Raw genomic sequence first — 258116 nt, forward strand, 5'->3', positions numbered from 1 at the left:
TAAAATAATCACATTCATTTATAACCACTGGCATTATTTCATCAGACCACCAACTGTCTTAATAATCTAAACTCCGAAAATTTCACATTCATTTCGAATTTCTGGTGTTATTTCATCAGCTTTACCAAGTATTCAAATTTGAACCTCTGTTGTCGTTCCATCAGATCTACCAACTGTCAAATTTGAACTATCTTGCCAACAATTTCATATTGATTTCGAATCTACGATGTTATTTCATCAGCCACACAAACTGTCACAATTTGAAATATTATTCAAAAATAAATTGGATTCATTTCGGACCCCTGGCGTTATTTCATAAGCATCACCAACAGTCACAATTTGGAATAATCTAAAAAAAAAAAAAATCACATCCATCTCGTACTTCCAACAATTTCATATTAACCTCCAACAACAGGTATTATTTAATCAGCAATTACAATTCTTTATATTAGTGTTATTTCGTTCTATTTCAAACTATCCTCCCAAAAATTTCTCATTCGCTTCGAACCTGAGGGTCTTATTTTATGAGCCCACCAACTGTCACAATAATCCAATCTCCCAAAAATTTCATATTCATCTCGAACTTCTGGTATTATTTCATCCACTTTACCAATCGTTCAAATTTGAACCCTTGGTGTTATTTCACCAGACCTATCGATCGTTCAGTTTCAAACGATCCACCCTAAAATTTCCCATTCACTTCGAACCACTGGCATTATTCCATCAGCCCACCAACTATCTTAATAATCTAACCTCCTAAAATTTCACATTTATTTTGAACTTCTGGCGTTATTTCATCAGTTAACAATCGTTAAAATTTGAACCTCTATTGTTATTCAATCATATCTACCAACAGTTAGTTTGAACTATCTTCCAACAATTTTATTTTCACCTCGAACCTAAGGTGTATTTTATCAGCAACTTTCAATCGCGTTTCTTCATCACAGTATAAAATCAATTGACACAATTGCAATTTTAAACGGGGTAGCTTATATTTGCTGCCAGGGGGATCTCGTAGATGGGCCCCGAAGGACAGAGCGATTTTGCACAAGTGGTCGTGGCAATTCTCGCCAATCAGGGCTGGTTAAGACATTGAAGTTATGAGTAATGAAAGAGAAAATTTATTGCCTGCGTAGGCGTCGGGTGGTTAATTGTTTGTAGAGGTGATTTTTTATTTATTTATTTATTTTTTTATTTCAGGTACAGCCAAGGTGACGGTTGAAGAGCTCAAAGACGGCCTCTCCTACTGCACACACCTCGTCTACGGTTTCGCCGCCCTCGACGACGACGACTACCATCTCAAGCCTGTCGACAAGAAGCTCGACCTCGACAAGGGCAAAGGTCAATACAGGCTCTTGACCACGCTCAAGAAGAACTACCCTGGGATGCAAATCCTCCTATCAGTGGGCGGCAACCAGGACACCGAGGATGTCAAGAAATACCTCGAAGTGGTACGTTTTGAAAAAAAAGAAAAAATCTATGTTTTTAATTTTTTTTAATCATTGACAGCTCGAAAAAGAACAATACAGGAACAATTTTGTCTCGACGGCAACCGCCTTGGTACGTGAGTTCAACTTCGACGGTCTGGACCTCGCCTGGCAGTTCCCACCCAAGCACGAGAAATACGAAACGACATCGCTCAGTAATTTATTTATTTATTTTTAATTACAAAAACCATAAAAAATATTAATTTATTGTTTTAATTATAGGCTCGATCTGGCATAAGATAAAGAAGACGGTCGGCTACGGGGTCGACACCAAGGAGGCAGAGCACAAGATCCAGTTCACCTCCCTGGTCAAGGAGCTTAAAGCATCCCTAGCCGGGAAACTCCTCACCCTCGGAGTCCTCCCTCACGTCGAACAACAAGGTAAGCCAGGCTGAAACTATTTCAAGGACGTTTAGACCCGAAATTAACATCCCGTGGCTAATAGGACGGTGGAAAATTTCCATTGTCTTTTGACGACTTGACATTTACAAAAAAATTTTAGCTAGAAAATCTTTTTGAATATTTTAATATATTCTAAAAAAATCGTGACCAAAAATCTTCATGTGTATGAAAGAAAACGTTTGGTTGAATAGTACAAAGGCGCTAGTAGGTAGTCTGGTTGGTTGTATCATTCGCCACTAGGTCGCAGCGGTTGTCTAAAATCTATCAATTTTCCACCTTTTTCTCATAACACCCTGTATATTTTCCTGATGTTTTTCCAACTGGATCGATTAAATTGAGTTAATCCTGTGAGAAAACGCAACGAAAAATTTACCCTTATTCGGGAAAATCGTCGGAAAATATGGTCGGAATTCTACGCTTCCCGCTTGGCCGGATAACGGCCTGTTTGAGAGCCTAGTCCAACCTCAGTCCTTCTTTGATCGTGTTGTAAGAAAGGAGAGAAGTTTAGCACTCCCCTTGACAAGGATGGAATGAACACATAAGGCAAGCCGTTGAAAAATGGCAAACCAGTTTTTTTTTTCGTGATTTTAATTTGGACAATAATTTATCCACAAAAGTTTTATCGACCAAAAAAAATCTTCCTTTTCAATGGACAAAAAACCATATTCTTAAGTTCAGTCTTAAATTGCTTTCGGGCAGGTCATATGAACCTCTTTGAAAGGTGAACAATTGAAAGATACGTTTAATGATTCGTTCACTGAATAGTTCCTTTAATGGTTCACTGATGATCGGTTCACCGCTCGACTCAACAGTATTCGAACATCAGTTCGTATACTTTGAACATTGATGATTGACTCGTTCACTAATCAATTCGTCGAATGGTTGACTTAAAGAATCATTGTTCGCATTCCAATATTGATGAACTTATCAGTCAATCGTTGACAATATGCTTCAATGAACGGATCATTGTTTGGATCTTGAAACTTTCCAGTGACGTTTATTAAACGTCCAGTGAACCCATCACATAATCGTTCACTGAACCTATTAATGAATCGTTCACTCAATAGTTCACTGAACGGATCATTCTATGGCTTATTGAAGTAATTATTTCTCCTTTCTAGTGAACAATTTATCAAACGTCCACGAACCCATCACATAATATTTCACTGTACCTATCAATGAATCGTTCATCCAATATTTCACTCATGGCTATGGCTCTACCGATCACATAATCGTTCACTTAACAGTTCATCTTATGATGATCTATGGTTATCTATATATATTTATGGCTCCCCGCTCAGCTCAACAGTTGGTCGAAATTTGCTGAACCTATGAATGAATCGTTCATCTTACGGTTCACTGTATGAATCATCGAACGGTTTACCGTTCTATCCAACATTTTATCTAAGGATCATAGTCGTTCACTGAACCTATCAATGAATTGTTTGTCAATTGGTTCACCGAACTGATCGTTATACGATTGATCGAAGTAATCACCTTTCCAATGAACAGTTTATCTACGTCCCTGCACCGATCACATAATCGTTCACTTAACCGTTCACCTTATGGTTTAAAAATCATTGAACGGTTCACTGTTCCGCCCAACATTTTATCGGAGTTCAATGAATCGTTCATCTTATGGTTCACTGTAAGAATCATCGAACGGTTGACCACTTTACTCAACAGTTAATCGAACGTTCACTAAACCGATTACGTAATCGTTCACTTAACCGTTCATCTTATGGTTCACCCTATGAATCATTGAGCGCTTCCCCGCTCAGCTCAACAGTTGATCAAATGTTCACTGAACCTATGAGTGAATCGTATATACGGTTCACTGTATGGATCATCGAATGGTTCGCCGTTCCACCCAACATTTTATCGAATGTTCAATGAACCTACAGATGAATCGTTGATCTTATGGTTCACTGTTCGTTACAATCGTTCACGTAACCGTTCATCTTATGATGATCTATGATTATCTTTATATGTATGGCTCCCCGCTCAGCTCAGCAGTTGGTCGAATGTTCGCTGAACCCATGAATGAATCGTTCATCTTAGGGTTCACTGTATCATCATCGAGCGGTTTTGACCACTTTACTCAACAGTTTATCGAACATTCACCGAACCCATCACATAATCGTTTATTGAACCTATCAATGAATCGTTCATCTTAAGGTTCACTGCATGAACCATCGGACGATTCACCGTTCCAGCAAACATTTTATCGAAGGATTAATGAACCCATCACATAATGACTGGTTCATCCATTGATTCACTCGCTACATTATTGTCCTCTGCTTCATTTTCGACGATCTCCCCTCGGGCATTGCCTTTCAATCGATTTAGACGAACGTAAGAGCCGGACTTTTATATGTTTTAGTTTACTACGACGTCAAAACTTTGATGCCGTACGTCGACATGATCAACCTGTGGACGGTCGACTACAGGACGCCGGAGCGTTCCCCCCAGAAGGCCGACTACGCCACGCCTCTTCATTACATGTACCCGAGGCTGGAATTCCAGAACGTGGAACACACCGTCAACAAATGGCTTCAGAGTGGTGCAGACCGTAAGTGGGTCGAATATTGTGAGGTTATGAAAGGTTGTAATTTTTTTTTAAATCAACAGCTAACAAGTTGAACCTGGGCATCAGCACCTGGGCTAGGACCTGGAAGCTGAATGAAGATTCAGGACTGTCTGGAGTTCCTCCTCTGGTCGCAGACGGACCTGGAGACAAGGGACCTTACACCAAGACTGAAGGTAAAGAGATGAATTGTATTCGTATTGCAGGACTTTAGTATTTATATCTTCTATATATATGTAGTATATCAAATTTTTTGACCAGGCCTACTCGCATATTACGAAGTGTGCGTCAAGTTAGTTTCGCCGACCAACCCCAATGCGCCCGCCACCCTCCTGAGGCGGGTCGAAGACACTACGAACAAGATGGGCTCGTATGGAGTCAGGCTGCCGAACAAGAAAGCAGGCGAGGATGAAGGGCTTTGGGTGACTTTCGAGGAGCCGACCACGGCCGGGCAAAAGGCTCTGTACGCGAAGATGCGAGGCCTGGGTGGTGTAGCCGTCCTCGACGTCGGGCTCGACGACCCGAGGGGCGTCTGCGACGGAAGCAAGTTCCCGTTGACAAGGGCGGCGAAGCTCAACCTGTAAATTTGGTTTGTAATTAAAATTTCGCGTTTCGCCTTATAAATACTGACAAAAAAGCGAGACTAGGCGGACCCTACATCATTCTACAGACACCTTCTAACCCACTGATATATTGGATAAATAGGGGGTAACTGGGATGACCAAATGCTATAGCTTACCTCTAGTGCTTCTCGCACTCCTCTCGTGTTTCTCATAGTCGGGTAGTTCTGAGACAAAGCGAGACTAGGTGGACCCCTAAATCATCCTACAGACAGTTCTAACCCACTGATATTTTGGATAAATAGGGGGTAACTGGGATGACCAGATTCTATAGCTTACCGCTAGTGCTTCTCGCACTCCAACTCGTGTTTCTCATAGTCGGGCAATTCTGGGTACAAAGCAAGCCTAGGCGTACCCGAACAGTTCCAACCCACTGACTCATTTTTAGGATGAAGGGGGAGATGGGAATAATTGTATAGTTGAGTGAACTAGAAACCAAGGGGTGTTCTTTCGACTGGTACTTCTTATTTCCATGGAAATTAGGAACAAAGCGAGATAAGGCGAACCCCAGATCAACCTACACAAACTTGTAAACATGACTACATATTACAAGGATAAACGGAAACCATGGCTGGGCATAGATGGCCATAGGCTGAGAGGTGGATGCCTGGTACTTCTCATACTCTCTCATACCAGTGGCTTTAGTTGACGTCTGGTTTTTCTCATACTTGAGCAGTACGGGGAAAAAGCGAGACTAGACGGCTACATCCATCAATATATAGAAAACTTCTAACTGACTCTAACCATTATTCATCATTGGTTGAACTGGCAAGTTCAAGAGCCGTTCTTTCAACTTGTGCTTCTCAAACTCGGGCTAGTTGAGAACAAATCGAAACTAAGCGGACCCCACCATCTACAACTTGACACCTTTTAACCGGCTATGATCATATTCTTGGGTGAAGTAGAAACCAAGGGGTGTTCTTTTGACAGGTGTTTCTTAAACTCCGACATGTTACAATATTAGACGGACCCACATCATCATCATCATCAACTACTAACTTCTAACCATGTCATTATGTTTCCGTTTTGTCGGTCTAACATTTTTCCTTTTATAGCGACGCATCCTTGGGGTACACACAGCAGACCCAGGTGCTTCCAGTTCCCGGACAAACGCTCTACCAACCCTCGGCCAATTCGACTCAGACAGCCCGGAACTTCAGCCAACCCCCTAATTATTTTCATTTGTAAATAAGCAAAATTAACTAGTTTAAATAAATAATTTTTTTCAAGGTTTTTGTTAAATTCCTCATGGTTTTTTGAAAAAAGTTTATTAGAAAATACTTTTTAATTTAGATTTATACAATAATACTGCAAGGTGGGACGTGATTGTGGGCTTCAGACGGCTGTGTTTTCAGTGTTTTCAGTTTTTTGCGTTTTCCTGTATAACATGGACTTCTCGTAGTTCTTTTCGATCTGTTCGAGGGAGATGCCTTCGGTCTCTGGCATCAGGAAATATATAAAGAGGAAGCCGATGAAAGAGCACGATCCGAAGAAGTAGAAGACCCCCTGGGGACCCATAAGGTCTTTGAGGCTTTGGAATGACTTGGTTGCTGCGAACATGACAATGTAGGAGGACGCGCCTGCTAAGCCGCTCGCCGTGCCTCTTCCCCTAGATTAAAAACCAAAAATTAAAAAACGCGTTGGTTTGTTTTGTTTATGCTATACCTTAGAGGGAAGACCTCGCTGACCAGTGTCCAGACCAACCCAGTGGCGCCGTAACTTGTGCAGAACTGCAGAGCTGTGTATAGTGCGACTGGGACCCAACCACCAGGAGGGACGGCCGCGAGTGCGAACGCAAGCAAAGCAGAAGAAGCCATGCCGAAGAAAGCGATCGGCCTCTTTTTAAACCATGCTATCGTCACCATGCAGAAAACGCTACCTGCGAAGCCTGTCGCACCAAAAATCACCTGTTGGAAGAATTATTTAAAACAAAAAGAAATCAACAAGGGGAGTTCAGGACATACCGTCCCGCGGAACGCTTCGATCGGAAACTGTAACTCCTTGATGATGAGTATCATGTAAGGCCGGGTCGATGTGACCCCGGTAAAGTTGGAGAAGAAGAAAAGCCCTATGATGAGGAAGAGCGGCTTGAAGACGGCCGGCCTCGCGACGTCTTTGATGTTTGACAGCCAAGACCCGTGCTGGAACTTCGGATTGGGTTCTTCGCCGACTTGGGGTGGTTCGTCGCAGGCCGGGTTGTCGTAGGCCAGGGTGGCCGAGGAAGCGTAGCGTTTTAAATCGGCGAGCTCGGGCCTGACAGCACCCGGTTCGACCCAACCGCGGAGCCATTGAAGAGCCTTCTCGGCATCCTCTTCGCGACCCCTTGCCAGCAGCCAGAGGGGCGTCTCGGGCACCTGGGTCAAGGCGAGGATGGTGAAGATCGGGAGACCGGTCGCGATCAGTGCAGCGGTCCTCCAGTCGACCACTGTCCCCAGGCCGTACATGAGAGTGATGCCGAATGTGGCGAAGAGGCTCGCGTAAGCAGTCAAAGTGCCTCTCAACTTAGGCTCGCAGATCTCACCGACGTACGTTATGATAGGAGCCTCCATGAAGCCTACACCTGTAAAGTATAGCCATTAACATGAATCGTTCACTCAACGGCTCAATGGACGGTTCATTGGTCATCGTATAAAGAGTCATAGAATGGTTCAGTGGATACCTGATAGAATAGTTCACTCAACAAGTCAATGGACCGTTCACCCATCAAATTGTATAGTCATGGAATGGTTCATTAAATCTTTCACTCAACCGGTGAATGGACAGTTCATTGGTTAAATTGTATAAAAAGTCGTACAATGGTTCATTAAATCTTTCACTCACCGGGTCAATGGACAGTTCATTGGTCAGATCGTATAAAGAATCTTGGAATGGTTCAGTGGACATTTGATTGAATCGGTCACTCAACAAGTCAATGGACGGTTAATTGGTTAGATCGCATAAAAAGTTATAGAATGGTTCAGTGGACACTTCATTGAATCGTTCACTGAACAGCTGAACGGATGCTTCAGTGATCAAAGAGTCATGGAATGGTTTCATTAAATCTTTCATTCAACGGGTCAATGGAGGTTCGTTCATTGTCAGAATTTATAAAATTCACGGAATGGTTCATTTAACACTTGATTGAATCGTTCACTGAACAGCTCAATGGACTGCTCACAAAATATGTTTACTGATCAGATAGTATACAATTCGCGGAATAGTTCAGTGAACGGTTGATTGAACAGCTCAATGGACGGTTCATTGAGCCCGTTAAAGATTCGTTCAATGACCAGATCATGTATCGTTCAGTGAATAGTTCATTGAAAGTTTAAACTACTAGATCATGGAATCGTTCACTAAAACCAACTAAGATACGTTCAGTTACTAGATCACCAAATAGTCTGCTAGACAGTTTCCATCGAACAGTTCATTGAACCTCACAAAGAATCGTTCACGAACCCATTAAAAATGCATTCAATGGCCATCATAGATTGTTTAGTGAATAGTTCATTAAATTGTTCACTTAACACGTCAATAATTCGTTCACCCAACGTATTAAAAATTCGTACACTAGAAACGTATCATACAGATCACTGAATCGTTCACTGAACACATTAAAGATTGGTTCAATGACCTGATCATGGATTGTTTAGTGAATAGTTCATTGTATCGTTCACTTAACATGTCAATAATTAATTCACTGAACCTATTAAAGATTAGTACAATAGAAAGTTAATCGTACAGGTCACGGAACAGTTCTTAGCGAAATTTACTGAAACATTCAGTGAATGGTTCCTTCTTCGACTGAACTGTTCATGAAACAACTTACAGGATTGTTTACCAGAAATAGAAGTGTAACTCACCCAAACCCATGATGATGGCAGTGAGGAACATCTGCAATTTCGATTTCGCCGTGTAGTACAAGAGCCATCCGACGAGATGAGGCACGTTGACGGCCATCAGGCTGTACTTCCGTCCGAGGTAGTCGAGAACGGACCCCGAGAGGACGCTGCCTATAGGCTGGCATATGTATATCACGCTGCCTAGAGATGAGAAAGTACAGGGTCAGGTAGTTGTCCCGAGATGGCCGCTTGCCTAAACTCCGATACCTACCGAACCACGACGCGTCGGTTACCGTGAAACGTATGCCTTCCGGGTCCGAGCCGTCGGTGAGGACGGGAATGGCGATGGTCGGAAACGCGATCGTCATGCCCAGGTCGAGGAGGAGGAGGTTCTTGATCGTGCTCGCGATCACCTGGGGCAAAGCCCGTCTCCATTTAGATACGGGTTTCACGTCCTCGCTCCCTTTTTCATCAGATCTGCAAACATACAAAAACAAAAAGCATTAACTACATGCCATTAGTCACAGGCATCATTAGTCGTCTCATCATGACATTCCGGTTCAGATTTGTTTTTTTCTTAACATAAAAGAAAGTAATTAACTCCATTGTTTGTCTGTAGTTCACCGAACGGATCATCTCGTCGAAAAGGTCGTTGTACAATTCGTTAAACGGTCCTCCGGACATGTACTCGATTGGATCGTTAAGCGGTTCCCGAATCAATCACTGAACACCACAAAACAGATCCTACAGCAGTTACGTGTTTATTGAACGGATCCTTCCACGGTTCATTGAGTTGGTCCTTATGTTCATTGAACAGTTCGTCATTGAGTGGTTCAATCAACAGATCCTAGAATTCTTCATTGTATGGTTGATTGAATGACGAGGTGGTTCGCTGAAGAGAACCTTCAAAGATTCAGTAAACCGTTCATCATTGAGTGGTTCAGTGGACAGTTCTTAATTGAATAGTTCATTGAAGAGTTTATTGAATCGTTCTTTAAGCAAATAATTCCACGGTTCAGCAAACGGTTCATCGTTAAGTAGTTCAGGGAATAGTTCATTGGATGGTTACTTGGTTTTACAGTACATCTGTACCTTCAATCGTTCTTTGAATCATTGAATGGCTCACTGAATAACGAATCCTTCGAGGGTTCACTGAACAGTTCTCTAACCAGAACTCTAATGATTCACTGAATAGATTCTTCAACTGTTGAGTGAAAAGTTCATGGAAGTTTCCTTGGACAGTCAGTATGCAAATCCTTCAATGGTTCTTTGAACAGATCATCATTGAATGGTTCAGTGAATAGCAGATCCTTCCATGGTTAGGTGAACAGTTCTCTAATCAGACCTCCAATGAATTATTGGACAGTTTATGAGGTGGTTCATTGAACAGATCCTTCAATAGTTAATTGAACTGTTCATCAAGCTGATCATTAAATGGTTCATTGACTTGAGTGAACAGTTAATTGGACGGTTCTTCGTACAGTCCATCTGATACAAATCCTTCAATGGTTCTTTGAACAGATCATCATTGAATAGTTCACTGAACAGTTCATGAGTGAGTGGTTCAGAGAATAGTTCATTGATCAGAGCATTAAATGGTTCATTGAATTGTTTAGTGTAGGGTGTAATGAAGGGTTCGATGAACAGATTCTTCAAAAGTTGATTGAACAGTACGTTAGTGAGTGAATCAGTGGACAGTTTGTTAAATGTTAAACGGTACAGTTCATCATTGAGTGGTTCTTGATCAGATCCTTCAATAGTTAATTGAACTGTTCATTAAGCAGATCATTAAATGGTTCATTGAGTTGTTGAGTGAACAGTTAATTGGATGGTTCCTCGTACAGTCCATCTGATACAAATCCTCCAATGGTACTTTGAACAGATCTTTGAATGGTTCGTTCACTGAACAGATATTTCAATGGTTAATTGAACAATTCATCATTGAGTTGGTTCAGTGAACAGTTCATTGATGAGATCATGAAATTGTTCATTGAGTTGTTGAGTGCAGGGTGTAATCAATGGTTCAATGACCAGATCCTTCAGTGGTTCTTTGAATAGATACTTCAACAGTTCATTGTTCGGTGAATAGTTCGTTGAATCATTCTCTTATCAGATCTAATAAAGTTTGTCGCGACAGATTCTTGAACCATTGATTGATTCTTCTAACAGATCAACGAATCGTTCACTTAGCAGATCCTCCATTGGTTCAGCTGCATAAAAACCCGTATAGAAATTCGTTTACCGTCTGGTGATTATTGGCCGAAGAAGTAAACAACAGTCGGAACAAAGTCGTTACGAGTGGGACGAGGAAAATGCGTCCGCTTTAATCTTCTCAGCGATCATTTCTGAGATGGGGCCGTTTGGCTACGCTTTTTCACGCCGACACGTTGTCAAATCGGTTTTTAATCGGTGCCACAGCTCGTTCAAAAGGCAAGGGGAAAAACACGAAATGAAGCAAGGACGACATATAATTCGCCGCTTTTTAAGTCGATTTAATAATTATTTTTCCACTGAGTTTGGGAAATCGTATTGTGCTGTCCTTAGAAGTTAATCATCTTTACTTTGTTCCTGCATCAAACTCGCCCTTGGTTGATTTCTATTTTATTTTTTTCGAACAAAACTGGTTCCTGACACGTAAACAGCGTGATATTCTTGATTGGGCCTGCCAACAGCGTCTTAAGAACCCGATTTACAGTCATTTACGAAGGAGATCGAAAAGGGTCTGCGCGGTTTTGCCCTTTTTACAAAGGAAAACAACTGGGACGCGGATGAGATAGGGGCAGAAGGACGCGAGGGTCTCGCATCCGGATCTGACTCCTTTCAATTGGCCACGCATTCACCGTGAAACGAATTCTTGAATAGTTCTTCAAAAAATGTTCAGTGGTTCGAATGCAAATCCTTCAACTGAATAGAACATGAACACTGAAGAACACTTAAAGAAAAATTGAATAGAAGATCCTTTCATGGTTCAATGAACAGTTCATTGTATAGTTGTCAAAACAGACCTCCAATGATTCTCTGAACAGTTCATTGGGTAGTTGAACAAGTGGCTGGATGGTTCACTGAGTAAATCCTTCGACGGTTCAGTGAACAGTTAATCATTGAGTGGTTTAAGGAAAAGTTTATTGAATGGCTCATTGAATAATTAATCCAACGTTTCTTTGAACAGTTTTTAATTGAGCAGTTCATTGAGCTGTTGGGTGAACAGTTCATTGGATGGCTCCTTGAACAGGTGGCTGGATTGGCTGAACTCCTCCATTAATCCACTAGACTGTACATCCAACTTTCCTTGAACAGTTCATTCTTGAATGGATCAGTGTACAGTTCTTTGCGTTATTCATTCAGCAGACCCTTTAGTTTTCGTTGCATTGTTCTTTAAACAGACCGCCAATGCCTCACTGAACAGTTCATTGGATGGCTCCTTGAACAGGTGGCTGGATTGGCTGAACTCCATTAATCCACTAGACTGTACATCCAACTTTCCTTGAACAGTTCATTCTTGAATGGATCAGTGTATAGTTCTTTGCGTTATTCATTCAGCAGACCCTTTAGTGTTCGTTGCATTGTTCTTTAAACAGACCGCCAATGCCTCACTGAACAGTTCATACATTGGTTCCTTGAATAGTTCTTAATTAAGTGGTTCAGTGAGGAGTTCATTGCATGGTTTTGTGAGTAGTTCTCTCAATTGTTCTATAAATAGCCTCCAATTATTCACTGAACAATTTATTGAATGGCTCACTGAACAGTTCATCCATTGGTTCCTTGAATAGTTCTTAATTATGTGGTTCAGTGGCCAGTTCATTGCATGGTTCAGTGAGTAGTTCTCTCAATTGTTCTATAAATAGTCTCCAATTATTCACTGAACAATTTACTGAATGGCTCAATGAACAGTTCATCCATTGGTTCCTTGAATAGTTCTTAATTAAGTGGTTCAGTGGACAGTTCATTGCATGGTTCAGTGAGTAGTTCTCTCAATTGTTCTCTAAATAGCCTCCAATTATTCACTGAACAATTTATTGAATGGCTCACCGAACAGTACATCCAACGGTTCCTTGAATAGTTCTTAATTGAGGAGTTTAGTGAACAGTTTATCGAATGGTTCACTGAACAGATCCTTGGATATTGTTTATCATGAGGTGGTCCAGTGAACAATTCATTTAATTTTTTTTTGAAAAATTCCTCCAATGATTCACTGAGCAGATCTTCCAACAGTTCACTGGAAAGTTCATCTTTAAGTGTCTCAGTGAACATCCTCCTTCTTCCTATCCAGCCGGCTATTACTTAACCCTTTGAGTCGATTAAGCATTGTTCCAAGCTTTAGGGGGGGACTTTCTCACAGATCCGCGATAAGATTTCTGCGAGATTAAAAATTAGGAATTAAACGAAATATGACGGGGCTTTATTCCACCTTAGACCCACTGATAAGCCGATATCAACCATAGCGATTAGTCACGGATTAAGAAACAATAAAAAAAACCAGCGTACTAGTTTATCCGAGAAGAAAACAAAATTGAGCCGCCGATGTTTATTTCATCCATGGCAATTTAACAAATATGCGCGGAAACGCTGACGGAATACAAATGTAAATGCTTCCCTTCCAGCACACTACGTGGAAGATCATAAAGAAAGCAAATTACAGTCGAGTCTGTCAAGTTGAAAAGAGCGAATTGCCTATAACGACAGGAAGGGAGATAATGTACGTTCGCCCCTGAGAATGTAGCAGATGGATGTGGATGATAGTACACGTGGAAGCATTTCCTCGTTCAAAGTTTTTCATTATCGAATTGTTCTAGGAACGGTTCAGTGAACTATTCGAAGATCTTCCCAATGAACTCCTCACTGAACCACTTAATTAAGAACTATTCAAGGAACCGATGGATGAACTGTTCAGTGAGCCATTCAATAAATTGTTCAGTGAATAATTGGAAGCTGTTTAGAGAACAATTGAGAGAACTACTCATTGAACCATGCAATGGACTGTTCACTGAACCACTTAATTCAGAACTATTCAAGGAACCGATGGATGAACTGTTCAGTGAGCCATTCAATAAATTGTTCAGTGAATAATTAGAGGCTGTTTAGAGAACAATTGAGAGAACTACTCACTGAACCGTGCAATGAACTCCTCACTGAACCACTTAATTAAGAACTATTCAAGGAACCAATGGATGAACTGTTCAGTGAGCCATTCAATAAATGGTTCAGTGAATAATTGGAGGCTGTTTAGAGAACAATTGATATAACTACTCACTGAACCGTGCAATGAACTGTTCACTGAACCACTTAAGAACTATTTCAGAAACCGATGGATGAACTTTCAGTGAGGCATTTGAGGTCTATTTAAAGAACATTAAAGGATCTGCTGAATGAACAAAGCAATGAACTATACACTGAACCACTCAAGGAAGAAGTGTTCAAGGAAACGTTGGATGTACAGTCTAGTGAACTAATGGAAGGCTATTTAGGTGGGCCAACGAGTCGAAGCAGCCATCATTTTTAGTCAGCCATTCAATAACTCCATGATGAACTGATCAATGAACCGTTGAGGGTCTGTTCAAAGAACAATTGAAGGATTTGCATCAGATGGACTGTACGAGGAACCATCCAATGAACTGTTCACTCAACAGATCAACGAACCCTTCAATGAAGTGCTCAATTGAAAACTGTTCAAGGAAACGATGGGTGAACTGCTCATTGATTCATTCAATAAACTTTTCATTAAACCACACAGTGAATCATTGGAGGTTTGTTCAGAGAACTGTCCAATGAACCATCAAAGGACCTGCCAAATGGACCGTACAATGAACTGTTCATTGAACCACTCAACTATGGACACCTACCAATGCTGAACTGATCAGTTAACCGATAAAGTATTGAATGAACCGTTAAAGAATCTGCTCAAGGTGCCACCCAATGAATGTTCAAATCATTGGAGGTCTGTTTACCCATTTAATGAACTATTTACTGAACCGATTCAGTAAATCAATGATGAACTGTTAACTGAACCGTCGAAAGCCAACGCAATTGTGCTCCTTTGTCATCCTGTGCGTCTAATAAACTCAGACTTTCTTATTCCAACGCTAAAAAAACCAATATCGGCGGTTTTAAAGAGGGGAAAAGTGCAGTCTTTCCGTAAATACAGCTGGAGGATCGGTCCTTGAACCTTACGGCCTTAAGTCAAAAGTAAAAGTCGCATTCCGTTCACCGGTGCTCACTTATATGCACTTAGATACTTTTTCAAGGTTGTTTTTTGTTTTCGCGAAATCTGCTTTTTTATTGCAATTATTCCAAGCCGTCCCGATTATCCCCAGGAAAAGGGTAATCGAGGAAATGAGAACAGATTAAAGGATCCGGCCGGAGCAAGACTTTATTCAAGGGGTGAAAGGAATACGATTCCATTTGAAAAATAAATACATGAACCATTTTTTTTTTCACCTGGACGTTCACTTGAACGTGTTTCTGGTGCAGTCAACAGTTCATTAAATGGATCACGGAAAACATGTTACGAGAGATCGTCCAATATCCTGAACAGTTCAATGAATGGTCCACTACTCGGATCTTCCAGTGGTTGACTGAACGGGTCCCAAAATTCCGTAAACCGGGCCATTAGTTGCATGGTTTACTGAACCTATACAGTATGTCAGTGGAGGTCTTCTACTTAAATATCGGGATTTTAAAACCTTCTAGGACGCTAGGAGCTAAGATGATCTGATTTATATAAATATTAGGATGTTAGGATATCAGTGGAGCTCTTTTTCTTATATACCAAGAAGTTAGAAAGTCAGAATGTTAGGAGACTAGGAGCTAAGAAGAGGTAGCTGTTCGTGATTTTTAAATATTAGAGTATCAGGATGTAAGAGGAGCTCCTCTATTTAAATATCAGGATTTATTGATTTACCAGGAAGCTAGGGCCTAAGATGAGCTGATTTATATAAATATTAGGATGTTAGGATATCAGTGGAGCTCCTTTTCTTATATACAAGGATGTTAGAAGGTCAGAATTTTTAGGAGACTAGGAGCTAAGAAGAGGTAGCTGTTCGTGATTTTTAAATATTAGAGTATCAGGATGTAAGAGGAGCTCCTCTATTTAAACATCAGGTTTTATTGTTTTACCAGGAAGCTAGGGCCTAAGAAGAGCTGATTTATATAAATATTAGGATGTTAGGATATCAGTGGAGCTCCTTTTCTTGAATACCAGGATTTTAAGATCTACCAGGACGCTAGGAGCTAAGATGAGCTGATTTATATAAATATTAGGATATTATTTCAGTGGAGCTCCTTTTCTTGTATACCGGAATGTTAAAGTTTAAGAACATCAGGAGACTAGGAGAGAAGAAGAGGCATTTATTCGTGATTTTTTATTTTTTACAGACGCTTGCAACAATTGGTTCTGTCTGAAATATGAGGAAACAAAGATGACAGAGGAGCTTACAACAGTGATTCAACGATCTACTTATATTAAGAGACTATTGAACTCCTCGGCTTGGATATCAGGATGTTAGAATCTAAAGCTCGTTTCCTCGTATAACAGGGTGTTAGGTTCCAAGAGGTTCCACATCGATTCTGGTGCCTAATATCCGAAAGTCAAGTGTAACTCCTAGTTTTCTGATGCCTCCTCTGACTTCGTGTTGGCCTAATATTTAAAAATGACGAATAGAATGAGATAAGAAGATAACGGACCTCCTTATAGGACCTAATCTCCTAATATTCTGGCATCCTGGTATACAAGGAAAAGATACTCCTAACATTTGGATATTTATATAAATCAGCTCCTCATATATCATAAAATCCTAGTAGATCTTAAAATAGTGATATTAAAGTAGAGCTCCTCTGAAATCCTAACATCCTAATATTTATATAAATCAGCTCATCTTAGGTCCCAGCTTCCTGGTAAATCAATAAATCCTGATATTTAAATAGAAGAGCTCCTCTTACATTAGATCCTAAATTAGTTCCTCTCAGCTCCTAGTGACCTGGTAGATCCGGAAAGTTTTTATAATTAAGTAGCTCCTCCGACATTCTGGTTCCCTAATTTTTTTTAAATCTCGAACAAGTTTTTAGCTCCTCGTCTCCTGATGTTCTTAAATCCTAACATACCGGCATACAAGAAAAGGATCATCACTGAAATCCAAACATCCTGATATTTAAATAAATTCCCTCTTAGGTCCAAGTGACCTGCTAGATTCTAAAATCCTGATAATTAAGTAGAGAAGCTCCTCTGATATCCTAGTATTCTATTATTTAAATAAATTCTCTCCTCTTAGCTCCTACTTCCTGGTAAATCGTTAAATCATGATATTTGAATAGACGAGCTTCTCTATATCGTGGTATCCCAATATGTAAAAGAATTAGCTCCTCTTAGTTCCTAGTGTCCTGGTAAATCGTTAAATCCTGATATTTAAGTGGAAGAGCTCCTCTGACAAGCTGATACCTTAATATTTAAAAATCACGAACAACCTCCTCTTAGCTCCTAGACTCCTAATATTCTGGCATTCTAACATCCTGATATATAAGGAAAGGAGCTCCACTGATATCCTAACATCCTAATATTTATATAAATCATGCCATCTTAGCTCCTAGCGCTCTGGGAGTTCTTAAAATCCTGATCATTAAGTAGAGCAGCTCCTCTCACATCCTGATAACCTAATATTTAAAAATCACAACTGTCTCCTCTTAGTTTAACCATTCACCGGTTCAATGTACAATCCCATGAACTGTTCACCGAATCACTCAATGATGACACTCCTCTGATGCCCTGGTATATTATACGTAAAATGACTTTTAAACCCTTTTTATTTAATTATTTAAGACGGAAAACCAAACGCTTCCTTGGATTTTTATAAAAAATCATAAACTAGAACAGGTCCTCCTTCAAAGGCCGTGGGGGCGACGATGCAACGCATAAAGGACCCAAGTTAAAATGGGGTGAAAGTCGAAAGATTTTGATAGTCGGGACGATTAGAAAGCCTCCTGGGGTTTTCCCTATTGGCAAAATCGTCAAATTTTGGATTTGAGATTTTTTTTTGTGGATTTTTGTGTAATAGAAAAATTCCAACTCACGCGTTCATTTGTCGATCCTGTTCCGGTTTTTTTATCCTTTTGAATAGAGAAAAATTTTTCTCGTATTTTAGACGGGACGACGAGCCCCAACTCGTTGTCGTGTCCGGTTCATCTACTCGCGTCAACGTCGACTGGTTTCAGACCCAGATCCGCGACTCGTCAATCCTTTTGGAGGGGGACTCGCGGATTTCGCTGCATCGCGGCCGAGGCCGTGCTTGGCGGGAGGGGGGTAGAGAATCCGCTTTCGAAAAATATCAACTCCCCCGGACGGTGATGGAAAATGAAAGTTTTCCCGGAGATACGCGAAGGCTCAGTTGGGGCCGTTTCGCAACCCGAGAAGACCAGTCATTAAGGACGAATGACGTTTCTTTCGTTCTAATGGAACAGTTAGAGGAAAAGAAGTAAAAACGGCGAAGAGGTCCTAAAGTTTTTAGTTTTCGGTAGAGGCACCACAGATCTTATAAAACCAACCTCCTACATGATTTATCCATAATTGGCAAGAGCTTCCGACAGCGAGTTATGTCCGAAAAATCAGAAACCCATTATGACAGAGGAGCTCCACTTGTAAGAGATATCAGGAGACCAGGATGTCAGAGGAGCTTTACTTATTACAGGACCTTGCAACAGAGTGCATTGTTGAAATATCAGGAGACCAGGTGGTCAGAAGAGCTTTACGTTTTACAGGAGCTTCCGACAGTGAACTATGTCTGAAATTTCAGGAGCCCAGTATGATAGAGGAGCTCCACTTGTAAGAGGTTTAGTTATGTACGTTTGGTCTCAAATAACAGGAGCCCAGGATACAAACGAGTCCCTCAATTCAAAGGAGCTGGCATCCCGGAGTTTAAACTTAAATATCAGGAGACCAGGGTACTAGAGATGCTCGCGATCTTCCAGAAGCTCGCAACAGTGAATTATGTTTGAAGTATCAGAAGACTAGGATGACAGAGGAGCTCCAGACTCGAAAGTAACTTGGGTAAGTGCGCTTGATCTCAAATAACAGGAGCCCAGGATACAAACGAGTCCCTCAATTCAAAGGAGCTTGCATCCCGGAGTTTCCACTTAAATATCAGGAGACCAGGGTACTAGAGATGCTCGCGATCTTCCAGAAGCTCGCAACAGTGAATTATGTTTGAAGTATCAGAAGACTAGGATGACAGAGGAGCTCCAGACTCGAAAGTAACTTGGGTAAGTGCGTTTGATCTCAAATAACAAAAGCCCAAGTAAGTGACAGTTCATATTATGGAAACGTTCATTAAGCGAATTTCGCCTGAAATAACAGGAGACCAAGATAGCTAGGTACTGTAGGAGAGATAAAGCTTTTTACAGGAGTTTGGAACAGTGGTTTTTGTGGTAGAAATCAGGAGAACAGGATATCAGAGGAGCTTTACTTTTACAAGACCTTGCAACAGAGTGCATTGTTGAAATATCAGGAGATCAGGTGGTCAGAAGAGCTTTACGTTTTACAGAAGCTTCCGACAGTGAATTAGGTCTGAAATATCAGGAGTCAACTACGACAGAGGAGCTCCAGACTTGAAAGAGACTTGGTTAAGTGCATTTTGCCTCAAATAACAAGAGCCCAGGATGACAAAAGAGCCTCTCAATTCACAGGACCTTTCAATTAAATATCGGCAGACTACGAGCTACGAAGGGAAGCCCCCTTGCTTTTAAAACGTTATCTGAGCCATACGATTTACAACTGCAGTTTATTTTTGCAGAATGTCTATCCACCCTTCTTACCTGCCACCTTTTCAGTACTTAATTGCATCATCTTTGCACATTCAACTGCACGTGAATTTTCAGGTTTGCCAGTTCGGGCAAAACCCGGCCGGATGTTGATGGGTGGATTCGTTTACTTCCCATCCGCGGGTAATCAGGATGTCAAGATCGAAGAACGAGGACTTCATCGTTCTTCCGAAGGACAGGCGTTATACAACGGACCGGTTCTCCCGAGAAACAAACAATTTTAAAACCACTGAAGATGTCGAAAAGGGAAAACCAGCCTAGACAAGCGATAAATAATAAAACTTAATTTAATAAATGACATCCTTTCACGTCAGTTCGTTAAAGATGACTGTAAAAACGATTTTTTTGGAGACCTCCCACGCTAAGATCGCGCTTTCGATTAGGAAAACAGGAGACGTAAAATGCAAAAGAAGGACAGGATAGTTATAAACATCCTTTGACATCCATGGCCACACTTAATGAGTGTCATGGGAAACATTACAAAAAGAAAAGATTCCCAATGTTGCAGGCTCAAAATCAGTAGAGGAGTCTTCTGTCATCCTGGTATTTCAAGCAAAATTCGCTTCCCCAAAGGTCCATAAAATCTGAAGCTCCTCTTACATCCGGGTCTACTGATATTTCAGGTAAAATTCCCTTCCTGAAAGCCAGATAAAATCTGAAGCCCCTCTGGCATACTGGTCTCCTGATATTACAAACAAAATTCGCCTATTTAAAGCATCCATAAAATCTGAAGCTCCTCTGACATTCGGGTCTTCTGATATTTAAGAGGGACCTCCTGGGTGCAAGCTCCTATTAATAAGCTGTACTTTTACGGGGGCTGGAGCAGTGTGAAGTGTGCAAATATCAAGACACCAGGATGTCAGAGGAGCGTGGAACAGTGAGTTTTCTCGCACATATCAGGATACCACGATGGCAAAGGATTTTACGATTTTATGAAAGCTGTCTTTTTTTAAGAACATTTTGCCTGAACAATTTGCAACAAAACCCACTGTTCCAAGCTCCTATGACATCCTGGTCTCCTGTTACTCCCGTCAAAATTCATATCTTGATATTTGCAACAAAAACCCACTGTTCCAACCTCCTATGGCATCCTGGTCTCCTGTTACTTCAGGCAAAATTCGTTTCTTGATATTTGCAACAAAACGCACTGTTCCACGCTCCAANCATCCTGGTCTCCTGTTACTCCCGTCACAATTCGTTTCTTGATATTTGCAACAAAACCCACTGTTCCAAGCTCTTGTATATTTACTTTTTCATCGCTGACTCCTGTTCTGCGATCCCAGAAAATCTCATTTAAGGAACAAAATAAGTCTGTATGCCACATATATAATACACTCATTAAAAGACTTTTATTTATACAAAAATGAAAATAAAATAACACATTCATTTGAAAATAAATACAATTATAAACACGTCACATTTTTTTTAAACTTTTGGTGATACTGTGATTTCTTATTATTGCACATGTTTCATAAGGATAGATAGATAGATAGATGTAATAATTCAGGGTATGGTATACTGCGCCCTTTAAGAGCTATTGTATCCCCTGTGCTCTGCTTAAAGCACATCTTGATTAATAGGCCCGGTTTCAGTGGTTGTAGTTCTTTTATGGTCACATTGTACATCCCAAAACACTTCCTCCTGCGGGCTAGTGTAGCTCCGCAGTTTGTTAGTAAGTGTGTTGGTGTCTCTTCTGCTTCTTTGCAGAATCTACATGTGCCATCTTGGATTATTCCAATTTTCTTTAAATGTCCATTTAATCTACAGTGTCCTGTCAGGAATCCTGTTAGGATTCGCAGTCTGTTCCTGCTTCCTTTGACACATTCTGTGATTTCTTTCTTGCCAAAGTTGGTTAGAAAATTCTTGGATTGTCTGTGTCCAATAAGTGAGTTCCAAAGTTCGCTCATTCTCTTTTTATCCTTCTGTCTGAGGTATTCGTTGATAGTGTGTGTTCCTATTCCACAGAAGGGTTCAGGTCCTATTAGAGGTGTGGCAGCCCCTTTTCTTGCCAGGGTGTCCGCTTCCTCATTACCTTCTACTCCCATGTGTCCTGGGACCCAGCAGAGGCTGACTTTATTCTGCGAGCCTAATGTATTTAATTTGGTTTTGCAGTTCAGCACCATCCTTGAACTAATGGTATTTGAGCTTAGTGCTTTGATGGCTGCTTGGCTATCTGACATGATAGCTATATTCTTGTTTTTGTATCCTTTATTTAGGTTGAATTGGATACATCTTTCAATTGCATGAATTTCTGCTTGGAAGATACTGGTGTGCTTTCCCATGGGTTCTGAGTATTTGGTTCCGGGTCCGAACACTCCTGCCCCCGTACCTTCCTGTGTTTTAGATCCATCTGTGTACCAAAGGATGGTGCCATTTTTGAGGGAGTTATTTCCCTCTTTTTCCCATTCTTTTTTGGTGCCCAGATGTATTCGGAATTTATGGTTAAATTCAAACCTCCTGTTCATGTCGTCTCTTGGAGCCATGAGTGAAGGATGGTTTTTCCACAGTTTGTTTCTGTCTCTCCATTTCAGTTTTATTCCTGTTGGAGGTTTCTCTCTAGTGATGTTAATTATAGTTTTCTGTGCTGTCCTTTCTATCATGTGGTATAGGGGGATTAGTCCCAATATCTTTTCCATGCTAATTGTAGGACATGTTCTCATTGCTCCCGTTATGCAGATGCATGCAAGTCTCTGTATTTTTGAGAGTTCTTTCCTTTTGGTTGTTTGTTCCGCTTTATCAGCCCATGCTATAGCTCCATATGTAAGTAAAGGTCTTACTATCATGGTGTACATCCATAACAGGGTTTCTGGTCTACATCCCCAGTTTCTTCCTGCCATTCTTCTGCACACCATCAGAGCTCGTGTCGCCTTTGTAATGATAGAGCTGATATGTTTCTTAAACGTTAGTGTTTTATCTAGTGTGATGCCCAGATATTTGACTTCATTTTTGATTTCTATCACAGTGTTGTTTAGTTTGATTACTTTCATGTGATCTAGCTTTCTTTTCCGTGTAAAAGTGACTATAGTTGTTTTGTTTGGGTTGATTCCCAAGCCTGCACTTTTACACCATTCTTCTGTGATTTTCAGTCCCTCTTGGATTATATCACAGAGGATTTCCTCGAATTTTCCCCTGGCTGTCAGGACTATGTCATCTGCATATCCCTGACATTTTATTCCTGAACGGTTCAGGGTTTCGAGCAGTTCATCAACTATTAGGCTCCATAAGAGAGGTGATAATATCCCTCCTTGAGGACATCCTTTTGTTGTTCTAACTTCTATAGTGTTTATTCCTATATTTGTTTCAGCTATTCTAGTTCTTAGAAGTTCTCCAATCCATCTAGATGTGGTTTGGTCTACGTGTTTTTTCCTCAGGGAGGCTTCCATTGATGCATGAGATGCGTTGTCGAAAGCTCCCTCAATGTCGAGGAACGCGCAGATTGCTATTTCTTTTGTTTCCAGTGTTTCTTTTAGATCACTGGTTAGTTCGTACAGTGCAGTTTCATAAGGATATTACTGGAAAGTATTTATTCAGTTCATTTTTTTATTTTTTTTTTTCAGCGTGAATTTTTTTGGATTCAGATGGTTGATGTATCCCTGCTTCCTTTGAGGTGGCGCAAGGCTGACTAGTTTTAGGTTTGGTGTTGGGCCGTGACTCACCTCCTCCTCAGCTTCTTCCTGTGATCGTAGAGGAGTGGAGAGACGAGGAAGACCAATAGGGCGAGTAGGAGGGTCACGCCCATCCAGGACGCGGAGACCGCCATCCCCCCGTGCCGACCAGCCGAGATGCCCCTGTAGGCCAGGGCGGCCGTCCCGTTCGGTACCGGGCACGGGAGGTGTACGATGATGTCCTGCCTTTGGACCTGGGTCTTCCTGCAGACCATGTGGGACGTGAGCTCCTTGAGGAGGACGGGGTCGTGATCCTGGGCGAGGAGGGCGGAGTAGGCGGCCGAGACGGGCGTGTACCGACCTGGGTCGACGACGGCACCGCGGAGGTCGAGGGTGAATCCGGAAAACCCGGACATAGCTGAGTGGATCATGGTGTAAACGACCGCGGACCAGACCCGGCTCGGGCACACATAGCCGACAAGTGTACACAGGTACTGAAGGCTCAGTAGGCACAGAACGCTCTCACCTGCAACAAACATCTTTTTAAGAAAAAGTCAATCATCAACAAGTATGAGTCCAGAAGAAATGCTTCTGCTTATAAGAGGTCAGGATGGTACTACATAGACGTCTATCAGGACGAAAGGAAGAGCTTCTGCTTATAGGAGTTTGGATGGTACTGCTCAGGAGGTCATGTATATCAGTTCAGAGTTTTTTTTATAGCGATCTTACACAAATAATTGACCAAGTTGTCCATGAATCCCTGGTCGTAGAGCCCGGACATGCAGTAGGACGGTATGAGGTACGCCAACCACACCAAAGAGCAAGGAATGCAGCTGTAAATGAACTGTAAAAGAAGATTATGAGGCGAACTGTTCTTTGGGTGTATATGTATAGAAAGAAACATACTGTCAGAATTATGTAGAGCAGTCTCGAATACAGACCCTGGTGGATGTCGCTCTCGACGGCCTGACGCTCCTTATCGTGGGTCCTGGACAGTCCCAGGATGAGTACGAGCGGCCAGGACATGACGCAAAGAACGGTGAAGTGGTATCCCAGTCTGTTGATGAAGAATTTTAGATTTTTTTTTTCCTTTTTTTAGGGGTGGGTTTTGGGTACCTTTCTTCTCGTCGTAGTTGGGGATCGGATGTGGGTATATCCCAGAATATGCCGCCGACTATGACGGACACTAGTGCTGCTATGATGACGCGTACGATCCATCTTGTAAAACTTACCGGTTGTGAGAAGAACGCGTCCTTTCTGAAATTGTTTTAATTTAATTTTTTGTCTTGGAGGAGGGTGGTTTTTTGTATGGTCTTACAGAAGTAGGGTGAAAGCTTGAGCAAATATGCCGGGCCTTTTGAAAGGCGCGGGTAGGGTGTAGGGCGCTGGGTCTGAGAGTGGTGTCTGTCTTCTTCTGTACAATCCGGCCAGCTGGTCGACCCTCTGGCTCGATTCCAGCATCGCTTCTGCCGAGAGATCGTCTAGGGTGACCAGGTCGAGGTAGTAGTCCGCCGGGTTCTTGTACGCCGGTGCCGGACACTGAACGGGCGTGAAGTAGTGCCCGAGAGACCTAGACGGTCCGTCGTACATCGTGTCGCACCCCGAGAGTATAAGCAACCGGGTGACCATCGTGAGTATCTCGTACGTCGGAGGCTGGAGGCACATGACGACCACGCGACCCGCCACCCCTCCGGTCGCCCCCGCTGCCCAGTACCGGAGGAACTCGACCAGGAAGAACGTGTCGAATATGTCCATAGGGTTGGTCACGTCGTCGACGAGGAGTATCTGAGGGTCCGAGAGGAGCTGGAGAGCCACTAGAAGCCTCGAATACTCGGAATGGGTGAGCTTCGAGACCATCGTGTCCAGGACTGGACAGAGGCCTAACTCGTCGGTCACTATCGCCACCTGGTCCGCCATGGAAAGCTTACCCCTCGCGCCTTGAGGCCTTCTAAGACTCGCGTAGTACCTGAGACACCCTGACACCGTGAAATCACCGTGGAGGACCGTATCCTTATCCACGAGAGCCGTGATACCCCTCAGATCCTTAGGTGACACTATCTGCCCGTTCACGCTCACCTGGCCCGAGTAAGAATGCCTTCCGGCCAAGCACTCCAGCATACACGTACCCACATCACAACTAGTCGCCATCACAGACAAAATCTCCCCGGCTTTCACTTCCGTCGACAAATTATTAATCATTGGCTCGCCTTTCCTGTTACGCACGTTTAAATTCCTAACCTAAAAAAAATTAGTTTAAAAAAACAAAAAGAAACACTTATTGTAAACACTTACTTGTAAGTGAGGGTAAAGTCCGGTGTACTGCTGAGGGTGTAGCATGGAGAATGAGAACGGCTCAGGTGATGGCACACCGCTCTGTACAGCTGACATACGTCTCATCCTCCTGTTTTAAATAAATAACAGTGAAATTGGTTTTTAAAATTTGCTTGGGTTTATTGCTCACCCTGACATTTGGCCCTGATGGCGGCCGGGCTGCGGTTGCCTCATGAGAGCGTGGTGGAGGTAGTCGGTATGCCTCAGATCATGTAACGACCTTCTATGTTGTGCGGCCGACTGCCTCAGTAATGTCTCAGCGCTGAGCAGGTCTGCGTGCGACAAGCTCTTTCCACCGCCTAACGTTTGCACCTAAAAAAAATACACTAAAATTGTTCTTTTTCTTAAAAAACAAAAAATACTTACGGGATGGTAGTGTAAGTTGGCGAAGTCCGCCTCGCTTCTGGATCTGTTCCTCCTGCCTCTCAGGTCTTCCTCAGATGAGTTGTAACCGCTCGAGGTGCCTCCGGGTCCTTGGTTGGGCGGGAAGACCCTAGGCAGGCCGAATTTCAAGTAGGTGTACATGTTGGCCCCCAGGGGTGACTTGGGCCCATAGCGAGGGTGGCTGAGGATCGACTGGACGGTCGACTCCCGTAGTTGGAAATTGCCGTAAGGCAGTGGCGACTTCTCGCTCGAGCCGAGTGCCGAGTCTGTGAAATCCGAGTTGAGGTTCTGCCTGTAGATCGACCAGGCGTGGAGGTCCTCGGAGGTCGAGGGTACCATCCCGCGGGATGGAGGAGGGAGACGCTCCTCACCAGCGATCGAATAACGACGCTGCTGCATTTCCCACATCTCGGGCATACCTGCGAGAATAACACATATTATACAGCCGGAAATTAACAAGCGATTCCGTATAATCGATATATTCATAAAGATCGATATGATCTTCTCTATTGTCGCCTAAACTTGGATTAAGTAATAATCGATTCAGTAGGTTCGATATTACTTTCTTCACTGTTGCCTTATGTCAGCAGTAATAATAGATTCGTTACAATCGATATTTTCATAAAGATCGATATGAACTTCTCTACTGTCGTCTAAACTTAGATTGCGTAATAATCGATTCGGTACAATCGATATTACCTTTTTTAATGTTGCCAAATCTTGAAGCAATAATCGATTCGTTTCAATCAATATTTTCATAAAGATCGATATCACCACCTCTACTGACGCCTAAACTTAGATTAGGTAATAATCGATTCGGTAGGTTCGATATTTTTCATAACAATCCATATTACCTTCTCCACAATGTCAAGTCTTCATGTAATAAAACGATTCAATGCAATCGATATTTTTCCTAAAAATCGATATTACCTTCTCACTATTGTCGAGTCTTATAGTAATAATCGATTCGGTCTTATAGTAACCATCTACATTTTTCTTTATAATCTATATTTTTTCTTACAATCGATATTACCTTCTCCATTGTTGCTTAGTATTAGAGAAATCAATAATCGATTCGGTACGATCGATAATTTTCTTCTTTATTCTACACTGTTATCCTACTTTAGATTATATCTCTTAAAGTAGATAATAATCAACACGTGTTGTAAAATTCAAAGATTTGGATAACCTTCCTCACTGTTATCCTGGTTCGGTTTAAGTTGGTTAAAAAAAATAGAATCGATTAGGCATAATCGATATTTTTCAGGAAAAATTTCAATACTTGGTTATGCATGCCTCAAGGCATGTCTTTTTTCTGTTTCCTTACCCTACACTAGGTCTTTTCTATTGTAGGGTAAGGAAACAGAAGAAAAAAAAAAGACGTCTTTTTTCTGTTTCCTTACCCTACAAGAAACACGTTCGGAATGCAACCTTCTAAGCGCTTTCCGATGTACAGGAAGTGTTAAAAAAAAGGGTTCAACGTGCTCTCATAACCTGAAGTCGGCAATCATCCTCCATGGCCTAATTAACATAAATGTTTAAAATATATTTTTTTAACTCTTTTTCTTTACCTCTCGTCCTTTTCGACTCTATTCCTCTTCCCGCCTTCTAAGGCTAATTTCGGGAGTTCCACTTCATCTGGAAAAACAAAAGCGTTTTAGATATTTTTTTTTTCTACTCGAGATGTGACTCAACAGTTCGCGGTGCGTGAGCGACCGGACAGGTAGGAGTGAAAGGAGTGGGCGATGCCCTACCCCTTCCCAGGGAGTCGACCAGGAAATGAGTAATGAGCAGTTTTCTGTGATAAATCATAAATAATGTTAATGCAACTTTCGGGAGTATGAACGGCACGGCACGATGAACCGATTTTCGGTATGTTTCGGAAAAAGTATCCCTTGGGAATCAGGTCCTCCGGGCCGGATATCCGATCATTTTATTTTTTTAAAGATAATTAGTTTGATATAATATTCGTTAAAAAACCGTTTGCCTAACCTCAGGCCTTGGAACAAGAATAAATCAATAATCCGGCCCGGAGGACCAAATTTACCATCCAATACAATCTAAAATTCATTGTTTTCCTAACGATTACTTGTTTATAACCCGCCGTAACAAAGCGAACTTTTTTTATTATTTGCCTTGAAAGACGGTTAAATCAATAAATCCGGCCCGGAGGACCAATAAAGTTTTACCGTTACAAACGCAAATATCAAAAAAAGATCCAAGATAAAGGTTTTATGAAAAAATTTATTTTCACGCTTATTTAACTTTTCTGAGGGCATCCTTTCGCCTATGAAAAATTTTCAAATCGATTATCCGGCCCGGAGGTACGAATTTACCATCATCAACCTAAAACTCGTTTTCCTAACGATTGCTTGTTTATAAGTACAAAGAGAACTTGTTTTTTATTATTGGCTTTGAAAAACAGTTAAATCAATAAATCCCGACCGGAGGACCAAATAAACTTACCGCCCAAGATAGTACTTAAAAACGGTACAAGATAAAGATTTTTATTTAAGAAAAAATTATTTTCACGGTTGTTTGACTTTTCTACGGGCAACCTTTCTCCTAGGAAAGGCTGTCTAATCGATTATCCGGCCCGGAGGACCAAGTTTATTAAAAGGGGAAAATCCTATCAATTATTGAAAGAGGAGTAAAAATAAAATCTTTGACTTAGAAAATATTAAAGAAAAAATGTTGAAAAAAAACTTGGTCAAAATATCCATGAACCATTGTTGGATTTTTGGTCCTCCGGGCTGGATTTATAGATTTAGCCGTATTCCACGGCGTGTAGCATACAGGGAATAAATACATTTTCCGCAGAGATACACGAAGTATCAAACCTTAAACATTCTCATTTAGCCAGGTAATAAATTTGGTCCTCCGGCCGAATTATTTATTTAACCTTGTTCCCAAGGAAATAAAAATCAATTACAATAGAAACGTAAGAAAATCAATTATTTTTGATTCAGTGGTAGGTTCTACGCAGCTCATTGTGATAATTGAGTTGTCCCTTTCCTCGCAGCATTTGATAGAAACTGAATCAATAATCTAGCCCGGAGGACCAAATTTATTTTGCGGCTTGTGAGAATTTTCCATGAAACACGCTATAATATAAAATAATCGTACGATAGTAATTCAGGAAGCATTTTACCCTGGTGTTTGTATCATGGAATACAGTTTATTCGATAATCCGGCTCGGAGGACCAAATATCAAGGCAAACTTGATGCTAAACTGAAAAAAAATTTATTTATTTGGTCGCGGAAGTAAAAGGTTATCGGTCTTATTATAAACGATGACTTAAAATATTGCACTTGAAGGCTTTTTATGGATGTAATAAATCTATTTGGATATCCTGCCTGGAAGACCAAATTTCGATGGAAAACCCGTGCTAAATTTGAGAAAAGAAAATATTTGCACTCAAGTAGAACATCTGTCTGTCCGATTATATAAAAAGATTGTAAATAATCTATTTGACGAGAAATTATCTTTGTATCCGGCCGGAGGACCAAATCTCAAGGCGAAACAGGTGCTAAAATGGAAATTAAATTTCTTCATTTCATTGACAAACGAATAATAAGAAAATTGTCGGCTTGAATGAAGAAAAAATATCAATAGACAAAACGTAGTAAAAGTACTCACTTAACCCAACGCCTTAGGCATTTTTGGTCCTCCGGGTCGGATTATCAATTTAGCGGTTTTCAAAAAAAAAAGTTACACGGAGTAAACGCATTTGGCGTGTACCTCCACTATTGAACCACTTAATTTAGCTAGAAAATAAATAAAAAAACAATCACTCGAAACCTCACCCCATCAGAATTTGGTCCTCCGGGCCGGATTATTGATTTATTTATGTTCCAAAGGGGGAAGTTTGACTCTAAAAAGTTTCAATTCAGACCGTGAAGACATTACGTTTTTCGTACTATATTCTAGCTTGGATTTTCCCATAGAAAATTTAGACATCCGGGCCGGATTATCGTTGTGTCAATAATTCATGTCGAAACTTCAAAGAAAATATATTATAGAAAAAACCGGAATAATGCATAACTTGCTAGAAAAAGTGGAATTTAATGATTTATCTGGTATAAATTCGGGCCTCCGGGCCGGATTATCGATTAATATCTGGTCCAAAGGGGAAAAATAAATAGTTAAAAATAGTTTATTACAGATAAACTACAGGAATGGGAACATTTTTTTTTAAATTAAGGTCAGTGAATTGATCAATTTTTATGCAACACATTTGATGATATATTATGTCGCAAATTAAAAAAAATGTATCATACAAAAATCCAAACGTGGTTCAAGTAGAAAAAAATCGATTTTAACAGAAATCCATGAAACACCAAATATAAAATTGTCTAAAAATCATAGACTTAATAATCACTTTTCATATAATAAATTTAGTCCTCCGGGCCGGATAATCCCTGTGACAATATTCGGCGAAGCTTCAGAGAAAATGTTTCATAGAAACAAAAAAAAAGAATTAATGTATTAACATAACTATTATTATTATTAAAGCCAGAGAATTAACCACTTTTCATGTAACTCATTTGGTCCTCCTTGAGAAAATGTACTATAACAGAAGTCCATGAAACAATGAATATGAAATAGTCTAAAAATAATTGGATTATTCAGCTTTCATACAATAAATTTTTCTCCTCTGGGATGGATGTTCGATTTAACTATGTTTCAAGTAGAAAAAATATATTTTAAACGAAATCCGTAAAACACGGAATCGTATAATAAATTTGGTCCTCCGGGCAGGATTTTTGATTTAATTGTGTTTCAAGTAGGAAAAATTTAACAGAAATTCACGAAACACCGAATATGAAATTGCCTAAAAATCATCGAATTATACAGTTTTCTCACAATAAATTTGCCGGATTTTTTTTATTTAACTGTTTTATTTAACAGAAATCCCTGAAACACTAAGTACGAAATTGTTTAAAAATCATTGATTTATGCACTTTTTGTATAATAAATTTGGTCCTCCGGGTCGGATTTTTTATTTAACTGTTTAAAACAATACTTAAAATTTTTTAAACAGAAATCTACGAAACACCAAATATGAAATTGTCTAAAACTCATAGACTTAATCACTTTTCATCTAATAAATTTTAGTCCTCCGGGCCGGATTTTCGATTTAACTGTGTTTCAAGTAGGAAAAATAGATTTTAACAAAAATCCATGAAACATCGAATACGAAATAGTCTAAAAATGATTGATTTATACACTTTTCAGATAATAAATGTTGGTCCTCCGGGCCGGATTTTTTATTTAGTTGTGTTTCAAGTAGGAAAGATAGATCATAACCGAAATCCCCGAAACACTGACTATGAAATTGTCTAAAAATCATTGAATTACACACTTTTCGTATAATAAATTTGGTCCTCCGGGCCGGATTTAGTGTAAACTCGATTGGATTTTAAAACTTGTCTTACTTTCGTCGTATTTAATTGAAATAACGTTTGTTTGAATCGGAATTGAATTCCGTCGGCCGTTGAGAACCGAGCCAAGAACGGTGCCTCCTCTCCCACGGCCGGACGGGGGGAAAAATGCGTTCGTTTTCAACGGGAGTAACGGCTCATTCGACGCCGGGCCAACGGCTTGGAATCCACTCTAGGACGGAGCGAAACGTTCACAGATCCATCCGGAGTTATGACAAATCGGTGTTGAACTTTTGCCGGCGGGACGACCCCAAGGACAGGTGGGCCGGAAACGTGCCCGGGTTCAAAACCGCAGCGCACGTCCGAAAGGCAGCGAAGCATCACGGACCATCTAAAAACGGCGTCGTAAATGGGAATCGCTGTGACACCGAGGCGTTATCGTTTGTACCGTGGACCGGCTTTGTTCCACAAACGTTGTTTGACTTTTTAAAAAGCGTACGCAATCGAGAAATCAAGTGCGGCCCGGATTGCTCCAGAAAAAAGGTTGCGAAAGCGCGGTCGCATTCCCGGCTCGGGGAGGAGGGAAAAATAAAAGGCCACGACGGGCAGGAGGGCCAAAGGCCGTTATTTCGAAACGGCACGAGAGGAAATATAGAAAATCAAATGGCTCGAGACTGTAGCGAGGAGGGGGTCCGCTTTGTCTCGCTTATTGTACTGCGTTCTAGCTGAAAATTGGCTGTGGTTGGTCCCCAAGACACCCGGGACAAGCATAAAAATATTCATCCCTTTAATAATCCGGCCCGGAGGGCTAATTTGTATTATGAAAAATGAATAATTCACTGACTTCAATAACATTTTCTGTTGGCATTCTGTTATAATAGATTTTTCCCCTTCGATCACGGTAAATCGAAAATCCGGCCGGAGATCCAAAATTTGTTACACGAAAAAGGAATAATTCAATGATTTTTAGAATATTTCACATTTGGATTGTCATGATTTCTCTAAATAAATTTCCTCTCCCCCTTGGAAGACAGTTAACTCAAAAATCCGGCCCGGAGGACAAAATTAATAATCTTTAATAAAATAAATTCTTAGAACTTGCGCCATAGTCACATCGATAATCCAGCCCAGTGGACCAAGTTAATAATTAAATTCAATTATCTTTAGCAAAGTTTACATTCAATAATCTTTCTTCTTTTATAATTTTTTTCTTTGAACATGTGCCATAAAATTGTAAATTGCCACACCGATAATCTATCCCAGGGGACCAAAATTTACTATATGAAAAATGAAATAATACTATGATTTTCAGACGATTTTATATTTGGTGTTTCATGAATTTCTGTTAAAATCTAGTCCCTCCCCCTTGAAACAGTTAAATCAACGATCCAGCCCGGAGGACCAAATTTGTTATATGAAAAGTTCACTGACTTTAATAACATTTTCTGTTGGCATTCCAAAGTTTTCTGTTACGTATAGATTTTTTGCCTTTTCAAACACGGTTAAATGGAAAATCCGGCACGGAGGTCCAAAATTTATTGTATGAAAAATGAATGAATAATTCAACGATTTTTAGAATAATTCATATTTGAATTGTCACGAATTCTCTTAAAATATATTTCCCCCTCCCTCTTAAAAGACAGTTAAATCAATATCCGGCCCGGAGGTCCAAATTAATAATTTGGAAAATCATTAAATTATATTTACATGTTTTACATGCAATGTTTCTGGATTTTTATGATAAATTTTTTATTTGAAAATCCGGTCCCGATGTCCAAAATTTATTATATGAAAAATGAAATAATTCTATGATTTTTAGACAATTTCACATTTGGTTTGTCTTGGTTTCTGTTAAAATATATTTTTCCCACCTTGGAACAGTCAAATCTAAATCCGGTCCGGAGGACCAAATTAATAATCTAGTAAGTCATTAAATTCAATTATTTTTAGCAAATTTTAAATTTAATATATTTTCTTTTTTTATAATTTTTTTATTTGAGCTTGCGCCATAAAATATTGTCACATCGATAATCCATCCCGTGGGACCAAAATTTATGATATGAAAAATGAAATAATTCTATGATTTTCAGACAATTTCATTTTCGGTGTTTCGTGGATTTATGGTAAAATCTATTTCTCTCCCCCCTTGAAACAATTAAGGAATAATTAACAATTATATTAAACATTTTCTATTGGCATTCCTTTTTTTTCTATTACAATAAACTTTCCATCCATGAAACACAATTAAATCAATAATCCAGGCCCGAGGAATAAAATTAATAATTTTGCATGATTGTTAGATATTACTATTATTATTGTTATTATTAGATATTAAATCCAATGGTTTTCAGCAAGTTTAGCATTCAACATTCTGGGTATTTGTATGATACATTTTTCTTTGAATTTTCGCCATAAAATATCATCACTGATAATCCTGCCCGGAGGACCAAATATCAGGGGGAACTCGAATATGAACTGATAAAAGGTTTAGTAATTCTTTCTTCCCAGAAGTAGAAAATCGTCGATCTGATTGTATGAGAAATTTTCTTAATATCCGGTCCAGAGGACCAAAACTCAATAGAAGACTCGTTCTAAAATGAATATGTATTTTATTGACAGTCGAGCAAAAAAATAAAACCAACTTCAATAAAAGAAAAATTTTAAAAATATATATATTCAGTACAAATAAGGAAACCCTTGTCATTGTTGGTCCTCCGGGCTGGATTTTTTATTGAACCGTGTTCGTGTTCTATGGTTAAACAGGTCTGACTCATTTTTGTCCCGGAAACCTGACTGAAACCTCTAAAGTCCTAGTTTTTTAATCAACCGGTATATGAAGCTTAAACTCGGCCTTAATCAAAATGGGAATAATTAAAATCGACAATATGTGAAAGAAAAAATTAATTTTAGACCAAAGTGGACATTTGTAAAGGAAGATCGGTCAATTTTGAGGAATAGCCTAGGCCGTGAGTCATCCTGGAATCCTAGGGCCTTCTAAATCGTCAAGTACCGTTACACGCCGGTTGGGAAATTGTGAAAAATTCTTTCCTCAATGTTCAAGAGGAAAATGGGTAAAGTTTTTCTTTCTCCCTAGGAATTCGTTTTGGAAAACTTCACCCCGGGTTTGTATCTCTTTTCCAATTTTTTCTTCTCCTTGTCCGCTGAGGGGAAAATATGACGAAAACCCCCCCGTGTGAGAAATCATGAAGAAATCCCGTGGGAAAACATCCGGCCGTTATACAAGCTAGTTATTCAACCCGGGGTTGGGGACTTAGGAGCAAAGCGGTAAAAAATTCTCCACTTACCTTCCTCTGGAAAGCCCTCAAGCGCGGGCACAAAGCACAGGGGTAAAGAGAACGAAGTCCTTCCGCGGATGAAGCCCTCGTCGATCCGCGCACTAGACGACTCCGACACTAGAACGGCCGTCGCTGAACCGTGAAACGGCAAAAGAAGCGTGACACGCCTGCCCCACTCACTTCCTCCACTTTCCGACTCTTCCACCACCACGATCCAGAAGAGGAAGGATGACGAGGGGCCAACCTGCTGGCTACCATCAAAAACGAACGTTCCCTCTCCATTCGACCACCTCGCATAGAAAACAGATCAAAAAACCAATTGGATACCACGGAAGGTAGCTGAGATCCAACCCTGGAGTGCCACAAGGCATCAGGGTCTTATACCTTTAACAACAAGTTTTTACTTAATCAACAGGTCCTTAAGCCCATGTTCAAGCACAATACTGTAATTTTCGAATCGGAGTATCAGGATACCTTAGAATAGAAGGGTTAAAATATCAGGAAGACAGACTTTCCACAAATTACCAGGATCAGTGAGCTTCTAAAGTATCAGGAAGCTTTAGAAAGGAGCTTGAATCAGCTTGGATAAATGTATAATGTGTGTATAAATGTATAAAAAAAGTAAAATATCCTATCAACCTTGAATTACTAGAGCTCCTAAAATATCGAGAAGTATTAAAACGAAGAGCTAGGAGGTATCAAGAGGACAGATTCTCCCCAAAGTATCAGGATGGTAAAAAGAGGAAAAGGGCCTTTTACAACATCACGTGAGCTCCTGGAGTAACAGGATGCCTTGGGAACAAGGAGCTCAATATATAAGGAGAAATCTTCCCAGTTATACATTATGACAAGAATAAATAGAGGAAAAGGAGAGCTGGAGTATCAGGATGCCTAGCAATAAGAGTGTTAAATGTATCAGAAGACATTCTCAAGTATCAGGATGACAAGGATAAAAAGAGCTTCAATGTATCAGTAGGACATATTTTCCCAGGTATCAGGACGAGAAGGACAAATCTGGTCAATGTTAAATTCCATGATTTCCTGGAGTAGCAGGATGACTTGGAAGGAGTTCGATATATCAGGATAACAGGTTTTTCCGGATATCAGGATGACAAATCTGGTCAATGTTAAACTTCTTGAGCTCCTGGAGAATCAGGATGCCTTGGAACAAGGAGCTTCGATGTATCAGGAGGGCAGATTTTCCCAGGTATCAGGATAAGAAGGACAAATCTGGTCAATGTTAAATTTCATGATCTCCTGGAGTAGCAGGATGACTTGGAAGAAGGTGCTTCGATGTATCAGGAGGACAGATTTTCCCAGGTATCACGATGAGAAATCTGGTCAATATTAAACTTCCCGAGCTCCTGGAGTATCAGGATGCCTTGGAAGGAGCTTTGATATATCAGGAAGACAGATTTTTCCGGATATCAGGATGAAAAATCTGGCCAAGGTTAAATTTCGTGAGCTCCTGTCGTATATGAATGCCTTCGTACGAGGAGCTTCGATGTGACAGGACAGATTCCCCAGGTATCAGGAGAAAAGTTATAAAAAGAGAAATAAATCCGATGAATAAGCTCCTAAAATATCAAGACGTTTTGGAAAAAGGGGCTTGAGGATTGGAGGAAGGGGCAAAGTGTTTATAACATTTTCCCTGCCCTCATCAACATTGGTCCGTCTATTCTCGCCGTGTCTTCCTTTCCGTTTCGACCCGTTCAGATTCCCGGGGGAACGCGATGTGGGGGGAAAACAAAGAAGTCGCGATACCCACGCAGTCGAGAACGATTATAAAAATAAACAAATTATCATAAACGGGCTTTAATATTCATTTCGACAGATGGCCGAGCTATGGGAAAAGTTTTCGAAACAAGTTAAACGGTAGCTTTTAATTGGAAAGTTGAAAATTAAAAGAAAAAATGAAAACAGAAGGCACCGTATCGGATTTATTTTAATCAATTTTCCCCATGTACGTATATTTTATCTATCAATAAAAATCAAGGCGACACGTCATCCTCAAGGTGATGTCATTCCGCCTTGACTTTTCTCCTTGACAGTTACAGTTGAAGAACCGGATCCAGCGTAAAACATATGACAAAGTGGGTTTAAAGGGCGAGTTGAATAGGCGGAATTCCAAGTACGCCAAGGCTGCCCTCGGGGAAAAAGAGAACGCGGCCGGGGTCCGCCTGGCCTCGCTGTCCGACGAGCGATCACAATCGGATCAAACCTGAGAAGAAAAGTAGTCACTGATTCTTAGCCTGTTTCCAAGGCAACCAGATACTCCAGGAGCTCACAGAATTTAACATTGGCCAGATTTGTCATCCTGATATCTGGAAAAATTTGTCCTCCTGATACGACGAAGCTCCTTGTTCCAAGGCATCCAGATACTCCAGGAGCTTACGAAATTTAGCAGTGACCAAATATGTACTTATCCTGATAACTGGAAAATTTGACCTTCTGATTTATCAAAGCTCCTGGTTCTAAGGCCTCCTGATACCCCAGGGGCTCTGGTGATTCGTTATGATAAGGCCATTTCCCATTTTTATTCTTGTCATCCTGATACTTTGGGGGAATGTTTGCGATCCTGATATATTAGTGCCGAGGCATCCTGATATTTTAGGAGCTTATGAAATTTAAGTACACATCGTGATACTTTGTCGTCCAGATGCCTGGGAAAATTTGTCCTCCTGATTTATCAGAGCTCCTAATTTCAAGGCCTCCTAATACCCCAGGAGCTCTCGTGATTCATTATGATAGGCCCTTTTCCTCTTTATGTCATCCTGATACTTTGGGGAGAGTGTCGTCCTGACACTTTTAAACATATTCCAAGACAATCCTAATAGTCCAGGAACTCATGAAATCTAACATTGACCATACCTTTTCCTATCTTTATTCTTGTCATCCTGATATTTTGGGGGAATGTTTGTGATCCTGACATATTAGTGCCGAGGCATCCTGATATTTTAGGAGCTTATGAAATTTAAGTGCACATCGTGATACTTTTTTATCCGGATGCTGATACTTGATACTAATACTTTGGAATGCCTGTCCTTCTGATATACTGTCATACTACAGGAGGTTCGACATAGAATGGAACTTTACCCCCTTTTTTTCAGTTGACTGGCAAAACGTTTTCATGTCTTTTTGTCCCGTCATCCTGTTATTTTAGGAGCTCATGGAATTCAACATTGACAGGTTTACTTTAAGAGCTTATGAAACTTGATAGCCTCGTTTTCTCCTTTTACTATTTTCCTCCTGGTACATGGGTAAGTTTATCCTTGTCATCCTGATATCTTGGGAACGGCTATCCTACTGACATTATTAATCTGTTCCAAGGCATCCTGATAATCCAGTCGCTCACGTGATACAATATCGATAGGCCCTTTTTATAACCATGATACTCTGAGGAGAGTCTGTCCTGATACCTCCAAGCTCTTTGTTTCAAGACTTCCAATTATTTTGGGAACTCTCGTAATTCAAGGTTGATAGGATATTTTCCTCTTTTTATACATGTTATCCTGATACCTGGAAAAATTTGACTGATACATCAAAACTCCTTTTTCCAAAGCATCCTGATACCCCAGGAGCTATCGTGATCCAATGTGATAGGACCTTTTCCACATTTTATTCTTGTCATCTTGATACCTGGGAAAATCTGTCCTCTGGAAAAATCGAAGCTCCTGGTTCCAAGGCTTCCTGTACTTTAGAAGCTCGAGTCTGACAATTTTTTTTTTTAAATCCATGTCTTCCTGAAAGCTAAAAATGTCTATCTCCTAATACAAGAGAGCTTATAACAAGGCATCCTGATACTCCAGTAGTTCACAAAATTTAACATTGGCCAGATTTGTCCTCATCATGATACCTAGAAAAATCTGTCCTCCTGATACATGAAACTCCTTGTTCCAAGGTATCCTGTTACTCCAGGAGCTCACGTGATACAATATTGTGATAGGCCCTTTTCCCCTTTTTGTCATCCTGATACTTAGGGGAGAATCTGTCCTGGCACTTTTAAACCTATTCAAGGGTAATCCTAATATTGTAGGAGCTCATGAAATTTAACATGGACCATACGTTTCCCTATCTTTATTCTTGTCATCCTGATACATGGGAATGTCCTCCTGACTCCAAGCTCTTTGTTTCAAGACAATCCGATATTTTAGGAGCTCTCATAATTCAATGTTGATACAACATATTCTTTTTTATACATGTTATCCTGATACTTTGTGGAATGTTTGTCATCCTGATATATCGAAGCCGCTTGTGCCAAAGCGTCCTGATATTTTAAGAGCTTGTGAAATCAAAGTGTACATTGTGATACTTGGCATGATAGTTTAATTTTTTTATATTTATGTAATTCTGAAAGCTGTGATGTTTAACCTCATTATATGTACAAGCTTCTTATACCAAGTCATCCTGATACCTGGGAAAATCTGTCCTCCTGATCTTTTTTCCTGAATGAATCTCCTTGTTCCAAGGCTTCCTGATAATCTAGAAGTTCAAGAATCAATATCAAAATTATCATTTCATCTCATTTTTTGAAATCCATATCATCCTGAAAACTGTAAAAGTCTAACCTCCTGATACATAAGAGCTTATATTCAACTCAACCAGATATTTGTGATGGTCCATTCTTTTAATACATTCAAGCTCTTTACGCCAAGGTTTGCTGATATTCCAGAAGCTCTCAGAATTGACAGGACTTTGTCCCCTCTTTATGGTAAACTTGTTAACGTCATATCTAATATTTTAGTCTAGGTTAGACAAAAATTCATTTAATGCAGGCTTAAATGTATTATTTATATCTTACAAATACTTGAAAGTTTAAAACTAAAAAAGAAAAAATATTTATATATTATTAGAAAGAAAGAAAAAAAACACGTGAAGCTTTACAATTTGACTTCTATTATGTGCTATTTACACCGATGACGAAGTACGAACTGGCGGTGGAGGACGGTTCAGAGACGTCGTCGAGGAGAAAAAACAAACATCAGCATCGCCATCCCTGTGTCCCCGTGCTGTGAACTAAAGGGAAATGATCAAGGGCTTCCCTCTCCCGTCGTCTCTGTTTCCTGGGACAAATTATCAATTTAGAAAGCCCTTTGGATTTTTTTTTTTTTTTTTTTTTTATCTTACTGGTCAGGACGTGAGGTAAAGCGGATGTCATTTGGACGGGCTTTCAATTTCTGTCGTGCTCAGGTCGATCATACGTGGATATTTGATCTTGCGCTTTGTCAGCTCCTCCTGGGCCCAGAGGATCAGCTTGACGACCGAGTAGAGCTTCGGCTCAGTCGAAGTGTGATGTTCCGTCTTCAAGATCGCTGTGTTAACTTCACTCGCGACCTATAATTTTTTTTAAAAAATCAATCTTTTTTTCTCTTCTTTTTTTAGAAAATAGGTTCACCCGTATGCATACCTTATGCCTCTGCTTCGTGTTGAGCAAGTGTGAGAACGGGGATAGAGTTGGCTCTTCGAAGGCGAGTAGTGCCAGAACGCGTTCAAGCTGGTTCAATATGCCTGGCTCCGACTCACCAGACTCGGAGAACTGTGTCTGGGCAAAGTGCAACGCCTCCTCGACCTTCCCGTCCCTTATCAGTTCAATCAGGTGCAATTGCTAGAGAAATTATCTTTTAAACTTAAAAATAATAATATTATTAAAAATAAGCTTTTTACCTGCAATCTGAAATAAAGATATCTATCGTTGTCCAAAAGTTCTGGGTACATTTCATTGACAAGGAGAATGGCCTCCTGCGTCCTACCTTCCTGTATGGCCTCGCGTATGCGTATCCTGTTGTCCATCGTGTTGAGGTCGAGGGGAGGTACGACGCCTGACTCCTCTTGGAACTTCTCAGCGGCACCTTTGAAACCCTCTAAGCGTTTTGTTAGCTTAACGCTCTCCAACTTTAAAAAAATAATGCTCACCCGTGACGAGGTAGTTCATGATGAGCTTGTTCATGTCGCTCCTCTGAAGCTGCGTCGACTCGAGCTTGCTCATCCACTCCTCTTTCGTGAACTCGGGCGATTTGTCCGAGTTGTAGCTCATACTCATGTTTGTCGTGTTCGCCTCGACCCCTGGGAGGTAGCGAACGCGAAATAGCGCTCCGGGGAGGTAGAACGGGGAGTTCGCCTCCCAAATTTGACGGGAAATCTTGGATGGCTCTTCTTAACCTCGGTGGGGGAAGCAAACCGGATCGCCCAATTTGTGTCAGAAGCCTGGAAACAAAAAGAAAAGACAAATTTGTAACCGTGTTTGGATTCGTATACAAGCTTAAACTGACAAGCTTCTAACAATATGTTTAATCCTACATTATTTCAAAGCAGAGTTTGACGGGTATGCTGAACCGCACAGGTCTGACCTGACATATTTGTAACCTTACAAACTTCTTACTATGTTTTTAAACTGAGGTTATTTTAAAGCTGTGTTTGTTAGATTTCTTGATCATCAGATGCACAATCCGACAAATTTGCAACATTTTCATCATCCATTACCTCGGTGCTATTTTTGACAGGTCCCTTGATGAACAAAGGCCTAACCCGACAAATTTGTAACAATGTTATCTTATATACCTACAGCTGAGATTGTTCGATAATTTGAACGTTAAACATGGTTCAATCGTTTTAAGTACACATTACTGCGAACCAGAGTTTGTCTGACACCCTCATCATCGAAAGTACAATCCGATATGTAACACTGATACTTTCACGAAACAGAGGCCTGAAAAATTTGTAACAATGTTTTTACCTTATATTACAAAGCTGAGTTTGTTGGATAATTTGAATGTTAAACTTGTATCAATGTTTTAAATGTACATTACTTTGAAACCGTGTTTGTCGGATACCCTGATCATCAAAGCACAATCCAATAAACATGTAACATAGTTCCTTACATGGGACAAAGGCCTAACCAGACAAATTTGTAAATTGTTTTTTCTCTCCTGTCTTACAATAATTCAAAGCATTATCGGATCACTCTGATCCGAAGACAATGGTAAACTTATATCTTGTATTTCTTCGGAGATGAGTCTTCTGGATGATCTGATCATCAGAGTACCTGTTTTCATTTATGATAGAACCCTTGACGAACAGAAGCCTAACCTGAATATTTTGTAACAATATTTTTACCTTATATTACTCTAAAGCTGCATTTGTTGGATAATTGGAGCTTTAAACTTGGATCAATGTTTTAAATGTACATTACTTTGAAACCGAATTTGTCGGATCCTGATCACTGAAAGCCCAATCCAACAAATATGAAATATTGATCCTTTCATAAAACAGACCTAACCTGACAAACTGGCAACAATGTTTTTTCTCTTCTGTCTTAGAACAATTTCAGACTTTATCAGACTACTCTAATCCGAAGACAACGATAAACTTTTATCTTGTACTACTTCGGAGATGAGCCTGTTGGTTAATCTGATCATAAGAGGACTTTTCATTTATAACAACCCGTCAAGAATCTTTGATGAACAGAGACTGAATCTAAAAAATTTGTGAAAATGTTTTTTTTATATCTTACAATACTTGGAACTTTTACGGATTACTCCGATCTGAGGGCTCGACATGACAGACTTATACCAACGGTTTCATCTTACTTTACTTCAGATATGTATGTCCCCTGGATAATCTAGGAGTCAAATTGTACAAATCTGTAAGAATGTTAAATTTGACATATACCAGTTCAGTCCTAACCTTACAAACTTGTAACAATGATTTTACTCCGTTACTTTGAAGCTGTGCGCATTGGAATCAAGTAAGACCATAGTTACAAGCCTGTCGGATATAAACAGACCATCAGAGGACTCATCCTTGACAAAGTTGTAATGTTCACCTTTACATAGTTTTACATTTACTCGGTGTTAAGTCCATGTCATGATCATGAAAGGCCTGACCGAAAACCCTCGCCATTATCGTAACTGGCACAATTTTTTCAATGATGATGTAAATTTATATTACAAATATCGTCCGACCAGAGCATTTTTCTACAAACTGAACGTTTTTTTATCAACTGAAATGTTAAATATTAACAAAAAAAAAACAATAATTGTAAATGGTTTATACATCGTGAAAACTATAAAGGGTGAAAATGGTGGAAACCGCGTAGAAGAGTTTAATTTTCGGTTCTTAAAACAAGACGATTTTTTTTTTTTTTTTCAATTTTCAAAATACCTTCGGCTCTCGTTTTCTCCTTTTGTCCCCGTTGGTAGAAGGCTTTCTTTTTCCCTTTTTCCTTCCTTAACGTCTGTGTCCCTTGACAGAGGTTTCGAAGATCTAATGGAAAAAGGTAAACTGCGTCTGTCCTAGCGAATGATGAGATGAGACGTGCCCGAAGGGACCGTGGGGCATCGAAGAACTGGGCGAACAGCTGACGCACGGCGTCAGACGGGTCCGAATCCACGGTGATATCACACAATGTAAACCGTGACGTCACGGAAGGGGAACACTACAAAATTTATTTGTACAAAGAAATGTGGAAAAAAAATTAGTTTCTGCAATTGTACAACAAACGTTCCAGGACGATTTAAGTTTTTTAACAATTGTTTATTACTCAGGTAAGACCTGGGTGAAACAGAAAAGATGGAAACACTTAAAAATCAAGCTGCAGCCAGTAGAGACAACTGACTAGACGAGGCCTGATAACAGAAAATTTGTCTGGTGGTAACAATTTTTCTTCTCAGAAAACTTTTTCATCTAGCTGAGAAATGACACTAAGTTTGTTATTTTAAATGAGAATCCCATATTTTATTGGGCAATTCAGTTCAAAAGCTTTTTTTATGCCGCTTTTACTGAAAGCATGCTAAATTATCTTGCTAATGCTAATCATTTTTTTAAATAAACAGGGAGGGCCATCTTGTTACAAAAAGTATGCCTCCTTCACATGTCATTTCCAAGCTAGATGAAGAAGTTAAGTTAAATCTGTTATTACCAGGCGATTCCTAGGCAAAAATGAATTGGGGTTTGGATAAGACCATTTTTTGCTAAGGTTAATTGTTTCCGAATTAAATGGGTGTACTATAGAAGTATATACACCCTGTATATACTTAACAAAAAATAAATAAATAAGGCCAGAAATAATGAAGGGGTAGAACAAAAAAAGAAAAGTCCAATATATTTTTTTATCCTTTTATTTAAGACTAAATTTTGAATTTATACGTACAAATGAGATAGAAAAATTACAAAAACGCATTGGCCCGGGGGGGTTGTGGGGTGGGGTGGGGGCACGAAAAACTGAACAACTAGGCACAACCTAAAAAACCCCTCGGACCTTCGGCTGAAAAGCGATACAAAAATAGACAAAAATAAAAATAAAAAATAATTTAAAAAAATGGCGACATGACGAAAAGCTCTCCTTATTTACAATTTCCCTGTAAAAACTAATTTATTATCATTATCATTAAATTAATTATATAATAACCACATAAATAAATATTTTTGTTTTTGCGTTGAAAATATTCGTTATGGCTTTTCAGATATTATTGGCACGCACTCCGAACTTAACGGAACAAAAAAGTCACAATACATAGTTTAAAAAATACACATACACATAGAAACATAAAGAACTAAAGCTAAAAGTTTAAATAAAAAACTTACGTTAGTTAAGTTTTTTTATAACCTATAAAATCACAACCTTTTAAAATGGAATGTAACGTTTAAAAAAAAATTTTCATGGCCTTTTCTATATCTTTTGTTTCAAAGTTGGTAACAGAAACTTAGGGATCTGAAACTGACAAAATACATTTAAAAATATATATAAAAAATATCAAAAACATCCATACAAAACCAAACTATGTCATTTTTACAAATAGCCGAGACCTTAAAGATGATATTTACAGTCACAAGATTTAAATAAAAAATTATATATGTGTTTTAAAAGCATATTGCACTTTCAGTCTGGGAGCCTGTGAAAAACCCGATTAGCGTGAACAAGACACATGATCAGACGTGCGTTTCACTCGTAGCCTTCCTGGAAAAAAAATTTAAAAAAATTAAATTTAAATGAAAAGAAAATACAAAATCCAGGCACCGTTTCTACTGAGACCGACCTCATACTCCCTGTTAGACATGAAACAGAACAAAACAAAATGTTAATTTTTTTAATACAAGAAGAGAAAGTAAAAAAAGGATTAAGAATTTTATGGGGTTATTTTATGTTTTCCTATTTTTTTATTCTTTTTTGTTCCCTTACTCGTTCTCCGATATGTCTGGGTAGAGGTACTCATGGTGCATGGCGAGCGGGCTCGGTGAGCTAGGCAGAGCAGCACTGTAACCAGGCAGGCAAGGCTGCAGGTTGGCGTTGTACGCCCTCGGCGGGAGCGAATGGTCTTCTTCAGCTGTATAAGGGAAGAGGTACTTGTCGCCTAGGCTCGCTTTGTCCTCTTGGTCGGAATAGACATTCCCGATTTTGACGTCATTACCATTCTGCATGTGGTAGTTGTTCACCGGCCCTCCAAGATCGTTGTCAGATATAGTAGACGACGTCCAACGATGCGGCAGCCCTTCGTCTAAAATACTCCGTTTGTTTAATTTAAAAAAAAAAATTATAAATAGACAGTGTCATACCATTTCTGGCCGTCGCATAGACTGCTTTGAAGAGATCTGAGTCTATGTTGAGCTGCGGCGGGTATGAGACGACGTTAGGCGGCGGCCACCTTTTGGACCCTTGGCCGTTTGACGGACGCCCACTTTGACCAGTCAGCGTCGAAGCACGCCTGCTAGACGCCTCCTCATCGCTTGAATGCGAAGATGCGAGTTCGAGGCTGTGTTCCGAACCCTAAAATATCATTTCATTTTACCTAACATCTCATAGAAGAAATATCGCACACCGTTAGGCAGAAATTAGGCCATGACAAAGCTTATACAACAAAATCTAGTTAAAAGAGGACGTGAAACAGTACAAACATAAAATAATCAAAGTGCAATTGAGTACCTTCACAATATCATCACCGGTTTCACCGAATCATACAAAATTTAACTGATTTTTCATGAACTCACCTCAGCCTGTCTCACCAAAGTTGTCTTTATGAGGATTATTATGGAGGATAGGAATAATGGTTGGCATTGTCCGGTGAAATATGACGGGGTACAAGAACTCGTCACCGTGAAAAAGGTTGGGTGATATTGATAATGGTGGTAGGGTGGGAAAAAATAAAATGCCAAAGCTTTACACATTCCTAGGTTATGTTTAGTAATTTTTATGAAATATGTTGAAAACATAAAAACAGCAAAATCTGTTCAATCAAAATTTCACCCACACCAACGGGCTCAGCTAAACTATGACTGAAATATGTAGATCAGTGAGATTTTGAAAGTACCCAATCACAAAAGTTAATCATACTGTTATCCTACATAACCTGACATCAATGAGACCTTATTAATTTGACGGAGGACGATGTGTGTAATGTATTTAAAAATGAATAATAACTGACCTCAGATTCAGACTCGGAAGTGTGGGTGACCCGTCTTTCATGAGAAGGCTCGTAGTTGCTCGTACTCGTGGAGGTGTTGCGCAACTGCGCATCACTTCTGTACGGGCTACTTGAGGTTTTCGTTGTCGACCTTGAAGTGGTCGAGGAATTGGATATGCCCAAGTGGCGGCGCGCCGTCTCTGAAGTACCAGCTCCAGCCGGCCGGTATGCCATTGCAGAGCGAGGTGGAGGCGACGGCTCTGGGGCGTCAGCCGAAGGTGGTACCTTCCCATTAGTGAGACGGAGGACAAGACGACGCAACGTCGGGCTCGTGGCGGCCTGCGAGACCAAAAGAGCGGCACTGTGCAACGGCAACAATACCGCCATGCAAAGTGTCGCCATCGGGGAATGCTCCGACGATGTGACCAAAACAGCCAGCCAGGCTGCCACAAGCAATGGCAGACAGCCGACATTCACCCAAAGCATCGTGCGCAAATTTCCATACGCAACAATATTCTGGTTTACCGTGAAAGCCGCCTTAAGGGACATGAATAGTATAACAAGCTTTACAAATATTATCACCGCTCCTGGCCCTATCATGCTCCATATCACCGACTCGTGTATCGAAATCCAACAGCTGAAAATTTAAAAATTCATTTTATTTACATAAAAGATCGACGAGGGTATTGTAAGAACAATTATAAATCTTACAAATAATAGTTTCCATACTGATCAGGCCGTACCGCAACTGCAAGAGCAACTATGATACCGGGAAGAGCATAACCAAGAGTGTAGTAGTGCATCATCGGGCCACGGTTAACGTCACGGAGTTGTGTTAGCATACGATACAGGTGGATTGAATAGATCAGCGACCACATGAGCGAGCAGAGCCATACGTAGTGCAAACCTATGGCAACCAACTTGCACCAAACCTAAACAAAAGTAATCAAAATAAGCTAAATTTTTAACTAGTGACAAATATTGGCAGAATTAAGAAATTAAAATAAAGATTTAGAAACTAAAGATCTTTTGCTGATATTATAGAAAATTTACCATGAATATGTAGATGTATCAGATATGTAAGATAACCAGTTGGAGGTTATATTTCCCGATATAAAATTGATGGTATTTATCATTACTTGTAAATTCTATTCCTACTTTCATTACACTTGAAGCCAAAAATCTTTAATGTTGTAAGTAGATGTTCATATTACCTTGTAAATTATCTTTGGCAGACATTATGCTAAATTTAGGCTAAACCTTGAGGTTAGCTGTGAGGGATAACCTTAGAGAGGTCATATTTCCAATATAGAATAATGGACGGGTCTTTCTCGTTAGTGATAAATTCAATTTGTAATTTCATTACATTTGAACCCGTACGTTTTCAATATTGTAAGCAGATGCTAATAGTACCATGTAAATTTGTGCCATTATTATGTGAAATATATGACTACTGGCAGGTGCATTGACTGTAGGATAACCACGTGGAGGTTATACTGATATATATAAACCTACATCACACCAGACCGCATCTCACAATTTCCGAACAATCATTAACCTTAAAATAAATTAACAATGCGTAATAGTTACTAATCTGTACTTACAAGGTGGGACGTGAGCGAGGCTTTGCTCGCACCCAAGTAGAGAAGAGCAGCGACGAGTAAACAGCTAGCGAAGTTCCCTTGGATCGACGAATGGTTCGCCTTGCCGACGCGAGACGTCAACTCGATTATGAGTACGCACGTCGCCAGACACCAGATCGAAACACAAAGCCCGATCCATGTGTAAACCTCCTCAGCCTCCGTAGGCTCTCGAACGTACTGTAAATTAAAAACAATTACATGTTGACTAAGACAATAAAAAAAGGGGGAAGATGGGCTTACGTGTTCGGCAACAAGATCGACAAAAAGAGCATGTGTTGAAAGTGTATTGCAAGTACAGTTGACAATTACGATGCTGTGCTTCCACCAGTCGCCTTCGGGCAGTTCCGTCACGCATCCTGCCCTCGTCCATTCTCCAAAGCTAGAAATCATAAATTAAAATTATGCTGGATGAAATTATTTTTGGAATTAATTACCCTCTGATATGAGTCCATCTGACACACTGCGGGTTGCTACGGGGAGATTTGACCGCTTGGTTGAGCCAGAGTTGAATCCTGATGGGGCTTTTCAACCCTGAAGATAGTACAGAACCTTCGCCGTTTGCTGCGACAACTGTAACGACGGACGAGCCGAGCTGTAAAGCTACACCCCAGCGAGTCGTCACCGTCAGGTCGAACCTGTTGGGAAAGAAAGTCGCCCCGTTTCTGTACACGGCATAGGCAAGGGTGGCCGAGGTTTGGGCAGAGCCGCGCATTCGTATCGACACCTCGCCGGGGTTAACGTTCCCAATGCCGAGAAGTTCAAGCGGTATCAAAATGCGAGAGTATTCATCGAACTTGACACCAGATTTCAAGTAGTTGTTGTACTTGGGAAACATGACAGTGGGGGAGGATGCGTTGCCGCCGGATCTAGAGACAAGGCTCGCTGCCTGGAAAGGCGGCTGAAGTATGTTGGTGGTATCTGGCAATATGACCGTCTCTTTGAAACCAGCCATCTGTGTATTGACGGACTGCGATGAAATGACCTCATACCCGTAGAGACTGTCTAAGCTCACTGTGTCCAATCCCAAAACTGACATCACACATTAAAATAATTTTTTTTAAATAAATTTTACAAAAACTTTTATGTTGAATTTTTTACCCATGTTTTCGGAGATCGTCTCAAAAGGCTGCGTGTATGTGTCTTTCATGTTGGATGTAAGAGTGGTCATGTAGAGGGTGAAGAGTGTATGAAGGTGATTCGGTGGTTGGTTCGTTATCTGCTCCACTTCGGGCCAGTAGCGGGCAGTACGGTCAGACAGAAGCTCACCCACCGTCCAGACGAGACGCTGGATGTATCCGGCATCCTGGACATGGCTGAGAGCCAACCCTGACAAAAATACTTGTAGAGATACAAATCAAGTAACCGTAAGTAAGTAATCAAAACATGGGAAAATACCTGTCAGACCGGATTCATACTGGAGCAGTCTCATCGTCAATTCGACACCGATGAGGACATCAGCCCCATAAAGTCTTCCACGGCCTGTTTTTGTAGAATTGAGAGCATTGGCAAGAGATTTCGAAGTCTCCGTAGAGACATAAGTGTTGAGCGAAACATCTCCAGTCTCCAACTGGTTCAACTACAAAAAAAAAAAAGGTTAAGAATATATGATTGAATAAAGTAAAAAGTTTTTACCAGTCGTCGGAGTTGATAAAAGTCGTTCGACGTGCAATTGAACATGTCTGGATCCCTCCAGCCAGGGAGAGCGCGATCGCAGAGCCTCGTCGCCTTCCCGACTGATCCTTGTGGGCACAAAACCGTCGCAGTAGCACCGTAGTCCGTCTTCTCCCACCATATACCCGAGTATTGGCTTCTGGGACAACCGCCATATACAACTGTTTAAAAAAAAAAATTAAATATCACAATTATATTATTCATCAAACAATTTACCTTCGCATCCAAAATGCGTGACCTGGGCGTAAGCGTTCGGACATTGGTCGCAATGCTGACCGACTACACTCTCCTTGCAATCACACTGCCCAGTCACTTGGTCGCATGACGATGACTTACTTCCTAGAGCGTAGCACAGGCAAGGCATGCAGCCTATTTCTTCAGATACATAGTAATAGTTATCCTAAAATATATATATGACACATTAACCAATATTGAACCGACATGACTGCAGAACAAAGAACACCAGGGCAGGCATATAGGAACCTACAAAGAAGACAGTTCCTCACTATAGATGGCACATCTTGAAATGTCAAACATCTGAATATAGAAGATCCAAGTGAGTTGATGTCAGTTCAACGTGTGTTCATCAACTCACAGATGAACAGACATCATCAATAAGTATAACTTGTAAAAAAACTGCCCACTCCACGGTTCATATCTTCTCTATTGATAGGTTGAAAAATTCCAAGTTCTCCGTGGTTGAAAACCTTTATTCAATTTAGTAAATTACATGGACGTTTCGGGCTCCTGGCCCATCATCAGAAACTTTTTTTTATTATTATTACACTAGACCAACTTAGTACAAGTTATACACAGTGATTGTCCTGTAGTAAATACTTCGCATCAGACATTTGATTATAATAAGTCTATCACGAGCCTTTTTTCAGCAATGGAGGAAATCGTTTAAGTTTAAACAAATATATAATAAGGAATAACATTAAATAAATACATATATAAATGAATAACAACCATATGCATAATGTCCACTATCTGCTATATTCAAGCAATGTCCAGTACATCCTGAAGGGTGCGCGGCTTTATCCTCGATGCGATCTTGTTCCCCAGTTGGAAATGTACTGCTCCTTTTACTATTACGGTAATCCGGAGTGAAACTTTCTGAATCTCTCTTGGATTGTTTCGCCGATGGAAGGTATGTTGAATTCCCAGTGCAACTGGGAATTACGCACAAACCACGCTGCATCTACTGCAAACCTCAGAATTTTGTTCTGTAGTACCTGGATTCTTTTGATTTTGGATGGTGAGGCAGTCCCCCCATAATCCGAACCCACAAAGGACCAAAGGTCTTATGATGGATTTATAAATCAGGAGAGATATTTCAGGCTTAAGCCTGGATTTTCTATTCATTAATGGGTACAACATACTGAGACGGGCGTATCCTTCTTGCAGTTTGCCATTAATGTATATATTATAATTTAGTCTCCTGTCCATTTTTATTCTGACGTACTTGACAGCACTGTTGGGAGGGTTCCAGGGAATGGTAGTCCCTTCGGTATTCAATTCGTTTGGGTTGTGGGGTCTTCTCAGAGTAAATATTTTTGCTTCGCATTTGCTGGGGTTGATTGTGAGCTTCCAGGTTTTACAGTAGGAGCTGATTTCATGGAGCGCTGACTGGACAACATTTCACGCCTTTTGGATGTCTGTGCCAGTGGCATATATCACTGTATCGACAGCATAGGCAGCAATGTTTACTTCTTCTGGAGATGGGAAGTTGCTCATGAAAATAATGAATACTATAGGCGACAGCACTGACCCTTGTGGAGTTCCCGAGTTGATACTATTTTCGGTTGAATAGCAATTGCCAACTCTCACTTTAAATTTTTGGTCTTTGTGAAAGGAGCTTAGGACCTCATACAAGTATTTCGGGATTCCCATAGGTTTTGACTTATACCTTAATCCAACGTGCTATCGAAGGCCTGTTTTAAGTCCAAGTTAGCAGCAACTGTATGGCATTTGCCCTCACATCCTTGCACCACATTTTCATAGATTCTGCATATTTGATGGCACGTTGAATGATGTGAGCAGAAACCAAATTGATATACGGGGATAATATCTGCTGAGAAGACAAGGAGGCGTCTCTTTATGCATTTCTCATACAGCTTACCCATGATAGGGAGGAGGCTTATTGGCCTATAACTTTCGGCCTATAATAAAAAAGTATTTATACCTGGACTATGCCAATGTTACATATATATTATTTTTCTACCCCCTTTATTTGTTGAGGGGAATGTCGTCGAAATATATATTTAAACGAAATGTATGTTTTAAAACCATGTTGACGACATTCCCCTCAACAAATAAAGGGGGTGGAAAAATTACTTTTATTTTAAAAAATTGGAAATTACTGACGGGTGGGCCTTCAGATTAGGAATTATACCATGAGATTTCTCTATGTTTAGTTGCTGATGATGGGCCAGGAGCCCAAAATGTCCATGTAATTTAATAAATTGAATAAAGGTTCAACCACGGAGAACTTGGAATTTTTCAACCTATCAATATTTTAATTAAATAAATTTGCTTGATAATGTACTTAGACACTGAAATGTCACAAGAATTAAAGTTTTACTGTTTCACAAAATGACCTGTTTTAAATGGTTTTAAAAAAAAATTATATAATAAAAATGTCATTTTATATGGGGAATACGCCTTACCTTGCAGTAACATGTCCCGTCGGTCTGGTTGCAATGAGGGGAATAACCTTTTGAAATGTCGCAGTTGCACGGGCCACAGTTGGGCTGGCCCCACCAAGTCGAAGGGCAAGAGAGCATTCTTTCATTTTCGCAGTAATCCCCTGTGAAATGCGTGCCATTGCACGAACAGCTGTATCCGACCGGCGAGTCCCTGTCGTTGAAGCAACGACCGCCATTTTCACACGGGTTCAACGAGCATATGTTCTCGCATTCTTCGCCGACATAACCTTGAAATTAAAACGTTTTAACTGGATATGGATCGTATTCGGGATGAAAGAATACCTGTGTTGCATGTGCAGGATGCGGAGAGATCGGAGAGACGGCAGTGACGGTTCGGCGGACACGTGTCGGGGCATTTGGCCTCATCGTCGCACCCTTCACCGACACCCGTGGCCGTAGTCGGGTTCTGTACGAGCTGGAGGCCCTGCCACGAGCCGAGCCTTATGTCTTTGATGCAGCCGATGAACGACTGGTAGCCAGGCTCCATGGCAACGTTCAGCTTCCCGATTAACTGTTTCTGAGGGTTCGTTCTTACAGCACTCGTCGAGCTCCATGTATTGTCCAGCATGAGAACTGCCGTACCACCTGGAGCAACAGATGCAGTCACATGGTGCCACTTGCCGTCTGCAACCCTCCAAGACGTCAACTTGACATGATCCGAGTCTATCGAATATCTCAAATACCCGTTTACAACCTAAACCAGTAATTTTTTATACTTTAAATTAAATCCTTAAAAAAATTGCTAAAAGAAAAAAGATAAAGATTTACAAATGCGTGAATATATGAAACTTACGGTGAAAGATGCTGATGAGTTTTGCCCGACAGATATGCCGAGGATGAAGCTGTCCAGCTGTTGAGTTCTGATGTAAAAGTGGGTCTCCCAAGGAAGCTGGATCGGCCGAAGGATAGGGCTGAAAACGAGCTGGCCGTCGCCGTTGAAACTCCATGCCGGCGGTACGCTCTGCGAGCAATCCAGTCCTGACCATCCATCGGCGCACTGGCATATAAACGTGCCCCATGAGTCTCGACACGTCCCGCCATTCTTACAAGGCGACGACGAACAAAAATTGTCCCTCTCGACGCAGCCAACTTTCGTACCATTGTTCCCGACGAACCTTTGCAAAAATTTACAATAATAATAATAATAATAAAAACAAGCTGAAAATATTTTTTTTAAAATTTTGAATACTTGTTGAGATCGACGAGCTTTTTGTCGATGTGTACGTCGGCTATACAGCCGGCGAACGACTTCTGCTCGAGGTACGGGTGTATGACGCCAGGCGGTAGGCCTCCGAGATGCAAAGGCCCGGTGAGATCGAGGAAACGGTGGCAGCTTTCTGTCACAATGGCACAACGACTCTCGAGCTGATGCGTCTCCCTCGCGGCGCACGTCATATTGAGCCTGTCCCTGAACTTGATAGCGACGGCTGTATCGCAGTCGTCCAGAGATATAGTCGCAGTCTTATTATAATAAAATACCGTCACTGTGTGCCAGTTGCCGTCATTGAGCGGTTCATTTGAAGTCGCGATCACCGTCGTCAATTTAGAACCAAGCGAAAACGAAAACTGCATCGAGTTCCCGAACTGAAGTTCCAAAGCAATGAAATCATGTCTTAGATTATACCTTCCGTTATAAAGGAGAAGTCCATGACTCTCAACTGTGCTGAACCTAAATAAAATTGTAAAAAGAAAAAAAATATATATATATAAATTTTTTTAAACAATATAAATAAAGTATTGTTAAAAATAAATTATACTTTAAAGAAATAAGCATCCTGTTGCGTTGTCTTATAGGCTGGAAAGTGAGGTAAGAGCCTGGATAAAATGAACGCGCCCTCGCTTCGCAAGACCTGCCGTAGTTCCTGAAGCTGCCGCCGGCTTGAGCGCAAGACTCACACGTGTAACCACCAGATTCGAGCGGCGAGCAGGTCGAACCGTCCGGGCAGCCGTCTTTACAACTCTCTGTCAAGTCGGTTTCACACGTTTCACCTGTAAAAAAAAAAATTGTTTATAAAAAAAAATGCAACCTTGCATGTGTTGTCCTTAATTTTCAATAAATAACAATTATTTCCAAATTGAATTTAAAAAATTTAAATCTGTAGCATTGTTTATGCCCCTGTTCACATCTCTGAATTTGAGACCTCCCATTTCCCATTCCCCCCCACAAAAAAAAAAAAAAAAAAACCAAGGGGCGCGTTTTTTGTTTTTGCAGTATGGGGACATTGTCTTCTCCTCAGGGACAAAGTCCAACATAATTTTTTTTTAACAATAGAAAGTGTTCTTTATTTTTATTTATTTATTTTATTTATTTATATATATATATTTTTTTAAGATACTCCGAGAAGTGTAATTTTCATTTTGTTTGCGAGGCCTTCACATAATTGTTCTTTTGTAAACTGAACAGTAATTAATAAGAAATTTGTTTACTTTAAATTCATATTGCTTCATTTTTATTTATTTTGTAATTCCGACTCACGACGAATGTTGACACTTGCAGCTGTAAAACATACCTACGTGTCACATAAGTGGGAAAAAATTCTTTTTCACAGGGGTGGTGATATGTAGGGGAATTTACAAATGAAATTATGGGTCTTAGAGGGTGTTCAGGTTTATGTGTTGAGTAAAGTAACATATCTATGATTGCAAAAAAAACAAGCAAAATTCTACAGTTTGAACACAAACACAATTTCGACTTCAACAATCCAAAAATATTACACATAGAACAAAACAAACATAAACTTTTTGGAAACGGTTTACTTCAACAGAAATATACACAGCATCAATTACAGAACATACACATATAAACTCAGTCGCAGCTATGCCAATATCATTAATCAAATTCAATATCGATAAAATACATATATCATCACATCACACAAAACATAATATAACATTTATACATTCATCACATTCCACACATCAAAATTTTTACATAGTCTAATTTTTCAACAATTTAGCTTTCCTTTTCCTGAAAGGACAATCTAGCCGAACCATTACCAACGTTTTTTTTCCCATCATCGGCTCTTTTCACCTCAAAGAAGCCAACTCCTTAAACAAAAATGTTTTTCTATTCTGACTTCCTTCCCCACCCCTTCAAAATCCAACGTATATAAACAAAACAGTTTGACAAATCTCAACAAAATCTCACTGGCACTCTCAACACGATACGCAAGAATGGCACAATTACGCAGAAAACAAACATTTTGAGTGAGTAGAAATACTTTGAATATAAAAAATATTTTTATTTTTTTGCATTATATAAATTCACTTTTTTCCACATACATGTTTTTGTTAAATTTAAACAATGTTTGTAAATCCCAGGCCCTGAAGATGATCTCAATAAAGAGATGTTGGCACGATAAAGAAAATGTTTTTCTGCAACCTACATCACACCAGACAGCATCTCACGATTTCCGAATAATCATAGACTAACGGTCACTAATCAACACCCACACAAGTTTCAGCTTATTTTATTTTGTTTTTTGAATTGATTCAAGTTATATTATTGTTGCCAACCAGACTGGCTATCTCATAGGGTCCTTGGAAGGGGGGAGAAAAAAACAAAGTGTGGCATCTGAACTTTATATTCATTGCTACCAGCACCACAACTCGGGTTGGTTGTCACGAAACCCGTGGCAATACCTGCTGGGCTGTTTATTGATTCTCATTTTGTTAAATTTCACCTAGACTTCCAAAGGAATTACAGGAAGATTTTGATTTGCATTAACAGAATTAGACGATGTGTAAACATCAGTTGTTTTTTTTTTTTTTGCCGTACCTGAAAATCCAGGTTTGCAGAGGCACGTGAAGCCACCTTCAGCCTGGAAGCATTCACCACCGTTCTTGCATGGGTTCGAGTAGCAAAGATTGACTTCTGTGTCGCACAAATAATGTTCCTTTTTTCCTAAAAACCAAAATATCATTACAATTTGCACCGTCAGTTAAAAATATGTCATAAATTACCGATAAACCCTTTTGGGCAACGGCAGGCGAACGTCGTGACCGGATAAATAGGCCTGAAAAGCATCGTCTCGCTTGCGACAAAGCCGGACGCATTTCCGAACTTGAGTATTGTGATGCACTCCTCAAAATTCAAGCATGGCTCTCTTACGCACAGGTTGTCATCGAATTGCAAGACCTGGATGAACAGGAGAAATTATACGGCATTTTATTCGATCGGAGGGTGACAGCTTACCTGAAGAGTTGAAAGCTTGTTGAGTAGGGCCCGATTGAGGTGTACGCGCTCTTGGAGCAACTGAGCCGGGAGCATGTACCCTTCGGGCTGTCGGACTGAAAAGCTGACGTTGAGTATCCTTGTATCGCCGACATCCGGGTCATCCTGCGCGCTGAATACATACACATTATGCTTAGGGCACGGTATGATTGCAGCGATCGCCTCGATGAAGTAGCTATACAACGGCGATAGAAATGCATCGACGGTCATCTCGGCAAGGCGGACCGTCACCGAGTTCATGAGCATGTCGTCAGTTATAAGACGCACCGTCAGTTCCATCCAGGCTTTCACTTCATTAACGCCATCTTTTTAATAAACAAAAATTTATAAAAACAATTTTTTGTTTAATTTTTAATTTTTTTTTACCAGAGACAGAAACTTCCATTGTAGCGACTTTCGGTACGTTGGTGTTGAGCTGAGGGGAGAGAGTCAACTCTCCCGTACTTTCGTTGAGCGATACCAGATGGGCGTTATTACCCGAGATCAATCTATACCTTAGCTGTGCATAAAATTGACAATTTAAATAAATTAAATTTTAAAATTAAATAATACATCCGTACCTTGTCTGTGACATCCGCATCTGTAGCAGGGATCTTGCCAATAGGCCCTGATGGAAAACACTCCCGGAAATTGTTAAAAATCACCTAATTAATAGACAATAAAATATAAATTACAAAATTAAATGAAAAATGGACTTTTTTTTTTATTAAAAATACCTGAAAGTCTGGCAGAATAGGCGCGTTGTCGTTGACATCAGTTACAACGACGGTCAATCTGGCGTCGGAACGCAGAGGAGCCGAAGTGGCCCTGATGACAATCTGGTATTCCTTTTTGTCACTTTCATAGTCCAGTTCCGTGAGTGTGATCAATTCAGCGCGGTCTGAACCAGCCCTTCTCTGCAGCGAAAAGCTCGACGCGTCATCACCGCCGATAATCGAATACTGTACGATCGCATTAATCCCTACATCAGGGTCGGAAGCATAGATTTCACCGACGGTCGATCCAACAGGCGAATTCTCCGGTATGTATAGTGTGAGCCTGTCGGAGGAGAAGGTCGGCGGGGAATCATTGACATCTTCAATGTTGATAGTTATAACAACGGACGACGATAAAGGTGGTGTAGCTCGGTCTGAAGCGATAACAACGAGTTTGTAAGAAGCGACGCTTTCCCTGTCTAAAGCTCTGTTTACGCGTACGACGCCTGTAATCGGCTCCATGATAAATGTGTCAGTTTCTTCAAGGCTATAGCGAACACGCCCGTTCAACCCGACATCCGAATCTGTAGCCGACACTTGTATCACACTCGTACCTATCGGGACGTCCTCCGATATAGACACTGTGTAACCTTCTTGTAAAAATTTCGGAGCGTTGTCGTTGACATCCGTCACCGTTATTTCTACATCCGTCGTGTCTGACAACTGAGGTGTTCCTGTAAATCAAAATTTTAACAACTGATTTTTTTTTTTTTTTTTTAATTAAAAACAAAAAAAATTACCATTGTCTCGGGCTGTGACGCTAAGAAGGTAACCGGAAGTGGTCTCACGGTCAAGTGTATCTGTAGTTATAACAGCACCAGTGTCAGCGTTGATGGTAAAATGATCCGTTTCAGATGTAAGGCTGTATGTTATCTGCGCATTTACACCCGTGTCGCCGTCCGTGGCCGACACGACGAGTACCGTCGTGCCAACTTTGGCATCTTCTGGTATTGTTGATGAGTACGGCGCATTGTCAAAGAGCGGTGCGAATGTATTCGCATCTGTTATATTCAGATAGACGTTAGCAGAGTCGTACCTGCCGCCTGAATCCGTCGCCCTGACCTGTAAAAAAAATTTAAATATTTATGAAAAAAAAAATGTTTTATAGTTTAAATTATTATTTAAGAAAAAATGGTTACAATGAGGACAAAACGTTTTTCCTGCTTGTAGTCCAAAGGTTGTGCCACTGTTATGAGACCTCGCCCATTCTGGGTCGTAATTGCAAACCTCCCCCTCGTATTTCCACTTGAAATCTCGTAATGAAGCCTGGAAGATAATAAAAACCTTAATTTAAAAAAAAAAAGTCAGTGTCTTTGTTAACTCACCTCGGGTTTTCATCAGGGTCGGTCGCATGTACAGCGACAACTGACGTGCCAGGAGCGATGTCCTCCTGAAGATTTGCTGAGTACTCCTTCGGGCTGAAGACTGGGTCGTTGTCGTTCGTGTCCTGTATGTCGACGGATACAGTCGCCGTGCCTGTCTTGCTAGGCGTTCCGTGGTCAACGGCGAGCACTTCGAAATGGAGCTTCGGCTCGGCCTCTCGGTCGAGGTGTTTGTTCGTGTAGAGCCAACCGCTCACCGGATCGACTGAGACGGGCAGATTACCTGGATTGAAGTGAGACGAGATCCTGTACTCGATCTCCGAATTTTCCCCCTCGTCACCATCATATGCTTGCACCTAACAACAGAAAATAATATTACAAACCAAATTGTATATTTTGTCTTGTTTAATACAGAAATTTTAAAAAAAATCATAATATTGAAAATAAATTAATATAAACACCAATGATTGGATAATAATTCAAAATGTAATCTCCTGAAAGAAGACAACCATGATGTTTCCAAGCTTCTCCTCATAACTTTTTATTTTAATATTCTTTAAGGTAATTATTAAAATATTATTTATATATATAATTAAATAAATTTGAATGATTATGAGAAATAGATGATGAAATGTCGTATGAATTGAAGTTTCACTGTTTAACAATAAATAAAAACTTACCCTAACGATTGAAAAACCGACGGGGACATTTTCCGATACGGATTCTTGAAAAAGAGACGTGTAAAACCTCGGTGCGTTGTCGTTGTAATCTTTAACGTTGACAAGAACTTGTGTCGTGTTGGATTTCCCTGGCGAACCACCATCTGATGGTGGGTAAAAAAAAATCATCCAATGTTCAGATTTTAAAAGATTCAAATCAAATACCTTGCGCCCTGATGACTAGTCTGTAGCTCCGTACTGCCTCGTAGTCGAGAGGTTTAACGAGAGTGAGTTCACCGTTTTGTGAATCGATGGCGAATTGACCTTGCGTGTTGCCTCCGATGATGGCATAACGCAATGCGCCATTCGGTCCTGCATCGGCGTCTGTAGCTCTATAAATCAAAAATAATAAAAGTCTGTAATAGAAAATTGTTTGATGTTAATTACTTGATATGGGCGACAACTGGGTTGGAAAAGCTTGTCTTTTCCTCTTCCGGAAGTTCGACGGTGATCGTCCTTTCGCCAAACTGTGGGTAGTTATCATTTTCATCTTTGACCCTGACGACGAGGCTCACGGTGGAGGTGAGACGCGACGCGAGAGGCTGCGCCGAATCGCTGGCTTGAGCGACGATCGTATACACTTCAGTCGTCTCTCTATCGAGGGGCTGGCGCGTCGTGACTAAACCGGTTTGCGGATCGATTGAAAATACGCCTTCGCCCGTGTCAAGACCTCCCGATTCGACATCGACCAAAGCATATTCGATCTGCGAGTTTATACCGATGTCTAGGTCGGTCGCTCGCAGCTGGGCGACGACTGTTCCAATCGGGGAACTCTCGCTCAGGCTCGCTTCCGTGTTGCTCACCCCTCCGCCTAGATTTGCCCCTTCAAACTGTGGCGCGTGGTCGTTGACATCGCCCACGTTGACCTGGAGTGTTGTGGTTGCCGAACGGCTTTGTACAGCACCACCGTCCTCGAACATGGCCGTTATCCGGAAATAATGTACATCCATCATCTCACTATAAAATAAAATTATTATTTAAAACAAAAACAAAAAGTGAAATTATTTGGTCTTACCGGTCGAGCCTTGCAGTCGTTGTGACGATACCATCATTAGAGCCTATGGTGAATAATGCAGACGACCTGGCATCGAGCAAAGAGACCATGCTGTACCTAGTACCAGGGTGTGATATAGCTATGGTGCATACTTCGACCCCGGGAGCCTGCTCTTCCAAGACCGTCGCAACATACAAAGGCTTATCGAAAGTCGACTCACCTAGTCGTAGCGTCCTTCTCACTCTACCCGTGTCGAACATCAACTCCGCCGGTTTGAACCAAATCGAAACCTTTTTTTTATAAAAAGGTTAAAAAAAAATTTTATACAAAATATTATTTTAATAAAAAATTAGTTAAATGTTGTTTTACCTTTAACTCGCTATGGCCGGGCGAGATGATCGGCACCTTGCCTGAACATGTGTATGCGATTGGGACTGTGACTGTCGTCGTTCCGGACTGGTCAACACAGATGTCAGAACGTCCGACGACCAAGTCGCCGTTGCGACCTTCGACAGCAAACCGAGGGTCATCCGGGCTGCTGAAGTCGACGCTGCATGAACTGCGGACGGTTGATGGTATCAATGAATGGAGGTGGCCGAGCTGTTGTGAAGCCTTCAGACACACCTCCTTCGTCACTCCATTTGTATCCCTACAATTTTTTTTTAATATGAAAAAAACTAATTAACGAAAAATCAATAAAGCAAAACTACTCACCTGTAGATGGGAAAAGCGAAAGAAGCTATGGTCTCGCATGGCCAATTTTTCGCCTCGGCAATCCTTTCTTCAGCCTTGTTCACCACCATGCCATCTATATTGAAACAATAATAATTATTGATAAAGAAAAATGGTTGTTTTTGTTATTATCGGGTTGAAATGGAAAGGCAGGAAAGCGTACAAAACGGAATGGCATGGGGGAAAACAGTGTGACTAGGCGGACCGTTTCTAGAATACAGCTATAACTTCCATTCTTCTTCTACAAAAATCTGTAAATAATCTTGTTGGGTGGTGTTCATGCAACAACATGGAACTGAATGTAATTAAGTGTAGGAATTAGTCTTGGACGTGATGTCTTCTACAATTATGCCCAATTATGCCATACAGGGTATCCAATTGGACAGGAAGGCTTTGGAATCACCTACTCTAGCAACTTGACATTTAACTTGCATTGCACCTCAATAATTAATAAGGCAAATCAAATGTCATATTTCTTACATTGAACTTCAAACAATTTCAAGGATGAAAAAAAAACAATGATTGTACAACTATAGTCCCATTTTAGAATACTGTTTAGTTGTTTGGTTACCGCATCAGAAAATATTATTTCAATAGAAAATAAACAGCGACGATTTATTCGCACTCTCTGGTTTAAATTTACTAGAACATACTTGGATACACCGTACGAACTTATTATGGAACAGCTAGATGTAAGACGAGAAAATAATGACCTGATATTTTTTTACAAAGCCTCAAATATGACCGAATGTCCACAAATAATCAATCTGCTAAATTTCCATGTTCAACAATGTAGCTCCAGAGAGGAAATATTATTTTCAAAAACTGATTATAATACAAATGAATTAAAATTTAGTCCGAATCCACGACTCATGGAACCGAGTAACAAAACATATATTGTGCCATTTTTAACTTTCCTTAAGTCAATTTATTTATTGTTCATTTTTTTTTTTTTTTTTTTTTTTTTTTTTTTTTTTTTTTTTTTTTTTTATTGATCAGAGCAATTGTGTTTGCTTTGTTTATATATTTTATTGTTAGTTGTTTTCATTAATTTTTTATCATTCCTTCTCAATTGCTTTTTATTTATTTATGTTTTTGCTGTTTTTATTAAAATTTTTATCATTCTTTCTCAATTCCTTTTTATTTGTTTATATATTTACGTTGTTTTCATTAAATTTTTATCATCCCTTCTCACTTGCTTTTAATTTGGGTATATATTTTTGCTGTTTTTTATAAAAATTTTATCATTCCTTCTCAATTCCTTTGTATTTGTTTATATATTTTGTTGTTAGGTGTTTTCATTAAATTTCTATCATCCCTTCTCACTTGCTTTAATTTGTTTATATATTTTTGTTGTTGTAATTAAATTTTTATAATCCCATCTCACTTGCTTTTAAATTGTTTATATATTTTTGTTGTCTTCATTAAATTTTTATCACTCCTTCTCACTTGCTATTAATTTGGGTATATATTTTTGCTGTTTTTATAAAAAAAATTTCATTCCTTCTCAATTCCTTTATATTTGTTTATATTTTTGTTGTTAGGTGTTTTCATTAAATTTCTATCATCCCATCTCACATGCTTTTAACTTGTTTATATATTTTTGTTGTCTTCATTAAATTGTTACCACTCCTTCTCACTTGCTATTAATTTGGGTATATATTTTTGGTTTTTATAAAAAAAATTTCATTCCTTCTCAATTCCTTTATATTTGTTTATATTTTTGTTGTTAGGTGTTTTCATTAAATTTCTATCATCCCTTCTCACTTGCTTTTAATTTGTTTATATATTTTTGTTGTCTTCATTAAATGTTTACCACTCCTTCTCACTTGCTTTTAATTTGGGTATATATTTTTGCTGTTTTTATAAAAAAAAAATTCATTCCTTCTCAATTCCTTTGTATTTGTTTATATATTTATATTGTTTTCGTTTAGTTTTTATGATCCATTCTCTCTTCTCTTTTTCTTTCTTTTTTTATACATTTCTGTGGTTTAATTAAATTTCTATGATTCCTTCTCACTTCTTTTATATTTTTATACACATGGGTATTATGACAAAATACTTATAATGTTTTATTTACTTTTATCTGTTTATATATTTCTGTTGTTTTCGTTTAGTTTTTATGATCCATTCTCTCTTCTCTTTTTCTTTCTTTTTTTATACATTTCTGTGGTTTAATTAAATTTCTATGATTCCTTCTCACTTCTTTTATATTTTTATACACATGGGTATTATGACAAAATACTTATAATGTTTTATTTGTGTTTGTTATGTTGAATATGTCCATATTTTTAATTGTTGTTAATTGTATATTATTATTTATGTTTCAATTATTAATTATTATTTACGTATACTTTAAACTTTTATAAAACTTGTAACTGGGTATATTTACCCGAATAAATACGATATAGATATTTGTTAATTCATTTAATAGTTTTAAGAACAATTTATCGTTATCTATATTCTCTCGTTTTGACGAAAGCCGGTAATAAAGATATTATTATATGCATGTCCATTCTATGCATCGAAACATTATCAAATTAAATACACTTCTCCCCATAGACCATATTAAAATAGCTTTCAAAAACCACAAAACAGTACACAAACTTTTTTTTCCAAAGTCAAAGACCCAACATGTACTTTATACAATCAATTGCGTGGAATGTCCAAGCTACATACATTGCAGTAATATTGCAATATCTGAAAAAAATGTAAGAAAAAAAAACACATCTAATACAGTGAAACACTAAAAACTGATCCCAAAGCTTTGCCACAATTTTTGAAAATCGCAACAACTTTTAATTTTTTTAATTGGTGATCGTGAAATGCGGTCTGGTGTGACAGATTTTAGAAAAACATTTTCTTTATCGTGCCAACGTTTCGATCTTTATTGAGATCATCTTCAGGGCCAGGGATTTACAAACATTGTTTAAATTATACAAATATATGTACACAATTTAAACAATGTTTATAAATCCCAGGTCTTGAAGATGATCTCAATAAAGATCGAAACGTTGGCACGATAAAGAAAATGTTTTTCTAAAACCTACGTCACACAAGACCGCATCTCACCTTCCCCAAATAATCATTAACTAACGGTCACTAAACACCACACATTTAATTTTTTTACCAAACACGGAAAAAAAAATTTACTAACGATAATTTATAGAAATGGTTTGCACAGACACTACAGAGCATTAATTAGAGAACAAATACACGCAAAATCTGCCCTAGCAATGCCAACATCATAAATTTAAAAAACCATTAAACTATATTTTTTTATATCCCTTTCCTTCATTATCGTCCATAATAATTAAATTTCTTTCCAATAATACAATAGTAGAATAAACCCCAATCCCTGTTCTCGATTTACTTTGAGCCAAATAAAACTATGATCAAAGAAAATTTCCCAGATTTTCCATGTTCCCCACCGATCAAAATCATACACAAACATTTGGACTATAACTATCACTAGATATTAAATATTAATTTGATATTATATTTATACTAGATATTAATTAGATATTAGATTATATTTATACAAGATATTAAATATTAATAACTATGATTATTATAATAACTACTAATAAGTACACTAAAAACTAGAAAAAATAATTTTAATGTATAAAGTAAATTTAGTAAAATTAGCAATTAAAGATTAAAAATTAAAGTCACTTACAGATAAATTAATGTTATTTGGATATCTAGATAGATTTGAACATGCGAGAAAAATAAAGTAAAGTGAATGAGAAAACATAAAAAAAAAAAAAGACTCCAACATAAGTTTGAATTGTTCACCAAAAACAACAAATTATCTAATCATAGTTATTGTAGACCAAATAAAATATTTTATTCGAAATTTATATTATTTAAATTTGTTTTCTATAATTTTTTTCCCCAATCAAAATGTGTTTTGTAATTCGCCCAGGCTCTGAAGATGACCCAAATAAAGGTCGTAACGTGCAAAAAAAATATGAAAAAGTTTTTTTTTCCAAAATACTTCATTCCTGAAACATCACACAAGAATGGCACCACACTTTATGTGAGTATGAAATTTTTGTTCAAAATTTATATTATCTACATCTGTTTTCGGTAATTATTTTTTTCCCCAATCAACATGTTTTGCAATTCGCCCAAGCACTGAAGATGACCCGAATAATGGTCGAAACGTGTCAATATATGCAAGAAAATAAAATGAAAATCTTTTTTTCTAAAATAATTCAATCTAGAAACAAGATACAAGAAACACAAGAGTTTAGTGGGTGAAAGATAGATAGAGTGTGTGTATGAGTGTCAGAGAGACAGAGATTGAGTGTGAGTGTGTGTGTGTGTGTGTGTGTGTGTGTGTGTGTGTGAGAGAGAGAGAGAGAGAGAGAGAGAGAGAGAGAGCGAGAGAGAGAGAGAGAGAGTGAGCGAGAGTGAATGAGTTTAGTAGGTGAAAGAAATATAGTGATAGATAGATAGATAGATAGATAGAGATCGAGAGAGTGAGAGAGAGAGAGAGAATGAATTAGTGAGTGAGAGTGAATAAGTGGAAGAGAGAGGAGAGAGTGAGTGAGAGTGATGAGTTTAGTGGGTGAAAGAAAGATAGAAATACTAATAGAGATAGAGAGAGAGAGTGAATGAGTGTCAGAGACAGAGACTGAGTGAATGCGAGAGAGAGAGAGAAGAGAGAGAGAGAGAGGAGAGAGAGAGGAGAGAGAGAGAGAGAGAGAGAGAGAGAGAGAGAGAGAGAGAGAGAGGAGAGAAGAGAGAGNAGAGAGAGAGAGGAGAGAGAGAGAGAGAGGAGAGAGAGAGAGGAGAGAGAGAGAGAAGAGAGAGAGGAGAGTGAATGAGTGCAAGAAAGAGAGAGAGAGAGTGAGTGAGTGAGAGTGAATGAGTGCAAGAGAGTGAATAAGAGAGGGGAGTGAATGAGAGAAAGAGAGAGAGAGAGAGCGAGTTAGTGACAAAGGACTGTTACATGAACGACCGCAGAACTTTCTCATTTCTTAAAAAATCTTCCAGACGCCAAAGAATAGACAAACGCTTGTTTCGACTTGAAAAAACAAATGGTCGGTCTAATTGTCAAACTGGACAAGTGATAAATTGATCAAACCTAGTGACTAAATGTTTAAGACCATAGAATCTGGATAAACGTTTTATTTCAATAGAAAAAAAAAAGTTCAAAACGGGGCAAATCTTTTAATTTGGACTGTAACTACTGTTGGTAACTGACGTCTAAATGACCTAATTTTCTTGTAAAGTCAACCTTTAAGTCTTGGATCAAAGTAGAAATGGCCAAATTTGGAAAGTGAGTGACAGCCGTACCCATGTGGGGTACTATGAGAGTCTTATCATGGAGGAACGACCTATTTGTGAAAAATGTCATTGGATTGTTGCTGTTTTTTTAAATATAAAATTCAAGTACCTTGAAATGAGATGAGCCGGGCGCATCCTCTGATGAGCACTCTCAAAGGCACAGAAACGTAATCCAAACTGGTGTTTGAGTAAGAGTCAAGGTATATAGTAAACAGGTCCGGATACCTCAATCCACCGCACTCCACTTTCCTCCTCAGTACCACTTTTCCCGTGTGCTTCTCCACGTGGAGCAGCCTTCTGACGAACACGGCACTCTTCTCCGCGTTGATCGCATAGGACCGGCCGCCCGGGAGGCCGCCGTCGAAAACCAGGCCCGGCTCGTCTTCCGCGCTCAGGGCGATCAGATAGGCGCCGCAGCCGACGACCAGACCGAGAAAGACCGGCGGTAAGATCATTTCTCACTTCTGACGACGGTTTACGCCGCCTTGAAAACATATAACTGTCGTTTTGATTTGTTTGTCTTTTTTCTGTTTTGTTTTTGTCCTTATCGTTTTGAAAGGACGCGACGGCGGTTGCGGCCACGAAGCGATCCGTCGGCCATTTTGCTCTCGACTGGCGAGTGGCGAGTAGCGAACGGACGCCGACGACGGCCGAGAATCGATCCCCGCATTCCGCGACCCCCTCCACTAAACAAAATTCTCCACAACCGCGACCACATTTCCTCATCCAATTTTCTTTTTGTTATCCGTTTATTTCTCTCATTTTGATATGAATTTTAATTGCTTTCAATATAGAGTAGGTACGAAGAATTGTACCTTTCGGGGCGTCTTGTTTCAGTGAACTAGGTTTTGAAGAACTGTAGTTCACTAAAAGAAAGGACACCTGTCAATGCAGCTCTTTCACGGGAATAGTTCGTTCACAAATCTCTAGAAGACATTCGAAATTGGCTAAGGTGTTCCTTTTGATGAATAGGTCTTTTAATGGAATAGTTCGTTTGAACTAGTTCTTTCGTGGACTAGTTCGTTCACGAACTACACATCTCTAAAAAAATCGAAATTGGCCGTCGTTCCTTTTGATGAAGTTCTTTTAATAGAATAGTTCTTTAATGGAATAGTTCGTGCATGAACTACTTACCTCTAAAGAAATTCGAAATACGCTGTCCTTCCTTTTGATGAATAGTTCTTTTAATGGAATAGTTCGTTTGAACTATTCTTTCGTGGACTAGTTCGTTCATGAACTACACATCTCTAAAAGAAATTCGGAATGAGCTAAGTAGTTCCTTTGATGAATAGTTCTTTTAATTGAATAGTTCGTTGAACTAGTTCTTTCGTGGACTAGTTCGACCATGAACAACACATCTCTAAAAGAAATTCGAAATACTCTAAGTCGTTCCTTTTGCGGAATAGTTCTTTTAATGGAATAGTTCATTTGTACTAGTTCTTTCGTGAACTAGTTCGTTCATGAACTACATATCTATAAAAGAAATTCGAAATGGGCTAATTAGTTTCTTTTGCTGAATAGTTCTTTCCAATTCCTACTTTACACCGATACCCATTTCTACATGATCGATTTTTTAGATGATCGGTAATTCTGTTTCGATAGTTTTAACGATGTTCATTTGATTGTAACGATACAAACCATGATGTATGTGCAATTCAGGAATGAACTAATTCAAATGAACTACTTCACAAAAGAGCTACATAGATCGGTCTTTCATTTTAGTGAACTATAGTTCCTTTTCCGTTTCTTCAAAAAGCATGAATGAAGTACCACGTTCATTGAACGTGTGCAATTCAGGAATGATTATATTGACCTGTCGTCCTTTACATATTTTGATGTTAGAATGTAAATAAACATTTGAGATGCCTTCGTTCATCTTCAATTTGCGAATCATTTCTTTTAGTCTTACTCTGGCGTTCTTCTATCCCAAACGGGACACTTAAACGTTTCGTGACATCCCTGGAAATCGTGGCCGACGAAGTTTCACGTGGATCTTAGAGAAATGGCGTAAACCTTTCACTCCGTGGGGCCTTTCAGGGTATCGGCCCAGGAGTCCGGGCTGACCTTTTTCTCTTAATCCCACTTCTTTCGCACGAACCCCGTTCCCACTTCCAACAACGAGAAACGGATTTTTGGAAAGGCCGTGTCTAAATTTTGTCGGTTCACAAGGGAAAAGAGGACGACTTTTCTTTTGATTTGGGTCTTTCTTTAGGCCTCTGTATAGTGTGAAAGATCGTTTATCATCCGAGGTCGAAAGATAGAAAAAAAATGTACGTGACGGTCGAGGAACGGTCCTTGTCAAGGGGGCGAACCGCTACTTTTCCGATGTGGAAACCAGTTCTGCGGCTTCCTCTCACTTTCGTTCGGGTCCAGCCTGGAGGTCTCCAGATTATAAAAGCCAATATCTCAAGGTACTGGAATGATCCGGATCTCACGGCCTAACATTTTTTTAAAGCATTTTCTAGTGTTCTGGCTTTTCTGTCGGCCAAGGGCTTCTCGAGGGGCACTTGTCGAATTTCCCGGATCGATGAGGCATGAGTCAGCCGAGGGAGGGTGTGTCCCACCCTAGCCCGGGAGGGGTCGAAAAGAGATCGATAAAACCGCAGGGGTTGGAATAGGACGAGAAAACGGAGCCCCGGGTCTTATTTTCCTTGACCTTTTCTCTCAAGGACTCGAAAACCAGGATGACACGGCATCCCTCGGTTTTCAACTTTTTCCCGCGACCAGAGAGAAAAAAACTCAAAAAAGAGGATTTTCCTTTTTTTTTAAATAATAAGATGATAAAATATCCACTCGGGCTTTTCGCACGGCCGTATGAGACAAAAGGTGGCCCTATTCTATGCCACGCAAGAGCACTCAGCGTGGGACTTCCTGCTCGGCCGCGTTCCCCTTTCGTTTAACCCGTTTTCATCCGACTTCCCATAAAATTCGACGGCCCCCCACCAATTTTCGATTCTACAAACATCGATGGTTACATATCGATTAATACACAGAGAAACATTTTTTGTATCGATAGTATAAGATCGATTAGCAAAATATTATCAATATTTGGAAAATATCCATAAATATATAATATATATAATGGTAGTACATATCGATAACTTTTAAAGAGCGATAGTAAAAGATATTATCAATATTCGATTATCGATAATAAAAATAATCGATATTTAGAAATAGTATCCATAGGAATTAAGGATTTGTACCGATACATAATAACATGTAATATCGTTCATTTTTCAAGATAAAATCTACTTATTACAACTATCGAATATATCGATAGTAAAAATGCTATCAATACTGAGTTATCTATAACTAAAATCATCGATATATCGAATAAATATCGATAGGTATTACGGGTTTGTACCTGTACAAAGTAACTTGTATCGATTTATAATAGCGATGTCGTACTTATCGATAATTTTTAAAGAAATAATAGTGTTAAATATGTTAAATCTTAATATTACAAGTACATCGATAGTAAAAGATATCGATATTCGATTATCGATAAATAAAGATCATCGATATTTAGAAATTAGTATTAATAGGTAATTTGTATCTATAAATTATATTGATAATTTTTAAGATAAAATAGAAAGATTTAAGGTAAAATGGAAGAAATATATCGATAGTAAAAAACATTATCTATACTAGATTATCGATAAATAAAAATCATCGATATGTATACGGGTTTGTATCGATACATATTAGGGATGTGGTAATATCGATAAAAGATTTTATGAACTTTTTATGCCTATATTAGGAAAATATCGATTGTAAAATACGCCACCTATCCTAAATTATCGATAATTGAAAAATCATCGATATTTAGAAATAAGTATCGATAGGAATTATGGATTTTAATAATACATGTGATAATATCGATGTTTTTAAAAAAGATTTATCATCGATTTGGATCATCGATAACTAAAAATTCATCGATATTTAGAAATTAGTATCGATAGCATTTACGGATTTGTATAGATCCATAGTAGCGGTGGTACATATCGATAATTTTTAAACATATAATCGATTTTTTATATCGTCCTTAAGTATCGATAGTAAATGACTATCAATTTTTCAACGTTAACAATACTGCGTTACATATAATACATAAAATAATTGATAATTATGTGTATGGGTAGGAGTTGCGGATTTGTACAGACTTTTGTACTAGCGATGATTCAACTAAAGAATCTATTTTTTCGTTGATCGATTTTGATATATTTTTAAATATAGTTCATGAACGAATTAGTTCAAAAGAACTATATCGACCGATATTTCTCTTTAATGAATGGCAGCTCATTTTCGGTTTCCTCAGAAGGTGTATGTTTGCAATTCTAAAAATTATAGATATGTAGTAAGAATCCCGAAAGAAAAAAAACTAAAATGACCAGTCATTCTTTCTAGTTATTTTTCGATTTATTAAAAAATCATGAACTACCTGGTTCAATATAAGGTACTCGTTATATTAAGCGAATATCGATAGTAAAATCTACCGACTCCACAACGTTTTCTAAATTAAATTCACTAGTTTTCGTGGTCCCCTCGACAAATTAATATCTTTCAATTAATTAAGGTTTTTATTTGATATAAAAAATGCCTTTGAAAAATGGCAAAAAGGAGGGAAAATTCAAAAGGTGCGGTTGAGGTGGAAAGTTAGTGACCGAGTGGATCGAAGTCACGATAGCTCAAGTGGTAGAGTAGCGGCGTATCTAGCCGAAGTTCGTGGGTTCGAATCCCGCTCGCGACACTGACTTTTTTATCACGACTAAAAACCTTAATTAATTGAAAGTTATCTACATAGGATTATCTATAGTATATAAAACAGTCGATAAATATAAATACGTAAAGATAAAGATTTTTAGAGATAGATAGTAGTGCTGTGGCCGCATATCAGCAATGGATTTTTATAATAGCATATACACTAAATATTGATAGTAAAAGACAATTGTTTAATCCACATTATCCATACTAGATTATCATATTTTAGGACTTACAAGTACTTTAAAAGATGTCAACGAAGCTCCTTGGGCTTATCAAGTAACTTTCATCACTTCCTTTAACATCGAGGGGTTGAAATCTTTCTTGATTACATTGTGTATGGTATTTGTTTTTTTGTTTTTTTCGCTCGCAGATTGATCCAGGTGAAATAAAAATGGACCCATATAAGCCGTACAATTAATAAGTAGTTGTTTTTTAGTAATGAAACGTTGAATTTAGGGATTTTAATAAAATCAAACAAGACTGCTTGTGACATCATATATCAGTGACATCATGTTAAGGTGATAACCGTTATCAAAGTGGAGGTTCGTTTTCGGCTATCCGTATCGCTGCGTCCCGTCCTGTTTAGAGTTAAAATACTTATTTTAGGACTTACGATTTTAAAAGATGTCAACGAAGCTCCTTGGGCTTGTCAAGTCCTTTTCCTCTTTGAAAATAATCCCGGGCGTACTTCAACACCACAGGTTTGATTGTTTGTATTTTTTTTTTATATGGATTTTATTGTTTATATGGTAAACAGTATGGCCCTGAGACGTGAATCGACCCAGGCTCAGACGGGCCTGATGGAGTTTTTTGACATTAAGGAGAACTGGTCAAAAAAGGCGGTCCACGTTGGCCGACCATGGTCGAAAGATGAGCTCCGCAGCAAAAGCAACCAGGACCTCCACAAACTTTGGTATGTTGATGGGTTTTGGATTTGAACTTTTTTTTGCTATTTAGTTTTCTTTTATTAAAGGTTTGTCTTGCTCAAGGAGCGAAACATGCTTCTTACAATGGAAGAAGAGTATAAGAGGAATGTCGAGTTGATACCAAGCCCGGATCGTATCGATAAGGTCTGATTTATTTTATTTTATTTTTTAATTTTGTTGATTTTTGTTTTTTTAAGGTGAAAGAGAGTATGGTGAATTTGGAGGATGTCGTGAGGGAGCGTAACCGGGCTTATTACATGCTCGAAACAGGTGAGACTGGAGAAAGGCCTGGCAAGGTCATGTCGAACCCGCTCGGAATGCATTTCTTTTTCAAAGCTGGCGAGCATGTGATACCAGAGGAAATGAACGCCCACTGGTACAAGACGAGACGGCTCTACACCAACCGGAAAGAGTGTATGAGATTCCTTTTGTTAATGGGAGAAAAGAAATACCTGGAGAAGAGGCGCGCCAGGAAGTGAGCCGTGATGTAATATTGTATATTCTGTCAGTATTCCTCACGGATTTTCTCGTTTTTCTAGCCGTGAGAGGAAGCATGTGATGCAAATACTGAAAAGGTACCCGGACGCGGACCTGGAGGCAATTAAGTTCGAGTACCCAAGCGTGGACATCGAGAAGGTCAAGTGTTGGAGGAAGGTAAAGGGCCACCATGTGCCTGATTGAACCCTCGTCTATCTGAAAGCGTAGCTATTTCTTGTATATTTATATTTAAAAAATAAACAAATAAAAAATTACCTTAAAGTGTAAATTATTACCGTTGGATCCTTTCTACACTAATTGATTTTTTTCCGCTCATTTTAAATATACCAACAAGAAGAAAAAGAAATCAAGATGCATTCAGCATATTTTGTTCAGGCATGCATTACCTGCAAATGTACAATTATTGTTGAATATGTTCAGTTGTGTCTATATACAACGATAAACTCAATGTGTCAATACAGATATATACATACAAACTGATGATTTCAATACATTGGATAAATAACTGGAAATAAATCTAGATTTACAAATTATTGATACAGATTACATATAAATAACTTCAATGTATCGATACCAATATACATGAACATACGGAAATTTCTGTGCATAGATATGTCAGCAGATATTTTGGTAATAATGTTGTATCGTTACTAATACACACTATATTGATAATTCCCATACATTGGTTGAATACCTGCAAATATATCTACAGTTACCATAATCGATATTGATAGACACATACAAATAACTTCAATATATTAATACAAATATACACAAACATATCAACCAACATTTGATGTATCGATTCGACAGCAGTTATATCGATACCAGCAGCCCATACATTTTTATGTATTGATAAGATAACCAGAGAAATATAGAGTTCCGATGTATACACATCCATATATCATTAATTTTGATACCAATATATATGTACATATCAATGATTTCAATGTATCGAATGAACAACTGCAAATATATTGATAGTTCTGATGTAGATTGATATGAGTAAATATCTGTATACCAATACAATATCATAAATAGTTATGTATCGATACAATTAAATATCTATGTACCGATAGAATATCATAAATAGGTATGTATCAATACAATTAAATATCTATGAACCGAAACAATACTGTAAATTTGTTATGTAATGATTCAAATAAATATCTGTTTACCGATACAATACAGTAAATGCCATATGTATTGATACAAATAAATATCTATATACCGATGCAATATCATAAATAGCTATGTATCAATACAATTAAATATCTATGTACCAATACAATACTGTAAATTTGTTATGTATTGATACAAATAAATATCTATTTACCAATACAATACTGTAAATATGTTATGCATTGATACAATTAAATATCTATGTACTGATACAATACTGTAAATATGTTATGTATTGACACAATGTACCAAACCATGAGCACTGCCCACTGAGAAGACACCTCAAGATCAAATATGTACCGATACAATATCATAAATAGTTATGTACCGATACAATACTGTAAATGTGTTATGTATTGATATGATTAAATATGTATGTACCAATACAAAATCGTAAATAGTTATATATCGATCCAATTAAACATCTATATATCGATACAATATCATAGTTATGTAACAATACAATTAAATATCTATGAACCGAAACAATACTGTAAATTTGTTATGTATTGATACCAGTAAATATCTATGTACCGATATAACATTGTAAATAGTTATGTATCGATACAATTAAATATTTATTTACCAATACAATACTGTAAATATGTTATGCATTGATACAATTAAATATCTATGTATTGGTACAATACTGTAAATGCTATGTATTGATACAAATACATATCTATGTACCAAACCATGAGCCACTGCCCACTGAGAAGACACCTCACAAGAACAAACATGACGGAATACCGAAGCTAATTATATTCATACCATCGTGTTACAAGACCTCATTTTTCCATCCTGATATCTCCTAGAATTGAGCTCCTATGAAAGATCTATTTCAGCCCTCCAAACCTGGTATATCCTCTAATTGGCCAATAGATAGAAAAAGTGAATTCCTACAGAACAAATATGATGGAATAACAAAGCTATTTCTTTATGCCATCCTGTTACAAGATCATATTTTCCTTTTTTTCCATCCTGACTCCTCCTGGAAATGAGCTCCTATGTAGAAGAATTTCTGCCCACCAATGATATCTCTTATCACACAAGTGCGCTCTTGTATCACGACGAAAAAAGGAGTTTGCAATAAGGCAAGAACTTTTTCATATGAGTTCACTTTTTCTATTTATTTACCTATGACAAGAATTCACAGGATTGAAAGGCGCTGAGGAACAATTGAGGGAGTGTTTTCTTTCTTATATTATAGGGATAAATTTGGATAAAATGAAAAGGCAGATGGCCTGGCCAAGAAGGTTCTAATGCTGTTTGTTGGGCCGAGCGAAAGAGAGTATTAATAACTGGGCAATTCGTTAGGGAGTGGAATTTATCCCCTGGACACAGGCAATCGAAAGAGTTCGTTAAGGTGATCAAACCACCAGAATCCAAATGGCTATTCTCTATCTCAAGGAAGGGAATTAGGAGGCTGATAAGTATTCTACCAGACCCCTTTTGCTGTTTTTGTGAAATAAAAGAAGAAACGGCACTACCTCACAGAGAGTGATAGGTATGCTAGGCCCAGATTTGAAATCTTTGAAGGAGCAAACATCACCAAATCACTCCGCGTGATAAAATGGTCCAAAATCTTGGGGTTTGTGAACAAGTCCAGGAGATTTATGCAGGACACATGAGCTGACCAAGTCCCGGATGTTTTAGGGATGGGGTACAAGTCTTTAACCCCCCAGGTCTTGGTTGCCCACCCTGAGTTATACACACACACAAGCAAATATCAATAAAAATTATACAGAAATATCAATAATTTAGATGTATCAAATCAAATATAAATACATGTGATATATCTGAATTGATAGAAATATACACATGAACAATAAAAATTGTAAACTTACCGATATTGTTTCGGTGCCAACAAAGACTTACATATTGATATAAATACGCTTTCATATCAATTATCTTTACATTATAATTTACCTACTGTTTGTTATATACATTTATTATTATATAATTTTTTTTGAGGGGTGTGTTGGCTTATAACAGTGGTCGGTCATCAACTTTCAGTGCTTTTGGAAAAATATATTGATGTGACACCGTTTCAGTCACAATACCCCCCACCACAATAATAAAAACCATTTACCTAATTAAAAGGAAATGAGAGGGAAGCAGGGCCAGTAATTTATCTCTTCCTTTTTAGAATAATAATAATAATACTGATAATAATAATAATTACATTTTTATTTCACAACAAATATTTTTGTAACTACTCACAAAACAGAAGACATCTAAAAAAAAGAACAAAAAGAAAAAGAAAAGAAAAAAGAATGTACAGTATATTTTTAAAGCGCTGAGCTTTAGTGCGATGCGTTTGAATCAGATATTTTATTTAAATATAATTTAACAGTTATTCTATCTTTTACGCATCGGGACTCGTAAAATTCCGAACTTTTACTTGTGTTTAAAAACAAAACAACTCTAGCACGTTTTTTCTAAATCATGGCGCTAATTTTACTCATTAATAATAATTAACAATAATAAAACAAAAATAGTGATTATTTAAATAATATTATAAGTGAAAATTATTTATTTTAAAATTAATATTTTATTTATTTATTTTTAGTTTTTATCAAACTGACGACAAAAAATTTCAACACGCAAAAAAAGAAAAGAAAATATTTAAAGAAAAACAAAAATTTTACTCAGTCTTCACATTTAAATTTTTTTTTAAGAATTCAAGAGTGGGATTTCACTTTTTTTGGTACAAAAATCACTTAAAGGACGACAAATTTTGAAAAAATTACTTTCTTATAAAAAACTTTCCGTGTGTGTATGTGTGTAATGGAAATTTGGAACATCGCACCTCAACGATTTTCACGACCCTTATTTTTCAGTTTTGACGGTTTTCACGGCAGTACACACCCCACTCCTTGTTATATTATAAATCTCCTTTTTTTTCTTTTAAATAAATCGGCCTACAGTTCATCGTGGTCCTGGGGAAAAAATGAAAGTTAATTTTCTGTTTGACTGAAAAAACATTAATTATGTTATGACTTACTTCTGTCTTGGGCGCGGAGTCTTCATCTTCGTCTTCATCCTCATCATCTTCATCTTCAGTTTTCTTCTTGTCTTTGCCAGCCTCCTCCATGTCCTTTTCTTTTGCTTCGTTCTCTTGTGCTGTTTTCATTTTCTCCTCGCCGGCCATCATTTCTTTGACGACTTCAGCCTCCTTCTTGGCGAGCTCAACGTCATCAGTGATGAGCAGGTTGCCGAAGACAGTGCCTGACTTGACTTGCCATAGGTCAAATCCGACAGAGCAGAGCTCTTTCCTGACATATAGTTCATTGTCTGGAGAGTACTCTGGGTTTTCGATCTCCGGGTGGATCCACGGCCCTTTGTAGTTGGGGTTGTCGATCTGTTTTGGCTTCCACTCACCCTTGAATTCAGGGTTGTCAATCTGCGGTGGCTCCCATTCGCCGTCCATCTCAGTGTCCCAGTCCTCAGGTTTGTTCGCCTCTGGGTCGGGTATCGTCGCCGGCTTGTCCCAATCCTCAGGCTTCGAATCAGTTGGGTCATCGATAGTCGGGTTGTCCTCCCAATCCTCAGGTTTCTTTGCCTCGGGGTCCTTTATCATCTTTGGCGGCAAGAAGTCGAAATCGTCTTCTAGATTTCCACTCTCGACTTTTTCATTGTCGATCAAGACCTAAATACAACACAAAAAAAATTAACATTTTCCCTTAATTGTCATAATCACTGAAAACTTTTCAGAATCACTCACTTCGTATGTGTTGTCAGGCTTAACGACGAGTGTGTAAAAATGACTGAAAACGTCGTCTTTACACCTGATGTCCTTGTTGACGAGGACGTTTCTACCCTTGTACGAGAAGATAACGTGTACCTTTTTTGTGGATCCGCATATGTCCGGACCGAACATCACCTCGTACGGCGACTCGCCATGAAGGTTCTTCTGGTCGAGCGAGCAGTCGAACAGCTTGACGTAACCGCCTCCACAATCAATGTTCTGCTCATGTTTCACTCTGAACTGGACGACGAGCGTCTTGCCCTTGTTCGTGAATGAAGGGAATTTCGTGGAAATAGCATAGAACCTGGCGTCCTGCGAAGTCTGCAGACCTGCCGATCAATTTACAATACTAATAAATAAAACATTGAAATAATGAAATAACTATTAATGTTTTTTTCAATACAAAGGTTATACAAACCCTTCCTAAATTTCACATTAGTCAAAATTAATATCGCAGATTCACAAAAATGAGATTACCTCTGATTAATTATTAAAATTTAAATTATATATTTCTTTAGCTGGCAAAATAAAAATAATTTTGAAAAGTACAATTTTTTTTATAAATTTTAGAAGAGAGGTGGAAATCCTTTTTTATTAAAAAAAAATGTTTAAATGAAAAGTGTTGATAAAAGATATTCAGATTCAGATAAGTGCATTAACAGTGTGAATGAATCTGTTACTGGTCGAATTACTTAAAGAGGATGGCCGTTGAAATCCACCATGGGTGATTATATCGCCTTTATTAAAAATTGTTTAAATTAAAGAAAATAAAAAGTTTATAACTTACTTTACATTTAATGTTCTGTAACAACCATGGAAGGTTATATGAACACTGTCTAAATTTCATGGAATTCAAAACTTATCGCAGATTTAAAAAAATGAGATTATATCTGAATAATTGATAAAATTTATATAATATTTTCTCAACATAACACGGGCACTCTCAACACGACACGCAAGAATGGCACAATTACACAGAAGACAAACACTTTGAGCCCAATAAAGATCGAAACGCTGGCACGATAAAGAAAATGTTTTTCTGAAACCTACATCACACCAGACCGCATCTCACAATTTCTGAATAATTATATTTTCTTTAAATGGCAAAATTACAAAATTTGATTAAAAAAATAAATAAAAGGAAAAATGGTTAAAAATAACATTCCTTAGACAATATAAAAAGAAATTAAGATTATATTATCAGCGATAGTGTAACTTTTTGGGTTAATCTCTAAAAGCGGGCAACTGTTGAATTCCATCCAAGGCGATTTCTACTTAGATGAACTAAACTCCTAAATAATTTTTAATATTAAAAAAAAAATAAAATAAATAAAAGGAAAAGAGGTTAAAATTAACATTTCTTGGACAAGATAAAAGGATATTAACATTATATTATCAGTACTGCTAGTATTAACAGAGAGAAACTCCTTGTGAGCAAATTTCTTAACGAGGGCAGCCATTGAATTCCGCCCAAAGCAATTTCTGCCTAGATGGACTAAAAACTCCTAAATAATTTTTATAAAAAAATAATAATAATAAAATAAAAGGAAAAAGTTTAAAATTAGCATTTCTTGGACAAGATAAAAGAATATTAACATTATAATATCGGTGAGAGTGAAACTTTTTTATTTTTAAAGGTAGCCAGTGAAATTCACTGAAGGTGATTTCCAATTAGGGGGGAGGGGAACTTTTGAATTTTGTTACAAGTTGTTTAAATTAAAGGGAGAAACTGGGTTAAAAATTAACATTTCTGAGATAAAAAGATATTAACATATATTATTTATCAGTACTGCCGGTATTAACAGAGAACTTTTTGCAAAAATTTCTCGCAGTGGGTGGTCAAAAATCAACTCGGGGCGACTTCCAACTAGACATACAAAAACTCTTATATCGCTTTTTATTATAGATTGTTTAATTTTGAAGGAAAAATGTTACATTTTTGCATTTGTACAGCAGATAAAAGAAGTTTTATCAAATCGGCTCTTTTTCCACACGACTGGACATATTTTGTATTTATCATCGTATAAACTATTGCCTTTAGGACTCAAATTTAATAGGTTGTAGAGATAGACAGATAGAGATAGAGAAAGTGAATGAGTGCAAGAGAGAGAGAAAGAGTGAGAGGGGGAGAGAGAGAGAGAGAAAAGGGGGAATACAAGATTAAGAACTGATCTTTAAGAAAATGTGGGTTTTTTTCGTCTTAGAAAATTTTTGTTCAATTACCTGATGGGTGAAGGGTGGGCGATGGTTTCTGTCTTTCGGGTATATCCAGTTTTTTTTTTTTTTTTCATAATTAAACAATCTTTTTCAAGTTTTAACTTATAAATTATGGGTAGGGTCTTTCTAATTTTTAAAATAGATATATAATAATCATTATTAAAAATGGTTTGAATTCAAAGAAAAAAAGTTACATTGCTGCATTTGTGTAACGGATAAAAGAAGTTTTATCAGATCAGCCTTTTTTCCACCTGACCCGATACATTTTGTATTTATTATTGTATATCGTAATAAACAAAATAAAAAATATAATATAATAATATGGGGGTGAAAATTTCGGTCAAATTTTACTTATAACCTCCCCACCACTGTTCGATTCAGTTTTCTTTTCAAAAACTAAACTCCTGAATTGAATTTTGTTGAATTGTTTAAATTAAAATGAAAAAAAAAAAGTTTAAAATCAACATTTCTGAATGAAATAAGTTTTTGATGTATTTTTAGAAGTACGAAATCATTTTGGGAGACTATCTAGCGGTGGGCGGCCACTGAAGACCGCCTGAAGTGATTAAGAATTGGAAAAATTAACTTCTGTATCCGTATCGCATGTTGGTAAAATGTTTAAATTAAAAGAAAAAAATTAATTTCTGAACAAGATAAAAATATATTTATATTAAATCCTTTAATGAAGTATTTCTTGCAGTGGACGGCCATTGAAGTCTGCACAAGGCGATTAACAATTGGAAAAATTAAACTCCAGTATTGAAATTTGTTAAATTGTTTAATTTAAACGAAAAAAATATCGAATTTTAAATTTGTGTAAGTTATAAAAGACGATTGCTATGTTTTAACAGTTTTTTCGCTATGCACAGAGATCCAGTTTACTGACGAGAGGGTGGCGAGGCCGAGCTTTCTGTCTTTGGGGTCCAAATTTAAATTATTTTTTTTCCTATTTAAACATTAAAGTTAAATTTTTCGTACAACCTCCCCACCTCTGTTCAAATCAAAAATTTGATTTTAACAAAGAGGAGTGTGAATTGAACAAATCGATCGTTTTTTGTTGATGAAATTGGTGATAAATTGATTTTTCTTTGGTTTTTAGTTAATTATTTATTGATTTACCTTTGTCCTTTTCAGCATCGTTGAAGAGTTTTCCAGCTGTCCATGTGAACTTGCCGAACTCCTTGCCCGAGTGTTCCGAGTAGACCCATCTCTCTTCCCAAGAAGCTGGAAAGTTCCAGGAAATATTTTTGATTACGTTTTTGAGGGTTTTTTTTAACGTTGTACTCACCGTCTGAGAATTTGTCCTGGAAGTAGAGTTCGGCAAAAGCGACCGAGAAAAGTGTGAGGAGGAGAAGAGCCCTCATCGTCTCGAGCTGGGTTTCGTCTGGTGGTCTGGCGGCGTTTGAAAATCTCCCGAGACGGGGGCCGGCGGACTCGTGGACGGGACAAATGGAACGATCCGATTGGCTAGGCCCCGCGTCCAATCAGGGCTCAACACGATTTTAAACACTTTCCAAAAGCCACGGCTCGACTCCGGCCGCCAATTGGGCCGGATCAGAACGAGACGGATATTACTTCAAAAACCTCGCAAATAAAGGGATACAATTCGATTTTTTTTAACTGTAAAAACACGGTGAAATACAAATGAAAACTTTCTCACTTTAGACCTGACCGGCTGGTTTTTAATGATCTACTTTTTGTTTTTGTTTTATTCCAACTACGATCTAGAAGGCCGTGGCTTATTAGAGATTAGTTTTCCGCCATTTTAGAAAACTAATTGTATTTTTTAAATAATTTTTTATTTTAAACTTCAAACCTATTTTTCACTATGTTACATAATAACAAGTGATAATTCAATATTAATTTAAAAAACGATAATTCTGCATGAACCACTGGTCATGCAGATCCAGGAATGCATCTGGTACTAATACACATCATTTTTTCATATTTCAATTGGATGAAAAGCAACTACATTTACAAACCGCTGGATGAAGGTATGTTTATTTTTTATTTTCTATAGGAAAAATGTTCTATAATTTGCTAAAGCATAAATTATTTATGATGTTCAGGAAATCCTAAGCCCCCACCCCCATAAAACAACAGATTAAGAGTATGTCCTCAGTTCAATGTGTATTTCATAAAAGTCATGTAAAAACATCACTAAAACAAAGCCTTTAGACGTATCACAGTCACAGTGGAAACAATCCTGTAGTAGTACAGATAAGAAGAAACTTAAATTTCTACTCCTATGGCCCAGTTCACACGAGGGCGATCGGTATGGAGGAGACTGATATAATGTACGGACAGGTACTAGAAATGATGAATGGTGGATGAGTGCGGTGTTCAATCCTTTTTAAAAAGATAGGGACAGGACATGTATGTACAACACTGTATGTATACCAGAGGTTGTTGAAAGGATTGACTTTTCTTTTAAAAACCCTTATCATAGAAAAATGAATATTTATTTCCAATATACATTAAAGAAACCGTTAAGGAATGGCTAGACTACAACTAATAATAAAAGAATTTTGCATTAAAAAAGAATTTAAATTAAATAAAAAAATAAAAATAAAGCGAAGGGCATGCAACATACAACAGGGCAAGGGTTTGTAGAAACCCCGATCCCTGAACCCAGACCAAATTAAATTTCCTTGCAAATCGATAAATTTATTTACAAAAAAAAAATGATTTTAGTTTTCTCAGGATTATCAATTTATTATTATATATTATTAACAATTATAAGTAAATTTGTACGGGTGTTTTTTTTTTTAGTTTTTAGTTTTAGAGCGAACGAACAGATGGGTCGTTATTTATTTTTGGTTTTACTCGTTTCTTTGTCGAAGAAAGAATTAGGACGAAGGCCGGACGGCGGCCGGTTTCGGGGTCTGGTCCGGTATGCCGTATACCTCCTTAGCGATGGCGAGGTCAGCGGCTTCTTGGAGACGCCGCCTGCGAAGCTTTTCTGCTGTCGAGTTAGCCGGCGCTGCAGCGAGCTCTGCTTTCAGTCGTTCTCGTCTCGCCTTCGCCTCCTCCTCCTTCAGCCTCTCTTTCTCCTCAAAACTAAAAAACAAAAATAAAATAAATAAAAAATTTAAAAAGTATTTTCAAAAAAATCATTTAGTGATACCGCTTGCATATTTTCTTTAGAGATTTCTTGGAGCCCTGCGAAGGCTGCTGAGGCTGTTTTTTCTCCTTCTCCTTCTCGCCTTCTTCGTCTGAGTCCTGGTCCCAGCTGTCCTTAACGGATTTCTCCTCGTCCTCCCCTTCCCATGCGTTTTTACTTCTCTCCCAACTCTCCATAACAACTGAAAAACTGCAAATATTCGAAAGCGTTTTATAGATCGGAATTGAACACAAAAGATGAAGTTTATAGAATTATATATCATCCTATCCTACATTGCCTATTACAGAATATACTTAATTTTCAAGGCGACTGTTCTTTAATTGGAAAACATATTTGAACAGTCATGTGGTTTCTACCAACAGAGACTTTCAGTTTGTTCATCCCATATGAACGAAATGTTTACATCATGCAATTTTGAACAGATCAGAGATGATGTTGATACAAGATTTGTTTTAAGAAAATAAAGGCCAAAAAGTTTTTTTTTTTTTTTTTTTTTTTAATCACATCAGAAGCCATGTTCGAAAAGTCCAATGTTTCTACCAATACAAATATTCAGATTGTTCTTCCGATCCGAACGAAATGTTTACATCAAGTGATTTCGAACAGTTCATAAGACGATGTTGATATGTTTTGTTTTAAGAGAGAAAAAAAAAAGACCAAAAAGTGGTTTTTTATCACGTCAGAAGCCATATATGAACAGTCCGGTGGTCTCTTCCGACACAGAAGTTCAGATTATTCATTTGATCTGTATGAAATGTTTACATCAAGCAATTTCAAATAGAACTTAAGATCCGAGATATCTTTTATGAAATAAATCCCACTTTAACAGGTTGAAAGACATATCTGAACAGCCTGGTGGTCTCTTCTGATGCAAGCGTTCAGACTATTCTTCGGATTCGAATGAAACGTTTATACCAAGCAATTTTGAATGGATCGGAAGATGCTGTTGATTGTGAGATTTGTTTTAACGAAATATGAGCCAACGGTTTTGCCTTTCCAAACGATTTATTTGGTACAGAGCCTGCATCAAATCGTTTGAATGTATCAGGTTAGAAACTTTTCTTATGGCATTTATACTGTAAAATAAACCGACTGAGTTGTTTTCTCTGTGGCCTTTTGACATCTTGGACGTACAAATCTTTCTAATCTGAACAATATCATAGTCGTTTTGCTTATATGAAGCGATTTTGAAAACTTTTACAGGAGCTTTTAAATCAAGAAAATCAAGAAAAACATTGTGTATCTAGCATATTCGTTTTGTACGATAAAATATTTTCTTTTGTTTTCAACAACAAGGACAAAATCGGGTCTGGCATCATTTTCAGACAGAAAGGCCATTCGTGAATTGAAACGTCCCCGTTTTTACAAGATAAAAGATATAAAGAAAGAAAAAACTTACTATTTGTTTTCTTTATAATAATAATAATAACAATAATAATTTGGTAAAAAATAAACGGCTCTTTCGATTTGTTACCTAAGTGGCCAGTGAAAACATGAGCGGGGTCCGGTCTCGGCCGTCCGTTCCGTCGTCTATCCTTGGCCGGAAATATGGGGTCGAAACTCGGCTTTTCACGTGAATGGGTCGTCGGTCCGTCACCGTGTCCCAGGGGGGCCGAGAAACAACAAAGACGCAGACCTCGCACGGCGACACGGCTCCCAAGCCTCGATAACACGACCGAGGATGGCGAACCTCCCGCCGATGGACGAGGCCACGAGGCGAAAACCGCCAAAATTCGAAAAATTGAACAAACGAAAAAAGTTTTTTTTTCTTTTTGGAAGATCGGATAAACATAATTTTATGTGAACTAATACTGAATCAATGGATACATTGTACTGTACGACAGCTTATGTTTCGGATTCACTGCGTAACGTAATTTTAGATTGTTTTATGTTTAAGAATCACAATTTATGTTACAGTAAAATATTTAACATCTAGAGTAAGTAATCGATAAAAATAGATTCTTACTAATAAATTTATTATCTATAATTTGATAATCGATAGAAAAAAACCGAAACATTTGGAATTGATATTTTCCATGTAGTTTAGAAAACGATACTTTGGTTACGGTTATACAATATTGTACTCCAAAAATATTTTATAGATATTTTCTGTCGATACATAAAAATCGATCTTTTTCTATGGATAGTTTGCGATATGATAGGAATGCGTAATCCAAAATTGTAAACGACCAAATATCGATTTTTTATATCAACAGAAAATATCGATTAAATATTTTTGGAGTTCGATTCAAATATCGAAATACTTGTCACTGTTTGATTATCAGTACATCGGTAACCGACCTAATTTTGAAATCTAGCAATCAAGAACATATCGATACGTTAAAATTTGATACAAAAAGGATACTTTAGTATCATTATTATTGTGATCATCCATCAATGATTAACGCAACGATATTCCATATAGTACTAAAGCATTGATATTCCATCGATGATTGTGGCATTGATTGCTAAAATATCGATATTCCATCTAATACTAATGAATCGATAATTCATCGATAATTAAGACGTAAATATTCCGTCGATTAATACGGGATCAATTTTCCATCGATGACTAAAATATTGATTTCCTATCGATTACTAAAGTATCGACATTCAGTGAATCACTATTGTATCGATATTCAGTGGTCTAAAGTATCGATATTGAGTATATTACTAATGTAAGGACATTCATTCTATTACTATTATGTATATCGATATTCAGTAAATTACTAATGTATCGATATCATACCGATTATTAAATTACTAATATTCAGTCGATTACCATATTATCTTTCTTCTATCGGTTGCTAAAGTATCGGTTTTCTAATAATTCCTAAGCTATCGATTTTCTATCGATTGTTAAAGTATCTATTTTCCATCAACGGTTAATTTATCTATTTTATATCGATAGGTTGTGTATATTTCTACCGATTGTTCAAGCATATATTTTCTATCGATTGCGAATGTATTGATTTTATATCGACTGCTAAAGTATCTATTGTATATCAATTGTTAAAATATCGATTTTAAATCGATAACTAAAATATCGATCGTTTAATTATTGGTTTGCTAAAGTACCGATTTTTATCGATTACTATTGTGCCGATAGGTTACAAAATTATGGATAGATTTACTATGTGTTACTAAAGTATGGATATTCTATCGACTAATAAATCCGCAAAAGGTATTGATTTGTAAACTATCCGTAGACAAAATATCGAATCAAAAAGTATCTATATTTTCAGATTTTTTTGGCAAAATTACTGATATAAATTTAACGAAACGGCCATTATCAATCATCAAAGTATCGATATTTTGAACAAATATTGACTATCGATTACCAACGTGCCAATTCTATCAATTACAAAAACATCGATGCTCTGCAAAGTATTTGCCTCTATTTTCTCAGTAAGTTAGGTATCGATTTTCTGTCGATTAACAGAGTATTGTTATTTTAGGATTTTGTTAAACTATCCGTACCGAATACTCGAGATCGATATACAAAGCCTTGGATTAATTAGCAAAATACATTAAGAGAAGTATTTAGGTAAGACAAATCTTATATTTGTATAGACAAAAGATCAATTATTTATTTAATCGATATAAAACTTTGTCAAGCGGAATTGGTGTCATTCACATGACAATTGTTTATTTTTTAAAGTTGACAAGATTCAAGAGACGAATTGGCAGACGGCGAAAGCAGGCGTGAAGCACGGTCTCAGCGCCGTCTTTCCTTTCTCGAGTACAGCGCATCCCTGCCCTTCGACCGAGAACGCGTCCACGTCCGCGTTGCCGGAGAGGAAGAATGGCTCGTCCTTTTGCACAACTGAATTTGCAAAAATAAATTTAACAATTTAGAAAAAAAGAAAGGTTTTCTCACGTTTTTTTATTTCTTCGGATGTTTTAGTGACCTCGTCCGGACCGAGACGTCCCAGCTGCATACCCATCGATCTGCAATAAGCATACTGGGCGTACCAGTCGCCCTGGAAGCCGAAATAGGTTTAAAAAAAAGTTAAAAAAAGCACTGGGCTTAGAGCGTACCCTCCCCCAGACATTCAAGTGGATAACCCCATTGCAACCTTCTTTCTCACCGAGTCCCACTTGGAACAGCCAAGGAGGTAACATCATGGCTAGTACCAGCATCATCTCATAACTAATTAAAAAAAAAAAAAAAAAAAAAATTACGCAGTTTAACACCATAACGTTACGCTTGATTTATTAAATTCAACCGTCATAATTCATAAGATTTTTTCATTTTTAATTATATTATAATACGTCAAAAAAATAAATACAGCATTGGGAAACAATGCTTAGCGAGTTCAATGTTATGATTTTTATAAAATACAAGTACTATATTATTAATAAATATTAATTTAAAAAAGTTTTTATTGTTATAAATATAATTTTTTTTAAGTATTAGGGCTTTAATTTTGGCTTTTTTATGCTGTTTCGGTGGCCATTTTGTATTTGGCATCGGCGCCAGCGTCGGTCTCATCAACATCCATCTATTGGATGAGAAAGAAAATTCATTAAACACTGTATAAAAAGGGAAAAAGGCAATTATTTTTTCTTTACCCTGGCGCGCCTTTTCTGGTACGACATTGGTATCTCGGCATGGTATGCCTCGGCGACCTTGGTGCCAAGTATGTCCGGCAGCATGAACGGCTTAAGCCAGGTCACCAGGGGCGATTTACCCGGCGTGTAGAGCGAGTCCTTGTGGTAGAATATGACTCCATCGACTTTTGGCTCGTTACTCGAGAAAAACGGGTGTGTCTCCATGTTCTATGGAAGAATGAAAAATTCTAGTTCGTATTTGATATGTATATTTAAAAAAAAAAAATCACCTTTTGCAAATCAGATACGTAGTTGTGATCGAGTAGGATGAACCTGTGCCTGTTTGTCTTCCCAGGGATGCTGAGTTCTGGTATTTCAGCATACTTGTTTTTCAGCCAGAAGAACCTCAGTTCTGCCTTCATACAGAGTTTTTAAAAAATAAAAAACTTGTAATTTTTTATTTTATTTTTTAAAGTACCTCACAGTTGGTCAACGGTACGGCCCAAGTCAATATGTCAAGTATGAAATAAGTCTTTGAAAAATGGTCCCATATGCAGTCCAGGACCGTGTAGCCATTGTGCTCCTTCCTGCCGCCTGGAAGGTGAGACGGGAACTTCATCAAAAGCTCGCCATGTCGTGAATAAGCCCTGGTCACACCCTGCAAGGGAAAAAAAGCAAAAACAAAAATTGCAAAAAAATTGCCGGGAGGTTCTCACCCTTTCGGCGATGACGAGTGTCCTCTTACCCTGAGGGCAAATCACATAGTACCACTCTTCTTTCATGTTTTCTGGTACGTCGACCAGCCATACGGACAGCATAAGCCAGTTGGCATAGACACTTTTTTCATCATGAGGCTACAATAAAAATACATTAAAAAAATCCAAGATTAAAAAAAAAAAATTACCTTGATCTGAACACTTTCGTCTTCAGGTTCCTCTGGGATGCCCCTGTTGCGGTTGAAGCACTCAAGCCTTTTGCTATCCAGAAAAATATTTAAAAAGAAGAAAACTGAATTAATTTGAAAATAAAATAAAAATACTTCTTTTGATCGAGTAAGAACTGTTTTCTTCTTTCTTCCTGGCTGACACGGGATTTTTTCTGTTTGTATTGGTCATAACGCGGGTGTACGAGGGAGACATCATCGTACTCCAGAGATACGCTAGCGACTGTAAGCCCCTCGACCAGTTCCTCCATGTCAGACTTTTAAATCTGCAATCAAATGTACAAAACAAAAAAAATAAAATGGATAATTGTTGAATTATGATGATGGGATTTGAGCCATGGCACTTAAGATATGAAGTATGAGGATGGGCTCTGTTTTGTGTCATTCATTACAGAGAAAGTCTCTTCTGCGAGGATGGCCCTCAATACTCTTTGGTTGGGTTTCGTTCCACAGAACACGATCCCTCTTTCCCAAACTTTTTTAACTGGGTGGCTAGATCTATTGCCTGCTATGTTTCACAAATTTGGGGATATAACAGATTTGAAAGTGTAGAAAGATTATTAAGATTTTTCATAAAGAAGTTGTTTACTTAACCAACGATCAACCCCAATTTTATGTTATTATTAGAAACTAATATAGACCTTGGAGATTTTCACATTAAAACTGCATTTCATGTACTACTTCAAAGTTCTAAAGCTACCATTATAATTATAAACAGCAGAACTTCATGGTTCAAAACCTGGATCACTTTTGGAGCGAATTCAACCCAGACTTTTTATACTTGCATCTGTGGAAGGGGCAACTCTCCACGTTATTAATTAAAATAGGCGAGAATCATAGGGAAGAGGCTGCGACTAGTGTCATTAGGGTTGTTTTCTGAGAATAATGAATCGCCCAGTAGATGCTCTGTTAGAGAGTCAAGATTGCTGTTCAAATTGAGAGGGGAACTTTCATATCTTAACTACACCACATGGATGGGCCAAGAAATTACCCGGTACTTTTTGTGAAACTTAAATGCATGAGAGGATATATTCCATTATTTAGCAATATGTTGTTTGTGCAGAGTCTGTATGCGTTACCTCGGTACTTCCAAGCCTAGTACCCAGCTCATTTCTCTTCTCGACTCCTATTGCCGAACATTGATTAAATTTGCACGCATTGCGTGTTATTATAGATACTTTCTAGTAAAGCAATTCCATTTTTAAATATTCTCACTCATTCTTAACAACAGTTTGTATTTTATTTGTAGCCTTTTGTCTAGGGTTTTTTTTTCTCTGTCTTTTACATGTTTATTTACATATTATTTGAATTTTTACCTAGTTAAGTATTACATTCTATATTTTTGTAACGTTCTCTCTCTCCTCACTTGCTTTCTATATCATTTATATTAAAAAATCCTCAAATGCTGTAGAGGGGTGAGTGAGAGAGGAGAAGAATATATTATATTGTCAGGTCAACCTCTGGCAACTGAATGGAATAATTCCAACCTTTGTTTTAACATTTAGGAATTAAAGTATTATTATTAATTAACGGCCACCAAATACCAATTACCAAATTTTATATTTAAAAAAACTTAAAAAAAGTACTTACGTGTCTTGTTTTACATCTTGTCAAGTCGGGGACTTAACCGCATTCCTGCAGTACTTAAACCCAGACGGGCTTTATAAGTTGAAAAAAGAAGTATCACAAATCATCCCACTTTGTACTTATTTCTGTTGAATAACATTTGCAACCTCTCAGATTGTTGTTTAACCTGAATCGATTAATGTTGATATAATCGAAAAACATTATTTTTCCCGTTTTATGTAAATTAAAGGAACTAATTAGTATTTACAAAAATATTTTTTTAATGGTGTAATTGGCTGGGTGATCAATTTTGTTTAATTTTTCCTTTGGATTTTTTGCGTACGTAACCTGACTCGTTATCATATGTCGGGTAGCCTGCGCGTTACCTTTCATGAGAAGGTTTTTATCTGTAACTCAAAAGTATCGTCTTCGAGTGTGAAAGTGTGACACGGCCGGTTTTAATCGGCGATCTTTCAGGTCTTAGGATGGTGGCAGACGTGTATTTCTAGCCGGCGGAATGCTCCGAGGGTCTTTCGGGTGAGTTTCGAACATCGAGACGTGGACCGGGATTTGAAAAAAAAATGACTGTGATGGGTGGTTTTTTCCCAGGTTCCTGCCGCCGGTGCGACCCGGCACCGGGACCAGGGCTCTGCTGATAAGGGGCAAAGACTCCAGGATTATCGGGCAAGTCTTTTTTTTCTTTCATCAATATATCTTTAATAAGACCCCACAAAAAAAAAACCCGACAAATTTATCACACAAAATTACGACCCCCTGGTAATCGTACAAGGATCAACGATTATTCAACCTAAGGTTCAGAATTCTTATAACCTTCCAGAAAAAACAGGCGATTGATGATTGATTGATGGCTTCATTCACCATGTCGCACGCCATGTTTTACGGCACATTAACTTATCAATATATACATTGAAAAAACAAAACAAAAAACATTACCGATGACGTATATTCGAAGCATAATGACGTCATGGATCATAATGCTGAAATGTGCAAGACTGGGATGATGGGATATAAAATTCAAACTCCTTTCATTACTGTTTACATTGTGCTATTTGGTACGTTTGTTATTCATGTATTTAATTGCCTGATTTAAAAAAGGACAATATGACTGTGTTGATGATGGCATTAAGTTCAAACCTGTTCCATCGCATATCTTCAAATTGTATGATAGATTCGTTTTGATTTTACCTTTGTTTATATTGTGCTATATGGATGGTACGTTTGTTACTAAAACTATTAAAAAAGGACATGATGATGGAAGACAGTTTAAACACCTTCCATCATCAATGTTTAAAACTTAATCGTCATTTGTGTTTTTGATACTGCTTGTTACTCTTAAAAGTCTTAGATAAAAAAATGAACACGATTGCTATTGGGAAAAAAAGGCTTAGATTTAAAAAAATGATTCAATGATGATGCTAGAACAAATTTCCAACAACTTCAATCATCACTATTTAACACTTCATCATCATTTATAACGTGCTTTTCTGTATATTTGTTATTTAAAAAAAAGTAAAAAAATATATAAAAATTAAGATGAGGATGATGATGAGAAAAGTCCAAACAACTTCCATCGTCAATGTTTAAAACTCCATCATCATTTGGATTGTGTTATTCAGTATTTTTGTTATTAAAAAAAGGACTCAATGATGAAGGAAGGAAAGTTGAATCAGGTCCCATCATCAGTGTTTAAAACTAACTTCATCATTGTTTGCATTGTTTTATTCGATACATTTGCAATTTTAAAAAATTTTAGATGAAAATAAAATAATGATGATGATGAAAGAAAGTTGAAACACCTTCTATCATCAATTTTTTAAAACTAGCTGCATTGTTGTTTATGTTGTGTTATTTGTTACATTTGTTTTTCAATGGTTTTAGGTTAAAAAATAAAATAAAAAATAATTGTGAACATCATCACTGTTTACACTTTGATGATGTGAGTCTAATTGTATGATAATTTTGATAATGTTGAAATTTTTGGGTTCTTTTTTGAACAGGAGAGTTGGTAGAAAGGAGTATCACCATTGGTCAACAGGGCGTGAGAGGCTGCTGCTCCGAGACATCCATGGCCTCCAAGGTCGGCGCGGCTTCGCCATGTTCGTGGCACGAGCAATCAAGGGCGTGCTCAAACTGCGCTACCTTGTCCTCGGAGGTGCGGTCGGAGGAGGCGTCAGCCTCCATAATGTAAGCCCCATCATATAACTATACTTTTCGGTCCTATTGATTTTTATTTTTAATCGAAGAGGTACAAGGAGTGGGTAGATTCACTTCCGGACATGTCGTGGGCGGCAAAGTACATGCCTTCGAAGGAGAGCATGGACATGGTCCACAACAGCATGACGAGCCTATCGGAAAAGGTGAAAAATGTTGAATTGGGTATGTACTCTTTTTTTTTTATTCTTTTATTATATGAAATATGTTTTTATGTAAAAATAGGTTAATGTATGAGATCCTTTTTTCCCCTCTTCGTTTTTTATATTTTCTATTTTGGTTTTTTTGGTCTGTTTTAAATCAAAGATCCAAGACTGGTTAAAGTAGGGGAGGAAAATTGGAGTAGAATACAGGATTGGTTAAACCGTAAATTAGAGGAGGCATACGCCGCAGCGGATGAGCGAGAACGGGCAAGTAAGGGGTTTTTACTCTATAAAATAAAAAAATTAAAAATACAATATTTGCTTTTGCTCAAACCTGCATGCTGCTTTACTATTACGATTCAACGCCAAGCTTTTGTCCGTATATTTTCAGTTTTCAGAAGGTTTGAATTATTTGAAAACGAGCTTGGCGTTCAAATCGCAACAAAATCCTTCTCCATGCCCTCTTTTAGCATGCACTCTTCTTTTCCACTTTTTTTTGTTCACATTTTAAAAACAGACCGTTCCACCACTTTTTTTTTGGTTTTTTTTCTCTTCTGTTCTCTGTTCAGGAGCGAGGTTAAAAAGTGAAAGCGCCATTAAGGAAACGGTTCACAAAATTTATGAAGGTATGAAATTAAAATTAAGGCTTGTAACTGCATATACAGCGTACACAATTATGCTTTCTGTGCATGTTTTTTTTAAAATTATTAATTATTTTATTGTTTTACCTAGATCTCATTGATTCCAAAGTCCTGCCATTCCTGAATCTGGGATCAGAACATTTTTTAATTTTAGCCATTTAAAAAAAATAATAGTAATAATAAAACAAAAACACAAACAAAACATAAGAGTTATTATTTTTAAGTATATATTTAATATAAATATAAATACAGTTCTCTCTCTCTCATTCACTTGTTTTCTGTTTCTTTCTCACTCACTCATTCATTCCCCTCCCCACACACACACACACACACACACGTGCACTCGCGCGTGCTCAACCAATCACTTTTTTTTACCATACTTTTTCTCTCTCAATCTATCACTCACTTTCTTTTTCACTCACTCACTCACTCACTCACTCACTCTCTCTCTCTCTCTCTCTCTCTCTCTCTCTCTCTCTCTCTCTCAGACACACAAACACACTCAATCAATCAATCAATCAATTTTTCTTTTTCTCTCATTCAACCACTCAATCTCCCTTTCCCCCTCTACCCTCAATTAATGTATTTTGTTGAGTGTATTGAAATAATGTTCATGTTCAGTAAACCGAAGTTTGGATTAGGGAGAGAGAGAGAGAGAGAGAGAGAGAGAGAGAGAGAGAGAGAGAGAGAGAACTGAGAAAGATAGATAGGTATAGAGAGAGTGAGAGAGAGGAGAGAGAGAAGAGAAAAACAGAGTGAGAGACAGAGAGAGAGATAAAAAGAGAGAGTTAGAGGGCACTGTGTATATCATATTTTTATAATAATTCATGTTCTGATCCTTGGTTCAGTTTAGAATTTTTTTTTTAAATATTTTCATTGGATAGTTTTATTATATGTATGAAATTTTCCAATTACATTTAATCTAAATATATTATTTAAGAAAAAATGTGAAAATATAATAAAACTATCTGAAAAAATGGAAAAGAAGAATGAAATATTAGATTTTTTCTTTCTTTTTGAATAGTTATAGAAACAAATTTTAACGATTCATTGATCCGATTTTGTTTGTTTTTGCAGAGGCTGACAAGAAGGTGAAGGTGAACGCTATTACATTCAGCGCATCGTCTGATAAGCGAGAAGGTGATTATCTCAACTCCAGACGAATTAGTCTTGACGTCATTTTTTAATTAAATTTTAACGAAAAACACTTTTGTTTTAATTTATTTATTAACTCTCTATTATATTGAAAACGCGACAGAGCCGAGAGAGCCGGTTAAAGAAAAAATAAGAAGGTTCCTATCGCGAGATTATCATAGAAAAAACCCATATGAAATTGTCCAACAAGGTATTCCTCCGAACAGTGATAATTAAATTCTAAAAAATATATATAATAATAATAATTGAAAATGTTTTGTATATTTTTTTTTAATGATTTTTTTTTTTTTAATTTAGACAGCCCGGAGAAAAGGGTCGAGAGGCTAAAGCAGGAGTTGATTGAGGTACAGTTGAAGTACCAGAAGGAAATAGAAAAACTCGAAAAGGACAACAAGGAGCTTAAGAAGCAGATACTGCTCAATAAGTCATCCAAGGTGTCCAGGAAACAGATCAAGGTTTTTTTTTTTAAATTGCAATTTTTACAACTGTTTAATTTTTGTGTCTTGTGGTGTAGAAATCGCTCATTGACATGTACTCCGAGGTACTCGACGAGCTTTCGGATTACGACGCCAACTACTCAGCTCAGGACCACCTGCCGCGTGTCGTTGTAGTCGGCGATCAGAGCTCGGGCAAGACGTCTGTCCTCGAGATGATTGCCAAAGCCCGTATCTTTCCCAGGTTGGTATCAACTTTTTTTTTCTTTCTTTTTCTTCTAATGTTTTTGCCTTTAAGGGGCGCTGGAGAGATGATGACACGTGCGCCAGTCAAGGTGACGCTTAGCGAAGGGCCTTACCACATTGCTCAGTTCAAGGATAGCGACAGGGAGTTTGACCTGACGAAGGAAGATGACCTGGCCAAGCTGAGGACCGAGGTGAATTAAAATAAAATACCATAAAAATTTTAAAAAATTGAACTTTTTTACATTTTTTTTTCCTTCAAAGGTTGAACTCAGGATGAAAAGAAGCCTTTCAAAAGGTAAATCCGTGAGCCAAGAAGTGATCGCAATGACAGTCAAAGGGCCTGGCATACAAAGGATGGTTCTCGTCGATCTCCCTGGCATTATATCCGTAATTTATTTTTTTTAATTAATCAATTTTTTTGTGTGTAAATTATTGAATTTCAGACTGTGACAAAAGATATGGCAAAAGATACGAGGGAGTCTATAAGGGAAATGATCAAGAACCACATGTCGAACCCAAACTCGATCGTACTCTGTATACAGGACGGTAGCGTTGACGCTGAACGGTCCAACATCACAGACCTTGTCGCTCAGATCGACCCAGCTGGGAAGAGAACGATATTCGTACTCACGAAGGTTGACATGGCCGAGGAGAACCTCGCGAATCCCCTTCGAGTAAGCATTTACGCCCGGGAGTGGAGTTAATTGTCGATTAATTACTTCCCTGTTTCGGCAGATCCAGAAAATACTCTCGGGCAGGCTCTTCCCGATGAAAGCGCTTGGTTACTTTGCTGTCGTGACGGGCCGAGGACGGCAGGATGACTCCATCGCCCAGATACAGGAGTACGAGGAACAGTTTTTCCGCAATTCAAAACTTTTCAGGTTTGCCCCCTCTTTTGCAAAATAATTACTAATAACAAATACATAATTGATTATTGGATAATAAGCTGTATGACTTTACTTAATTTTTTTTTGAGGCCTCAATGAATCTCCAATGTAAAAAAGAGATACAGATGGCACTGGTAAACCAGTGGAAGATTATGTATACACAACTCCCTCATCCATAGAAAAAGAAAGATTAAAAAAACCGCTAATTTAAGTAGTTGTTGTACATATTTGAAATTCGAACGTTTTGGGTAAATAACGATATAAATTGTTTTTCACCCTTGCTTAAAATTGAATATGGCTCAGGCAAAAAAAAAAATTTCATTGAAAAGTAGTAACGTTATTGATATAATATAACATTCCTAAGAAAGTAAGGTTATAAAAGGATTGGAGAAGGGCAACGGGGAAGAAGACAACATACTTGTCTTACGGCTTAAAACGACTTGTCAGTCTTGTCGGTTTTCTTTGCTTGCTGTCCGTTTGTTTTGCCATCACGATATAAGTCGAATTTTTTTCTAGGTCGAGCTCACTTTCGTCACACCAGCTCACGACAAGGAATCTCAGTTTCGCCGTATCGGAATGCTTCTGGAAGATGGTTCGGGAGACAGTCGAACAGCAAGCGGATCTGTTCAAGGCCGAGCGGTTCAACCTGGAGACCGAGTGGAAAAATACTTTCCCAAGGTCAGTTATGGAAAACTGTTTTAACTTATGTTAATTTTTTAACCCGTATTTTTCCAGCTTGAGAGAGTTAGACAGGGACGAGTTGTTTGACAAGGCGAGGGGCGACATACTCGACGAGGTCGTCAACCTGAGTCAGGTCTCGGCGAAGGAATGGGACATACTGCTCGCCGAGAAAATGTGGGACAAGGTCGCGGCATATGTTGTTGACAACATCTACCTGCCAGCCGCCCAGGCGCAGAATCCAAGTAATCCATTGTATTGCACAACGTTTGATTTTTATTTTTTTAAATATTTTTTTTCTTAGAGGCGTTCAATACGGTTGTGGATATTCGCTTAAAGGAATGGGCAGAGCGTAAATTGGCTGAGCTTTCGATTGAAGCTGGCCAGGACGCTCTTAGGCACGAGTTTGTCCAGCTGATGGAATCGTCTATGAAGAGCAAATCATCTGATCATCTGTTTGACGCACTTAAACGCGCTGCGCTCGAAGAAGCACTCAAACGCCACAAATGGGAAGACAAGGTACCAAAAAAAAAATTTGTTTTTAATTTTTTTTAAAACTCGGTTTTCGATCTATAGGGTAATGAGATGTTGAGGATGATCCAGTTGAACACGTTAGAAGACCGTTGTGTCAATGACAAGCAACAATGGGACTCTGCGATCCTCCTCCTCGAGAAGTGTCTCAAAGATAAGCTCGCCGAGAATGAATCGGTGCAGAAAGAGACATTCGGACCCGGTACCACTGAAAGGTGGCTCCACTGGAAGAGCACCACAGAAGCCCAGAGGAAGCGCAGCTCAGCCAAGAACGAAATTGAAAAGATCCTCTACTCGGATCCCGTACGTATTCAGCATCAAAGAAAATTGTGATCTACGCATATATATATATATTTTTTTTTTATGTAAGGTCTTGGTTGAGATGAAAACATCAGTGTCACGAAAAGAATTCAAATCCACAACCTTTTACTCAATACACTGCTGCACTAACCAGTTGAGCACTAACCCCCATCCCAACCTACAACCTTTTGAATTTTCCCTCTTTTTGCCATTTTTCAAATGTTGTGTAATCAGGATTCGATACTCAGCGACTTATGAAGGGCCACAGGGAAAGCCGAAGGTCGTGGGTTCGAATCGCGTTCGTGACTAACTTTTTCATCTCAACCAAGACCTTACATAAAAAATAATTAAAATGAGTAATTTGGTCAATTAGACCACTAAATATAAATGGATTATTTATTTATTATTATTTTTTTTTTATAGGATCATGGGCCAGATATGACTGAGGACGAATTGACGACCATAAAGAAGAACCTAGAACGCCTCGGTGTTAGGGATCCAACGAAGGAGATGATACTGGAAGCGTGGCCATCCATATACCTGCGCCACTTCCTCCATAAGATGATGAGGAAGGTGTACAGCTGCCGCAAGGGATTCTACCTTTACCATCATAACAAGGAGGAGCTCGAATGTCAGGACGTCGTACTGTTCTGGAGGATGGAGCAGATGCTCAAAGTGACCGCGAACGCTCTGCGACAGCAGGTCATGAACCGCGAAGGTATTTATTTAAAAAAAAAAAATCATATATATTTCATTTTATAAATCAAATTATTTCAGCGCGCCGTTTGGACAAGATAATAAAAGAAGTTCTTGAGGACTTCAGTGAGGACAGGGATTTGAAAGTGAAGCTATTGACCGGTCGGAGGGTCACTCTTGCCGAGGAGCTCAGTGAGTGTACTACATGGTTTCATTTCTTCTGTACAAGTTTAATTTTTTTTTTTTAAATTTTATTTTAGAACGAGTACGCCAGATCCAAGAGAAGCTTGAAGAATTCATTCAAGCACTGAACAAAGAAAAGTAGTGATTTTTTATGTTGTTATTTTTTCCCCCTTCACTTTTTATTATTTTTATGTACTTATAATTTTTTGATTTATCGTTTTAGATGTAAAATGTTTTCCCCCTTTCCGAACTCCCCTGATTTATTTTGTAAATATTGTACCTTTATTAAGTGAAAAACAAAAAAAATTAAGGTAATATTTTATATTTGTTATTTTTAGTTCTTAAATGGGGTGTCTTGATGCACTTTGCCATTAAAATATAAATTAACAAATAAAATAAAACCAGCAAAATCAAATTCAATTGAATAAAATCACAATTTGATCATAACTAATTAATTATAATGTAGTGTATAATTGTTTGCAAAAAAGGAAATAAATTGAAATTCAAACGCTTTAAATATTTTGTTTGTAAATGGCCCTACCTTTAAAGAAGAAAAAAAAAACACTGTTCTACCGTTTAATTAGCACTCCGAAGCATCAAATATTCAGGAAAACAATATTTTTAAATATTCTAAAATTATTTAAATAAATTGTTATAAATAAACAATGTGTGATGATTAGTAAAAAATATCGATATTTGATTTTTTTTTAAACATCAATTCGTGTGTCATTAAGTACAGAAAAAAAAGCCCAGCAGCTTATCGTTCAATCGATAAAAGAAAATTCGATACATTATTATAAAAAATCAATATAACTAATCGATGTCATATCGATATTGATGGTATTAAAAATAATTTACATGTGACTTTTTTATTTCAAAAATATAGATTCGTGATTCACTGGGCATGGAAACAGCAATATTGAAAACCCAACCATTTAAACATCGATATTGTAAAAAAAGCCTTTGTTTTACCGTTTAATTAGCACTCGTAAGTATCAAATATTCAGGAAAAACAATATTTTTAAATATCGATAAAAATCGATACGTTAAATTACAAAAACAATTTTTGAAATATCGATAAGGTTATTGTTATTAATTGTAATAATAAAATTATTAATTATCGATATATTCAATTAGTTATTTTATGTGTGGAAAATTTAACAATATATTTTCTAATCATTTATATTTCGTGTATTTTGTCAGCTTTGATAATATTTATGCATTAAGTTCTGAAATATTTTTTTAAAATTATTATAAAAACTAACGTACACTGTGAAAGTCGCCGGGAGGCGCTCTCATCGTTGTCGGTTGGCCAGCCTGGCCCTTCACCCTCTTATGACATGGTTGAAAAAGAAATCACTGACCCAGTCTCTTTGTTCCTATGTAGCCTCATTGGGGACGGGACGTCGGCTTTTTATTTAAGTTTTTTTTTAATACCTATTATATATTAAATTATTAACCGGTTTTGGATGTAAAAAAAAATCCAATTTGGAGACAAAGAGAAAAAATCAGGGGGGAAAATCTAGGAGGAAAGGCTTTTTACCCTTGATTCTGTTTTTTTTCTCTCTTTTTTATTTGTAGCCTCCCTGACACAAAATTTTCCGTTTCGATCTAAACAAAAACAACACAAAACACGCGAGTTTTGTTCTTTACAGTTTTTTTGTTTGTTTTGTGATCTAAAGAAAAAAAAAAGAAAGTCCGCTGTTTGGTGGGGAAAGAGAAAGAGGAACACGGCGGCCGCCTCGTCCGACGGCTGTTTTCGCCGATTCGGTAAGTTATCTATTTTCACAGATTTTTTTTAATCTATCGAAAATAACATTACAACGTGGTCCGCGACGTTTCGCTTTTTCCCGGCCAGTGGGAACGTTTTGAAAACCCGTGCTAGTCTCCCACCTTGTAGGAAAAGACCGACATCTCGATGATGCCGGGGTTGCTTTGAATTGCACAATCCCCGTGGATAAAGACAAAATTTCTTTTCACTACCTATCTGTATCGATATGACAGAAAAAAAAGAAGAAAAGTTCATTCATTATTTCTAAGGCAAACCAAATTTTTATTACCAGAGACAACTCACTTTTGAATATTAGCACTTCAAGGTCATCCGTGTACATTCTGTCACCTCACGATATTGTACAAGTAAGAATTTTTCATTCTTGAATGATCTAAGGTAGAAATGATCCGCTGGAAATCTGATCGGCCAGGGCAGACATCGATTATTTTGTCCTTTTGCCGTATAATGTTGCACCATGTATTGCATGCCTTTAAACATATTCATGTTTATTCCTGTGCAACTGTCTCATAATGTGAATGTAGATTCGCTTACTTTTTTCCTGTCAGTCTGGTCTGAACGATTAGCATGATGGATGATTTTTTTTGACGCTGTGTCCATTCTGTTGTACAAGGTATCGTTCCCTCGTGTTCCTTCCTGCGCGACCGGGTCCGAATAAGTGGATTCGCTTTGCCTCCTGTCATCCAAGAAAATTGAATCATACTGACATACAAGTGAATTTACTTTACATGTTCATTCCTGTCCGCACAGGAAGGTATAGAATCCACTTATCTTTCTTGCCTTTTCAAGGGCGTCAACTTGTAGTTTACATCTTGTGCTGGTTAGGAAGGTTAAATGTGCAGATCAATCCTCCTTTCTACGCCATTCTGAAAATCAGCATAATTCCATATTATCTATTTTTTTAATGCTTCGAAAACATTGGCCTTCCCAAACCAAATCATTTTTATTCCTGACCAATTGGACCTGAAGGTAAAGTAAATGCGCTTACCTTTCATCCTGTAAGTCTAGAAGTCCAATCAGTCCAGTCATACGTAATACAAAAGGTAATGGTTACTTACTTACTTAAAAAAAAAAAAAAAAATAGAACATCAGCTTGTATTCGTAAAAGCCATTCGCCCCTGACCACCAGGGTCCGAAAGAGGACATGGAGTATGCAATATCTTTTTTCCCTCATGGACTGAGATTCAAGTGGCAGCAACTTTTTTCCAAGCAGTTCTTGGTCATTAATGCATACCAGGTGAAATATCCTTCCCTACTGTCCGCTCCTATGCAAGCTACATCGTACAACTGAATGCTGGCAATTTTTCCAAGCAGTCCTTGTTTATTCCTGCATACCCAGGTGAACTATCCTTCCTTAATGTCAGGTCCCTTGCTGGCTGACACCATATGGTTTCAAGAGCATTCACGATGTGATCGTAGAACATTTTCCTCGTAGTATGAAAGGCAGCCTTTTGTTTTTTATTGAAAAATATTTTTTTAATGTTTTATTTAATATAATAAATTTGAAATAGTAAAGTATTTTAACTTTTTTTTTTCCAGGATACTCAATATAAGCATTCTGCAAGAATAGAAAACCATAAAAGTTTAAAATATTACAAAATAATAATAATAATTTTGTTTTGAAATTGGGAAAAGAAGGGAAAAAAAAAAACAACAAATAGCGAATCTATTCTGAATGCGATGGACAACTGGGGATGGAATGGCGCCTACTCCGTGAGGCAGATGATGGACCCCAGCGTATCAGGGCAAGACAGCTATTACAACAGTGGTACGCATTATTTCCAACAGTCTCGCCAGTATGAGACGTTCGGGTCCAACGTCATGCCTCCACCTGGTAAACTTGTTGTTTTTAAAAAAACTTTTTCCCCTATAAAATCATCATAATTAAACGCTCCGATTTAAGGTTTCGCCGGCCAGGGAAGCATCAACCAGAGCAACGAGGGGTTTTACGACTGTCACAATGATTACAACCAGTATGGTCAATACCAGGGGAACTATTTGCCGACTATGGTTTATTCGAGCAGCAGCGTGCCGAACAGTAATAGCCGTAAGTTTAAATATTTATTTTATTTTTATTGATTTTTAATTGTTTGACAATTTTCAGAATGGTATGATGGCAACTTCATGAACAATTATAGTAGCGATGGAAGGGGTTTCACTAGGGCACAGACATCTGGCACAGAAACCAGGGAGATCGGCGCGCCGTGGATGGACTTCATGCCTTCAACATCGAACCTGATCAACAAGCCGGCAAGCGACGCCGAACGGAACACGAGGCACAAAGGTCGCAATGACAGGATCAAATTTAACCCAAAACAGTTTCAAAAGAATCAAAAACTACTGCAACAGTGAGTTTTTGAATTTTATTTTTTTATTTTTTTTTATTAAAATTAATTTTACTCAATTCGGCACAGGCAAAAGGTGAACAATGTCGGCCTGAATCAAAACTCAAAGCCGAGAGACAATTGGGAGGCGAAACCTTACAATCGTAAGAAGCAAAACACAGAAGCGGAATATTTCTCACATGGTATAAATTAATAATTTAACTAATTTTAATAGCAATTAATTATATTTGAAAGAGAAAAAAAATTAAACAGATGACGCCAAAGTTATTTTGGACAATATAGAAGAATCGTCACAGTTGGAGAACAAAGGACGTCAGAATCAAAAGTGAGCTGATAAAATTAACTCAAATTCAATTTTTGTTACGATTTCAAAATTATTTTTATAGGAAAACAAACTGGAGGAACAACGGTAAAAAACAGTGGCGGAACAAGCGTGCCGACAACGCCGTATGCCAGAGGGAGAGGCTGATTGAGCAGCTTGTGAGCGGGACGCTCGAGTGCCTCGTCTGCTGCGAGCGCGTCAGGCACCAGGATTCTGTCTGGTCGTGCTCGAACTGTTACCACATATTCCACCTCTACTGCACTGTAAAATGGGCTTCCAGCTCGAAAGATGGTAATCTAAATCTAAGTTTTATATTTTTAAAAATATAGCTTGTTTAAAAACATTTGAATTTAGATAACGGTTGGCGGTGCCCAGCGTGTCAAAATATAACAAAGTCTATACCGTCTGAGTATACGTGTATGTGCGGAAAAGTGCAAAGCCCTGAATTTGTAAGTATTGATGCGGTATTGAAAATGTGGTTTTAATCTTGATTACAATGTACATTTTTAAGATACGCGGTGAGACGCCACACTGCTGCGGGCAGATATGTGGCAGGAAGAAGGACTGTCCGCACGGTTGTACGATACTGTGCCACCCAGGCCCATGCCCGCAGTGCTGCGCCAACATCAAACGTTCCTGCGGTTGCGGCCGAACCAACAGAACCGTCCTGTGTTCTTCGACCGTTACGATCGAGTGCGAATCCGTATGTGAGAAGACACTTAACTGCGGCGTCCACGCATGTAACCAAATATGCCACCAGGGTAACTGCAGTCCCTGCGATAAAAAAATAGACCAAGGTAGGTTAATAATTAAAAAAAAAAAATGTATATAAATGATTTTTTTTGAGTAGAATGCTACTGTGGGCAGAATAAGAGGACTTCGGACTGTGACGGATCATTGATACCACCCGAGATTGGCGGCCCAACTCAGTACGAGTGCGGGTCTCGCTGTATGCGCCGGCTGTCATGCGGGTCACACGACTGCCCCTTACTCTGCCACCCGGGGCCTTGCCCGAAATGCGACCTCGACCCTGAAGTACTCAGGCGATGCCCGTGCGGCGGGATGGAGATACCAGAAGGGAGCAGGACCAAATGCACTGACCCTGTACCGCTATGTGGGAAGACTTGCAACAAAATACTACAGTGTGGCCCCGAAGGTACATTCAAAAGATAAATAAATTTAATAAATAAATAAAATTCAAATAATCTGTCAGGTGAGCGTCACTGTTGTAAGAGCAGTTGTCACGAAGGCGACTGTCCACCTTGTGAGCAAGTCTCTAAAGTAAAATGCCGATGTGGCCACATAGAAAAGAGCGTACCCTGCATCGAGCTATCTTCAAGCATTCTATGCCAGAAACGCTGTACTAAGGTATGTCCGTTATATTATGTTACTCTTTACATGTAAAAAAACAATAAAAGTGCCAACGTGTCGCTGCACTTGATAACCAGACTGAGGTTACAATTCTGGCTATCTGTAACAAACCGAAAGAAAAAAAAAACTACAGTCTGCCTAGCGATGTTGAAAATTTGAATGGTTGTAAGTTGCGATGAGGAGTTGGTGCTTGGGGGGCTGAAGTCATGATAGATCAAGTGGTTCAAGTAGCGGCGTGTTTAGCCGTAGGTCGTGAGTTCGAATCCTGCTCATGACACTAATTTGTCATCTCAACGAAAAGCCTTAGATAAAAAGAATTAGTTGGTTATAAATGTTCTGAGTTATTGATGACACCAATATAGGTTATACAGGTGGTTTAGAGGACTTCACATTGGACTTAAAATACTGAACATGTAATGAATTTTATTTTTTGGGACATCCAAGGCTGTGATTACAGCCGTGTAGGTTATACAGGTGACTTAGAAATTGCAGTTGTACTTCACATATTGAATTTATAATTACCAAGGTTTTTTTGAGATTCAAGGTGTAGATAACCTCGCTGTGGGTACAGCTGTACTTCAAGATTATAATTCCATGTGATTTTTTTTTTAAACATTCGAGTGGATGATAACAGGTTACTGTAGGTTATAAATGTGACTTCACACTTAAAGCTGTACTTCAAGGTCTGATTACATAGTTTAAACCTTTTTTGTATATAAGGTGTGATAACTTCACAGTAGGTTATACATTTTTTAGGACTTAAGCATATTTTAAGTACAGAATACATGTATAACAAGACTTGGAAGTGGTGATAACAGCAGTGTAGGTTATAAAGGTGACACGACTTAAAGAATAAAATTTATAATTAACAATTTTTTTAAATTATTATTCTAGGCTTTGATAACAGCACTGTAGGTTTTAGTTATTATTTCAAGAATAGAATTGTACAAATATTACCTTCAAAATTTCATTTGTCTACGGAAGCAGTGGAAAAATCAGTGGTGAAAATTTAAATGTTAGCACTAAAAATAACCTACTTAGGCAAAACCTTTTGACTGTTCATTTTACCCCCACTATCATCACCATCCTTTTTCACCAATCACTGGGGCAGCGGTAAGTTCTTGATCTTATGTTATCTTTCAATTGATGAAAAGTCAGTGAGATTTGAATTTGGTGTAACTGGATTAGTCTTGTACTTGATTTTTAATACAATAGAGTAGTAATACTTAATGTATCAAAAAGCTTAAAAAGTTATATTGTTGAGGGTAGGATCCTTAGGGCCTATGTTTATCTACATTTATATCTTAATATTTATCTTATTACAGTTTATTATTATTAATGATGTTCTGGGTTTTAGAAACGGTCATGTGGGAAGCACAAGTGCAATCAGGTCTGTTGCGTAAGCGAGGAACACATTTGCCCCCTTCCTTGCAACAAGAGCCTCAACTGCGGTCGGCACAAGTGCGAACGTCTCTGCCACCGTGGCCACTGTTCGCCATGCCTCGCTGCCAGTAAGAGCAGTAAAAAATTAAAATAAATAAAAAAAAGATTTTTTTGTACTCCTATTTATTTTTCATTGCAGGCTTTGAAGAGCTTCATTGCGAATGCGGTAAATCAGTGATACTCCCTCCAGTCCCTTGCGGCACTAGGCCGCCTGAGTGCAATGAGCCTTGCACGAGGAGCCATCCTTGCAACCATGCGCCGTTGCACAACTGCCATTCGTTCCCCGAGTGCCCGCCGTGTTCTGTACTCACGACAAAATACTGTTTCGGTGCTCATGAGGTAAACAATTCTAAAATAAATGAAATATTGTTTTAGAAAAAAATAAAATTATTTGTTAGATGAGGAAAACGGTCCCATGTCACTTGGGTGAGTATTCGTGTGGACTGCCGTGTGGGAGGCCATTGGCTTGTGGACATAAGTGCAACCGAAGGTGCCACGATGGAGCCTGCCTCGGACCCGAAGATATTTGCGTGCAGCCGTGCACGACAATCAGGGAGGGCGGGTGCGACCACCCTTGCGCGAACCCGTGCCACCCTGATAGGCCTTGTCCTACGAACACCCCGTGCCTGGCCAAGCTCAAGGTCACGTGTGAGTGCGGACGACGTTCTGTCATCCGTACATGCACAGAAAACCACTCCGAGTACCAGCGCATCGCCACTTCCCTCTTGGCGAACAAGATTGCCAATGTACGCCTTGGCAATACCGTCGAGGCCTCCGATATGTCGTCCATTGCTAAAAAAATGAGCCTTAAAACGTAAGAATTTAAATAAATTATTCTTACAGTTAAATAATTTTTAAAAAATTCACAGACTTGAGTGTAATGAGGAGTGCCGGAAGTATGAGCGGAACTTAAGGCTGGCGGTGAGCCTGCAGATCGCAAATCCGGACCTGAGCTCCAAGTTCAGCCCTCGTTACTCCGACTCGATGAAGGCATGGGCAAAGAAGGACTCACGCTTCTGCGAAATGGTTCACGACAAGCTGACCCAGCTCGTGCAGCTTGCAAAACAGTCGAAGCAGAAGAGCCGCAGCTACTCGTTCCCGTCAATGGGAGCTGTGAAACGGCAGTTCGTTCACGAATACTGCGAGCACTTCGGCGTCGAGTCAGTCGCCTACGATCCCGAGCCCAACCGCAACATTGTCGCGACGGCTTACAAAGAAAAGGTACATTCAATAATAATAATTTTACCCTCATCTCTTTATTTACTTATTTATTTTTTTTAAGTGTTGGATGCCGAGTTATTCCCTGATGGAAGTCGTACAGCGTGAATCAGGCCATCGTAAAGTCCCATCCCTACTTCCCTCACTCAAGAAAGATGTACCCACCAAGTAAGAAAATTTAATAAATATTTAAATCATTGATCCCCTCCTTTTTTTCATAAAATATAATGAGTGAAATGTATATGATGAACTAATTTGTTTTAATTAATAATAATAAATTACTTTTGCCAATGACATCTGAAAACTGATACTATAAAAAAAGCAATGGCAACAAATATAAATGCCTATGACTTGGGGCTTAGCACTGACAAACAGTAGTCCCAATGACTGTTGATTCAAGCGACAATTACAACCAAAGACTATTTTCTTGGTTAATGACTGCTGAAGAAAACATCAGTAGAAAAGAAGAAACTCTTGTCAACTAGCATTAAGATGAGGACAATTTGGTTAAAAAAAAAAAAATTATCCAGGTCATTAACAGTACCTATGACTGTTGAGCCTTGGTCAGTAGTGCCGATGTTAAGACTTCCTATACTAGAAGTGCAATGACTGTTGAGCCATGGACGGTACCACCAATGACTGCTAAGTACGCAGACCAGAAGTGCCAATGACTTGAGTCCCTAAACCAAACTAGTAGGGCCAATGACTGTTGATCCTAGAACCAATGACTGTTATGTACTTCGATCAGAAATGTGAATGACTGTTGAGCCTTGTACTATAGGGCCACTGGCTGCTAAGAACCTAGACCAGTATTGCTAGTGATTGTTTTTACTAGGACAGTAGCATCAATGAGTATTAAGTACCTAGACCAGTAGTTGCCAATGGCTGTTAAGTACATAGGCCAGTGGTGCCAATGACTCCCTTATCTAAGACAGATAGTAGTGCAAATGGTGTTGTGTCTAGGCCAGCATTGACAATGAGTGTTAAGTACCTAGACCAGAAGTGCCAATGACTCCCATATCTAAGAAAGATGGTACAGAAAATGGTATTGTGTCTAGGCCTGTAATGACAGTGACTGTTTAGCAAAGGGACAAAAAGTACCAATGACTTGAGCATGGGACAGAAGTGCCAGTGACTTCCTACAGATACAGAAAAATAAATTATATTGTAATAAAAAGTAAATTTATTATGTTAAAACATAGTTGTCTTAGTGACCATTATTCCATTTAAAATAAGATAGATAATAGTTGATATTTCCAGGGAGACAACTCGATTGGTGCCTGTTAAGAAAGTGCAGCTTCAACCGCATGTTCTGGCGAAACACGAGCCTGACCTCGGCGACAGCCCTTAAGACCAGCCAGCATCCCCATCAAGAAAAATGTTGTCGACGATTTATCCCCCCCCCCAAGCGAATTATATTGTTAAGATTATTTTTGTCGGTTTTTTTCTTTCTTTTGAATCGATTGTTGTTATGTCAATTTTGGCTCACGAACGAGCTTGCAGAGGGTGTACTGCTTGATCAATACGACAAGGCCCTGGACGATACGGCCGGTTTCGCGATTACCGATCGAGTCAGAGCGGTTTCACAATTTTCTTTCATGTCTTCTTCACTGATTCACCAGGATTTAAAAAATAAACAATCAATTATTTGAACATTTTATTGCCTTTTTTTCTCTCTTCGCTTTTTCTCTGGTAATTTCTAAAAATACAATAAACAATAAATAAATAAATTAGGGATGAATTAAAATTGTTACGGTTTAAGGAATTGGATCCCCTGTGAGAAACGCTCCAAGTCCTCGTTGTCGAGTTCGCTTTGTTTCGGGCAGAACTCTGGCAGCAGATTTTTTTTTATTCCGAGCCTCTTGACGAGCAAGGTCCACTCGGGCGGAGAAAGTCCAATCACTGTATGCATCCGATCCGATTTGATCGACTCCGCCCTATTCGTCTCATTCATGTTTCCCCTTATTGGTGCTATGAACAGTTCCTCATTTGCGCCAACGCCGAGTTTGGCATAATGTTCGCTCACTAGGAATGCAACTATGTACATGTTGTAAGTCGTCTGGACGAAAGACGAAGGATTTAAAACAAACCTTACAAAAAAAATATTTTTTTAATTTTTGTTGAAAGTTAATACGGGTTTTATACATACTCGAAATAAGGTAGCCATTTTTTATTTTTTGTGAGAGTGATAAGTACATTCAAAGCGGCCTTCATATTCATCTCTAGGCGGCTGTCCTCCGCCGGTGTTGTCATCTCCTTCGGCTTCTTCACTGCCTGCTGGCTCTGCGTCATCGCCCTGTTCACCCTCTCCTTCCTTGCCTTGGGTTCTGGCTCGTTTAGAAGGTCGTAATTCATGAACGCGCTGTAATCTAAAATGACGGCCTGCCTCGAAAGTTTCACCAACTCGTCAAACCCGCCTTGGCACCAGCTTTCGACGCTGTTGCCTTTTAACAGACCGTTTTGATTTTGTAACTAAAAATTCCATTAGTAATAAATACCGTCGCCTTTGAAGAAAATGTTCCACTCGGCTGACGAAGGGTTGAAGTCTTCCATCTGCCTCTGAACAGCCGCCGACGACTCGTCCATTAAGCTTGTGATCAAATGGAGGTCGGACGGGGTGTTCGACTTGGTAATAACGTCCTCGAGCGTTTTCTTGTAAAATGAACCAATCTTACGAACTGTTGTTGTTTCTGGAATGAAATTTTAAATCTGAGACAACAGAAACATTTGACACTACCAAAGTTTTTAAACACGAAATCTTAAAACCAAACGGATCAATACAACATTATGACACCTTAAGGAATTAACATGTTAATTAATGAACGAGTATATATGCAAAAATGTATCCTTTTTCAGCCTAGCTGAAGGTAAGCAGCAGTTCACTCATGTCGAACCTTTGTATGGTAGAATGCACATGACTCTCAAGAGGCTGGTTTGTATTTCAGGGAGAAATAAAAAATAACAAAAAGGTCACAGGAAAAGAACCATATTATCATAAAAAAGTTGAAAGTTTTAATATGTTTTCATCATCCATGGTTGCACCCCTATTTAACTCCTAGAAGACATCAGACACAAAAGAGGATTGACTAAACAAAAAAAATCAATTAGCTCAAACGTTGTAAGGGAAAATATGAAGAATATGATCCAATAGTGGAACAAAGCTTCAAGGTAACTTGTGTAAGCCGGTCCCCATCAAACTCATTCTGGGGCTCATCTTTTAAACTGTTCTTATGAAAAACTAAGTTGTTTCTTTTAAACTTCCCTTATTATTGTTTAAAAAAATGTTATTGCCCATAATATAAAGTTTATCAATTGTTTATTGAGGAGGGGAGAAAAAACACACCTGAAGGTTATACACTTCAGTTTATACTTGGAAGATTTAAAATCTTTCTTACCAAAATTATTTTAACATCAACAAATATGCTTTCCCTTTTTTTAAATGTTTAATATAAAAAATATTACTTTTTAATATTTTTTATTATTAATTATTGGATCTCATTCATGTTTATAAATTATTTATAGAAAAAAACAAATAACATGGAAAACAAAAATGGCGCACTTACAGTTTTCTCCTAAGCCGTTATTTTATAATTTATTAATTTATACGAACAAACAAATAACAATATGGCAAACAAAAATGGCAGTTTTCTCCTAGGCTGTTCGGTGATTGAAAATATTCTTGGTCATAAATTTGGGCAAATTTGATCACAACTTTGATCAAAATCTTCCGGTTTTGTGTTAGTAAAACTGTTATTATTTAAAATATAAAGTTTAATAATTATTTACTGAGCAAGGAGGGAAAAAAAATGGAACCCCTGAAGTTTCACACATGGTTAAACTTGGAAGAGTTGAAATCTTTCTTAACAAAATTAGTTAATTTAAACACAACATAAAATATTTTGACCTTATTTTTTTAATGATAAAATAATTAGTTATATCTTCAAATTTATAAATTCTTTGTAGGAAGAAACCAATAACATGGCAAACAAAAATGGCACACAACAGTTTTCTCTTGGACAAAAAATTCAGGCAAATTTGATCTTAACTTTGATTAAAAAAATGTTCGTTTTGGGTTAATTGAATAGTTACTTTCAAAAATATGAAGTATAGCAATTATTAATAGAATGGGGGAAAAAAATAAATTAAAAAAAGAAGAGATTAAAAAAAACATGGCGACTATACAGTTTTGATCAGGACTGAATTTTAAAAATTTGCATCTTTCTTAATTAAAATTAATTTATTTTAACTAAAAAGATTTAATTTTTTAAAAATTATTTTGTATAAATGAAACAGTTTTCAGTCTAATTATCAAGTTAATGAAGTATTATATTATAAATTGCTGGTAAAACAAGATTAATTATTTTTAAAAATGGCGCACTTATAGTTTTGTCCTAGTGGACATTTTCCAAACAATTTTTGCTATAATGTTTTATTAATTCCATAAATCTGTATGTTTTATCTAAAATTTAACTAAAAATTTTTTGTCAATATAAAATTTGATCAATTGAAATCTAATCTATAGGAAATCGTCATAACATCAGACCACCCCCACCAAAAAAAAGATCAACAACTAAGACTTGGCGCCCAGGTTGACCAAATTTCTTATCAATAATGATGTTAATTATAAATGCCAGCAATTACCATCCCTGTTGCTGGATCCGCCCTGCTGCAAGCTGTCTTTCAGCCTGTTCGTAAGTCCGATCTTGCTTTCTTCCGAGATGTAATTGTGGATGGCGCATCGTTTCAGCTCTTCAGACAGTGTTTCGACCTCCTCGGCCACGGCCATCGTTCGACTGAAGGCTGAACGCTGAAGCTGAACTGAAGCCGAAGTTCTGAAACCTTACCAACCCGCCAACCCAGCAATACAATCGATTCATACATCGATACAATACAATCGATAATATTGTTTAATAATTAACCACAAGCTTAAAAACATACTTATTTCAATTTATTTCAAAGTGACAATGTTGTGATTAGATTTCATGATTAGGCCTAGAGTAAAAATAATAGAGGATCAAGACAATGAGAGTCGAGTCTAGAAGTGAACGAGTCCATTTCGTGTAGATGGGAGTTAAAAAGAAGTGTGGTATGTTGCCCCGGGGAGACCAGGTTCAATGGGATTTAAATATAAAAAGGTATGTGGAAGGATGGAAAGTAAGTGCTTACACAGGGAACCAGTGATGGAACACTTGATTTAAAGTTCTGGGATGATGGTTTTTTCCCACTGTATGTCCGAAAAAGAAGACTTTTTAAGGTAAGATTTTTTTTAACATGGAACATGTTTTAGCCATCATCCCCCAGCTAAAAACGTCCGGAAAAAACGTTACGAAAAAAGCGTTACGGAAATGAGTCATCGGACACTTTCATGGAAGAGCTGAAAACAGTATTTCTTCTTAGCCAACTTATTAGTGTACGCACCAAAAGCATCAGAAATGTTTGAACTTATTGAAGAAAGAGGCTACGGAGAAATCCCAATTATTCTATCTGGTTATATCAACTTAGATATGAAGAAGAAAGAAAACCAACATTTAATCAGTTTCATGGAAAAGACATTCGCACTGCATCTCAACGAATTCAGCATAAATTTTTTTTCTTTTTCAAAAAGTATGAACTACCTAGTTCGTTAAATTCTAGCTCTCTGAACTAATTCAATAAAAGAACGAACTAATTCAATTGAACCATTCCCGAATGATCACTACATATAAGTTATATATATCATATTATTAAAAATTAATTAAAGAGCTATTTGTACAGAAAAATGTACTCGGCTTATCTCGGATGTCGATTAAGCACAATTGCATTTTTCTCCCCCTTAACCCGAGGTGACTTAAAAAGGGACCGAGGGTAGATAGATTAGATTCTGTGTACGCTTTCTCGAATGTATATCGGTAAAGCTACAACTTTTTAAAATAAACATTTTTTAAAAAGTAAGATCTCGAATTATTATCCATAATTTATATGTACCGGTTTAGTGAACTAGTTCTTTTTTAGTTTTTTCTTTTTATTCTGTAATAATATAACTTACATAGGTTTTTGCTTTTCCAAAAAGCGTGTACTACCTAGTTCGTTAGAACTCTAGTTCACTGAACTAGTTCATTAAAAGAAGAGTGGTTGTTCAAATGAACTATTAACGTAAAAGAACTTAATGTTCGTCTTTCATTTTAGTGGACTATGCTTCTTTTTATCACGTAAATAATATAGGTTATAGAAATTTTTACCTCTCCAAAAACTGAAGTATGGTTCTCTTTTAGTTTTTTCTTTTTATCATGTAATAATATAATTTATAGTTTTTTGCTTCTCCAAAAAGCATGATCTACCTAGTTCGTTCAACCACTGCTTCACTGAACGAATTAAAAAAAAACGAACTGCCGGAATAGCCAATTGGTGGTTACAATATGAAATCGATTTAATCGATTAAATTTTTTTATCGATTCTTTTGTATTTTTATATTGATACAATTTTTAATTTATGTATAATTTTTAACTCTTATGAAATAATAAATGACTGCCAATAAATATTAACGTTTTTTTATTCAGTTTGATAATTAATCGTTATTTTCTTTTAATTTACCGTCAGCATGCTCGCGTAACCTCTCCTAATTGTTATCCCGCCTTTTTATTCAGGCTCAGGGACAAGACTCTTCACGTCTCGGGTGGCCCTGTCGGATACGTTTTTTACAATTTTTTTTAAATGTTTGTTTTGTCAATATTTTAAATATTACAATTCCGTTTTAACTGTTTTTTTGTTCGTTGGCGGAGTGAAGAGGAAGAATCGGCCGAAATGGTGAGTGGAACGTACATCGAGAATCTGTTGAGTCGGATTTGGATATCCTCGCTTGTATGGCTTCGACTGATTTTTTGCTGTTTTCATTATTTTCTTGACTTTTATTCGTTTTTAAACTGTTAGTGGAAAAATTCAATGGTAAATTCTTTCCAATTCTACTGGCTTCAAGGGATTCAAGAGTCGACTCTAAAAGATAAGGAGATTCAAGATTTTAACTGCCTAACCTAGAGCTTAAATTATACTGTATATTGTACTAATTAAACTTAAAGATTTATTCAATAAGCAACTACCGTAGAATGGAACTGTATTTGTCTGGCAGTCGAGCGGAGCCAGGTTCACCCAGCGGAAACCTTTATGACTGGTTTCCTCTCTGGTATGGATGACAGATCCAATGGTTATATCCAGTATATGTTACATTTAATTCAATGGTTCCAATAGTATTTACCATAAGGTGTAACGGTCTTTATGACATTGTGTTTAAGTCGTGGGTTTTTTTTTTGCATTGAACTTCTAAGACATTCAGTTCAGCACTTTTTACGCATGTTCAATATAATGTTTCCATAGTAGCTTCTGTTTGATTATCAGTCCTAAAAATTTTAAGGAATTACATGTGTTGATTTTGTACGGAGCGAGTTGCAGGCCAGCTGGTATGTGTGATCTTCCTTCGCCTGCTGATGATCAAACTCTCTAATTACAGGTTGGGTTTCCGAGATTCCCATATACATGAATTTTTCACAAGTGTAAAAAGTGATATCATCTGCGAATTGGCTTACTCTAGTGGTAGGTTGGACTAGTCTATGAAGGGATGCTGTATAAATATTAAATATAATTGTTTGTTAATTGTTGGGGACCAAACTTTGCAGCCATCCAATAGTTTAATCCATACAGTTTATGATCAGATATCCAGCCGATTGAATTATTGAATTCAGTTCAAATCGTTGCGATTTCCTTGTTTAAACCGTCAAACTGGAAATTCTTTTATAATTATATATTTTATGCTAAATTCTGGCTGAAATTTATTCAATGATGTATTAAAAAATAATTGTGTGACTCTTTTGGAACCTGATTGTTAAAGATAATCTTCCAACCTGTTTCCATGATTTCTATAATTCAGCTCTAGTTTTGGTTTGCATTGTTTTCTTTTCTAAATCAGTAGACTTATCTGGGTAAAGAGGATAGAAAATAAATGAAATGTTGAATCGTTGAATAATTTTATTTTTTGAAGGTCCTAGGGTATCGCCGTAAAGTGCCTTCACATTTCACTGGAGCGGGATGTCGCTGGTTTTGAGTATGTCTACGGACTTGAGGAGTTCGACACGGAGGCATATGATGCTCTTCTCGACCCGTTTTATCAGCTGCTGCGGTACGTCGGAGAGCAGCGCTTCCTCGAAGTCGCCCAGCGTTACAAAATTCGACATGAGGTCGCGCCCAACTGACCTTAAATAAAAATGAAAAAATGTATAAATATCGGCATTTTTTAAGTTTGTCGGCAAGATTTTATACCTTACGTCGCCATTCTGGTCGTCGAGGAGGATGCAACCTGTCTCGAGGACGCGCTTGCGCATCTCATGAAGTGCCGGATGACTCAGGAGTGTTTCGTACCCTACGAGCCTGACGAGCGTGCACATTATTTTCGCTGTCGTAAGCCTCACGTGAGGGTTCTTTGACCTAAAATGAAAAAAAAAAAAAATTAATGGAAAGAAAAACTCAGGGGGGAATTTTCGTACCTGGGCCCTTTGGCGTGTATGGCCCGCACTACAACTTGTGGTGGTGTTGATGCGACAATTACGTCAAGCGCCGAAGTCGCATCCTTCCTTACGAACTTCTTCGAGTCGGCCGTCCTTATCAGAAGTAGAACGACGATGTCGTCAAACTCCTTCAAACAGATTTTGTTGATTCGTGTCTTAGGCAGGATTTCTCCTTTATCTTACCGGTCTTGAGACGTGGCTTACTCGGCCGAAGAGCTGTGCTATCGCCTGGCACGCCTGGCGCACTATCTTGACCTTGAGGCTACGCAGCATCTCGCAGAGGTGGCGGTTTACCTGCGGCATAAACGTATACGCGGCGGTCTCATCAACCTTCGCCAGGTGGACCACGTCGATGACGCCTTCACTGATCTCCAATCTTTAAACACACATTTTTAAAACAATATATGCAATAATACTACAAACGCCTTTTTATTTTTATTTTAGCTTACAGATTTGAGCTTTTCAGCTTGACCTTTGTCCTCCGTATGAAGTCGGGCTTGTTGTCGATTTCCCTCGGCTCGATCAGGTCAATGTCGCCTCCGCCTTCGGAAGAGTTGCTGCTCATCCTGCTCTTGCTGTTCCTTATCGAAGGTCTGGAATTGGAAAGATTATTGAGCTTAGGGAAAAGATTTAGCCAGGTAGCACAGTACAGCTTCTCCTCTTGTGTCGTCGGATTGGATCTGGTTTTAAGAGTGGCGCCGAACTGAGGCACACGGTTCTTTTTTGTCGGCAGGAGTGGGAGCGTCTCTACAGTTGAAGAGGACGACCTCTACTGAACGGAAATACAGTTTCTACAATGGCGCGACTAATGTAAATAAAATATAATAAACCTACGGTGAGCTGATTAGGCTTGGGGCGTAGGCTTAACGGGCATTTTATCTTCGGCAGGGCAACTGGAAGCTCGCAATCCGGTGCAAACTGGCTCGCTAAAATAAACAATAAAATGAAGAAAAAAAATTATTTATTTAATTCGCCACTAGTCACGTTTTGCACTCTTCGGCGCCTCTTTGAACTCGATGGGTGGTAGCACACCATCAAAAAATCCTGTGGAAGAAAAATTATTATTTAATTGTAACCTTTTTGTACAGTTATTTTACCTGATCCTTTGCAGGTCGGGCAGACATGTAGTGTGGTACGTGGCTCTTCCTCGATCGGTATGTAGCTGTAGTCACCGTAGCCATTACTATCGCTCTGCATCTTGCACCACTATGCCATAAAAAAATATATATATATCCTTAACTGTTGAATGTTTCAATACATTTATGTCTACTTACATCTCGATCCATGTTTTTGGTTTTTGTTTAATTTATGTTTTAAATGGATGTGTTTTTGTCTTGTTTTTCTTTGTCAATTCGAACGTCCTGCCGTAATCCGTAAATTTCTGAATGTGTGTTTATCTACATGGCCATCTGCCTACGGTGTCACCTAACCACTGTCAGAACTGTAGTTCGGACCACCATCTATTCGCGGAGACGCCAAATCTTGATGTTTCGTTTATAATTTCCCTTTGAAATATGGCTCACAGCCTTTGGGCATCAGCTGATTCTTGGCGCAATTTGTTAGGCCAGCTACGACCGGCTGGATTGGCTTGAGGCGCGGGTTCACGTCGGAACTGCCCTTGTCGCCTTCGACGCGTATGGCGTGCGTTTCCAGGACGGCTTGTCTATTTTTATGTATGTGGTGTGGCAAAAAAAGGTCTTAATATTGGTAAACAAATAAAAATCCGAATGTATTGAGACTCGAATAAACTGTGTAATTTTAAAAAGCTCGGATCTCCAGTTTTATAATTTTAAACACTGGTTTAAACAATTTAAAGTTTTTTTTTGTTTTTAAAAAAATAATATTTCAACTTTTCATGTGTTTAATTATTTCTTTTTTTTTTCTTCTCAGTAAATTATATATTTTAGGGGGGAAAATGTATTATCTCTTAGTTATCGTCTTTGGATATTTTGTCTATGGTTTGTTAGTTGAGGTGAAGGTTTATTTTGAGAGGAAAGCAAACGCGACACCTGTTTACAATTGCTGTGAACATGAAGACAGGCTGCTGAGGAGATATAGGTGGCTTTCGAGCGAGTACCAGCGTCTCGAACAACCCCGGAAGAACGTCTGGGCCGAGACGGTCCGACTAGACAGGCCGTCTCCCACCGGTGTATTAAATGTTGGTCGTTGCAGATGGTCGGTGAGATGAAGTCGCCGGGAGCCAGCGGTCAGTACCTGCCTGGATTCCTGCTCGGCGAGCCAGAGGTGAACCATGAGTTCCTGTCCCGGAGCCAAGCCTCACCTGAGAAGATGAACGTGTCACCGCGCCACGGTGAGAGCCCTCTCCAGATAACGTCGTTCAGGCCGCACTACAACCACGGGAGCAAGATGGTCCTGAACGGGCCCCCAATATCTTCCCTTTTTGATGAGGAGATGAAGGCGAAGAACGCGGAGGTTACAACAGACAGAACAATCGGAGCCACACCCGACAGGTACGACTGTCATGTTTTAATTTAATCAAACCTATATATTACCATATTTTACAGGATGGACACTGTCGGCAACGATGCTGTGGACAGTGAAGGACACTGGATCGTAGTTTATGGCTTTCCACCATCTGCCAGTGCTCATGTTTTGTCTATTTTCTCTCAAGTGCGTATAAAAATCATACAAGCTTTAATTAATACATCAAATTGTATAATTTAGTTAAAATTTAAAAAATTTGTCTTTATTATTAATACTAGATCTTAATCATGTCACCATTGCGGCTTCATGAAGGTTATAATACGGTTACAACCAATTTGCTTTTCAGTCAACTATTTATAATATACGTTATCTCAATGAAAATAATTTATCTTTTGTCTGCATCAACTCCTTGTCTATTTCTCCCAATTAAGTACATAGTATAATTAAACTTTAAACTAAATCCTAAGGTTTCAATTTTAAATAAAATATGACAACCATCTGACCAATCAACCCCATAACTCAAAACTATCATACAATATATGACAGGTTAAAAAAAGTTATAGATTGTTTTAAATAATTTTTTCATCATGCTAGTTTTAATTTTTACATTAAACTGTGTAATTTAGTTTGGAAAAAGAAGACAAATTATCGTCATACACTACAAGTATCACAATTTGAAAATTATGCTACACAGGTTAGAAAAAAAAGTTATTGTTTAGATTTTTATTATTAACATCCATCATGGAAGCTTTAATTATTACATTATATTGTATAATTTACGTAATATTTAAACATTTGGATTAATTATCAATTCCAGATCTTAATCAAGTCACCTTTATGGCTGCGTGAACATTATAATTTGTGTTTCAACCAATTTGCCCTTCTTGCAGTTAGGTATGATGTTTGTTCTCGTTGTCTACTGAACGTTCAGGTTCTGTTGTTTAATTTGCATCTTATATATCGGTCAATTATTATCTGGTCTATTTCAAACACACAAGCCAGGGTTTTTTGTTTCTGGGTAAGTCATGACCAGTTGGACATGCTTTCAAAAACTTTTTTATCCGGGGCAATATTTTTATATTGATATATTATTTATTATTTTTTGGCTTGGTTAGAAGTAGAATTAGCAACTTAGGACAAATTTGAAAAACAAATTGTTTGAAAGTTTTGTAATAATGTATATTATTATAACCTTCATGTTGACCATGATGAATTTATTGTTTATGGCTTAAATACTGATGGCGACTGATTGTATAACTTTGTTAATATAGGTTGAATCAAATCTGAATATATGAATTTAAAAAAAAATTCTTGTGTCTGAAGGACCAATTATTGTTAACAGTGAATATAACCTTCATGTAAGTGCCATGATGACTAATTTATTGACGATGGTTCAATTACAGATGATGATTTATATAACTATGATAATCAATACGTCCTTTTTAGATTTTGTGTGATTTAGTTCAAATTTGTATATATTCATTCTTAAAATAAAATGCGTCTGAAGGACAATTGGTTGGTAACAGTATATATAACCTTCTTGTAAGTGCCATGTATACTAATTATTGACAACACCTTAATTACCGATGATAACTGAATTAATTACAATGAATGATGATCAATATGTCTTTTAGGTTGTGTGTGGCTTAGTTCAATAATTATTCAGAAATTGATTAACGGTCACTAATCACCACACATTAGTTCAATAATTTGAATATGTAATTTTATAAAATGTTAGTGTCTAAAAAGACCGATGGTTAGTAACAGTGAATATAACCTACATGTAAGGCTGGGTTGAATAAATTATTGACGATGGCTTAATTATTGATGACTGTCTATGATGAATGATGATCAATATGTCATTTTAGATTTTGTGTGTTTAGTTAAGGTATGAAAATTTATAAAATTTAGTTGTTCTTAAAGGCCCTGTAGTAGTAACAGTGCTTATTTATAACCTCCCTTTTTAGACACGTGACTTTCCTAGGATCTATTAATGCTGGGATATGTATTATTTAATTGTTAATACTTTAAAAAATTATTTTTATTTGTAATTTTCAGCTTGGGCAGGTGATGGAACACTCATTCCCGACGTCTGGGAACTGGATGTTCCTGAAGTTCGGCAATAGGGGAGACGTTCGGAAGGCGCTGGGTTACAATGAGCGAATCATCAATGGCAACATAATGATCGGTGTTTCCGAACGGAAAAATATAGTAAGTTTTCTTTTTTTCTTTTTGTATTGTATAAGGTCTATATGTTTATAAGGTCTATTCCAGCCGAAAAACTTCTCCAGTTTGGTCTATGTTAGAAATGTGTTTTCAAGAAAGCACCACGGGTATTTTTATATATATTACATATATATATATATTTTTTTTTAATTTCTGTCATTAGGGACTGTTTTAATGTGATTTTTTAGGGGATGTGGAAACCCAAAAATCGGCGCTTACCGCGTGAAGAGCTGGTTTCATTGTTTCAATTAATAAAAAGCCTGTTGTCCATTGTTTCGTTTTATTCAGTTTTTTTTTTTAATTTAGAACCAGATGAGGCTTTCCTGCCCCACGTCGCCAGCATTCAACAACAGCGTCACAGCCCAAGCATTCTCACCTACTTCGCCTAAAATACGCCACCTGAGCCTGTCGAGAAGGGAGATGGCGACGCCGGATCAACCGACACCACAAAAGGACACAAGCGTAGTCGGCAAGGTGATCGATTTCGTTTTAGGATGGTGATTTAAAAGAAAAAAATTAACTTTTTCGTTATGTTAATTATTCTCAACCGTTTTTGTTTGCCTTGTCTTCTCTCTTTTTAAAATCTAAATTAAACCAAATATGACCGAATGAATATTAATAAATTCAAAATTTATAAATCAGGAAAATTGTTAAATAAAAAAAACTTTTTAATTATTAAATTATTTATCTTATGTACAATTTGTGTTTTAAAAATTTGGCTTTGTTGTTGTTGTTTGTTTTTATTTACAATCAGTTTACAATTCTTCAACGTAAGTTGCTGGAAATATTCCGACGGTGCCGTTGAGCTCGCCGAGCCACCAGCCGTCAACCTGCTTGTCATGGATGTTGATTATGTCGCCTGTAAATTATACCAGTTTGAAAACATGATGCCGTTTGACAGGTTTGAACCATTGTACCTGGTGTGAGGTCGAGCTCGTCGTAGAGTTTGGCCTTGTAGTTGTAGAGAGCCTTGCAACGCTGCGGCGTGCATGATGGGACGACTTCTGCTACAACTGCATTCTCGTCGCCCTTTTCGCTTCCTTGGCTTGAAAACTCGTCTAAAAAAATATATCATTTAAAATAAAAATAATAATTGTGTAAAATGTATGTTTTTATTAAATCTGACGTACCGAAATCGCTATCTGTGTGGGTCGCAGTACCATCGGCGGTGCCTCTGTCAATCCAGATGTGCTGCTCTGATGTTGGTTCGGAGGCGGTGTCATGGACCCAAGAGGGCACTTTGAGCGTCGACTGCCTATAACCTTGCCTGTCCCTCGAGATGTGTATGTGCGGAGCGAGTGGGTGGCCAGGTATGGGGGTGCCTTCAATCTCTGCCAGTGCCGACTGCAGTTTGTACCTCGTTGCCTCGAGGAATGCCAGCATCGATTTCATCTGAGGACACAATTGACAACAGTAAATCCTTTCTTCCCCATCCTCTCCACCAAAAAAAATCTCACGTGTTGGAGCTTGTCAGTGACATTATGCTGCGAGTCTTCGCTAGTAAATGTGGGTGTCTGTTTAAAAGCGAGTACGAGGTTCTCAACACCGGCCTTACCTCGCCTTTCTCTCTCTAGGTCGCCTTTGACAAGCTGCAAGAGTTTGATTATCGCCTGAAAAGAAATGAATAAAAATCCTAGATTTATATCATTCGCTCTAATTATTTCCTTTCTATATTATCTTAGCTCACTTATCTCCTCATTTATTGACATCATTTAACACCTTAACCAATTTACTGATGTCATTTAATAACCTCTGGTCATTTACTGATGTAATTAATATCCTCTACTAATTTACTAACGTCATTTAAATTCCATCTGCTAACTTATTAGCATCATTCAATTACATCTTCTAGTTTACTGATGTAATTCAATAACCTCTACTAATTCTCTGACGTCATTTAATAACCGCTCCTAATTCTCTGACGTCATTTAATAACCGCTCCTAATTCTCTGACGTCATTTAATTGCCTCTCTTAATTCGCCGACGTCATTTAATTACCTCTTCTCATTTTGTTAATGCCATAACTGTCCTTATTTTATTTTCGTTTCCCTCCCTATTAATTTTAATCCTTGTTTTTCGTTACAATTGTGAAAATCTTGGAAGTAAAAGAAGAAAGGATCCATAATTTAGTTTTAAAATAAATTTGTAGTTTTTCCTAAAATTTTAAATTTCCATCATTTCTATATTCTTTACCGCTTTCCTTTCCCCCTTTTCTCCAGCCACGGTGAACGGCATTATTGAAACGGAGGGGTGGCTGTGCAAGAAAGATGAGCCCCCTCTCCGACACATTTACTGATGTAATTTATTATCCTCTTCTAATTTACTGACGTCATTTTATTACCTCTCCTAATTTACTTACGTCATTTAATAACCTCTTCTCATTTACTGATGTAATTTAATATCCACTTCTAATTTACTAATATAATTTAATATCCTCTCTTACTTTTCTGACGCCATTTAATTACCTCTCCTGCTTTACTGACGGTATTTAATAATTTCTTCTCATTTACTGATATAATTTAATATCCTCTTATAATTTACTGACGTCATTTAATAACCTCTTCTCATTTACTGATGTAACTTAATATCCTCGTCTATTTTATTGACATCAATTAATTACTTGTCCTAATTTACTGACTTTATTTAATAACCTCTTCTCATTTACTGATGTAACTTAATATCCTCGTCTATTTTATTGACGTCAATTAATTACTTGTCCTAATTTACTGACTTTATTTAATAACCTCTTCTCATTTACTGATGTAATTTATATCCTCTTCTAATTTACTGACGTCATTTAATTACCTCTTAATTCGATGAGTCGTTTAATATCTTCTACTAATCTAGTGACTTACCTTACTTGACTTTAGTGATTTACCTCGACTATTTTATTGACATCATTTAATTATTTTCTCCTAATTTACTGACGTCATTTAATATCATCTCTTAATTTAGTGACGCACTGTAATAACCTCTCCTATTTACTAACGTCATTAGTAGTGATAAAAGGCCGGTTCTGACGCAGTGAATACTGGCGCACTTGATGGGTTCTGGTGGGGGTATGACTCCATGGAGTTTGACGATGTCATGACGTCATTGTTTTTGCCTTATGACGTCACGGAAAGGAGGAACTGGCGCAGGTGACGTCACTTAAAGGAGCTACTGGGAAAAGGTCGGTTCTTGCGCAGGCGCTACTAGCGCAGATGACGTCACGTCGAACATGCAAAACATGTAAGTAGCTCATGTGAAGGTGCTATTGGCCCGCGTGACGTCACGCCTACATGTTCAAACTTATTAGGATTTGCGAGTGATTCATTTCATCTTGTAATTTCTCAGTTCTATTCCAGAAGTGTAAGAGGTCTATCCAATCACTCACTTTTGACATTCACCTATCCCATTCTATAAAATCACTTTTCCACTTAACCTCCTCTCACAATTGACGTCATTGTCTTACATAGACGGTCCTGGTCTTGTCCAATGACCTAATTCACTATCGCTCACCTCATACTCAAAAGTTAATACACGACTCTCTCTGTACAGACCTGCCTCCGCCTATCGCGGTTCATGGCTAGGGTTAGCTGCTCCGGGTAGAAGTCCGGCAGGATCTGTTCGTGGGACGGTTCCGTCGCCACCCTCAAGCACACCACCGCCTGCATGTCCTTCGAAACGTCGATCGCCTCCAGAGGGTCGCTTATCCTTTCTCCTATCTGCGTTACAGAATTTTTAAAATGCAGGTATAAGTACAATTTTTATTTTTTCGAAACAAACCTGAGTTAATTTCGGGGCGGTCTGTTTGAAACATTTGGCGTACAGGTCGGCCAGCGTCCTCAGCCCCTTGAGCCTTTCGTCTTCCATCACCTTTATGAAATTCATTTATATATTTATTTTTAAGTTTAATTTTAAGTTTTTGTACTACCTCGAAACAATGGCTCCCTCGTACGATGGCGGATTCCCATTCGAGCCTCGACCTCTCGGCCCTGAGGCAGAGGTTGTAGTACTCCACATCGGCCTTTTTCACTGTCTCCTCTGCCTTCTTCCTCTTCGACTCAAGCTGTAAATATTTTCTCTTTGATTTCCATCTTTTATTTTATATTTTTATTTTATTTTTTTAACAGACCTTCGTGGTGTCCTTTTCACTGGCGGCTTTTGAAATGTGAAGCGAGCTGCCCGAGATGCGGTTCCTCACGTCGACGCCGTCGCGGAGCTTCTCGTTGTCCCTCGCGCTCACGAAGCTGTGCTTTTTCGCCTTGGCCTCGGCCGCCCTCCACTCTGCCAAATTTTTTGCTAACACGCCCAAAAAGAATTATTTCAAAAAATCAAAATTTCTTTTAAAAAAATTACCACTTTTATCTACGGCGAGTTCGACTGATTTTCTGATCCTGTGCTGTGATTCGGTGAGGCTCCTCAGCGGCTTGACAAGGTTCTCGGTGAGCGAGGCGGCGAAGCTCCTGTGTATCTCGGACTCGTTCTCCATCTCGATCCCGATCCGGTGCCAGGTCGAGTTGACCGTCCCGCTCAGCTCCTTCGTCGCCTTGGCCAATTTGGCCGACAGCCTCGCAAGCAGCTTGGCGTACTGAGCTTCCGCCTCAGACCTGGAAATGGACCCAAATCCATGGACACAAAGAACATTTATTAATTCAAGCTACGACGTCACCCGCTTAGCCCAATCGAGCAATTCGCGACAAATGCCAATAGTTATTCCCAGACATAAGCTTGGTTAAGGAAACAATGATGTCATTATATCCCAGTTCATAATATCCTAAGTCGCTAGCGTCGTTACTCTAGCAGTAATCACTGACGTCTTACTCTAGTCCAAGTCTTAAGGTGGCCATTCACGATCGCTCCAAGCAGTCCAAACGGAGCGTCGCCGTTCCAAAAACCACGTCAATGGCAAAACTGAACTGGCGTGCCCGGCTGTGCCGAATATTCGATCGGTCCAAACTCCATCGCGCCACTCCAAATATCTACAGCGCGACGACGGCATGGCGCGTTCGTGAATGGGAAAACCTGGCGTGGTGGGTAGGGATTTTGGCGCGGTAGCCTGGTCGTGAATGGGAAAACCCTCACTGAGCAAACATCTCCGTCGTACATTCTCAAAAAGTCAAAAACGTTTATTCTTTATTGGTAATGACATCCAATCGAGATTTTATTGTTGAGGTGATTGAATTGTATGAAAGTTTACCATGTTTATGAAAGTGGTGGACAATGATTATATTACCACGATAGAAATAAAAGAAATTCGATCCTCAACCAGTTGGTCGACGTTTTCAAAACAAAGGATACAAATGCAATGAGAGATGCGGTATTGATAACCCCTAACAATGATCAGAAATCGTAGTAGAGAACTTAAGTTCTTTGTAGTTCATCCCTGTAGCGAGAAATCGTAATGTGGTTGCCAACATTTCAAGTAGTGATGATTTCTCTCATGACTGTCTAATCAAGGGGGTAACAAGCTGGAGTAAATATAAATAAGATGTTAATCTTTTTTTTTGTAAGGTTTTGGTTGAAATGAAAAAATAGTGTCACGAGGGGATTCGAATCCACGACATTCGGCTACATACGCCGCTGCGCTAACCACTTGAGCTATCCTGACTTCGATAGTTCGATCCACTCGGGCACCAACTCCCCATCTCAACCTACAACCTTTCGAATTTTTTTCTCTTTTTGCCATTTTTTGGTGTCGGAGAGGATCGAAGTCACGATAGCTTAGAAGTGGTAGAACAGCGGCGTATTTAGCCGAAGGCCATGGATTCAGATCCCGCTCGTGGCACTAGCTTTTCATTTCAACCAAAACCTTACAAAAAAGATTAAATAATTGAAAGAAGTAATTTGGTCAATAGAACACTAAATATAACGAATAAATAAGACGTTTCATCCATCCTTAAATAGTTCCTCCAATCAGCGGGTTCATGGGAAAGATCTTTCATCAAATTGAAGTGGGTATTACGGCTTCTGTTCAGGAGCTTACACCATTTCCTCTTCGATTTTTTGCTTTTAATATGTAAATAAACAGAAGAGTAGCACAAGAGATCGTTATCCATTTTGAGAAGTTAATTCACTGGTTGACGTTCGGAGCGACTGGCTGTGGAGCGGTCGTGAATGCCCCCTCAAATTTCAGGCACTCCAAATGGAGCTGGACGGCTTGGCGCGCTTCCATTTGGAGTGATCGTGAATGGCCACCTTAGGAATCCACTGGCTTCATACCCACCATTATAGTTATCCAATGATATTGCTAAAGTGCAATCAAAATTTCATGACGTCATTACCTTAATCCAATCAAATAATTAACTGTCATTAAGATAGCCCAAATCGATTAATTCCCCAGACGTCATTACTCTATGCCAGCCGACATTCACTGATGTCATAGCCATAATCGAACCTAGGATTCGACGCGGTAGCCGAGTGGTTAGCGTGAGAGACTCTCGGCTCATAGACCCCGCGGTCATGGGTTCGATTCCCACCGTCGCCTCTGGCCTTTTTTTCACGATCTCGCTCCCTCAATATGAATGCACATATAATAATCGTATTCTTGGCTAATATGCATCGATCATAAGGCAACTAAAAAAATAAAGTAACGCTAACGTCAGTCATAAATCAAAGAATTAACTGGCGTTTTTAGAGTAGTCCAAATCAATTAATTCCCGCGCATAATACACTAGACCAACCACGAAATTCACTGAAGTAAATATCAGAAAAGAATTTCTGACGTCATTACCCAGTCTTATAGGTTACCGCTGACGTCATTACTCTAATCCACCCACGAATTCCACTGATGTCATACAATCATCCCATTTTAGTAAATATTCCATTCAATCACCTCACCTCATTTACTGTTGATATTCCCACATTCCATCAAGTCAAAGTCATTTACTGATGTCATTGCAGGTGCCACTTCGTTACCCTTTTTCTTCAATCGGTATCACTCACTCATGCCAAATTATTTACTGGCATCATTCACCTAGCCCATTCTATCGGGTCACCTCTTTCGTTTATTCTGTTCAATCGCCTCATATCCTTGTGTTACGATGTTCGCCTAATTCATTTACTATCATGTTCATATTACAGACAGGCATTTTTTTGCCTAAAACCTATTGGAGTTTTTCTTTTATGCCTTATTTCTGTTTTGTTACCTTTCTTGGAGGATGGAGGCAAGCTCTTTGGAAAAGTCGCCGCCCTGTTTCACGTGACGTCGGAGGTCCTCGAATCCGCTCTGGCCCTGAAACAAACGGGGCAAATATTAAAAATTAAATAAAGGATACGTGTATATATAAAAGAAGAGGGGTACCCGTCCGGCCGTAGGACCTAATTCTAACCACCCCTCGGAAGCATACGTTTTAATTGTAAAAGAAAAGCTTAGAAAGCGTGAAGGAATGCGGTTTTACGTGATTGTTTAATTGGCCGTTTTTTTAGTTTTTTTTTTATCTACGCCGGGCGGTTTCTGAACCGGGTTCAACGTATTGGAGATGAGAAAGAGCGAGGCCGGACGGACCTCAAAACAAAGACACACACGCACGGCGAGGCGGCCGTCGTTACCTGGTGTTGGAAAACTGGCTGTTGGGCAAACCTCCTCTTGATCCTAGACGCCTGGGGTGTGGCCAGCTTCTGGAAGCTCCCCCAGAGCCGTTTCGCCCCCTTTTCCAGTCCCGTCTCGGGCAGGGCGAGGGAGGAGAGCTGTCGTCCCAACGCGGACGTCTTCGATGGCTCGTACTCCGGGAAGTCGGGCTCCGGGGGCGTCGGGCCCCGCAACTCCAGGACGGGGAACGGGAACTCGAACCTGCTCCTCTCCCACTCGGGACGGGACACGGTCGCGTACACGGCAGCAGGCGAGGTGCTCCTCGCCACACCTTCACCACAAAACAGTCAAATCAACTGATGACAACACAACACTAAAGGAAGGCACACCTTGACTAAAAACCCCGCCCGTCGCGTCACCCTCACAGCCAATTAAGGACAAAACAAGTAAGAAGACTAATAATATCAGGTTGATAGACAGTCGGGACTTATCAGCAGATCGGTCGTCTCCGATGTCCGGCCCACTTATCAATTAAGTACCTTCAGAATCGGAATCCTGGTACGTCTCTATTGCAGTTTCCGGGATGGGGTCGTCGTCCGGCTCGAGGTCTTCGGCCTCCTCTAGGAGATGGCCGTCGATATCGGCGAAGCGGACCTCGTCGTCCGAATCGTCGAAAGAGTCCGTCTCTGATGATGACGAGGGGAACCGGACGGACCCGTCGTCCTCGGGGCGGCGCTCAGCCTCGCGGCCGTTCACGAGGACGTTGACGAAGGAAGCGAACCAAGACATGCCGTCGTCGGTCCGGCAGAGGTGTTACTGAAACTGCCGAAGGCCCATGGGGACGGAAATAGACCCGGGGCCCGTTGCCAAACTCTCTCCGCAGGCGTCAAAACGTGCTCGATTTTATTTTTTTCAACCTGGTTCCAATTTTCGAAATTTCTACCCCTCACCTCACCACATATCAAAAACGATCCAGTTTCTCGATATTATGCATCAACAAATATCGATATCCTATGTATCGATATTGCCCATAATTACTCTTTAAATGCATAAATATACATTGACGTCTAAATATCGATATTTATGCATCAACAAATATCGATATCCTACGTATCGATATTGCCTATCTCCTTACCTTGAATGTATAAATTATTAAACGATCGATGTACCAAGCATCGATATTCTAAGACTATATTGTTACATATCGATTTCCAAATTGTTACGGATCGATCTCCAAAGTTCGATACGAATATATATGGAAAGTATAAATTATAAAAGATCTATGAAACAAGTATTGTTAACCTTACTCCTTAACTTCTTGAATATATATTGAAGTCTAAATATCGACATTTATGCATCAATAAACATGGATATCTTATGTTTCGTTATCGTCTATCATTACTCCTTAACTGCGTGAATATATATCAAAGTCTACATATCTAAATTTATGCATCAACAAATATCCTATGTATCGATATTGCCTATCATTACTCCTTAACTTCGGTGAATATATATCGAAGTCTAAATGCCGATATCGTCTACCATTACTTCTTAACTGCGTGAATATATTTCGAAACTAAATATCGATATGTAACAATTTAGAAGACGATATGTACTAATTTAGACGTAGAATATCGATTCTTGGTATATCGATTTTTTTTTGTAATTTATGCATTCTATATGTATTCATATCGAAATTTGTAGATCGGTATGGAACAATTTAGAAGTAGAATATCGTATACTTGTATACTTGTATGTATACTTGTTTCATATATCTTTTATAATTTATACTTTCCATATATATTCGTATCGAACTTTGGAGATCGATCCGTAACAATTTAGAAATCGATGTAACAATATAGTCGTAGAATATCGATGCTTGGTAAATCGATCGTTTAATAATTTATACTTTCAATATATATTCGTATCAAACTTTGAATATCGATATGTAACAATTTAGACGTAGAATATTGATCTTAGTAAATGCATGGTTTGTAATTTCACATAGATGCATATCGATACTTGTGGCATCGATATTTTGCAGTTTAGGTGAAATATCGATGCATATATCAATATTTAGACAAATCGATATTCTTTCCCTCAGGCGTTGGGAAATCGATGCATTGTTTCTTTATACATATGGTATCGACGTTTGACTAATCGATATTTAACCATTTATGGGTAATATATCAATGTTTACCAATATTTACGACGTCAATCTTATATCTACAGATGGAACATGGTTAATGACATTTAAACTATTATATCGACACTGTAGTGTGACGAAAATTTCCGTCGAACCGGCTCGACGACCCGGTTTCATCATCAATTAACCCAAAGGTCCGTCATTCCTCGTCGCGTGAGAGAAAATCACCAGGGGTTCACAACAGGCATGGACAATTCTATTGTTCAGGTTTGCGACATTCTACAATTGACGAATTGGCTGGGACTTAATCGGGACATAGGCGAAGACATCTAGTTTCACCCTCATGTTCCGTCTTTGTACGAAGCCGGTGGGAGCGAGGAGAGAAAAAACCTATCAAACAGGTGCCGTTCAGATAATCCGATATTAATCATCTATATCGTGTTGGACTTCTAATCCCACGGGATCCCGGGGACGTAGGCTTGAATTAGGGGCGTAGGAAGAGGGAGCCCCCGGAGGATGGCCAAATTTGGCCAGGTTCGAAAAATCGGAATGGACGAAAAAAAAAAAAAAAAAAGAACGACGCAAATAATATGCCAATTTGCCCCGACCTTTCCTCATCGCGCCCTAATCCTGTAACGTCCAAACTTAAAATCCATTCACGGGTCCGTGGGGTCCAAAGGTGAGATAACTTTTACGCCTCTCTTTTTTTTCTCTCTCTCTGGCCTACAAATCCCCGGTGACTTTCACCCATGGCAGACTTTCGCGGCGAGGCCGTGCGGACCGCGGACTGTCACGTAAAATCCCAGGCACGACTTTCCGACCGTAAAAAAAGTGAGGAAGGCCGGACCCCGGGCTATCGACGGGGATAACTCTACAAAAGGAAAAACTATATCTGAACCGTGCGACGACCGTTACCGTGATTTACCGTTGCCCTTTTTCCACCACGAGAGTCGTTTTATCCCGTCAACTTTTTTACATAGTTGTAAAATATAAAAAAAAAAAACAACGACGTATCATCCTTTTGTAGCCTTGTACGTCCGTCATCGGCCCCCCTACCGTAATGTATCGCCGCGACCTCGCGTTTTCCCCCCTGCACAACGCCTATTTGAACGTATTATAGAACGGACGGAAGAATTGAGTACCTGGGAGAAGTTTCGACCGTGAAGTTACATCGCTTCCTAACACGTCATGTCCATCCATCCGGCGAAAATCATGGATCCAGGACGGCTTCATAGTTATTCTCATAAATACGTTCATACCAACTAATAATCCATCTGTTTACGACAAATAAGTGTTAAGGAATATCGATAGTTAGCTTTCGATATTCATTATTGGTGAATCATCCGTATTTCACGCTTCCACATTTGTTGAAACAAAATATCGATATTTGGTACTAGTCTAAAATATCGATCTCAAGTATCCATCTATAACCACAATATCGATATTTGGTACTTAGTCTAAAATATCGATCTCTCAAGTATCCATCTATAACCACAATATCGATATTGTGGGTATAACCTCAAAGTATGAATATCATAATAATCGATATTTGGTACTTAGTCTAAAATATCGATGCCCTAAGTATCGATAGTAAAAGATATTCACACATATTACAAGATATCTTACCCCAAATATCGATATTGCGCGTATAAACTCAAAGCATCAATAGACCAAGAATCGATTTTTTGTTCATGAAGTCTAAAATATCGAAAGTGTCGATACAAAACGAAATTCAAGGTGTATAACACAATATCTATATACTGTACTCAATGCATCGATACCGCAAGAATTGATATTTGGTACACAGTCCAAAATATCGATGTCCTAAGGATCGATTGTAAACGATATTTAATAACACAAATCTATAATCCAAATATCGATATTGTGGGTATATACTAAAAGCAAGAATCGACATTTGGTTCATAGTCTACAATATCGATGACCCGAGTATCCAAAACGATATTCCACATATATATAACCAAAATATCGATATTGTGGTATGACCTCAAGGCATGAATACCACAAGAATCGATTTCGTTACATAGACCAAAATATCGATAGAAAACGATATTCACGTATATAAAACATATACAAACATAACCCAAATATCGATATTGTGGGTATAAACTCAAAGTAGGAATATCACACGAATCGATTTTTGGTGTATGGTCTAAAATATCGATAGAAAACGATATTTACATGTATAATACATATACATATAATACTAAAATATCAATATTGTCAGTATAAACTCAAAGCATGAATATTACAAGAATCATATTTGGTACAACTAGTCTAAAATATCGATGTCTCAAGTATCGATAGAAAACGATATTCACATGTATAATACATATTAATATGTAACACAAATATCGAAATTGTGGGTGTATACTCAAATCACTGGTAGCTCAAGAATCGATGTTGGTACTTATAGTCCAAAGTAGTGATATCCCAACTATCGGTACAAAACGATATTCCACATAATACAAGACATGTATAACCCACTTATCGATATTGTAGGTATAGAATCAAATCACCGATAGCACAAGAATCGATTTTGGTATTTACAGTCTAAAATGCCAATGTCCCAAATATAGATACAAAACGACATTTCACATATATAATACAAGATATCTATAATCCAAATATCGATATTGTGGGTATAATCTCAAAGCATCGATAGTACAAGAATCGATACTTCGAACATATAGTCTAAAATATCGATGTCTTTTTATTCGATTTCCCAAGTATCGATAACCATACAAAACAATATTCCACCTATACAAGATAATGCAAATATAGATATTTTGGGTATAAACTCAAAGCATTGATTACACAAGAATCGATCGATATCTTGCACATACAGACTAAAATATCGATGTCACAAGTATCGAACCATCTATATCGTACAGAAAATCATTGAAATAAAATTTTACAAATAATGTATAGCCACTTGAGATATATGAGAGTATCGATTCCTATCTAGATCTCCTATCTAGATCAATTCCTAAGATATCTCTAGTATCAATGCTCGAGTATATTACGGCTATTTTGTTTTTTTCTTCATAAAATAAATACTTTCGATGTGTATCGATATTTTAAAGATTACACATCGATGTAAGAGCGATACTTACGCCATGAAACCTTATTATCGATGTTTTATAGGTTTACCTAGTGTATCGATATATGGCACATCGATGTTTATTGATTCTCAGGATAAATCGATGTAACCGTTCGATATTTTAATCGATGTATCTAACTTATAAAGGCTTTTAAACGGCAACGTACCCCGAGGAAAAAAAAGGATTTCCGCACCGTCCGGGAAACGCAAATCGATTCTCTACCGGGTCAATGGTTTCCACGGGCCGAGATACGCCTCGAAAATAGACCCGCGAGGGGGGAGATGACAACGCGCGGAAGGTCCACGCGTAGATCTTTGGGTCCGCGCGGTATCGCTTGTCCATAAATCGACAGCCTGTCTAGAACAATTTTCGACCGCCTCTAAACACTTGAAACTTATTTCACGTTTTCACAAGTGTTGTTTTTATCTCTCTTGAGCGTTATCGGTTTTTTTTGTCTGTTTGTTGAACCTTTTACGACTAGTCTGTTTTTTGGTCCTTTAATCGAGTTTTCGTGAGCACGTGGAGGGATTTTTATCCCCAGCCGAAATTCTGTTTTCTGTACAAAACGCAGATTTCTCTTTGGTATACCACCTGGCCACCCCGGATTTCGATTTCAATGGAAAGTTGATCACCGGTTGGCACACGGCCGGTCGTCCTTCTCCCATTTCTATTTCTTTTTATTTCTTTCCAAAATAAAGAGCCAAAATTTGCCGAAGAAATTTATGAAATTGAGACGGAAGGGTTTGACGACGACGCATGCAGACCGAAATTCGATCTTAGGTGCTTCTTTTCTTTTTTTTCTTTCCACTCCCTTTTGTTCTTTTCTTTCTCTTTCTCTTTTAGTATCTGGTTTAATTAGATTCAAGGAGAGCCGGCGGCCTTTGCTCGGCGTCCCGTCGGTCACCTGGGGAGAAAACGGGGTCGAAATTTCCCTTTTCACGTCCTCCTCATCTCCACCCGTTTCGTGAAACGGTACGCGAAAAAAATGGAAAGCCGTCCGACGAGGGGAAAACGGGCCCCTGTGTCCTTACCGGCTCTTCTTCGTCGTTTTTTTGACCCCCATGAAAGCACAATATGCCACCTGCTGCGCCATTATTTCCAAAAATACGACGGTAGCAGTGCACGGTAATTAAGTACGGTGGACAGTGTATCAGCATTGTCCATAATACTGGAAATACATCGATTTGTACCTCCAAATAATCGATACATTCGTCAAAGATATCCAACATAATAAACATATGAATATAAATTATGTGGTTTGTAATAACAAGAAAGTATGCTAAAATACCAGAAATCGAACTAACCGAAAAAACATCTAACAAACACATCCATATCTACACACATACGCTACACGATATATAGCCACATAATCGATACATACAAAGGCTAATGATTTTATTTCTAAATAATCTATGTATACAAAGGGTTACCGTTGTATGAAGCCAAATATTCTAAGTACACAAAAGGTTTCGATTCAAAGTCTAAATAATCGATATAAAATCAAAATAATCGATTTGTACAAAAGCTTTTGAAGTTAACATCCAAATAATCGATATGTACAAAGGGTTCGTATGAATCCAAATATTCGATAAACACAAAGGGTTTCGATTCTATGTCCAAATAATCGTTATAGACAAAAGCTATCGATATAATGTCAAAATAATCGATGTAATAAAATATGTCGATATAAAGTCAAAATAATCGATATAGACAAAAGCTATACTGATGAAGTAAAAATAATCTATATAAACAAAAGCTACCGATATAAAGTTACAATAATCGATATGTACAAAAGCTATCGAAAATAAAATAGTCAATGTCAAAATAATCGTTATATACAAAAGTATCGATATAAAGTCAAAATAATCGATATATGCAAAAGCTATTGGCGTAAGTCAAAATAAACGAAATATACAAAAGCTATTAATTTTTATGTCTCCATAATCGATATACAACAGCTATCGATGTAAAGTGAAAATAAGCGATAGTACAAAAGTTATCGATATCACGTCAAAATAAACTATGTACAGATATTTACAAAGACGTGTCAATATATACATCCAAATAAACGATATATACAAAAACGTATCCATATATATCCATAAAACAATTAAAATGAATATTTACGTCCAAAGATGTATACTGATCGATATATTCAAAGGTATACAAAGGTTATTGATTTTACGTCTCAATAATCGATACACACAATTGCTATAGATATCTGCCTACACATTGTCGATATATTCGAAGGGTTGCACATACGGTTAATTAATTGATATATAGATTGTATGTTTAAATAATCGATGTATATATTGAATATCGATATATAAATTAAAACGCCGATATATTAACTATCGAAATCGTGAAATTATTCACTGGTGACAGAAATTTCCAAAATATCGATATATTAACTAATCGAAGTACAAACTCGATATGCAAAGTGTAGCTTGAAAGAATAATATGATAAATCGATAACATAACTATCGATATTAAGACTGTAAACAATCAACTATTGGCTAAATATCGATATCCCCTAAAAAAAAGCCTAAAATATTTATAAAAAACCCCGTCTTGTTCAGTTTTATAAATATTGTTGCACGTATATGCCTTTATTGCTTGTTATTTTTCTTGATTAATGTCAATAAATCATCAGATGCCCTACTCAATAATGATCCTCCCAGGCTGGGAACCGGACGTTTCGGACAATGGGAAGTTGAAAATTTTTCACAATGAGATGATGCTTTGTTTAATTTCTTTTTCTTCTCTCTCCCTCCCTCTATGTATTTGCATGGAAAAACAACTGAACTGATTTTCAAGGTGAAACGTTCGAACCGGATTGTTTCATTTTGATGTCAATACACCAAGAAGTTTAACTTTAATTTTTAAAAAATAGTTCGATTTTCCGTTTTTCCGCCTGGGAAACTCCGTACAGATGAAGCTGTTCCAGGAGGAAAGAACCCCTGCAAATTAAACGATCCGTTGTTGAAACAATTGGGTCGCAACTAATTGCTCATCGCGTACGGCTAGCATAAAACGAAAGATCCACGGTTTAAATTCAGAACGGTTCCAACGGTTTACTGTTCCTCCGGAACCACGACGTGACAGGAATGGTGGAGATAAACAGTGAAAAAGGGCGGACCGGACGTCGCGCGTCTAACAAGAGCCCCACAATAAAAAAATAATCAAATACATCGATTATAAGCCAGCATCCATTGTAGCCATAGACATCGATATCGTAAATGTCGATATATTAAATTTACGTAGATATCTTTAATATTTGAATTGCATAGAGCTCGATATCATGAATGATATATTAGAGTTACAGATATCGGTATCATAAATATCGATGTATTAGATGTACAAAGATATTTTAAATATCTATATATTAGATTAACATCGATATCATTCACAAGCGATATGTATTCAAGACAATCGATACATATAAAAGTTATCGATATATATACTTAATATGCAAAGGTATTGATTGGTAACCAAATTAGTCGATGTATATAAAAAACAATCGATATGTACAACAGATAATCGATATGTAAGTAATACAAAAGCTATCGATTGGTAGTCAAATTAATCCATACATATAAAAAATCTATATGTATCCCAGACAATCATATATACGTAGCATACAAAAGCTATCGATTTGTAGTCAACTTAATCGATACATATAAAAAATCTATATATCCCAGAAAATCAATATATATATATATACGTAATAGACAAAAGCTATCGATTAATAGTCAAATTAATCGATACATATAAAAATTCTATATGTAACCCAGACAATCGATATATACGTAATTTACAAAAGCTATCGATTGGTAGTCAAATTAATCGATGCATATAAAAAACAATCGATATATACGTAACATATAAAAACTATCGAAGTATACATCTAAATAATCGAAATATACGAAACCTACCAATGAGTGGTATCGATATCCTAGGTACAGGGAAACCTTACATTTATTTGTTAAAAATCGATCCGCCAGTTTAGACAAATTATCGATATACTTCAAATCAACAAAAGTATGGAGATTTCTTTTATAAAATGTATATTTATTTTATATTTATTCAGAGATCGTGAGATGCAGTCTGGTGGTTTATTTTATATATCGAGATGAAATATCTATCTGACATTTTTTATATACGTACATTTATTGTATCCGGTTTGTTAAATATTATAACTGATTTTCTTCCTTACTTAGAAACATAGTGCTATTCACAATACATGTGCATTCATAATTTATTTTATAAAATTATTTATGCTAGTAATGGCCTCTTTTTTCAGTTTTTATTAGGCATATGAAAAAACTCACCTGGTGGTCTCTGTCCTTAAAGTGTAGTGTCATTTTATCCATGATTCCAAATTGTGCGTTGACTTTCACTTATTTTCAACACTTAATCATCAAGTGGAAATAAAAACAAAATTACATTCACAATAATAATCCAAAATCAACTCTCAGATTTTTTGCCACGAGATAGTTTATTTTAGACATTTTTTTTTTTTAGTTCGCGGCCGTGTTTTTGAGCTTGACGTCGAACTTGAAACAGGCGTCGCGACGGGCCGACTGTACGAGACTGGAGGGCGGACTGCCGGAGGGTTCCCCGGGTGGGGAAGTGGAAAGTGGGACAGGCGGATAAAAACTAAACGCGCGGCCCCCTTTCCGATCCCCTCCGCCGAAGGCGCGTCCACAAAACCACATATTGTGGACGGAAACGAATCGGAGTTGGAGTAGAAAAAAAAAGGAAAAAATATAACGCATCCACATGTTCTTACAGATTTGATTTTCAGTATTAAGTTTTTTAGGATATCGATATTTTGTATATCATTCTGTATATACATGTATCGCTAATTGCTTTATTATTTCCAATCAAGGTAGCGTTGAAAACCAAACTTATTAATATATTTGTCGAAGGCAACGATGCATAAGTAACGATTATCTGAAGAAACGGCGACGTTGTTTGTAAGCGATGTATAAATAACGATTATCTGGTGAATCGATTTATAGAAGGCATCGATTTTTTTTGTAATCGATGTACAAATAACAATTATCTGAGGAATCGATTTATCGAACTCATCGATGTTTGTAATCGATAACTATTTATTTAAAGAATCGATTTAACGAAGAATCGGTTTGTAATTGATGTATAAATAACAATTATCTCGGGAATCGATTTATCGAACTCATCGATGTTTGTAATCGATTGACAAATAACGATTTATCTAAAGAATCGATTTAACGAAGGAAGCGTTGTTTGCAATCGATGTATAAATAAAGATTACATAAGGAATCGAGTTTTTATTATTGTTATTTGTATTGTATTATTTATGTTTATTTATTTTTTAACTTCAATTTATCAATACTTTGACTGTATTTAACATGTGTATATTTGCTTTTTTTGAGTATATTATAACGATAATTTTGTTTCAATAGTTGAAAACATCGATATTTTAATAGATCGATATTTCAAACTTCAATAGTTTAATATTTCACATTTCGATAGTTTAATATATCGATATTACCTATTCCTAACTAAGTATATCGATAATTACTTTTTTAATATCGTAGGTGCTAATTTGACATATCTAAAGCTCAAGACATCGATAGTAAATATCGATTGTTCAAGGTAGCTATTTTTATAGCTTAATATATCGATATTTCATATTTCGATAATTGAATATATCGATATTTATTATTCATAACTAAAGATAACGATTTATGCTTTTTTTAATATTGTAGGTGCTAAATTGATACATCTATAACTCAAAATATCGATATTAGATATCGACTGTTTAAAGTATCGCAATTTTGATAGCTGAATATATCGATATTTCTTATTCATAACTAAGAACATCGATATATATACATTTTTAATACTGAAGGTATTAATTTGATATATCCAAAGCTCAAGATATCGATCTTAAATGTATATTGTTTAAGATAGAGCTGTTTTGATAGTTAATATATCGACATTTCATATTTCGATAATGGAATATATCGTTATTTGTTATTCATAACTCAAGATAACAATATATGCTTTTTTAGTAGTGAAAGTGCTAAGTTGATGCATCTATAACTCAAAATATCGATATTCAATATCGATTGTTTAAGGTAGCGCTATTTTGATAGTTGTACATATCGATATTTCCTATTTCGATAGTTGAAAACATTGATATATTAATACATCAATAATTCAAACTTCAAGAGTTATATATATCAATATTTCTATTATATTTACTGAATATAAAACAAACTTTGTGCATGCACTGTTGATTCTCATATATCAACATTCCATATTTCCATAATTGAATTATTTTTTATTCATAACTAAAGATATCGATATATTTTTTTTATTGTGTAGGTACTAAATTCATATATCTATAGCTCAAGATATCGATATTAAATATATATAAAAAGACGCAAAAACCCGGATAAATTTAATATATGTAAATTTCTTATAATTTTGTATAGTTGGATTACTCACCGCCAGTCGTAAAGTTGCCGTTCTCTTGAGCTGAAACAAAGACGTTTTAAACGTATATTTAACAGAGAAAATAATACTCTATGGATTGAAATTAGTTTATGGTAAGGAATTATAAAATTAAATGGAAAATGAACAAAACTGAGTAAAACATGTTTTTCCCCGGGTTTATGGAGGGCCCCTTATAAACTAAGTCATTACTAATTACAGTGCTAAGCCTCCGTTTTTTCGGTCCGGGTTCCTCTCGGCCAGGCCCCTTCTTCAGCTTCATCATGTTTCTGATCTTTTTGTTCATTTTTATCATATTTTGACATGTGTTTATACATTTTTTATAGTAAAAAATAAAATAAAATATTAATCGAGGGAAACTTTTCCCAAAATAGCAGTAAGAGGAGGTTCGCCAGGGTTGCCAACGTTCGAACAGAATGATGTTTGAATTGGTTAATATATTTTAGGGCTTTGGGATGGTCGGATAAATTATAGAGTGAGTATTATTATGTTTATTTATTTATTTTTTTTTTTTTAATGGGACGTCTGGGATTATATGATGAAGATCTGTGAAATTCAAAGTTCTTGGAAGTATGATTGAATTCGGACTGATCCCGCCACATTTAGATGTGCAGATTTCGTCGGGATTTTTGGGCGATAAAAATGTCAAAATGTGTTATTAACGGTACGAGTTCGAATTTTCTGGCGTTTTGGGTGGGAAAAATTCAAAAATCTTGCAGAATTTCTATCTTGAAGGGAATTGGGATCGTTCAGTTTAACGACGATAAGGGCGTTATCAATGCTGGTTGTCAGCATGACCTTGAGTCGGATCTGACCTATTCCGTTAATCGCCGGTTGCGTATCAATTGACAAGATGCAAAAGGTAAATTTTGACTTAATTATGTCTTAAAATAAATTCATTTTAAGGTTTTTATTATGTCTTTATGTTACTTAGATAACTAAAGGCAGATTTTTTTCGACGGTCGGCTTTTTCACTAAGGACAGGTACCAGGTGAAAAGAGGCGATTTCGGTTATGTAACAGACAAGGAGCTGAAAGAGTTCGAATCGATTTTGGGCAAAGATCGTGTGCTTACAGATGAAAATGAAGTCTCAGCTTACAATGTAGACTGGTTGAAAACGGTCGCAGGTATGGTGAATCGATGAGGCGATGGACATTTTGTACAACATTGATGTTTAGGAGAAGGCAAGGTTGTCTTGAAGCCGAAGACGGTCGAAGAGGTATCGCAGATAATGAAGACATGCCACAGAAGCCGAATCGCCGTCTGCCCGCAGGGAGGTAAAACCGGCCTGGTCGGCGGATCTGTACCCGTATTTGATGAGGTCATCATATCCACCAGTCTTATGAACAAGATATATGATATAAACCAACTCGGAGGTAAACAATGAAAAAAATAATTGAAATACGTTAACATGTCAGTGAAGGTACGGTAAAATGCGACAGTGGGTGCATTCTCGAGAGTCTGGACGAGGCACTCGCGGATCGGGGGATGATGATGCCGCTTGACTTAGGTGCTAAAGGGAGCTGTCAAATCGGCGGGAATATCTCTACATCCGCAGGTGGCTTGCGATTACTAAGGTATGGGACGATGCAGGCCAACACGCTTGGACTCGAAGTCGTCCTGGCCGACGGCACCATCCTCAACATGTTGAACTCGCTGAGAAAGGACAACACAGGCTACCATTTAAGGCAGCTTTTCATTGGATCAGAAGGAACACTCGGGCTCGTGACGAAAGCCGTGATCCAGTGCCCTGTACGGCCTAAATCTGTAAATCTTTCTTTCCTCGGTAATCTATTTTATTATATTATTATTATTTTTTAATGTAATAACTGTTTGCCGGATAACAATTATGGTTTTTCCCTTGTATGCGATGGTTAATAGGTCAAGTAGATACGAGTATAATTCTGGGACAAGGAATCGTTAATCGTTTAAAACATTTGTTGCCAGGTTTGCCGAGCTATGATGCCGTACTTGCGACTTACAGGCTCGCCAAGGATATGCTGTCTGAGACGCTTTCATCATGCGAGATGATCGACACTCCCAGCTTTGAATCGGTGCTGACGCTCGGTCTCAAGTCACCGCTTTCCTCCGACTACCCGTTTTACATGCTGATTGAGACACACGGCAGCTCTGAGGAGCATGATTCGACCAAGATGACTTCGTTCCTTGAGCGTTGCATGGAAGAGGGGCACGTCTTGGATGGCACATTCTCCAACGAACCATCGCGCATGCATGTACTCAATATTTTTTGTTTTAATTTCTTATTTTATTTATTTATTTATTTATTTTTAAAGAATATATGGCAATTGAGAGAGAGGATAGCGGAATCGATGGCAAAGAATCACTATATCTTCAAATATGACATAACACTACCGCTCGAGAAGTTCTACGAGGTGACCCGAGTGATGAAAGAGCATATGAGCAAATTTGGGAGCCGGGTAGAGGTCACTGGCTTCGGCCACCTTGGCGACGGAAACATGCACCTCAACTTACTCACCGACAAGTACGACCCAGAAGTTGAGAAGCACATCGAACCGTTCATATTCGAGTGGACCGCGTCCGTTGGAGGGAGCATCTCCGCCGAGCATGGCATAGGTTTCAAAAAGGCCAAATACCTCCACTACTCAAAGTCGACCGAGGCTATTGCCCTCATGAGGCACATAAAGGGCGTCATGGACCCAAAAGGAATTCTCAACCCATACAAAGTCCTCGCATGATATTATTATTATTATTATTTTTTTTTTTAAGAAAAATGTAAATAAATATTATTTTATTTAAAAAAAAATTAGTCTATTTTTTCTAATCCCAGTGTCTTAAGAACTGTAGGATGTTAAGTTGGTGGAAAATCTGTTTGGTTTTAGTGGTAGGCACTGTTTGTACGCCCCAGCGTATCCCAATAGATGAATTTTTTGCCAGTTGGAAGGCGGTTCTGGGATCTGGTTTAAACTACTCGACAACTCAGGAGAACTCTTGGATCATGGAACTAAACTGCCGGTAACCATTCTTATTCTCGTTGGATATTTTTAATTGGCAGGCTATGTCTCAATCGTTTTTAATTATTCAAATGTGATATTTTGTAATCAATCCCACTGACACGATTCTGATTCGGTAGATCATTAATTCTGGGATGCACTCTCGGTTCTTAATCCTGGATATAAAACAGGATCCGATCGTCCTGGATTTAAAAAAACAAAACACTTGTTCAACATGCTTTTATTGTTCTTTGTGGCCTGGTTTGCCTTTTGGGCCGATGGTAAGGAAGGCGAGGTATGCTACACCGGTATACACTGTATACAGCTCAACCGCACCCTGGGCTATTTCAATCCAGTGCCTAACTCTCCAGAACAGATTGACGTCAAAATCTACTTTACAAACAGGTCTGTCTTTTAATATATGTGGTACGGTTTTGTACATTTATTTTAATTTTTTTAAAGGAGAAACTCTAGGATGGAGCTGCCGAGTGAGAAAGGTCTATCTGTAATGCCCATGGACGTTGCAGGCCATTATACATTCATAGTACATGGTTTTTTAAGTTCAGCCAATGAATCTTGGGTCAGGAGAATGGAAGAGGCTTTAATCGAACATGTGAGTTTTTGAGTTTTGTTTTTTTAAATTTTTTTTATTGTTGAATGCAACTTAGGAGGAGACGAACGTATTCAGTGTCGACTGGTCGAAAGGCAGCAGGCCTGGGTATTTCCAGGCGGCTGCTAATACTAAAACCGTGGCAGGTGTCGTCGTACGCTTCCTCCTTGAAAGGATGGAAAAAGGTCTGACTGAACCGTCCAAGGTTCACCTCATCGGTCAGAGCCTTGGAGCTCACCTTGTGTCTTACATCGCCGACAAGATAAACGGGATAGCTTACATAACAGGCAAGCCTTTTTTCTGGATTATTGTATTTTTTTTTTTTTTTAACTGCTTGGTGACAGCTCTAGACCCGGCGGAGCCTGGATTCACGGCCGATTCACCCGAGACGAGGCTGGACCCAGGTGATGCTCTCTATGTCGAGGTCATCCATACCAACACAGCTAGGGTACTTCCCAGCCTGAGCTTCGGGCACAATGAACCTTTAGGTTATTAAAACTATTTGTTTTCTCTGTTTTGACCTCTTCCGAAGATCCTCTGAAAAGACCTCTACTATTTGTTTTCTTCCGAACTGAGTCGTATCTTCATCGTAAGTCATTCCTTTATGAGAGTAAGAGAACGTGTGTGTGAGGGAAAGAAAGATAGAGTGAGTGAGAGATAGTGAGTGTGTGTGTGTGTGTGTGTGTGAGAGAGAGAGAGAGAGAGAGAGAGAGAGTGTGAGAGTGAGAGAAAAAGAAAGAGTGAATGAATAAGATATAGTGTGTTAGAGGTTAGAGAGAGAAAGGGTGAGATAGAACGAAAGATTGAGTGAGTGAGAGCGATAGTGAATGAGTGAGAGAAAAAGAAGAGTGAGTAAGACATAGTGAGTGAGAGGTGAGAGAGAGTGAATGTGAGAGAAAGATAGATTGAGTGAATGAGTGAGTGAGGGAGAGTGAGAGAGAAAGGTAGAGTAGTGAGTGGAGAGTAAGTGTATCTGGTAAGGATGCTTTTCAGCCTGAGCTTTGGACACAACGAACCCTTTTCCCAACGTATTTATTTAAAGTCTACATATTAAATATATATATAATTAATATAATAATTCTACAACAAATTGACAGTATTAAATAATTGAATTGTCATAGTTTTTTATTCAGAGAGATGCTTGTATGAACGTGGGGGGAAAACGTTTCCGAAATGTCGCAGGAAAAAAAATACAAATGCGTAACTTTGAATGTATCTTAATTCAAAACTGCTTACACGAAATTAAAAAGAATTAATTATTAAAAAAATAATAAATTTGGCTGTTGTTTAATAAAGAACAGCCATTAGAAAATTAGAAAAATATAAATACCATAAGGATAACAGTTCAAAAACGTAACCTCCAGAAATTCACCAACCACGTGTTTTGTGGCTATTTCCCAAATATGTAATTTAATTAATTAATAATTAATAATTAATATAAAATAAGTATAATCAGGTTTTTCTTTACTGATTAATTCTACTTTGGCTTAATTAAAAAAGTGCACAGTGATAAAAAACGAAGAAAAATAGAAAGGAATAGGGAATCGCTTGTCAGATAGAGGATGTCAGATAAACCATGCTCATAGTTTGTCACATTGATCTTTTTCTGCCAGGATGATCATTTCATTTACACTCTTATTTTTTATTTTATTTTTCTTGCAGGTGATGTTGATTTTTACGTGAACGGAGGTTCGAAGCAACCGGCTTGCGATGCGGCTGACAAAAGCCTCAGCGACTATTTCTCCTCAAAACTGAACAGTAAGTTGAATATTTTAGTTAGATTTTTAAAAGAAAGAGCGAGCAAGTGAATAAGAGAAAGATAATGCAAGTGAGTGAGAGATTTTTTGCAATTTTTGTGAGAGAATAAAGTCAAATTAATTATGTAATTGGGATTGAGGCTTGATACAGAGCATTGGGTGCCATCACATGAAAGCCCAAGAGTACTACATGGAGGCGCTCAACTGCACCATGTACGGATTGATGTGGGACTTGAACAACCCGTGAGTGTCTCCACTATGAATTTTTCGAAAAAACCCCAAAACTGATGTACTTTTCCCCCCAGGGATCCTCCAGATGGTAGGTGTACCTTGTACAACTGCCAGAGAGTCGGCCCAAGCGGTACGCTCCTTCCTGCCAGGGGCGTTTTCTACGTCCGAACCGACACAAAGCGCCCTTACTGCGGTACTCAGGACAAAAAACAAAAACTAAATTCTTGACTATTTCCTTTTTTTTTTCAGCCACCTATTTCAAACCTACGAACGACTTCGAGGCTTTCCTGGATGATGTGTCAACCAATTTCATCTGAATTCAAATATAAAAAAAATTAAATCAAAATGTGTTTTAATTAAATATTTTAATACTTATAATTTTGTACTTGTACTGGAGTACAAGATAAAAGAAATCATAAATAATCATAAAGTCCAACGAACTCTGTGTCAGCACTGAAAGACCTTACAGGGATTAAAAGGCTTATTCAAAGGTTAAAAGGCCATTATTCCTCCCTTGATGGATTTCACTTTGTACCAGGATATTTATGTATAATTCTCTACTCATATGAATCGGTTCGTCAAACATTAAGGTGGCTACAGACATGGAGATTTGCCGAATGCTGGGCAAAGGTTCGTTGAATCTCAATTAATGGGGACATATTTGGTGCTCGCCTTGCTTGGCTAATTGTTGGCTTCAAAGTGCATGAATGTTCATGAAGTAGACAAACTCAAAGCATCCAAAAATTTAGGAACCAACAGTACTGTATGTAAATCAACTCAATCATCAATCAACAGTTATTGTTTAATTCTATTTACCGCTATTTATTTTTTAAAAATTATAAATGATTCCTAACTAGTGAAGGTGTATTAATGAAAGAACCACATAGCGTTGTTTCTGTTGGTCAAGAATGGAACGGCTGAACATAACAGTCTTGGAGTTCCTTGATCAAACTGAACCAATAAGTTGGATGCTTCGCTTCTCTTCCAAATCACAAAAATCAGTTTTCCAATGTGTAGAAACGGATGGGGTAACAGTACTCTGTGGCTGTGTTTGTAGCCACTACACAAAACAGTAACCGCAGATTCACAGTTGTCCATTATGTTTGGTAGTAGTAGAGGACTTGCATGGCACTTAGTGAAAATTTGCCATTTCTACACAAATTGGGTGGTCATACAAACCCTGTACGTGTGTATACATAAGCACGCTATTGGATGACTGCCAAGACAAGCATCTCGAGACATGGTGAATATTGATGGTGATCGACATTCGGTGACCTTTACAGTAATCCAAATGGGACAAAAATGCACGAAGTCAGAATTGTAAAGGAAACAAATGGAAAAGTTTTGGGTCGGTATGTGTGTGTGTGAGTGCACGTGTGTGTGTGTGTGTGTGTGTGAGAGAGAGAAAGAGTGAGAGAGAGGGAGAGAACGGAACTTTTATTTTTTATGTGTACAAATTTAGGACAATATTGTCCTCTAAATAGTGAGTGAGAGAGAGTGAGTAAGTGAATGAACTGAAGTCTGAACTGTACTTTTATTTTTTAAGTGTTCAAATTTCAAATGTTGTCAATACTTGTGAATAAGCAATGCATTTTTTTATCTGTACTTTGGGACAGAGAAAGAGTCAGAGAGTGAGTGAGAGAGAGTGAGTGAGTGAATGTTTATGAAATAGAAAAGGTTCTTTCGGTTATTTTTGGACTGTTTTGGTTCAATTTTGGCCGGATGTGATGGGAATATTGGGAATCCTCTCCCGTCGGGGACTTTGGACGGTTGTACGATTGGGTTGGCCACCCTGATCCTTCCCACCTTCTCCGCCTCGGTCACTTTTCTATTCCAGTTCGATCATGGCTTTCATCGTACGTCTGTCAACTCTGACCGTCCTCACAGCCCTTCTGACACAATGCCTGTCCGTGGATGATGGTAACGTACACATAAAAACAATATTATTAGTTAGAAATCAATTTTTGAAAATTTAATTGGGGGGTTTTGAGAGAAAAAATATTTTGTTTCTGGGGGTGTGGAAAAGCAACAGTCCGAAACGCTTGTGCAACAGGTCGTCTCCTTTGTGCTTTCCACTTTTACACCCGTTTACATTTTTCGCCTTATTTCCGAGAGTGGAAAACAAGAAAAATTGTTTTCTTGTTGTCTTGAGCCAAATTTAGAAAAACAATAAAGATTTCGAATATGACCAACGGCCTGGGGGTGGATCGCCACCCTCGGGGGGGGGGGGGAATGAAAACTGTCGAGACCTTGGATTTTGTTTTTCCAATATAGATGTAGCTCTGGTGAAAACAATCCGCCTCGTGTCTTTCCACCTATTTTCAAATAGAGAAAAAAAACACCTTTTTTATACCTGAACGGAAGGGGGGAAAACACCGTTTTGGGTTTTCCCGGAAAGTACTCATGGCCGTTTTCAAACCTCCATTTTTTCGATTCTAGGTACGACAGGGGAAAAAATAAAAGAAATCGCAAGTTTACAAATTTTTCTTCTATTATTCATAAAATTTTTTATCGTATTTCCACTCTTGTATGACTTCGAGTCGGGCAGATCGGCTTCGTTGGAGGATGTCTCAACCGAGGTGACAAAACTTGCTACACCCAATTTTTTATTTTCAAATTTAAAGATTGTTTTGGAAAAATTCCAGCGACATTCTCCACAAGTGACAGTTTGAAAGAAGGTTATAAATGCCCACTCTTCACTATAAAATTCTACTTTCTCCATTTATTTTTTAATTTTACAATAGAATTTAATATTACAATTGTATAAGTAAAAATATAAATAATTTTTGATGGTACAAACCTGTTATACGTAAACTTTCCCAATGTCCTATGGAGCTCGGTATATAATCTTATATATGGTTATTTCCTTGGCAGGATATATAAAAAGTTCAATTCAATTTTATTAAGTTTTAAACGCTTAAAAGTAACTTGTGCATGCAATTCAGATTTGGTGGTTTGAAACGTGATCAGATCTGATCATTTGAGAAATAGCCAAGTCTGGCAGTTTGAAAAGCTTCCCTGAACCGGTGGTTTGCAATATGTTCAGATTTGATGTTTGACAAGCTTGTCGGATCTATAGGTTTGAAATGTGATCAGATCCAACGGTTTAAATAATGATCAGATCTGATGGTTTGAAAAGCTTGTCAGATCCGGTGGCATGAAATATTATCAGATCCGACGGTTTGAATAGTTTGTTAGATCTGCCGGTTTGAAAAGCTTGTCAGATCTGACGGTTTGAATAGCTTGTCAGATATGGTTATAAACGTTCACAGAAATTTATCACTATAGGAAAAAATGCTTTCATATATCGTAGGATTTATTCCTTTTCTATATTAAAATTTTAAAAATGGTTAATCTACTGCTGACTGTGATAATATTTTCCATTGATGTCTGCTATCTTTCTGATATGCAACTGTTTGTTTAATCACTGGAACACTGATGTTCGGCTTCGAATTGCTTGCTGTATCACTCAGTGTTATCATTAATAAAAATACTGCCTACGCTTATCTGCCTGGATAGGATGTTTTTTCTGTTTCTTCTGCTATCTTATTTATTTGTGTATAAAAAAAGAAGTGTATTCATAGAGAAAAACTGTCGATTTGTAAACAGTTCCAATGATGTTTGGAGATCTGGGTATAATCTTTCTTTTCGATTAATTCCAGGACAGAATAGAAAATAAAATATATAATTTATAATTATTAAATCTATTATGTTTAGTGGTCTATTTACCAAATTACTTTTTTCAATTAAGTATTCTTTTTTTTGTAAGGTCTTGGTTGCAATGAAATTATTTATAACTATTATAACTATTTTTTTTCTATGTTTTTTAGAAAAATTCCTCCTGCCATTGGGGTGGCATATTAAAAAAAAAAAAAAACAAAAAAAAAACAGAACAAACATGCTCTTGCTTTTTGACTACCTACATATCAGCCAGTCCTGCTGGTTGGGACACTTTGTCTACCCTGGATGTCACCCTTTCGAATTTGTAAATTTATTATTTCTTATGTTTTTCTTCTTGTTCAGGGAAAAATGACTTGTTTTAAATTGTTAAAATGAAAAGTTGCTTCGCTTGCAATCCAATCACGGATAGTTGATTGGACAGTAATGTCAGATCTGGTGGCTTAAATATGATCAGATCTGATAATAGAAAAGTCTGTTAGATTGGAAAGTTTAAAAAGCATGTCAGAGATCTGGTGCTTCAAATGTTATCAAATCCAATGGTTTGAAAATCTTATTACTTACTGATAATGAACAATTATCAGGTCTGACGGTTTAAAAAGCTTATCAGATCTGGTGGCTTGAAATATGATCAGGTCTGATGGTTTGAAAAGCTTGTTAATGTTGGTGAAAAATTGCCAGATCTCTTAGAAGCCAGTTGCTGGTAGTCTGACTCAGTCTAAATAGCACATATGGCTGTCCCAACAGTTAGATCTCATTGGATTTGACAATAGAGTCTTCTAGGCCTTGGCATTTTCCTAGATCTGTTGGAATGCCCTGTCTGAAAGATCTGATAGAAATATTTGCTGAATCCGATACTTGGTCCACGTATGACTGTGTATGGTTTATTTGTAATAAAAGTTTTTTTTTCCTTAGTGATAAATGTGTTTTCTTTGTTATCTAAACATTGTGCACTATTAATTTAAGTTCGTTGATTATTAGGTTGACATTAAACTGATGAAATTATTAAGCGTAAGTGATTTAACAACTGCCTGTTTAGTTGTTAAAGAGACAAGGCATTACTTTCTGGTTCACTTTTTTTAAATGTAGTTTGCTGTTTGCCATTTCACATAACTAACACCTTGTCAGCCATAATCCCGCCTGTATCTATGGAGCAAAGCTGGCAAATTTATGAGTCAACATCTACACATAGATTAATATGGAAGTGTTTGTAATCTAAAAATTAACCATATCAGACATGAGAGAGAGAGAGAGAAAGAGAAAAGAAAAAAGAGGAAAAAACTAGTTCTGATATTGGAGTGGACAAATGGAGACTATTAACACAATGGTGTCCTTGCAGTTATGATTAAAAATTAAAGCGGGGACCATATGGGAAAGAAAGACAGAAAAGAGAGAGAGAATGAGAGAGTGTGTGTGTGTGTGTGAGAGAGAGAGAGAGAGAGAGAGAGAGAGAGAGAGAGAGAGAGAGAGAGAGAGAGAGAGAAAGTTACGCAACTCTACTAAACAATTAGTGTCAATAAAGAGCCGCTGTCCAAATTTCATATTTTAAAATTTCATCATTTTCGAGGGTCTGTAAATAATTTTTTCTGTTATTGAATCTTGAAATTTTTATCTCTGACGACTAGGAGGGGAGAAGGAGAGAGAGAAAAAAACTTGACCTTAGCGTTCTTTGTGGCTGGTCCGTTCCCGACCCTGGAATCTTGCTAATTTTTAAAATTCTCAGTAGAGGGGTGGGGAAGTTTGGTTTTGAATAAAAGATGAAAAACCCAATACTGGACAAAAAAAAAAAATCGAGACTGCAAAAGGCGAGTATAATAGACGTAGATAGTGCTAAACAAATAAAGCCACCGGGGTCAAATACCGGTGTGGCCCAATTAGGCGAGACTGGCTAAGTGGCGGCCAGCTGTTCAAATCAAATTACAATTTGAAAAAAAAAAAATCAGGACCTTTTCAACCAAATGTTTAAACAATAAAAATTATATTTTTGGGGGGGGGATTTAGTGAAATAATATATCTTAAGCGTAATTGAAATGATTATCAAATCATTTTTATTGACTTTTACATTGTGATTTTAGTACTTATCTAAACGGATGTTGTTTCTTCCCTATTTTTTTTCTCTTTCATTCTCTCTCTCTATCCTTCCACAGAGATAAAATGTCCCAGAGATAAGGATACATGTTCAGGGATTGAAGTATTAATGTATGACCGTCAACAAATCCTGTCTGATTCATGAAAAATAATTTTAACTTTGGTCTAGTAATAGGAGATTATTTGCCCGGCTGTTTCTGTTGCTGGGTCCAATCTTACTGCTGTTATTGACAAACATTACTGATTCTGTCAGTGAGGAGTCTGGCTATCTGAAACTATAAAATGTCTGATAGGCATTGTTTAGCCAGCTGTAGCGAGATCCGATGATTGGATCGATGGTGAAAAAAATGACAAATCCTGTTGGCAATTTATTACTGCACCTGGCAGTGTAACTTAAAAATGAAATATGATCATATCTGATGGTAGTAAAGCTTGTTAGATCTGGTGATTGAAATACAATGATATCTGAGAGTATAAAAAGCTTGTTAGATCTGGTGACATGAAACGTGATCATATCTAAAGTAAAAAAGCTTGTCAAATCCAGTGACTTAAAATACGATCAAATCTGACAATAGAAGGACCGAACATTAAAAAAAAAAGGTCAGATCTGATAAAGAGAAAGAATCAAACCTGACCAGTGATAAATTGTCAGATCTGAGGGTTTATAAAAGATAGTCAGACCTGACATTTTGAGTTCATGCTTGAAGGTAGAAAAGCTTGTCAGATTCTGTCACTTGAAATGTGATCATATCTGATGGTACAAAAGCTTATCAGATCCGATGATTTAGCCGAAGATAATTATTAAAAAGTAGGCCTATGTTTGAGACTGACTGCTACAGTGCTTGATCCGACAATTTTCCCCAAGTACATTACCCATTTACTTATTTATATTTTTTATTTTTGCATTTAAAAATAAGATTTCACTCTATTTATCATCTAATAATTTTATTTAATAACTTTCAGGTTATTATTCTTACACAGTCGCAAGGTGTAAATCGGATGACTTCAGGCTGAAACGTTATGTCGACTCACCAATCCCGCGACTTGCTAGCAATTACCATTCCCACATGAGAATGCTAAAAGGTAAAATTATTATTATAGTTTTTTTTAAATAAATTTATTTTATATTTTTCTCCAGATGCCAGCGGTTTGGATTCAAAGCTGAAGCCACCTATGGTCATGACGGGCAACATGGCGGTCACAATGCAGGCGGCTAAAACCACCACACCTCCAAAACATTCAGGTAAGTTTTTTTTTCTCTCTTTAAATGTTATTCTATTAGTGTTTTATTTTGTAGAGTCGACGACGAACTTGAGCTCTACGGCTTCAAGTTCTGATACTCCCGGCGTGACCGAGGATTATCCTCCGATGGACGGCTATCCGAGAGACGTTTCCAACAACAACGCGACGCTCGAGAAAAACAACATAACCAGAAAACAAACAGTCAGTCTAGGGATTATTAATATTTTAACGATTTCTTTAAAAAAAAATTATTTATTTTTATTTTCTCCAGGATGAGCATTTGTACTATAACAGTACATTGTACATCGACGACAAATTGAGCAAACACTACTGGGTCGACATGGATAACAAGGAGGAGGATGTAATCGTCAACGAAATGCTCTCAAATAGTCATCGCAGAGCTGTTGTAAGTAAGAAAAATCGACTGAATAAAAAAAAAGTATACTTTATACGATTTAAAATGATTTGCAGACTGTTAAACTGAAGTTTGACTTTCCGTTCTACGGCCACTATGTGAGGAACATATCGATAGCGACGGGTGGTTTCATCTATACGGGAGACTACATACATTCGTGGCTCGCTGCAACTCAATACATAGCACCGTTGATGGCCAACTTCGCCACGAACCTGACCAAGGACAGCTACGTCAAATACAGGGACAACGGTATGCGATCTTAATATGGTTTTATTTATATTTTTTAATTCCCCCCCCCCCCCAATTCTTCAGGCACAGCATTCACAGTCGAATGGGAGAGGGTGTGGCTCCTGGACTTGAAACAGGCCGGGCCTTTCACATTCCAAGTGACGCTGCTCGACAATGGCGACATAATATTCGTTTACAAGTAAGCCACATTATTGTTAACATTATTCGTATTCATCATTAAAATTTATTTTTTATTTTTTTCAGGGATATTCCGATATCAGTCAACTCAATTCACGACAAACAACACCCGGTCAAAGTTGGTCTCAGTGATGCTTACATCATTGACCACAACACCATTAGTAAGTAATTTATTTATTAATTAAATTAATAAAAGTTTGTACTTATTGTTGTTGTCGTAATAAAAGTATAAACCAACAATCAGTGACAATGACAGTATTTTGGGAAGTGATGGTTCAAAAGGTTTGATGGTGAAAAAAAGATCGATTGATGGTTTGAAAAGTTGTCAGAATTGATGGTTTGGTAGACTTGTCATATCCGACGGTTTGAATGATTCTCAGACCTGATGAAAAATACTATCAAAAGTTTGTACTTGTTGTTGTTGTCGTAATAAAAGGTTGTACAAACCAACAATCAGTGACAATGACAGTATTTTGGGAAGTGATGGTTCAAAAGGTTTGATGGTGAAAAAAAGATCAGATTGATGGTTTGAAAAGTTGTCAGAACTGATGGTTTGGTAGACTTGTCATATCCAACAGTTTGAATGATTCTCAGACCTGATGAAAAATACTATCATCAGATCCAACGGTTTGAAAAATTGTCAAGACTGTCAGATGTGACAGTTTGAAAGGTTGTCAGACCTAATGGTTTAAAAGTTGACAGTAGGGTCTGACAATATTTTAAACCATTAGGTCTTAACTAACAGACTTTCCATTTATCAAGTCTGACCATTTTCCAAACTATCAGATCTGACAATATCAAACCGTCAGGTCTGACAGACTTTCTAATCATTAGGTTTGACAATTTTTCAAACAGTCGAACCTAATGATAGTTTTAAACCGTCACGTCGTTCTCAGATCTGAAGGTTTGGTAGATAATATCCGACGGTTTGAATGATTCTCAGACGTGACCTGACAGATTAAAAGCTTGCCAGACAAATCTGATAGTATGTTAGTTTGTCATATCTGATGGTTTGACTGATTCTGATAATTTTTTAACTGTAAGGTCTGACAATCTTTCAAACTGTAAGGTCTGACAATCTTTCAAACTGCCAGGTCTGACAATCTTTCAAATGTCAGGTCTGACAGTCTTTCAAACTGTCAGGTCTGACAATTAGAATGACAGTATTTCTAATGAACAGGTTTGATAATTTTTCAAACCATTGAATCTGATTATAGTTTTAAACCGTCAGGTCTGATATCTTTCTCTTCATCAGATCCGACCCGTCTCAAACTGTCAGATCTGACAGCCCTTTCAGGCGATTGTCTTTACTTTTATATGGTTTTCCGCAAAACCTCGTTTCTTGGCCGAAGGTGTAATTCTGTATTAACTCGTTTCAGCCGCCCGTAAGAAAATCATCTACGAATACCATCAAGTCAATTTTAAAGGGCCTGAAATCAAAAACTGGACCGTCATCTACATAAATGCCCTGCTGACTTGCCACTCGTTGACGTCGTGCCTGGCGTGCACCTCCGTCAAGACAGGCTTTGATGTAAGTCCATTTTTTAATCATGTAAACATAAATTAAATTTTTTTTTTTATGCCAGTGCAAGTGGTGTCCGGAGCTCAACAGATGTTCAACCGGTTTCGACAGGAAACGGCAGGAATGGGAGCGGAAAAGGTGCGACTCACATGCCATCCAGAATCCCTCTGCTTGCATGAAGAAGAAGAGTAAGTTAGTTCATTTGATGCCACAGAACACCAACAGCAGCAGTGTACAAGAGGAGGATGTACAACATGTATTGAAACTTGCCAACGTAATCGCCCATCCACAAAATGAGAATGAACCGAAACTCGCCAATGTAATCGCCCATCCACAAAATCAACATGTACAGAAACTCGCCAACGTAATCACCCATCCTCAAAATAATCAAAGTAAGTACTGTACTTTGATAACAAATAATGATTAAATAAAACATCCCCGTAGATAGTTGTTTTTTGTTTTGATATCGGTTATCTCAGCTGGAGATACATCCCTTGTCAACGCACTTAAACAATTAACAGAACATTTTTTGTCATTTAGCATACTTTTTAATGAGGAGAAAGAAATAAGGTATATAATTTTTTTTTGTAGCAGAATTTGTGTTTTATTTTAAAACAATGAACAAAATAAAACTTTTGCATGCTGTTGTTAATTTTTTCTCTATAAATTTGTGTACCATCTGTAATGTTATTTGTAGTTTTTTTAAATTCATTTTTTATTGCTTTTGAATCAGGAAAAAATATTGTTCTTTGCTGTGTGTAGACAACTGCCTTATAAGGGGAGTTTATTTTATCTATGTATTTTTATTTTTTTTATTTTACAGACGATAAGGAAGAGTCGACCTCGATGGTCCACACTGGCCTGCTGGGAACGTTGTTCTTCATGCTGCTCACTCTGGGCGGCGCAGTCTGGGTTGTGTACGCATACCGGAATCCACATACGCAGTCGGGCCAGTTCCTCATCAAAGTAAGCGCTAAGTCATTTATACCCATATTAGTTTTATCAGTGTCTGGTAATATTTTGTGAATCTGATGGTTTGAAAGATTTGATGGTGAAAAATGGTCAGGTCACTTGTCAGATCCAGTGGCTTAAAAAGTGATCAGATCCGATGGTTTTTAGATGATCAGATCTGATAGTTTCACAAATTCAGATCTGACAGTTCCAAAAGCTTGTCAGATCCAATAATGATGGTCAGATCTTCTGGTGGTTTCACAAATATTCAGATATGACAGTTTGAAAAGCTTGTCAAATCCAATGGCTTGAATGATGATCAGATCAGGTGGTTTCACAAATATTCAGATATGACAGTTGGAAAAGCTTCTCAGAAGTTTAGATTTTCAGATCTGATGGATTTTAGATTGTCATATCTGATGGTTTCACAAATAGTGAGATCTGACAGTTGGAAAAGCATCTCAGATCTAGCAGCTCAAAAGAGGATCAGATCTGGTGATTTCACAAATAGTGAGATTTACGGTTGGAAAAGCTTCTCAGATCTAATTGCTTGAATGTCGATCAGATACGGTGGTTTCACAAAACGTCAGATCTAACGGTTGGAAAAGCCGTATAGCTCTATTTGGAGTGCCTGAAATTTGTGGGGGCATTTACGACCACTCCACAGCCAGTCGCTCCGAACGTCACCTAGTGAATTACCTTCTCAAAATGGATGATGATTTCTTGTGCTACGCTGCTGTTTGTTTATATATTAAAAGCAAAAAACCGGAGAGGAAATGGTGTAAGAAGCCGTAACACCCACAACAATTTGAAGAAATATTTTTCTCTTAAAACCGCTGATTGGAGGAACTATTTAAGGAAGGGTGAAATGTCTTATTTATTCATTATATTTTATTCATTACATTTAGTGTTCTATTGACCAAATACTTCTTTCAATTAATTAATCTTTTTTTGTAAGGTTTTGGTTGAAATGAAAAAGCTAGTGCCACGAGCGGGATTTGAATCCATGACCTTCGGATAAATATACCGCTGCGCTAACCACTTGAGCTGTCATGACTCAATCTTCTAGGTCACCAAAAAATGGCAAAAAGAGGGAAAATAACGATAGTTCAAGTGGTTAGAGCAGCGGCGTATTTAGCCAGATGTCGTGGATTCGAATCCCCTCATGGCTCTATTTTTTCATTTCAACCAAAACCTTACACAAAAAAAAAAAAAGATTAACGTCTTATTTATGTTTACTCCAGCTTGTTACCCCCCTTGATTAAAAAACAAAAGACAGTCTTGAGAGAAATCATCACTCTACTTGAAAGGTTGGCAGCCACATTACAATTTCTTGCTACAGGGATGAACTATGAAGAACCTAAGTTCTCCACTATGATTTCTCCTCAGCACTTAGGGGTTATCAATATCACATCTCTTGTTGCATTTGTATCCTTTGTTTTGAAAAGGTCGACCAACTGGTTGAGGACCAAATTTCTTTTATTTCTATTGTGGTAATCATCGTCCACCTCTTTCCATAAACATGCTAAACTTTCATACAATTCAATCACCTCAACAATAAAATCTCGATTGGATGTTATTGCCAATAAAGAATAAATGTTTTTGACTTTTTGAGAATGTACGACGAAGATGTTTGCTCGGTGACAGAAAGATGGAGACTGCGCCAAAAAAAAAAAAAAAAAAAAAAAAAAAAAAAAAAAAAAAAAAAAAAAAAAAAAAAAAAAACGCGGGTTTTCCCATTCACGAATGCGCCCCTTGCCGTAGATATTTGGAGTAGCGCGATGGAGTTTGAACCAGTCGAATATTCGGCACAGCCCGGCACGCCAGTTCAGTTTTGCCATTGACGTGGTTTTTGGAACGGTTTGTTTCCGTTTGGACTGCTAGGAGCAATCATGAATGGCCAGCTTTAGATTGTCAGATTCGGTTTCACAACTATCCTTTTTAAACCATGGTGTCTGACAATAATTCTCTTAATCGTGTCTGACAGTTTATCAAACCGTTGGACCATATTATTTCTGCAACCATTGAAATTGATAATCTCAAAACCATTCGGGCCAGTTCCTTATCAAAGTAAGCTCTCCATCATTTAGGCACATATATTTTTATTATTCATAAATTGATATAAATTTAAGAATTATTGCTTACATTATTGTAGTAAATTAGGTAGTTGTGTTGGCTGCACTGTACCAGAGGATAACCAGATTGTAGGTTACATTTCCGATTCGTAATGGAGTTGTGTGTCTCGTATTTGTCTCATTCACCATAAATTCAATTTTTGATTTTATTATGCTCCAAACAATATTCAATATTGTAAATAGATTTTAAATTTGTTAACCTCGTAAATCAAACAGTTTTGTAGTCCCAAATAGAGGGATGACAGTGTTTTCTTAGTTTTGATCCATTTTGTTGTACGTTTCAGTACCGTCCGAGCCAGTGGACGAGGAGGAGAGGCGAGGCCAGATACACGGCTGCTTCTATACACATGTGATCGTACGTTTCTTCAAATACATTCATGATATAACAGTAGTGTACAGGGTATTTTCATTAGTTAATTTTTTCAGCGATTTACGAAGAGTGTCTTTGGGATATTTTTGTCCGAAATATATTACACCTCCAAAACAAACAATTGCAGTAAGTGAAAGAAGAAACACGATACCAAGAACAAAGAAGATCAATGTCACTTTTTTTCTTCTCTTTTTTTTTTAGTTTGTCAAAAGAGAGAAAGAAAAAACAACACTGTAAATACACTTTTATTTATATTAGGGGTATTCACGATGTTTGTAAGATTTTAACTCTTGTTACTCGAATAAAGAAATGTCCAGTAAGATCGTGAACGCCCCCTTCTTTTCTTAGTATGTTAAACGTTAATTTTTCCGCAAAGCTGTGCGTGGCGATTGGTAGAACCAAAAATAAAGCTATAAGGTTTTGTTGAACAACCTTGAAGGTGTGTTGTTTGTTTTGGTTTTCTTTTTTGTTAAATTGTAAGATGCCAGAAGTTAATAAAAAAGAAAAATTAATCAACTCTTTCATTCAAAATGCTATTATGCACTTGAAAAGTACTAACAAATTACACGCTTCAATTTGTGCTGACATATCTAACTTGTATCCTAACGTCTAACAGCCTACAACTTAATAGGGTAGGAGATGTATCTATTATGAATGAGAGTATAAGGACAGGTCAAAAATTAACAAAAGAAATGTATCGTATTTAATAATATTTATACGTATTTAAGAATAAAAATACGTGTAAAAACAAAAAACATTTGTTAAATTCATGGCTTCCATGTTGATTACCTACGCCCTAATGGATAGCATTGTGACTACATTTTCGACCTAAAATCTAACATTGGCCATGGCCTTGTTAGATCGAGCAATGTTAACTAGCCTATTCTTACAAGTCTATGTTCATGTTACAAATCATTTTTCTCGATCTAACAGGACACAACAACTAACAGGGTTAACACAAAGATCGTGAATACCCCTATTATATTTTTTTCTTTGTCTTGCAACATACACCACTGTTGGAGATTCCAGCGGGCTGACAACTGGGACACATGTTTGCCAACCTTCTTAACCTCTTTTTTACATTATAGAAATTTTCCTTCCCCCCCTTTTTATTTATTATTTTTTTAATTTAGAAGAACAAAACAATTCTTTTTATTTTATTTTTTAAAATATAATTTTTAACTATTTTTGACTTTTTTATTAAATATTATTACAATTTTTATTTACATTTTGTATATTTAGTTAAAGGAAAAAAAATATTTTTTAATTTTTAACATTTTGTTTTTGTTTTTAATGTGTCTGTGATTCTTTTTAATGATATTTATATATTATATAAATGAATTTTATTAGCATTAGGCTCTTGGTAAAGAATTATAATTTTGTATAGTCTATTATTATTATTTCTTCTAAGAATGGTTTGTTATTATTCTTACTATCTCCCATTAATCTTTAAAAAAAAAACAAAAAAAAAAACCATACAATTTTGTCAGATGTTTGTGTTCTTTCATACGCCCTCTGAACACTGTTAGTTTTACGATTTAAAAAAAAAAAAAAAAAAAAAAAAGCATAAGGAGAGAAAAAAAGGCTCCATATTCGACAGGCTTTTCCCTGCGTACTTTGTTCAATGTTTGTAATTTTTCTGTCAATGCTAATTAAAAAATAAAAAAAAATATTTTTTTCTAAATTACTGGATAGAGGCTTTCTCTCTGTTCATTCATTGAAAATGTAAAAGAGCCCCGACCTCTGTCATCTTGTCCTTTCGTAAATAATAGGCCAATGTTTCCTCATTCTCATTTCCATAATTGTCTTCCTCCTCATCAGGTCTCTCAATCTTATCACACTGTTGGATCTAACACTTTCTATTCATCAGGTCTGACAATATATCATACCATAGGATGTGGTATTTTTCTATTCATTACCTCAGACAATCTGTCTTACCATTGGATCACACAATCATCAACTGACACTCTTACTATCAGTCAGGTCTGTTTTCTTAACTAACATTCTTTTCTACTGTCAGATCTGACAAGTTTAAGAAGACTAACATTCTTTCAAACCATCAGGTTTGACAACCTTTCTTTTCATCCAGTCTGATAATCTATAAAATAGTCGGATCTAACTACCTTTCACTGTTCCAGTTTCACAACGTGATCGGGACACGTTGGCAAACATGGTCTCTTTAGGTCTGACAATCTGTCAAAATTGTTGGATCCACCACTCTTTCCACCCATCAGGTCGGATAGATAGTCAAACCTGATGAATATAAAGACTGTCAGACTTGACGGATCTAAAAACTGTCAGTTCCAACAAGATTTTGACAGATGTTAGACTTTATGAAGTGAAAGACTGTCAGACCTGACGAATGAAAGTGTCAGACCTGATGAAGTGAAAGGACTGCCAGATCTGATGGTTTTATATACCATCCAGACCTGATGAAGTGAAAGGACTGCCAGATCTGATGGTTTTATAAACCATCAGACTTGACGGATGGAAAAACTATTGGATCCGACAGTTTTGACGTTATTTCATACCCGATGAAGTGAAAGACAGTTCCGAAGGTTTGACAGATTTCAGACCTGATGAAGTGAGACTGTCGGAACCACCGGTTTGTCAGACCTGATGAGTCTTCACATACCAGGCTGACAGTCGGTAATAACTGTATGGTTTGATGCCAAATAAACCAAAAAAAACCTGTATGGTTATATCCGACTGTTTTTCCATCCGTTAGATCTGACAGTCCTATTTATCGTGTCTGACACTATCATACCATCTGACCCACAGCCACCAATCAACAGCCATCCCATCCGCCAGGTCTGACTATCTTTCAAACCATCAGGTTGAATTTTTATTTATTGATTTATTTGTTAAAGCAGTATCTAAAGAACGGATATGCATCACTCATGCTGGCCTCAGGTAAGACATTTATTTATTGCAGTTTAATAATCATTATGGATAAATTTAAACAAATTTCATTTTTTCACTGCTACGAGGGAAAACACCACACCAAACAATACATAGTAAATAATATATTTATTTTTTGTTTTATTTAAATTATTTAAAAGGCGGTGTGCTCTGTAGGATTTTCAGCACCGTTGCGCTGTTTTTAAAAGAGGGGGTGGTACAGTTGTGTAAGGTTGGTTGCAGGGGTGGTGTGGGATGAACAGAGAGACCGCGCGGACCCCCGGCCTATTCGGTAATCGGTGATAGTTCTGCCTGTCGTAAGTTCCAGTTTCACGTGATCGGGACGCGTTGGCAACATGGTCTCTGTCTTGAGTTAGACAAGCATCGCAAGCAGTAGAAAGTCTGCTTTCGATCCCGCCCCCTGCATTCCTTGCAGGTGGGGCAGTCGTCCTGGAGGCCGTTCCTCCTCATGCAGACCCAATTCCTTCCCAGCTTGCCCATCAGGTAGTTGTAATCTGACGTGTCCTCGGCCGTGGCGGACTGGCCGTAGCGAAAACAGTTCTTCAACCTGAGATACTCCTCCCAGCTCATGTCTTCCGGGTGGCGGCCTAGGGACCTGTCGCAGCTCGTCGACCTCGGTAGACGGTAGGCCGAACGCCAGGACGAGAACCGCCTCCTCATCGCGTCCCCGGCTTCGTATGGAGACTGGAACATAGTGTCTTTTTGTATTTGTACGTGTCTAGTCTATTTGTACTAAGGGATCATATGTTTCTCCTTTCGACACCACATGGGGTGTTATGGGAAGAAAGGATACCGCCTGCTGGACTCAAGGGGATCCCGGTCGTTTTCCCACACCCCACGCCATCCTGTAGCAAGAGATGCCCCTCGAGTCTCAGAAATCCCATAAATCCAATCCATAAAAAAACCATATGATCTAACAACACTAATACAAACAGCAAATAAAAAAACGAAACCACACAAGACACGACAATACAGAGACAGGCGATGTTCCGCTTCTCGAAGGGCAAGGAAGAGAAGCCGAAGAAGAGGAAACCGTGGAAATCCGTCCTCCCCGTACAGACGGCGTCTTCAGAAAATATAGGCACCTACCCCCCGGGCCGCAGGCACCCGAAGAACGTGCGGTTCCCGTCGTGGAGGGAGTACTCGGGCGGCAGGAGGTCCTACTGCGCCTGCGACCGTTCTCCTACCAGGTTCGCGGAAGAGTCGGCCACGTACAATTTCCTCTACGGTAAACTGGGCCGGAACTGGCCCTGTGTGAAGAGGAACGGTCTCCAAGACGAGTGCTCCGTCTGCATCGAGGAGAGCATCGCAAGACAAAAAGAACAACATTCAAATATATGCAGAATACGATGACACATTATCTTTGTGCTTTTTTTAAGAGATTATATCAGAGCCGCTTTTTATCAGGGTAATCACATCAAAAGACGTTATTTCAGATTAGGGCAACCGACCTTTTTTAATAGATCTAGATCAAAAGCCGTTTTTTCGGGGTCTCGGAACTGCAGCCGCTCTTTTCAGGGTGTCAGATCAAAAGCCGCTTTTTCAGGTTCTCTGAACTGCAGTCGCTACTTTTAGGGTCTGGGTTCAAAATCTGCTCTTTTGAGGTTATCTGAACTGCTGCCGCTCTTTTCAGGGTCTCAGATCAAAAACATTTTTTTACAATTCCCGATCAAAAGCCGCTCTTTTCTTTCCTGTTATTTATTTTTATTTTAAGATATCTGGTTGAAAAGCTGTTCTTTTCGTGGTTTCGGATCAGGAGCCGCTTTGTTCAGTAACCGTTCAAAAGCCGCCCTATTCTGGATCTGGATAGAAAACGCTCTTTTCGGAAGTACTGATCAAAAGTAGCTCTTTTTTTAAAGGATCTGGGCCACAGCTGCTCTTTTCGGGGCAGATATTCTGATGGGTTTTGGGCTGTTAAAAAAATTAAAACTTTAAAATTGGAAAGTATGTATAATTTAAAAAGATAAAGATTTTTCTTTATATTTACACTTGGCACACGACTGTCATGTCATTTATTAAATATATATAAAAACATTCTCTTTATTGATAATTATGCTGGAAAAAATAAAGTTTGCTAAAAACAAAAACAAAAAGGAAAATAAATTATTTTTGATTATATTTTTATTTATCGTCGCTGTTGCTGGGGCTGTGAGTGTGGGAGTGTGAGCCTCCTGATGGCGGGGCGGCGTCTGAGGAGGTGCGACTGTGCTGGCCTGCTCTGTTCCGTCGCCGGCGGTTGCTGAGCTTCCTCAGGCTGGACGTCTTCCTGCTGCTCGCTGACGGGCGGCGGGCTCGGCTCCGCCGGCGTCGTGTGGTGGGGCCTCGGGCTGACACGGAGCCTCGGCCGGTTCCGGAGCCGGGCCAGGGCATCCTGGGGCGCCGGGGGTGCGGCCGGGGCCGGGGTCGTCTCCGCCGGCGATTCCTCCTGCAAAAGACAAGTCAACTCAATTACACGACTCATACTCCTAGATCCTCCACTTGCTCATACAAATAATAAAATCAGACACGTATTCGTTCCTGGAAAGATCCTTTCCACCCTCCAGAATACAAAGGGGAAGAAAAAGAAAGAATTGGGAAGTAGAGTACTAGGATCTTTTCTAGGAACGGTTCAATAGACGCTCTTTTCAGCAATTTTTTTAGGGGTGCGGATCAAAAGCTGCTCTTTTTGTAATGGTCGCATCGAGAGGCATCTTTTCAGAGATCTGATCGGAACATCACTTTTCAGTGGTCGGATCAAAGCTGCCCTTTTCAGTAATTGAATCGAAACCGCCCTTGTAAGGGATCCGGAACAAAAGTCGCCCCCCTTTTTTTTTTTTATCCGAATAAAAATCCAGACTTGTCAGGAATCTGATCAAAGCAACTCTTTTTGTGGATCGGATAAAAATGGCTCTTCTCGGGGATTCAGAATCAAACCCGATCTTTTTGTGGATCGCATCTAGATTGGCTCTTTTGAGCAATATGGCCAAAAGCCGACCCCCTTTTTTTAGGGATGTGGATCGAACTGATCGTAACGACTCTTCTTGGGGGCGTGGATCGAAAAACGGTCTTTTCGAAAATCGGATCAAAAGGTTTTTTTCATGGTTTCCGATTGACAGTCGCTCAATTTAGGGATCTGGATCAAAAACAGTTCTTTTCATAGTTTCGGATCAGCAGCCGCTCTTTTCATGTTTCCGGATCAAAAGTCGCTTTTTTCAGGGTCTCGGATCAAAAACCGCCTTTTCGGGCGGGCCGGATCAGCAGCCACTCGTTTTCAGTAACCGTTCAAAACCCGCTCTTTTCAGGGTTTCCGATTGATTGTCTCTCTTTAAAGGGATCTAAACCAAAAACGGTTCTTTTCATGGTTTCAGATCAGCAGCCGCTCTCTTTCGAAACCGTTCAAAAGCCTCTTTTTTTCAGGTCGTCGGGTCAAAAGCCGCTCTTTTCAGGGTCTCGGATCAAAAGCTTCTCCTTTTACAGGGAGCCTGACCAAGATCAGGTGTGCCGTGAGCTCCCTAAGCCAGCTGGGATCAGGCGCAGCTTTCGATGAGATCGGGAGCTATCATTCCTCAAAAGATTCCTCGTATCATTCAGTAAAATGAGCTGACTTTTGATCAGATCATGAAAGTATCTCTAAAGCAGAATTTTAAGAACCTATATTTCAAAAATTCAAGTTGAAACCAGGGAACTAGGGTTTCACGTCGATCTTGTTACCTGGTGCGTAGGTTGGGTCGGCGCCGGGGCTTCTTCCTGAGGCGCTGGCGTTGGCGATGTGACCGGAAGCTTTCCTCTCAGGTTGATCCTCGGGCCGGGTCTCAACGGCCTGGCACCGCTGATGTTGAGCCTAGGCCGCGTCGGACGTGGCGAAGTGGCCGCTTGAGTCGTTGATTCCGCCTTTTCCTCATCCTGATGTTGCACCGGCTGTCTACCTCTCGGCCTGTTGTACCTGTTCGAACCGAAACTGCTCCTCGGCCTGTGCGTCGTGCTCTCTTCCTGGGGTTGTTGGGTCGTCGAACTCCTCTGGGAACCCCTTCTCGCGTAGCTCGACTGAAAAAATCGGTGTTTTAGTCGGTAAAGAAAAAAAATATTAAAAAAATCTTACAGCTCCGTGGTTTCTTGTGTTGCTGGGTTGGAACTTAGAACGTTTGGGCTCTTCGCTGTCTTTCTGAGGCTCCTGAGGCGCTTGGGTCGTCGAGCCGTAGCCGTGACGAGGGCGGGTCCTGGCGCTGCCGACACCGCGGAAACGCCCTCTCCCAGGAAGCGGCGCCGGTGTCGTCGTCGTCGTCGTTGTCGTTGTTGTCGTCGTCGTCGTTGTAGGTGTCGTCGTCGGCTCAGGTGTCGTCGTAGTTGGCATCATGGTCGTCGTTTCCTCCACCTCCTCCGAGACGTAGTTTTCCTCCTGGGTCTGCTGTAATATCGCGTACAGATCCAGAGCCGCTTTATCCGGCATATCTAAAAAAATATGTAAAAAAAATTAATAAAATAAAAACCACTCAACATGACAAAAAGCAAAAAACTCACTGTCTCCTGTCTCCTGGGTGTATTTGGGCGTAGTCTGAGGCGAGAAGGTCGTCGGTTGGAGCGTGTCAGTTACATACTCTTCCAAGTCAGATTCCCTCGTGTCCTGAACGACTTCGGACCCTTTTGATTTAATAAAAATAAAAAAACAAAATAAAAAGTCCATTTTAATTTTTTAAGACCTCTCTCACCTCTCGTATAATATTTTCCCGGGTCGGTTTCCGGCGCCACGTCGCTCGAATGAGTCCTGAAGCTGCTGCTGTCGACCAAACTGGGTCTTCTGACGTTTCCACCTCCTGGACCAAAAGAAAAAAATTCCAATTTTCCATCTTGCTAAGTAAAACAGACATTTTTTCTCTTTCCTCTTAAATAATCAATTTTGATATTAATTTCAAAGCATTCCGATCAAGAAAGGGCCGGCGGGGGAAAAAACCCTGTTCTGAAAGTTGTACGGGACGAAAGTGAAAACGATGAAAGTGCCCAACGCTGCTTTGGCTGTTTGTGTTTTTTTTCCCACGACGCGTGGCTAAACATATCAAAACATTTTAAAATTTGAAATATCCCGAAGGCGAAATTTTTTTGAAAATTGTGTATTGAAGAGCAGCCAGGTTGAGAAATGTCGTGAGGGTATGCCAAGGACGTCGAAAGGCCGGGCCCGGGTATTTTATTAAAATCGAAAACTGGTTTTTCTGCACAGTGGCTGGCGCGGTGTTGTCGTTTTTTTCTCCACTCAGGGAACAGGATCGAAATAGGCACATTTTTTTAGGGATCGGATCAGAAACCTACCTTTAAAGGGACAGGACCTGGTATTTTATTTTAAAGGAATTGGTCCGAAATTCGGTGTTTGTAGGGGAACAAAAACTGCCCTTTTGAGGGATCATAGACGTTCATTTAAAGGATTAGGTCCAAAGCCGCTCATTTCTGGAAATGGTTGATCGTACCAGTTTTTTTTTTTTTGCGGGGGTGGAGGGGGTCTGAATTGACGTGGCTCTTTTCATGGTAAATAACAAGAGCCACTCTTTTCAGGGTTCGAATCCGAGCTTTTTTTAAAAAATTTTTTCTAGAGCCGCTCATTTTTTTGGGGGATAGGTTCCAAGGCTACTCTTTTGAAGGATCGGAAGGAGCCATGTCATGAATAGGTGTTCAAAAACCTCTTTTTAGGAATCACATCAAGAGCTTTTTTTATTTTTTAAATTTAATATATAATGGAATTGACCCGAAAAAAGGATTGAAAGACGCTATTTTTTAGTGATCAGATCAAAGGCTACTCTCTTGAGGGTTTGGATCAACCGATCTTTTCAGGAATCCTAGTCAATAGGCGCTTTTTTATTAGATCAATAGATGCTCTTTACAGGGATCGGATCGAGAGCCGCTCTATTCAAGGATCAGGTCGAATCCGCACTTTTTTCTTTGAGCCGTTCATTTTTTGGGGGATAGGACGAAAAGATGCTTTTTTGAAGGATCGGTTCGGACAGGAATCCATGTCATGAATAAGTTCAAAAACCGTTCTTTTTTACGAGCCGTATCAAGAGTTGGCAATTTTTAAAAAATTTTTTTTAAAGGAATTGGACCGAATTTCGGTGTTCGTAGGGGTCGAAACGAAAGCTGCCTCTTTTGAAAGTTTGGATCAAGTGCCGCTCTTTTCAGGAACCCCGGTCAATAGACGTTCATTTAAAGGATTCGGTCAAAAGCCGCTCATTTCTGGAAATGATTGATCAAACCGCTGTTTTTTTTTGAGGGGGGGACGTTTCATGAGTCGTAATAAGAGACGCTCTTTTCAGGGATCGAGTCGAATCCACGCTTTTTTCTTAGAGCCGCTCATTTTTTGGCGGGATAGGTCCAAAAGCTGGTCTTTTGAAGGATCGGATCAAAAGCCGTTATTTCATGAATGTGGGACCAAAAGCAGTTCTTTTGAAGGATAGGTTATAGAGCAGTAATTTTTAAATTTAATTTGTATTTTTGTAGGGATTGACTGTCGGTCTTTTTTGTGAGGTTTTATTTTTATTTTTATTTTATTTTTAAGGGATCAGATGAAAAACTCTTTTGATGGATCGGATCAAGAGCCATTGTTTGATGAAGCGGACCAAAAGGTGTTCTTTTGAGGGTTTGGTTCAAATGCCGCTCTTTTCAGGAATCCTGGTCGATAGACGGTCATTTAGGATTAGATCAATAAAAATTTTAATTAATTTTTTTAATGGAAAATATTCAAAGCCGTTCTTTTAGGGGATCGGATCAAGAGTGGCCCATTATTTAGAGATCGTATCAAAAACCGTTATTTTTTTAAAGGAATATAATCAAAAGCCCAGCTTTTCGGGGGACAGATCAAAAACCGCTGAATTTTATAGTGGTCGGATTAAAAAGCACTCATTCTTTTCATGAACCGCACCAAGAGCCGCTCTTTTAAGTGGTAGGATCGAAATCTCTCGTTCATGTATTTGAATGCTGCTCTTTGTCAGGGTAACAGATCAATTCCGCCCTTCTCAAAAGCAATTATTTTTTAGGAATGTAACCAAAACCGCTCTTTTCAGTGAACGGATCAAAAGTTCTTTTTTTTTAAGGGTCGTATCAAAAGTCTCTCATTTTGTAGGGATCAGATCGTGCTGCTCTTTTAAGAGATGAAGGTCAAAAGAAGTTTTTTTTTAGTGATCCGATTCAGAGCGGCTTTTTCACGTAAACTTTTTTAACGTTCCGCTCGTTCAAAACGTATGTTCCTTGCTGAAAAATTTTCACCCCGCTCCCTGCCGAATCGGTTGAAATCTTCATTCTTCATTCGTGTCATCGGCGAAATGCCAGGATCGTTAAATGTCGCGGCGCCGGCGGCGTGACGGGATTCGCAACGTCCACCTTTGCCCCGTCGTCACGGAACCGCGGCCTCTGGCCCAACACGGGGTCGAACATGTCAAAAATACTTTTTGAAGAGGGGAAAAAAAACAAGAAAAAAACTGTAGGGGGGCTTCGCAAAGTCCCTCCTGCCTCGTGGGTCGGATTCGAAATCGAAAGTCCCCCCACGGGGAGAGCTCTCTCTTTTCGGCTCTCACTCTCGACAGACGCCCGGAGTCAAGGTCGTGACGAGGCCGCGCGGACCGGCTCCTCTTTTATTACTTTTGTTTTTTTATTTTAAAATTCTTCTTCAATTTCAATTTTATAGAGATCCTCGAATTCCTCAAAGACACTTTTCCTGGAAGAAAGTCAATGCGACTTGAGAGAGAGCGCTTTTGATCGACAAAAAAACGCCTGTTGATGCGCTCCGCTGATCGTCAGTTGATTCAATACCACAAAATGGCGCTTTTTGACCTATCCCTAAAAAACTGAGCGGCTCTTGATTCAATCACTATAAAGAGAGGCTTTGATGATCCATCATAAAAATGAATATACAAAAAAAAAAAAATGAGGGTCTTTTGATCAAATACATAAAAGAGGTGCCGATCTTTTCACTGAAAAGTGCGGCTCGTGATGCGATCCACGAAAAAAAGAGCAGCGCCGATCTAGATCCGTAAAATATGAGCTTGATCCGTTCCCCGAAAAGAGCAGATTTTGTTCTGGGCTCCTTGGAAAAGAGCGGCTTTTGATCCGATCCATGAAAAAGAGCGTCATTTGATCAGGACCCCCTCCCAAAAAAAAAGAAAGAAAAGAAAAGAAGAGCGTCTCTTGATCTGATCCCCAAAAAATGAGCGGCTTTTGATCCGCTCCCTCCCCCCAAAAAAAACAACTTTGCTCCGGGCTTCTTGAAAAAGAGCGGCCTCTGATCCGATAAAAAACAGCGTTTTTGATCCCATCTCTAAAATAAAAAGAGCTACTCTTGATACAATCCCCGGAAATAGAGCTGTTTTTATCCGATCATGAAAAAGCGTTTTTTTGTTCTGATTCCACCAAAAAAATAACTTTTTTGAACACGAACCAAGAAAAGAACTTCTATTGGTTTATTTAATCCCTAAAAAATGAGCGGCTCATGATCCGAATCTTTGAAAAAAGAGCGATTTAAATAGTTTACTCTGTTATATAAAAAAAAATGAACGGCTTTTGATCCTCTCTACGAAAAGAGAGATTTTGCTCAGGGCTCCTTGAAAAAAAGCGGTTGTTGATCAGATCCTCGAAATAATCAGCTTTTGATCGCGATCCCCAAAAAAAGCAGATTTTGCTCCGGGCTCCTTGAAAAAAGAGCGGCCGATCCGATAAAAAAAAGAGCGTTTTGGATCCGATCTCTAAAATAAAAAGAGCCTCTCTTGATACAATCCCCGGAAATAGAGCTGTTTTTATCCGTTCATGAAAAAGCGTTTTTTGTTCTGATTCCCCCCAAAAATAACTGCTTTTGAACACGAACCAAGAAAAAAACTACTGTTGGTTTATTTAATCCCTAAAAAATGAGCGGCTCATTATCCGAATCCTTGAAAAATGAGCGATTTGAATAGTTTAATCTGTTATACAAAAAAATGAACGGCTTTTGATCCGCTCCACGAAAAGATAGATTTTGCTCAGGGCTCCTTGAAAAAAGCGGCTCTTGATCAGATCCTCGAAACCTCGAAATAAGCAGCTTTTGATCGGGATCCCCGAAAAAGAGCGGCTCTTGATCTGATTCCTAACAAAATAAACGACTTTTGATTCGCTCCTCGAAATGAGCGTCTTTTGGACAGGAGCCTTGATAAGAGCGGGTACGAACCGATCCACGAAAAGAACACCTTTTCAACGAATCCCTGAATTGGAGAATTCGATCCACTCGAAGTAAGGGATCCAAGTATACGACGTTCGTTTTTTTTAAAACAAAAGTCAACCGTGGTTCCGCTTAGCTGCCAACCGATTAACAATAAGGACGATGAACGTTGGAGGAAAAGGACGATTTTAAGATAGCGATTATCGTGGGATTCGACTCACCTGTCCTCGACCTGACCGGTGGGTCCGTGATGGGCTGCTGTGTCGTCTGAGCCTGGCCCCTCCCTCTCGACGGGAACCGCGTATTGGACCTCTCTTCGTCCGCCTGTTCCATCTGCCTCCCTCTTGTCCTGTAAAACAGACGAAAACCATTATAAAAAAAGAAAAATTAGATCCTTGTCTGGGTTTGACACACCTTTGACCTCCCCTGGGCAGCACCTCGTTGACGGCGGGCTCGGCCGTGGTGGCTACGGGCTCTTTACCCTTGGACCTTTCGATCGTCGTGTACCTGGTTCTGGACCTGTCGTCGGATTTCCTCCTTGGCTCTTCATCTTCGGGTTCTTGCCTGCTCCTGAACCTTTCATCCGATTTCCTCCTGGGTCCTTCCTCCTCGGGTTCTTGCCTGCTCCTGAACCTGTCCTCGGACCTCCTCCTCGGCTCGTCGTCTTGCTCCTTCCTCCTGGTGGCCCGTTCGACTTCCGAGTAGCGAGGACGTTGGGTCGTGGCGGGCGTGTCGTCCTCGTCTTCGTCGTAATAGTAATAGACGTACTCGTACTCGTAGTCCTGGCCGTTGGGTCCTTTCTTCACGTTCACCCTCGACGCCTGGGACGTGCCGGCAGGGACGAGCTTCTTATTGTTCAGGGGATGGAAGTCGTCGTCGAAATCGAGCCCGCCTTTGTCGTCGGGCTTGGCTTTACTGATGATGTCGTAGTGGAAGTGCTTGAGTGAAGGGACGCCGTTGCCCGATTGCTTCTTCAGCACGCCTGACGAGCCTTCGTCCTTCACGGTAGCCTTGAAAGAAGATGAGTCCTTTTTCAATGTGCCTACCTCGGCTTTTTTCACCGGATATTTCCCCTGGACACCCGTCAGCCCTTCGTCTTTCACCTGCACAGACGATTCGCCTAAAAACAAAACCAAAACCTATAAAAAAGAAAAAACAGAACATAAAATCGAGACGTCCGATACTCACTCAGATTCCCATCATCCCTATGATGCCCTGTAAAAAAATCAATCATGATCGATGACAAAATTAACAAAACTGACAAAAATTCTTCCAGACTTACCGGTTTGAAGTCTGACGTACTGATTGCCCGGACCCGGCGATGTTATCACGTCGACCTCCGCCCTGGTCAGGGCCAAGAGTGCGAAAGCGAGGACCAGCAACATGATCTGCGAATAAAACAAAAGACAAAAGATCAACGCCTCGGCCTTTTCTTTTTCTTTTCTTTTAATTGCATTGGGAGTTTTGTTCTTTCAGCCTTAACTGGCCGTGTCCGTGACCAATCCTCCATTGTCGACCTATTCTTAACAGGGTCATCGGCACGCAAAAAGGAAAGAGTCGCGCCTTGCGCTGCGCCGCGGGCCGTTCGGCACTTTTTCACGTGTGACGTCGAGAATCAATAAGAGTGAACGAAAATGAGCTGACTCGTTCTCCAAAATGACCAAACCGGTTCATGAGAGTGAACGCAAATGATCAAATTCATTCTCAAGAGTGATCAACTCCGTTTGAAGTGAAGAGTGAACTGGTCTGTTCACGAGAGTGAACGAAACTTATCTGATTCGTTCTTAAGAGTGAACTCATTCGTCTTAAGAGTGATCAAACCCGTTCGTGAGTGTGAACGAAAGTGTCCTGATCCGTTATTGTGAATGAAATGATTCGTTCATAACGATGAACGAAAGTGCCTGATCTGCTCATGAGAGTGAACGAGATGGACTTGATCCGTTCATTAGGGTGGAGAACCAAAGTGACCTTATCCGTTCATGAGAGTGAACGAGACTGAAATGATTCGTTCATAAGAGTGATCAAATCGGTTCAGGAGAGTGAACTGGTCCTTTCATAAGAACGAAGGAAAGTGGACTGATCCGTTCATGAGAGTGAACGAAATTGATCTGACTCATCATTAAGAGTGAACGAGAGTGGACTGATTCGTCTTAAAAGTGATCAAACCCGTTCTGAGTGATCGAAAGTGGCCTGATCCGTTCTTAAAATTCACCTGATCCGTTCATAAGGGTGAACGAAAGTGACTCGATCCGTTCTTAAGAGTGTCAAATCTATTCATAAGAGTGAACGAAATTGACCTGATTCGTGTTTACGTGTGAACGAGAGTGAACTGATTACTTTGTAAAAGTGATCCAACCCGTTCATGAGTAAACGAAAGTGGCCTGATCCGTTCTTAAAATTCACCTGATCCGTTCATGAGAGTGAACGAGAGTGAAATGATTCGTTCATAAGAGTTATAAAATCTGTTCACAAGATTTAACCAAATTAATCTGATTCCCTTTTTAAGAGTGATCAAAGCCGTTCATGAGAGTGAACTGATCCACTCTTAAGAGCGATCTAATCTGTTCGAAAAGTGAACTGATCCGTGTATGAGTGAAAACAGACAATTATGTTATGCGTATTCGTTTTGGGGGGAAGGGTATCGTGAAAAAAGGCCAGAGGCGACGGCGGGAATTGAACCCACGACCGGTACTACGAGCCGAGAGTCTCTCACCCTAACCACTCGGCTACCGCGGCCCCCAACCTTTTTTTTCTTAACCCTTATCATTTAATGGGAATGAAGGCAAGTGAATTGGTCGTTTTTTTTAATGCGACCGAGAGTGAACTTTTCGGTTCATTTGAGCGAATGAGATCGAACCGACCCCTTCTTAAGAGCTATTATATTAAGACTGAACCAAAATGCTCAATTGTGCATATCTGGTAGGCTGACATATTTCAAGGGACTGTCAGACGATCCAGGCACAATGTGATTTTTCAGTGCTGAGGGTGAAAAACTCGAGCTCCTTTGGGGAAACCTGTCATACTGATACTAGGACTATAGGACCTAGGAGCTTATACCCTGATAGACGGTTCCTCTGATCTCTTACACCGGGAAACGAGAAACGCTTCCTGTTCGAAGTGATTTTCCATGGATCAGGATTTAAAGGACAGGAGCTCGTTTCTTTGCCAGATCCTTATTCCATCTTGACTCATTTCCCAATTTGTCAATTGTGCAACCTGGCCCGTTTGTGCCTTTCTCCCGCGGTCTCTGGGTTGTAATTTTTTCGTCCCCCCGGTGCCCCAGGCGACGAGGAACACGAGGCCAAGGTGACCCGGGGACGACCAAGGACGAACGGTGGAACCGTTATCCCTCGGCGCGTTCCGGGTGGCGCGAGGAAAAGTACAAAACAAACGAGAGATTTCGCGAGGGCTGACGAACACCGGGTGATGCAAGGGCCTAATTTCCGTGGAATTCGGACAAAAGACGCGTACTCAGTGAGCGTAATCTCATGTAACGAGAAATCAAACGGAGAATGACCCGGTTGTGTGGTGTTTTTTTTTCTTCTTTAACCTAAAAATCCTTGGCTTCTCCATCCTTGGAACGGGACAACTTTCGAAGCGAGGCCTTCTGGACCCTCTCGTTTACCAGATCGCAACTTTGGAAAGCGGGTATAAGGAAGGAAGACGGCCAGGAGCTCGGCGGATCGGTTGACACTTGTGAACGATTCACGGATCTGTCCACTCTTATGAACGAATCTGGTCATTCTCAGGAACGGAGCGCATCACCCTTACGGCCTAGTGGGTCCATCTCCAATCATAACCGCTCATAATATTAAGTAAAAGAGGGAATAGAAAAACAGGTTATATAATAGAAATAAAAAATTAAACGCCTTAATTAACTCATATCTGAAGTTCCATGCATGCCTAGCGTGACGAATTAAGGGCCGCGAATTTGATCCACTCAAAACCCATAACAGGTCAACCCTGGGAGAGTGAAACATCCGAGATGCAACAACCGAATCTCACCCAGGGATGAGCACTCCGCCAAGAAGTGGGATACAGTTTCCCAATTCCCCTCTGATCCAAACAGCCGAGTTTAAGTGCAAAACCTCACTTCATAGCTTGAATAGCCATGACAACTCATTGAGACAAAGACCGTCAATATTATCTTCATGTAGGTCGAACAAAGCAGGAGAAATTTGTACCTTCTTGTAAAGTGTGAGATGGGTAGATGCTTGGACACGTGACCGGCACTCTTCGTGATGTTGTTTTTAATTTGATTAATAAGAATTGAAAAATAATTATGCCAATCACAGAGGTTGTCTAAGGATATGAGGAAGTGCAAGTTGTACTTTTCAAACAGTTAGTTCTTAAGAGTGATCAAATTTATTCATGAGAGTGAACTGATCCGTTCATAAGAGTGAACGAGAGTAACCAGGTTCGTTATTAACACTGATCAAATCTGTTCATGAGAGTGAACTCGTCCGTTCATACGAGTGAACGAGGGTAACCTGATTCGTTCTTAAGAGTGATCAAATCTGTTCATGAGAGTCAACTCGTCCGTTCATACGAGTGAACGAGGGTAACCTGATTCGTTCTTAAGTCTGATCAAATCTGTTCATGAGAGTGAGCTGATCCGTTCATACGAGTGAACGAGAGTAACCTGATTCGTTCTTAAGACTGATCAAATCTTTTCATGAGAGTGAGCTGATCTGTTCATACGAGTGAACTATAGAAATCTGATTCGTTCATAAGCGTGAATTCAGTCATGGGAGTAAATGAAAGCGTCCTGATTCGTTCTTAAGTGACCAAATCTGTTCATGAGAGCAACTGATCCGTTCTTAAGAGTGATCAAATCTGTTCGTGAGAGTGAACTGGTCCGTTCATAAGAGTGAACGAGAGTAACCAGGTTCGTTCTTAAGACTGATCAAATCGGTTCATAAGAGTGAACTATAGAAACCTGATTCGTTCTTAAGAGTGAAGTGCTCCGTCCTTCAGAGCAAACGAGAGTGAACTGACCCGTTCATAAGAGTGAACGAAAGTAACCAGGTTCGTTATTAAGAGTGATCAAATCCGTTCATGAAAGTGAAACGATCCGTTCATACGAGTGAACAAGAGTAACCTGATTCGTTCTTAAGAATCAAGTGATCCGTCCTTAAGAGCAGACGAGAGTGTACTGACGTGGACATAACAGTAATGTGATCCGTTCACAAGAGTGAATCTCGAGAACGAACGAGTGACACGATTCGTTCATAAAAAGGGCTGAAGAATGCGAGGTGACTCCTCCGCGTTGGGAGACGCGCTGCGCCCATATATTGTGCAACCTGGACGGAACAATCGTCGACTCGTGTCTATTTTCGTCATCCGTGGGAGTCGGGGTGAATCACCGTCGACACCCGGATCCCGGAGCCGTCTTTTCCACAACCCCCCTCCCCCAGGTGCAAAAGATCACATGGGGGAAAAGCCCGCTGTTGTGACATTCGCGACCCGGTTGCCACACAGACTCGAGAAAGCTCTCCTGAGCAGAACGGGAGTCGGGATTTGCATCCGCGTTGCCTCACCTGGCGCCCTTCACCCGTCCCGAGGATGACGAATCGAAGCACGAATTATAATCGGACTGAGTGAAATGTTTCCTTCTTTTTCCCCCTTTCTACAACTGTCAGATTGGAGATGATTCCGGCACAAAGTTATCCCGATGCTGAGGGTTCACCTCCTGCCCTTCTCTCCACGTCTCGAGACATTCCTAAATTATCCTACATCGAGAAAGAAACTGACTCCTTTGTTCAAAGTGAATTGAAAACGGAAAAACGCGAGCTCCTTTTTAAGATCCGGTTGTCCATAAACGGATCAGTTCACTCTTAAGAAAGAATCAGATTATTTCGTTTACTCATGAACAGATTTGATCACTCTTGAAAACGAATCAAGTCACATTCGTTCACCACCCTCATAAACGGAACAATTCACCCTCGTTCACTGTTAAGAACGAATCAGGTCACTTTGGTTCACTCTGAAGAACGGATCAGTCAACTATAAACGGATTTGATCACTGTTAAGAACGAATCAGGACGCTTTCGTCCGATCTCATAAACGGACCAGTTCACTCTCATGAACAGCTTTGATCGCTGTTAATAACGAATCAGGTCACTTTCGTTCGCTCTCATGAACGGATCAGTTCACTCTCATGAACAGATTTGATCACTGTTAAGAAGACACTTTCGTTCACTCTCATGAACAGATTTGATCACTGTTAAGAACGAATCAGGACACTTTCGTTCACTCTCCTGAACGGATCAGTTCACTCTCATGAACAGATTTGATCACTGTTAAGAACGAATCAGGACACTTTCGTTGACTCTCATGAACAGATCTGATCACTTTTAAGAACGAACCAGGTCAATTTTCATACTCACGAACGGATTTCACCACATTTAAGAACGAATCAGGTTACTATCGTTCACTCTCCTGAACGGATCTGATCACTTTTAAGAACAAACCAGATCACTTTTCATACCAACGGATTTGATCACCCATACGAACGAATCAGTTCACTTTCGTTCGCTCTCATGAACTGATCAGTGTTCACTGTTATGAACGAATCAGGTCACTGTTATGAACAGGTTAGTTCACCGCGTTTATTGTTAAGGACGGATTAGTTAACTCTTATGAGGGAATCAATTCTCTCTTACGAACGATCAGGTTACTCTCGTTCACTATTATGAACGGGTTCATCTGACTGTTTTAAGCGGATCTCGTGCTACGAGTTAATGTAGGAACTGAGCTCCTGGCACATTCTGAAATCCTGATACGAAGCCAAAAATATCAACGGTCAAAAACCTACCGTTTTTTTAAACAAACTTCTTGATTTCAATTCCTGTTATGAGAACGTAGAACGAAGCTCCTAGCCTCTCAAATCCTGAAATCAAGACACTCAAAAATTCATTTACAGTCTACAAAACCCTTTGAATTTTTGAATAACCTCCTGGATAGAAGATAAAGAAGGTATGTAGCTCCTACTACTCACATAATCCTGATATCAGGGAAAAAATTAATTTGTTAACCCGCTCTTTGTCTGGTTTCGGCCTGATGTGACGGATTTATATTTTTTTTAAACGAAGTTCCTGTCAACGTTTAGCTACTGGTATGAGGAAAGACCGCTATTGCAGGTGTCGACCGGCACCGCCCTCGCCAGGTGAAAGGTGTTAAGGTGAAAATATCTCAAACGCTTTCGTAATGGGCCACCTCTCCTTGGTGTCTTTTCCAGGAAGGGTGACGATGAAGCTAGAGCTAGAGAGGGAGAAATTAAATTAAACGGTACATTTGCCTTTTCGAAGGTTGGAAGGAAATGGGGCAAGGACGCGAGCCCGCTGGAATCGCACTAAAGCCAATTATAAGTAATAAAAGATAAAGAAATACTTTCACGCTTGACCCCGCCCTTGTAGGCAGGAGAGAAAACATCATAAATCCGGACTATATGGGAGAAATCCGCCCGTTCTTCACACGTGATGTGAAAATCTTCTGTTATTTTGGCAACGAAACGAGGAAAACTAGGCCATTTTATTAATTTTTTTTGTGGTCGACCTCAGCGAGGCGATTCCAGGGCAATTATCGGCCGTAATCGCCAGCCCAAGGTCTCGGGGAAGCGGAATGCACTACACTTAAGGATTCGCCGTGACTCGCTTTTGAACTTTACAACCATGAAATTTTATTGGTTAATGTTCGGCGAGAGCTACTGTAAAATCACTCCTAATAGGAAAGCGGAAGATTTAGACTCTTGTTACAAGAACAGAAGACGTTATTTTGTATCAGGAAGAATTTTACAGGAGTTCCTGCTGGATTATCAAATCCTGATACGAAAGAGAACGATTTTGTCTCCTGTTACGAGAAGACAAGGCGTTCTTTTGAAACAGGAGGCAAAATAACACAGGAGCTTTCTTATGAATAGGTTGAGCTCCTGCTGGATTATCAAATACTGATACAAAAGCGAACGATTTTGTCTCCTGTTACAAGACGTTCTTTTGTATCAGGAGACAACATAAGACAGAGCTTTCTGGTGAATAGGCTGAGCTTCTGCTGGATTATCAAATCCTTATAAAGGCAAAAGATTTAGTCTCCTGTTTCAAGAAGGCAAGACGATTTTTGAAACAGCAGTCAAAATAAGGCTGGAGCTTTCTGAAGAATAGGCTGATCTCCTGCTAGATTCTCAAATCCTGATCCAAAGCGAACGATTTTGTCTCCTCTTACAAGAAGACAAGACGTTCTTTTATATCAGGATGAATTTGACAGGAGCTTGGTCCTTTGTTAAGTTGTGCGTATGTTGATCACAGGAGACCATATAAGACAGGAGTTTCCTGATAAATAGGACGAGCTCCTTTCTTGTTTTGTCTCCTGTTACAAAGTCACTATTAGGAACTTGCCATTAGCACAAAAGGCTGAGCTCCTGCTAGAGTCTCCATCCTGATACGAAGGCAGAAAGATCAAATGTTAACCAAGATTATTTACAAGCTCCTTGATTTGAGCTTCTGTTACGAGTTAATGTGGAAACTGTGCTCCTGTTAGATTCTCACATCCTGATACGAAAAACTACATTTATAACCAAAAACCTACGACACTGTACTTACTTTTTGTTTTTATCTCCTGATACAATTTAAATTTATCTAGCTCCTAATATATTCTGAAATCCTGATACAGACAAAAATAATTTATAGCTTATAAAACCTCAACCTTCTTATATCCTGATACAAAGGCAGAAAGAATCAATTTTGTTTTTATTAGCTCCTGTCTGATTTTGGCCTCCTGATACAAGATACAGTACTTAGCTCCTACTAGATTCTCAAATCCTGATATCACGACAAAAAATTGGTTATAGCTTGAAAAACGCAGAGCTTTTTACGAGCTTCTTGATTTTGAGCTCCTGTTACAGGTTAGTATGGATGCTGAGCTCCACGACCTATTTAAATCTTGCTACCATGGAAAACCATTGTACAAAATTGTAGTGTACAAAACTCAAAACATTTTGTACACGCTTTTTGATTTTACCTCCTGATACAATTTAAAGTTATCAAGCTCCTAATAGATTCTCAAATCCTGATATCGAAAAAAATCATTTATCGCTTACAAAACCCAGAAGTTTTTCTACAAGCTCCTTGATTTGGGCTCCTGTTACGTCAGTAGAAATTGTACTCCTGTTCGATTCTTAAATCCTGATACAAAGCCAGAAGGAATCTATTTTTTTATTAGCTCCTGTCTGATTTTGGCCTCCTGATACAAGATACAATACTTAGTTCCTCTTAGGTCTCACATCCTGATATCAAAACAACAAAATTTATCTCTAGTCTAAAAAACGCAGAGATTTTTTCGAGCTTGATTATGAGCTCCTGTTACAGGTTAATGTGGAAACTGATCTGGTAGATTCTCACATAAGAAGACAAAAAGATCAAAGGTTGTCCTACAAAGCCAAGATTTATTTTTAGAATCACCTTGATTTCACTTCTTGCCCTAAGTTAATTTGGATATTGAGCTCCTACGACCTATTTACATCCTGATATCAAGGAAAAAATTCATTTTCATTTATAGCCTACAAAACTGAGATATTTTCTACACGCTCTTTGATTTTACCTCCTGCTAAAGGTAAAATGCTGCTCCTAATAGATTCTGAAATCCTGATATCGAAAAATATCATTTATAGCTTACAAAATCCAGACTTTTTTTAACAAGCTTCTTGATTTCGGCTCCTGATACGTCAATGGAAACTGGACTCCTGGTGGATTCTTAAAACCTGATGCAAAGCCAGAAGAAATCTATTTTTTTATTAGCTCCTGTCTTATTTTGGCCTCCCGATACGACAGTACCTAGCTCCTACTAGATTCTCAAATCTTGATATCAAGACAAAATAATTTATTTATTGCCTAAAAAACGCATTGGCTCCTGTCTGATTTTCACCTCCTGATAGGTAAGAAATTGAGATATTCCTGGTGTAGAAGTTCATAACTCTTTTTCTTTTCTCCCTGGCAAGGGTAAAAAGAGAAATTATGAAATAGTCTTCGACCCGGTCTCCGTTGACCTTCCTGCACTCGGGCTTTCACGTTTTAAGACTAAGTCCGATGCGTGGAAGTGTCCAGGTGTGAAAAAAAGCGCACCGAGGGGTGAACGTTCTCCGTTCCATCTTTGGCCACATTCCAGGTGTTTCTTATTCAGCCGGTGTGACTTCCTTCCTCAGGTGATGCAACCGTGCCCCTAGAGCAAGTCGAAAACGTTCCAAAAACACCCGGACAAACGGAGGAGGTGGCTTGAAAACAAATTTCCACCCCAGGAGGTGACATAACAGGGGTTGTTTGAAATTCCCAACGCCCCGGGTCTGACGAAAATGAACCAGCCAAACGGGATTTTCCAGTCGAAAAACAAATAGTTTTAAAAATAAATCGGCTGGATAACGTGGTCGATCGAGAAGCTCAGGCTCATCCTGTCACCCTTTTAATACCCATCCCCCAAGATTTCAAATATTTTTTCCTTTAAAATAAATTCTCGTAACAAGAAACGTGCGATGCGGTTTCACTGAGGTGAAAGGACTCGGGATGACGGAGAAATTCAAATTTTGATATCGCGTCAATGCAAATGATTGCACATGGGAATGTTTTTGTTTCTTTCTCTCGCCTCTTCACACAACTTTTACTCGTGACGATATTTCCACTTTCAAGTGTTGTGCCAGCAAAAAAATAATTTTGTAATAAAATCGAGCTCCTGTCGGGTCCTTGCCTCCTGATAACCTACGAAACCTACTCTGAATGCCTTTACAAGAAGACGTACTTTTCTATCAGGAGACAATCTAAGACAAGAATTCTCTGATAGAATAGGCTGAGCTCCTGCTGGATTATCAAATCCTGATAAAAAGCCAAAAGATTTAATCTTCTGTTACAAAAAATCAAGACGTTCTTTTATATCAGGAGGAATTCAACGGGAGCTTTCTGATGAATAGGCTAAGCTCCTGTTGGATTATCGAATCCTGATAAAAAGCCAAAAGATTTAATCTTCTGTTACAAAAAATCAAGACGTTCTTTTATATCAGGAGGAATTCAACGGGAGCTTTCTGATGAATAGGCTAAGCTCCTGTTGGATTATCGAATCCTGATACAAAAAGAGGAAATCTACGATAACCTACAAAGTTCGAGATTTTTTTACGAGCTCCTTTATTTTAACTATCATGTGGTAAATGTGAACTTGGTAGATAGTCAATTATTGATAGGAAAGCAAAAAGGAAAACGAAATAGCCGTTTTTTTACTGTTTCAGCTCCTCTTGCGAGATAATGTAGAAACCTAACTCCTGGGTTATTCTGAAATCCTGATAGGAAGGCAAAAACCAAACGGAAGAACCTTATTTACAAATTCCTGTTACAAGGTAATGTTTAAGCCTTTAGTTCCAATTAGATTCTGAAATCCTGGCCCAAAGGTACAAAATCATTGATAACCTACAAAGTTCTAAAGCTCCTTTATTTTAGTTCCTGTTACGAGGTAATGATTAAACTCTGTTCTTGGTTCTTAAATCCTGGTAGGAAGCCAGAAAGAAAACGAAAGAGACTTTTTTTGACAAGGTCCTGATACAATGTAATGTTTAAACCTACAAAAGGTCAAATCTTTTTTTTAAGAGAATGAGTTCCGGCTACTGTTACGAGATAATGTAGAACTGAGCTCCTACGAGATTCTCAAATCTGATATATAGGCAAAAAATTAATTTATAGCCTATAAAACTCAGACTTTTTTACAAGCTCTTCCATTTTATCTCCTGATATAAGGTTAAAACCAGAGTTTATTACAAGCACCTTGAGTTCAGTTAAGAGATAATGTGTGAAATTAAGCTCTACTAGATTCTCAAATCCTGATATTTAAGCAAGAAATTAATTTATAGCCCGTAAAACTTAGACTTTTTTTTACAAGCTCTTCCATTTGGTCTCCTGATATAAAGAGGTACAAAACCTAAGGTCCTCCTAGGTTCCGAAATCTTGATATGAAGGCAGAAGGACGAAAGGTTTACTTTCTAAAACCAGACAAGCACCTTCAGTTAAGAGATAATGTGGAAACTAAGCTCCTAAGAGATTCTCAACTCCTGATATTAAGAAAACATTCATTTACAGCTTACAAAATATCGCAAGCTCCTCGATTTTACCTCCTGATACAACGTAAAGCTCCTTAGCTCCTATGAGATTCTCAAATCATGATGATAAAGGAAAAAAGGCAATTATAGCACACATAGTCCAGACTTTTTACTAGGCTGTTTTATTTTCGCTCCTGTTACAAGGTAATGTAAACGCAGCTAATATAAAAATCCTAATATAAAATGAAAAACCAAGCAGAAACTTTTTTACTATAAAAAAAGAAGTCCCACTAGATTCTCAAATCTAGATTTTAGGGAAAAACGTTCATTTATAGTCGACAAATCTCTGATTTTTTACAAGCACCTTGATTTCAGCTTGATTTTTTTTTTAGTCTAAGCTCGTGGAGATTATTTACTCCTGATCGTACGAAACTCAGAAATTTTTTTCAAGCTCCATTGGTTTCAGATTCTGTTACAAGATAACGTGTAAACCGAGTTCCTACTAACTTCTCAAATCCTGATATCATGGCAAAAAAAAATTATTTGTAGGCAAAAAAATGCAGAGATTTTACGAGCTTCTTGATTTTGACCTTCTGTTATAGATAAATGTGGACGCTGAGCTCCTACGACCTTTTTAAATACTGACTTCAAGGAAAAAAATCATTTGTAACCTACAAAACTTAGACATTTTCTACTTGCTTTTTGATTTTCCCTACTGATAGGATTTAAAGGTATCAAGCTCCTAATAGATTCTCAAATCCTGATATCGAAAACAATCATTTATCGCTTACAAAACCCAGAAGTTTTTCTACAAGCTCCTTGATTTAGACTCCTGTTACGTCAGTAGAAACTGTACTCCTGTTCGATTCTTAAATCCTGATACAAAGCCAGAAGGAATCTATTTTTTCATTAGCTCCTGTCTGATTTTGGCCTCCTGATATAAGATACAATACTTAGTTCCTCCTAGGTCTCACATCCTCATATCAAGACAACAAAATTTATCTCTAGTCTAAAAAACGTAGAGATTTTTTCGAGCTTCTTGATTTTGAGCTTCTGTAAGAGGCTATGTAGAAACTGGTAGATTCTCACATCCTGATACGAAGGCAAAAAGATCAAAGGTTGTCCTACAAAGTCAAGATTTGTTTTTAGACTCACGTTGATTTCACCTCTTGTCACAAATTAATTTGGATACTGAGCTTCTACGACCTATTCAAACCCTGATATCAAGGGAAAAAAATAATTTATAGCCTAAAACCTCAGACATTTTCTTGATATTGATTTTACCTCCGGCTAAAGGTATCAAGCTCCTAATAGATTCTGAAATTCTGTTATCGAAAAAATCCTGATCCAATCGTACCTAGCTCCTACTAGATTCTCAAATCCTGATATCAATTTGCTTTTTGATTTTCCCTACTGATAGGATTTAAAGGTATCAAGCTCCTAATAGATTCTCAAATCCTGATATCGAAAAAAATCATTTATCGCTTACAAAACCCAGAATTTTTTCTATAAGCTCCTTGATTTAGACTCCTGTTACGTCAGTGGAAACTGTACTCCTGTTGGATTTTTAAATCCTGATACAAAGCCAGAAGGAATCTAATTTTTTTTTACAAAACCCAGACCTTTTGTTTAACTCCTAGTGGACCTCCTAAATCCTGATACAAAGGCATCCTTGATTGCCTCATGATCATTTTGGTCTCCTGATACAAGGTACAGTACCTAGCTCCTTCTTGATTCTCAATTTCTAATATCATCACAAAATAATTATTTATAGCCTAAAAAATCCACAGATTTTTACGAGCTTCATTTCAAGTTAATGTGGATACTGAGCTCCTACGACCTTTTCAAATCCTGATATCAAGGGAAAACGTTCATTTATAGCTATTAAATATTTGTACCGTTGTTCTCCTGGTACAAATAAGCGTAAGAGGTAAGCAAGTTCTAGGTTACAAAATCCTGATACGAAAGCCAAAATTTCATTTATATTTTACCAAACACAAATTTTTTTTAACTCTCTCCTTATACAAAGACGTGTGGTGGTCCTACTAGATTCTCGAATCCTGATATGAAAATAAAGAATCAATGGCTAAAGTAAAATTCCAGTCTTAGTAACGAACACCTGGTTCTACTGAATGCCTACAAGGAAGCTCCTGATACAAAGAAATATAAGAAGTAAGCTCCTAGTAGATTCTCGAATCCTGATATTAAGGGAACAAATTCGTTTATCGCCTGCAAAACTCAGATTTTTTTTTATAAGCTTCCTTCATTTCAGCTCATGATTTAAAAGGATCTCGTAAGATAATGTATAAATAGAGCTCCTGCTAACTTTCAAATCCTGATAGCAAGGCAAAAATTTCTTTTATGGCTTAAAGGTGTATAATTAAGAGATAAATTCCTACCAGATCCTAGAATTCTGATATTAAGGGAAAAATTCATTTACAGCCTACAAAACTCAGAACAACTTTTTTTACAAGCTGTTCAATTTTCATCCTGATACAAAGAGGTACACAACCTAAGTTCCTCCTAGGTTCTGAAATCCTGATATGAATGCAAAAGGACTAGCGGCTAACTTACTAAAACTGAGCTCCTACTCGATTTCAAATCCTGATATCAATGAAAAAATTTCATTTATAGCCAGATTATTTTTACCAGCTCCTGATACAAAGAAAAATAAGCGCTAAGCTTCTGCTAGATCCTCGAATCGAATATGAAAGTCAAAGATCTATTTATCTTCTACCAAACCCAAATTTTTTAGTCTCTCCTGATACAAAAGACGTGTAGGACCTAAGCACCTAGTAGATTCTCCAATCCTGGCATTTAGTGGAAAATTCTCCCAGCTAACCCTTCAAACTGTCTTCGGCGCTTGTCATCGCGTCGACTTCTGGACATTCTCTTCCTGAGTGTGTCCGGTGTATTTTTCAAAAAATATTCAAACGATCCGAGTTGCGGAGGGGCTGAGATGAATATTTTTCGAAGGAGAAAGTCATGACTCGACGAAGGTCGGGTCGTTTGGCGGATTTTCGAAACCGAAAACGCTGCGACCTTTTTCCCCGTCCCGGGATCACGCCTCCCTTCGAGGATTCCGGACGTGCCCGGTCACGCCGTGGGAACTGTCATAGCGAGACGGCCCGGACCTGGGGCTTGAATGAAATGGAAATTTGGAAAAATTGCGGGAAAATGTGGGTTGTACAACTGGAGAAAACCTACGGAACAGTTAGGCAAATATAATAGGCAAACCGCAGCCCGAAAAAAGACGGTTTCTCGGTTTTCGAACAAATGCGGAAGTTTTTCAATTTTTTTTATTTTATCTCTTTCTATAGTACATTTTACGACACACCACGTTTCAAAATAATCAATTAAACTAATTAAAAATTATTATAGAATAAAGTTTAAGTTGAGGCAAGAACGCGACTGTTACGCAAGGGGTAGAGAAAGATGAGGACATAGGATTGGAATTTTGTTTTTCCCTGGAGAATTTTCTCCAGCCAGTTGACAAAAAAAATAAAAAAATAAATAAAAAATAAATAATAAAATAAAATAAAAATAAAAACCTCCAGGAATTAGAATCCATTTGGCTAGGTCTACTAAAAAATTACTTAAAAAAACTATGCTTACATAGGTAAACCTAGGTCAGTACTACTACGGTACCTAGTAAGGTCAAACATTACAGCAGATTATCTTTTTTTTTAATACTAGCGGGTTTTTGAACAGACAGGTAGAAAAAAATTTTTGTTAAAGGAGTAAAAATTTCTTAATTTGACTTACCTGTGTGCGGTCCTGTTGGAGACTGGGCGTGAAAGGTCCTCCGATTTAAGAGGAGAGGAACGCTGGCCCAGTGAAGAAAGGGGGAAAGAAGGTGCTCCAGAGAAGTGGGGACCAGAACGCACGGGTTCCCCACTCGAGAAGGTGCCACACTGTGGCATGATCAAATCTAATCCCTTTTACGATTTTTTTCAAAAAGTGTAGTAAAAACATACTTGATAGAAGCATCATGATATCAGAGAAAAAATTTCATTTATTTTCTACAAAAAACGATTTTTTTACTCTCTCCTGTTAAGTGGAGGTGGTGAACTCCTACTGGATCCTAGCGTCCTGATATCAAGGCGAAAATTTCATTTATATTCTACCAAAAACTAATTTTTTACTCTCTCCTGTTAGGTTTAGGAAGTGGGCTCCTATTGGATCCTAGCTCCTGATATCAAGGCGAAAATTTCATTTATATACTGCAAAACGAATTTTTTATTCTGTTCTGTTACGTTTACGAGGTGAGCTCCTATTGGATCCTAGCGTCCTGATATGAAGGCTAAAATTTCATTTATATTGTACAAAACGAATTATTTACTCTCTTCTGTTACGTTTAGGAGATAAGCTCCTACTGGATCCTAGCGTCCTGATATTAGGGCGAAAATTTCATTTATATTCTACAAAACGAATTTTTTTCTCTCTTCTGTTACGTTTAGGAGGGGAGCTCCTACTGGATCCTAGCGTCCAGATATCAAGGCGAAATTTTCATTTATATTCTACAAAACGAATATTTTACTCTCTTCTTGATATCAAGGCGAAAATTTCATTTATATTCTACAAAACGAATTTTTTACTCTCTTCTGTTACGTTTAGGAGGTGAGCTCCTATTGGATCCTAGCGTCCTGATATGAAGGCTAAAATTTCATTTATATTGTACAATACGAATTGTTATCTCTCTTCTGTTACGTTTAAGAGGTGAGCTCCTACTGGATCCTAGCAAGTAGAACACTGAATGACACGGAAAGTAAACTTTCGACAATAGAAAAGGAACTTCTAGCCGTAGTATGGGCTTCGAAATATTTCAGATCCTATCTCTTCGGACGACGATTCAAAATTTTCTGCGATCCCTCTACAATGGCTCTTTTCACTAAAAGAACCGAACTCTAAACCACTAAGATGGAGATTGAAATTGGAAGAATATAACTACGAAATAATTTTAAAAAAGGATTTGAACACGTTTAGCTGATGCCCTATCTAGAGTAGAAGTAAATGCTAATGAAACAAACGACATAGACAATTTGGATGGTATGAGTATAGACGAATTTTATAGTAAACACCCCGAACTCAGAGAAGAAAATTTAGAAGACTTAAATTCTTAAAATGACTTAGGTAGGCCGTCCATTGGAGCCGTTTTCGCCCGAACTTGCTCGGCCGTTGCACGGTCGAATAGGACCGGATGATCCAAAAGCGAAGAAACGAATGAGCACGCGTCCATTAAAACCAATTTTTTCGGCCGTGTTGGGTGTACGGCCGAAGCACTTCCCGATCCAAATAAAGTTGGATTTTCCAGTCCTATTCGACTTCAACTGTCAACCACGTGACTTCAAACGCTCACCATTGTTTAACGCCGTTCTTTGCTTTTTGCTTACTTTTTCGTTTCGTTTTCATTTCGATGGATTGCGAAAAATTGATGTGTGGTTGAGGAGCAGGCTCTTGGGACATGCGTGATCCACTCTATCATGTGTGGTCAAGGATAGCTTTAGAAATGGAACTTCCAATATTTTTGTTTATTTCTTTCATTCCATTTGTATGTAAACTAAGAATTTTCGAGCAGCAACAAATCTTCTACATCCATTTGGGCTGTGTCGTGAACTGACGAAAATCGGCTACAGTGGACGACGGCGTTCGGCGTTTGGTCAAATAGTTCGGCTGTTGAACGGCCGTCGTAGTTCGGTTCCAATGGACGAGCAGCATTAGAATTTCAACGCTCCGATACTGATCGACTTCACTTAGACAACGAGTCCGTAATAGTGAATATAGAAGAAAACGAGCAACCTGATGAAGACGCTACAATTCATTCCAATTTTAATGGTAACACAGTAATCAATATACCCTATTAGAAGAACCAATTAATAAAATAAATAATCAAATCATTATTTCTGAAGTAGAATGTGCCCCTGCCAAATCACCACACATATTCTACATGAGTGGATAGTTTTGTTGTACGCTCATATCGCATAATTTTCTTTACTTTTTATTGTTTCCTTTTGAAAATGTTCTTCATTGTTTAACAGTCGAATGTGTTCAATTAGTGTATAGTGAAAGCGTTCTATTACTCCGTTTGAATCAGGGTGTTGTGAAGATATGAAATGTACATTAATTTTGTATAATTTTAAGAGTTCTATAAGAAGAGCAATGTTAAATTTTACTCCGTTGTCTAGTACTATTTGTTCTGGTGTATTATGTCTACTGAAATGTTTAATCAATTTGTGTATTATTTCGATCGCTTGCCCGGAATTAAGTTTATAGGCTTGTGCAAATCTCGAAAATGTGTCTGTAACCGTAATAAATTTTTTGTTATCTAGTGTTATGGTGTCAATATGTACTAATTCGAACGGTTTTGTTGGTGTGGGGGTAATATTGAATTTTAGCTTGAGGGGCCTTCGGTCATATTTTACTAATAGGCAATTTTCGCATTGATTGATAAAGGTTTGTACGGATTTTCTTTGGTCGGGCCAATAATATAATCTTTTAATTGCAGTATCGGTTTCATCGATTCCCCGATGATTTGTTTTCCCTACATGGTAATTTTCAATTATTTCTTTTACTTCCTCTTTCGATTCAATGTCCATCAATTTATCGGTTTTGAGTGAGTAGAAATACTTTGATTGAATATAAAAAATATAATTCACTATTTTCGTGGTCCGCTTGACCAATTAATACATGACAATTAATTAAGGTTTTTAGTTGAGATGAAAAAAGCTAATGGCACGAGAGGGATTCGAACCCACGATCTTCGGCTAGATACGCCGCTGCTCTACCACCTGAGCTATCGTGACCTTGAAAAATGGCAAAAGGAGGGAAAACTCGTAAGGTGGGGTTGAGATGGGGGGAGTTGATGTCCGAGTGGATTGAGGTCACGATAGCTCAGGTGGTAGAGCAGCGGCGTATCTTGCCGAAGGTCGTGGGTTCGAATCCCTCTCGTGCCATTAGCTTTTTTTTTCATCTCAACTAAAAACCTTAATTAATTGTCATAAAAAATATATTTTGCATTTTATAAATTCACTTTTTTCCACATCCTACATGTATTTGTTAACAATGTTTGTAAATCCCAGGCCCTGAAGATGATCTTAATAAAGATCGAAACGTTAGCACGATAAAGAAAATGTTTTTCTGAAACCTATATCACACCAGACCGCATCTCACGATTTCTGAATAATTATCGATTAACGGTCATTAATCACCACACATACCTAGTAAAATTGATTTCAGCATCTTTAAAATATAATGCCAGTGCTGAACTAAATTTTTCATAGATGTCACTTTCAAAATATAGACCGTATTTAGTTTTGGGAACTATATAAATTTAATAAAATTAATAACATCCTTTTCAAATGTTTTCTTTGAAAGTTGTACCAATATTCGTTGTTTTGAGTTGTCGAATAAACTGATAATTTTGGGTTTGGCAGGGGCACATTCTACTTCAGAAATAATTGATTTTATTAATTGGTCCTTCTAATATGGGTATATTGATTACTGTGTTACTATTAAAATTGGAATGAATTGTTGCGTCTTCTTCAGTTTGCTCGTTTTCGTCTATATTCACTATTACGGACTCGTCTAAGTCGATCAGTATCGGAGCGTTGAAATTCTAATGCTGCTCGTCCATTGGAACCGAACTACGACGGCCGTTCAACAGCCGAACTATTTGACCAAACGCCGAACGCCGTCGTCCACTGTAGCCGATTTTCGTCAGTTCACGACACAGCCCAAATGGATGTAGAAGATTTGTTGCTGCTCGAAAATTCTTAGTTTACATACAAATGGAATGAAAGAAATAAACAAAAATATTGGAAGTTCCATTTCTAAAGCTATCCTTGACCACAGATGATAGCTACTGAAGATAATTATGTTGTCAAGGTACACCATGCAATTGGTGATACCACGGAGGATATTGTCCATAACCCGTTGGAACGTGGGTGGCGAATGTTTTTAGCCCAAACGGCATTCTTAGGAACTCGTAATGTCCCTATGTTGAATGCTGTCTTAGGAATACTCTCAGGACTCAGCTCTACCTGATGAAAGCCACTGGACAAATCTATCGCAGAGAAATATTGACATCTCCCTAGCCTATCAAATAAGTCTGTGATATTTGAAAGTGTGTACTTATCATCTATGGTTTTATCGTTTAATTTTCTGTAGTCTACCACAAGACGGAACTTCTCTTTTCCAGAGGCGTCTCTTTTTTTTGGTATGATCAGTATCAGCGAGTTTCATGAAGAGCTAGATGGCTGTATTATGTTATGTTCTAACATTTCGTCAATTTGTCGCCTAACTTCGTTTTTATATATCTCAGGATATTTATAGGATTTAGTGTAGATTGGTACCTCGTCTTCAGTTCTTATTACATGTTTTACGTCATTAGTGAATGTCACCTCGGGTTAAGGGGGAGAAAAATGCAATTGTGCTTAATCGACATCTGATAAGCCGAGTGCATTTTTCTGTACAAGTAACGCTATAACTAATATTGAATAATATAANAAAGATCGAAACGTTGGCACGATAAAGAAAATGTTTTTCTGAAACCTACATCACACCCGACCGCATCTCACGATATCTGAATAACTATCGATTAACGGTCACTAATCTCTACACATAATATATATAACTTACATATATCATCACATCACAATCAAATCAAACATTTTTCACATAGTCTAATTTTTCAACAATTTAGCTTTCCTTTCCCTATTTATTCCCGTCTATATAATCCTGAAAGGATAATCTGGCCGACCGTTACCAACGTTTTTTCCCTTCGTCGGCTCTTTTCATCTCAAAGGAGCCGACGCCTTATACAAAAATGTCTTTTCTATACCGACTTCCTTCCCCACCCCTTCAAAATCCAACGTATAAAAACATAAAACAGCAATATCTCACTGGCACTCTCAACACGACACGCAAGAATGGCACAATTACACAGAAGACAAACGCTTTAAGTGAGTAGAAATACTTTGATTGAATATAAAAAATATATTTTGCATTGTATAAATTCACTTTTTTCCACATCCTACATGTATTTGTTAAATTTAACAATGTAAATCCCAGGCCCTGAAGATGATCTCAATAAAGATCGAAACGTTGGCACGATAAAGAAAATGTTTTTCTTTATATTATTCAAAGATCGTGAGATGCGGTCTGGTGTCATGTAGGTTTCAGAAAAACATTTTTTTTATCGTGCCAACGTTTCGATCTTTTATTGAGATCATCTTCAGGGCTCAATGTGTTTGTCTTCTGTATAATTGTGCCATTCTTGCGTGTCGGGTTGAGAGTGCCCGAATCGTGTCTCAATACGACACGCAAGAATGGCACAATTATACAGAAGACAAACACTTTGAGCCCTGAAGATGATCTCAATAAAGATCGAAACGTTGGCAGGATAAATAAAATGAAAAAAAGAAAATTTTCTGAAACCTACATCACACCAGACCGCATCTCACGATCTTTGAATAATTATCTATTATCGGTCACTAATCACCACACGTTTTTCTGAGACCTACATCACACCAGACGGCATCTCACGATTTCTGAATAATTTCATTTATATTCTACCAAAAACGAATTTTTTACTCTCTCTTGTTACGTGTAGGAGGTGAGCTTGTTTACATTTGTCTAGGCTTTTCGGTGTTGCTGTATATGGTGGATCGCCTTCATTCCAGTTGTTTATTAAAATCTGCAACGGCTTTGCTTGATGAAGCTGAAAATAAGTACTTGTATCTTCAAGGTCATAACTATCTGTTATTTTTCAACAATTCATCTATCATTCAATGCATCTCTCGGTTTTTCCTTTATCGCGTAAATCAGTCCCTTCGGTAGATGAAAATATGGCGAAATCCCGTTAAAAACATGTTTACGTCGTCCGTGGTGGAATATTTTCTTTACACTCGGATTCGTAGAAAGTCGCCGGTTTAAAATAGGGTTGTAGTTGATCTACGTCCGCACCTTTCGCCGAGTCAAAACGTAAATCGTAGCACGATTTTTCCATTTTTACTCTCGCCTAGGGCAAAGCGAGACGTGGCGGACCTTGAAAAACGTGTTAATCCATATTGGCACCCTCCTTGTTAAATTTGTTTATACTATTCAAACATGGGATTTTTTACGTTGGCAGCCTTGCTTATAACAGTGAAATAATCCGAGTTTTTTTTTATATCAGTTTTTGTTGACGTGAGTTTTTTTTGTTTTGTTTTCTCAAGATATTATCGACGTTTTATCAATATAAAAGCGTTTAATTAAAACAAAAAAATCGCATCAACTTATCATAAGCATAAGCAAGAGAAATATCGGTGTTCAAAATTCTGGTTGGTATTTTTTTTTTTCAGTTGTACGTAGTTGAGGCTTTGTCCCCGATGCGAATAAGCCCGTCTCAATTCAGGTAAATCCTCGTTTCTTTTTTGTTTTTAATCGTAATTTTATTATTTAGATACTTTCAGACGGAAATATTGATCCTGAATGGTTGTTTCCAGGCTTGTAGAAATATGCAAGGTTGCAATTTTTGCCTAAGCGTTTGATAGGTGCCTGTTCGAACAGGCAAGGATCAAAATTGCCAATAAATATATCAAATCCTCCAATATTTTTAATCTGACCAGGTTGTATCTTAAGTTCCGATTTGCTCTGTGCTCACTTAATTTTAAAAAACTATACTTCTTTGACATCCGTTGGATTTAACCTGTTCAGGTTTTTGGGGGTTTAACGGTCCCTTGACCTTGGGAGCCCAACCCTTTCTCATTGATAATTTGAGCAGAACTGCAATGGTCAGACTGTAAAAAACCTGGATGACTATAAGTCAAATAGTAAATTTTCTTGAAAACTGTAGTCAAATGAGATTGGTCAAGTTAGATTTGTCTTACTTTTAATATTTAAATGAGATGACTTTGATCTGGTGTCAGATGGCATTGGATTTGATCAGACCTGCAAAGGTCTGAAGGCTAAAAAAAAACATGGCCGACTGTAAATCAAACTGAATTTTTTTTTTTAAATTTTGAGGTCGGGTGAGAATGATCAAGTTGGATTTGACTCATTGGCAGGATTTAAAAGGGTGGCGTTTGACCTGATGTCAGGTAGCATTGGATTTGATCAGACCTGCAAGGGTCAGTTGGCACAAGAATGGCCACAGTCAGGTTACGAAGTAAAGTGAGGGCATTGAATTTTTCTGGGTTTAATCGGTTGCAGTTGAATTTTACCAAGAGTCAAGCTGTTCAACCACATGTAAAACTGTAATTCAGAATTTAAGAAAATTAATGTAATATTTACAATTTCCAGATTATTGCGATGTCATTGGCATTCGGGGAGACAGGGAAGTGGGAGACGGTTGAGGACGTCTTGTACTCGTTGGACTGCGTGTCCGTGATGAAGAAACCCGATCCGAGAGTGATCAGGCGCCCCAACACAGCTGCGAAGAAGGCGAGCCCAATCGTCGTCCCGCGTCACACCGGCATCGGCCGTGGCGTCTTGATTCGCGAGATCGAGAACGAGTATGGTGTTGGTTTTCGCGACTCGTTCCTCCACAGCGAGCTGCGCCAAGCGCACGCCTGCGACTTCTCGAATGAGTCCATCGAAGCCAACTGGGCGCCAGAGGTGGTGAAAGAACGGGGGATATGGGTCGAAAGGGAGCCCAAGACGAACATTGGCGGTTTCGAATCGAATGGGTGGTCGGTGCCGGACAGGTTTGAAGATGCGCCCTCGCAACAGCCGCCGTCTCAGCAGGACTCCGCCAAGCTGAGGTCCCTCTACAGTTCGGTCGTCCGGTTGAAAAACCGCAATGCGCTCATCGCCGGTCTCAACAAGTCTCACGACAGCCGAAGGCCTTTTTCATGACTAACAGGACGAAACTGTAAAACAGTTCCTTTTATTCATTATTCCGGTGACAACCAGTGACAACCGGTGACATTATTTCATCAACAGAAAAAAAAGTTTTTATTAAAATATTCTAATTTTAAGGAAAATAGTAAAAAAAAATTTCAAAACAAACAAATAATCTCCATTTGGAGCTCATTTGTTAAATTATTATTTGTTAATTGCCCAAATTAGTTGATATATCGAATTACCATTTGAAGAAGAAAAAAAAGTTAAGAAAAAATGAAATATCAAGTGTTCAATTTCGTAAATAAAATAATCGTCAAATTGTTTTTTTTTTTTTGTTTTTTTCAAACCTGTTTCAAATTATCTGATGATACTAATCAGGTAATTATTTTTATTGACTGGAAGGAGCTTAGATCCTGGGGAACAGAATTAGAACGGGCACGTTTTGCTGGAGGGAAATGTGCGGGTTGTTCCTGGAAAATCATTCCAGCATGACCATGGAACAGGGGAAAACTGAAAGAGAAACTGGGGCCCATTCAATTATATGAAAAAGTAGTAAAATATCAAGTGTTTGTAAATAGTAGTTAAATATCAGGAGCATTAGAACAAATATCAGGAATGTTAGGATAGATAGCAGTCAAATATCAGAAGCTCTATAATAAATGCTAGTCAAATATAAGGAGAGTTATAATAAATAGTAATCAAATATCAGGAGCATTAGAATAAATAAAAGTCAAATAGCAAGAGCATTAAAAAATAGTCAAATATCAGGAGCATTAGAACAAATAATAATCAAATATAAAGAGCATTAGAACAAATAGTACCAATATATGGTGGATGATAATATATGATGGGTTAGGATAAATAGCAGTCAAACACCAGGAATATAAGAATAAACAATAGTCAAATAACAAGAGCATTAGAAAATAGTCAAATATCAGGAGTGTAAGAATAAATAATAGTCAAATATTAAGAGCATTAGAAAAATAGTCAAATATCAGGAGCATTAGAATAAATAGTAGGCAAATATGATAAATAGTTTCCAAACACCAGGAGGAACAGAACTAGTGCGTACTTGTTATGTTTGACTGCTTTTTCATAACCACTCCTGCTATTTGATTACATTCATTATGTGTAGAGATTAGTGACCGTTAATCGATAGTTATTCAGATATCGTGACCTGACCGCATCTCACAATATCTGAATAGCAACATTCATTATGTTTTATCGGTTTGCCATTTAACATTCCTTATGTTTGACTACTATTTTCCCTTAAAACCCCTGATAATTTGGACAGTTTGCCACCTAACATACCTGATAATTGACCACTAGTTATCCTAATGCTACTGATATTTGTCTACTAATTAAAAAAAAAGAAAAATTTAACATTTCTGTTTTTGGCGACTATATATTCTAAACATCCAAGATATTTGATTGCTTTACACCTTACTATCATCATATTTTACCAATATTTCTGTTAACACTGTTACCTGTCTATCATTTATTTTACTGGTCATGATATTTGACTACTTTTCACCAAACACTATTTATATTTGACTACTATTTATTCTAATGCTCTTGATATTTGACTATTTTTTATCCTGACATACTTGGTACTTTACTATACAATACATTATTACAATACATACATAATAATACATAATGCATACGTAATAATACATTATTACAATACTCCTGATATTTGACTATTTTTTATCCTAACACATCAGATATTTGTTCTAATGCTCCTAATATTTGACTACTTTTTTATCCTAACACCATATATTTGACTATTATGTGTTATACTGCTCCTGATATTTGACTTTTTTTATCCTAACACACCGCATATTTGACTATTATGTGTTCTAATGTTATTGATATTTGACTAATTTTTCTTGTCTCCCGATATTTGAATTTTATTTCTCATTTAACTTCCTGGCAGCAACTATTTATCTTATATTTTAAACAGCGCAGCTTTCAAATAATCGATTGTCGAGTATCGATTTATCGAGTCATCCCAGCGGCGTTTGATTGGGCGTTGAAATCTGAACGAATCGATGTCTCCCTATCGATCCTCGTGGGTCACGCCTCCTTTCCCAGAGTCACTGACGGACTCCAGCATCGAACGACCCCTTTCTCCGTTTTTCCAGCTGGAATTTTGTTTATTTTCCCTTTTCCGTTCGGCCCGGATTTTTCTCCAGGAGCACGAGATGCGCTGGTACTGCGGCCCTGCCAGGGCGACGACGGAAAAACTCGCCTTGGCCGACTTCTGCGGCTGAAAGGAAGCTCCCCGAGAAGGATGGAAGGATTATAAGAAGAAACTGCTTATATTCGACTGGTAAATTATTCTACTGATTAAACATATTCAATTTATATTTTTAATTATGTATAGTTTTAAATTAAAATAAAATCTTTATCGCAAGTGGTTCTTGTGAAACCGTTGATCTGCCTGGAAACCAGGTCACGGCAATTATCCTTGTAATACTGTTTTTATTATATATCGATTAACGAAAAACTGATGATAATTTATTTTTTAAACTTTTTGAGGGAGAAATTAAGTGAAAGATTAAGTCAAGTGTGTTGAGCGTATCGGTGAGAAATATCCAAACCGTCAGGACTGTCGAAGCTCTCGTCTGCTCAGTTTGACCAGAGACACAATTTTCACCTTCAAGTCAATTGACCGGAGGTAACTGAAGTCGCAGAAACTCCTTTCGTTACTACCGTTCAGTTATTTTGCTTGTGTAACGGAAAACTGGGCTTGTCAAATATCTGCAGTGGAAAGTTGTACAGAAGAATAAAAAAAGTCATCCAATATCAAAGAGAGAAAAAGGCCAAAGCTCAAGAGCATTAGGAAAAATTTCAAAAACGTTGCATGTTAAGAGGAACAAGAGTAGTCAAATATCAGGAATGTTAGATAGTAAACTGATCAAATATCAGGAATGTTAGGAGAAGTAGCAATAAAATACATGAGAGTTAGGTGTAAAGTATTTGAATATCAAGACTGTTTAAAATAAATAGTATTCAATTATCAGGCGTGTAAGGAGAAGGCAATCCAATATCAGTAGCATTACGGGAAAAGTCACACAACAGGAATGTTACATAGAATAATGATAAGACGAGGAATGTTGGACAAAAAAAGGTATTCAGTTATCAGGTGTGTTAGGAGAAGGCAGTCACATATCAGTAGTGTCAGGGGGAAAAGTCAAATTTCAACAATGTTAGGGGGTAGGAATAGTCAAATATGAGGAGTGTCTTAAGAAAATGTCCCCTAATATCAAGAGTGTTAATCAAAAAAAGTATTCAATTATCGGGACTTCTCCTCACACTCCCAGTCTCAGTCAAATATCATGAGCGTTAAAGGGAAAAGTAGTCAAACATTAGGAATGTTAGATCAAATAGTGATCAAATATCAGGAGTATTGTTAAAAAAAAAAAAATTAATTTTCATGAGTGTAATGTGAGTGTGTATATGAGTGTATAGTCAGTCAATATCAGAAATGTTCGATGAAATAGTGATTCAAATATCAGGAGTGTTGGGAAAAAAATCTATTCAATTATCAGGAGTGTAAGGAAGCAGTCACATATCAGGAGCTTTAAAGGGAAAAGTAGTCAAATATCAGGAGTATTGTGTAAAAAAGTGTTCGTTTGTGAGGAGTGTAAGGAGATGGCAGTCCAATATCAGGAACATTAGGGGAAAAGTAGCCAAACGACAGGAATGTTAGGTAGAATAGTGATTAAAGATGAGTGTTGGTTTAAAAAAAATGTATTCAATTATCAGTAGTGTAAGGAGAAGGAAATCAAATATGAGGAGTGTTGGGGGGAATATCAAATATAATGAGTGTCTAAAGAAAAATGTAGTCTGATTTCAAGAATGTTAGGTGAAATGTTAAAAAAAGTAGGGAAATGTTTTTACCTCACATTCCTGATGTTATACTAATTTTCCTCCTGATGCTCCTTATATTTGACTACTTTTTGTTTTGACACTCATGATATTTGATCAATTTTTCTCCAAATTTCCAATATTTGACTATATATTGACTTAACACTCCTGATATAATAATACTATTTCTCCTAACATTCCTGCTATTTGACACTTTCTTCTGACACTCCTGATAACTGATCTCTTTTCCCTCAAATATTCCTTATAATGGACTACTTTTTGATCCAACCCTCGTGTTATTTGATACATTTTCCTCCAAACACTCCTGATATTTGACATTTCACATAACACTTGATTATTGACTATTTTTGTCTGACACTCTTGATATTTGATCAATTTGCCTCCAAACATTTTTATCGTTATTTGTTTACAGTTTGATAAACCGCATTGATTGATGTTAGACTACAGTGAAATCGGCCAGGAAGAGGATATGGACGCACAGGTTGTTCAGGTATGGGGGTAGAAGGGAAATTATTATTTTCTAATTTTAATTAATATTTTTGCACCTAGCATGAGCAAAACCAGCAACAGAACCAAGGGCAGGTGATGGAGGTGCAACAGCAGGTTGTCGCGTCGTCGCAGCAGACGCTGCTCGTCAATTCGGCCAACATGATGTCAACGCCACAGAGCCCTGTTGGCCCAGCCCAGCCAGTGCCTTCGAACACTCCTGCGCCACAGATGCAGCAGATGACTGACTGGAACTCTGGAGGCGTAAGGGAATCTTTCTGTTCTGGTTTTGACAGAAATATTTAAAGGTTTCTTTTTAGGTCCAGGTCCTGCAGCAGCCGGTCCAGAGTGCGTATGTCCAGCAGGTTTATAATGCAAATGGGCAGATGCTAATGTCGTTGCCGCCAAACGTCAACCACGCCGGTTCAATACAGGTCATCGCTGCAGGGAAGCCATTCCAGTCAAACCAGCTCACCTCTGTACTCGGGAAATCCATACAAGGTGTGCTCAGCAGTTGAACCTGAACCCAGTGCGGCGGTTAAAAACAAAACAAAAAACATATGTACTTATACTATAAATATAAAAATATAAAATATATATATTTTTTTTTTTTGCCAGCGAGTTTTCCAAGCTACGCCACGATACCGACGAGCACGAATCAGACCCTTCTGATTGGACAGCTCGGCATGATCGGTGGCCAGGCTGGCATATTCTCGTCCCAGGGGCAGAAGCAGGAGTTGAAAGACAGCCAGTTGAAACAAGGACAGGCGATGCTACACCAGCTCATATCGCCAATACAGGTACGTCAAATCACTGCATGGCTTTCCAAACCATGTTAAACAAAAAAAATCGTAGTATGCGGCATGCCAGAATAGAACAGCTGGAGGAGGCAACAGTGTCCAGCTGTCACCGTGGCAGTTCAGCACGCAGATCCCTCAGGTTTGGGCATCACCGCAGCAACAGCAGGTCATAACAGCCCAGAACCCGATTTACATACGCAGCCCTCAGCAGGAGCAGGTTTACATACAGCCCCAGCAAAGCGTACACAGTAAGTGCATTTTATTGTTTTTATATATTTTTTGTCATGGTTTGAACATGGATGAAAAAGCTGGTCAGATCCAAAGGTCTCAGATCATCAGATTTGGCAGTTTAAAATATCATCAGATCTGACAGTTTTAAATACTGTCAGATCCATTGATTTTAAACATCATCAGTACTGACGGTGTCAAATATCATCAGTTATGGTTTAAAATATTGTGAGATCCGACGGTTTTAAATATCATCAGATCCAACGGTTTTAAATATCCTCAGATACGACAGTTTCAAATACCATCACATCTGACGGTTTTAAATACTGTCAGATCCTATGATTTTGACATATGAACAGTACTGATGGTTTTAAATATCATCAATTATGGTCTAAAATATTGTCAGACCCGATGGTTTTAAATATCCTCAGATCCGATAGTTTAAAATATCAGATCCAACAGTTTTAAATACCACCAGATGTGTAGGTTTAAAATATCGTCAGATCCGAAAATTTAAAATGTCATCAGATCCTATGGTTTAAATATCGTCATATCTGACCATTTATGATACTGTCAGACCCAACAGTTTTGAAAATCATCAGATCCGATAGTTTTAAATTCCATCATATGTGACAATTTGTGTTGTAAGTTTATTTGTTTTAAGTGCAAAACCAGAGCCGTACACTGTCCATACTGCCTTCTATCAGCTCGCCTGTACGGCCAGCAGGTCCTGTCGTGCCAACGCAGATTGTGCCTAAGCCCGTAAGCATTTTTCAATTAATCCTTTCTTTTTTTAAATTTAATCTAAACAAAATCATCAGCCTTTGCAAAATAAAATAAGAAAAACGTTGATGATGAAAGGCATCCCTGTAGAGAAGCACGATGCCCAGAACCAGACCAAGCCAGAACAGATGTCCAGCGTACAACAGTTCTCTAAGTAATCATCATCAGTAAAAATTACTCTCAGGGGGACAAATAAAATGAAAAATAATTTTGTAGGCCGTCTGAAGATGAGGATGAGGCAAAGCCAGCCGAAGAGACGCTGAGCGACTCTAGGCCTCAGGATGAGATGAAGCCTCCGCCTCCCAAGGCGCTCGTCAAGCCTCAGGTCCTCACGCATGTCATCGAAGGCTACGTCATACAGGAATGTGAGTACACGTATGATGCTTGACCATATATTAAAAAAATATATATCAACTTTAAAAGAAAAAGGACAAAATTTAAAAAATACTGAATTATTTTGACCGGTTTTGTCGTCGCAGCATCGCAGCCGTTCCCTACCGACCAATCCGAACCGGCGGAAATTGGGAATCGCGCCGATAGCGACAACTACGACGAGTCGCCCTGTAAGGGAATTTACACAAATTGTCTATAAATATTTTTATTTTCAAATATTTAAATTATCTATTTTAATAAATAAAAATTTAATTATTGTTAATTATTTATTTTTTCATTTTTGTAGCAAAAAGGCAGAAATTGGACGATGACAAGGATGCTGACGGTTTAACCGGTGCTAAGGAGATGTGCGAAATGTGTGGTATCGTCGACGACAAAGAGGTTTTCAAATTGGACAACCATTATTGCCCAGCATCCACAAAGTACTCTTCCTATCATTATTTTTTTTAAATAATTATTATTTTGTTATGGAATATACTTTCCAGGTCTGGTGATAAAATTTTGCCAAACAAGCTGCCCGATGCACCAGCCATTATTCCAGTCGCACCATGCAAGGATTATGTAAGTTGTCTTTTATTAGTAGTTTTGTATTAATTAATTTTTTTAAATTATAGGAAGATGCATTACCGTCCGACCTGGAAGGTTCGAGCCCAACTGACTGGACTGTATCAGACGTGCACGACTTCATCGGCAAGCTCGCCGGCTGCTCGGAATACGCTGAAGAATTTGCGAACCAGGAGATTGACGGCCAGGCGCTCCTTCTACTCAAGGAGGACCATCTTATGTCGGCGATGTCGATGAAACTCGGCCCGGCGCTCAAGATCTGCGCCAGCATCAACAGGCTACGCGGACATGTAGAAGGTCAAGACAAGGCCAATTGATCACGCTCAAAACAAAAATTCTCCCCCCCCCCATACAACGGGTCAATGTTAATATTTTTTCTATGAGTTTATTGAATGTAAATTTTATTTATTGTTGTAATCTTGGGAATGTTTTTCACTTTTAAATTTCTTATTATAAAAATTATATCTCATTTAATTTTTTTCAAAAAAAAAAATTAAATTTTTAATGTGTTTTAATTAATCACACCCAGGTCGAATCCCTTGAAAGAGGAATTAATGGACTTAAAGTGAAATTTTATAAGGGCATTTATCACATGGCAATACATGTCTGTGAGTGATATTCAATGGTTTGAAACTTTTAAGTTGTAAGGCAGTTTAAAATATCATCAAATCTATGGTTTTAATTGTCAAATATTTCAGTTTAAAACAATCAGATCCGACTATTTGAAATACCAACAGTTTTAAATATCGTCATACCTGATGGTTGAAAACTTGAAATACCATCAGATCTGATGGCTTAACACATATCAGATATGGTGTTCGAAAATATCATCAGATCTGGTGGTTGAAATACCATCAGATCTGGTGGTTTAACACATAATCAGATCCAATGGTTTAAAATACCATCAGATCTAATGGTTTAAAATGACATGACATATCTGTCGGTTTAAAATATTGTCAGGTCCAACAGTAAGTAAAGACAAAGTCCAATGGTTTAAAAGATCATAAACCATTTTAGGTTTCAATAAATTGTCAGAGGCGATGGTTCAACTTCCACAGGATGTCAGATCCAGTGGTTTGAAACTTTTAAGTTCCAATTGCGTCGGCAATTTTAACAAGTCACACACACAGGCGAGGACTGTTTCAAGTTTCATTAGATCTGGCAGGATTGAAACTTTTTCTGGTAAACACCGTCATTTATTGAAAGTCAAAAATCAAACAGGCCGTGGTCTTCTGGGACAAAATGGCGGACCGAGGCGTCACAGGCGGAGCCATTTTCTCTCGCCCTTTCTTCTGTGACCGCCGCAGGCCCGTCATCCATATTAATTAATTAATTAGAGAACGGAAAAATAATAAAATTAAAAAAATAAAATAAATAAAAAGTGAGAAAAGTTCGTATAACGCATTCTGCCGTCGGATTTCAAAAAGAGACTAACTCTCGAGAGGTGGGCGAGGTGCCACTTGACACCAGTTGACTCCGGGGCCCGACTCGCATAATTGTCATGTCGTCAACCGTCAAAGACGAAAGCCAGGTATTTAAACAATAAATAAATATTAATTTACTTTACATAAATAAATTTTTTTAAAAATTGTGTTATTGAGCTAAAACCTTAGTAGCTTGTTGGCGGTTGAGCCGTTTCCACGTGGCCATTTAGGTTGTAAGCCCGAAAGGCTTAAAAAGAAAATATATACATATAAACAAAATAGCTTTTGTTTAATTATAAATGTTTAATATTTATATTTATTAGTGTTTAAAATGGGAAAAGTTTTATTAAATTTAAAAAAAAATAAAAAAATGGACGGAATGCACGGTGTTGTTTTAAAAGTTAGATACGACAGTTGGTGGGGGAGGGGGTTCTAAGTTCCGTCAGGTTATTAAAAAAAATAAAATTGGTTCATTTTAAGTTCTGAAGGTTTTATCAATAAAACAGCGCTAGTATGAAAACTATTTTTCAATAGTAGGATGGGACTGTTTGAAAGTTTTTAAGTTCGCAATTATAGCCTGATCGATCGGTTTGATGGATTGTTTAGGTCGTTTTAAAATGGAGTCAGACCCCAAAAGCTGGAGACTGCTCTTTTTAAGTTCCGGTGGTTTTAAAATCATGGAAGAACAGAACTTTTCTTAAGTTCCAATAGATTGTAAGATCCACGGTTTGAAATTTTTAAGTCTCGAGGATGCTGGTGAATTTTAAAAATAGAGACCCCCAACAGCCAAGGACTTTTTTTAAGGTAACAGTGGTTAACATCCCGTGGTTTGAAACTTTAAGTTCCAAAGCTAAAATGACTGTTTTAAGTTCCGTTTGTACTGAAAAAAAAAGTATCTTACGGTTGTGAACCTTTTAAAAAAAAGTTCTAATCAGAACTTACCGTTTAAAACTTTTAAATTCCAGTTGTGTCGGTGGTTTTAATAAAGGACCGGACTCAACAAGGTTTGTCTTTGCTGAATAAACTATCCAATGGTTAGAAACTGTTTTACACAAAAAAGTTCTAATCAGTTCTTATCATTTAAAAGTTTTAAGATTCCAGGGTGTCAGTGGTTTTAATAAAGGAATCGGACTCGATGACTGTTTTAAGTTTTGGCTGTACTGAAAAAACTAAGGGAACTTTTTGCCAGCAGTTTTTTTTAGATCAAATAGTTTGAAACTTTCAGGTTACAATAAAAGTCAGATTGAGTTGAGGACGATTTTAAGTTCTAATAAAATCTTACTGTTCTAGAATCATAGCCAGATCCAAGATTGGGAAACTGAATTTCCAGTGGATTGTCAGGGTCTGGTGGTTGAGAATTTTTAAGTTACAATGGAGTCCCAGTTTTGGTAGCTTGAAAACTTTAAGTTCTAATAAAATCTTACCGTTTGACACTTTTATGATCCGATGGTGTCAGTGGTTTTAATAAAGGAACCAGACTCTAAGGCTGAGCACTTTTTTTTAAAGTTCCGGTGATTAGAAATGGAAAGCATAGAAATACGAATAACATTAGACAGAATAGAAAAATCAAATATGTTGTGGTTTCAAATTATTGAGTTCCAATATAAGATCCAGCATTTTGAGTTCTGATGGTTTAGAAAATAGACTGTCAAATCTGGCGTGCATGTCGTTTTAGATTCTAGCGGTGTGAATTTGTTTTAAGTTGCATTGTTTCCAAAAGATTGTCAGTTCCTGCGGTGTGAAACTTTTAGGTTCCAATGGTTTACATATAAGCCAGATTTGACAATTTGAAACGTACAGTTTCCGGTGGTTTTAAAATGTGTCAGATCCAACAATCGATTCTAAAATTGGTGGTCGGGAACTATTAAGTTCCAACAGTTGAATAAATAGAATGTCAAATGTTTTGGTCAGAAACTTTCAAGTTCTGAAGTTAGAAAACTTGTCAGATTAGATCGTTTAAAATATCATCAGAACTTATGGTTTAAAAAGATGGTCAAATCCAATGGTTAGAAAAATTGTCGGATCCGATGGTTTGAAATATCATCAGACCTGATGGTTTAAAAAGGTGGTCAAATCCAATGGTTAGAAAAATTGTCGGATCCAATGGTTTGAAATATCATCAGACCTGTTGCTTTCAAAAGATGGTCAAATCCAATGGTTAGAAAAATTGTCGGATCCAATGATTTGAAATATCATCAGACCTGTTGGTTTCAAAAGGGTCAAATCCAATGGTTAGAAAAATTGTCGGATCCAATGGTTTGGAATATCTGACCTGATGGTTTGAAATATCAGACCTGATGGTTTAAAAAGATGGACAGTCGAATCCAATGGTTAGAAAAATTATCGGATCCGACGGTTTGAAATATCATCAGACCTGTTGGTTTTAAAAGATGGTCAAATCCAATGGTTAGAAAAATTGTCGGATCCAACGATTTGAAATATCATCAGACCTGTTGGTTTCAAAAGGGTCAAATCAAATGGTTAGAAAAATTGTCGGATCCGATGGTTTGAAATATCAGACCTGCTGGTTTAAAAAGATGGTCAGTCAAATCCAATGGTTAGAAAAATTATCAGATCTGACGGTTTGAAATATCATCAGACCTGTTGGTTTCAAAAGACGGTCAAATCCAATGGTTAGAAAAATTGCCGGATCCAACGGTTTGAAATATAATCAGACCTGATGGTTTAAAAAGATGGACAGTCAAATCCAATGGTTAGAAAAATTGTCGGATCCAACGATTTGAAATATCACCAGACCTGATGCATGGCAAGATTGTCAGATCCAATAGTTTACAAAGACTCGATCGTATAATTATATCCGATTCTGACTATTGTTCGAAAAGTATATATTTAGGAAAAAAACGAACCCCGGTCGGCAGGTGATCATGATTCATTTATCCTTGAATGCCAAATAGGCAAAAGCAGCTGAGAAAACAATTCCATTCAGTACGCCGTCCTTTAGAGCAGTCTATACATCACGTGGGTATAAAATACTTTTGTCCTTGTCTTTCTTTCTGCAATATTAATTAATTAATAATAAATTAATTAAATAAATTTTAATATTTTTATTTTACAGGAATTGGGTTTTCTTGAGGAGGAGTCCCTGGAAACTTCAGAGACTTGGCTTGAAGAGCAGCATGCGCTCGAGGCCCAACTCTGCTCTGAATGCACCATACGCGAAGAGCCCGAGACGGTAAGGGCGTGGCGCGAGGAGCAGAGGAGACGCATCGAGGAGAAAGACAGACTCGAAGACGCTGACAAGAAAAGGCTCAAAGAAAGGGCTCGCGCTGAGCTTGAGGAGTTCTACAACCGGTACAACGCCGAAGTGGAGCGCGTCAAGATGGCTGGAAGGGCAAACCGAGAGCCAGCTGGCGACCCAGGTGATGGTGATGGTGATGTAGCAGGTGGGGAGGCTGGCAGGTGGGACAGGGTAGCCAGGTACTGCGACCTCACCGTCAAACCAAAGACCGCCGATAAGAAGGACACGTCCCGAATGAGATCCATCATCATCCAGCTCAAAAGCGAGTCAAAATCAACTAAAGTATTAAATTAAACTTGAAATCATAAAAGACAAACATGTATGCAACAAAAAATGTATGATCTTAAGATAAAATAAAAATATTTTTCACTTTCAGAAGATATCTAATAGTTTGGAAGATCGTCAGATCGGATGGATGGAAATATCATCAGATCTGATGGTTTTTCGGATAGACAGATCTGACGGATGGAAATATTATCAGATCTGACTAATTGGGAGATCATTAAATCCGACGGTTTGAAATATCACCAGAACTGATTGTTTTTCAGATTGTCAGATCTGACGAATTGGGAGATTGTCAAATCTTATGGTTAAGGATGGTCGATTTACATGAAAAAAGACAATAAATTTTTTCAATTTTTGTTTTTCTTGAAAAGAACGTGTCCTACGAGACTAATTCCTTTTCCAATCGACTCAACAGGTCGATTTACATCGAAAAACACAATAAATCTTTTCAATTTTTGTTTTTTTCTAGAAAACAACGTGTCCTATACGACCCTTTGACATTGAAAAAGACAATAAAAATATTTTCAATTTTTTGGGTTTTCTTGAAGAAGAAAAAAAAAAAAGTCCTACGAGCCTTTTACATCGAAAAAGACAATAGACATTTTTTCCATTTTTTTTGGGGGGGGGGGTTCTTGAAAAATACGTGTCCTATGGGCCTTTGACATCGAAAGAGACAATAAAAAAAATTTACATTTTTTTTTGTCTTTTTGGTTTTAAATATCGTCAGATCCGATGGTTTTTTAAGGTTATCATACTCATTCTCATGCAGCATAAAACCAACCCAACATCTACAAAATATATTAAATTATAACATGCAAACAAAAAAACATGGTGCTCATCACTAAGGTAAAAAGGTCCCAGGTTCGAACTCACGGCCACTAGGCCAGTCGTTCACTCGTTCTCATTCATAACACTTTTATTACCCTTGTAAAAGAAATTTACTTATTAATTAATAAAATTATTTTTAAAAAAACTTTAAAGGAACTTTTGAAATGTTTAATTTTAAAAGATTTAAAAAATAAATTGTCTTATTTTTTCCTTCAATTGAGCTATTCACAAATCGGCAAAAAAAATGGTGAGATCGATGTCTGTCATCAGTGACAGTCAGTAGTTCTTAGACAACCCGATGCCGACTCTAACTGTGTCATTTGGCGCCATGTCCATTTGGAAGTCGGGCGGCGCTTCGAAGAGTAGGACCACTGTCGAACCGATCCTGAACTCGCCGATCTCTTCACCCTTCCTCCATGTGAAGCTCAGCTCCCGGTCAAGGGGTGACGTCTCGTTCTGTCTGTTCGTTGTCAGCGCCTTTGGCAAAAAAGCCATTGTACCCAATTTGATTTTTTTTTGTTCTTATTCACTCACATCGTCCTTGTATACCCGTATCGAGCCTACGTTTGTTGCGCCGACTGCCGTGAGCGAGAAGAATCCCTCCTGCCACTCACCTGTGTAAATGACCCTTTCGTTCATGCTGAAAAGCCCCGGTAGAATCCCAGCTATCTTTGGGTTCACTGACATCAAGTAACCTGGAATTTTAAGGTGTTTAGAAAAAAACAATAGGCCGGGCGGACGAGAAGTGATTTACCGCCTGATTACCAGGTATGTGCCTCCTGAAATTGACCCTGATGTCGGCTGGTGAATGGAACCGATGGTAGTTGCCGGGCGAAAGGTAGATGACACATTGGTACAGCTCGTTTTTGGGGTTTTTCAGGAGCTGGTGTTTGTACTCATTCCACGTGCTCTTGTATGGACTACAGAAGAATAAAAAAACGGTTGAAAATAAACCATCCTATTCAATCGTATTGTTCGAAAACATTGTCATGTCTTTTGGCCTGGGAGAAAAACTTATCTTAAAAGATAGATGGAACAATTCAAAAGGTTGTCTTATCTGATGTTAAGAAAAATGGTTGGATCTGATGGTAAAAAAGTTATCAGAACTGACGGTTTAAAATGATCATCCGATCCAATGGTTTAGAAAAACTTGAATCTCAGACTGACGGTTTTAAAAGATGTCAGACCTGATAGTTTAAAAAGATCATGAGATCTGATGGTATAAAAAATTGTTGGATCTGACAGTTTGGAAGGTTGTTAGACTCGATGGATGGAAATACTAACAGACCTTACGGTTTTAAAAGATGTCAGACCTGATGGTTTAAAAAGATCAAGTGATCTGATGCTATAAAAAAAAATTGTTGGATCTGACAGTTTGGTGGGTTGTTATACACAATGGATGGAATCACCACCAGGTCTGGCGGTTTCAAAAGATGTCAGACCTGATGGTTTAAAAATATCATGAGATCTGATGGTATAAAAAATTATCGGATCAGGCAGTTTGGAAGGTTGTTAGACCTGATGGATGGAAATACTGTCAGACCTGATGGTTTAAAAATATCATGTGATCTGATGCTATAAAAAATTGTTGGATCAGGCAATTTGGAAGGTTGTTGTTATACATGATGGATGGAAACGCCATCAGACCTGACGGTTTCAAACGATGTCAGACCTGATAGTTTAAAAAGATCATGAGATCTGATGGTATAAAAATTTGTCGGATCTGACAGTTTGGAAGGTTGTTAGACCTTATGGATGGAAATATATCAGACTTGATGGTTTAAAAAAATGATGAGATCTGATGGTATAAAAAATTGTCGGATCTGACAGTTTGGACTGTCCTGATGGACCGATGCCATTGTCAGACATGATGGGTTTTATAAATCAAAGAACTGACTGTTCAAAAAGATCCTGAGATATGATGGTAAAAAGATTGTCAGACCTGATGGATTAACAAGATCGTCAGACCCGACATTTCAAAGATTGTCAAATCTAATGGTTTGAACGATTGTCAAACCTGATATATAGGTATATCATCAGATCTGACAGTAGAAGATTTGTGATGAAAAATGATCACTGCTGACAATTAGATGAAATGAATTGTTGAAACTGCACGTTAAAAAGACTCACACTTTCTGACTATCGAAGCTGACCTCGAAATATTTTTCGTTATGAGGCGGCCTCCCGAGGAACTCCTGAATCGAGTATGTTGCGCCTTTCACCTGTTCAATCTTGAATGACCTGACCTTGCACGATGCCATGACCCGTCCGTCAGCCGGCGACACCTAAACTTTGAACGACCTTTTGAAAAAAAACAAAAAAACAATACCACTAGTTGGCCTGCTTGGCACATGGTCATAAACAACTCACGATTGCCGAGTCGGCCAGAGGCCTGCATCCGTCCCTGAGCGACCTCGTAAAGAAGTCTGCAAAGCAGCAGAAGCTGTCGTAAGGCTCAGACATCTCGGCAACATCGACTCCAAACAATTTCGAGTATGTGGAGAACAACGGCTTCCTGAGCAATTCCGGTATGGGGAACTCGGCGATAACACCAGCTCCTCGTGACAGGCTCCTCAGCGGCAACATTTTATAGACCTTCATCTATTGTTTTTAAAAAAATACTGTTAGTAATTAATGCATACATTATGGTGTCTACTGCACACTTTAATATTAAGACAATTTATAATTATTACAACCACAACTTACCTGTCTTTATCTTTACATTATAGTTTTCATAATACTAAACAATCATAATAAATAGAGGGTTTCACAAATATTTTTTAGGAACAATGTTTTTTAAAATTTGTTACTAAGTATTAAAAAATTATATAATGGAACTTTTTGAAAGATGGTTGTCGAAAGTACATGTATAACCTGACAAGCAATGTGCTTATGTCACAGGATTTGAAGATACAAAACATTGAAAGATTAAAAATTATTTTCAGATGCGACGGTTAGCAAGATTATCAAACCTGATGATTTAAAATGACCATCAGATCCAACGATTAGAAAGATTGTCAAACCTAATGGTTCAAGTGACTGTCAGATACGACGATTAGCAAGATTGTCAAACCTTATGGATTTAAATGGCCATCAGATCCGATTAGCAAGATTGTCAAACCTAATGGTTTTACATGGCTGTCAAATATAATGGTTTGAACTGCTGTCAAACCTGATATATAAACAGATATATGATCAGATCTGACTGTTAGTAAGATTGTAAAACCTGTTAGTTTAAAAAGACCATCAGGTCCTGAGATCTGATGATATGTGATCAGTAAGGTGGTCAGACCTGATGGATTAAAAGGATTGTCATATCCTACTTTAGTAAGATTATCAGACTTGATTGTAAAAAATTTGTCAGTCTTAAGGATTGAACTATTATCGAACCTAATGGGTAGATATATTGTCAGACCTGAGAGTTTACAAAGAATATCAGATCTGACAGTAAGATTTTGATTATTACAAAGATATAAGCAATGATCTGAGATTAATTGAAAGAGAATATTTGGTAGGATTTTTTAAAATGTATTATGGTTCATATTGTGCACACCTCCCAGAGCTCTTCTTCGCGGTCCCTCTTACGCTCCCTGTCCATCCTTCTTAGCTGTAGTACGCCGAGCAGCGTGAGCCCGACTCCAGTTGGTATTGGTATCCAGCTGTCCCATATCCTGCGGAAGAGTCCACCCCTCCCTGAGCCGCCTAGGAAAAGGAAAAAGTCCAAGATGTGACCGATAAGCCAGCACATACCGAGACAGCTGTGACAAAAGTCTCTTTGTCATCTTTTCCCCTTCTCTTTCTCTCTCTTTCTCAGTGTTCAAAAATCGACTTCTAATCGCTTTAAAACACTCAAAAGAGAGGAAAAAAAGAGATAAAACCCATATCTAAATTACACAGGAGATTCTAGATTACCTGTGTGTGTGCTTTGCCTCCGCCTCGTCAAGGACCGGTTCGACGCTATTATAAATCGACCTGATACGTTCATCCTTAAACAGTTACTTGACTAAAATTATTATTAATTAATTTAATAATTTATGATAAAACAAAGACCCATTTGATTTTTAAAGAAAAATTAAAGAGCACACTAGTGATAAGAAACCTTCCCACTTGTTATCCACCCCTTATCGGCCATTTTTATCAATTGACTCATTTTAGTCTTATCTGAACTGTGTTTTTTTTTGTTATTTTATAATAGCTTTTCTTAATTCCAATATTAATTATTCAACGGTTAATTAGTTGTTTAAACAAATTCTTTAGGTAAGAGGGGCCGTTTGTCATTCCTCGTTCCTGACAAAAAAACTGTCTTATCTTCAACAGCTTTGGCACAGGTTTGTCAATTTGCAGAAAAAAAACCTGATATGAAAATTGTTAATTAGACATTGCAACAGGGTAAAAAAGCCACTTATCGATATAAAAAAAAATTGTTTTATAATTGTGCGTGAATAACAAAATAGGGTTGATGGAGGAGAGAATGGTTCAATTGCTCTCCCAGTCGCCACGGAGGCAGATCAGAATTTTTCCAATTTCCCCACTATTTGTTTACAATTCATTTATTGTCGTTTTAATGGTTAAGCAATTTATTATTTAAAAATATTTAAATTGGCTATAAGCAGTTGGTGAAAGGGTGGAATGGTACAAATTTGCACCCTGTTGTCCTTGACCAGGCGCGACTGTCAATAATCACTCGTAATCGTTCAATTTTGATTGTTTAAACTATAAATCATAATTACACAAAAGATGTATGTTATTTGTGAAATAAATAACAATTTTTAAAATAATAAAAGTTGCTGTAGGTGTGTACGGTTCAAATTGTCATGGAAGCCAACTCGGGGCAGAACTGTCAATTTCTTCCCTGCTTATTGAATTTCAATTGTTCTCTGTAGTAATCATAATTAATAAATAGATTTATTCTATTTGTACCATAAATAAACTGATTATGATCGGTTGTCAGAAGAGAGATTAGTTCTAATTTGCACCTGATAGCCATATTGAATGAGCAGAACTATCAGTTTCCTTTTTAGTTGTCAGATTTCAATGCTTACTGTTAAAAATTATCATTATAAGTGATTTTGTTAATTGTACCATAAACGACAGCTTAAAAGTGATAAAATTGGTTGAAAAAAGAGAGAGCCCGGCAGCCATGTTAAGGGTAAAGAACTGTCGTGGAGGCCAAAAATTTCACTCCTATTTGTATAAATTCAGTTTGTTACTGTTAAAAATAATTTATTTATAAATGTATAAAGTATATATTGTAGCATAAAGAATAGTTTTTTTTCCAACCCATACAATTGTATGGCAGGGACAGAAAAGTTCAAATTCTCGCTAGGCATCCATGTTGATATTGCAGAACTGCCAATTTCCCTCCTATTTGTTTAATTTTCGTCGTTACTTTCTTCATAATTATTTACAAGATATTTTTGTTAATTGTGAAAACAGATTATAGGTTTAACATGATAAAATATGTTGACAGTTGAGGGAACAGTGCAAATTTTCCCTTGGTAGCCATATAGACAGGACTGTACTGTCAATTTCCTTCTTATCTGTTTGATTCACCTGTTAAACTTAAACTTTAGAATTGCTAGGCTATAAAAAAAAAGTTTGTAAAGATATAAATTGATGAAGGAGAGAACAATTCAAATTCTCACCCAGCAGGACTATCAATTTTCTTCCTATTTGTTTAATTTCTTTTGTTACCATTTTGACTCGTTATTTATACGATATTTATGTTAATTTATGCAAAGAAAAGAAGTTTACAACAATGAAAATGATTGACAAAAGAGAGAACAATAAAAATTATCATTTGACAGCCTTGTCAACAATACAGAACTATCAATTTCACTCCTGTTCATTCAGATTCAATTGTTTCTGCTAGAAATGATTATATATTAGATCTTAATGTTAATTATTGCATAAATAAAAGGTTTATAATGATTAAATTAGTTGAAACAGCAGAGAATAGTAGAAATTTGTACCTGGTTGAGATGTTGACAGGAGAACAATCATTTCCACTCTATTTGTTCAATTTCAATTGTTACTGTTAGAAATCATTATTTATAAAATATTTATGTTAATTATAGCATAAATCACGGGTTTAAAGAGAAAAAAATTGGTTGGAAAAGGAGAGAGAGGAGTTTCAAATTTCCACTGGGCAGCCATATTGACATTTCAGAATTACCAACTTAACTTTTATTTGTGTAATTTCTTTTGTTATTTTTCAATTAGTTATTTATAAGATATTTATTCTAATTGTAGCATAAATAAAGAGATTTACATTGATAAAATTGGTTGACAATGGGCAGTTTGTCAATTTCATTTTTATTAATCAATTTCACTTTTTTTAAACTAGAAACTATTATTTATACAATATTTATGTTAATTGTAGCATAAATAACGAGTTTATTAATTATTATACATTGTCAGTGAAGAAAGGACGAAATAGTTGAAATTCGTACCTGGTATAGATGATGACAGGTCAATTTCTCTCCTACTTGTTCAATTTCATTTCTTACCGTTAGAAATAATTATTTATAATAAATTTTTGTTAATTGTAGCATAAATCACGGGTTCAAAGAAAGAAAAAAAAACTGGTTGGAAAAGAGGGAGTGAGAGAGAGCACTTTCAAATTTCCACCGGGCAGCCATGTTGGCCGGACTATCAATTTCCCTCCCATTGAAGTATCGATACTTTTTTAACCGACACCTTTAAGTATATCTTTCAAATGTTCAATATCGAAATCAAATTATAAATAATAATATCAAACTATACTTCTAATAATTAGTAACCTTTTTTTCTAAACCAAAGCTTTAAACTCACCCAACTTCCGGTATTAATTCAACTTAGTCGATACTCGACCTATGGCAGATATCGATACTTTTTCTCCGTATTGTATCCTTATCATTTGTTCAATTTAAATTATTTAAAAAATTGATGATTGAATAAACTGATATTGTACGATAAAACACCTGTTGTTTTTGCTTTATCGTTTGTTTTTTAACTATGCACGATTTACGAGTGAGAGACATTCTACGTTTTGACTTTAAACTTAAAATAAGCTTTTTTTTTTAAATTGAATATCGATATTAAATAAATAATCACAGCTTTGACAGCTTGAAAACTGCTATAGTTTATTGTTTTTACAGACGACCGTGACCTTGCTGTTAACTGTTTGGTTGAAAATGTTCCCTTCTCTGTTCAAAAACGTCGATTCCGTCCTCGCCATACTGGAAAAGGTATTCGGATTATTTTTTAAATTTTTTTTTGATAAGTTTTTTTTTTCTCGATAGCATGTCCATTTCGACGAGGTGAAGGAGCTTTTGAGGATCTACGAAGCGCAGAAACTACTCTACAAGGGTCCTTATAAGAAGGAAAAACTCTTTATTGTCTTGGAAGGCTTGGACGGAAGTGGTAATATAAATAAATGATGTATTGCTCAATGTGATTTTTTTACTCTTTTTGGGGGATTTGATTGTCAGGACTTTAAATATTGTCCAGGTAAGTCGACTTTGGCGAAAATTTTGACGGCAAAGTTAAAAGGGACGATGAGAACGTCGCCTCCGCAGTGTTTGACCCGTCTTAGGGCGTTTTTTGACGGCCAGGAGCCTCCGCTCCGCCGGGCGTTTTACTCGCTCGGAAATTACGTGTTGTCGTACGAGGCGGCGAGCGAGCTCGAGACGAGACACGTCATCGTCGACCGTTTCTGGCACAGCACGGCGTCGTACGCGATCGCCGAGAATGACACCGTGGGCGGCCCGTACGACTGGCCGGAAGACCTTTTAAAACCGGACGTCGTATTCTTTCTGGCCGTGAGCGAGCGTATCAGGGCGGAGAGGATGCGCTACAGGGTACTTACGGGCGAAGAAGGCAGGCTCAAAGACGACTCTCTTTTCCGCGAAAGGTAATAAAAAAAATAATAATAAAATAAAATAATATAATAAAAAAATTTACAGATTATACAATGCGTTCATGGCGATGAGAAACCCGGGCGTGATGAAGATCGACGGCGACCTGACGGTGAACAAAGTCACCGTTAATATCATGGACGTTCTCAAGGCAAAATACAACATCGCTTTTTCTTAAAAACTTGTACTTTATATATTTTATTATACTGTACTGTGTTTATATATCGTTTTACTCTTTTAAAATAAAATAAAATATTTTTTAACTTTTAAAATGTTTTCATATAACCTTTACCTATTGTGTAACAGCACGGTAGGATATACAGGAGTGTAAGGAGAATTTAATTTATGCGTATCAATAAAAAAAAAAAAATTTCACATCGGAAGTATCGATAAACAGCAATTTTGGTTATGAATGTGATTTAAGATTTAACGGAGTGCGTAAAAAATTGTCGAAAAAAAGGTTGTTTGGATATTAAAAGATAAAAGTTCTGTTGCACGATTAATATAAGTTTTTTTAAAATTACATTTGCGTTGATATAGGTTATAAATATAACTTTGGGAAATAAAATAAATATATATAAATTAATATAAAATACAGAATTTTTAATTACCCAAAGGATTTTTGATATGCAAGGTAAGAGTAGTGTAGGTTAGAAAGGCAATGAGGGATTGAAGTTGTACTTCAAGAAAAGAATTTACGATTACCGAAGGTGGTGGTAATCTCAAATATGTCCTCGGACTTAATATCGTACTTCAAATACAGAATTTATAATTGAATAAAAGGTTATTTGGACATTAGGGTTGATAACAGTGCTGTAGGTTATAAAGGAGACTGGATTTAAAGTTGTTCTTCAAATAGAAAATATGTGATTAAAAATAAGTATTTTTTATGTCTAAGTTGGTGATAACCTCACTGTAGGTTATAAATATGTCCTAGGACTTAATGCTGTACTTAAAAAAAGAATTTATGTTTACCGAGGGTGGTGATAACCTCACTATAGGTTATAAATGACCTAGGACTTAATATTGTACTTCAAACACAGAATTTATAATTAGCCAGAAGACTTAAAGACCAGAATGCACGATTGGTATTAGTACATTATAAAGGAGACTTTGGACTTAAAAATATATTTCAAATAGAGTTTGTATGATTTAAAAGTAAATTTGATAGCCAAGGTGTTTACAACAGTGCTGTAGGTTATAATTAAGACTTTGGACTTTAAAGTGTACTTCAAATAGAGTTTGTGTGATTTTAAAAAAAGTCTTTTTGATATGTGAAGTGTTGATAACAGCAGTATAGGTTATACATGTGACTGTGGACTTAACATCGGACTTCAAATACGGAATTTATAATTACCCAAAGGACATTCTGAACCTCCAAGATGATTGTAACATCAGTGTACATTATAAAGGTGAGTTATGACTTAATATTGTACTGCTTCATACAAGATATATGATTAAAAAATGGTTTTCTCCACATGCAAGGTGGTGGTAACAGCAGTGTAGCTGTACGGAAATGAATAGAACAATAATTTTTTTTAAATACATTTATTCATACCATTATTTGACACAAACTTTGTTTCCATTATCGTATAATTTCCAGATTTTTTTGTTAAATATAATCCTTAAAACATATACACAGATAAAATATCCTTTATTGGTACGTTTGTTGTTTGCATTTTTTTCTTTGTTGGTGGGGGGGTCATCAAACGTTAAAGTTAGTCTGGGGGGGGGGCTTTCCCCTTATCAACACTTGTTTTTTTAAAATATATTTTATTATGCAATAAAACCCCGAGTAAATATTTTGGTATTGTTTATAGGCCATTGATTTTTTTCCGTTCTCCTAAAACTAAAAAAAATTACACGCAATGGGAGAAAAATAGAGGGCTTTTTTAAAAGTTCAACATCGATATAACACGACATACACTATTCTTTTTTTCTTCTTTAACATATAATATATCCTTCTCTACGTAATAAATAACTTATCTTTTATACATCAATATTTTTTTAATTACCTATTTATTTATATTACACACATGTAATTTTTAAATATTTAACTACATATATAAACATTTTTTTGCTAAATGCACATTTTGTTTGATCTTTTTAAAAGGATTATTTAATTTTTTTAAACATTTTCATCCTTTGGTTTACCTTTAAAAATAAAAACTTTCGTAAAAGGATTTAAATTTTTTTTTGTCTCTTCTTATTTTCGACAATAAGTAAATGGTTTATGTCTTGGATCTGTACTTGGTTATTGGGAGAGTGGGGATGAGGCGGATGGAAAAACCCAAAGGCAGGAGGGGGAGGCATGATCCGAACCCCCGCCGGAGAAAAAGAAAACTTACTGTTTATTTTATTTTCCGCTCAATATACCATGTTCGAAGGCACATATGTTTGTAAAAATATAAACTTATTATTTTTATTATTTATTTTAAACGATTTTTTACCTTGGGAGGGGGTGCAGCGGGGAAATATTTCTAAATTACCCTTTTATAAAATCGACCCTATCTCGATAAGAATTTTGTCATTTGATCGAATGTCATTTTTTTTATCGTCACATACACATAAACACTCATTGGCGCGGGATGAATTCGGACGAGAGGAAAATCACACGTACAAAAGAAAAAAAAAAGGAAAATTTCAGGTTATTTACAAAGACTAGATTTTTTTTTTCTCTCCAAGGCCTAAGATTTGGGCGAATCGTGTACGGGGTGCGACTTCTTGCTCCGGAACGAGGAGACGAGGCTGGCCATCCATCGCTGCCTGTGCGGAGAGCCTTCGACTCGGTTCTTCTTACGGTTGTTGTTCACCATGGAGGAGTCCTCGCTCTCTCCTAGTAGAGAAAGAGAGAGTGAGAGTGAAAAAAATGAAAAAAATTGAAGGAAAATTTGAGTGTTAGAACAAAAAAAAAGGTATGAGGATTACAGCTTCTGTTACGCTCCTTACGTTATGTGACTATTTTCCTATTTAAGGATTTAACTGCGGGATCTGAGGAGTGAATTAAGCCTTAGGGACTTACTTGAGGTGCAAACATGCAAGGTCTGCGGAAAATTTGGATAAAAGCATTTCACGTGGTGTTGGATAAGAGCTCCTATCGAATTTAATTAGGGTTTTGTGACTATTTCCTGGTTTCTTGGTATAAAGCTTTTATTGTGGTATATCGTGTAAATTATGCCTTCAGGACTTTACCAAGGACTTCAAACTATCTGGGTTTGTAGCAATATCATGCTGTCAGGGAAAAACACTTGAAGTATCGTGATCAGAGCTCCGGTCAGGGCATCTTTCGGTTATGTGACTATTTTCCGACTTTAGGATTTTACTCTGGGATCTGAGGAGTGAAATAAGCCTTAGGGACTTTACTGGGGATCTAAAAGCATACAAGGTTTGCACAAATGTGAAATTAATTAGGAAGAAGCGCGTGAAGTTTCAGAATTAGAGCTTCTGTCATACTTCCATGTGTTTTGTGACCGTTTCTTGATTTAAGGCTTTTATTGTGGGATCTGAGGAGTGAAATAAGCATTCAGGACTTTACCAACGTCTTGCAAGGTTTACGGAAATGTGACAATAATTAGGAAGAAACGCATAAAAAATAAGGATGAGCTCCTCTCAGAGTTCCTACGGTTTTGTGGGATTTTCCAGTTCCAGGAATATTTTCCCGTTTCGAGCTTTTATTGTGGGATTTCTGGAGCATAATAAATCTTACTGGGGACTTAAAACATACAAGGTTTGCAGAAATATGGTTCATTGGGGAACAAATTGGGAACGTGAAGTATCAGGATAAGAAAGAGCTCCTCGTATATTTCCTAGGGTTTTGTGACTATTTTCCGGTTTCGGGATTTTACTATGGAATTTTTGAAGCAGAATAAGCCTTCTGGGCTTTACTAAGAACTTGAAAACAAGCGGGGGTTTATACGAATGTCAAAGTAACTGGGAAAAATCAGGCATCTTTGAGTTATGTGATTATTTTCCGACTTTAGGATTTCAGTGTAAATGAGCCTACTAAATAAGCACGTGGTGTTGGATAAGAGCTCGCTCCTATCGCATTTACTAGGGTTTTGTGACTATTTCCTGGTTTCGGGATTTTACTATGGGATTTCTGGAGCGTAATAAACCTTCAGGACTTTACCAAGGACTACAAAACTACCTGTGTTTGTAGCAATGTCATATTGTCTGGTCAAAACAAGTGAAGTATCAGGATAAGAACTCCTGTCCAGGCATCTTTCGGTTATGTGACTATTTTCCGACTTTAGGATTTGAGTATGGGGTCTGAGGAGTGAAATAAGCCTTAGCGACTTAACTAAGAACCTGAAACGCAAGGTTTGCAGGAAATTTGGAAAACATTTCACGTAGTGTTGGATAAGAGCTCCTAGTAGACTTCCTAGGGTTTTGTGGCTAGTTTCCAGTTTCGGGATTTTACTGTGGGATTTTTGGAGCGGAATAAGCCTTCTGTGCTGGCAAGAACTTGAAAACAAGCCTGGGTTTATAGGAATGTCATATTATCTGGGAAAAAACACGTGAAGTATCAGGAAGAGCTCCTATCCGGCATCCTGGGGTTTTGGGACTGTTTCTTGGTTTAAACCTTTTATTGCGGGATCTGAGGAGTGAAATAAGCATTGAGCATTTTAGCAAGCACTTGAAAACATACTACTCAAACAGACATGCCATTGTTAGTCGCACCTTTGCTGAGGGAATCTGAGGAAAGGCCGTTCGGCTTTGACGTCGTAGGCTCGTCCCTTCGTCTCAGGAGGCCACGCCAGCCTTTCCTCGCCTCGGAGGCGAAACGTTTCCTGTTCACCTGGACAGACCAAACACGTGGACAAAAGCTTTTTTCGATTTTTTTCCCCCGTTTACCTTGGGCAGGGTGGACGCTCTCTTTTCAGCCTGCTGCACTTCCCTCTGCTCTCTGAGGCTCGCAGGAGAACCGGGCGACCTGTCGTCCGACCTCCAGCCCAGCTTTCTCAGCCTGCTCACTATACCCGGAGACTTTGGACCTTGACTCCGCCTCTTCTCCGACTTCCATTCCGGTTCGACCAAAGATTGAGATCTCACCTGGAAAGTTCATTGCTCAAAAAAAAAAAAAAAATTCAAATAGGTATGACGTACAGCATAATCTCTCCTATGACACGAATCGCACATGTTGTCTTCCTCTTGATACCTTTCCCTCGACCCTTTTCTACTCCCTGGATGGCTCTTTTTCTCACTAAAGAAACAAAATTGAATAAGGGAAGAATAGAACTTTGCATTTTGATCATACCTCGAGCTTTCAGTCGATATTTTGAATTTGAGCGTCTTTTCGCTGACTGCGACTTCTGTAACTGTCGCCTCCTCTTCTGGGCTTAGGTCTTCAAGGACTTCATCCACGTCGTCTTCGGGGTGATGGGAGAAAGTAATACTCGTCTTTCTAATGCTGTAGTTCGAGTTGGATTTGAGGACTTTAGTCGGAGAAGGTGTGCTTACGCCGTTCCCTATGCCCGGCGATGTGTCCACGACTGAGTTCTTATGGTGGGCTTCGTTCAAACGGCGATAGTACTCGAGGGCAGACCTCACAGGTTCGACCATCATAGGCTGTTCATTAAAAAAAACGAAAGTTCTAAAATGCCAAGAACAGGAAACATCGTACGTACCGAAAGCTCAGTCAGGAGGTCGCAGAGGGATTCGAAAAGGGGAAGAAGGACAAAACCGATGAAACTACACTGAGAAGAAGGCTTTGTGATCTTCTCCCTGTCCATGAAAGGGGTCACAGGTAGGCCTTCTTCCTTTTCCGCATCGCTCTGGGTGAAGAACTCCTGAAGGAGCCTGTCCAGCCAAGGTTCCGCCACTTCCATCGGCCTCGCTTCGTTCGATATATCGGCCACTTTGATCAACACCATACACAACTAAGAAAAAGATAAAAAAATTAAAAAAACACACACACAACAACATTAAATAAATGATTACCAAATTGATATGGGTTTTGTTTGAGTAATCGAAACCCTGAAGAAAAGCTTCTCGGAACTGGGCGAGAATCTCGTTGTGACGTGCCATGTCTGTTGCCAAGATACATCTGAAAAGGACAAATTGGAATTAAAAGGCCCGCCAATCTAAAAGACACGAGTATGTCAAAGATTGCGAAGGAGCTCTTATACAACATATTTTAATACATCAAGCTACAATGTTCAATGAGTTCTAATTATTATTTTCAAGTCGTAGGTAAAGTCCTGAAGGCTTATTATCCTACTAAGATCCTATAGCAAAAGTCTTAAGCCAAGAAATAGTCGCAAAATCCCAGGATGTTTGAGAAGAGCTCTTATCCACGAGTTTTTTCAAATTGATCTAACTTTTTAAAAATTCTCCATTTTTTTCAAATCCTTGGTAAAGACCTGAAGGCTTATTTTACTCCTGATATCCAATAGTAAATGTATTAAATCAAGAAATCGTCCCAAAACTTTGGGATGTCCGAGAAGAGCTCTTATCCTGATACACCATGTGTTTTTTCAAACTTATCTAACTTTTTTAAAAGTCTACTTATTTTCAAGTCCTCGGTGAAGTCTCGCCAACTTTTTCACTCTATGATCCAATAGTAAAAGTCTTATGCCAAGAAATAGTGACAAAACTCCAGGATGTCTGTCAGGAGCTGATACCTCACGTATTTTTCCCAGACAATATGATATTGCTAAAAACCACCAGCTTATTTTCAAGTCCTTGGTAAAGTCCAGAAAGCTTCTTTCACTCCTCAGATTTCATATTAAAGGCCCCAATTTGAAAAATATGCACAAAACTCAATGAATTCTGACAAGAGCTCTAATCCTGATACTTAAGGGTTTTTACTTAGATAATCTGCTACAAACCCAGCTTATTTTCAAGACTTTAGTAAAGTCCTGAAGGATTATTTTATGCACGAGATCTCAATGTGAGAACGGTAAGCCAGAAAATAGTCACATAACCAAAGGTAGTCTGACAAGAGCTCTCATCCTGATACTTTTGCTTTTTTTCCAAACTTATCTGATATTTCTACAAATCATTGTTATGTTTAAATCCTTGGTAAAGTCCTAAAGGTTTATTTTACTCACGAGATCCCACGGTCAAATCAATAAGCTGGAAAAAAGCCACAAAATCTAAGGTAGTCTGACAAGAGCTCTCATCCTGATACTTTTGCTTTTTTCCAAATTAATCTGATATTTCTACAAATCATGGTTATTTTTAAGTCCTTGGTAAAGTCCTGAAGGTTTATTTTACTCACGAGATCCTACGATCAAATCAATAAGCTGGAAAATAACCACGAAACCTAAGGAAGTCTGACAAGAGCTCTCATCCTGATATTTTACGTATTTGTTTTCAAAATAATTTGACATTGGTACAAACCCAAGCAATTAGTAAAGTCTTGAAGGATTATTTCACACCTGCGATCCCACTGTGAAATCCCTAAGTCGGGAAATAGTCACACAACCTAAAGAAGTCCGAAGCATCTCTAATCCTGATACTTCTTCTGCATTTGTCCAAACCTGCCTGTTTTCAAGTATGCTGTTTGAAAGAGAAGTTCATGCTTAAAACGAGTCGTTGACCCCGTGATAAACACGACATTCATTCTTCGAAATCCGTATTTACATATCGGACGAGGACGTGTTCCACCTCAATTTGTAGAACGGTCCGGAAACCCGGAATTAGAAAATACTTTAATAAACTTTCACCAAGGATAAACAAGTCAATTAGTCAATTAAGATCTATTGACCTGACGAGCCCCCTCGAGGACTTTTTTTCAACTCCTTTTACCTTATGATCCCTTCTCTGACTAGTTTGAACTCTTCGGGCCCGAGGTGTTTGAAAATGTTCGACTCTTCCATTTCCAGGATCCTGAACGCTATGGAACAGTGGTGGTTCTCCAGGGGCGATATGTCGTTATATCTCAGGGCGAGTTCCGTCCTCGCATTGATCTGAAAAGAAGGGAATCGGGTTAAATCGAAAGTTGAGCTTTTATAGGGAAAACGCACAAGGTGGGATCTTCTTGCTCGGGTTCAAAGCCCCGTAAAATTAGCTTTCCGAGTAGAAAGCCCACGCAGGTTCGAAGTTGACTTAATTACGCATAGCTTAACGTTTAAGTCTCCCCCCTAGGCGCTTACCTGGTATATGTTGTTGTACCCAGGATGGTCGAGATCGTGACATATACAAGAAACTAGAAGCACAAGGACTTCCAGGACGCCTATCCTCTTTGCCAAATCCGCCTTCCAGCACATAGCGTACATCTAAAAAAATCCAAAACATAAAAAACCAGACTTTTCATTTCCAAAAAAAAAAAAAAAAAAATCACCATCTGAGCTACGCAAAAACAATGTCGAAAATTGTGAAACGGAACTTCGTTGTAGTTCTTATACACCTGGAAGAGAAAGTTGCGGAGGATCAACTTGTCCAGGGAGAACGCCTCGATGAGGCCAAGGTCGGAGAACATGAAGTAGAGGAGGGACAGGAGCTCCTCGTCCGACCACTGCATCGAGTCGAAAGAGGACAGCCTCAGGCACTGCACTATCTCGTCCGAGATCTTGTTCTCGCTGTGAAACAATTTCAAACACATGCTAGACCCGTTTCACTATGACCCGACACAAAATAGATTAACAATGTATATAGTAGAATATACAAAAAAAAAACAACTTTTCTCGTAAAAAAAACATATTGGCTGTATCCTATGAACATGAAAAACTATAAAAATCACGATAAAAAGAAAAAGGAAAGCTGTATAATATGACATCTCACATTATACATTCACATGCAGTATGATTATACGCATAGAATCATTTTTTCTGATTTAAAACCAGCCTTGGGTGTCTTGTCTGATCAAGAACGACTATGATTCAAAGCAAATTGAAATATATAAACGAATAATCCTTTCAAAAATCAATAATACAGTACCGTAAGTGTAATGATCTGATGTTATAAATATCATTCATATTATCACAGCCCGTTTTGTAAATTTCTTATCACAGATTATCATAATAAAAAGTCTGATAAGAACGAACTCAGTAATATTTGTTAACAATGTATATAGTAGAATATACAAAAAAAAAACTTTTCTCGTAAAAAAAACATATTGGCTGTATCCTATGAACATGAAAAACTATAAAAATCACGATAAAAAGAAAACGGAAAGCTGTATCTTGTAAAGCTGTAGCCTCGTACTGTTTAGTTACAAGCAGTATGATTGAAAGGGCGGAATTAGTTTTTATCATGTAACACCTGTCTTGGGGGTCTGGTCTGATCGTGAATCATTATATTTCAAAGCAAAGTAAACTATCGGGTTGTCCGGAAAATAATGCAGGATTTTAAGTTTTCATTAAAAAAAATCTATATAAAATATTCTGTTTACGTTTACAGGATTACTCATTNTGGGAAATTATTTTGATTAAAGAACATTGCTTTAAAGTAACTAGTTTCTTTTTTTTTGTTTAATACCAAAATCCTGCATTATTTTCCGGACAACCCAATATATACATTAACGATTCCTTCAAAAAGCAATAATACAGATTTTTAAATGAAGTGGTCTGAAGTTATAATATCACTGATATTACCATAACCCTTTTTTTTAAAATTTCTTAACACTGATTGTCTTGACAAAAAGTATGATAGGAACAAGCTGCATAATTTTTGATACGATCTCATACTTTGTTTACATACAAGCAGTGTGATTATAAGGGTCGAATGATTTCTTATGATGTAAAACCTGTTTTGGGTGACTGGTCTGATCATGAACGTCTTCGATTCATGACTGATAGATAACCATAGAGGAAGATTGGAAGTAAAAAAATGTCACAGCTTGGGGCTTCATGCTTGAAGTAAACTCAATCATGTATAGGTTGTTTCTCGAGCATTTCTTCTTTCTCATCTTCATCATGGGGGGGGGGCGTTATGTTTACGGCTTAAGGTGGAAGAAATTGTTCCGTGCGGCTGTACCTTTTCACGTATGTCGTAAAAAATTTAAAAGCAGCCAAGCCCTGAAAAATTCCAACCGATCATTTTCCTTTATCCACCGGCTCGAAGGATCTGTTATTAACGCCCGTCCTCATATATAACGAAGACCCGGCCAGTTTATCCCCGTTAGGACTGCGTTCCGTCGCCCCCGGGGGTTGGAATTAAAAATTGAAACACTTTGATTTATTCTCCCTCGCCACGACGGCTCCTACTTCCGTTTAACGGGTGTTGTTAAAAATTTCACTCCCTGCTCACCCTTTCAGGTCCGACCTTTACGGCCCCGGGGTGAATTAATCTTTGATTCGGCCGGCTTTATAAGATTTTTTTCACCCCAAGCCCTTGCTTGATTAACGGACGGACCGGGAGGGGCTTTAACACTTTCCAAAGCCCTCCTGTCTCATCCCGGGGACAATTTGACGAATTGCGTGACAAATTTGTCTCCAAGGGATGTAAGACACAACCCTTATCACAATCATCTTGAATCATGATCAAATCAGACACCCAACGCCGGTTTTACACTATTAAAAATTATTCGACCCTTTCAATCACACTGCTTGTAAGTAAACAAAGCATGAGGTCATATGAAAAGTGACTCAGTTTGTTCTCATGATACTTTTTATCAGGATAATCTTTTAAAAGAAATAAAAAACCGCTTATGATAGTATCAGTGATATTATAAAGAGATCAGACCACTCCACCTAAAAGAAGTATTATTGCGGATTGAACGAAACAGTTATTTATATAGTTCAATTCGCTTTGAATCGTAGTCGTTCATGATCAGACAAGACACACAAGACTGTTTTACACCACAAAAAATTATCCCACCAACCATACTGCTGGTAAGTACACAAAGTATGAGGTTATATAACAATTTATTCAGTTTGTTAGTTTTGCATTTTTTATCAGGATAGGACTTTATATCAGCATAATCTGTGATGTATTAAAAAATAGGTTGATTTTATCAGTGATAATATAACATCGTTACACTAAAACGAATGTATTATTGATTTTTGAAAGAATCATTTATTTATGTTGTTCAATTTGCATCGAATCGTTCATGATCAGATGAGACACCCAAGACAAGGTTACATGATAAAAAATAATTCTGCCCTTTCAATCATACTACTTGTAACTAAGCAAAGTACGAGGTCATGATTCAGCTTGTCCTTATCAGATTTTTTCTCAAGATAATCTGTTAAAGCGAATATTAAATTATTATATCGTCACTACGGTTAAAGGACTGGATTTATCTAGTATATAAAGACTAATCCGTTATCAATCATAGTCGTACATGATCGTACCAGACAGCCAATACTTTTTTGATATAAGGTCGTATGATTTTATAGGTTTAAGCATAGTGCTTGTAACTATCAAATGTGTGAGGTCATAGTAGAATCAATAAAAAGGGTTGACATCATCGGAAAGTGTAATTTAACAATTTTTAGAATGTAACGTTTTCCTTTTCGGTTATCACAAAACTGCTAATGACGCGGGGTGTAATTAAAAAGTAAAGAGTTAAATCATGGGGGTGGGGGATGGACGTTAAACGATATTAATGAAGCCATGATTGTTTCTGAACTCACTGATAGGAGGGCCTTCTTTTAGCCGGAAAGTTTTTTTTAGTGGGTGGATTTGAAATCCGCAGTGTTTCGTACCTAAGTTACACGGGAGGGTGGTTCCGTGTAAATGGTGTATAATGAAGCGAATTTATTAGCGGTTTTGAAGCAACAGGTTCTCACCCTCTCAATCCCCCGCCGACCACCCCTCGCTCACCTGGTGGGGGGATGATCGATATTGCCATCTGCGGAGCCGGGGGTGAACTAGGGTTCGATCAAAAACGTGGGGGCGGACCTGTTGATCCGGGCCGGAGCCGTGTTACCGAATCCGGGTCCGGGGGTGGGCGGTGAATTAATGGAGTCAACCCCACGGAATTTACAACCCTTGTCGACACAAGATCCTCAAAAAAAAAAAAGTTTATCAAGCCATTTTCCACCCTTAAAAAAGAAGAAAACTGTCTTTGATTAACTACAACCCCCTTTTAGGGGTGGTTTTTCCTAAGAAGCATTTTAACGATGTAAACTTCAAAATCAACCCCTACAGGTGAATATCTATGGAAACGTGGATGCGTCATCCCCCGTGACGTTTCCGTCTATTGATTTTGCCCCACGCCTCCTGTCACGGTTTGTTTCAAATGTTTAATTAACCTGTGTGTACGGGTTCCGTTTCCCATTTTGGGGGTGGCCGTGATCGATCGTGCGCGTGATGTCTAAATCAATTGGCCTAAATCAATCATGACGGATTATCGTCCGCTAATTGGACTCGAATCACGATCAGGGGGGGGGGGTAAAAACGACATTTGTAACAGTTTTACTGACGATGGGATGGGGGCGACAGAAGGCATCAAAAGGACATCGGGATAAACGAGGGCCCACTATAAAAGAGACGACCCGGTATGTCGTTCTGTCATTTTCACTAAATTGGAATCTTACATTCAGTCAATTTGTCGGGACTGGAGGTGAATATTTTTCCCGTACAGTATTGCTGTAAAAGTTCACCTACCTCAAAAAAATTACATTCTGTCCGCTCGATGGGAGAAAAATTGTTTCCTTATCCAGCTATAAAGTTTGTCTTCCCTTAAAAAAATGTTATTATGTCAGTTTGGTGGGATATGAGAAGAATTAATTTTGTAACGACCCATCTGTAAAGTTTTACTTCCCATAAAAATGATGTCATTCTGTCAGTATGGTCGTACTTGATAAGAATCTCTTTTGTACGTGTTAGCTTTAAAGTTTGATGTAGAAAAAAAAGGTTGGGATTCTGTTAGTTCGATGGGTTTGAGAAGAATCCTTTTTGTAAGAGACAACTGTAAAGTTTGACTTAGGAAAAAATGACGTGCTGTCAGTTTGATGCGATTTGAAACTAATCCAATTTGTAAGAGCCAGCAGTAAAGTTTTACTTCCTATAAAAATGATCTCATTCTGTCAGTTTGTGCGAACTTGATAAGAATCACTTTTGTAAGTGTAAGTGATTTCCCTTATTCTGTTTTGGTGGGATTTGATAACCCTTTTTGTACGACCCAGCTCTAAAGTTTGACTTCCCTTAAAAATGACATCCCGTCCATTTCTTATATCATCTCGTTCCATTTCACTTTTGTTCAGACACCAACAAAAAAGTCTTAAGGATTATATATTATTTTCTCTTCTTAGATCTCTACTTTTCTAATGTAGCCTCCATGACCCCGGCTTGGAAAATTTGCAAACCTCCCCTTGTTGGACCCCGTTTTACAAATCTCCCCCCGGGCATTAATATTCATCGGTCTCGCCACCCCCGGGGGCCGGGAAGAAATTGCCGTCTGTTTTTCCCCCTAAGGGGCGGGAGGGAAGCGGCTCGGGCGGAAAATCCAATTTGCATCCCCATCTCCCGCCTCCGGAGCAACTTTTACCGACGAAGAACGTCGACGGTTGAACGGACTTGAAATAGAAACGACGCCGGTTGTCGGAAGGCCTCGACGGCACAGTTGGCGCGCGGCCAGTATAATTTTAAGCTCTTTGTTTACACCGGGAACACATGTTCCCCCCCCCCGGGATAATCGTCCGTTTTTTATTTCTCCCCCCCACTATCCAAATCCTGTTTTAAGACCCATAAAAGCCAGATTGTAAAGTTTAATCGGAAGTAACAAGGATTCAACAGAGATAAAGATCGATTGCTGACTTAACATCAACATTCCGACATAAACATAGTAACTATTCATGATCAAAACAGACACCCAAAACGTTTTATGCATCATAGAAATTGATTCCTACCTTTAAATCACACTGCTTGTAACTGTACATAGTAAGAGACCATATCATAACAGTTTCCTTTTTTTTTCAATACTTTACAAAATAATCTGTGATGTAAAAGCCTAGAAAGGGTTGAAATTAAATTTTCAATAATCAGACATTAATATATAACTATTTACGAGTTAATATTTAGTATATGAAGTTTCAATCCGTATCGAATCTTAGCCGATCATGATCAAAACAGGCAGCCAAGAGTTTTTAAAGATCATAGAATATGATTCAAACATTTATATCATATTGCTTGTAAATCATATAAACGTCATAGCATAAGGCCATACCTAGAGTACGTTGTACACAGATTATACACAGAATAGATGAAATAAACTTTACCATATTTGAATGAACTGCTCCCTGACGATTTTCTGCTTGGCGTCGCTCCTCCTGCGGTACTGCAGCCTTCTGCAGGAAGGCGGCAGCTCCTTGTAGCAGTCTGTAAACGTGGCGGTCAGAACGTTTTTAAGTTCCCCCAATACTTAAAATAAACTTACTCAGCCAACTTAGATGCTTCGTCGTTTCAAGTCGGTGCTTGAAAGTCTCGACGTCGTGCTTCAGGTCTTGAACGACGGGAGGCAGTGGACTGACCTTAGACTGGAGCTGTTTCTCAAGCTCGAGCACCCTGGAAATGTGAAAAAACCGTGTACACGGAAAACCGTGTATATCTTCTGCAAACTCAAAAGCAAAACAAAAATCGTACCTGTTCTCCAAAGTGGCCAAATCCATGTTGACCTCATCGACCAGCATACCTGAAAACGTTTGAACCTCAAAACACTAACGCTTACAAAACAGGTTAAAAAAGAAGCAGCGTGGCAATAACAGTAGACACGAAAGTATGATGAGAATCGCCCATATCAGGCTAACCTGTTACATGTCTTTTGGACGCTGGTACGATGCCTGAGACGAAATAAAGATATGAATTTTAAAATACCATTCTCTGAGGGATTATAAGAGGAACGATATGACCAATTTTGGTTGGTGTGTGATAGGCCATCTCAGAACAACGCTTTGCCTTAAAGGCTTACTTCTTTTATACATGTATGTTACACGAACATCCTTTCAAAGGTGTTAAAGATGAAAATCAAAAGAGAGATGGACAATAATAGGCCATATCTGGCTGACCAGAGATGCCACATGCCCTTTTTGGACGCTGTTATGATGCCTGAGAGCTTTATAACTACGAAATAAATATATGAATTTTAAAATATCATTCTTTGGAAGATTGTAAATAAGAACGATATGACCAATTTTGGTTGGTGTATGATAGGCCATCTCAGGACTTGTGTTCTTGTACATTTCTTTGGTTTTCTTCTGTCTCAAGTTGAAAAATGGGTCTAAAGGGGTGTCACGACAGTCATATTAACGATGAGTCAACATTACCGAAATTACCGTTAGGCGTGTAGACAGATAGGATGTACCGGTTCTGTGGCGTGTTGGACGGTACGCGGCTCGATATGTGTAGCACCTCTTTCCCGGACGGGTCCACAAGCCTTAGAGCCGCCTCCGGAGGGGCGGCCACCGCCTCCCTCAACGCCCCTGTAACAGAACGAGGTCTAATTAATAATCCAACCGACAGTTCGGGATTTTACTAATCCCCCCCTCACAGACGCTTCTCGTGGCTAATTAAGTCGGATTTGTGACAAAAAAAAAACCTTTTGGGATTATTAAAAAATCCTTCCCTCCCTTGGAAGATAATGGGTTAGAACACAAAAGACTTCCCGTTGCTGGGGTAAAATTGAAAAACCTGAGGATTTTTTTGTCCGGTTTTCCTGTTCGCCTGACGTCAATCTGAGGTTTTTTTTAAATATTCAACTCGTGCTTTTTCCACCCAAATTTGGATCCGTTTTATTTGTAAATGAGTTGTCAAAACTTGACAAACGGATCGATCCGCGTATATATCCGTCCTTGCGGGGCAGAGGTGTCGTCGGCCGGGTCACAGCTTCAATATTTGAACGGCACTGTGTCAAAATACAACGAGGAATGCCGGAGAAAGAAAAGAATCTCAAAAAGTCACTGAAGAGAATGAAAGTACATACTGCATGAAAAGCAAACGTCATATAAGGTCATATGGGAAGTATGACCAGTATCAAACCAAAATATAAAAACTTCAAATTTATGTTTTTTGTTTTTAATTTTGACCCATCAAGTCTCAACGAACGTTTTATATTTACGCGATTGAGACCTGATTATCACTGACGTCTGTAGACATGATTATGCGTTTTTTTTTTTTTTTTTTTGCACCCTTGCGTTAAAGCTTCTTGACGGGGGGAAAAACGAATCCCGGCCTTCATGAATAAATCAGACGGTTTATTTATGGATTTATTAACGAGGGGGACCGTCTCGCTTTTTCTCGCCTTCCATGTGAACTTTTTCCACACCCCCCTCCCCCGGTCGAAGGACGCTCGGGTGGTTTTTGCGGTTAAAGGTCGGAGGGAGGAAAAAACAAAACCGACCCTCCGGGAACCACCCCCCTCCCACGAGCGGAAAACTCGATTTTACCCCTTTACAAGCGTTTCTCATTTTTTTTCTACTTCTTTGATTCACTTTTCACGGGAGGAAAGTCGGAAAATAAACAAGGAGACGTCTTGGAACCGGCACAATCATGGTCACGATCATAATCATGATTTTTTTTTTATTGCAATTTTATCTATAAAACAAACCTCTCGAGATAATACTTCAAATTGATTCGACCCGCCCTGAGTAATACGATTGTAACGCTTTTGAAAACGACGGGTCGAGAATTTTGTTGACGAAACGTTTTACCTTTTATCGCTTCGTGCCAGTTTGATGAAAATTCTGAAAACATTTTGTAAAGAACAAAATGAAGGTACAACTGCATTGGATCTTTTTTTTTCGTTGACCGAGAAATGATGGCCATTGTGACAAATTTTCTATAAACCCGCCTCTGACTGTACTTACCCTAACCTAAATCGACTCTAAGGTAACATGGATTGTCCCTAACTCTTCCTTTTTTAAAGCAACTTATCCCTAACTTAACATAAGGTTAGGCCGAACACGTCCCTAATTCTACCCATTTTAAAGTAACTCGTTCTTAACCTAATAGAATCTAACAGGTCCCTAAATTTACATATTTTAAAGAACCTCTTTTTTAACCTAACTTAACCTAGCCTAACAGTACCTGTCATAAACTAACACGTTCGTAACTATACCTATCTTATAATAATTCGTCTCTAACCTTACCCAACCTAAGACTTTCTTATCGAAACCCACATCTTTACGAGCCTGTCACTAACCTAACCCGTCTCTCGCCATAATCCTTAAGACTTGACTTAAAACGTTCCTAACCGAATGCCAAACTTACCTAACTTAAGACGTTTCTCATCGTAACCCCAATCTTTATGAACCTGTCACTAACCTACACCGTCTCTAGACTAATCCTTAACTTGCTAGACTTAATACGTTCCTAACCGAATCCTAACCTTACCTAATTTAACCTTAAAACGTTTCTCATTGTAACCGCAATCTTTCCGAACCCGTCACTAACCTACCCGATCCTCGCGATAATCCTTAACCTACTTGACTTAACACATCCCTAACCGCACCTAACCTTACTTAACCCAACCTGAATCTTACCTGTTCCTAATTCTAACCCAATCTAAGCGTCTGTAACCTGTAATTGATTACAAAAGATAAAATGATTTCGCACAATAAAATTGTCCATCCAAAAATCATTTGTTATAATGAAAATTCGGCCGTTGTTTGGTAGGAAAAACGAATATTTCAAGCAGGTTTTTTTCTATGGAGGAAAAATTATTCTGTGAAGAAATTGCTGAAAAATTCTTTGAAATCACGACCCTCAGGATATTGGAAAACGTCTGTGTACACGGCATCTGTTCAATTTCCAAACTATCGGTCAGGTTGTTTGTTCAAATTTCAAACTATCTCCATCTTGTTTACAGAAAAATCGGCGCTTTTTTTAAAATAAATATTTTGTTTAGTTTAAGTTTGAAAAAAGATAAGACAGGTCAATACTTACTGTACAGGGTCTCCGAATCTTTGCAGATTTCTACATCGACCTCCTTTCCGTCAGGTGTCACGGCGTAGATCCGTCCCATCTCGGTCAGCCCATCCTTCCTCCCTGGACAAAAAAAGAAAGAAAAAAAAAGAAAAAAAGGTTAATGATTTCATCCGGGTAGGACGGAATGGGGGTTCGGACCGATAACGTGGAACCTCCTCAGGAGGCAGGCGGCAACGAAGGCCGTCACAGCCGCGATGTCGTACGTGTCGATGTCCAGGCACATCGCCCCGAATGGAGCCTTCTCGGCCGCCACCCGGGGGACGTTATCGTTCCCCGCCCCCAACCGCCCCCCGACCCCCGGAGGAGGGCCTTATCGGTTGACAGTGACAGGTTGAAAACCAGTTTGGAACGTCAGCCCGACCAGTTTCGCTTTCAACAAACCGATAGAAGCTTCCACCCCCCCCCCAAAGGGGTCGAAAAACACAAAAAACTGAAACTGCTACAATTGTGAAAACATCAGACGAGGAATTGGGAGGAAACAACTCCAACTACCACCCAAAACGATTTAAATAATATTATACCATCGGATCAACAAGATAAAGATCTACATGGCGTATGCACCACTTCCTTCAGACTTCATCAGACTTGATACAATTTCAAACTTGAAGGTCCAGGTCAAAACTGGGCCTAGGGCCAAACTCTGCTATAATCGAACATTCACCTACCCTTGATGGCCTAAGTTCATTTCAAAACCTTCGTTTTTGGTGGAACTCACAGTCAGTGGTGTAAATTTTGGTTATCTATATGGAAGGTTAATTACTAAACATAACCTAGCCTAACGGTCAAAATTGGCGGTGGATGGGCAAGAAGTGATTAACGATGACGGCGAAATCCTTTCAAAATTTCATCGATGGAAAGAGTTCATCCTCTCGGAAAGGGTGGTGGTGCTGGGGGAAGAAGTAAACAGCTTCACCTTCCTAGGTTATGTCAGCAAGGACCAGATTTGACGGTACATGGCATATCATCCAAGATCCCATCTAAGGATGATGCCTTTTTTGAATATTAGTGGATATTCCCGGATTCGATAGGTTTTGAAAAAAGAAGGATCGATAAAAATTTATAAATTTTGCCAATATGTGACAGAAAGGACGTTATAACTTGTACTCTGATGTCTGAGGATTTTTAGGCCCGGTACACCCGATGAACTAGGTAGGTTTGTTTAATCTGACTGGATTAACAAAAATGTTATAGTTAAAGAAATGGTTTAGAAAATACCTTTTGTCTTTTATAGAAAATACGTCTCACGGTATATGTCATATCATCCAAGATCCCTCTGTGGATGATGTTTTTTTAATATTTCCCGAGAGGATAGTCTAGGTATTGGTACCTATTGGTTTTGAAAAAATAGAAGGATCGATAGAAAGTGATAAATTTCGCCTTGTCGAGGAAGAAGCATATTCCGACACAAATAGAAGCTGGGATTAGTGTCGTTATGAACTTATTTGTCCGTAAGAGAGGGTGCGTGGGCAAAAAGGGCGAAAGGGCACGGGCGTGGGCCATAGGACACTGAGAAACAACCGGATAAGTGTAGGCCATACTTTAACAGGGGGTGGGAGTCTGACTCGGAGTAATATTTTCCAAACAACCCGTGCATAAAAGGCCTTGGGTAATTGGCGTTAAATATTTTTCAAAAAAAAAAAGCAGTAACGTCTTGACGATGGAGTGTAAAAAAGAAGCTAACAAGGTTGTAAATTGAACTTTTCACCCTGAGCTTTTTTTTCTAAATAAAAAAGGGGTTTCTTTTTAATTGGCATAAATGGGGTTGTTTTCAGTCTGATCGAGGCTGTTATCGACCCAAAGGGTGAAGTATCTATCTTTCTACCCCTTGGAAAATAAGTCAAAAAGCCTAGGTAGAAACCAAAAAAACCCCAGCCTGTTATCATTGAATGCTGGATAATTACCCCCACCCATGAGGGTTCATCCTTGTCTTTTTCTTAAGGTGGAGATGAAAGCTTTCCACCCTCATCCCCTATGGAGATAAATTAACTCAAAAACCTTCTGAAAAGGAGAGCCTCCTTTCACGAGACAAAGCCATCGGATTAGAAGGAGTTTAAGCATCCCCGGACGGTCGATGTTTTAGCTTTTACTTCCCCCCCCCGGGGGGGAGGGGTGAAGAACAACCCCAGTTATTTTCCTCCCTTCTATTTGTAAGGGAAAAATCCAGACCCGGGGTGACATTGAAAGTACTGTTAAGATATGGTCTATTCTCATACAGATTTCGTCGTTTTATTTGGAATTTAATTTTTTTCTGTTGAAGCCTTGTAGAAGCGGCCTTCGACCCGGTTTAAAATAAACCGAATAAGGGATGAAGTTGATTTTTTTTCGGGTCTGAAACTCTTTAGAGTGGAAAACCCACCCCCAAGGTGAGACGGGAGATGACGTCAGAAATTAACGTTAATTGCCATCCTGAGGCCATCTCGACACTTCCCTTTCTAAATTCCATCCTCGACCGAGAAAGGGGTTGTGACCGTTGCTCCGGAATGTGTCTCCCATTCGGACATCCAAGCAGAATGCATCAATTCTTCTTTTTTTTCAAAACCTATCGAATCCTGGAATATCCTCTCTGGAAATGTCCAAAAAAGGCATCATCCTCGCATGGGATGTTAGATGATATACCACATACCATCAGACCTGGGCCTAGCTAAAAAGAGCAAAGGTATATTCTAAACTATTTCTTATCTCCGATCTTTTTCTAAATCCGGCCGGATTAAACAAACCTACCTAGTTAATCCGCCGTAGCGGACCTAAAAATCCTCAGACATCTGGGTACAAGTTATAACTTTCTTACCTGGGAGAATTGATCATTTTTGTTGATCCTTCTTTTTTTTCAAAACCTATCGAATCCTGAAAAATCCTCACGGGAAATATGCAAAAAAGCCATATCCTCGGATGGGATGTTGGATAATATGGCATATATGGTCAAACCCGTCCTTGCTACAAAAGTATTTTCTAAATCATTTCTTTAACTTTAAGGCTGCTCGTCCATTGGAACTGAACTACAACGGCCGTTCAACAGCCGAACTATTTGAACAAACGGACGACCGGCAATATAGCCGAACGCCGTCGTCCACTGTAGCCGATTTTCGTCAGTTCACGACACAGCCCAAATGGATGTAGAAGATTTGTTGCTGCTCGTAAATTCTTAGTTTACATACCAATGGAATGAAAGAAATAAACAAAAATATTGGAAGTTCCATTTCTAAAGCTATCCTTGACCACAGATGATAGAGTCGATCACGCATGTCCCAAGAGCCTGCTCCTCAACCGCACTTATCAATTTTTCGCAATCCATCGAAATGAAAACGAAACGAAAAGGTAAGCAAAAAGCAAAGAACGGCGTTAAACAATGGTGAGCGTTTGATGTCACGTGTTTGACCGTTGAAGTCGAAGTAACCATTCGGCCGAATAGGACTGGAAATCCAACTTCATTTGGATCGGGAAGTGCTTCGTCCGTACACGGCCCAACACGACCGAACAAATTGGTTCTAATGGACGCGTGCTCATTCGTTTCTTCGCTTTTGGATCATCCGGCCGTATTCAGCCGAAAACGGCTCCAGTGGACGGCCTACCTAATTCTTTGCTAATACAGTCAGATTAAACGAATTGACCTAGGAATTCTGCCGTACCGGATCTTAACAACCCTCAGACATCACGGTATGTTATAACCTCCTTTCTGCGACAACCTGGCGGAATTTAACATTTTCGTCTAACCTTCTTTTTTTTCAAAACCTATTGACTGCTGAAATATCCTCTCGGGAAATATTAAAAAAAGGCATCATCCTTGGATGGGATGTTGGATGATATGCCATGTACCGTCAAACCTGGTCCTGCTAACATAACCTATGAAGAAATTTTTGTTATCTACATGGAAATTTAATTGCTAAACGTTTTTCACCTTTTCACTGTTTATTTCTTCCCCCTCCAATTAACTTTACCAAGATGGATCCACCTTTTCTGCATTTGATTAACTGTCTGGTTGTAGTTTTGTGTTTGGTTCGAGTTTGACGTGACTTCAATATTCGAGAGTTGGAATGACGGAGGCGATCCATGTTTACATACATTCACTTCGACCCTGGGGTTTTTGGACTTTATCCAGATGTCCGGATTTTTTAATGTCTTGTTCCCCCTCTCCCTTTCTCCTTTTTCTCTACGTAACGGTACGAAACCTCGGCCGAGGAGAAAGGTCCTTCGATAACCGGTCTCCGGCTCCCGGCTGCCCCCGAAGGTCGGCCATCGTCCTTGGTCCCGGTCCCCGGTGCAGACAGCATTCCTGCCGTTCCTTAACCCCGGGGCGAATCGGTCAAGGGCGATCCCGTCGGCCAAACACCCGGAAACGTTTCGAAAAAGGGCGAGGGGGTGAGGTCGTGGTCGGGTAATTTATCGGCCTACGGGGGCGGTTTTTCCGCCCCTTCTCGCCACCAATCGACGACAGGGCTTATTTCATTTTTTACACCCCCTCACCATCAAAACCAAAACATGTCAATTAACCGGTGAAAACATCATAAAAAGACAGTATAACTTATACAATTACGACCACTCGACCTCTTACCTCCACCCATAGAATATACATAATCCTTCCACACTTCTACAGAACATATTTTAGATTTATAAGGATGCTTTCTCGACTGTCAAGGGTTGAAAGGGTTAGGGGCGTTATTCCTGCTATGCCCGCTATGCCACGGTGCCAGTGCGACGCGCCGGTTCGGCATTATCGGCGTTTTGAAAATTGCTGCCCTCCCAATTCCTCGAATCCCCTGGGGGGAATGTTGCCCTTGAAAATAACGGTTTATTATTGCACCTCGAGGAGGATGGAGAAGAAGAAAAAAAGAAGAGGATGAAAAGAATGTGCTGAAATACGTATATGTACAGAGAGGCAAATATTTGAAGGTAGTAGGCTAAAGAGCAAGAGAACCTGACTAAAAGAGAAAGAATGCGGATGAAGGGTGAGAGATAGGTAGTAGAGAGAGAGAGAGAGAGAGAGAGAGAGAGAGAGAGAGAGAGAGAGAGAGAGAGNTTGCAAATGACCAGGTTGAGCTCCTGGTACTTGCCTCCTGATAAATGGACTTCTTTATGATTGCGTATTTACACTGAGGCGAAACATGGTCAGAAATATTAAAAAAATACTACGGGATGGAACGATAAACAGACGCTTGTATAGATTGAGCTCCTCGTACTTCCTTGCCTCCTGATGACTCCATATTTGAGCACCTACAGCTTGCCTAATCTTGTCGAATGGACCTGTTTCTTAACGCACATTCGGAACAAGGCGAAATGTCGTTGGAAGTATAAAATTTTCCCTGGAATGGATTGATAAATTGGCCGATTTTCCAGGTTGAGCTCCTGTTACTTCTTTCCTTTCGGATAAGAGAGCTGTTGAGCTCCTATGATGGTCCGAATGCAGGTATGTGTTGAAAAGTGAGAAGAAGAAACCAGGGAAAGGGAGAGGGTGGGAGTGAGAGAGAGAGAGAGAGAGAGAGAGAGAGAGAGAGAGAGAGAGAGAGAGAGAGAAAGAGAGGACGATGGACAGTAACCGTTGGTTCACCCCCTTGAGCTCCTATTACATCTTTCCCTCCTGATAATTAAACCGTTGAGCTCACTTTCAAAATTTTGTATCTAACTTGAATACATGTAAAAGAATGGGAGAGATGGAACAGAATGGTAGAGATGATTTTCCAGGTTGGGCTCTGTTACCTCCTTCCCTCCTGATAACTGCACATTTGAGCTCCTACAGCCTGCCTAATCTTGTCAAATTGACCTGTTTATCAACGCACATTCGGAACAAAGCGAAATGTCGTTAGCAAGATAAAAAACTTCCCCTGGGATGGAGTGATAAATTGGCGGATTGTGCAGGTGGAGCTCCTTTTACTTCCTTCCCTCCTGATAACTAAACTGTTGAGCGCTTCTACACTTTAAAATTTTAGTAACTAGGGTGAAATGCACCCTTTAAAGGGAGTGACTGATAAATGAGAGAGAGAGAGAGGGAGGGAGAGAGAGAGAGAGAGAGAGAGAGAGAGAAAGAGAGGTTTAGTTGTCCAATTTGTGCTCTTACATTTATCAACAAGCTCATGGCTCATCCTTGCACACATATAACCTACCTTTGAGCTCCTGCCCTGCCGAATGTGTTTTATATATGACAGATTTGAATTATGCAAATATGGGATAGAGAGAGTAAGTGTCTGGCTATCTTGAGCTTTTGTGACGAGCTCTTATGAATGACTTCCTGGAACATCCTCCCTTCCTGTTACCAGGACGGTTAAGATCCCATAATCTCAACTGTATCTATTATGACGGCTTACCTAGAAAGGGGTGCCCGTTGGCTCCTGTTACATATTTTTAAACTTAGTTTTGACCAAACCATAGCTCTTATGTGTATTTTTGTACATAGCATGAATTTACGCATACCTTGAACGGAGTGAGAGTGAGGGATGGCCAGGTTGAGCTCCTGGCAGATCATTCTCCCTTGATAACCAACAGATTAAAATTGTCCATGACTCTTGTCGATTTTGGTCTCTAAGTACACGTGGAATGTTGTTTAATTTTTATTTCCCCCCATAGCTGTATTTCGGCTTAGAATATAATCGACGTCGGCCTGAATGTGGGCGCCTGCATTGTCGAACAGTCGCAATTGTGTGCAATTAGGGAGGATTAATGGGACGTGCCTATTAAAGAGGAAGGTTGTTCCGGTGTTTTATTTATTTATTTAATTTTTTTTTTTTTAAAGGGTCTGTTTTGTCTTTTTGATTTCCTCGCTTTCTGTGTTGTTTTTGTGAAGGGCTTTCCGATAAAATAAAGAGTGTGGGGGCGTTATCTGTCCCACGGTCCTTCATCTTATCGGTCCATTCTTCAAAATTAATGAAAAACCTCCTTATCGCGTGTTTTTTCTTCTCGTCGACTTCCAAGGGGGGGGGGAGAAAAACAATCGAAAATCTGGTAAAAGGCGTCCGTTTGGAATACAATGACGATTCTGATGAAGATGGGAAAATAAAACCGATAAACGTTTAAAAAGAATAGTTCTAGAGTGAAACCACGGGTAAAACGTCGAATTCTGGTCCTCCGGGCCGGATGGCGTCCACTCGACGCCGTTCAATATTCCCTCCCTTTTTCACACCCTCTCTATTAAGCCCCTTTTAAAGTACTTTATAAGCATACTTAAAATAGCGATCCTCCCTTCCTGTAAATTGCCCCCCCCTACCTCCCACCCTTGATCTAATTTTTCGACCCTTTTGTTCTCGTCGAGGGTTGAAAGTTGGCCCCGGACTGTTAAGCCGCCGATTCAAACTCTGATTGAACATCCACCCGGTGAAAGAGTTAAAAAAAACACCAATGACATAAAAAAGTCTTGTCGTGTATCCGTCAAGTCCGTTTTCCTCCCCTCGGAGCTGGATTAAATTGCAAGAAATCCCCCTCCTCCAAAGTCAAACTACCCCGATCCGAAAACAAACAGAAGGGGTGGGGAAAAGGGAGAAAACAAACAACCCCGGAAGGGGCGAAAAAACCCTCACTCTACATAAACCCCTTAAGATTATCCCCCCCCCCCCATTATCGGACAGGACACTGTTTAAAACAAAAGAACAAAGACCTTAAGACATAAACAACAGAGAAAAACCTGTCCTAAAACCCTCTTTATATCCCACTATCTACATTCCAGACTTAAACATTTAACTTGATTATAACTCAAAAATACTTAGGAAGCACTTGAGGACGCCGTTTCGCCCCTTGGAACTCCTCTAGGACGAAATCGTACATGACAAACAGAGAAAGGCTTTGAAATTTGCCTTGAGACAGCCCCATTTCCAACATCTTATCAGGGGCCCCGAGGTGTTCTTAATCGGCTTATCGCCCTTCAAAAATTCAGTCCTACCTCCCAACGGTAGTATAAATCCTTCGGATTAATATTGACATGTTGAACTGAATGTAGGTCATACTTTTTTGATACACCTGCTATCGTATGAAAATATCAAAGATCCCCCATGTAACGCGATATTTCCCTATCTCCGTCAAACCGTAGACTTGACGGGCTTGACTCCCCACCTCTCACTGGGGACTTAACGACACAAAAAACGTTTCTTCCCCCAGCTCTTACCACCATCAAAACTACTTACCCTGACTAATTTTTCGAAAACCGGCGTTATTTAATATTTAATTTTATTATTAAATTTAATATTTTTTACGTTTTACGTAATTGAATATTAATTTACATGTATTGTTCCATCATTAACAATTAAAATTTGTTGTTACGTTATTGGCAAACAACTGGGCAGAGTTGTTATGTCATTTTTGAAAAGTTTGTACAACTATTTCGTCATAGATAATCGATTAGTGGAGTGGTGAGAGTTTTTACGTCATTGACAATCAACTTATGAACTGGTCAGAGTTGTGACGTCATTGTCTATCATACTTGTAAACTAGTGTGAGTTGTTGTGATGATTGTCATTGACAATCATATTATCTTGTGAGCTGGTGAAAGTTGTTACCTCATTGAACATAACATAATGAGAGTTGTTATGTCATTGACAATCAACTAGTGGGGGTTATAACATCATTGACAATCAACTAGTGGGAGTTGTAACATCATTGACAATCAACTAATGAAAATTGTCAGGTCATTGGAAATCAAATAACGAAAATTGTCACGTCACTGACAATCAACTAGTGCACGAGCCCAATATCGTAAAAAACCTCTATATTTAGACTAGGGATCAAATAGATCAATTTTTGTAACGGGATGTAATAGTGTCCCGTTACTTCCCCTGAAACTTAAAGGAATGGGTTCTATGTAAATTTATTACAAATAAATCAAATCTAAATCTAAAAAAAGCTAGTGAAAATTTTTACATCATTGACAATCTACTTGTGATCTGGGGGAAGTTGTTATGTCATTGACCATCGACTAGTGAAAGTGTTTACGCCATTGACAATCAACTAGTGAGAGTTATACGTCATTGACCATAAGCGTGTGAGCTGGTGTGAGTTATTACGTCCTTGACCACCAACATGTGATCTGGTGTGAGTTTTTACCTCATTGACCACAAACATGTGAACTGGTGTGTGATTACGTCATTGACCACCAACGTGTCAACAGGTGTGAATTATTAATCATTGACAATCAACTAGTGGGAGTTTACGTCATTGACCATAAACGTGTGAACTGGTATGAGTTATGCGTCATTGACAATCAACTAGTGGGAGTTATTACGTCATTGACCACAAACGTGTGAACTGGTGTGTTATTACGTCATTGACCACCAACGTGTGATCTGGTGTGAGTTATTACACATCATTGAAAATCAACTAGTGGGAGTTGTTACGTCATTGACATACAATTTGTGAACCGGTGAAAGTTGTTAAGCTATTGACAATCAACTACGGGAAATTGTTATCTAATTGAAAATCAAATAATGATAATAGTTACGTCATTGACCATCGACTTGTGAACTGGTGTGTGTTGGTACGTCATTGACATGCAATTTGTGAAATGGTGAGAGTTGTAAAATCATTGACAATCAACTAGTGAGAGTTGTCACGTCATTGGAATGAACTGGTGAAAGTTGTTACGTCATCGACCATAGACTAGTGAAAGTTTTTTACGTCATTGACATGCAATTTGTGAACTGGTGAATGTTGTTAAGCTATTGAAAATCAACTAACGGAAATTGTTACCTAATTGAAGACCTAATAGTTACGTCATTGACCACAGACTTGTGAACTGGTGTGTGTTGGTACGTCATTGACATGCAATTTGTGAACTGGTGAATGTTAAGCTATTGACAATCAACTAGCGGAAATCGTTACCCAATTGAAGACCAAATAATGATAATAGTTACGTCATTGACCATCGACTTGTGAACTGGTGTGTGTTGGTACGTCATTGACATACAATTTGTGAACTGGTGAGAGATGTAAAATCATTGACAATCAACTAGTGAGAGTTATCATGTCATTGGAATGAACTGGTGAAAGTTGTTACGTCAACGACCATAGACTAGTGAAAGTTTTTTACGTCATTGGCAATCAACTTGTGCAATGGTGAGAGATGTTACGTCATTGGCAATCAATTAGTGAACGTTTTTACGTCATTGATAATAAACTTACGAAAGTTATGACGTCATTGAACATCAGATGGTTAGAAATCTTTCGTCATTCTGGTGGCAATTGTATTCCGTCCTCTGTTATCAACCGGTTGACAAGTAAATCAAATTGTCTTCTTTTTTGTCCAATCAATAATTCAAGTAAATTGTGAGCGTTGTTCTCCCATTCTTTAGCAATGTTTCGGTTCGTGTTTACGCTGTGTTAATTGATAATTAATTTGTACCTGGGGTGTGTTGTTTTATGTCAAAACCCGTCCGTTGTTGCGCCTCTGTTTATTAAGCAAACGTCAAGTCTGTCGTGTTTCTTATATAAATTTGTGTAACTGGGTTGCAGGCTAGAGTCACAATAGGGGCTTAGAAAGCCGGCTTGGACAAAGCTTTTTGCCAAGGCCCGGTGGTTCGTCTAGAAATCGAGACGTCGGAGGTAGGATGATGAAGACGGGGTAGAACAAAGAATGACGAAGACCGGCTTTGTGTCAGGAGGAGAAGAAAATCAAAAATCAATCCAATTCGGGGAAAAGTTGGGCTTGACAAAAAGGAAGACGGTTTTCGATCGTTTTTTGTCATCCTTCTCTCTTTAAACGGGTTTAATTATGTCTACCCATTGGTGACGGGGTCGGGGTAAGCCGTCAAGCTCATGGAAGTCACCTTCAGGGGACTTGACGCTTGTCAGAAGCAGGTCTGGCAATTTACATACAAAAGCCACGAGCCCAGGGTGGGACGTTTTCCCACTCGAAACCCCGGAAAATCCTTCTGGGAAACATGTCGGGGGGTTAAATTCTTCTTCTTGAAGGGGTTAAATTTCGTGGGGGCGGGAGACGGCCGGCCGACCTTGATAATCGCCCTAATGCCCCTACGTGTTGACCAATCAACAAATTGGCCCTTTTAACCCTTTTTTCCCAACCCCTTCGAACTCGACCTTTTTACTTTTTACCTCTTGCTCTCTCTCTTGCTTTTTCACCCCCTCTTTGAGCCGTTGATTGAATTAGCCATGACGACAGAATTATCGATATACCGGACATTTTTGATCCTGACGCTATTGTTTAATATTGACGAAAGAGGACATTTTAAAAGCATTCTAGACTTAACCAGGGACTTAAAAGTCAGATTTCAGAAAATTTAAAAGTATTTTAGCTTAATGACACATCTACACGGAAAACAAACACTTTGAGTGAGTACAAATACTTTGAATGAATCTGAAATTTTCTAGCATGTATAAATTCATACTTTTTTAAATTTAAAAAATTTTCTATCATTATATAAATTCATTTTTTAATCTAATTTTTTTTTAAATCTAAAATTTTCTACCATTGTATAAATTCATTTTTTTAATCTAAGAAATTTTCTATCATTGTATAAATATTGTATATAATATTTTTTCACATCCCATATGTATTTGTAAAATTTAAACAATGTTTATAAATCCCAGGCCCTGAAGATGATTTCAATAAAGATCGAAACGTTGGCAGGATAAAGAAAATGTTTTTCTAAAACCTACGTCACACAAGACCGCATCTCACGATCTCCGAATAATCATTTTAGCTTAATTTGACGAATATATCAGAATAAGCGCTATTGGCAGATTTCCCATAGTTTTCTTTTTTTTGTATTTCCTAGCTTGTCTTGATTGCGATTGCATTTTCACACAAAAGTAGGCCTTTTGGACTTCGGCAAGAACTTTAAAACCGTGGAATTTTATCGAAATTTAAACATATTTTAGCTTGATTCGATGGAAGTATCAGGATTAGAGCTCCGTCTAGTTTAACCTCGTTTTTCCTAGCTTTTCTCAGTTGATGTTGGATCATCAGTCGAAATTAATCCTAGATCTTATATTTATTTTTTTTTAATCAAGTTCCGCTAAAATATGTTAAAATGTCTAAAATGTGACTTTTTTTAAAGTCCTTAGTTAAGTCTAGAAGGCTTGAGATCGTCAGATGATCCAACAGCAATCCAGAAAAGCCAGCAAAAAACGAGAAAAACCCTGGAATTGCAAACAGAGTTCTAATCCTGATACTTCCATCGATACAAACTAAAATATGAGTAAATTTCGATCAAATCCGGCGTTGTTACAGTTCTTGGTTAAGTCTGAACGGCCTACTTTTGCATGATAATACAACATTAATCCAGAAAAGCTAGGAAAAACGAGAAAAACCCAGGAATTGCCAACAGACCTCTAATCCTGATACGTCCATCGAATTAAGCTAAAATAAGAGTAAATTTCGATCAAATCCGACGTTTTTCAAGTTCTTGGTTGAGTCCAGAAACCGTACTTTTGCATGATGATACAAAAGTAATACAGACAATCTGCCGGGGGCTCTAGATCTGATACTTTCGTAAAATTCAATTAAAATATGTTAAAATTTCGTTAAAATCTGACTTTTTTTAAAAAGTCCTTAGTTAATTCTAGAGGGCTTAACGTCGAGAGATGATTCAACACCAATCCAGAAAATCTAGGAAAAACGAGAAAAGCAAAGGTAAATCTGCCTGTAACTCTCGTATATATATATTTCTATCAAATTCAGCTAAAATACGTTAATTTTTTTTTAATTTCACTTTTTTTAAAGTCCTTAGTTAATACCAGAAGGCTTAACGTCTGCAGATGATGCAACAGCAATCTAGAAAAGCTTACTTTTGCATGATGATACAACATGAATCCAGAAAAACTAGGAGAAATGAGAAAAGCAAAAGGAAAATCTGCCTGGAGCTCTAATATATACATTTCTATCAAATTCAACTAAAATATGTTAAATTTCTCTTTTTTTAAAGTCGTTAGTTAATACCAGAAGGGTTAACGTCGTCAAATGATCCAACATTAATCCAGAAAAACTAGGAAAAGCGAGAAAAACCCAGGAATTGCAAACAGAGTTCTTATCCTGATACTTCCATTGAATCAAGCTAAAATATGAGTAAATTTCGATCAAATCCGGCGTTTTAAAGTTCTTGATTAAGTCTGAATGGCCTACTTTTGCATGATGATACAATCCAGAAAAGCTAGGAGAAACGAGAAAACCAAAGGAAAATCTGCCTGGAGCTCTTATCCTGATACGTTCAGATTACTTGGTTTTCTTGTATTTCCTAGGTATTCTCGACTACTATCGTTTCTTCAGACAAAATTAAGCTGTAATCGGAGGATTTAAAAAATCTGATTTTATCACAACTTAAACATAGGTTAGCTTAATTCAAATAATGTATCTGGATTAGAGTGGTGGTTTTACGCCGGGTTTCTCGATTTTCCTAGGTTTTCTTGGTTGCTGTTGGACCATCTGTCGAAATTAAACCTTGTGGACTTAAGGAGGACCTAAAAAATCTGCTTTTACCGAAATTTAAACGGTTTTTATTTTATCTTAATTCGATTAATGTATCAGGATTAGGAAATTAAGCCTTCTGGACTGAACCAAAGACTATAAAAATGTCAGACTTTATCGAAATTTTAACATGTTTTAGATGAACTGGATTTGAAGTATCAGGATAGAGTTCCTTTCACATTACGTTTGTTTTTCCTAGCTTTTCTTGGTTGATGTTGGCTCATCAGTCGAACTTAAGCCCTCTGGACTGAACCAAAGACTATAAAATTGTCAGACTTTATGGAAATTTTAACATGTTTTAGGTGAATTGGAATTGAAGTATCAGGATAGAGGTCTTTACAGATTACCTTTGTTTTTCTCATATTTCCTAGCTTTTCTTGGTTGATGTTGGATCATCAGTCGAACTTAAGCCTTCTGGACATCACCAAGACTACAAAAAAGTCAGACTTCAGGTAAATTTTAACATGTTTTAGATGAATTGGATTTGAAGTATCAGGATAGAGTTCCTTACAGATTACCTTTGTTTTTCTCGATTTCCTAGCTTTTCTCGGTTGATGTTGGATCATCAGTCGAACTTAAGCCTTGCAAACGGAGCTCTAATCCTGATACTTCCATCGAATCAAGCTAAAATATCAGTAAATGTCGATCAAATCCGGCGTTTTTAAAGTTCTTGGTTAAGTCTGAAAGACCTACTTTTGATGACGATACAACATTAATCCAGAAAAGCTAGGAGAAATGAGAAAAACCCGGGAATTGCCAACAGAGCTCTAATCCTGACACTTCCATCGAATCAAGCTAAAATATCAGTAAATTTCGATAAAATCCGGCGTTTTTAAAGTTCTTGGTTAAGTCTGAAAGGCCTATTTTTGTATGATGGTACATCATTAATCCAGAAAAGCTACGAAAATCGAAAAAACGAAAGGAAAATCTGCCTGGATCTCTTATATATATTTTTTAAATCAAATTATGTTTAAATATGTTAAAATTGCTATAAAATGTGACTTTTTAAAGTCCTAAGTTAAATCTAGAAGGCTTAACGTCGACAGATGATTCAACAGCAATCCAGAAAGGCTAGGAAAAACGAGAAAAACCCAGAAATTGCCAACAGCGCTCTAATCCTGATACTTTCATCGAATTAAGCTAAAATATGGGTAATTTTCGATAAAATCCGGGTTTTTTAAAAGGTTTTGGTTAAGTCTGAAAGGCCTACTTTTCAATGAAGAAAAACCATTAATCAGGCAAGCTAGGAGAAACGAGAAAACCACTGGAAATACCTGGATCTTTATATATATTTTTTATCAAATTCTTCTAAAATATGCTAAAATTTCGTTAAAATTTGACTTTTTTAAAAGTCCTTAGTTAGGTCCAGAGGGCTTAACATCGACAGGTTAGGGATGTTAAATATATTAAAAAACATATTTCAATTTCTTTGAAATTTGACTCTTTTCTTTTAAAGACCTTTGACAATTCCAGAGGGCTAACGTCGAATCAAGCAAAAGTTTGATTAAATTTCGAAAAAAATTCGACGTTTTTAAACTTCTTGATTAAGTCTGAAATTCCTACTTTTGAGTGAAGATACAACAGCAATCCAGACAAGCTAAGAAAAACGCGAAAACTAAAGTTAAATCTGCCAGGAGCTCTAATTCGGATACTTCATAAAATCCAGCAATATTTCTTTAAAATTAGGCTTTTTTTCAGTGTTAATTAAGTGCCGAAGGCAGTAGTGACGATCCAACAGTTAGAATCTAGAAAAGCTAAAGGACAACAGCTAGAAACTATGGGAAATCTTCCAGGGTCTCTTATCCGATATTTTTTATCAAATTCATTTTCAATTTCTCTAAAATTTGCCTTGTTTTAAGGAGCTTAGAATCCAGAGGTCCAGAGGTCTTAAGTCCAGAGGGCTTAACGTCGACAGATGATTTATCCTCAAACTTTCATTAAATTAAGCTTAATTTTTTTTTAGTAATAATGATTTTTTGAAGTACAGCAGGTTTCTTTCAGGTTCAGGTTAGTACAGCTATAGAATGCCTGATAGGTTAGAAATTGGAAAACGTTTCAAAACGAGGGCCACAGGGGTTTCTCAATTTTTATTGTTTCAATTTACGTCGTCCCGTTAAATCTGCTCCGTATCCGGATCTTTTGAGATAAGCCGTATGGAATTTGTTTGTTTTCCACTTAATTATCGACCCGGAGTGGTGGAGTGGTGGGCTCCTTCCGATGAATGAACCTCAAATTGGCCAATTAATCGGCTCAAACCCTGGAAAAATCGTCTCCCGACCGTTTAGATTTCTCCATATTTATTTGCGCTAAACTGCGACTAATCTCGATCCACCAAGGACGGGCAGCGGGAGTCCAAGATGGGGAAAAAAATCAAAACAAACATTCCCCCCATGAGGTACGACGCAAAAAGAGCGCGCGCGCGTAAAACACACACACACACACACAAACAAAAAAAAGATTGGGAGGATGAGGAAGAAATTATGCTTTGATTCGACATGGTAAGCGCGAGAGGCGATAACGTCCCACTCCTCGTTCGCCTATCGTCCCGTTTATTAATTTGCGAGTGCAAATAAAAACACCAATTTCTCAATATGTTTGCCACATGTTATCTGGCCGAGTTATGACACGACAAAGAAGAAAAAAAGGATCCCGACACTTTCATCTAATTAAGAGAAAATTGATTTAAATTTAAATTTTAAATCTGAAAACTGTCAAGTCCTCAGTTAAGTCCAGAAGGCTTAATTTTGTCTGAAGATACAATAGTAGCAGAGACGTCCTAAGAAAACCAAAGTAAGGAGATCTTATCCTGATACTTCAAGTCAAATTTATTTAAAATGGGTTAAAACTTCCATCAAGGCTTGAATTTTTTTATAATCATTGGCTAAGTCCAGAAGGCTTAATTTCGAACAGCAGCCTAGAAAACGTAGGAAAAATGGGAAAACCGTTGTAAAACTACCGGGAACACTAATCCTGATACATTAATCAATTATACTCTGTAATCTGATTTTATCCTGACAGTTCAAATCAAATTAATCTAAAATATGTTAAAATTTCCGTGAAGTCTGACTTTTTTTTATAGTCTTTGGTTCAGTCCAGAAGGCTTAAGTTCGACTGATGAAACAACATCAACCGAGAAAACCTAGGAAAACCGAGAAAAACAAACGTAATCTGTAAGGAACTCTACCCTGATACTTCAAATCCAATTCATCTAAAACATGTTAAAATTTCCACAAAGTTTGACATTTTTATAGACTTTGGTTCAGTCCAGAAGGTTTAAGCACAACTGATGAACCAACATCAACCGAGAAAAGCTAGGAAAACAAGAAAAATTAAGGTAATCTGTAAGGAGCAATGTCCTGATACTTCAAATCCAATTCATCTAAAACATGTTAAAATTTCGATAAAGTGACGTTTTTATAGTCTCTGGTTCAGTCCAGAAGGCTTATTTTCCTAATCCTGATAGATTAATCGAATTAAGATAAAATATGTTTAAATTTCGGTAAAAGCAGATTTTTTAAGTCCTTAAGTCCAGAAGGCTTAATTTCGACAGATGGTCCAACAGCAACCATGAAAACCTAGGAAAATCGAGAAAACCGGCGTAAAACCACCACTCTAATCAAGATACATTCTTTGAATTAAGCTAACCTATGTTTAAGTTATGATAAAATCCGATTTTTTAAATCCTCCGATTAATTTTGTCTGAAGATACAATAGTATCGAGAATACCTAGGAAATACAAGAAAACCAAAGGTAATCTGAACGTATCAGGATAAGAGCTCCAGGCAGATTTTCCTTTGGTTTTCTCGTAAGAGCTCCAGGCATATTTTCCTTTGGTTTTCTCATTTCTCCTAGTTTTTCTGGATTATTGTTCTATCATCATGCAAAAGTAAGCTTTTCTAGATTGCTGTTGCATCATCTGCAGACGTTAAGCCTTCTGGTATTAACAAAGGACTTTAAAAAAAGTGCAATTAAAAAAAAATTAACGTATTTTAGCTGAATTTGATAGAAATATATATACAAGAGATACAGGCAGATTTTCCTTTGCTTTTCTAGTTTTTCCTAGATATTCTGGATTGGTGTTGAATCATCTCTCGACGTTAAGCCCTCTAGAATTAACTAAGGACTTTTTAAAAAAAGTCAGATTTTAACGAAATTTTAACATATTTTAATTGAATTTTACGAAAGTATCAGATCTAGAGCCCCTGGCAGATTGTCTGTATTACGTTTGTATCATCATGCAAAAGTACGGTTTCTGGACTCAACCAAGAACTTGAAAAACGTCAGATTTGATCGAAATTTACTCAAATTTTAGCTTTATTCGATGAAAGTATCAGGATAAGAGTTCTGTGGACAATTCTTGGAATTTCTCATTTTTCCTAGCATTTTTAGATTGCAGTTGTATCTTCGCTCACAAGTAAACCTTCTGGACTTAAACTAGGACTTTTAAAAAATTTTAGGTTTTGTCGAAATTCAAACATATTTTAGCTTTATTCGATGAAAGTATCAGGATAATAGCTCTGCTGCCAATAGCTGGGATTTCTCGTTCTCCCTAGCATTTCTAGATGGCTGTTATATCCAACTGTGGAAATTAAGCCTTCTGGACTTAACTAAGAACTTAAAAAAGTCAGTTTTGATGAAAATTCAAACATATTGTAAATTCGATGAAACTATCAGGATTTTGAAAGATTTCGGTGTTTTTTTTGTGTCCTAATCTACCTAGATTGTTATCGTGACTTTTAGAGAAAAGTAAGCCCAGAAGAGTTAATCTGTGACTTCCAAAAAAGTCAAATTTTACAAAGATCTATTTTATATTAGCTCAAATCGATGAAATCATAGGGATTAGTGCTCCTGAAGGTTTACGCAGGTTTTCTCGTATTTTCTAGCTTGTCTCGACTACCATTGGATCTTCTGTCTAAAATTACCCTTCTGGACTTAATCTAGTACTTTAAAATGGTCAGATTTGATCGAAATTCGAATATATCTTAGCTTAATTTGATCCACGTATCAGGATAAGAGCTCCAGGCAGATTTTCCTTTTGGTTCCGTCGGAAAGAAAAAACGTTTATTCAAAACAACAGTTAAGCCGTTTAAAAAAAAGGATGCGTTGTCTCCTGATGGAAATCGTTAAGATCAACGCTGCCGTCATGCTCATAAATTGACTTAACACCGTGTTTAAATATTCACTGAGGAAGGCGGACAGAAAAAACTATTCTTGTGTTTATTTTGCTTGTTAAGGCCGGCGGTGAGAGGGGTGGGTTTAAATTGGGCCGATTTAAACCTACTTTCCGAGCATAATTTGGTGACGAAGAGCGCTAAGCCTTTGGGCAAACAAGGCAGGGGTGGATTTGCGACCCCTTCGCGCAAGGAGGGGTTGATGATGCGATGATGGGATGATGGCCTTCTTGGATTAATTGCCTTTTACAAGGTAATTCGGCTTTGTTTTGATATTAATTGCCTCGTCCCTATCCAAGTGTTTAATTTCAATAATTCTGATTGACATTTAAAGTTTTTTTTTTAATTAATTCGCCCGGACCGGTTCGAGTGTTTGTAAACACGCGTCGACGACCTGAAAAGTGACGAGGAGGCGTCGTCGTAGGACACCGGTGTAGAAACATGGAAAAACACGTCAATTTTCACAAGTGTATGAGAGATAAGTGGGCTCCCCCTCCCCCTACAACGGACAGCTAATTGCATAATTGACGTGTCACGGATATCTTTTGGGTCGGGCCTCAAAAAAGAAAAAAAAACCGTCTGGGACATGGCGGTGCAAACCGCCCCACATGTTACGCTTTAAGGGCTCGAGATTAATTGACCATGGGTCAATTGGGGAAAAAAAAATTCAAATGGGAATTGGGCCCAACCCCCCAACGGAAAAAACAAACCCAATCGAATTATTGAATCTGTACTAAAAGGGACTACATTAGCTAGGGCTCTTCTCGATAAAAACATTATCTCTTGGACCGCGATAAGGTTTTTTTTCTGTAACAAATCTCCCACTTCAAATTGAAATACTGGGAATCATCAACATCAATGTCAAGCCGGAAAAACATCGATAAGACGGCCCAAAAAGGAATCGAAAAGATTTTCCATAAAGAATGATCGACAAAAATCAGAGTAAGAATCGTCGTTTCACAAGATCAAGGCTAAACCGGTGAAAAAAGACAATATTTTTCGTTTGTAAGGTCAATTTTATTTTTATTGTTATTATTCAATATGCTTCTTTATTGGCAGTCTTTTTAGGTTGGATGTGGCCAAAATTGTTCACCTGAGCTGTCTGGATTGTCAAGATGGCATATCCCACAGTTCGGTATGCGAAAAATTTGACCCATTCCCGTGAGATTTCTCCTATAAAAATAAATAATCCTTGTTCCCCTGAGGAGATTAAAGTATTTGAAATTGTCACAGTTTCTTATGTTATTGAAAAGGAAGGCTAATTTTAGACAGAAGATCCAATAGTGGTCGAGGAACTAGGAAAAACGATAAAACATACACAAAATCAAACAGAAGCTTTCATACTAGTACTTTCATCGAATTAAGCTAAAATATGTTTAAATTTCAATAAAATCTGAATTTTTAATATCTTTCTTTAGATCCAGGAGGCTAACTTTAGTCAGAAGATCCATTCGAGGCAAGGTAGGAAAAAACATAAAACTCACAGAAAATCACTCAGGAGTTCATATCCCGATACTTTTAACGAATTAAGCTAAAATATGTTTAAATTTTGATAAAATCTGACTTTTTAAAATCCTAGATTAAGTCCAGAAGGCTTATTTTACACAAATTATTTATCAGCAATCTAGAAAAACTAAAAAATCCGAGAAAAGACAGAGAGGTTGACTTTAAGTTGACATTCTTTAAAATTTGGCTTTTTTTAAAATTCTCGGTTAAGTCCAGAATGCTTATTTTAGACATAAGATGCAATAGTTTTCGAGGCAAGCTAGCAATAAAGATAAAACTTAGAGAAAATCAAACAGGAGCTCATATCCTGATACTTTCATCTAATTAAGCTAAAATATGTTTAGATTTCGATATACTCTGACTTTTTAAAGTCCTAGATTAAATCCAGAAGGTTAATTTCGACAGATGATTTATCAGCAATCTAAGAAAACTATGAAAAACGAGAAAAGACAGAGAAAGAGGAGCTGTTATCCTGATATTTTAATCTAAGTTAAAATAAGTTGACATTCTTCAAAATTTGCCTTTTTTAATCCTCAGTTAAATCCAGAATGCTTATTTTAGACGTAAGATGCAATAGTATTCGAGGCAAGCTAAGAATAAAGATAAAACTTAGAGAAAATCAAACAGGAGCTCATATCCTGATACTTTCATCTAATTAAGCTAAACTTTTAAACTTTAAATTTCAATATCTGACTTTTTAAAGTCCTAGATTAAGTCCAGAAGGTTTATTTTAGACAAGATCCAATAGTTGTCGATACAAACTAGAAAAACCCATGTTTATCTGCCAGGACTTTATCCTGATATTAATTTCAAATTAAGCTAAAATCTTTCGCTGTTCTTTTTAAACGTTTTTATTGTGTGCACTTGTTGACATCAGTCGAGACTTGACCTGTCCAAATTTACAGGCTGTCTCAGTTTAGTGTTGACTGCAGGTTCACCTCTCCAAAATTTCAAATTGACCTTTTTCCCTTCCTTTCCTCCTCGACTCGACCTCCTGACATTTCCATGTCCGGCCTAGGTTCAATTTTTCTCATTACCTAGAAAATTTGCCAGGAAAATTCTACACGTCCGAGGCGATGGAGCAAATTAGCCCCTTGTGCGGACTAAAACCACTGACCAAAAAGTCCATTTTTTTTACATTCACCCCTCCTACCTGGAAGGAAAAAAGAGGGTGGAGGGTGGAAAAACCGCTTTACACCGCCCACCAAATTCAACATATCTGATCAATCACCCCCCCCCCGTGCCAACCCCGATTTCCAACCTAGGGCACTATTTCAAAAAAAGGGTCAAATATTAAAGAAAATCAATTAAAAAATAAACAAATAAATAAATTTACAAAAAGAAAAATTTAAATATCCTTATATATTAAATTATTGTTTATTACTTACGGAGAAGAATTGTAAATAAAAATAATTTAAAAAAAATATAAAAAAACTCACCTTGATTTTATTTTTTCTCCATGATCTCTCCATGATCAATTATCCAAAAAAATGGTTAAACAGGCACCAGAAATTTTTTAAAGGAAAATTTCAACAAAATTAAATATTTCAAAAAAAAATCGTTCGGAAAAAAAACAGTAGAGATAGAAACTGAACGGTAGCACTGGAGTAAAAAGTTCCAACCGGTCCGAAAGTTCCAACTGGGGAGAAACGCACCGGTCCGGATCGCCGTTGGATTTTCCCCCCTTTTGTCCTTTTTTTGCCGTGTGGACCGGTAAAAATTTTTGCAAAATTTGGAACGGTGCCGTTCGCGGGCCTGGGAGGGCGACTGAGCCAGACGGGCGGCCGGCCGATCCGGTTCGAAGAACAAGCCTGCCAAGGGGGACAAAACTGAATTTCCCCAACACGCCCACATCATATTCACAATACGATCATTAACAAAAACAGGGTTAATCAATTAAATCTAATTAGTTTTAAAATTAAATAATACAATAATTAACTCTTAGGAAGGATTTTATATATTTCCAACTACACCACAAAGGTATGAAAAATCTGATATTAACAATCCTGATTGAAAGAATTTTTAAATTTTTCTTCAAAAACTGCTTGTTTTAAAGTCCTAGGAAAAGTCCTGTACTTTTTATTGTACGAAATTCCAAAGTCAAATCAAGCTGGAAAATACCCACAAAACCTCTGACAAGAGATCTCATCCTGATACCTTTCATTTTTTCCAAACTAATCTGAAATTTCTACAAATCACTGTTGTTTTTAAGCCCTTGCTAAGGTCCTGAAGGTTTATTTTACTCATGAGATCCCACGGTCAAATCATTAAGCTGGAAGATAGCCACAAACCTAAGAAATTCTGACAAGAGCTTTCATCCTGGTACTTTTGATTTTTTCCAAACTAATTTGATATTTTTACAAATCACTGTTATTTTTAAGCCCTTGCTAAAGTCCTGAAGGTTTATTTTACTCATGAGATCCCACGGTTAAATCATTAAGCTGGAAAATAGCCACAAACCTAAGAAATTCTGACAAGGGCTTTCATCTTGGTACTTTTGCTTTTTTCCAAACCAATCTCATATTTCTACAAATCATTGTTATTTTCAAGTCTGTGGTAAAATGCTGAAGGTTTATTTTACTCGTGTAAACCCATAGTCAAATCATTAACGATTGGGTGATAGCCTCTCTCCAGATCTTCCCAAGCAACCGCAGGATCAGGGTTAGAGGATAGCTGTGTCATGAGCAAAAGAACAATGTTAGAAGGGTGTTAGTGGGTTTAGGGTAAGTATAGTGGGAACATCTGCAGTATAAAAGATGTAGGGTATTGGTTCGAGCACACTGCCATGTGGTACTCCCACAGCCAGAGCCATTACATTTCATTAATAAAATGAACCTAAAGACAAATATGACAACTTGTCAAGAAGCGGGGTTTACAATCTTAATTGTAATGATTGCGATATTAAATATATATAACAAAATGGCAGAGAAAATAAAACGAGAGTTAAAACACTTGCCTAGGTCGAACAAATTTTGTGAATTTAAGGACCATCTAATCTTAACAGTTTCACCAAAGGAAGGAAACTAGATTTGTAACTCATTCAACTTAATGATGAGCATTTAATGTTCAAAATTTGGGTCATTCCAAACAACAAATCTGAGTAGAACCATAATTTACAAAAAGGGAATATACATACTCTCCCCACTTTCATCATTTCTTCTAATAGATCATAATTAAATGATAAACTAAATTAAAGAGAATACTACATGCTCACTAACCTGGCTGCCAGCAGAGAAAGTTGATTTACACTTTGAATATCTCTCCTGGGAAAAGAAAAAAGTTAAAATCAGAAAATGATAGACAAGGTACATATAAAAAAAATAGATGTTACATATAAATGAAATTTACCCTCCGAAGGCAAAAATCCTCGTCTTAAAACAGCAACGATTAACAACTAACTCTGTACACTGTTCAACACTCGCGGAAAAATTTAACGCAATGTTTAAATATCACTTTATGAAAATGTAAAAAGAAGGTGTAAAAACGGCTCAACACACCTATAAAAAGAAAACAGAACTGAATAAAGCATACAGTAAATTAAATGTGGTTTACACATAACTACACTCACTTACAAAAAAGGGGGGATATGATTTATTGTACAAATACTAAGTGTGTAGTATTTAGTGACCGTTAATTAATGATTATTTGGAGATCATGACCTACATACATCACACAAGACTGCATCTCACGATCTCCAAATAATCATTTTTTACAATGGAAAGTTCTATCAAAGAACAGGCAAAGTATCATCGTAATAAGTTTTACCATGCCTGGAATTCTCCGGGTGAAATGCTATATTCACTCAAGAAAACTGGCATAATTCACAAATTTATTTATTATTATTCGGAGATCGTGAGATGCGATCTGGTGTGACTTAGGTTTTAGAAAAGCATTTTCTTTATTGTGCCAATGTTTCGATCTTTATTGTGATCATTTTCAAGGCTCAAAGTGTTTATTTTTTGTGTCGTTCTTGTCTGTTGTGTTGTGAGTGCCCAGAGTGAGTTATTTATTATACTATTAATAGAGACACAACAGTGGAATTGTTAAGGAGAGGTAGAGATCTGGGCCTGTCCAGAGAGAAAGTGATAGCTCTAAGTCAATGGACAACAGTACCCCTCCTATCCGGCTGATTCAAAAATAAACTTACGAAACAGGGGGTATAGTTTATTGTACAAATACTAAATAGAATCACCTTATAAATAATTTAAAAATATTTTTGTAATTTTTGTTTTAACCTTCGATGGCAACGAATTTTTTGTCAATCAATAAGATGTAAGTTTTTAATAGCATTAACATAGTAGAAAAGGTAACAAACACAATATTGTACATTTGTGTGAATCATTATTAAAAGGTCTCATTTCACAATAACAATGAAAATTTATGAGATACAAAAAGTATCCAGGCAACTCTCCTGACGACTAGATTCAGTCGCCTTCCCTCCATCTCTTCTCAATCCTCTCCCAAGTGGTTTAAAGACCTAGTTTTTTTTTTATTCTGTCGCATTTTTATAATGGACGAGCTAGAAGCTGTAGCTCTTTGGTATTTAATTAAACAAAAAACAAATAAAAGAAGAGTAATGTGGGTTTACCCACATTTCACAATTTACTTTTTTTAAACTTTTTCCCTGGATGGTCACTTTTTGTTCCAAAGAGTTGGATATGTTTGAACTAATAAAATCCATTTGTAGTTATCAAAAATATCACTTCTATCTATTTTTTAAAAGTTTCAAAGAAGACGTATGAAAATAGTTTGGAACAATCTGCTCGATACAGTATGATTGTGTGAACGCCACCATGCTGCACAACGCCTTTATACAAAAAAAGTCTCCAGCGACCGAACATAACATCCCAAGCAACTAACTAGCTATTCTCCCTGTCTGAATGATCTTATAGGTCCAAACATGGCCATGCAGGATAGCCGAAACACTGGTGGTGGTGGCCGAGGAGTTTGGTATGGCGGAGGGGCATGCACTTTGCACATGGGTGAGAAAGAAAACCCCAGCTCTTGAAGGATGTTCACAGCGCATGTAGGAGAGACGAAATAAAATTTGTAGCCAAAATAAAATTAATATGATGATAACATCATGTTAATTTTAGTGCTCATCCATCTGACTTGCGACGCCATCTGGGCTTACTCCTCTCTGGGGCCGTGCTTCCTCCGGCACTGCACGGGCAATGAGGAGTCTACATAAGCAAATGTTTTAAGGCAGCTATGACTCTTAGAGGTTCTATACCTTTACAAATTAAAAAAAAAAAAAAAAAAAAAAAAAAGGATTATGATTAAATTAAGTCATGTGTCCTTTCCATAATTTGTGGTGAAAAGAGCCCAACCACCTGATAACGAAAAGAACAATAACGCGACTTTCTATTTAAACAACATACTATTGTTTTTTATTTAGAAATCGTGAGATGCGGTCTGGTGTGATGTAGGTTTCAGAAAAACATTTTCTTTATCGTGGCACCTGAAACCTACATCACACCAGACCGCATCTCACAATTTCTAAATAAATATCAATTAACAGTCACTAATCACCACACACAACATACTATGGTGTATTTTTTAATATATTTTATTACAATATGTAATTTGATGGACAAAGATATATTTACGGCTATTTACATTTTCACATTGAGGTAAGTAAACAATCAATATTATTCTCCCACTTTACTAAATAAACTTCACTGCCTTCTTGATAGAAAAGAGGTCGTGGTGGCCATTCCTCCTGAGACAACTTATGAGATTGTAGGGGAGGGTTCTGTTGGACAAGTCTTGGGTTAGACTATTGAGGTGATGGAAGAGATTGTGGTGAGTAGTATTGGAAACATAATACTGAGCACTTATAAGCGATTGTAGGACTTTAGATTGAAAGGATTGGAGATGTTGGATAGTGGAAGGTTTAACGGTTTCCCACAATTCTATTCCTTATCTCCAAATTGATTGTACTGGCATTTTGTAAATTGTATGTTTTTCTTCGATAGCTTGGATAGTCCTATAAGTTTATAGAGCAGACTGTAGCATCTGTTTAGGTTCTCTGCAGATCTTCCCAAGCAACCATAGAGGATAGTGTAATGAGCAAAAGGTGCAAGAAGGGAGGTAGGTTTAGTACGAACATATGCAGTATAAAGGATGAATATTGGTTCGAGCACATTGGTATTCCCACAGCCAGAGAGCAGTGTCAGAGTAATCTGATCCTTCACAGACTTGAAAGAACCGCTTA

General features: G+C 38.2%; 26 protein-coding genes and 1 non-coding gene across 61 annotated transcripts in view; 13 read left to right on the top strand and 14 right to left on the bottom strand.

Annotated features, from left to right (window-relative positions):
* Positions 1-6328, top strand: part of LOC106663144 (chitinase-like protein EN03) — a 7613-nt gene extending 1285 nt beyond the window's left edge. The window contains exons 2-8 of one of the 2 annotated variants that reach the window (XM_014387745.1): positions 1201-1451; positions 1510-1642; positions 1710-1868; positions 4273-4461; positions 4521-4652; positions 4738-5056; positions 6152-6328. In XM_014387745.1, the coding sequence (XP_014243231.1) occupies positions 1201-1451; positions 1510-1642; positions 1710-1868; positions 4273-4461; positions 4521-4652; positions 4738-5056; positions 6152-6284 (1316 nt within the window). In that variant the 3' untranslated portion in view covers positions 6285-6328. Of the gene's footprint in view, positions 1-1200; positions 1452-1509; positions 1643-1709; positions 1869-4272; positions 4462-4520; positions 4653-4737; positions 5066-6151 lie in introns of both variants that reach the window. The other variant, XM_014387746.1, reaches the window with a different exon arrangement.
* On the top strand, positions 2371-2467 carry LOC112127183. Its single transcript, XR_002910439.1, has one exon. It is a non-coding gene; the product is annotated as a U6atac minor spliceosomal RNA (small nuclear RNA).
* Positions 6329-6357: 29 nt separating the features above from the next.
* On the bottom strand, positions 6358-18145 carry LOC106663145 (facilitated trehalose transporter Tret1-like). The gene is made up of 6 exons (XM_014387748.2): positions 17978-18145; positions 9189-9394; positions 8939-9118; positions 7061-7656; positions 6762-7003; positions 6358-6705 (listed from the first exon to the last, which is right to left on the bottom strand). The coding sequence occupies exons 1-6, from the start codon at positions 17983-17985 to the stop codon at positions 6432-6434; spliced, it is 1506 nt and encodes a 501-aa protein (XP_014243234.1). The 5' UTR covers positions 17986-18145; the 3' UTR covers positions 6358-6431.
* Positions 18146-23275: 5130 nt separating this feature from the next.
* On the bottom strand, positions 23276-35341 carry LOC106663218 (ABC transporter G family member 1). Its single transcript, XM_014387886.2, has 10 exons — positions 34731-35341; positions 27612-27678; positions 26023-26459; positions 25787-25968; positions 25618-25726; positions 24644-25563; positions 24442-24582; positions 24232-24382; positions 24055-24169; positions 23276-23851 (listed from the first exon to the last, which is right to left on the bottom strand). Exons 3-10 carry the CDS (start codon positions 26455-26457, stop codon positions 23373-23375), a joined length of 2532 nt encoding a protein of 843 aa, XP_014243372.1. The 5' UTR covers positions 26458-26459; positions 27612-27678; positions 34731-35341; the 3' UTR covers positions 23276-23372.
* A 4253-nt stretch (positions 35342-39594) lies between these two features.
* LOC106663099 (glucose-induced degradation protein 8 homolog) lies at positions 39595-43075 on the bottom strand. Its single transcript, XM_014387675.2, has 6 exons — positions 42882-43075; positions 40635-40925; positions 40386-40582; positions 40129-40326; positions 39849-40055; positions 39595-39784 (listed from the first exon to the last, which is right to left on the bottom strand). Exons 2-5 carry the CDS (start codon positions 40759-40761, stop codon positions 39876-39878), a joined length of 702 nt encoding a protein of 233 aa, XP_014243161.1. The 5' UTR covers positions 40762-40925; positions 42882-43075; the 3' UTR covers positions 39595-39784; positions 39849-39875.
* Positions 43076-43860: 785 nt separating this feature from the next.
* LOC106663097 (protocadherin-like wing polarity protein stan) lies at positions 43861-66926 on the bottom strand. Of its 3 annotated transcripts, XM_014387674.2 has the most exons (34): positions 66303-66925; positions 60878-60971; positions 60533-60812; positions 60185-60453; positions 59557-60126; positions 59335-59501; positions 59131-59273; positions 58454-58806; positions 58268-58394; positions 57869-58190; positions 57090-57802; positions 56934-57017; positions 56740-56872; positions 56335-56678; positions 56103-56277; positions 55918-56043; positions 53897-54128; positions 53329-53808; positions 52933-53254; positions 52422-52833; positions 52101-52366; positions 49648-49831; positions 49393-49592; positions 49156-49336; positions 48859-49086; positions 48195-48789; positions 48001-48139; positions 47722-47937; positions 46829-47049; positions 46139-46754; positions 45273-45483; positions 44899-45214; positions 44756-44765; positions 43861-44676 (listed from the first exon to the last, which is right to left on the bottom strand). In XM_014387674.2, the coding sequence occupies exons 1-34, from the start codon at positions 66646-66648 to the stop codon at positions 44662-44664; spliced, it is 9090 nt and encodes a 3029-aa protein (XP_014243160.1). In that variant the 5' UTR covers positions 66649-66925; the 3' UTR covers positions 43861-44661. The 3 variants fall into 3 exon arrangements, with proteins under 3 accessions (XP_014243160.1, XP_014243158.1, XP_014243159.1); XM_014387672.2 differs by having other exon boundaries at positions 43861-44765; positions 66303-66926; XM_014387673.2 differs by lacking the exon at positions 44756-44765.
* Positions 66927-71485: 4559 nt separating this feature from the next.
* On the top strand, positions 71486-72649 carry LOC106663026 (39S ribosomal protein L47, mitochondrial). Its single transcript, XM_014387521.2, has 5 exons — positions 71486-71658; positions 71715-71870; positions 71931-72027; positions 72081-72358; positions 72423-72649. The coding sequence occupies exons 1-5, from the start codon at positions 71582-71584 to the stop codon at positions 72562-72564; spliced, it is 750 nt and encodes a 249-aa protein (XP_014243007.1). The 5' UTR covers positions 71486-71581; the 3' UTR covers positions 72565-72649.
* Positions 72650-76450: 3801 nt separating this feature from the next.
* Positions 76451-81239, bottom strand: LOC106663023 (calreticulin). The gene is made up of 5 exons (XM_014387518.2): positions 80820-81239; positions 80651-80755; positions 77291-77643; positions 76571-77215; positions 76451-76505 (listed from the first exon to the last, which is right to left on the bottom strand). Exons 1-5 carry the CDS (start codon positions 80893-80895, stop codon positions 76488-76490), a joined length of 1197 nt encoding a protein of 398 aa, XP_014243004.1. The 5' UTR covers positions 80896-81239; the 3' UTR covers positions 76451-76487.
* A 271-nt stretch (positions 81240-81510) lies between these two features.
* LOC106663022 (dynamin-like 120 kDa protein, mitochondrial) lies at positions 81511-98330 on the top strand. 10 transcript variants are annotated; one of them, XM_024227042.1, is made up of 22 exons: positions 86635-86773; positions 90196-90255; positions 90328-90402; positions 91737-91923; positions 91983-92115; positions 92257-92364; positions 92651-92719; positions 93812-93874; positions 93993-94079; positions 94187-94344; positions 94404-94567; positions 94622-94760; positions 94831-94956; positions 95013-95243; positions 95305-95450; positions 95973-96134; positions 96192-96379; positions 96439-96653; positions 96711-96968; positions 97389-97683; positions 97743-97853; positions 97922-97986. In XM_024227042.1, exons 2-22 carry the CDS (start codon positions 90236-90238, stop codon positions 97984-97986), a joined length of 3000 nt encoding a protein of 999 aa, XP_024082810.1. In that variant the 5' UTR covers positions 86635-86773; positions 90196-90235. The 10 variants fall into 10 exon arrangements, with proteins under 10 accessions (XP_024082830.1, XP_024082810.1, XP_024082803.1 ...); XM_024227035.1 differs by lacking the exon at positions 86635-86773 and having other exon boundaries at positions 90099-90255; positions 97922-98330; XM_014387510.2 differs by lacking the exon at positions 86635-86773 and having other exon boundaries at positions 90099-90255; positions 92663-92719.
* Positions 82303-84464, bottom strand: LOC106663029 (eukaryotic translation initiation factor 3 subunit J-A-like). Its single transcript, XM_014387523.2, has 3 exons — positions 84130-84464; positions 82659-82844; positions 82303-82591 (listed from the first exon to the last, which is right to left on the bottom strand). The coding sequence occupies exons 2-3, from the start codon at positions 82829-82831 to the stop codon at positions 82381-82383; spliced, it is 384 nt and encodes a 127-aa protein (XP_014243009.1). The 5' UTR covers positions 82832-82844; positions 84130-84464; the 3' UTR covers positions 82303-82380.
* LOC106663028 lies at positions 86303-87056 on the bottom strand. Its single transcript, XM_014387522.2, has 3 exons — positions 86697-87056; positions 86536-86638; positions 86303-86481 (listed from the first exon to the last, which is right to left on the bottom strand). The coding sequence occupies exons 1-3, from the start codon at positions 86853-86855 to the stop codon at positions 86327-86329; spliced, it is 417 nt and encodes a 138-aa protein (XP_014243008.1). The 5' UTR covers positions 86856-87056; the 3' UTR covers positions 86303-86326.
* Positions 87089-89957, bottom strand: LOC106663025 (snurportin-1). The gene is made up of 8 exons (XM_014387520.2): positions 89743-89957; positions 88249-88418; positions 88114-88186; positions 87926-88063; positions 87688-87867; positions 87500-87625; positions 87231-87437; positions 87089-87160 (listed from the first exon to the last, which is right to left on the bottom strand). Exons 2-8 carry the CDS (start codon positions 88401-88403, stop codon positions 87095-87097), a joined length of 945 nt encoding a protein of 314 aa, XP_014243006.1. The 5' UTR covers positions 88404-88418; positions 89743-89957; the 3' UTR covers positions 87089-87094.
* Positions 98331-99167: 837 nt separating the features above from the next.
* Positions 99168-107985, top strand: LOC106663021 (protein shuttle craft). Of its 2 annotated transcripts, none has more exons than XM_014387506.2 (17): positions 99168-99614; positions 101173-101467; positions 101537-101680; positions 101738-101981; positions 102048-102160; positions 102231-102303; positions 102365-102591; positions 102655-102749; positions 102812-103097; positions 103151-103456; positions 103514-103668; positions 105029-105182; positions 105254-105453; positions 105513-105928; positions 105984-106335; positions 106397-106500; positions 107593-107985. In XM_014387506.2, exons 2-17 carry the CDS (start codon positions 101314-101316, stop codon positions 107681-107683), a joined length of 3114 nt encoding a protein of 1037 aa, XP_014242992.1. In that variant the 5' UTR covers positions 99168-99614; positions 101173-101313; the 3' UTR covers positions 107684-107985. The 2 variants fall into 2 exon arrangements, with proteins under 2 accessions (XP_014242992.1, XP_014242993.1); XM_014387507.2 differs by lacking the exon at positions 99168-99614 and adding an exon at positions 100519-100676.
* A 9-nt stretch (positions 107986-107994) lies between these two features.
* LOC106663024 lies at positions 107995-112720 on the bottom strand. Of its 2 annotated transcripts, XM_014387519.2 has the most exons (5): positions 112551-112720; positions 110974-111171; positions 108831-109022; positions 108482-108776; positions 107995-108422 (listed from the first exon to the last, which is right to left on the bottom strand). In XM_014387519.2, the coding sequence occupies exons 2-5, from the start codon at positions 111116-111118 to the stop codon at positions 108083-108085; spliced, it is 972 nt and encodes a 323-aa protein (XP_014243005.1). In that variant the 5' UTR covers positions 111119-111171; positions 112551-112720; the 3' UTR covers positions 107995-108082. The 2 variants fall into 2 exon arrangements, with proteins under 2 accessions (XP_014243005.1, XP_024082882.1); XM_024227114.1 differs by lacking the exon at positions 112551-112720 and having other exon boundaries at positions 110974-111209.
* Positions 112721-112921: 201 nt separating this feature from the next.
* On the top strand, positions 112922-120524 carry LOC106663088 (nucleoporin NUP53). Of its 5 annotated transcripts, none has more exons than XM_014387658.2 (6): positions 116729-116982; positions 117036-117334; positions 117389-117494; positions 119367-119519; positions 119583-119641; positions 119723-119817. In XM_014387658.2, exons 1-6 carry the CDS (start codon positions 116779-116781, stop codon positions 119784-119786), a joined length of 885 nt encoding a protein of 294 aa, XP_014243144.2. In that variant the 5' UTR covers positions 116729-116778; the 3' UTR covers positions 119787-119817. The 5 variants fall into 5 exon arrangements, with proteins under 5 accessions (XP_014243146.1, XP_014243144.2, XP_024082877.1 ...); XM_024227109.1 differs by lacking the exon at positions 119723-119817 and adding an exon at positions 119841-119962 and having other exon boundaries at positions 116731-116982; XM_014387657.2 differs by lacking the exons at positions 119583-119641; positions 119723-119817 and adding exons at positions 119841-120008; positions 120436-120524 and having other exon boundaries at positions 116734-116982.
* On the bottom strand, positions 114310-116701 carry LOC106663086 (TOG array regulator of axonemal microtubules protein 2-like). Of its 3 annotated transcripts, none has more exons than XM_024227082.1 (9): positions 116138-116700; positions 115961-116069; positions 115848-115907; positions 115698-115789; positions 115514-115632; positions 115313-115456; positions 115047-115239; positions 114843-114991; positions 114310-114783 (listed from the first exon to the last, which is right to left on the bottom strand). In XM_024227082.1, the coding sequence occupies exons 1-9, from the start codon at positions 116147-116149 to the stop codon at positions 114375-114377; spliced, it is 1287 nt and encodes a 428-aa protein (XP_024082850.1). In that variant the 5' UTR covers positions 116150-116700; the 3' UTR covers positions 114310-114374. The 3 variants fall into 3 exon arrangements, with proteins under 3 accessions (XP_024082850.1, XP_024082853.1, XP_024082849.1); XM_024227085.1 differs by having other exon boundaries at positions 114310-114552; positions 114619-114783; positions 115313-115632; positions 116138-116699; XM_024227081.1 differs by having other exon boundaries at positions 115313-115632; positions 116138-116701.
* LOC106663084 (nostrin) lies at positions 120204-139176 on the bottom strand. Of its 4 annotated transcripts, none has more exons than XM_014387648.2 (12): positions 127587-127872; positions 127068-127378; positions 126665-126750; positions 123876-124126; positions 123652-123818; positions 123451-123585; positions 123303-123392; positions 123077-123241; positions 120992-121144; positions 120665-120926; positions 120452-120592; positions 120204-120393 (listed from the first exon to the last, which is right to left on the bottom strand). In XM_014387648.2, the coding sequence occupies exons 1-12, from the start codon at positions 127834-127836 to the stop codon at positions 120290-120292; spliced, it is 2115 nt and encodes a 704-aa protein (XP_014243134.1). In that variant the 5' UTR covers positions 127837-127872; the 3' UTR covers positions 120204-120289. The 4 variants fall into 4 exon arrangements, with proteins under 4 accessions (XP_014243134.1, XP_014243135.1, XP_014243137.1 ...); XM_014387649.2 differs by lacking the exons at positions 127068-127378; positions 127587-127872 and adding exons at positions 138817-138846; positions 139022-139176 and having other exon boundaries at positions 120207-120393; XM_024227073.1 differs by lacking the exon at positions 127587-127872 and adding an exon at positions 127437-127554 and having other exon boundaries at positions 120208-120393.
* Positions 139177-139225: 49 nt separating this feature from the next.
* Positions 139226-141558, top strand: LOC106663085 (D-2-hydroxyglutarate dehydrogenase, mitochondrial). Its single transcript, XM_014387652.2, has 6 exons — positions 139226-139684; positions 139757-139949; positions 140001-140198; positions 140246-140608; positions 140770-141056; positions 141117-141558. The coding sequence occupies exons 1-6, from the start codon at positions 139676-139678 to the stop codon at positions 141537-141539; spliced, it is 1473 nt and encodes a 490-aa protein (XP_014243138.1). The 5' UTR covers positions 139226-139675; the 3' UTR covers positions 141540-141558.
* Positions 141559-141610: 52 nt separating this feature from the next.
* LOC106663087 (inactive pancreatic lipase-related protein 1-like) lies at positions 141611-145749 on the top strand. Of its 4 annotated transcripts, none has more exons than XM_024227095.1 (8): positions 141611-142199; positions 142257-142407; positions 142463-142691; positions 142749-142892; positions 144067-144162; positions 144295-144404; positions 144467-144522; positions 144642-145749. In XM_024227095.1, exons 1-7 carry the CDS (start codon positions 142030-142032, stop codon positions 144482-144484), a joined length of 918 nt encoding a protein of 305 aa, XP_024082863.1. In that variant the 5' UTR covers positions 141611-142029; the 3' UTR covers positions 144485-144522; positions 144642-145749. The 4 variants fall into 4 exon arrangements, with proteins under 4 accessions (XP_024082863.1, XP_024082862.1, XP_014243141.1 ...); XM_014387655.2 differs by having other exon boundaries at positions 141617-142199; positions 144302-144404; XM_014387654.2 differs by having other exon boundaries at positions 141618-142199; positions 144302-144404; positions 144467-144585.
* Positions 145750-146208: 459 nt separating this feature from the next.
* LOC106663082 (plexin domain-containing protein 2) lies at positions 146209-157721 on the top strand. The gene is made up of 13 exons (XM_014387644.2): positions 146209-146312; positions 151122-151241; positions 151297-151401; positions 151456-151601; positions 151672-151806; positions 151872-152064; positions 152128-152242; positions 152308-152402; positions 153621-153772; positions 153828-154155; positions 154587-154729; positions 157134-157204; positions 157276-157721. Exons 1-12 carry the CDS (start codon positions 146237-146239, stop codon positions 157200-157202), a joined length of 1677 nt encoding a protein of 558 aa, XP_014243130.1. The 5' UTR covers positions 146209-146236; the 3' UTR covers positions 157203-157204; positions 157276-157721.
* A 4519-nt stretch (positions 157722-162240) lies between these two features.
* Positions 162241-185214, bottom strand: LOC106663081 (proteoglycan 4-like). The gene is made up of 10 exons (XM_014387643.2): positions 185113-185214; positions 170566-170671; positions 170472-170498; positions 169698-170403; positions 169505-169632; positions 164827-164931; positions 164639-164758; positions 164220-164569; positions 163832-164164; positions 162241-162566 (listed from the first exon to the last, which is right to left on the bottom strand). The coding sequence occupies exons 2-10, from the start codon at positions 170666-170668 to the stop codon at positions 162267-162269; spliced, it is 2172 nt and encodes a 723-aa protein (XP_014243129.1). The 5' UTR covers positions 170669-170671; positions 185113-185214; the 3' UTR covers positions 162241-162266.
* Positions 185215-191160: 5946 nt separating this feature from the next.
* LOC106663083 lies at positions 191161-193488 on the top strand. 2 transcript variants are annotated; one of them, XM_014387647.2, is made up of 3 exons: positions 191161-191532; positions 191688-191740; positions 192628-193488. In XM_014387647.2, the coding sequence occupies exon 3, from the start codon at positions 192637-192639 to the stop codon at positions 193180-193182; it is 546 nt and encodes a 181-aa protein (XP_014243133.1). In that variant the 5' UTR covers positions 191161-191532; positions 191688-191740; positions 192628-192636; the 3' UTR covers positions 193183-193488. The 2 variants fall into 2 exon arrangements, with proteins under 2 accessions (XP_014243133.1, XP_014243131.1); XM_014387645.2 differs by lacking the exons at positions 191161-191532; positions 191688-191740 and adding an exon at positions 192310-192498.
* Positions 193489-195230: 1742 nt separating this feature from the next.
* LOC106663194 (polyhomeotic-like protein 1) lies at positions 195231-200721 on the top strand. 3 transcript variants are annotated; one of them, XM_024227132.1, is made up of 13 exons: positions 195231-195505; positions 197480-197548; positions 197617-197817; positions 197874-198054; positions 198172-198353; positions 198409-198601; positions 199246-199343; positions 199403-199518; positions 199581-199729; positions 199844-199927; positions 200044-200179; positions 200243-200318; positions 200372-200721. In XM_024227132.1, the coding sequence occupies exons 2-13, from the start codon at positions 197501-197503 to the stop codon at positions 200636-200638; spliced, it is 1731 nt and encodes a 576-aa protein (XP_024082900.1). In that variant the 5' UTR covers positions 195231-195505; positions 197480-197500; the 3' UTR covers positions 200639-200721. The 3 variants fall into 3 exon arrangements, with proteins under 3 accessions (XP_024082900.1, XP_014243333.1, XP_014243334.1); XM_014387847.2 differs by having other exon boundaries at positions 195233-195505; positions 197480-197557; XM_014387848.2 differs by lacking the exon at positions 199844-199927 and having other exon boundaries at positions 195234-195505; positions 197480-197557.
* An 833-nt stretch (positions 200722-201554) lies between these two features.
* On the top strand, positions 201555-205598 carry LOC106663196 (clathrin light chain-like). Its single transcript, XM_014387849.2, has 2 exons — positions 201555-201852; positions 204822-205598. Exons 1-2 carry the CDS (start codon positions 201823-201825, stop codon positions 205296-205298), a joined length of 507 nt encoding a protein of 168 aa, XP_014243335.1. The 5' UTR covers positions 201555-201822; the 3' UTR covers positions 205299-205598.
* A 665-nt stretch (positions 205599-206263) lies between these two features.
* Positions 206264-210243, bottom strand: LOC106663227 (phosphatidylserine decarboxylase proenzyme, mitochondrial). Its single transcript, XM_014387897.2, has 7 exons — positions 210030-210243; positions 209671-209819; positions 208488-208718; positions 208248-208402; positions 206883-207037; positions 206652-206812; positions 206264-206594 (listed from the first exon to the last, which is right to left on the bottom strand). The coding sequence occupies exons 1-7, from the start codon at positions 210100-210102 to the stop codon at positions 206394-206396; spliced, it is 1125 nt and encodes a 374-aa protein (XP_014243383.1). The 5' UTR covers positions 210103-210243; the 3' UTR covers positions 206264-206393.
* Positions 210244-210300: 57 nt separating this feature from the next.
* On the top strand, positions 210301-214249 carry LOC106663228 (UMP-CMP kinase 2, mitochondrial-like). 2 transcript variants are annotated; one of them, XM_014387900.2, is made up of 5 exons: positions 210301-210445; positions 213257-213346; positions 213401-213521; positions 213609-214011; positions 214064-214248. In XM_014387900.2, exons 2-5 carry the CDS (start codon positions 213293-213295, stop codon positions 214191-214193), a joined length of 708 nt encoding a protein of 235 aa, XP_014243386.1. In that variant the 5' UTR covers positions 210301-210445; positions 213257-213292; the 3' UTR covers positions 214194-214248. The 2 variants fall into 2 exon arrangements, with proteins under 2 accessions (XP_014243386.1, XP_014243385.1); XM_014387899.2 differs by lacking the exon at positions 210301-210445 and adding an exon at positions 213099-213128 and having other exon boundaries at positions 214064-214249.
* A 1418-nt stretch (positions 214250-215667) lies between these two features.
* On the bottom strand, positions 215668-253675 carry LOC106663175 (high affinity cGMP-specific 3',5'-cyclic phosphodiesterase 9A). Of its 5 annotated transcripts, none has more exons than XM_024227146.1 (16): positions 253339-253675; positions 231788-231889; positions 229180-229326; positions 228491-228539; positions 228285-228412; positions 228127-228226; positions 222303-222540; positions 222115-222237; positions 221768-221928; positions 219956-220061; positions 219643-219894; positions 219273-219583; positions 219122-219218; positions 218870-219067; positions 218696-218813; positions 215668-216851 (listed from the first exon to the last, which is right to left on the bottom strand). In XM_024227146.1, the coding sequence occupies exons 2-16, from the start codon at positions 231864-231866 to the stop codon at positions 216703-216705; spliced, it is 2256 nt and encodes a 751-aa protein (XP_024082914.1). In that variant the 5' UTR covers positions 231867-231889; positions 253339-253675; the 3' UTR covers positions 215668-216702. The 5 variants fall into 5 exon arrangements, with proteins under 5 accessions (XP_024082914.1, XP_014243298.1, XP_024082918.1 ...); XM_014387812.2 differs by having other exon boundaries at positions 229171-229326; XM_024227150.1 differs by lacking the exon at positions 229180-229326.
* Positions 253676-258116: the final 4441 nt, after the last annotated feature.

The sequence above is a fragment of the Cimex lectularius genome, unplaced genomic scaffold (assembly GCF_000648675.2).
Source record: "Cimex lectularius strain Harlan isolate CLEC.00 unplaced genomic scaffold, Clec_2.1 scaffold14, whole genome shotgun sequence".
NCBI lineage: Eukaryota > Metazoa > Arthropoda > Insecta > Hemiptera > Cimicidae > Cimex > Cimex lectularius.

Bases quoted from the DNA above. Each gene is read 5' to 3' on its own strand.
- LOC106663145 (XM_014387748.2), bottom strand. The intron at 7,657-8,938 runs GTGAGTTACACT...TATACTTTACAG, and splicing joins TGCCATCATCATGGGTTTGG to GTGTAGGCTTCATGGAGGCT. The intron at 6,706-6,761 runs GTATAGCATAAA...TTTTTAATCTAG, and splicing joins AGCGAGGTCTTCCCTCTAAG to GGGAAGAGGCACGGCGAGCG.
- LOC106663218 (XM_014387886.2), bottom strand. From the start codon at position 26,457: ATGCCCGAGATGTGGGAAATGCAGCAGCGTCGTTATTCGATCGCTGGT. The intron at 25,564-25,617 runs GTAAGTGTTTAC...AATTTTTTTTAG, and splicing joins GACTTTACCCTCACTTACAA to GTTAGGAATTTAAACGTGCG. The intron at 24,170-24,231 runs GTATGTTTCTTT...CTTCTTTTACAG, and splicing joins TGCTCTACATAATTCTGACA to TTCATTTACAGCTGCATTCC.
- LOC106663099 (XM_014387675.2), bottom strand. From the start codon at position 40,761: ATGAGTATGAGCTACAACTCGGACAAATCGCCCGAGTTCACGAAAGAG. The intron at 40,583-40,634 runs GTGAGCATTATT...CAAAACGCTTAG, and splicing joins CATGAACTACCTCGTCACGG to AGGGTTTCAAAGGTGCCGCT. The intron at 40,056-40,128 runs GTATGCATACGG...AAAAAATTATAG, and splicing joins ACACGAAGCAGAGGCATAAG to GTCGCGAGTGAAGTTAACAC.
- LOC106663097 (XM_014387672.2), bottom strand. From the start codon at position 66,648: ATGATCTTACCGCCGGTCTTTCTCGGTCTGGTCGTCGGCTGCGGCGCC. The intron at 60,127-60,184 runs GTAAGACCAAAT...TTTATTTTATAG, and splicing joins ACGACTGCAAGGCTCGACCG to TGAGATGATGGATGTACATT. The intron at 45,215-45,272 runs GTATGACACTGT...GGAGTATTTTAG, and splicing joins CTATGCGACGGCCAGAAATG to ACGAAGGGCTGCCGCATCGT.
- LOC106663026 (XM_014387521.2), top strand. From the start codon at position 71,582: ATGTCAACGAAGCTCCTTGGGCTTGTCAAGTCCTTTTCCTCTTTGAAA. The intron at 71,659-71,714 runs GTTTGATTGTTT...TATGGTAAACAG, and splicing joins GGCGTACTTCAACACCACAG to TATGGCCCTGAGACGTGAAT. The intron at 72,359-72,422 runs GTGAGCCGTGAT...TCGTTTTTCTAG, and splicing joins GAGAAGAGGCGCGCCAGGAA to CCGTGAGAGGAAGCATGTGA.
- LOC106663023 (XM_014387518.2), bottom strand. From the start codon at position 80,895: ATGAGGGCTCTTCTCCTCCTCACACTTTTCTCGGTCGCTTTTGCCGAA. The intron at 77,644-80,650 runs GTAAATCAATAA...ATTGATCGGCAG, and splicing joins CGATGCTGAAAAGGACAAAG to GTCTGCAGACTTCGCAGGAC. The intron at 77,216-77,290 runs GTGAGTGATTCT...TGTTGTATTTAG, and splicing joins AGCCTGACAACACATACGAA to GTCTTGATCGACAATGAAAA.
- LOC106663029 (XM_014387523.2), bottom strand. From the start codon at position 82,831: ATGGAGAGTTGGGAGAGAAGTAAAAACGCATGGGAAGGGGAGGACGAG. The intron at 82,592-82,658 runs GTATCACTAAAT...TTTGTTTTTTAG, and splicing joins CTAAAGAAAATATGCAAGCG to TTTTGAGGAGAAAGAGAGGC.
- LOC106663028 (XM_014387522.2), bottom strand. From the start codon at position 86,855: ATGGTGTTAAACTGCGTAATTTTTTTTTTTTTTTTTTTTTTAATTAGT. The intron at 86,639-86,696 runs GTACGCTCTAAG...TTCGGCTTCCAG, and splicing joins ACTTGAATGTCTGGGGGAGG to GGCGACTGGTACGCCCAGTA. The intron at 86,482-86,535 runs GTGAGAAAACCT...TTGCAAATTCAG, and splicing joins ATCCGAAGAAATAAAAAAAC to TTGTGCAAAAGGACGAGCCA.
- LOC106663025 (XM_014387520.2), bottom strand. From the start codon at position 88,403: ATGGAGGAACTGGTCGAGGGGCTTACAGTCGCTAGCGTATCTCTGGAG. The intron at 87,626-87,687 runs GTACTTTAAAAA...CTCTGTATGAAG, and splicing joins TACCGTTGACCAACTGTGAG to GCAGAACTGAGGTTCTTCTG. The intron at 87,161-87,230 runs GTAAAGAAAAAA...CTCATCCAATAG, and splicing joins ACCAGAAAAGGCGCGCCAGG to ATGGATGTTGATGAGACCGA.
- LOC106663022 (XM_024227042.1), top strand. From the start codon at position 90,236: ATGCTCCGAGGGTCTTTCGG. The intron at 93,875-93,992 runs GTGATTATCTCA...AAAACGCGACAG, and splicing joins ATCGTCTGATAAGCGAGAAG to AGCCGAGAGAGCCGGTTAAA. The intron at 97,854-97,921 runs GTGAGTGTACTA...ATTTTATTTTAG, and splicing joins CACTCTTGCCGAGGAGCTCA to AACGAGTACGCCAGATCCAA.
- LOC106663021 (XM_014387506.2), top strand. From the start codon at position 101,314: ATGGACAACTGGGGATGGAATGGCGCCTACTCCGTGAGGCAGATGATG. The intron at 103,669-105,028 runs GTATGTCCGTTA...TCTGGGTTTTAG, and splicing joins GCCAGAAACGCTGTACTAAG to AAACGGTCATGTGGGAAGCA. The intron at 105,929-105,983 runs GTAAGAATTTAA...AAAAATTCACAG, and splicing joins AAAAAAATGAGCCTTAAAAC to ACTTGAGTGTAATGAGGAGT.
- LOC106663024 (XM_014387519.2), bottom strand. From the start codon at position 111,118: ATGGCCGTGGCCGAGGAGGTCGAAACACTGTCTGAAGAGCTGAAACGA. The intron at 109,023-110,973 runs GTAATTGCTGGC...ATTTCATTCCAG, and splicing joins CGGATCCAGCAACAGGGATG to AAACAACAACAGTTCGTAAG. The intron at 108,777-108,830 runs GTATTTATTACT...GTCTGTTAAAAG, and splicing joins CATTTTCTTCAAAGGCGACG to GCAACAGCGTCGAAAGCTGG.
- LOC106663086 (XM_024227081.1), bottom strand. The intron at 114,992-115,046 runs GTAAGATAAAGG...ATCTGTTTGAAG, and splicing joins TAAGCCACGTCTCAAGACCG to GAGTTTGACGACATCGTCGT. The intron at 114,784-114,842 runs GTACGAAAATTC...TTTTCATTTTAG, and splicing joins ATACACGCCAAAGGGCCCAG to GTCAAAGAACCCTCACGTGA.
- LOC106663088 (XM_014387656.2), top strand. From the start codon at position 116,779: ATGTATTATCTCTTAGTTATCGTCTTTGGATATTTTGTCTATGGTTTG. The intron at 117,495-119,366 runs GTGCGTATAAAA...TGTAATTTTCAG, and splicing joins TTTTGTCTATTTTCTCTCAA to CTTGGGCAGGTGATGGAACA. The intron at 119,520-119,840 runs GTAAGTTTTCTT...TTTTTAATTTAG, and splicing joins TTTCCGAACGGAAAAATATA to AACCAGATGAGGCTTTCCTG.
- LOC106663084 (XM_014387648.2), bottom strand. From the start codon at position 127,836: ATGTCTTGGTTCGCTTCCTTCGTCAACGTCCTCGTGAACGGCCGCGAG. The intron at 123,586-123,651 runs GTCTGTTAAAAA...AAATATTTACAG, and splicing joins GTGAAAAGGACACCACGAAG to CTTGAGTCGAAGAGGAAGAA. The intron at 121,145-123,076 runs GTCTGTACAGAG...ATTTCTTTTCAG, and splicing joins ACCGCGATAGGCGGAGGCAG to GCGATAATCAAACTCTTGCA.
- LOC106663085 (XM_014387652.2), top strand. The intron at 140,609-140,769 runs GTAATCTATTTT...ATTTGTTGCCAG, and splicing joins TGTAAATCTTTCTTTCCTCG to GTTTGCCGAGCTATGATGCC. The intron at 141,057-141,116 runs GTACTCAATATT...TTATTTTTAAAG, and splicing joins ACGAACCATCGCGCATGCAT to AATATATGGCAATTGAGAGA.
- LOC106663087 (XM_014387654.2), top strand. From the start codon at position 142,030: ATGCTTTTATTGTTCTTTGTGGCCTGGTTTGCCTTTTGGGCCGATGGT. The intron at 142,200-142,256 runs GTCTGTCTTTTA...ATTTTTTTAAAG, and splicing joins AAAATCTACTTTACAAACAG to GAGAAACTCTAGGATGGAGC. The intron at 142,893-144,066 runs GTTATTAAAACT...TTTTTCTTGCAG, and splicing joins CGGGCACAATGAACCTTTAG to GTGATGTTGATTTTTACGTG.
- LOC106663082 (XM_014387644.2), top strand. From the start codon at position 146,237: ATGGCTTTCATCGTACGTCTGTCAACTCTGACCGTCCTCACAGCCCTT. The intron at 151,242-151,296 runs GTAAAATTATTA...ATTTTTCTCCAG, and splicing joins CCACATGAGAATGCTAAAAG to ATGCCAGCGGTTTGGATTCA. The intron at 152,243-152,307 runs GTAAGCCACATT...TATTTTTTTCAG, and splicing joins GACATAATATTCGTTTACAA to GGATATTCCGATATCAGTCA.
- LOC106663081 (XM_014387643.2), bottom strand. From the start codon at position 170,668: ATGTTGCTGGTCCTCGCTTTCGCACTCTTGGCCCTGACCAGGGCGGAG. The intron at 164,759-164,826 runs GTGAGAGAGGTC...TTAAATCAAAAG, and splicing joins GGGAAAATATTATACGAGAG to GGTCCGAAGTCGTTCAGGAC. The intron at 162,567-163,831 runs GTAACAAGATCG...TGTCTTTTGCAG, and splicing joins CGACCCAACCTACGCACCAG to GAGGAATCGCCGGCGGAGAC.
- LOC106663083 (XM_014387645.2), top strand. From the start codon at position 192,472: ATGGCCACAGTCAGGTTACGAAGTAAA. The intron at 192,499-192,627 runs GTGAGGGCATTG...TACAATTTCCAG, and splicing joins CAGTCAGGTTACGAAGTAAA to ATTATTGCGATGTCATTGGC.
- LOC106663194 (XM_014387847.2), top strand. From the start codon at position 197,501: ATGTTAGACTACAGTGAAATCGGCCAGGAAGAGGATATGGACGCACAG. The intron at 198,055-198,171 runs GTGTGCTCAGCA...TTTTTTTGCCAG, and splicing joins ACTCGGGAAATCCATACAAG to CGAGTTTTCCAAGCTACGCC. The intron at 200,319-200,371 runs GTAAGTTGTCTT...TTTAAATTATAG, and splicing joins TCGCACCATGCAAGGATTAT to GAAGATGCATTACCGTCCGA.
- LOC106663196 (XM_014387849.2), top strand. From the start codon at position 201,823: ATGTCGTCAACCGTCAAAGACGAAAGCCAG. The intron at 201,853-204,821 runs GTATTTAAACAA...TTTATTTTACAG, and splicing joins CCGTCAAAGACGAAAGCCAG to GAATTGGGTTTTCTTGAGGA.
- LOC106663227 (XM_014387897.2), bottom strand. From the start codon at position 210,102: ATGAACGTATCAGGTCGATTTATAATAGCGTCGAACCGGTCCTTGACG. The intron at 209,820-210,029 runs GTAATCTAGAAT...TCCTTTTCCTAG, and splicing joins GAGGCAAAGCACACACACAG to GCGGCTCAGGGAGGGGTGGA. The intron at 206,813-206,882 runs GTAATCAGGCGG...TTAAAATTCCAG, and splicing joins TTTCAGGAGGCACATACCTG to GTTACTTGATGTCAGTGAAC.
- LOC106663228 (XM_014387899.2), top strand. The intron at 213,522-213,608 runs GTAATATAAATA...AATATTGTCCAG, and splicing joins GGAAGGCTTGGACGGAAGTG to GTAAGTCGACTTTGGCGAAA. The intron at 214,012-214,063 runs GTAATAAAAAAA...AAAAATTTACAG, and splicing joins GACTCTCTTTTCCGCGAAAG to ATTATACAATGCGTTCATGG.
- LOC106663175 (XM_014387812.2), bottom strand. From the start codon at position 231,866: ATGGGACGGATCTACGCCGTGACACCTGACGGAAAGGAGGTCGATGTA. The intron at 229,327-231,787 runs GTAAGTATTGAC...GTTCTGTTACAG, and splicing joins AGATTCGGAGACCCTGTACA to GGGCGTTGAGGGAGGCGGTG. The intron at 222,541-228,126 runs GTAAAGTTTATT...ATTGTTTCACAG, and splicing joins GAGCAGTTCATTCAAATATG to CGAGAACAAGATCTCGGACG.